This window comes from Camelus bactrianus, chromosome 10 (assembly GCF_048773025.1).
Source record: "Camelus bactrianus isolate YW-2024 breed Bactrian camel chromosome 10, ASM4877302v1, whole genome shotgun sequence".
Classification (NCBI taxonomy): Eukaryota; Metazoa; Chordata; class Mammalia; order Artiodactyla; family Camelidae; genus Camelus; species Camelus bactrianus.
In genome coordinates this window covers 475,051-743,726 of record NC_133548.1, presented here as the reverse complement: position 1 = coordinate 743,726, position 268,676 = coordinate 475,051, and the positions used below count along the sequence as shown (strand labels likewise).

The 268,676-nt window shown below is 60.7% G+C and overlaps 17 protein-coding genes, 2 long non-coding RNA genes and 1 other non-coding gene across 76 annotated transcripts in view; 9 read left to right on the top strand and 11 right to left on the bottom strand.

The window, feature by feature from the left end:
- MUC6 (mucin 6, oligomeric mucus/gel-forming) overlaps positions 1-29,206 on the top strand; it is a 31,946-nt gene extending 2,740 nt beyond the window's left edge. Inside the window, exons 2-34 of one of the 3 annotated variants that reach the window (XM_074371339.1) lie at positions 360-422; positions 763-1,003; positions 1,073-1,199; positions 1,470-1,560; positions 1,634-1,743; positions 1,917-2,124; positions 2,315-2,437; positions 2,817-2,937; positions 3,047-3,185; positions 3,280-3,384; positions 3,515-3,587; positions 3,673-3,810; positions 4,073-4,234; positions 4,317-4,411; positions 4,512-4,644; positions 4,735-4,984; positions 5,062-5,114; positions 5,204-5,313; positions 5,778-5,929; positions 6,093-6,234; positions 6,389-6,499; positions 6,840-7,025; positions 7,094-7,333; positions 7,494-7,650; positions 7,806-7,946; positions 8,123-8,185; positions 8,738-8,770; positions 9,405-9,449; positions 9,536-9,760; positions 10,370-26,131; positions 27,675-27,713; positions 28,201-28,303; positions 28,638-29,206. In XM_074371339.1, coding sequence (XP_074227440.1) covers positions 360-422; positions 763-1,003; positions 1,073-1,199; positions 1,470-1,560; positions 1,634-1,743; positions 1,917-2,124; positions 2,315-2,437; positions 2,817-2,937; positions 3,047-3,185; positions 3,280-3,384; positions 3,515-3,587; positions 3,673-3,810; positions 4,073-4,234; positions 4,317-4,411; positions 4,512-4,644; positions 4,735-4,984; positions 5,062-5,114; positions 5,204-5,313; positions 5,778-5,929; positions 6,093-6,234; positions 6,389-6,499; positions 6,840-7,025; positions 7,094-7,333; positions 7,494-7,650; positions 7,806-7,946; positions 8,123-8,185; positions 8,738-8,770; positions 9,405-9,449; positions 9,536-9,760; positions 10,370-26,131; positions 27,675-27,713; positions 28,201-28,303; positions 28,638-28,815 — 19,919 coding nt within the window. In that variant the 3' untranslated portion in view covers positions 28,816-29,206. Of the gene's footprint in view, positions 1-359; positions 423-762; positions 1,004-1,072; positions 1,200-1,469; positions 1,561-1,633; positions 1,744-1,916; positions 2,125-2,314; positions 2,438-2,816; positions 2,938-3,046; positions 3,186-3,279; positions 3,385-3,514; positions 3,588-3,672; positions 3,811-4,072; positions 4,235-4,316; positions 4,412-4,511; positions 4,645-4,734; positions 4,985-5,061; positions 5,115-5,203; positions 5,314-5,777; positions 5,930-6,092; positions 6,235-6,388; positions 6,500-6,839; positions 7,026-7,093; positions 7,334-7,493; positions 7,651-7,805; positions 7,947-8,122; positions 8,186-8,737; positions 8,771-9,227; positions 9,450-9,535; positions 9,761-10,369; positions 26,132-27,674; positions 27,714-28,200; positions 28,304-28,637 lie in introns of all 3 variants that reach the window. The other 2 variants (XM_045517199.2, XM_074371340.1) reach the window with 2 other exon arrangements.
- A 1,119-nt stretch (positions 29,207-30,325) lies between these two features.
- Positions 30,326-92,109, bottom strand: AP2A2 (adaptor related protein complex 2 subunit alpha 2). Of its 12 annotated transcripts, none has more exons than XM_074371345.1 (22): positions 91,982-92,109; positions 64,789-64,857; positions 57,785-57,927; positions 56,245-56,438; positions 53,847-53,976; positions 50,738-50,839; positions 47,437-47,545; positions 46,130-46,280; positions 44,978-45,146; positions 43,651-43,788; positions 41,296-41,478; positions 40,689-40,786; positions 40,040-40,271; positions 39,778-39,951; positions 38,372-38,532; positions 35,831-35,913; positions 34,162-34,251; positions 33,302-33,425; positions 32,201-32,317; positions 32,039-32,108; positions 31,786-31,920; positions 30,326-31,007 (listed from the first exon to the last, which is right to left on the bottom strand). In XM_074371345.1, exons 3-22 carry the CDS (start codon positions 57,833-57,835, stop codon positions 30,930-30,932), a joined length of 2,589 nt encoding a protein of 862 aa, XP_074227446.1. In that variant the 5' UTR covers positions 57,836-57,927; positions 64,789-64,857; positions 91,982-92,109; the 3' UTR covers positions 30,326-30,929. The 12 variants fall into 12 exon arrangements, 11 of the variants coding, with proteins under 11 accessions (XP_074227446.1, XP_074227443.1, XP_074227444.1 ...); XM_074371342.1 differs by lacking the exon at positions 91,982-92,109 and adding an exon at positions 91,107-91,323; XM_074371343.1 differs by lacking the exon at positions 91,982-92,109 and adding an exon at positions 91,107-91,322 and having other exon boundaries at positions 46,130-46,277.
- A 6,428-nt stretch (positions 92,110-98,537) lies between these two features.
- Positions 98,538-118,752, top strand: CHID1 (chitinase domain containing 1). Of its 2 annotated transcripts, none has more exons than XM_074371365.1 (13): positions 98,538-98,693; positions 102,723-102,876; positions 103,442-103,591; positions 103,841-103,973; positions 104,650-104,694; positions 105,351-105,457; positions 105,707-105,768; positions 107,026-107,118; positions 110,910-111,011; positions 111,605-111,760; positions 118,038-118,118; positions 118,340-118,382; positions 118,576-118,752. In XM_074371365.1, exons 2-13 carry the CDS (start codon positions 102,766-102,768, stop codon positions 118,672-118,674), a joined length of 1,182 nt encoding a protein of 393 aa, XP_074227466.1. In that variant the 5' UTR covers positions 98,538-98,693; positions 102,723-102,765; the 3' UTR covers positions 118,675-118,752. The 2 variants fall into 2 exon arrangements, with proteins under 2 accessions (XP_074227466.1, XP_074227465.1); XM_074371364.1 differs by having other exon boundaries at positions 98,564-98,713.
- A 2,383-nt stretch (positions 118,753-121,135) lies between these two features.
- Positions 121,136-139,924, bottom strand: TSPAN4 (tetraspanin 4). 4 transcript variants are annotated; one of them, XM_045517291.2, is made up of 8 exons: positions 139,785-139,924; positions 131,903-131,982; positions 124,529-124,720; positions 123,409-123,483; positions 122,462-122,563; positions 122,247-122,378; positions 122,007-122,153; positions 121,136-121,672 (listed from the first exon to the last, which is right to left on the bottom strand). In XM_045517291.2, the coding sequence occupies exons 2-8, from the start codon at positions 131,963-131,965 to the stop codon at positions 121,604-121,606; spliced, it is 780 nt and encodes a 259-aa protein (XP_045373247.1). In that variant the 5' UTR covers positions 131,966-131,982; positions 139,785-139,924; the 3' UTR covers positions 121,136-121,603. The 4 variants fall into 4 exon arrangements, with proteins under 4 accessions (XP_045373247.1, XP_045373251.1, XP_074227473.1 ...); XM_045517295.2 differs by lacking the exon at positions 139,785-139,924 and adding an exon at positions 138,434-138,577; XM_074371372.1 differs by lacking the exon at positions 139,785-139,924 and adding an exon at positions 138,009-138,162.
- On the top strand, positions 124,626-128,443 carry LOC141578793 (uncharacterized). The gene is made up of 3 exons (XR_012509459.1): positions 124,626-124,760; positions 126,932-126,990; positions 128,282-128,443. It is a non-coding gene; the product is annotated as an uncharacterized LOC141578793 (long non-coding RNA).
- A 72-nt stretch (positions 139,925-139,996) lies between the features above and the next one.
- POLR2L (RNA polymerase II, I and III subunit L) lies at positions 139,997-141,382 on the top strand. Its single transcript, XM_045517349.2, has 2 exons — positions 139,997-140,154; positions 141,116-141,382. The coding sequence occupies exons 1-2, from the start codon at positions 140,060-140,062 to the stop codon at positions 141,222-141,224; spliced, it is 204 nt and encodes a 67-aa protein (XP_045373305.1). The 5' UTR covers positions 139,997-140,059; the 3' UTR covers positions 141,225-141,382.
- A 1,112-nt stretch (positions 141,383-142,494) lies between these two features.
- CD151 (CD151 molecule (Raph blood group)) lies at positions 142,495-147,322 on the bottom strand. 10 transcript variants are annotated; one of them, XM_045517303.2, is made up of 9 exons: positions 147,165-147,314; positions 146,166-146,374; positions 145,313-145,427; positions 145,002-145,193; positions 144,525-144,599; positions 143,854-143,958; positions 143,605-143,763; positions 143,411-143,497; positions 142,495-143,324 (listed from the first exon to the last, which is right to left on the bottom strand). In XM_045517303.2, the coding sequence occupies exons 3-9, from the start codon at positions 145,394-145,396 to the stop codon at positions 143,265-143,267; spliced, it is 762 nt and encodes a 253-aa protein (XP_045373259.2). In that variant the 5' UTR covers positions 145,397-145,427; positions 146,166-146,374; positions 147,165-147,314; the 3' UTR covers positions 142,495-143,264. The 10 variants fall into 10 exon arrangements, with proteins under 10 accessions (XP_045373259.2, XP_074227474.1, XP_045373270.2 ...); XM_074371373.1 differs by having other exon boundaries at positions 145,313-145,423; XM_045517314.2 differs by having other exon boundaries at positions 146,166-146,222; positions 147,165-147,292.
- Positions 147,323-148,262: 940 nt separating this feature from the next.
- On the bottom strand, positions 148,263-153,469 carry CRACR2B (calcium release activated channel regulator 2B). Of its 7 annotated transcripts, none has more exons than XM_074371362.1 (9): positions 151,312-153,467; positions 151,121-151,232; positions 150,498-150,675; positions 149,961-150,107; positions 149,766-149,856; positions 149,539-149,656; positions 149,159-149,325; positions 148,912-148,983; positions 148,263-148,696 (listed from the first exon to the last, which is right to left on the bottom strand). In XM_074371362.1, the coding sequence occupies exons 1-9, from the start codon at positions 151,474-151,476 to the stop codon at positions 148,655-148,657; spliced, it is 1,092 nt and encodes a 363-aa protein (XP_074227463.1). In that variant the 5' UTR covers positions 151,477-153,467; the 3' UTR covers positions 148,263-148,654. The 7 variants fall into 7 exon arrangements, with proteins under 7 accessions (XP_074227463.1, XP_074227460.1, XP_074227458.1 ...); XM_074371359.1 differs by having other exon boundaries at positions 148,263-148,781; positions 149,539-149,631; XM_074371357.1 differs by having other exon boundaries at positions 149,539-149,631; positions 151,312-153,465.
- Positions 153,470-154,515: 1,046 nt separating this feature from the next.
- Positions 154,516-160,304, bottom strand: PNPLA2 (patatin like domain 2, triacylglycerol lipase). Of its 2 annotated transcripts, XM_010955960.3 has the most exons (10): positions 160,153-160,302; positions 159,170-159,494; positions 157,212-157,444; positions 157,062-157,127; positions 156,543-156,752; positions 156,236-156,296; positions 155,932-156,108; positions 155,691-155,823; positions 155,354-155,476; positions 154,516-155,266 (listed from the first exon to the last, which is right to left on the bottom strand). In XM_010955960.3, the coding sequence occupies exons 1-10, from the start codon at positions 160,219-160,221 to the stop codon at positions 154,996-154,998; spliced, it is 1,668 nt and encodes a 555-aa protein (XP_010954262.2). In that variant the 5' UTR covers positions 160,222-160,302; the 3' UTR covers positions 154,516-154,995. The 2 variants fall into 2 exon arrangements, with proteins under 2 accessions (XP_010954262.2, XP_074227456.1); XM_074371355.1 differs by lacking the exon at positions 155,354-155,476 and having other exon boundaries at positions 160,153-160,304.
- Positions 160,305-162,400: 2,096 nt separating this feature from the next.
- RPLP2 (ribosomal protein lateral stalk subunit P2) lies at positions 162,401-164,389 on the bottom strand. Its single transcript, XM_010955971.3, has 5 exons — positions 164,233-164,389; positions 163,910-164,033; positions 163,350-163,398; positions 162,614-162,712; positions 162,401-162,516 (listed from the first exon to the last, which is right to left on the bottom strand). Exons 2-5 carry the CDS (start codon positions 164,030-164,032, stop codon positions 162,440-162,442), a joined length of 348 nt encoding a protein of 115 aa, XP_010954273.2. The 5' UTR covers position 164,033; positions 164,233-164,389; the 3' UTR covers positions 162,401-162,439.
- Positions 163,185-163,319, bottom strand: LOC123617188 (small nucleolar RNA SNORA52). Its single transcript, XR_006725318.1, has one exon. It is a non-coding gene; the product is annotated as a small nucleolar RNA SNORA52 (small nucleolar RNA).
- Positions 164,390-164,545: 156 nt separating the features above from the next.
- Positions 164,546-172,624, top strand: PIDD1 (p53-induced death domain protein 1). 7 transcript variants are annotated; one of them, XM_074371353.1, is made up of 16 exons: positions 166,719-166,852; positions 167,484-167,863; positions 168,294-168,707; positions 169,039-169,248; positions 169,333-169,387; positions 169,502-169,703; positions 169,783-169,908; positions 169,997-170,176; positions 170,256-170,403; positions 170,514-170,649; positions 170,728-170,878; positions 170,994-171,117; positions 171,194-171,312; positions 171,392-171,505; positions 171,616-171,815; positions 172,242-172,624. In XM_074371353.1, exons 2-16 carry the CDS (start codon positions 167,560-167,562, stop codon positions 172,498-172,500), a joined length of 2,742 nt encoding a protein of 913 aa, XP_074227454.1. In that variant the 5' UTR covers positions 166,719-166,852; positions 167,484-167,559; the 3' UTR covers positions 172,501-172,624. The 7 variants fall into 7 exon arrangements, with proteins under 7 accessions (XP_074227453.1, XP_074227450.1, XP_074227452.1 ...); XM_074371352.1 differs by lacking the exon at positions 166,719-166,852 and adding an exon at positions 164,546-164,829 and having other exon boundaries at positions 170,514-170,878; XM_074371349.1 differs by lacking the exon at positions 166,719-166,852 and adding an exon at positions 164,546-166,496 and having other exon boundaries at positions 170,514-170,878.
- A 542-nt stretch (positions 172,625-173,166) lies between these two features.
- On the top strand, positions 173,167-181,009 carry SLC25A22 (solute carrier family 25 member 22). Of its 6 annotated transcripts, none has more exons than XM_074371367.1 (12): positions 173,167-173,276; positions 175,095-175,270; positions 175,840-176,056; positions 176,347-176,479; positions 176,593-176,718; positions 176,905-176,960; positions 177,743-177,833; positions 178,507-178,625; positions 178,736-178,910; positions 178,993-179,147; positions 179,245-179,320; positions 179,395-181,009. In XM_074371367.1, the coding sequence occupies exons 4-12, from the start codon at positions 176,460-176,462 to the stop codon at positions 179,543-179,545; spliced, it is 969 nt and encodes a 322-aa protein (XP_074227468.1). In that variant the 5' UTR covers positions 173,167-173,276; positions 175,095-175,270; positions 175,840-176,056; positions 176,347-176,459; the 3' UTR covers positions 179,546-181,009. The 6 variants fall into 6 exon arrangements, with proteins under 6 accessions (XP_074227468.1, XP_074227467.1, XP_074227470.1 ...); XM_074371366.1 differs by having other exon boundaries at positions 176,342-176,479; XM_074371369.1 differs by lacking the exon at positions 175,840-176,056.
- Positions 181,010-181,368: 359 nt separating this feature from the next.
- CEND1 (cell cycle exit and neuronal differentiation 1) lies at positions 181,369-183,859 on the top strand. Its single transcript, XM_010956008.3, has 2 exons — positions 181,369-181,492; positions 182,844-183,859. The coding sequence occupies exon 2, from the start codon at positions 182,919-182,921 to the stop codon at positions 183,357-183,359; it is 441 nt and encodes a 146-aa protein (XP_010954310.1). The 5' UTR covers positions 181,369-181,492; positions 182,844-182,918; the 3' UTR covers positions 183,360-183,859.
- Positions 183,860-185,608: 1,749 nt separating this feature from the next.
- On the bottom strand, positions 185,609-191,430 carry LOC105069813 (uncharacterized). The gene is made up of 2 exons (XR_006725196.2): positions 190,814-191,430; positions 185,609-188,904 (listed from the first exon to the last, which is right to left on the bottom strand). It is a non-coding gene; the product is annotated as an uncharacterized LOC105069813 (long non-coding RNA).
- Positions 191,431-191,507: 77 nt separating this feature from the next.
- Positions 191,508-202,438, top strand: GATD1 (glutamine amidotransferase class 1 domain containing 1). Of its 7 annotated transcripts, none has more exons than XM_074371336.1 (8): positions 191,508-191,655; positions 193,212-193,288; positions 193,828-193,933; positions 194,284-194,391; positions 195,422-195,516; positions 195,971-196,064; positions 196,312-196,423; positions 196,549-202,438. In XM_074371336.1, exons 1-8 carry the CDS (start codon positions 191,592-191,594, stop codon positions 196,553-196,555), a joined length of 663 nt encoding a protein of 220 aa, XP_074227437.1. In that variant the 5' UTR covers positions 191,508-191,591; the 3' UTR covers positions 196,556-202,438. The 7 variants fall into 7 exon arrangements, 4 of the variants coding, with proteins under 4 accessions (XP_074227437.1, XP_074227435.1, XP_074227438.1 ...); XM_074371334.1 differs by having other exon boundaries at positions 193,828-193,945; XR_012509453.1 differs by having other exon boundaries at positions 195,971-196,423.
- On the bottom strand, positions 199,626-206,555 carry TALDO1 (transaldolase 1). Its single transcript, XM_074371333.1, has 8 exons — positions 206,396-206,555; positions 203,606-203,729; positions 202,181-202,288; positions 201,808-201,939; positions 200,493-200,668; positions 200,176-200,373; positions 199,935-200,080; positions 199,626-199,838 (listed from the first exon to the last, which is right to left on the bottom strand). Exons 1-8 carry the CDS (start codon positions 206,490-206,492, stop codon positions 199,806-199,808), a joined length of 1,014 nt encoding a protein of 337 aa, XP_074227434.1. The 5' UTR covers positions 206,493-206,555; the 3' UTR covers positions 199,626-199,805.
- Positions 206,556-219,056: 12,501 nt separating this feature from the next.
- Positions 219,057-235,618, bottom strand: EPS8L2 (EPS8 signaling adaptor L2). 2 transcript variants are annotated; one of them, XM_074371321.1, is made up of 21 exons: positions 235,468-235,618; positions 232,963-233,055; positions 232,769-232,824; positions 231,859-231,923; positions 225,747-225,908; positions 225,196-225,345; positions 225,043-225,122; positions 224,817-224,959; positions 224,663-224,733; positions 224,429-224,555; positions 224,151-224,239; positions 223,971-224,045; positions 223,654-223,802; positions 223,417-223,549; positions 223,201-223,313; positions 221,837-221,942; positions 221,088-221,201; positions 220,673-220,745; positions 220,351-220,537; positions 220,117-220,249; positions 219,057-220,018 (listed from the first exon to the last, which is right to left on the bottom strand). In XM_074371321.1, exons 2-21 carry the CDS (start codon positions 232,974-232,976, stop codon positions 219,935-219,937), a joined length of 2,124 nt encoding a protein of 707 aa, XP_074227422.1. In that variant the 5' UTR covers positions 232,977-233,055; positions 235,468-235,618; the 3' UTR covers positions 219,057-219,934. The 2 variants fall into 2 exon arrangements, with proteins under 2 accessions (XP_074227422.1, XP_074227423.1); XM_074371322.1 differs by having other exon boundaries at positions 232,933-233,055; positions 235,468-235,616.
- A 1,928-nt stretch (positions 235,619-237,546) lies between these two features.
- Positions 237,547-243,921, bottom strand: TMEM80 (transmembrane protein 80). 3 transcript variants are annotated; one of them, XM_074371330.1, is made up of 5 exons: positions 243,748-243,921; positions 241,077-241,210; positions 240,372-240,444; positions 240,204-240,296; positions 237,547-238,608 (listed from the first exon to the last, which is right to left on the bottom strand). In XM_074371330.1, exons 1-5 carry the CDS (start codon positions 243,764-243,766, stop codon positions 238,403-238,405), a joined length of 525 nt encoding a protein of 174 aa, XP_074227431.1. In that variant the 5' UTR covers positions 243,767-243,921; the 3' UTR covers positions 237,547-238,402. The 3 variants fall into 3 exon arrangements, 2 of the variants coding, with proteins under 2 accessions (XP_074227431.1, XP_074227432.1); XM_074371331.1 differs by having other exon boundaries at positions 240,372-240,465; positions 241,191-241,210; positions 243,748-243,900; XR_006725219.2 differs by lacking the exon at positions 243,748-243,921 and having other exon boundaries at positions 238,466-238,852; positions 240,204-241,210.
- DEAF1 (DEAF1 transcription factor) lies at positions 243,881-268,016 on the top strand. Of its 4 annotated transcripts, XR_012509451.1 has the most exons (14): positions 243,881-244,841; positions 247,166-247,263; positions 248,245-248,374; positions 248,673-248,819; positions 249,281-249,420; positions 249,811-249,876; positions 250,286-250,351; positions 252,748-252,874; positions 253,581-253,709; positions 254,058-254,186; positions 255,785-256,032; positions 264,038-264,127; positions 267,158-267,342; positions 267,581-268,016. XR_012509451.1 is itself a non-coding variant. In XM_074371323.1 (13 exons), the coding sequence occupies exons 1-13, from the start codon at positions 244,553-244,555 to the stop codon at positions 267,683-267,685; spliced, it is 1,764 nt and encodes a 587-aa protein (XP_074227424.1). In that variant the 5' UTR covers positions 243,881-244,552; the 3' UTR covers positions 267,686-268,016. The 4 variants fall into 4 exon arrangements, 3 of the variants coding, with proteins under 3 accessions (XP_074227424.1, XP_074227426.1, XP_074227427.1); XM_074371323.1 differs by lacking the exon at positions 267,158-267,342; XM_074371325.1 differs by lacking the exons at positions 250,286-250,351; positions 267,158-267,342.
- Positions 268,017-268,676: the final 660 nt, after the last annotated feature.

Sequence of the window (268,676 nt, the reverse complement as noted above, 5' to 3'; positions counted from 1 at the left end):
GGAGCCGGGGAGCCGGAGGACTCCTGCCCGCCCAGCCTGCCCTGAGGCCCACACGCTGACTCCTGCCCCCCAGACACTTCCCGACCTCCTCACCCTCAGGCTTCTCTCAATGCCCCTGTGCACTCGGCCTCCCTGGGGGGGCTCTGGGGGCAGGGCTTTGTTCCCACTGTGTCCCCAGCCCCAGCAGGTGACCGCTCAGGCCCCTCCGTGGTGACCAAGTGAAGGACCAGAGGGAAGGCGAAGCGTGGGAAGCACAGCGCCCCCACAGCCCCAGGCCCGGCTCAGCCCTGCCAAGCTGACCGCCGCGGCCTCGGCAAAGGGGGGCAGTCCCACACTGACCGCAGGCCCTGTCCACGCAGGTCTGGGTGACAGACCCTTGGTGACCCCAGGCCTCCGGAGGCTGAAGGACTCTTGGCAGACAGGTAAGGGACACGGGCATCCTCCTGTCCTCAGGAGCTGCCCCGAGTACTAGGCCACACCCCGGTCACAGGGTGGTCGTGGTCTGGGGCTTCAGCTACAGAAGGGGCTGAGCCGACCCCTCGCCCGGGGGAGACACACCCATGCTGCCAAGAGGGGCGGGGGTCCTGCAGGATGGGGGCTGACCTGCAGCTTCATGCCCTACAGACCCCAACCAAGACAAAGGCCTGCACTCCCATAAGGCTTGGTGTGGGAGGCAGACCCCAGCCCAGAGCTGGATGGGGGGAAGGCCTTCCTCCCACCCACCCCAGGAGGGCTCTGAGACCCCGCCCCCTCTCTCCACAGCTGCAGACGGGGGCCGGTGCTCCACCTGGGGGGCCGGCCACTTCTCCACCTTCGACGGCCACGTGTACGACTTCTTGGGGACCTGCAACTATGTCTTCGCGGCCGTCTGTGAGGACGCCTCAGCCGCCTTCAGTGTCCAGCTGCGGCGAGAGCCCAGCGGGAACATCTCCCGGATCATCGTGGAGCTGGGGGTCTCCGTGGTCACCGTGCAGAAGGCAGTCATCTCCGTCAAGGACGTGGGGTAGGCCATGGGACCGGGCCGGGCGGCGGGGGCCAGAGGGAGCGGCCGCTGACTGCTCGCGCCCCACAGGGTTGTCAGCCTGCCCTACACCAGCAACGGCCTCCAGATCATACCCTTCGGCCAGAGTGTGCAGCTGGTGGCCAAGCAGCTGGAGCTGGAGCTGGTGGTCATGTGGGGACCGGGCGCCCACCTCATGGTGAGGACACGGCAGGGGTGGGGAGCGGCCCTCTGGGACAGGGCGTGGGCTTTGTGGTGGCTGTGTCCTCACTTGAAAAGGAGGACAACCTAGAGAGCACGAGAGGTGCCGGGAGGAGGGGCGGGCAGTCCCTGGACCCCGACCTGCCTGTGAGGGGTCTCCGGGCCCCGGAGCAGGCGAGAACAGCCTCAGCGGCTGGGCCAGGGGTCCTGGGGCTTGGGGGGCCCTGTGCCCTTCCCGCCCCCTGACAGCAGTGCCCGACTCCTCCAGGTCCTGGTGGAGAAGAGGTACATGGGCAGGATGTGTGGGCTGTGTGGGAACTTCGACGGCGAAGAGACCGATGAGTTTCTGAGCGAGGACGGTAGGTGGGGTGGGGCCCAGACCGCCCTGTGGCCCTGGGCCCGCAGTGCTGACCCACCCCATTCCGCCCCCAGGCAAACTCCTGGAGCCCCACAAGTACGCCACTCTCCAGAAGCTGGATGACCCCAACGAGATCTGTGCCCATGAGGCCGTCCCCCGCCCCCAGGTCCTGCAGGCAGAGCACGTATGTGAGGACTCAGGCTCCCCGGGGTCGGAGGGGCCCTTCAGCAGGGGCAGGGCCAGCCCACAGGGTCTGACAGGGTCGCCGAGGCCAACGACACCCCCAGCATTCCAAGTCACACGTGTGGTGTGGGACATGGCCTCGACCTTCATGACCCTGAGTGGCCCTGTGCCCAGGCCCAGACCTGCATCCAGCTGCTGACCCTGGTGTCCCCCGAGTGCAACGTGTCCCGGGAGCCATTCCTGCTGAGCTGCCAGGAGGACATGGCCGTGTGCGCCCAGCCGGGCCAGCAGGACTGCGCCTGCGCCACGCTGTCTGAGTACTCGCGGCAGTGCAGCATGGCCGGCCAGCCTGTCAACAGCTGGCGCGGCCCTGACCTCTGCTGTGAGTCCTGCAGATGGCGCGGGGCAGGGTCCCAAACACTGTGTTCCAGATCCTCCTTTGCCCACTCCATCCAGGAGACAGAGAAGCCCTGCGGGGAGGGGGGCTGGCCACATCCTGGGCCAGGGAGGGCTGGGTGGTGGGGCCCTGGGCCACCCCAGCCCCTCTCACCGGGGCGGCCACGGGCCTGTAGCCGTGGGCCAGTGCCCGGCCACCCAGGTGTACCAGGAGTGCGGCGAGACCTGCATTCGGACCTGCTCCAACCCCCAGCACAGCTGCTCCAGCTTCTGTACCTTTGGCTGCTTCTGCCCAGAAGGTGAGGGCAGCCACTCTCCCAGGACCCTCAAAATGAGCCCAGAGGCAGAGCGTCAGCCCCTGTACCACCCAGAGGCCTGGAGCCAGGACCTACTCTCCCCAGTAGAGAGACATTGCTGGGACTTGCCCCGGGGAGGGCTTGGCCGCCACTGCTCCCAACTGCCCAGGGGCTGTTCTGTGGGGAGCAAGGGGGTGGGCAGAGGCAGGGATTGAGCTGGACAGGGCCTGCCGCCCACCAGGCGCAGCACTCAGCACCAGGAGGGCGGGAGGCTGCCAGGCCGGTGGGGCTGAAGGTGGAGGCTCTCCTGGGGTGGTCTGCAGGACAGGCTGGGGCAGGCTGCCCAGCAGGAGGGAAGCCCCAGGAAGCCTCTCTCCTGCAGGTACGGTTCTGGATGACATCTCTGCAAACCACACCTGCCTGCCCGTCTCCCAGTGCCCCTGCGTGCTCAGTGGGGTGGTCTACGCCCCCGGGGAGGTTACAACAGCCGCCTGCCAGACCTGGTGAGTGCAGGGCACCTAGGGGGGCATGTAGGCAGGACAGGACAGAAGAGCCAGAGGCGGGGCAGCCTCAGCCCTGGGGGCCGGCTGGGTCATGCCTCCCTGCCCGCAGCCGGTGCTCCGGGGGCCACTGGGAGTGTGCGGAGCAGTCCTGTCCCAGGCGCTGCGCCCTGGAGGGAGGCTCCTTTGTCACCACGTTCGATGCCAGGCCCTACCGCTTCCACGGCACCTGCACCTACATCCTCCTCCAGGTAGGACGCAGCCTCCACCTGGGGGCCCGCCGCGGGGCAGGGGGCCCGCCATGAGCACCCCGGGCCCTCTGTGCTGAGCTGTCCCTCCTCCCAGAGCCCCCAGCTGCCCGACGGGGGCTCACTCATGGCCGTGTACGACAAGTCTGGGTACTCGCACTCGGAGACCTCCCTGGTCGCCGTCATCTACCTGTCCAACCAGGTGAGGCCACCTCGCCCTGCAGCTGTGGCGCCCACCCCAGATCCCCAGGCAGATGGGTCCCAGCTCCTGCTTCACCCTGCCTGGCCTCCCCCACTCACGGCCCCCCTGACTCAGGCCTCCCTCCCTCCAGGACAAGATCGTCATTTCTCAGGACGAGGTGGTCACCAACCACGGGGACACCAAGTGGCTGCCGTACAAGACTCGTAAGTCCTCAGCCCCCACCTGGCCCTGGGGCCTCACTGAGTGGGTCCCAAAGCAGGCCCCCTGCTGAGCCCCCTGTACCCTCAGGCAATATCACGGTCTTCAGGCAGTCCTCCACCCACGTCCAGATGGTCACCACCTTCGGGCTGGAACTGGTGATCCAGCTCTGGCCCGTGTTCCAGGTGTATGTCACTGTTGGGCCCCAATTCAGAGGCCAGACCAGAGGTGAGCCCCTCCTCCATCTGCCCCGTGTCGGCCCAGCTGCTCTGTCCCCACCCCGGATTTCGGAGGAGGAGGGCCCAGCAGAGCCTCATGCTGACCCAGCACAACCAGCGCTCTGGGCCCCAGGCCAGTTCTATCTGGCCCTCCCACGGGTGTCGCAGTGCTGGCCCCTTGCACTGGGCGGGGTTCAGGAGTAAGGGCTTTTGTAGAGTGTGGGGCAGGACAGGGGCACAGACCGGCCCACCCTCACGTCTGGCCGGCCCAGGGCTCTGTGGAAACTTCAACGGGGACACGACGGACGACTTCACGACCAGCATGGGCATCGCTGAGGGCACTGCCTCGGTCTTCGTGGACTCCTGGCGAGCAGGGAACTGCCCGGCCGCGCTTGAGCGTGAGACTGACCCCTGCTCCATGAGCCAACTCAACAGTGGGTGTCGCTCAGGGGCTGGGGGGAAGGGGTGGGCAGGAACCCCGGGCGGGCGGCTGACTCACGCCGGCCTGTATCCCAGAGGTGTGTGCGGAGACCCACTGTGCAGTGCTGGTGAAGGAGGGCTCAGTGTTTGAGAAGTGCCATGCCACTGTGGACCCCAAGCCCTTCCACAAGGTGGGTAGGCCCGTGGGCAGCAGGGGCGTCACAGGGCTGCACCCTCAGGGGTCTTGGCCGGGCAGGAGGGTGGGTGCCCACAGCCACTGTCTGCCCGCAGAGGTGCGTGTACCAGGCCTGCAACTACGAGGAGACCTTCCCACACATCTGCGCCGCCCTGGGCGACTACGCCCTCGCCTGCGCCTCACGGGGCGTCCTGCTCCAGGGCTGGAGGAGCAGCGTGGACAACTGCAGTGCGTGCGGGCAGGGGGCGTGCGGGCTGGGCAGGTGGGCGGGTGGCTGGGGACCACCTCCTCGAGGGCCTGACTCCGGGTCCCCTGCAGCCACCCCCTGCACGGGCAATCAGACTTTCAGCTACGACAGCCGGGCATGTGACCGCACGTGCCTCTCACTGTCCGACCGCGAGGTCGAGTGCCACCCTAGCGCCGTGCCGGTGGACGGCTGCAACTGCCCCGAGGGCACCTACCTGAACCACAAGACTGAGTGTGTGCGCAAGTCCCAGTGCCCCTGCCTCCTGGACAACTCCAAGTTCATCCTGGCCGACCAGTCCACCATGGTCAATGGCGTCATCTGGTGAGCAAGGGGGTCGGGCGGCCACCCGCCTGCAGCCCAGCCCAGGGCGGCACACTCACACGGCCTCTCTCCCGCAGCCACTGCTCCAACGGGCGCCTGAGCTGCCGGGCCCAGCCTCAGATGCTCTTGGGTGCGTAGCCGGGGCCGAGGCTCGAGGAGCTGGACTGCGGGCACCGGCTCTTCTGCTCCTACCTCACCCCGGGCCCTGTGTCTCTGCAGCAACCTGCTCGGCCCCCAAGACATTCCAGTCCTGCAGCCAGTCCTCCGAGGACAAATTTGGGGCTGCCTGCGCCCCCACCTGTCAGATGTTGGCCACTGGCACCCCCTGTGTAAGGCTGGGCAGAGGGAGGGGATGAGAGCCTTCCCCGGAGGGCGATCCCCACCTCCTGCGGACGCCATGGGGAGACTTGGGTGGGACAGTCCCACGGTGGACACCCCCAGAGCCTCTCCATGACCCACAGAGTGTTTCCACACACCCCGCAGGAAAGGGGGCCATGCCCCATCTCCACCGTCCCACGATGAGTGTGACTGGCAGCCTGGCCACCATGCTGCTCATCTGTGGGGCTCCCCGAGGACTGTGGGCCAGGGGCCCCGGCCAGCTTGGGGAGGGGACAGAGTAGCCCAGCCACGACGCAGAGGCACTGGACCAGTCCCTCAGGGAGGGGCAGCTCTGCTAAGAGAGGCCCAGAGCAGACTGGCTGCAGGGAGCAGGTCTGGCAAGAATGCTGGGGGCGTCTCAGAAGGGCCCAGCTGGGGCAGCAGCCAGCAGGGCCGCCCACCCTCCTCCCTGCAGGTGCCCACCAAGTGTGAGGCCGGCTGTGTCTGTGCCAAGGGGCTCTACGAGAACGCCAGCGGGCAGTGTGTGCCCCCCGAGGATTGCCCGTGCGAGTTTGCAGGCGCCTCCTACCCCCGCGGTGCAGAGCTCCATACCGGCTGTAGGAGCTGGTGAGCCGCCACCCCACCCGCAGACCCTGGTGGCCCAACTGTTCTCAAGTCTTAGGGGCGGGGGCGGGCAGGGGCCCCTGCTAACCCACTGTGGTCAGGGCCCCGCAGGGGTGCGTGTGCCGGGGTCCACCCAGAGCCCTGACACAGCCCACCTGTCCCACAGCACCTGCTCCGGGGGGACATGGGCGTGCCAGCAGAGCAGCCACTGCCCGTCCACCTGCACCCTCTACGGGGAGGGCCACGTAGTCACTTTCGATGGGCAGCGTTTCGTGTTCGATGGCAACTGCGAGTACATCCTGGCCACAGTGAGTGCCGGCCTGGGCATGGGGTGTGGGGCGCAGGGCCAATGATTGCCGGCCTGGGCATGGGGTGTGGGGCGTGGGGTGCAGGGCCACAGTGAGTGCCGGCCTGGGCGTGGGGCAGAGGGTCCTCATCCTATTCTATGCCCTGTTCCCACAGGATGGCTGTAGTGCCAACGACTCACAGCCCACCTTCAAGATCCTGACAGAGAACGTCGTGTGTGGGAAGTCAGGCGTCACCTGCTCGCGGGCTGTCACGGTCCTCCTGGGGGTGAGTGTGTGGGGCCTCCCCAACTTCCTGGGGGTCCAGGGCCTGGCCGCTCTGGGCCTTTGCCACCCTCTGCCCAGGCCTTCTAGTCCCCACAGGGGCAGCAGTGTGCCCCGGAGACGGACGGCCACGCAGAGGGGAGGGATTCTGCCACAAGCCCCCTCCCAGCCCTCGGGACAGTTTCCAGGGCGTTCTGAAACCCGCCAAAGGCAGGCTCTAGCGGGAGGCCCCTGGCCCAGAGCGAGCTGAGCCGTGGAGCGCTCAGACGGCAAGGCGGAGCCCAGCGGCATTTAGTGGCCGCCCAGGACCTGGGCGGGCAGCTGGTGATGGCCGCGCCCCACAGGGCCTGTCCATCGTGCTGGCAGACAGGAACTACACGGTCAGCGGGGAGGACCCCGGCGTGCGCTTCCAGGTGAAGGCCGGCTCCTTGTACCTGGTGCTGGATGCCACCGTCGGCACCGCCTACAACCTGACCCTCATCTGGAACAAGCACATGACCCTCTTCATCAAGATCGCACGTGCCTCCCAGGTATTCGCCGCCCCCGCCCCGTGGCCGGGGTTGAGGGCTGAGCCGCCCACTGACAGCCGCCCCCGCAGGACGCCTTATGTGGCCTGTGCGGCAACTACAACGGGAACATGAAGGACGACTTCGAGACCCGAAGCAAGTATGTGGCATCCAGCGAGCTAGAGTTCGTGAACTCCTGGAAGGAGAGCCCGCTGTGCGGGGACGCCACGCGGGCCGTGGACCCCTGCAGCCTCAACACCTTCCGCCGCTCCTGGGCCGAGCGCAAGTGCGCCATCATCAATAGCCAGACCTTCGCCGCCTGCCACAGCCAGGTGAGCCCTGCACACCCGGCCTGGTGTGGGCCTCGCCTCGCGGCAGCGTGGCTCCAGACCCAGCGGTCAGGAGAGCGGCCCCAAGGACCAGGCGCAGACCCCGCCCGGGCCACGAGCGCCCCGCATGCGGGCAGCTGACGCTGAGGGCCGGCTCCCCCAGGTGTACCGCCTGCCCTACTATGAGGCCTGCGTGCGTGACACGTGTGGGTGTGACACCGGCGGAGACTGCGAGTGCCTGTGCGACGCCGTGGCCGCCTACGCCAAGGCCTGCGTGGACAAGGGCGTGTGCGTGGACTGGAGGTCCCCAGACTTCTGCCGTGAGTGTCCCACTCCTGCCCACAGGCCACCCAGGGGCCAGGCGGGTGGCGGGCTGTGCCCCCCAGAGAGACTCCACAGGGGGACCCTGAGCCTTCCGGGCCCATGTGCGGGCTCCCTGGCTGGCCCTGCCAGTTGATGGTGCCCTTCCTCCCAGCTGTCTACTGCGACTTCTACAACACCCACGTGCAGGTGGGCGGCGAGTACCAGTACGTCCATGAGGCTAACTGTACGTGGCACTACCAGCCGTGCCTCTGCCCCACGTGGCCGCAGGGCTTCCCAGGCACCAACATCGAAGGTACTGGTGCAGAGGAGATGGGAAGAGGGAACAGCCTGGAGTCATCAGGACCCCAGCGGGCGGGAGGTGGGGGAAGCTGCATCAGAGGGACGGAGAGGGGAGGGACCAGGCCTGGGGAACGGGGCTTCCGGCTGCGGGCATTGAGGTCCCGCCGTGCTCTGCACCCCCACCCCCAGGCTGCTACAACTGCTCTCAGGACGAGTACTTTGACCAAGATGAAGGAACATGTGTGCCGTGCAGTAAGCTCGGGACTGCCTGACAGCCCCCCAGGGCCCCCCAGCTCTGGCACAGAGCTCCCAGCCCACCAGCACCTCCACTCCCCAGGGCTCTGCCCTGGGTGCTGAGACTCCCAGAGACTAGGGCTACCAGAGACAGGGGAAAGGACTGAGCCCCCTCCCCTTCCCCGCTTCCCAAACATCCACTCCCCCAGCCTCCAGCTTCAGGGCAGACCCGGGCCCTGCCAGCCTGCTGGGGTGTATGCGTGCAGAGCAGGGGTCTCCTTGGAACTCAGCAACAGGTGGCCTGGTGGGCGATGGACACCACCTGCAGCTACCTTCGGGCTACAGCCCTGGCTGGCCCCTCCACTCCCTGGCAGGCCCATCAATGCAGAGGTAGGGCGATGGGGAGGAGGGGAGCAGGGATTAGGGGTCCAGGCACTTCTGCAGTAGCTCCATCTCTCTGGTCCTCTGCCTCTGGGGACACACCTGAAGGCCCTGAAGGGCCCAGGCAGGTGGGGGCAGGGAGCGGGGCAGGGGGCAGGGCACCGCTCCTGACCACCGCTCCTCTTGCAGTGCCGCCGCCTACCACGCCGCTGCCCACAACAGGTGATTGCATACATACTAGGTGCCAAGGTGAAGCAGGCTTTCCCCCCGGGGCTCTTCCCTGTTCTGCTGGACAGCCCCCAGCCAGCCCGGCCTGTGGCCGTCAGCCCAGGGGGAGCAGCAGCCGGGCCAGCGGGTGTGGGGCAGGGCAAGGAGCGTAACTGGGCTGTCCCTGGGGCTGCACCGCCTGCGGGAACGGCCACTGCTGACCAGAAAGCCAGACAGGAGGGGCACGGCAGGTCCCACGGTGGCCCTACTGCAGAGCCACTGAGCACGGCAGGACACAGAGGTGACAGCCTGCCCTGCTGGGACTGAAGCTGCCCTCTGAGAGCCACTAGCTCAGTGCCTCCTGCCCAGCCCGTGTGGCCTGGGGGCCCAACAGGCTAGAGAGGGGTTCCTCCCAAAGGCTGTGCTGGGCCAGCCCCTCACCCCACACTAACAGCACAACTACCCGACTCAGGCCTTCCTACCACGGCCACCAGGCCCACCACGACCATGCCCAGCACCACCGGTCTCAACTCCACTAGACCCTCGTCAAGCTCCCCAGACACACCTGAGGCTCCCATCCAGACCTCCAGCCTCCCATCCACACCAATGGCCACAGCCAGAGCCACAGCCCTCTCCTCCATACACACAGGGACAGCCCCCACCACCCGGAAAGGGCCAACACACTCCGTGGGAGGTAAGGCCCCAGGGTAGAGCTGCACCATGGGAGAGGGGCCCTGCAAGAGGGGTCACAGGGGATGTTCCGGACACTGTTTCCTGCAGTGTCGCCCAGAACCACCTCTGCTATCACCACACGGGCCACATCGGCGCCAGCACCGACGGCAACCGCAAGGACAACAGCCACAGGACCCACAGTGACCCAGGCCACAACGCAGCCCACAGCCTCCTCCATCACTGCAGCCACACAGTCCACAGCACGGTCCACAGTGCGCACAACAGCACTGCCAACCCCAGCGATGTCAAGGACCTCCACAGGGCTGCCCTCGAGTAAGCACGTGCCCACTCTGGGTCCCTGCAGGGGGCCATAGCAGAGCAGCCCCGACACCCAGCCTAAGCTGTCTGGGGATGCATGGCAAACACACAGGCTGGGCTCGGCAAAACAGAGGGGGACAGCTCTCCTCCACAAGCACGCTCCTCGCACACACCTCCAGCACCAACACAGCCCGGGTGGTCCACGGGCCCCATGGGGGCAAGGGCTGCCAACAGCATGCTACCCAAGTGCAGGCCCCAGCGCTCAGCCTGGGCCACAAACCTCTGGTCCCCCAGACCCAAGGCAAGAACAGAAGCCCTGTCCCCAGGTCAGTGGCCGGGGTACCATCCAAAGAAGGCTGCACTGAGAATCAGGCTGAGGGGACAACAGCCACCCAGGAATGCAGGAAGGGGCCCCGAAAATCACCACTACCAGCTGACATGCAACAAGGAATGAGGAAGGATGACTGGGGGGTCACGGGGAACGTGAGTCATCAAGAAAACTCTCAGACCCATCCAGGTACGGCCAAAAGCGAAAAGTGAGCAGGACACAACAAAAGTGAGGGTGGCCCACAGAGCACAGCGCACCACAGCGACACAGGTATCTGACCAACACTATTTCTACAGCGTCCTCAACCCACGGATGGACCAGCGAAACGGCAAACACCGGGGACACACGGCACACGGAACGCCCGCAACCAGAAGACAGCACGACAGGCGAAACAACACCGCACACCAACCTGATAACCACATCGACAACACCCAGAGCCGAGACATCCACGGGCCCCAACAAGCAACCCCCATCGCAGGCGCCGACACGCACGCCCACACCCACGCCCACACACGAGGACATGCCCACTACACCACACACGTCCCTCACCACACACTTGACCCACACGGTCCCTGTGCCCACCACCTCCCACACTTCACCTCCACCCACGGAAACATCCTTCCAGACCACCACCATCTTCCCGACTCCGTCAATGCCACTGACCCTTCCCATCCATCTGTCAACGTCTGCCACCTCCCCGGGGACCCCAACCTCTCACCACGCTCCCAGAACCACATACACACACTCTTCGTCCTCCACCACACCGCCCACAGGCACCACACTGACATCTACCCCCCTGAAGACCACGGGAACGGCACCAATACCCACAGCCCCGCCACTCACCACCATCACGACTGGGACCACCCACGGCCCCACCTCACTCAGCACAGCCAAAACCTCCACTTTCCCTGTATCACACTCGCCTTCCACTCTCCATCCTCCAAACACGTCCACACCATACACCACCAGCTCCCCCTCCACCACCAGCAGTGGCACTGGGACTAGCATGACGCACAGCGTCACCACCATGGCCTCACCCACGCACACCAGCTCACACACCTCGCTCACCACACACTCCAAGCCCACGGTCCCTGTGCCCACCACCTCCCACACTACACCTCCACCCACGGAAACATCCTTCTTCACCACCACCATCTTCCCGACTCCGTCAATGCCACTGACCCTTCCCATCCATCTCTCAACGTCTGCCACATCTCCGGGGACCCCAACCTCTTACCAAGCTGCCACAAGCAGCGACACCAACTCTACCTTTTCCACACTACCGTCAACAGACACCCTACTGACATCGACAAGCCTCCAGATATCGGGCACAGCATCCACACCCACAGCCCCGCCACTCACCACCATCACGACTGAGACGACCCACGGCCACACCTCACTCAGCACAGCCAAAACCTCCACTTCCCCTGTATCACACTCGCCTTCCACTCTCCATCCTCCAAACACATCCACATCTCACACCACCAGCTCCCCCTCCACCACCAGCAGAGGCACCGGGACACCCATGACGCACAGCATCACCACCACGGTCTCACCCACACCCACCAGCTCCCACACCTCGCTCACAACACACTCCACCCGTACGATCCCTGTGCCCACCACCTCCCACACTACACCTCCACCCACGGAAACATCCTTCCGGACCACCACCATCTTCCCGACTCCATCACTGCCACAGACCCTTCCCATCCATCTGTCAACATCAGCCACCTCCCTGGGGACTCCAACCTCTCACCACGCTCCCAGAACCACATACACACACTCTTCGTCCTCCACCACACCGCCAACAGGCACCACACTGACATCTACTACTGTCAACACCTCGGGAACGGCACCCACACCTACAGCCCCACCACTCACCACCATCACGGCTGGGACCACCCACGGCCCCACCTCACTCAGCACAGCCAAAACCTCCACTTTCCCTGTATCACACTCGCCTTCCACTCTCCATCCTCCAAACACGTCCACACCACTCAACACCAGCTCCCCCTCCACCACCAGCAGAGGCACTGGGACCCCCGTTACCCTTATCGTCACCACCACGGCCTCACCCACACCCACCAGCTCCCACACCTCGCTCACAACACACTCCAAGCCCACGGTCCCTGTGCCCACCACCTCCCACACTACACCTCCACCCACGGAAACATCCTTCCGGACCACCACTGACTTCCACACTCCGTCAATGCCACTGACCCTTCCCATCCATCTGTCAACGTCTGCCACCTCCCCGGGGACAGCAACCTCTCACCAAGCTGCCACAACCAGTGACACCCACTCTACCTCTTCCACTGCACCGTCAACAGACACCCTACTGACATCGACACGCCTCCAGACATCGGGCACAGCACCCACACCCACAGCCCCGCCACTCACCACCATCACGACTGAGACGACCCACGGCCACACCTCACTCAGCACAGCCAAAACCTCCACTTCCCCTGTATCACACTCGCCTTCCACTCTCCATCCTCCAAACACATCCACATCTCACACCACCAGCTCCCCCTCCACCACGAGCAGAGGCACTGGGACCCCCGTTACCCTTATCGTCACCACCACGGCCTCACCCACACCCACCACCTCCCACACCTCACTCACAACACACTCCACCCCCAAGGTCCCTGTGCCCACCACCTCCCACACTACACCTCCACCCACGGAAACATCCTTCCGGACCACCACCATCTTCCCGACTCTATCACTGCCACAGACCCTTCCCATCCATCTGTCAACATCAGCCACCTCCCTGGGGACTCCAACCTCTCACCACGCTCCCAGAACCACATACACACACTCTTCGTCCTCCACCACACCGCCAACAGGCACCACACTGACATCTACTACTGTCAACACCTCGGGAACGGCACCCACACCTACGGCCCCACCACTCACCACCATCACGGCTGGGACCACCCACGGCCACACCTCACTCAGCACAGCCAAAACCTCCACTTCCCCTGTATCACACTCGCCTTCCACTCTCCATCCTCCAAACACGTCCACACCATACACCACCAGCTCCCCCTCCACCACCAGCAGAGGCACTGGGACCCCCGTTACCCTTATCGTCACCACCACGGCCTCACCCACACCCACCAGCTCCCACACCTCGCTCACAACACACTCCAAGCCCACGGTCCCTGTGCCCACCACCTCCCACACTACACCTCCACCCACGGAAACATCCTTCCGGACCACCACTGACTTCCACACTCCGTCAATGCCACTGACCCTTCCCATCCATCTGTCAACGTCTGCCACCTCCCCGGGGACAGCAACCTCTCACCAAGCTGCCACAACCAGTGACACCCACTCTACCTCTTCCACTGCACCGTCAACAGACACCCTACTGACATCGACACGCCTCCAGACATCGGGCACAGCACCCACACCCACAGCCCCGCCACTCACCACCATCACGACTGAGACGACCCACGGCCACACCTCACTCAGCACAGCCAAAACCTCCACTTCCCCTGTATCACACTCGCCTTCCACTCTCCATCCTCCAAACACATCCACATCTCACACCACCAGCTCCCCCTCCACCACGAGCAGAGGCACTGGGACCCCCGTTACCCTTATCGTCACCACCACGGCCTCACCCACACCCACCACCTCCCACACCTCACTCACAACACACTCCACCCCCAAGGTCCCTGTGCCCACCACCTCCCACACTACACCTCCACCCACGGAAACATCCTTCCAGACCACAACCATCTTCCCGACTCCATCACTGCCACAGACCCTTCCCAACCATCAGTCAACATCAGCCACCTCCCTGGGGACTCCAACCTCTCACCACGCTCCCAGAACCACATACACACACTCTTCGTCCTCCACCGCACCGCCAACAGGCACCACACTGACATCTACTACTGTCAACACCTCGGGAACGGCACCCACACCTACGGCCCCACCACTCACCACCATCACGACTGGGACCACCCACGGCCCCACCTCACTCAGCACAGCCAAAACCTCCACTTTCCCTGTATCACACTCGCCTTCCACTCTCCATCCTCCAAACACGTCCACACCATACACCACCAGCTCCCCCTCCACCACCAGCAGAGGCACTGGGACCCCCGTTACCCTTATCGTCACCACCACGGCCTCACCCACACCCACCAGCTCCCACATCTCGCTCACAACACACTCCAAGCCCACGGTCCCTGTGCCCACCACCTCCCACACTACACCTCCACCCACGGAAACATCCTTCCGGACCACCACTGACTTCCACACTCCGTCAATGCCACTGACCCTTCCCATCCATCTGTCAACATCAGCCACCTCCCTGGGGACTCCAACCTCTCACCACGCTCCCAGAACCACATACACACACTCTTCGTCCTCCACCACACCGCCAACAGGCACCACACTGACATCTACTACTGTCAACACCTCGGGAACGGCACCCACACCTACGGCCCCACCACTCACCACCATCACGACTGGGACCACCCACGGCCCCACCTCACTCAGCACAGCCAAAACCTCCACTTCCCCTGTATCACACTCGCCTTCCACTCTCCATCCTCCAAACACGTCCACACCACTCACCACCAGCTCCCCCTCCACCACCAGCAGAGGCACTGGGACCCCCGTTACCCTTATCGTCACCACCACGGCCTCACCCACACCCACCAGCTCCCACACCTCGCTCACAACACACTCCAAGCCCACGGTCCCTGTGCCCACCACCTCCCACACTACACCTCCACCCACGGAAACATCTTTCCGGACCACCCCAATCTTCCTGACTCGGTCCCTGCCACTGACCCATCCCATCCTTGTGTCAATGTCTGCCACCTCCCTGGGGACGCCAATGTCTCACCATGCTCCCAGAACCACTGATGCCCACTCTTCATCCTCCATCACACCGCCACCAGGCACCACACTGACATCTACTACCCTGAATACCTCGGGCTCGGCACCCACACCCACGGCCCCACCGCTCACCACCATCACGTCTGGGACCACCCACGGCCACACCTCACTCAGTACAGCCAAAACCTCCACTTCCCCTGTATCACACTCGCCTTCCACTCTCCATCCTCCAAATACATCCACACCACACACCACCAGCTCCCCCTCCACCACCAGCAGAGGCACCGGGACACCCATGACGCACAGCATCACCACCACGGTCTCACCCACACCCACCAGCTCCCACACCTCGCTCACAACACACTCCACCCGTACGATCCCTGTGCCCACCACCTCCCACACTACACCTCCACCCACGGAAACATCCTTCCGGACCACCACCATCTTCCCGACTCCATCACTGCCACAGACCCTTCCCATCCATCTGTCAACATCAGCCACCTCCCTGGGGTCTCCAACCTCTCACCACGCTCCCAGAACCACATACACACACTCTTCGTCCTCCACCACACCGCCAACAGGCACCACACTGACATCTACTACTGTCAACACCTCGGGAACGGCACCCACACCTACGGCCCCACCACTCACCACCATCACGACTGGGACCACCCACGGCCCCAGCTCACTCAGCACAGCCAAAACCTCCACTTCCCCTGTGTCACACTCGCCTTCCACTCTCCATCCTCCAAACACGTCCACACCATACACCACCAGCTCCCCCTCCACCACCAGCAGAGGCACTGGGACCCCCGTTACCCTTATCGTCACCACCACGGCCTCAGCCACACCCACCACCTCCCACACCTCACTCACAACACACTCCACCCCCAAGGTCCCTGTGCCCACCACCTCCCACACTACACCTCCACCCACGGAAACTTCTTTCCGGACCACCACCATCTTCCCGACTCCGTCACTGCCACTGACCCTTCCCATCCATCTGTCAACGTCTGCCACCTCCCCGGGGACCCCAACCTCTCACCAAGCTCCCAGAACCACATACACCCACTCTTCGTCCTCCACCACACCGCCAACAGGCACCACACTGACATCTACTACTGTCAACACCTCGGGAACGGCACCCACACCTACGGCCCCACCACTCACCACCATCACGACTGGGACCACCCACGGCCCCAGCTCACTCAGCACAGCCAAAACCTCCACTTCCCCTGTATCACACTCGCCTTCCACTCTCCATCCTCCAAACACGTCCACACCACACACCACCAGCTCCCCCTCCACCACCAGCAGAGGCACTGGGACCCCCGTTACCCTTATCGTCACCACCACGGCCTCACCCACACCCACCACCTCCCACACCTCGCTCACAACACTCTCCACCCCCACGGTCCCTGTGCCCACCACCTCCCACACTACACCTCCACCCACAGATACATCTTTCCGGACCACCCCAATCTTCCTGACTCGGTCCCTGCCACTGACCCATCCCATCCTTGTGTCAATGTCTGCCACCTCCCTGGGGACGCCAATGTCTCACCATGCTCCCAGAACCACTGATGCCCACTCTTCATCCTCCATCACACCGCCACCAGGCACCACACTGACATCTACTACCCTGAATACCTCGGGCTCGGCACCCACACCCACGGCCCCACCGCTCACCACCATCACGTCTGGGACCACCCACGGCCCCAGCACTCTCAGCACAGCCAAAACCTCCACTTCCCCTGTATCACACTCGCCTTCCACTCTCCATCCTCCAAACACATCCACACCACACACCACCATCTCCCCCTCCACCACCAGCAGAGGCACTGGGACCCCCATGATGCACAGTGTCACCACCACGGCCGCAGCGACGCCCACCAGCTCACACACCTCACTCACCACACACTCCACCCCCACGGTCCCTGTGCCCACCACCTCCCACACTTCACCTCCACCCATGAAAACATCCTTCCAGACCACCACCATCTTCCCGAGTCCGTCACTGCCAGTGACCCATCCCATCCGTGTGTCAACGTTTGCCCCCTCCTCGGGGACCCCAACGTCTCACCATGCTCCCAGAACCACTGATGGCCACTCATCGTCCTCCACCACACCGCCAACAGGCACCACACTGACATCTACTACCCCGAAGACCTCGGGCACGGCACCCACACCCACGGCCCCGCCACTCACCACCATCATAACTGAGACCACCCACGGCCACACCTCACTCAGTACAGCCAAAACCTCCACTTCCCCTGTATCACACTCGCCTTCCACTCTCCATCCTCCAAATACATCCACACCACACACCACCAGCTCCCCCTCCACCACCAGCAGAGGCACCGGGACACCCATGACGCACAGCATCACCACCACGGTCTCACCCACACCCACCAGCTCCCACACCTCGCTCACAACACACTCCACCCGTACGATCCCTGTGCCCACCACCTCCCACACTACACCTCCACCCACGGAAACATCCTTCCGGACCACCACCATCTTCCCGACTCCATCACTGCCACAGACCCTTCCCATCCATCTGTCAACATCAGCCACCTCCCTGGGGTCTCCAACCTCTCACCACGCTCCCAGAACCACATACACCCACTCTTCGTCCTCCACCACACCGCCAACAGGCACCACACTGACATCTACTACTGTCAACACCTCGGGAACGGCACCCACACCTACGGCCCCACCACTCACCACCATCACGACTGGGACCACCCACGGCCCCAGCTCACTCAGCACAGCCAAAACCTCCACTTCCCCTGTATCACACTCGCCTTCCACTCTCCATCCTCCAAACACGTCCACACCATACACCACCAGCTCCCCCTCCACCACCAGCAGAGGCACTGGGACCCCCGTTACCCTTATCGTCACCACCACGGCCTCAGCCACACCCACCACCTCCCACACCTCACTCACAACACACTCCACCCCCAAGGTCCCTGTGCCCACCACCTCCCACACTACACCTCCACCCACGGAAACTTCTTTCCGGACCACCACCATCTTCCCGACTCCGTCACTGCCACTGACCCTTCCCATCCATCTGTCAACGTCTGCCACCTCCCCGGGGACCCCAACCTCTCACCAAGCTCCCAGAACCACATACACCCACTCTTCGTCCTCCACCACACCGCCAACAGGCACCACACTGACATCTACTACTGTCAACACCTCGGGAACGGCACCCACACCTACGGCCCCACCACTCACCACCATCACGACTGGGACCACCCACGGCCCCAGCTCACTCAGCACAGCCAAAACCTCCACTTCCCCTGTATCACACTCGCCTTCCACTCTCCATCCTCCAAACACGTCCACACCACACACCACCAGCTCCCCCTCCACCACCAGCAGAGGCACTGGGACCCCCGTTACCCTTATCGTCACCACCACGGCCTCACCGACACCCACCACCTCCCACACCTCGCTCACAACACTCTCCACCCCCACGGTCCCTGTGCCCACCACCTCCCACACTACACCTCCACCCACAGAAACATCTTTCCGGACCACCCCAATCTTCCTGACTCGGTCCCTGCCACTGACCCATCCCATCCTTGTGTCAATGTCTGCCACCTCCCTGGGGACGCCAATGTCTCACCATGCTCCCAGAACCACTGATGCCCACTCTTCATCCTCCATCACACCGCCACCAGGCACCACACTGACATCTACTACCCTGAATACCTCGGGCTCGGCACCCACACCCACGGCCCCACCGCTCACCACCATCACGTCTGGGACCACCCACGGCCACACCTCACTCAGTACAGCCAAAACCTCCACTTCCCCTGTATCACACTCGCCTTCCACTCTCCATCCTCCAAATACATCCACACCACACACCACCAGCTCCCCCTCCACCACCAGCAGAGGCACCGGGACACCCATGACGCACAGCATCACCACCACGGTCTCACCCACACCCACCAGCTCCCACACCTCGCTCACAACACACTCCACCCGTACGATCCCTGTGCCCACCACCTCCCACACTACACCTCCACCCACGGAAACATCCTTCCGGACCACCACCATCTTCCCGACTCCATCACTGCCACAGACCCTTCCCATCCATCTGTCAACATCAGCCACCTCCCTGGGGTCTCCAACCTCTCACCACGCTCCCAGAACCACATACACACACTCTTCGTCCTCCACCACACCGCCAACAGGCACCACACTGACATCTACTACTGTCAACACCTCGGGAACGGCACCCACACCTACGGCCCCACCACTCACCACCATCACGACTGGGACCACCCACGGCCCCAGCTCACTCAGCACAGCCAAAACCTCCACTTCCCCTGTGTCACACTCGCCTTCCACTCTCCATCCTCCAAACACGTCCACACCATACACCACCAGCTCCCCCTCCACCACCAGCAGAGGCACTGGGACCCCCGTTACCCTTATCGTCACCACCACGGCCTCAGCCACACCCACCACCTCCCACACCTCACTCACAACACACTCCACCCCCAAGGTCCCTGTGCCCACCACCTCCCACACTACACCTCCACCCACGGAAACTTCTTTCCGGACCACCACCATCTTCCCGACTCCGTCACTGCCACTGACCCTTCCCATCCATCTGTCAACGTCTGCCACCTCCCCGGGGACCCCAACCTCTCACCAAGCTCCCAGAACCACATACACCCACTCTTCGTCCTCCACCACACCGCCAACAGGCACCACACTGACATCTACTACTGTCAACACCTCGGGAACGGCACCCACACCTACGGCCCCACCACTCACCACCATCACGACTGGGACCACCCACGGCCCCAGCTCACTCAGCACAGCCAAAACCTCCACTTCCCCTGTATCACACTCGCCTTCCACTCTCCATCCTCCAAACACGTCCACACCACACACCACCAGCTCCCCCTCCACCACCAGCAGAGGCACTGGGACCCCCGTTACCCTTATCGTCACCACCACGGCCTCACCCACACCCACCACCTCCCACACCTCGCTCACAACACTCTCCACCCCCACGGTCCCTGTGCCCACCACCTCCCACACTACACCTCCACCCACAGAAACATCTTTCCGGACCACCCCAATCTTCCTGACTCGGTCCCTGCCACTGACCCATCCCATCCTTGTGTCAATGTCTGCCACCTCCCTGGGGACGCCAATGTCTCACCATGCTCCCAGAACCACTGATGCCCACTCTTCATCCTCCATCACACCGCCACCAGGCACCACACTGACATCTACTACCCTGAATACCTCGGGCTCGGCACCCACACCCACGGCCCCACCGCTCACCACCATCACGTCTGGGACCACCCACGGCCCCAGCACTCTCAGCACAGCCAAAACCTCCACTTCCCCTGTATCACACTCGCCTTCCACTCTCCATCCTCCAAACACATCCACACCACACACCACCATCTCCCCCTCCACCACCAGCAGAGGCACTGGGACCCCCATGATGCACAGTGTCACCACCACGGCCGCAGCGACGCCCACCAGCTCACACACCTCACTCACCACACACTCCACCCCCACGGTCCCTGTGCCCACCACCTCCCACACTTCACCTCCACCCATGAAAACATCCTTCCAGACCACCACCATCTTCCCGAGTCCGTCACTGCCAGTGACCCATCCCATCCGTGTGTCAACGTTTGCCCCCTCCTCGGGGACCCCAACGTCTCACCATGCTCCCAGAACCACTGATGGCCACTCATCGTCCTCCACCACACCGCCAACAGGCACCACACTGACATCTACTACCCCGAAGACCTCGGGCACGGCACCCACACCCACGGCCCCGCCACTCACCACCATCATAACTGAGACCACCCACGGCCACACCTCACTCAGTACAGCCAAAACCTCCACTTCCCCTGTATCACACTCGCCTTCCACTCTCCATCCTCCAAATACATCCACACCACACACCACCAGCTCCCCCTCCACCACCAGCAGAGGCACCGGGACACCCATGACGCACAGCATCACCACCACGGTCTCACCCACACCCACCAGCTCCCACACCTCGCTCACAACACACTCCACCCGTACGATCCCTGTGCCCACCACCTCCCACACTACACCTCCACCCACGGAAACATCCTTCCGGACCACCACCATCTTCCCGACTCCATCACTGCCACAGACCCTTCCCATCCATCTGTCAACATCAGCCACCTCCCTGGGGTCTCCAACCTCTCACCACGCTCCCAGAACCACATACACCCACTCTTCGTCCTCCACCACACCGCCAACAGGCACCACACTGACATCTACTACTGTCAACACCTCGGGAACGGCACCCACACCTACGGCCCCACCACTCACCACCATCACGACTGGGACCACCCACGGCCCCACCTCACTCAGCACAGCCAAAACCTCCACTTCCCCTGTATCACACTCGCCTTCCACTCTCCATCCTCCAAACACGTCCACACCATACACCACCAGCTCCCCCTCCACCACCAGCAGAGGCACTGGGACCCCCGTTACCCTTATCGTCACCACCACGGCCTCAGCCACACCCACCACCTCCCACACCTCACTCACAACACACTCCACCCCCAAGGTCCCTGTGCCCACCACCTCCCACACTACACCTCCACCCACGGAAACTTCTTTCCGGACCACCACCATCTTCCCGACTCCGTCACTGCCACTGACCCTTCCCATCCATCTGTCAACGTCTGCCACCTCCCCGGGGACCCCAACCTCTCACCAAGCTCCCAGAACCACATACACCCACTCTTCGTCCTCCACCACACCGCCAACAGGCACCACACTGACATCTACTACTGTCAACACCTCGGGAACGGCACCCACACCTACGGCCCCACCACTCACCACCATCACGACTGGGACCACCCACGGCCCCAGCTCACTCAGCACAGCCAAAACCTCCACTTCCCCTGTATCACACTCGCCTTCCACTCTCCATCCTCCAAACACGTCCACACCACACACCACCAGCTCCCCCTCCACCACCAGCAGAGGCACTGGGACCCCCGTTACCCTTATCGTCACCACCACGGCCTCACCCACACCCACCACCTCCCACACCTCGCTCACAACACTCTCCACCCCCACGGTCCCTGTGCCCACCACCTCCCACACTACACCTCCACCCACAGAAACATCTTTCCGGACCACCCCAATCTTCCTGACTCGGTCCCTGCCACTGACCCATCCCATCCTTGTGTCAATGTCTGCCACCTCCCTGGGGACGCCAATGTCTCACCATGCTCCCAGAACCACTGATGCCCACTCTTCATCCTCCATCACACCGCCACCAGGCACCACACTGACATCTACTACCCTGAATACCTCGGGCTCGGCACCCACACCCACGGCCCCACCGCTCACCACCATCACGTCTGGGACCACCCACGGCCCCAGCACTCTCAGCACAGCCAAAACCTCCACTTCCCCTGTATCACACTCGCCTTCCACTCTCCATCCTCCAAACACATCCACACCACACACCACCATCTCCCCCTCCACCACCAGCAGAGGCACTGGGACCCCCATGATGCACAGTGTCACCACCACGGCCGCAGCGACGCCCACCAGCTCACACACCTCACTCACCACACACTCCACCCCCACGGTCCCTGTGCCCACCACCTCCCACACTTCACCTCCACCCATGAAAACATCCTTCCAGACCACCACCATCTTCCCGAGTCCGTCACTGCCAGTGACCCATCCCATCCGTGTGTCAACGTTTGCCCCCTCCTCGGGGACCCCAACGTCTCACCATGCTCCCAGAACCACTGATGGCCACTCATCGTCCTCCACCACACCGCCAACAGGCACCACACTGACATCTACTACCCCGAAGACCTCGGGCACGGCACCCACACCCACGGCCCCGCCACTCACCACCATCATAACTGAGACCACCCACGGCCACACCTCACTCAGTACAGCCAAAACCTCCACTTCCCCTGTATCACACTCGCCTTCCACTCTCCATCCTCCAAATACATCCACACCACACACCACCAGCTCCCCCTCCACCACCAGCAGAGGCACCGGGACACCCATGACGCACAGCATCACCACCACGGTCTCACCCACACCCACCAGCTCCCACACCTCGCTCACCACACACTCCACCCCCACGGTCCCTGTGCCCACCACCTCCCACACTACACCTCCACCCACGGAAACATCCTTCCGGACCACCACCATCTTCCCGACTCCATCACTGCCACAGACCCTTCCCATCCATCTGTCAACATCAGCCACCTCCCTGGGGTCTCCAACCTCTCACCACGCTCCCAGAACCACATACACCCACTCTTCGTCCTCCACCACACCGCCAACAGGCACCACACTGACATCTACTACTGTCAACACCTCGGGAACGGCACCCACACCTACGGCCCCACCACTCACCACCATCACGACTGGGACCACCCACGGCCCCACCTCACTCAGCACAGCCAAAACCTCCACTTCCCCTGTATCACACTCGCCTTCCACTCTCCATCCTCCAAACACGTCCACACCATACACCACCAGCTCCCCCTCCACCACCAGCAGAGGCACTGGGACCCCCGTTACCCTTATCGTCACCACCACGGCCTCAGCCACACCCACCACCTCCCACACCTCACTCACAACACACTCCACCCCCAAGGTCCCTGTGCCCACCACCTCCCACACTACACCTCCACCCACGGAAACTTCTTTCCGGACCACCACCATCTTCCCGACTCCGTCACTGCCACTGACCCTTCCCATCCATCTGTCAACGTCTGCCACCTCCCCGGGGACCCCAACCTCTCACCAAGCTCCCAGAACCACATACACCCACTCTTCGTCCTCCACCACACCGCCAACAGGCACCACACTGACATCTACTACTGTCAACACCTCGGGAACGGCACCCACACCTACGGCCCCACCACTCACCACCATCACGACTGGGACCACCCACGGCCCCAGCTCACTCAGCACAGCCAAAACCTCCACTTCCCCTGTATCACACTCGCCTTCCACTCTCCATCCTCCAAACACGTCCACACCACACACCACCAGCTCCCCCTCCACCACCAGCAGAGGCACTGGGACCCCCGTTACCCTTATCGTCACCACCACGGCCTCACCCACACCCACCACCTCCCACACCTCGCTCACAACACTCTCCACCCCCACGGTCCCTGTGCCCACCACCTCCCACACTACACCTCCACCCACAGAAACATCTTTCCGGACCACCCCAATCTTCCTGACTCGGTCCCTGCCACTGACCCATCCCATCCTTGTGTCAATGTCTGCCACCTCCCTGGGGACGCCAATGTCTCACCATGCTCCCAGAACCACTGATGCCCACTCTTCATCCTCCATCACACCGCCACCAGGCACCACACTGACATCTACTACCCTGAATACCTCGGGCTCGGCACCCACACCCACGGCCCCACCGCTCACCACCATCACGTCTGGGACCACCCACGGCCCCAGCACTCTCAGCACAGCCAAAACCTCCACTTCCCCTGTATCACACTCGCCTTCCACTCTCCATCCTCCAAACACATCCACACCACACACCACCATCTCCCCCTCCACCACTAGCAGAGGCACTGGGACCCCCATGATGCACAGTGTCACCACCACGGCCGCAGCGACGCCCACCAGCTCACACACCTCACTCACCACACACTCCACCCCCACGGTCCCTGTGCCCACCACCTCCCACACTTCACCTCCACCCATGAAAACATCCTTCCAGACCACCACCATCTTCCCGAGTCCGTCACTGCCAGTGACCCATCCCATCCGTGTGTCAACGTTTGCCCCCTCCTCGGGGACCCCAACGTCTCACCATGCTCCCAGAACCACTGATGGCCACTCATCGTCCTCCACCACACCGCCAACAGGCACCACACTGACATCTACTACCCCGAAGACCTCGGGCACGGCACCCACACCCACGGCCCCGCCACTCACCACCATCATAACTGAGACCACCCACGGCCACACCTCACTCAGTACAGCCAAAACCTCCACTTCCCCTGTATCACACTCGCCTTCCACTCTCCATCCTCCAAATACATCCACACCACACACCACCAGCTCCACCTCCACCACCAGCAGAGGTACTGGTACCCCCATGATGCACAGTGTCACCACTACGGCCGCAGCGACGCCCACCAGCTCACACACCTCGTTCACCACACACTCCACCCCCACGGTCCCTGTGCCCACCACCTCCCACACTACACCTCCAGCCACGGAAACATCCTTCCGGACCACCACCACCTTCCCGACTCCGTCACTGCCACTGACTCTTCCCATTCACGTGTCAACATCTGCCACCTCCCCAGGAACACCAAGTACTCACCGAGTTAATTCCACCACACCACTAAGTCATTCTTCTCCCTCTCCTCTCAGCTCTAGCTTGAACCCTGCCTTATCTTCTCCAACGTCCCCGAAGTCAAGCCCTACCTCTTGGTCCACGTCTGCAACTGTGTTTAATTCTCCACGTTCCTCATCTTCCTCATCTAACACCTCCCCTCACCTCTTCCCGTACACTCCTTCCTCTTTCACTCCTCACGTTTCATCAGACACGTCTCCTTCCTTCATATCATCTTTGCCTCCATCTTCCGCAGGCTCCCCCACAAGTACTTCCGGTCCCCACAGTGCCTCTTCCCCTGGACCCCAGAGCACATCAAGCACAGCCTCTCAGTCCAGTGTCTCCTTTTCCCCTTACACCTCCACTCGTGTCCCGTCCTCTCCCTTCACTTCCACTTCTCCCCTGCGCAGCACAACCCTTCCCTCAGCCTCACCCACCCTGTCCCTTGTCCCCAATTCCACCACCATAGTCTTTCTGTCCACCGCTCAGACCACGGCCAGCACCCCTGCCTCCCCGACTGCGTCCTCTCAGTCCACTACATCACAATTCACCTCTCTTACCACTGATGCCCCTATACATGGCCTCGTGTCTTCCACGCTGGGGGTGACAGCTGTACCAAGTTCCCCAGCCACCAACCTCACCACCAGACCACCCAGCACTACTGGGCTGCTGACCACTCTATTCCTGACCAGCTCCATCACTGAGCCTGGAAGCTCCTACTTCCCCACTGCCACGTCCTTTCCCACTGAGAGCCACCCTGCCTCCTCTCTCATCACGTCTCTACCCAGCTCCCTTGGTAAGTCGTGTCTCTGCCGCCACCTCGTGACCTCGAGTGTGTGCTTCCTCTCGTCCTTTCTCTCCGCTCTCGCTGACAGTTAGGTCAGGAATGCAGGTCCAGTGCAGTTCCTGCCTCTTCCTGTCCCCTCAAGCTTTCTGGTGAGAAACGGCTATAGCCTCTGCTCCACCTGCTGTCCCCCATCGCACTCCACCAGCTGCCGACAGAAGCTGGCCCAGCCTCTCCAGCAGGCACGGACCCTTCTTCCCCCTAAAGTCTTCACTTCCCCTGCCTGGGGATGGCCGTGCAGTGCAGAGCACTGAGACAGCTTGGGGTCACTCGCAGCAGTGGGTGCCCACCCTGACTTCTACGTGGTCCCAATGTGCTCTTGGGGTCACTCTAGGTCGCTGAGGTCCAGGGCCTCAGCTGTGTCCCGGGGTGCATGGGACGGACAGGGCCCAGCAGCAGCACAACCACGCCTCCTCCACCCACCCCCGGCCGTCCTGTGTGCTGCCCCCACAGCCCTGGGGCCCCCTCAGGCTTTCTGGACCAGGTTCTAGCTACTTTCTCCCCACTGCTCTGGGCATTTCTCCAGACTGGCCAAAATGGGTGCCTGGCTTTCCACGGGTGGCCCCCCCTCCCGCCTCTGGGCCTGTACATCTGTCCCGTACCTGGCTCGTGTGTGCTCTCCGACAGTCCCCGCTGCGGCACTGGCCTCCCTCTGAGGGGAGCTCAGCAGCAGCCTCCCAGGACTACCCTCCCCTGTGCTTCTGCCACCGCAACCCTCCCTCAGGTTGCTGAAAGGAGGGGCATGCCTCACTCCGGACGATGCCGGGGTTCCCACTGGGACCAGTGGCCAGGGCTCCACGCTCCAGCACCTGCCCGGGTCTCCATGCTACCGCCTCCTCCTCCTCCCCTCTGCCTTCCTGCCCCCAGGCCTGCTGGGCATACTTGGTTCTCGAGGGACACCCCTCCCCTGTCTTCCGAGTGTCCCCTCCATGGCACCCATCCCCCAGTAGGATGATCTGCCACCGTAGGACAGTGTTGAAAAGAAACACATTCTCTCATGGGACCAGGGCTGGGTGCGGGTGGCCCACAAGGAGGGACCCAGGAAGTGAGATGAGGGAGCAGGAGGGGAGAGCAGGAGAGAGGAGAGCTGGAGGCAACACCACCTGCAGGCAAGCACCCAGAGCCCCGCCCCTGCCAGGCCTCCCATCTCTGCCTTCAGCAGAAAAGCAGGGTAAGCAGGGCTCAAGGCCATGGGGGGCCTTGTGTGGGGGCGATGGGACAGCAGGACAGACAATTCAGTCTGCACAGGAACTCCTCGCAGCTTTGCACTCGAGGTCCACAGTGGCAGCTCCTAACGGCGACACTGCTTGGCCAGCCACCAGGGCCCCTGAGACAGCTCATCGCTACAGTCTGTCCACCAGGATTGATGCAGGACAGAGCTCATAGTCGTGCCACATCCCACCCCCACCGCGAGTACAGACCCTAGCAGGAAGCTCTTGTGCTACCATCTGCCCCCTCTGGGGACACTGACATCCTCCACTCATCCCTCCTGCAGGTACTGGGCCTAGCAGACCAGAGACACCTATGCCCACAGGTTGGTAGCAGGCCGGGAGGGGAGGTGGCAAGGGAAGCTGGAGCTGAGCATGGCTAAACCAGGGCCAGTGCTGGGAATCTGCCTTATCCTCCGAGAAAAACCCTGACTTGACCCCGGTGGAGTCCCGTGCAGCCAACTTTCAGGAAGAAAACACACAATGAGGAACTACCAGGCTTTGCTCCCAAGCACAGCTGTGAGGCCTGAGCTCAGCAGGGCTCAGACAGAGGAGATGGTCTGGGGCGGGGGCCTGAGTGTGGGGCAGGGGTCCGGGTAGAAGGCCACTGCGGGCAGGAAAGTGCTGGTGTGTGCCCCCACCATCCCACCTAGGTCAGCTAAGTGGCCAGGCAGCTGGCCACCTCCCCTCAGTGGAGTCCAGACTACCCACCATCCCACACAGAAAGGGACTGAAAACCTGAGGCCCAGAGGCTACACCTGCCCCTCAGCCAGGCCCTGGGGCTGCCCTGACCACCTGCCTCTTGGCTCCCAGGGAACTGCAGCGTGAGGGAGGTTCAGGAGGAGATCACTTACCAGGGGTGCACAGCCAACGTGACAGTGACCCGCTGTGAGGGTGTCTGCGCCTCCTCGGCTAGGTGAGCTGTGGGACCCGGGAAGTCTGTCCGGTCCTAGGCTTGGAATCTGCCCTGCCCAACAGAGGTGGCTCCGAGTAGGAGTCGGGGAAGCTCTGCTCCAGAGTTCCCAGCCACAGGCCACGTGCTGCCCTGTCAGGTGGCCCTGGCCTGTCCCCACCTCCAAACCTGCCTGGAGGCACCGGGGACTCAGGGCTGACTGGCAGACTGGGGAAGTCAGCAACGGGAGCTCCCCTAACCACCCACCGGGACCCAGCTCTCTGGGCGGCTGGGGAGGGCAGGAGCGCTCTCGAGGCAGAGGCCTTGATCTGCACTCTCCGCCGCGGCTCCTTTGCAGCTTCAACACCGACACCATGCAAGTGGACACCCACTGTAGCTGCTGCCACCCCCTCAGCTCCCATGAGAAGCAGCTCGAGCTGCCCTGCACAGACCCCAGGGCGCTGGGACAGCGGCTGGTGCTCCCCCTGCAGGTGTTCAGCAGCTGCGCGTGCAGCCCCCGGCGCTGTGGAGATTAGAGGAGCAGCTCCCGAAACCCTCCCCCGGGGCACAAGGCCCCACTTGGGGCTTGCCTGGGCCCTGAGGAGAAAGGGGCTGCGGGCCGGGTTCCCGTAGCTCCCACCAAACCTGCCGGCCGAGCCCACCGATTGTCCATCCAGCCTCCCAGCCTTTGAAGGCAGCCTTCCGGTCCTGCTGGGACCTGACCCCAGGGTGGGAGTGGAGAGGAAGGCTGCTTCAGAGGGGGTTCCTGAGGAAAGGGGGGCCCCAAGCAGGGGCGAGCAGGGAAGAGGCAGAGGTCACAGCGAGGAGAGGGGCTGTGCAGTCAGGGGAGGGGCGTCTCAGCCGCCGGGAACGATGGGCCCACCATGAACAGATTAACAAATAAACTGGCACTGATCAACGCGCAAAGGCTCGCCCGTGGGCTCTGCTCTGCTGTCTCCCATGCCCCTCGGGTGTTCTGAACCCCCAGACCCACGCCCACCCCAAAGGGCTGGACCAGCATGGGTCTGCGCCAGGAAGGGACACCACTGTGGGGCCTGCACCCTCCCCAGCTCAGGGCTACTCCCTTGTGAAGCCCTGCGTCCTGTGGGACATGCACCCCATCTGTGGCTGGGGTCACCCCAAAAGAGCTCAGTGGGCTCGCTCTCCAGGAAGGAACCCCTGGGCCCACGTGTCCCTTAGGCCCAAGGCCTCCAGAAGGCAGGTCCTCAACTGGTAGGGCGGAGCCGGGGGAGCTGAGGCCAGGACCCCCGGGATAAGTGAGCCACGCCCTGCACCCAGGCACAGGGTGAAAGGCATGCCACCCCGACACTCCTACGCCTCCACCCCGAGACCGGGGCGCCGTGGCCACGTCGTCGGAGCTCAAGGCCCCACACGGCCCGCAGGACGGGCCACGAGCCACATGCTGAGTGCTTCTCCCTCCGAAGACCACACACACTCTGGCCACCGACCTAGCGCTTGTTTTCCCTTCGGAAAGGAACGCACTTGACTGGCAGATGCCCACCTAGAATGGCGGACGGAGGGCAGGCCATTTCGAGTCAGCTGACTCGAAACCACCACCCCGCTGGCGACCCACATGCTGGAGCCCAAGCACCAGGTCATCCAGCAGCCTGAACAAAAGCAGGATGACATGGCCACCACCCACACAGCCTCAGACTCCATGGCCACGCAGAGTGTCAGGGCACCCTGAGTTGGGGCATCAGCTCATCCCCCAATGGCCCTCCACCTCCTGACCACACAAAGGCCCCCCTCCTCCGACTGCACAGGCCAAGGCCCACAGCACCCTGGCCTGCACGCATGACCCCAGAGAAACCACACCAGCCTGTGAGGTCCCCTGCACAGAGGAGAGACCAGCTCAGCTCCCGCAATCTCCTCTGCCCACCCACACTGAACCCTCCAATCACAAACCAGTGCCAGCTCGCCCCTAGGGTGACAGCGCACTTGTTTGAAACCTCCAGATGCGTGAAGTTAGGTACACGCTCTCTAGAGCCACCAGGAACCCTGCCCCCGCACACTGCGCAAGCGAGGTCTCAGACAAACAGGCGGCTTTAATGTCTCCTTCAAAAAGGCCACGCTGGGAAAAGAACACAGAACTAAAGGCGGCCAGGACACACAGCACCGCTGAGTCTGACTTCCAGAGTCAGGGCCCCGCCCCAGGTGCTGCGCTCATGTTGGCGCCTGGACGCACTGCTCCAGCCCAGGGCAACCTCACAGTCTCAGGCACCCAGCAGCCACCCCCAAAATGGCCACATGGCCTAGTTTAGACCCATCCATACCACAGATGCACACTGCTCCTCTCAGAGTGCCAGAGAGGAACGCTCATTTAAAAATTTCCCCAAAAATGTCCATTTTCATTCAAACTTCTAATTTCCCTTTAATTTGTAGATTTCCGCACAGAACTGTCCTGATTTCTAGGAAAGTTGATCCCAGGACCCGCGCCCCTCCTCCTGACCGGCAGGCCGGCGAGTCCAGCTGGGCCTCTTCTCCCTCACAACCCACCCCAGGAGGGGCGGAGCCGGGCAGCGGGTGGGAGCTCCTGGCGGCAATGTCAGACAGGCGCTGGCGCGCAGCACGGTCACAAGGACAAAGGGCAGGAAGAAGGCAGGTGCAGACATGGGAGCTGCCCCGTGGATCAGAACTGCTCTGAGAGCAGTTCGCACAGCCTCTGAGACACGCTCTCCTTACTGGTCCGCAGCGTGAGCCGGTACATCTGAAAGGAGACAACAACAGTCAGCCCCCGCCCACCTGCCCGCTGGCGCGGCCCTCGGTAGGGCCCTTGCTCCAGCAGCAGAGTACCTGCCGGGTGGCCACTCCAGGCCTCTGCTCAGCCCTTCCCTGGAAGCGTTCCACTGTGTGACAGAGACTCAAACATTAGACATGCCTTCAGCAGCTAAAATGAGAAAGTCTGACCATCGCCAGCGCCAGCGTGTACATGGACAGGTGGGCGTCTAACTGCCCCGGCCAGCGCTGGGGAGCTGACGGCTCATGCTCCCCATGAGCCTGCGTCCCATCCTGGGTACTGCCCAAGTGAAATGAAAACACACGTCCACACCAAGACATGTGCCAGTGTTCGTAGCAGCCCCATTCAAAGTGTCCCAAAACTGGGGCGGCCTGAGGTCCATCGACAGGAGGGCTGGGCAAGCCAACGGGGCACCTCCCCACAAAGGAGTGCCACACAGTCCACGAGGACCTACCCTGGACACAGCAGCAACTGGTGACTGCCAGCTCAGGGCCAGGCGGAGCCCATGCCGGGCCACACAGCGCTGCCTCTTGGGGATGGTGCCCCAGTGGGGTGCCAGGGAACTTTCTGAGACACTGGCAATTTTACACGTACCAACAGGTGGTGGTTCACAGGCATACGTGTCTGTTGAAACTCATCAAATTACCACACTGGGGATCTACCTGCGCATCCATCTCACTGTGTGTAACTTACACCACAACAAAAACAAACAAACTGAAGTGACTGGGCCGCTCCCCCGGGGCCTGACCTGGGCTTGCAGGTTCGGCTCCAAGCGCAGCAAGCATCCAATCTGCGTGGTTTTGGTATGAATGATACCGGCTCCCACAAAATTTGCAGGATTAGGATCGACTTCCTCCAGGAGTGCAGAACCAAAGCCAATAATCTGTGGGAAAGAAACGGGAGATGGAGCGCCTGGTGCCAGCACCCAGGCAGGGGCCGAGGGTCTCTGGAGGGCCCTGGCCACCTCCCGACTCTGGAAACGACCCCAGCGAGGCACTGACCTTGGCTTTCGTGATTTCTGTATCCATTGGGTGCTTTGCTCTGAAGATGCTCTGCACTTCCTGCTGTGGACTGTGAGAAACAAAGGCCGGTGTAAGCCCGGCTTCTGGCCCTGCCTGAAGGGCCCCCATCAGCACCGCACAGGGTTTGGGTCAGCCCCTCACCTGCTCAGCTGCTTCCAACGCTGAAAGAAATCCTGAGAAGCCATTTCTGTGGGCTGGAAAAATTTGTTGAGTGTGATAGGCAGCTTAACAGACACATTCTGAAAGGTTCCCCCATACCTGTGAGCAACACAGAGACACGGTGAAAGGGGTGCGCGGGCGGCTGGAAAGCCTGCACCTCAACTGGGAGCCACTCCCTCGTGCACAGCCCCCAGGAGCAGAGGGCTGAGGGCGGGGGGAGGGGCGGGGCGCTGGGGAGGGTGGTCCTGCGCCCTGGGGACCGGCCTGGCTTGGGCACGGCGCCATCCACAGCTGAGGACTGCCACGCACCGGTCGGGGGACCTGTCACACTAACCCGGGGACAGCCACCCCCTCGTCACTCTTCCCCAGCAACCCACGTCCTACAAGTCCAAGCTGGTTTAAACTGTGTGGGTTTTTTTCTTTTTGAAAAAGACCACAGAAAAGGCCACAGAAAAAGGAGTGTGCCTACAGAACGAAACAAAATTTGTGCACGTCTATTTCCCTACATTTTACAAAGTACAGTACTTTCAGTTCTCTGTGTTTTTAACGTTTGAAAACACGCTTTCCAAAACAAAGTTACAAATACCTAACAGGGGAGGCTGGTCACGCGCGCGCTCCTGCACTCACTGAGAAATGACAGGAAGCAGCCAGGGAGCCACACAAACGTGTTACAGAAAACTCATCAAGACGGTGTGCGTGCTCGGAGTGCAGCCACGCAGCGCCGCACACACCAGGCGACCATCTGGAGGGATGCCGCCCTGCAGCTGACTTTCAGAGCCGTGGGCCAGGCAGCGGCACAGGGGCCCTGGCTGGCCCCAAGCCCATGGGGTGGGCCCCTCCGTGTCTCAGCCTGAAAGCACCGGACCTTGGACAGATGGCCCCATCCGCCCAGCATCTCAGAACCCTGGGCACCTTTCCCTTCCCCTCTGGAGCCACTGCTGCAATGTGCACAGCGAGGGCCAGCCTCCGCCTAGGTCGCCCCTCAGTCCTCACACCACCCCGAGGTCTGTGAGGACGAGGGGCCCAGCCCCGATGCCCTGGGGCCCAGCAGGACCGGGCGGTGATGCAGCCCGGGGCTCCCACCTGAACTGGATGTTGAGCACAGGCGCCTCCGCGAAGTCGGACACGCACTCGATGTTGACGGCCTGCTGCACCTGCGCACCCCCGTCCACGGTGGGGTCCACAGGCTTGGTCTGTAGGCTTAGGCGTGTGTGCGTCAAGGAAGCTGAGAAAGCAGGCAGGGCCGAGCCAGCCCCAGGTCAGAAAGGCTCTAGAAGGGGTCTGTAGGAGTCGGAGTGCACCTCCTGATCTCGGATGAAATCTTTCATGTGTGTATTTTTAATGACAGGTTTTTTTTAATTAATTAATTAATTACTTTAAATGAAGGTACTGAGGACTGAACCCAGGACCTTGCGCATGCTAGGCACATGCTCTACCACTGAGCTACACCCTCCCCTCTTTGACGACTGTTTTGAAACATTTAGTGTTAATAGTCTATGTTTAAAACATGTTTATCTTACAATAAAAATGGCTCTGGCCTGTAGTAAGGAGGGCTGTGGTCAAGCCGGGCCTCCCCCTCCTTCCCTCCCCCAGAGCAGCCCACCCATGGCAAGAGACCCCGGACAGCAAAGCTGACGGTGGAGAAGCCCCCCTCGGTCTCCCGCCCACGGCCGCTCCCTGGGAGACTCCCAGAGCAGGAGACCAGAGACCAGAGCTCAGAGCTCAGAGGGATTTGGAGACCAGAACAGGTGAGTAAGAAAGCGATGAACCAGCCATCGAAGCAGGAGCCGAGGCCGCGTGGGCCCCACAAGCGTTGCTGCGACTAACAACCCGAGGGTGGGAAGACAACCTGCGGTGACAGCCCCCGGAGATGCCCTCAAAACCCGCCTCGAAGTCCCAAATTACTGTCTGCCAGGGTCCGGGCGCAGCGGAACCAAGGATATTGGCCTGGAGGTCATCCGAACAGATGAGTGTAGGAGTGAAATGCAGGAACTGCGTGGAGGTCTTGTTACCATAAAATATGAACATACGACCTAGGAGGGCACAAAACACGTCACGCCCTAGCTTCCCGGACGCGCACCTGGAGACAAGGGCCACCCGCTGAGCTGGCGGCCACGCTGGGCCCAGGGACCCAGGCACCCAGGCAGGGTGGCCAGGGTCCCTCACAAACGCCGCTCCCGGAGCCCTGGGCCACAGCACGACACCAACTCTGCACTAGCTGCCAACGTCTTCATACCCAAACTACTCAGAGTGGAATGTGAGCCTCAAGTCTCCTGACGAGGAAGAGCAGCCGGGCGCCACCCCCACAATCTAGGGGACCCCCACCAGGCCTGGGTGCCACCAACACGGCCGCGCACAGTCCTCACCAGGTCAGAGACTGAGCACCGCAGTCCACCTGCAGGGAGTCCCTGGAGCAGGACCCGCCGGCCCTCCCAACACCGGAGGGTCCTGGGGCAGATGCACTGCCCCCTGTCTGCACATTTCCAGCTGCTCCACAGACAGAGGAGAGCAAGTCCACCCGAGGCTCCTTCACGGTGCCACGAGGGAGGTGGGTGTCAGCCCACAGTGCTCCTTGGGCAGCAGTCCCAGCAGTCAGTGGGCATTAGTTTTTTTTTGGGGGGGGGGAGTAATAAACAAAAAAGCCTTTTTGAAAAAAATATGATAAATATATGTAACCTGTAATTTACCATCTTAACCATTTCTAGGTGCACAGGTCGGGGCACTAACCACATTCACATTATCACGTGACCATCACACCATCACCTCCAGAACTTGTCCTGCTTCCCAAACTGACACTCTGTCCCCACTAAACACTCGCTCCCCTCCCCCGCCCCCCCTTTTCTGTGGATGTGACTCCCCCGGGGACCCCATGTGAGTGGGGTCGCACAGGACCTGTCCTTCCGTGTCTGGTTCATTCCACTGAGCACCACATCCCCAAGGCCCATCGTGCTGTAGCTGGGCCGGAATGCCCTTCCTTCTTACGGCTGAGTAGTGGTCCATCGTGTGGATGGACCACGTTGTGTGTCCACTCACCGTGCTGTGTGGACACTTGGGCCCCCTCCACCTCTTGGCTGCTGTGAGGAGCCCCGCGTGGATGTGGGCGAGAGGATTTGCCCAAGTCCCTGCTTTCTTTTCAATTTTGGGGGGTAAACACCCAGACATGGAGCTGCTAGGTCATATACACAGTAATTCTATCTTCGATTGTTTAAGAAACCTCCAGACTGCCTTCCACAGCAGCTGCACCATTTTACATTCCCTCCAAGAGTGCATATGGTTCCAATTTCTCTCCGCCTTTGCCAGCACTTGTTTTGTTTTTTGAAGCAGCCATGCTGATGGGTGTGAGGGGCACTTCGATGTGGTTTGCTTGCATTTCCCAGACTAGCGGTGGTGTCGGGCACCTTTTCGTGTGCTTTTGGACGTCTGAATGTCTTCCTCAGAAACAACATATCTATTCAAGACTTCGACCAATTTTTAAGCGGGCAGTCTTTCTGTTGTTGACTTGGGGTCCTCTATATATCCTGGAAACTAGATCCTTACGAGGTACATAATTTAGAAATATTCTCTCCCCAAAATTTCTAAGAGAAGTTCTCATTAAGTAAGTAAAACACATACCTAAATTCTGCCGAAATTCAGACTTCAGTCCAATTTGAAGCAGTTGGTTTTCAAACAACACACCATTATTTTTACAGACAAACCTGGGGGACAAGGGACAATGTGTAAGTCACTCAAAGCCACCCACAGAAAATACAAAGATTTGTTTGAAAAAGGGTTTAAAGAACACTAAGACTAGAAGAACCTCTGTGGGACATGAGGGAGGGAGGAGCATCCTGATGAGCGCCTGTGCCACCAGGGACAGAAGAGCCAAGAGCCGTGACGACACACACCCACGAGGTGACCGGGGACGGGCTACCCGTCTGCTCCTCATGAAGGTGCCGGCTGACCCCTGGCAGCGTCCCACTGCTTAGGGCACGGGCCGAGGCGCACACGTCCAGGCCAGACCGCAGCTGGCCCGCTGACACCCAGCACAGGCCTCCGGCCTACGGGCGACCAACAGCACCCCCTCCCTGGGCGTCTGCAGGCCAGCACACTCACAGCACTTGGCGCCCCCACCACCCCCCTTCCCCTGGTGCTGGGAAAACCACCTATAGCCGCACGTACAAAAATGCAATCAGAACGTCTTCTCACACCACATGCAAAAGTAAACTCAAAATGGATTAAAGACCGAAAACCATAAAGCTCCTAGAAGAGAACACAGGCGGAACACTCTCTGACACATCATCACAGCAGTGTTTTTTTGCATCTGCTCCTAAGGCAAAGGAAACAAATACGAAAAAAAAAGGACCTAATTAACCTCAAAAGTTCTGGCACAGCAAAGGAAATCTTCAACAAAACAAAAAGACAACCTACTGACTGGGAGAAAATATTTGCAAATGCGAGGACCAATAGGGTTAATATCCAAAATATATGAACAGCTCATACAACTCAGTATTCAAAGAAGCTGATTTAAAAAATGGGTAGAAGAACCGAATAGATACTCTTCCAAAGAGGAAACGCAGACGGCTGGCAGGCCTGTGAAAAGACACTCAACACCACCCACCGTCAGGGGGACGCAGATCAGAAGCACGACGAGACACTGCCTCACGCCTGCCAGAACGGCCACGAGCAGCAAGCAACGGCGAGGGCGGGAGGGCACAGGCCCTGCGCACTGCAGGGGGTGCCAACCAGGGCAGCCCCCAAGGGCAGTACGGCGGTTCCTCAAGAAACTGAAAACTACCAGATGACCTAGTCCCACTCCTGGGCACAGACCCAGAGAGAAGGAAAACACTAATTCGAAAAGACACACGCACCCCAGCGTTCGCAGCAGCGCTACTGACAGCAGCCAGGACCCGGGGGCAGCCCAGGCGTCTGCCAAGAGACGAGCAGGTGAAGAAGACATGCACGTGAGCACACACACAACGTACGACTGCTCAGCCATAAAAAAGAATGACACGTTGCCATCTGCGGATGAACTGGAAGGCAGCATGCTCAAGAAATAAGCCAGACAGAAAAAAGTACTGTATGGTATCACTTACACGTGAAATCTAAAACATAAAGCTAACGAGTGGTATAATGAAACAGAAACAGGCCCGCAGATGTAGAGAACAAACCAGCGGTCACCAGTGGGGAGAGGGGCGGAGAGACAAGACGGGGCAGGGGACGAGGGGACACAAGCTGTTACGTGTAAAGTAGGTAAGCAGCAAGGACGCACCGTACAGCACAGGGAGATACAGCCACTGCTTTGCAGTAACTTTAAACAGAGTACAATCAATAAAAGTTGTGAATCACCACGTTGTGCGCCTGAAACTACTATGATACTGTAAATCGACTATACCTCATTTTCTTAAAAAGAGTCTGTCTGCAGCCAGAGACAGACACCCAGCAGCACTCCAAACCTGCCTTTTCCCAGGCATTTCCACCAGCAGCAGGAAATAAGAATCAGTGTGCGGTGCAAACACAAAGAGCCTGGGGGGCAGTGTAAACCCACAGGAATTCCTCTGTCCTCTGCCTGCACCTGCCCTCCACTCAGATTAAGATCCGCAGAGACAGATGATGGCGGGGAGCAAGCAGGGAAAGGTACAGGACCGGCAAGCAGAAAGGCGGATAGCAGACGTGCTCGGAAGAGCAGCTGGGATTTCGTCTCGAAGCTGGGGGAACGGTAAAGTGGGCGGCGGGCGGGAGGTCGGCCGGCCGGCGCCCAAGGGGAGAGGTGGTGAGGCCTGCGGGCAGAGGAGGAAGGAGAGGAGGCGCACCTCAGGCAGGGCCCCGCGGTGGGAAGTAGCAACTGCACCTGAAGACTGTTTCTCAAGAAAATAAAGCTGGGGGCCTGGAAGGCAGGCCCGAGGGTGAGTAAGGGCGGGAGGTGTGGGACCAGAGCGCCAAGAGGCAAAGAGAAAAGGGGCCGAGAGCACACGCTGCGACCGACCGCAGGCGCCACAGCACGGGGCCCAGGCCACCTTTCCACCTGATGGTCTCCCCTCGGAGCGCGCGCACTCCCTTTCTCCAAGGAAACTGCACCCCGAGGAGGTGGAGGGGCTGGGGAGGGAAGGACCTCGGGGCAGGGGGCAGGGGGCAGGGCAGAGAGTCCTTGTGCTCAGGACGCAAGAGACAGACTACCTGGCAAAGTTGTCCTCGGAGCCGGGAGCCAGCGGCGCGACCGCGGAGGGCGAGTCTGAGAACACATCCACGAGCAGCCCGCCGGAGGAGGGTGGGGGGCCTGCGGGGACGGGGGGTGCAGCCCCCAGACCCAGGAGGTCTGCTGACGGAGAGGGCGTGGACTGGAAAACAGAGGAGAGGTTCACTGTGGAACCGTCTGGGCACAAGACCAGTGCCCGCAGCCCCACCACCCAGACCCCAGGAGGCGCCTGCTTTAAGAAGCAGGACCATGTGCGCGTTAGTGTCGACCGCCCAGAAAGCCTGCAGACGTGAGAAGAGCAAAGAGCGGTTTACTGAGGCACGTCCCTCATCGTTTTCAAGTTCCACGACGTTACAGGAAAAAGCAGGTAAGAGGCCAACAGACCGGAGTCTTCAACAATAAGCAAGTGCTTTCTGATCCCAGCAAGACAAAGAGCAAAGCAGCACCCCCCCCCCCGTCGCTCTGGAACTCACGGGAGACACAGCATGGCCCCGCACACGCACGCCACCGACACCCCCAGCTGCACACAAGGCTGATGCTCACGCGTGAGCCGGCAGGGCACAGCAGTGCCAGAAGCATGCAGGGTTCTGATCGCCAGACCCAGCCCGGAGCTGCTCTGCCTGCAGAACTCGCCCCCCCGCCCCGCTCCTCGTGAAGGCACACATCCATGCACAATCACCCAAGACTCTACCCCGTGCCGTCTGCAGTCCCTGCACTGATCAGCTTGCTCAGGTTTAACACACACTCATCTCCCCAGGAACGCAGCTGCCCCGAGAGCTGCAGGGGCCAAAGCACCTTCTCTCTCCAGTGCGTGGACACGCGGCCGGTCGTGGCCGGCCCCGCCTCCGGCTGCCAACCGCCTCCCCGCGAGGCCACGCGGGGCCTGACGCGGAAACCACCGCATCAGCATGAGTAGCTGCTGGTCTCTCTCGCACGTCTGGAGTGCCACACTGATTCTCTAAAAGATCTCATGTGCAGGTGGATCATCTTACGTGTGAACTCCACCTCCAGCAAAAGGAGGCAGCACAAAGCACACGTCCTGCAAAGAGGGGCCCGCTCCCCGGGCTCCCCGCCAGAGGGCAAGACGCCTCTCAAGAGGGCGCCTCCCCCAACAGACGTCAAAAGGCACGTCTGCTCTGGTGGGGGTGTTCTCACTGTGCCTCACATGAACGGGCCACTCGCTCTAACCCATCTGTTACTGAAAACTAAGGACAGCAGGAGGCGGGCCACTCCTCACCGAGGAGCAGTGGGCAGCCCCACGAGGCAGTTGTGCAAAAGGGACGAGAGACCACGTTTTCTAAAACCAAAGCCAAGATGAGATGCAGGAACTGCTCTGGACCCCAGGCCCCGGGCGCGCACAGGGCACCGCCCTCAGGGAGGGACCCACCGCGGCACTGGCTCCGGCTGGGGCGGGCTCAGGGCCCCCGTTGACGTCGCTGCCCCTCTCTCTCTTGGCCTCCTCCAGGTCCATCACGGTGCTCGGGCCCTTCTTCTTCTTGAGCTTGGCCAGGATGGAGGACTCACGCTCCGGGAACGGGGGCATCTCCTCCAGGACAGTGGCCTGGTGGGAAAGACGTCCAGGTCGGCCGGGCACGGAGCCGTGGCCCTCTGGGCGGGCAGCGTGCCGCGGGGACAGCAAGCCGGCCTACCAGGATGTCGGTGCTGGCCACCGTGCTGAGCCGCAGGTACTCCACGGCCCGCTGCTGCAGCTCCACATCCGCGTTCCTCAGCTGGCTGTCGCTGCGTAGCACGTCCTGGATGGTGGTCTTCACCTCCGGAAAGAGGTTCACGAACTTGATGTAAGTGGACAGGAGGAGCGCCCGGGTTGGGGCGCCACACAGGTGGAACTTGGAATGCAGCAGGTCGAACTGGATCAGAGGGCTGCGGGGGGGGGGGGGGGGGGGCAGGGCACAGTGTCACCTCCCATCTCCAAGCAGCCCCACGCCCAGCTTCTGCCTGGCCTGAGCTGGCCCCCAGCACCTCAGCAGGACGGGGAGGGCAAGCAAGGGCTGATGGGGGGGGCCAGCCTCACACTAAACCAGAACCACTCCTGTGAGGGAGGAGGCTGTCTGGCACCAGGCACCTCCAGTCCCCAGGGGAGCACTCTCTCTGAACGGCTGCATCTCGTTCTCAACTAGAACCCTCATCTTTTGTACAATCGATCGGAGTGCACGTGGTCTCATCCTGGGCTGTCTTTACGGGCTCGGGATGTCAGCCAGCCTCACTAGGCCATCAGGTGGGAACCGGGAGGGCAGGCCCAGCGCCAGGATGCGACGCTTCGGACCCTGGGTGACTTACCTGGATCTCGGGTCTCCTGCTATCAAGTTTCCGAACTCCCCCAGGATGTAGCCGCCCACTTTGACCAGGTTCTCGTGGCATGCCGGGGCCTGGAGGGCCTGGGGAAAGCACACGCAGTGAGCTGGGCGCACAGAGCCCACACAAGGGCCGTGAAGGCACTCCACCTCCAGAGAGCAGCAGGCCGAGTGGCCGGGCCAGGAGCACAGGCGCAGGCCCCAGGCCTTCCCGAGCCTCTCTGGACTGCAGTTCCCGCCCATCCTCCCTCCAGGCCACTTCAGTAGAGGCCTCAGTAGCAAGGGAGCCCCAGAGGGAGGCCTTGGCTGACCCCATGCCTGGAACGAGAGCTGCTCCTGAAAATTGACGTTCAGGCCCCAGGCCGGGGGCAGGTGCACACCAGCACCTTCCAGAGGCACACTTCCCTCGCCAACCAAGACCACCAGCCCACCAGGGCCAAAGGCCCCGGCCCCAGGCAGCTCGCTCACGTGGTCAGTGGTGTGGAAATGAGGGTGCGAGGGAACCGAGACACAAGCAGAGGCAGGAGGGATACGGAGCCGGGACCTCCAAGAAGGCTGGCAGGAGACAGGAGGGAGGCCGGCCCTCCGCGCACCTCGAACACCGTCTTGGCAGCGTAGCCCTGCACGTCGTCCCGGTTGATGACGATCTGGATGACGCGGTACCACACCTCCTCGCTCACATAGTCGCCGGCAATGCGGATCAGGTTCAGGATGGTGTCCACGTACCACGTGTAGTCCACAGCGTACTTCTCTGCCAGGATGGCGACCTTCAGCACCTGCAGAGGACGGCCGCTCAGGGCAAGTACCCAGAAGCCCCGCAACGCCAGGCCCAGCACCGCCAGCGTCCACACAGGGCTTCAGAAGGATGTAAACATGCGTGCCAGAGCCACCCCCCAGGGTCTCAGAGAGCCCAGAAAGTTTAGGGTCCACAGGCTGAACTGAGAGAAGCCAAACCACCCTCCAGGAACAGACACAAGACAGGGCGGAGGAAGACACAGGGGGCTGGCCACGACTGCAGGCAGTAGGCCGAGTCCCCACTACGGCCAAGGCAGCCCGCTGGCAGAGCGGCCGTGCTCGCTGGGTCTCCTGCTCCCACCAGCCTTCCTTCTCCTCCCAGGAGAGCCCACCCACTGCCCAGGATGCCTGCTCTGGGCTGTCGGACGCAGCCCCGAGTGTCCCCGGAGAGCAGCCTCTTCTCGCTCTGAGGTGCTCTGAGCTGCACCGTACCAAAGCCAGACCGCATCCCCCACCCCCACCCGCCACCTCACCTCCTGGCCGCGCCCGAGCCTGAGCTGGGGCCACCCACCCTTTGGCCTCCAAATTGACTCTCCATCGTGGTCCCAGAGCATCATTCCAAAGCATCTGCCTTGCCACTGCTCTCAGCTTAAAGCCCTTCAACCCCAGAGCTCGCCTCGAAGTCACACACTCAGGGCCCCCCCACACCACAGAGGCCCGTGGTCGGCTGCCTCCGCCCCTGCCCCACAAGCCCCGCTCCTCTGTGCTGAACCACCTGCCCCCAGGGGCCTCCGTGCCCTGGACTCTCCTGGCAAGACCGCCACTGCCTCCTGCAGTAGTGCCCCCTTTGTCCGGTGGCAGAGATGCCCCCAGGAGCCCTGCGACCCCAGGCCCTGCCTCCACCCATCCCTACCCATCACAGGTAGGTCTGGTGGGCACAGAAAGGCTCCTCGTGGGCGGGGAGTGCGGCACATCCAGTGTGGCTGCCCAGCAGCTAGCACGTGCCTGGCTGGACAGATGGACGGACAGAGCAAGTACCCAGGGACTGAGAGGAGTGTTGGTTTTCTTCCTCGTGTGAGTGAAACTGATGGAGGATCATCACTCACCACGTGAAAGGGAGTGAGAGTCGCTGATGCGGGGCTGACCAACACTCAGGACCTTAAAAGCCAAGACAGTTCCACTGAAGAACATGCCTGTCTCTGCTCAAGGCACCACACAGAGATGAGAAATGAAGTCCCAGGACCGCAGCGCCCAGAGCCGGCCCCACTGCCCAGCCCTACCCGACACAGGACGCCCTCTGGCCCAGCTGCCCCGTGGCTCGGCTTAAAGGCTGCAACCTCTGAGAAGCCAAGCTGACCACGCCGGGCAGCTCACAACCCCACTGAAGGGCAGCACCCAGCCCCCCGCCCGGCCACAGTGGCCACACCATTCAGTGACCGACCCTCTATAACCCTGAGCATCTGACCACGTTCAGCCACAGGGCTGTCGTTTTCAAACCAAATGCTGGCCCACAAGCAGCCTTGCAAGTCACTCGCAGCTCTGATGTTGGACACTCACTCTACAAAGGTTCCAAGGAGGCCTCCACTGCACTCTGCCCCCAAGAAGGACAAAAAACTCTTTTCAAAGGACGGAGAGGCTGCAGGGCCTTGGCACACAGGTTCACTCCGAGCCTGAGATGCCCTGGAGTAACCACCAGGCCTGCTCACGCTCCTCCTGCTGATGAAGCTTCCAGGGACCCGTGCCCCGGGTCTGCACCCCCAGCGGTCTCGCACACGGTCAGCACCACAGAGCGTGGGCCTGCCGGGAGCTTGCGCCACTCTGCAGGGGCCAAGTGCCGCTGGAGGCCAGGCCCCTCCCCTCCAGGTGTGTCGGGGTAACACAAAAACGCACCAAGCAAACAAGTACAAAGACCTGCCCAAGGCACCTGAATTCACACTCGCCCAGCCACAGGCGCCTGGAGCCTCCCCTGGACCCTGAGCTGCCAGAGCTTACTGACAGGTGGACACGGCCAGACGGGCTGACCGCAGGGCCTGCTCAAAGTCATCCTGAAAGACCGGAAGACTCCCCTCAAAATGCAGACAAGTAGGCCAAGGCAAAGGACTGTCTCCTCCAGCACCAAGCAGACTCTCAGCAGAGTCCATGGAACCACCACCAACCAGGGACACACTGGAGCTGACACTCACAAGCATCCACGGCCCATGACGCGAACTCACAATCTCTTCTCGAATAGAGTAGTCGGCCGTCTCCAAGTAGCTCAGCATCTCGGCCACGATCTGCTGGGCGTTGCTGCGGTCACACATGGCGTAGAGGAGGTCCACGGCCCGCTGCCGCACACTCACGTCCCGCTCCGTCTGGGGGCACAGGAGCAGCTGCATGAGCACAGCCCGGGCCAGGGGCAGAGGCTGTCCACCGAGAGCCCCGCAAGCCGGGCTCTCCTACGCTTCTGACTCAGCTGGCCAGGCGCCCCCTCGGTCCCCACACTCACACTGAGCCCTCCTACTCACCATCTGGATCCAGGGAGGCCCACAGAGCCCCTCACGTGCCAACTCACTGCCCCCCACTCCTGCACTCGACCTGGACAGCTCTGGACTGGCCAGGATCAAGCACTGACCCTGGGGTGGGTCAGAGGTCTCTCCACTGTGTGGTCACAGACCGGCACCTTCCACGTCGCCTGGGATCCTGTCACAGTGCGGGCTCTCAGCCCCCACCCCAGGCCTGCTCATCAGCTTCTGGGTGAAAACAAGACCACAGCTGCTCCCCACAGAGGACAGCACAGGGGCGCTGCTGAGGGCCAAGCCACCTGTACAGCAGGGGCAAGTCTTTCTGACCCGGGCAGCGACTGGAACAGATGCCAAAACCAGGCCAGAAGGACCTGGAAATGCCAGAAAGCCAAATTCCAAACCCTCATACAGCCTCTTGTCCAAAACACACACCAAAAAACGTCTGTTCAATACACGCAGACTCAAGGAACAGGGCAGACCTGTCCTCATCTCTAAGCCCAGGACCAGGGCAGCGGGTTTCGCAGCCTCCCTGCCTGCCTGCAGTCCTCCAACAAGAAGGAACAGAGTGGACACTGTGTCTGACCATGAGGCATGACAGCTCCTAAGAGAGGCAGCCTCGGAATTTTAATTCCTTGAAAAAAGTGAATATTCTTTTGCAAAGAGTGAGTCTTTTTAGAGACAGCAACAAAATACTTTATCCTTTAACCAAAAAGAACAGCTTCTACTGACTCACATTTTTATTGTGATTCTGCTCGTGTGGGGCAGCACAGCCGCCCCGTGTTGTGATGCCATCTCACAGGCAGAGAACGCGGAAGTGCCTGGACACGGCGCGGCCGATGTGGCAGGAGAGTGGTGGACCTGGAGCAGCAGGCCAGACCCACTCAGGGCCTGAGCTGTGCGGCCTCAAGTGACCAAGAGACCTCACGTGTCGCTCCCACCCAGCTGCTGCACCCACCACGAGTGACACAGGTGACTGGGCGCCAGCACCCACTACGGCGGCGCCCCTGAGGTGAGGAGGACCCCAGAACAGCGCACTTGCCTTCAGGGCGTTGATGACGGTCTCGATGTGTGTCTTGACTGCCTCGTGGGAGAACTCGGAGCTGGCCAGCGTGCACATGCTCTCCAGGGCCAGGTAGCGCAGGTTGGTCTCCCGGTGCTGCAGGAACTGGCCCAGCTGGTTACACGCGCGGACGAGCAGGTTCGGCTCACTGCATGCACAGGAGAGGTGGGGTGGGCGGGGGCTTCCTGGCCGGCACCGCACAGACAGTGCTGCATGCGAGTCAACGCGGCAAGTGGCAGTGTCATGCCAAGTTCACGGTCACCACGCTGCTGAGCGGCAAGCGCAGGGGCCTTCGGGGACGCAAGGTCTAACACTCAGACCCCAACATCAGTCTTACGGTCCCTCTGGTCGCTTCCACACGACAGTCGACACCTCGCGCCCACTGGAGCTTCCCCACGGAACCCACAGCCTCAAAAGGGCTGACGGCAGAGCGTCTCCTCACACCCAGATCCTGAGCCTCCACACCAAGCTTCGTCAAGTCGCGGCTGGAGCAGGACCTCAGCCAGAGGGCCCGCTGGGTCAGCGGCCGAACCAACGCCCTGACGAGAAGACACTTGAGGACAGACACGTGGACGTGGACGTGAAGCAGGCGACCAGGTACTTAAGCACCAGCCACCATGAAACCTGGGCTAAACCTCTCCCTGCTCTTTCTCCGTCCTCGCGGTGCAGCTGCTCTTTGAACACAGTGAAGACATGTAGGTGCCTCTAACACAAAGTTCGGGTGATAGTTCCCAGCCCTGTCAGGGCATAACTCCCAGGAAACCATTTGACAGGAGTGCGGAGGGGAGCCCAGAGCTGGGCAGGCGGGGAAGACACCCCCACCTCCCTGTACCGCCCCGACACACTTCCCCACCAGGACCTCGGGCCAATGCCGAGTGCGTCCTGCACCGCCAGGCCCGCAGAACGTGCACACCATCCTTCCTGGGTAGCTCCAGGAGAAGCGGGGCGGGATGCGCAGGAGAAACAGGAGCGCCCTCTGGGGGAGTTGAGGCCACAGCGGGCAGAGCACACAGGTGGAGCAGCCAAGGTCAGAGTACATGTGGGAGGGAAGGAGGCCCACGCGTCCTGAGACCTCGGCCTCACACCCGCCCGGGGAAGGGCCATGGAAGGAGCTCGGCGACGACCACCCACCTGTCATGGTGGATGATGAGGCTGATAGCCTCGAAGAGCACAGCATTCTTGGCGTTGGAGTGCTGCACCTTCTTGGACTTGGGCGGCTCCTGGGCCTTGTTCAGAATGGTCTCCAGGCACTCGGTAAGGCGGCCTCGCACTGCAGGGTCTTCTGGGCAAGACAGACAGCCGTCGGCCAGGTCCCCCTCAGCCTGCCCTCCTCCCAGCCGCGCTGCACTGCCGACGCCGGCAGTTAAGTGACCCCAGTCAAGTCCTGTACTGCTTGAAATCAGAGGACTTGATAGCTACACGTACATTTTAACACAAGTAACGTACGCAAAACTTTTCTGAAATACAGCTTATACAAGTCAAGAAAGAATCTCAGCTACACGGACAGAACCTAGGCGACATGGAAGTCTGAGGGAAGAGGGAGCAAAAGGTTTTTCCTCTACCTGCTATTACCAACAGAAATGGAGAAAACAGGGTAAAAAGCAATAAAAAGAGAAGGAAATTTTACATTTCTGGTCAAACCAGAAGAAAACAGAAGACCAAAAGAGTGAGAGAGCAATGAAAATACCGGAACTCCAGAAACGACCGATGCAACCCATCTAAGGTGTCCACCCAACCCCGGCTGCTCAGGAAGCAGGAAGGCCGGCCCGCGTGGGGGCGGGGGGGGGGGGGGGGGGACACGACCTGCTGGGGAGGGGCGGGGCCGGCCGCGGGGAGGGGCGGGGCCGCGAGCACATGAGCGCACACAGCACATGCTTCAGCAGAAAAGAGGTTCAGTACAAGAAATTACTTGAATTTAACAGGGAAATATCCTGTACAAAAACAAACTGAGATTAAAACATAAAGGTTACCACAACAACGCAATCGCAGTAGAGAGCAAGCTGGAAGTACCTAACAGCAATTCTCACGTGCATTCTTCAACCAGAAATCCTAGCTGTAGACACTCACCATTCTGGTCAAACCTAACATTTTAGAACAAGACGTGAACAAAACAGTAGCCCTGATGTGTACACTAAGGCTACATGGGTTATGAACAACTTAGGACATAAAGGTTTTAATAGGTTTCAAGACTTATTTTAAAAGACTGTTTCAAAAACCTGCACAGGCCTGACACCATGTGTATGTAAAAGCAGAGATGATTCCAAATCGCAACAGAACTGTGAGTTCTCCACCAGCCGCTCTGGGAGAGCCCAGGGGCGTGGCATCATCACAGAGGGATCCACAGGACAAGAACCGGTGCCAGTAAAAAAACCTTGAACCTAGCCCTGAAACACCAGAGCGCACCCCTCCCGGGGAGACCTCTGCGCCTCAGCTGTTACCTGGGGGCGGGTAGCACTGCAGCAGCCGCAGGAGCTTGACTGACAGCCAGGGGGCCGGGACGAAATAGTAAGTGTAGTCCTGAAGATCCGTGGACGCCGACGTCACAATCTGTAAAGCAGCACAGGGCGATGAGACGCCGGGGGCAGGTGTCGCCATGAGGCCCCTGCGATGGGGACCAACAGAAAGCCACACACCAGCGTCTAAGAACATGTGACACACTTGTCTGTGTCTCAGAGGGGCAGGGGTACAGCTGCTGTGTGATGGCCTCCCTGCTTTGCGGGACACGATCTGGCAGACACCCAACCCGTGAGAGCCGCCCCCTCAGTACAGAGGCCTAGGGAGCCTGGACTGGGAACCCCAGCTTTCCTTTGTGGGCCGGAAAGTGAATTAAACACAGAAGGGAGACATCTGGTCCCCTCAGAAAGGAAGAGGTAGTGTTCGACCCCAGGCCCCGAGCGCAGGCCCCTGCCACGAGCCCACCCAGGCCAGAGAACATGTATCCTTCACTCACAAGTTCCACCTCCTTGTCCAGCACAGTCTTGGCAGGACAGACACTCCGTCAACCTTCCAAATACATGACCATCCCTGAGACATCACGTATCCACTAACACACAACCTGGCCCCTCCCCCCATCCTGCATCAGGGAGGTCAGGCTCTTCCCTACAAAGCGCGCAGACGTGACATGAGGTCATAACTGTGCACTTCTGGGAAGGTTCGTCTTGACTCCCGTCCTCAGCTGCAAGTTACCAGCCCTGACTTGGGACATGGCCCCTCCTGCAGCGAGCTGTGTGCCAAGCTATTCACAGCACTGGTGGGACACGCAGGAGCAGCGGGACGACGGGTGGGCAGGCCACACCGCTGCGTGTGACAGCCAACAAAGGCTGCCTCTAAAACACGTCTCATGCAGCTAAAGCCACGCTTAGAAATTTATAGTTTTAAATACACACGTTTGAAACAAATGTAAAAATAAAAGCACTGAAGAATCCATCTCAAGGGTTCAGGAGGAAATCAGCAAAATTAACCTATAGAAAGTAGAGGAAAAATAAACAGACAAAGTAGAGAAACAATACAGAAAAAAGCATAAGTAATAAGGCAAAAAAAAAAAAAAAAGGATCGGCAAAGTCAAAAGAAATCCTCACACGCTCGAGGAGACTGATCAAGAACAGGAGAGAAGGGCAGGCCCCTGACGCCGGGCGGAGAAGGGGGCCTTGCCATGAAGCCCCTCACAGAGACTGCCTGCCAGCGCACCTGAACGTCGAGGTGCACTAGCAAACGTCAAGAAGATGCACCCAGCAAAACTGATGAAAGAAGAAAGAGAAAAAATGAAGTCCCATTACTTGCTAAACAAATAGAATCCGTAAGTAGAAATCGTCCCACAGAGAAAACCCTAAATTCAACAGCTTCACCAGTGAATTAGTGCTGATGGTGGCGAAGGCACAGAAAGAAATTTCCTCAATGAGATAAAGAGAACAAAGGGCAGGCACCACACCTAACGTGAACAGGACACACCCTCTGAGACTAGGAAGGAGACAGCAGGCACCTCCCAGGCTCAGCACTGCAGGAGGTCCCAACTGGAGACACAAAGCAGAAACACAAGCAACACGGACTGAGGAAGCAAAAGAGCTGCCACTGCCGGCAGACGGCACGACGGGGCGCAGGGAGACCAAAGCGACCTGCACTCACGTCGCTGCCATCAAGACGTGGGCTTGGAAGGCTGCCGACTTTAAGGGCAATGCACAAAAACCAGCCGCGACAAACCAGCGCGCAGAGCTTTACAGTAACATCTTCAAGGTGCCGCTGAGAACAGCGTTTTTAAAATAAGACGTATAAAGGCAAATTAACAAAAATTGAAAGCTTTTACTCAAAACGTTATACGACATTTTTGAGAGAAATTAAAGACTATCTAAGTAAAGGGAGAGATAATACCACGGTCATAGATTCAAAATCTCAATCCTATGAAGATTTTAATTCTCCCCAAACTGACCTACAGATTAAAGGTAGCCCCCAACAGGGTTTGGGGAGGGAAGCGGAGCAGCTCCGCTAGACACGCAGACTCACCCTTAAGCTCCAGTAACTAAGACAGCGCGTCACTGGTGCGAAGATGAACAGAGAAATCCAGGGATGAGGCGCAGCCACTGGTTCTGACCAGTCTGCGAGGAGGGGCTTCCTGGCAGAGGTACAGGGACAACTGGGTCTCATTCAAGGAAAAGCATCACCACAGAGAAGCCAGTCCCAGGAGGACAGTCAGCCTAAACCTGAGCCCTGAGAATGGGGCATGGCTTCATAAAAGTGAGGACTACGGGCCATCGAGGGAAGGGTCAGGAAGTCTGACTACATTAAAATGTGGAATTTCTGATCACGGAGACATCATGAGGGAGAGAAATGGCGAGTTACAGGGTGGATGGACACAGAGGAGGCCGAACCATCCACGCTGGCATTTCTGAACAGCAAACGTGGGTAATGTTGGCCATCTTGTTTGGCTCACCCTAACCAACAAAGTGCTCCGATCCAAAACACATAAAGAACTTCTATAAAACAAGAAAAGAGACGATACCAAAGAAAAATGGGTAAAAGAGTTAACAGGCACTTCCCAAAAGGAAGTATTCAAAAAGCCAACAAACACACAGCACTGCCCTGCCTCTGCAGCCAGAGGACAGCACGGACCCAGAGCGCGGGGAGAGAGGTCTGAGCACCCAGAGGCCAGGCCTACCAGGCCAAAACACGGAGAGCGGCGCTGGGCACCCCAGCCCGCGCGGCCACCGGCTCCTCGGGGGCCTGCGACCCCGGGACCCTGCGACGCCCCTTCCGAGGGACATCCAGACGTTCACAGCAGGGGCCCACGGTGGGGCACACACTGATTCCACACAGCATCAAACACCAAGCACCAGCCACAAAGCCGACAACTTCACCATGCTGAACAAAGCAAGTCAATCCCAAGAGAACTATGGTGTGTGAGAGTTACATCAGGCTCAAAACCCAGTCAGCACTCAAGGACGGCATCAGGGTGTGTGCCCAGGCGAAGGGCAGAGGAAAGCGGCCGCGCGGCAAGCGGCAAGGATGGGTGGGAGGCGCCTGGGAGCTGGACTGCCCAGCTGCGTGCACAGTTCTGCATGCACAGGACATCTCTAACTGACAAAAAGGTCAAAAGAAAGGCCGATCAGTTACTAACCAACACGTTTTCACTCTTGAATTTACAAACTGGGCCAAATATCCTGCACTCAAAATAGTAAGTACATTAATTACATAAAATAACTAAGACCAAACCCCCCCCCGAGTTCCGTTTCCCATGAACAGACTTACTCTGCTTAACCTGGAGACGGCCAGAGAGACAGAGGTTTTAAACTCTTCTGGGTTCTTCTGCGCTAAGGTGGTGATGAGACTGGTGGCAGCAGTCACCACGCCCTGCAAGGAACACACAGCGACACGCGCTGAGATGCCAGTCAAGACATCTGAAGCCAGCCTCTCAGTTTAAACTCATTTTCCAAATAAAACTTTAAACTAGGAGCAACGAACTGGCAACCCAGGGCCCCTCCAGCCCACTCCGATCTGCCCTCCATGTTTTTAGAAACTGGGACAGCACACACGGGGAGCTTTCTTTTGCCAGCTTCTCTCTGGAAGCTGGGAAATCCAGCAACACTTTAGCCTAGACCCCAGCCCCGTAAAGGCCAGCAGAGGGCAGCGGCGCCGGGCCCGCCCCACCCGCTCCACCGCCCGCCTCTGCGTGCGCTGCCCCTGGTTTAAATCACCCTGTGTGGGCCGCAGAGGGACACGTTATGTTCAGATTCACTTGAATCTTTACAACCCAAAAGTGAGATCGTGCAAAACAGCAACTGAAAAGCCCATTCCTCCTCGTTCTGAAAAGTGGCCCAAGCCGTGCCTCTGCCTGATTCAGAAGCACCCCGGGCCCCGAGGAGACCCATCCCTTCCCGGGGGCCGGCATGCCGCCGGCCTCAGCACTCGGGACCCGGCACGTGGCCCAGGGAGCCCTGCTGTCACCCCGGGACACTAGTATTTACTCCCAGTAACTGAGACGCTGGTTAAGTAAAGGAAGTCTCTCTCAGATACGAAAAAAGACAAAACAAATGACATCCATTGACAGTGAAGATGCAAACAAACCTCCCTCCAGTCCCACCTCCACTCCCAACTCCCCTGAGTTTCCACAGCCAGCGAGAGGCGGAGGCGAGGGTCCAGCTCCACAGCGGCCTGACCGGGGGGCCTCGCGGAGCTAACCCTCAGCTTTCTGCTGCAAGCACGAAAGCTCTGGGAAGGAAACGGTCTAACTGGCCTTACTGTCCACTTCCCCGTGGGCAACATGTGCCAAAAGGTTTCTCCCGCAGACAGAGCACTTTAACAGGCAGCATGACAACTACGAGTCCCGCAGGGCAGCCCGGCCCACCGCGGCTCCCGTGGGTCTGGGGCACGGCCTGGCCCACCAGGCAGGCACAGGAAGTCTGCGGGGCGAAGCAGGCAACACTCCGACAGAAGTCGGTCGGGGCTCGCCAGCACTGATGGCGGCTCCCCGCTCTCCCCGCCTGCCCACCTGCCCGCGGGGGTCTCTGCAGGAAGGGAAGTGTGAGTAGAACCCATGGCTCTGACCCGTGGGCACAGCTAGCGCCAGCCCCCAGCACCCCAAGCCTGGGCAGCCTCCTCTCCCTCCTTCACTCCTGCTCCATCGGGGTGACAGCCCTGGTCACACAAGGATCCGCATGTCACAGCCCCCACCGCCTCCCCGCGATTCCCCAGCCTCCTCCACTGCTCTCAGAAGTGCACGCGGGGGCTCGCCCTGGGTGGGCAACTGACTCTTCCAGAGGATTCCTGACTTCAAGACCAAAGAAGCCAAATCTCAGGCCTTCAGTTCTAAAACCAGGAGACGTATGACACAGAAGCCATGGACACATGAGGACAGTGGCCAAAAGAGCAGAGAGCAGGCGACACAAGCCCAGGGACAACAGCAGAGCTGGCTGGTGAGCGTGGCCTTCCCCCGGCTGGCCGTGGTGCCCTGCCCCCTTGTCCACACAAGCTGGGCCCCCGTGGCCCACAGCCAGAAAGGCACCAATCGGTGCACCAGGCAACAGCGTGGACGTGAAGGTAACAGAAGCAAGCTGAACAGCCGGGCGCAGCCTCACACAGTGTCCAAGGAGGGGGCCCTCCTGGCCACTGAGACGCTGCTGCCCTGCCTCCCCCACTGCGCTCAGCGTGGACGTCCGCCGGCCGGCGGCTCGGCATCTGCCTGCGCATGGCTGCAGGAAGGGCCCCCGACAAGGTGGGAGTGAGGGTAACACCTGCCACAAACTTTAACAAACGACGTCTGCAGGGAGCGTGTGCCAAGGGGACCCAGTGGCCCCTCCTGAGCCCCACCTCCCGCCCCCCGTTCCCACCCCACCTGGGTTCTGTACAGTGGCACGTCCTCAGCGCGGACCCTTCATCACAGCCCCAGGGTCAAGCCTGGACCTGTGCAAAGTCATCCAATCTCCCAGAGCCTCTGTTTTCCTTCAAAAAACTGGGAAAAGCCCCTTGGCCTCCAGCTCAGCTCTCAACTACGCAGGTAGGAGCTGCACCTGAAGAGACCGCGCGCAGCCCGGCGAGCGTGGCCCCCAGGGAGAGCGCACGCCCAGCTCCTCCTGCCCAGTCCCTCTCCTTCTCCTGCTGCAGGGCCCCCAGACGCCCCACTCACTCTGAGGAAGGGCTGCCCTGTGCAGACACCAACGTTCCCAGGGAGCAGGGAGCTCCAGGGGTGAGGGGAACAGCCCGTAGGGCAGGCATGCAACCACCACCCGCTCTCTCCTCTGACTCTACGTGTGTCGACCACTTACTTTTACTTTAATTTTCAGGGCAGACTTCTCTTCTGGGGAAAAATGTAGCACCCATCTAATGTACGCATGCTCATGTGCTCAGCAGCAAACTCCGTGCTGGCTCTGGATTCTCTCATTAGCAGCACAGGATTCGGGCAGGACAAGGCCACCCTGTCCAACATCAGCCTCTACTTGCCCCACCTCCAGTGCCCATGTAGACGAAGATCTGACTCGGACAACCAGCCACGGAACTGCCCTTCATCCCCTGGTCTCATCTACCACCCGGGAGGACACTCGGGCCGGGCTGGTGGACGGGCCATGCAGATTAAGACGACTGCACGCCTGAGCTTCAGGGGGGACCACAGAACAACCCCATCATGCTAAATGAGGCAGGCAGGCATGCCTGGGGGGCAGGCCCTCCCTGGACAGGTGTTTCCAGAAGGTCTCTGTCTTGCCCATCTCTGCACTCGGCCAGCAGGAGGTGCCCTGGCGGGACAGGGTGAGCAGAGACCAAGCCTGAGCCATGCCATCCCCAGGAACCGCAGGCGCTCCTGGGTGCGGCGGCCGCGCCGTGTAGGCCCTGCAGGGGCTGCTCCTCTCACCGGGCACTCACTCACCAGGTGCTGGTCGTTGAGGAGGTGCACCACGCGGGACGTCCAGTCGCCCATGGGGACGAGGTCGGGAGACGTCCTGTATAAGCGCAGCAGGCACAGGGCGGCACTCTGCTTCACACTGTCCATGGTGTCTCTGAAAGACGGGCAGCAGGTCCCTGCAGGCTCGGCCAGCACCGTGTGTGGCCCCGATGAGCAAGAGCGGCCCAGAGTCAGCGGGACCAGAGGCGCATGGGGCCCAACACGACGCGCAGGACAGGCCTCTCAGCTCCGCACGCGGCCAACCCCGTTGGGCCCCCGTGTGGACCAGCCAGGGCAGTGACGGATGGCCGTCTACCCACGGGGCCCTGCCACGGACTCCACCCCCAGCACAGTTCACAGGAAGGGTCCCACCACCAGTAATCTGCCCCTCCCCGAAGCAGCAGTCCAAGTATCCCTGGCTGCTGACTACGCCGAGCCGGCAGGCTGACTGCAGTCACCTACCCTTCCCCCAACTGACTCACAGAACCTTCCCCACAGCTCGCTCAGCAACACCAGCAAGACCGGAAGTGCACAGAGCCTCGACGGCCACGACTCTGTGGCCACCAGGACCCCTCTACGGCCACCTGTAGCCTCTGGCAGGTGCGGGGGCCCCGCCCTGTGCCACAGGAGCACAGGCGGCACCCACTGCTGCGGGGCAGAGCCGGCGGGGAGAGGCCGGGCAAGGGTGTCCAGAGGGCTCTCGCTCTGGATTTGGGCTGAGGACTGAGTTCAGAGAGCATTCCCATACTTCTGTTCCCCACCTCCTCCAGCCAGGCAGCCGGGGAACACTTCTGGGAGGCGTACGCAGCCCCGCAGCGCTGACAGGAGAGGAGAGGTGGTTCGGGGCTGTTTTCACCGTTTATCCCCCCTTCTAGCTTTTTTATTCCTCAATGAGTCCAAACCGACAGAGATGCCCCCAAACTGCCCCCCATTCTATTCCAAAGAAAAATTACTTTAGCGACAGCTGCCTCTCAGACGCGAACACTCTGGGGAGCAGGGCTGCTGCCCCCACGTGGCTGGGGCTGGAAGCCGACTGTGCGGCAGGCCCACCAGCCGGGCGCCCCACACCACTCGGACAGTACCCTCAGTGAGAACTCACGGGGACAAGGGCGGGGACGAGGACAGCCAACACCCGCGGGGAGGCAGGCAGACCACTGCCCCTTTGTTTCAATCCTGTCTTACCAAGGGCCCGAGCCCAGCCCCAGAGCAGCTTCTCCCCCAAGGGCCCCCTCAGTCCAGGCCAGAAGATAACCCTCAGCCCGCTCCCCTGCCAGCCCGGCTCCTGCGGCGACTTCACGCCGGGTCGAGGCATTTCCCTCCCAAGCACTTTATCTGGAGTCGTCTATTTGGTCGCTGGAGTTCAGGAGTTTGGCAATTTTTTTCAAGGAGGGCTCGCGGGTCCTGAGCTGTCTGGTGGCGCACGGCTGGCTGCCTGTGGCCCTGATGCTGACAGGACACCCACGCAGTGTGACCACACAGGCCCTGGGCCTTCTGCCTGCACACACCCCTCACCTGCCTCCCTGCGGCAGGGTCCTCATCACCCTCCGTGTTGGCCCCTCAAGGCTGCGTCTCAGGGCGCACCCCCATGTCCACGCAACCACAGGTGCACCTACCCTTTATTTCAGAGAAGTGCCCTCGAGTCATCTGAAAGCTTTCAGAGGTTCCCTGTCTCTCCTCCACTCCACCCATCCCATGGACATTTGTTTACCGGGCACTTCCTGTGTGCCAGGTGTGTTCAAAATGCTGGAGGTAAAGCAACAGCCACAGGAGGAGACAAAACGTCAGAACCCAGAGAGCTGGCTCCTGAGAGGGGACCGGCAGCACACGGCCATGCTCACAGCGCGAGCAGGGCAGCGGGGGTGGGGAGCACGGGGGGCCCTCAGCTTAAATCCCCTCCAGCCTCCTCCTGACGGCTTCCAATCTCCCCTCCCACCTGCCCCTCATGTGCACACTGAAGGTGTCAAGTCTCTGACTCTCGAGAGCCCTGCGGTGTCCTCTGCAACTTCTGACCCCGGTGTGTGGCGGGGCCCCCGCTTCTTGTGCTCAGCCATTGCCTGAGCTCACACTCCACGACGCTCATCTCCATCAGGCTGCTCTGTGGCCTCTCCCCCAGCCCGGCCCCCCACGCGCCCTCTGTGACCCTGCGACACTCCTCCAGGAGCGCTTCGGAAAGGGCAGAAGAGGCGCCGTGCCCCGGGGCGAGCCCCTGCCTGCCAGGATGCTCCGCGGTGCCAGGACGGAGTGCCCGACTGGAGGCACCAGGTCTCAACCCATGTCTGCTCCACCCCGCGCCTACACCCCAGCACCTCACCAGGCAGGGTGGGCTCATCCCACACACTCGGCGTGAGAAGGACCGTGTGCTCGGGGCTCAGCAGGTACCAACCCGGCCACGAGGATCCTGGGCACGTCGGCGGCAAAGGCCTCGGCCATCTCGCGGCTTCCCACGTTGGCGATGCAGTGCAGTGCCAGGCCCATGAAGCTGGGGTTGCGGCTGGCCAGGTCGTTCTTCACGGCGTTGTTGATGAGGCGGATCAGCTCCGAGTTGGAGTTCACCAGCACCGAAATGAACAGATAGCCCTGCGCGCCGCCAGGATGAGAGGACAGAGAGCCCGTCAGCACCCGGCCCCAGGGCTCCGCCTTCGGGGGGCCGACCGCACGGCCCGTTCGCTGGGGCCGCCGTGAGCTCCGAGGAGGGAGAAGCCAGCTCTGCCGCAGGAGCACGTTCTCAGCCTCAGACCACGCGGCAGCTCTGCAGACGGCCCTACGCGCTGAGACGGCGTCCCCACCCCAACGTCCCACTCACGGTCCACGGCAGCCTCCACTCACCTCCGTCCCAAACCGGGACTGCCTCAGCTCTGCCTGAGACACTGCGGCGACTTCCAGAAGCCCAGCCAGCTGCTGTCTCCCCCCACCTCGAATGCGTCTCCGGGCTCCAGCTGCCCCTTTCCCTCAGGCCAAATGCCAGCCCGACTGCACCCTCCCAACGCAGGGACACAGCTTAAACTCCCACCCACCCCAGTTCTCCGGAGAAAGCCCCCAGGAGCTCCCCTCCTTCCCTGTTAACCCCTCGACCCCCATCTCAGCTGGGGCCCTCCCTGAGAGCCACCCCTCAGGGTCCGCAGGTTTCTGCACGCCCCCTTCACTGAGCACCGGCCCCACAGCTCTAGTTCTCTGTTCAGGGGCTGTCTGAGCCATCTCCCCAGCAGAAAAGAGCAGGGCCCACACCTGCTTCGATCACTGTGTCCCCAGGGACCCCCAGCACACTGCTGGGTCCACCCAGGCACTCAATAAATTCCTGTTGCGTTACTTAACAAAATTCTTGGGGCATCTAGAGTATCTTTTTCACTTTCTGTAACTTAAATTTTTGGACAAATAAGAGGAAAACCCTCAAGAAAACACAGAAATAAGGTGACGCCAAGAGGATGCAGGGCTAAAATGACAAAGCCTGCGAGGGCTCCAGGGGCCCAGGTACCAGCGCATCCTGTGAAGATGCGAGCTGGGGCGAGACAAGGACACCCACCTGCCCTTGGCTCTTCAACCACAGGAGGTGGGGCCCGTTTCAGAAACGGAAAGTTGCAAGAGGGGCCACCAGGTAAACAGATGGGACAGCGTGTCAGCAAGGCTCCGACAGGAGAGGAGGGGAGCGCTTCCCTCCCTCCCTCCCTCTCAGACTGCGTGGGGAACAGCTGCACAAAGCGTCCATCACACCCACACCTGCCAAAACGCACAGGAAATTCCCAGACTGCATGGACAGTGTAAAAACAGCAAGAAATCAAATGGCCACCTGACAGGAGACCCTCACCCAGGAAAAGAGCCCCTGCCACAGCAGGACTGCTACCTGGAGAGCAGCGGGAAGCTCAGCAAGGGAAGGGAGGCCCTGGGCCCCTCCCCGCCTGGAGCCCGCCCGCAGCCGGGACACTCACGATCTGCTTCTCCGTGTATCTGTTGGAGCTGAGCAGGTTCACGGCCTCCATGTGCCCGAAGTCGATGTCGTGGCCCAGGAGGAAGATGAAGAGCAACTTGCACACGTACTTCTTCTTGCTGTAGCCATCCAGAGCCTTGTCGCCTGGGGGAGGGGGGGAGGGAGAGCAGGAAGAAGACCCCCGGCCAGGCTCCCTGCCGACACAGCGTCCAACAGGAAAGGCATTCCTAAACCAGGTCGTGCACGTCAGAGTCCAAACATTCAGCTTCCCTTAAAAAACGGAAGCCGGGGCACCTATCTGGAAGCAAGAGTTCTGCCCTCTCAGGACAGCCCCGGGGTTGGGGGTACGGCCCAGACACGGTCCGGCCGGGCCCCAGGGCCTCACTCCAACCGGCCACAACAGCGCCAGGGCCAGCCTGGTCCCAATCATCAACTTAATCTTTCAAATATGTTTATTAATTGAGGCAGATGTATGCACTCTAAATCACCTTACATTTCACCCACTTCTAGGACCAATCACCCACCCTAGAATCATACACAGAAAGACCAGGGGGGCTTCTGTCTTAGTCCAGATCACAGCATGACTAAGGACCCCGCAGAGGGCGCAGCAAGGCACACTCACGGCACGTCGCTGCGGAACATAAAATGTCACTTTAAGAAAGACCCCTAGGCGCTGCCGTTTTAAATAACAGACACTCCTGTTTCACCCAAGAAGTATAAAGCATTCCTTCGTAAACAGCAGAGGTGACAGCCAGAGAGCCTGCCATCTCCTGAGCTGCATCTCCCAGCGACACGGCTGCCACACCATTGAGGGCCCATGTGGGACACAGGTGGGCCAAACGGGATGCAGGGAACCGGGAGGACTGTGACAGCCACGCTCCCCACTGGTGCGGGCCAGGACACTCGTGTCCCGTGGACAAGCACTGGCAGATCTCAAGAGGCTGTCGAGAAATAGGACCCCCAGACTTCCTGTGGTGACAGTGGGCCACGCCTCACCTCAGGGAACTCTGAGAAACCCTCCCATTTTTTCAGCAGCAAACTGACATTTGATTTACTAACCAAACCACATAAACTCAGACCAGGCCAGGTTCCCACCCACCACCCCCACTCGCTCATCTGCCCGCTGCACCCCAGGAGCCCGGCTCCACCACCTCCTGGCTGCATTCTGGCGGGACCCACCCCATCTACCGTGGGAGAGCATCTGCAGGCGCAGGGCACGCAGCCCACGGCAAGCAGCAGCAATCCCCCATCTCCCACCTGCCTGGCCTTCAAGAAGCAGCCTGGCTCTGCCACCTCCTGACAGCGGGCGGGCCCTGCTACAGCGAGAACCCGCGGGACAGGCCGCGGACACAGCAGGGGCTCTCTCTATGATGCGCCCTAGCCGGTTTCTGCTCCTGCGGGACGTGGACATGGGGGTCCCTCCATGGCCCTCCCCAATGCTGGGGGACTTACAGAGGCACACGTTTAAAGGCTGAGTGCACATGAAACTCAGGGCCACAGCTCAGGCAAGCGCAGTCAAGAGGGTCGGCCCTGGCGGTGCTGTGACATGAGGCAAAACCCGGCGCTATGGGGCAGTCTGGGGGCCTCCCCAAGTACCTCTGAGGACTGACCTGGGGCCCAGCCCAGAGAGGAGGTAACAGGCAATCCCGCCTGGAGCCGAGCACCCAGAAGGACTCATCCTCAGTGAGGGGCAGGTGGACTTATGCCTGCAAAGAGGACAGGTCAGTGCAAGCAGGAAAAAGTGGCAGCCCCCAAGGACACGCGGTCCAGCCTGCTCTCAAAGGGGACCAAGCCGGCAGAGGCGGCAGACACACAGCGCCCCTCGGCCCGGTGCCCACCCCAGCCTGACCCACCTGGGCTCAGAAGCGCCTCACCTGCTCAAGAGTGAGCCCAGAGAAGCCTTTCCCTTCCTTCGATCCGTCCTAACAAGGTCCCAGGGAACTGTGCGGCCAGAGCAGCCCCCAGCCTGAGTGAGAGGCCGGTGCCAGCCTGGACAGGACACATGGGGCTCCGACTGGGCCCGGGGTACTCACCGTGGGCACACCTCATCTGCTCAGGGCTCAGGTGACCCCAGGGCTTTCTCAAGCCACTTTCCAGCCCTGAGCCGCCCAGACCTGGCTTCTCGGCGGCAGCAGGCCCGCACTCTAGTCTCAGGAAGAGGCCCTGCGAACAGCGAGTCCCACCGCCCGGCCACCTGTCTCCACCCACGAGTGCTCACCGCTCCACCTGCACTCACCCCAGGGGCCCCTCCGGGCCCCTATCACAGCCCCGCAGGAGCAAGGCCCAGCAGAACACACTAGAAACCCCTTGGGCGTGCGAGAGAAGCCTGCACCCCAAGTGCCCTCCAAAGGGCACCACTGGGTCGGCTCTTCATGCCTGAGGCCCCCATGCTAGTCTCCCAGCTGCAAATTCAAGACGTGCCATCAGGACACAGAAGGTCCCCAGGCCCAGTCACCAAAAACCTTCCGGCAGCTCTGGGGCGCGGAAGGCTCTGGATGTGATGTGGAGATGGGAGGAGCTCGGGCCCCAACGCTATCTCTCGGCCCCACCCTGGCCAAAACCTCCCCGACTCCTGCCCTCTCCACAGGACCCAGGGGCCAGCCGGGCTCCTGCCGCACCAGCGCCCCAGTTCCCCCTGCTCCCAGGAGGTGACTCCCCCACCCTGCAGGCAGTGCTCCCCGAGCCCTGTGACCTGCAAGCCCTCACGTCAGAGCCCAGTAGCCCCTCACAGGAACGTCCTCTGAGCCGCGTGCGGCTCCTCTCTCTGGAAAGGACCAGGCTGGGACAGCCTCCAAGTGTGAGCTTTGGTACTGGGCTCGAAGTGGGCATTGATCCAGCAATTTCAAACCATTACATCCAGTGTTTTCTGAGCTGTAGGGGTGATGGCTGCGGCACCCACACCTCTGGCTGCTGTGAAGATCACAGCAGAGGACAGACAGCAAAGTGGGCCACAAACCACAAAGGGGCTTGACACGGGCCGGGGCCTCTCAGCCTCCCCCAGCCCAGCCCTCCGCGGGGCCGGCAGTGGGCCAGCAGTACCTGCAAGATGAGCCCACAGCAGAGGCCGCTGAGGACTGTGTTTCTCTAGCTCTTGAGATGCATGCTGATTTCATAATGTGAAAAATGTGGGAAAACATCTATCTTAGAATCACTGAAATCTGGCATTTTTACAACAAAATGTCAAACAGATAAGACACAAGACTGGAAGGCGGGTGAGTCGCCACTGCATCTGGACACATGGACAACCCACTCCCTCGAGCTCAGGCGGCGGGCCGGAAGGATGGGCACCCTCCCCAGCTGCCTGTTCCCCCAGGGGTGCCCCCAGCACCTGCCCTTCCTGCCTGTGTCCCAGTCCGGCACCCATGAACCTAACGACCACCCACTCAGACACTCATAACTCAGCCCATCCTGCCTCCTTCACCAGCTGCTGTGGCCAAAACAGACCCAGATAAGAACTTCTTGGTGGCAGGGGAAATGCAATCAGCCCAGCCAGTCTGTGGGCTTGTGCACAGCCCTGGGCCACAAGCAGACAGGGATCTGCTGCCCATGCCTTGAGGGCAGGAGCCCCAGGCTGAAGACAGGCTCCCACACCTCCTGCCCCTACAGGCTCTGTACCTGATACCCCGAGTCGGGCCCTGCCTCACTGAGAATGTCCTCATCTGACAAGCAAGATGCCAGGAAGAACCTACAGGTCCCCCGGCGTCGCGAGTTTCACTTTCCGTCTCTAGGGCAATGCGACCGACCCCCAGTGACCAAATCCTTCCGGCTGACTTTTACCTGGGACCCCTTCTCACAGAGATCGGGCTCTACAAGTATCTCCTTAGGTTCAAAGAGGGAAAAAGAACAAGATGCTGAGGATGGACGAGGGGCCACCACTGGCTGCGTGCTTCTCCCTCCGCGGCTGGCTGTTTTCTAGAGCTCAGTCTTCAGACTTTCCTCCCCAGACCCCCCCTACACACCTGGGCGGGGTCTTTATTCTCCAGGGCACTTAACCAGATTCAACTGTTAAAAAATGGGAAATGCAAATTAAAGCCACAGCAGGGCACCAGCACATGCTCACTAGAAAAACTAAGATTAAGAACCACACCAAGTGCTGGCGAGGACGTGGAGGGGCCGGGGGAGAAGGGGGCAGGCGCCCTGGGAGACACGCGGCAGGCTCCAGAAGGTCACACACACTCTCCAGGGACCTGGCCGTGCCACTCCCAGATGTCCCCCCGAACTCCCACACGGTGTTCCCAGCGCCCGGCCCCAGCAGGCAGCACTGGAAACCACCCAAATGTCCACACTGCTGAGTCAGAGGGCAGCACTCGAGGCCTCACAGGGCAGATGACTTTCCTGCAACATTTCTAGAAACAGCAGAAAAGTGATAGAAAGCAGGTCAGTGGCTCCCGGGGAGGTGGGTGAGTGCAGAGGGGCACTCTGGGGTCGTGGAGGCATCCTCTGTTTTGTCTGAGGGCATGAATACATGCATTTGCATATAATAAGGGAATTTCACTGTAAGTTACAGAGCCAATTTTTTAAAAGTCACTCTGTGCAAATATCCCAGGGAAAAAATGAGAACAAAAGATCAAAGAACGTGGGCAAAACCTGGAAATGGTGAAGCCAGGGCACAGGCGCCTGGAGGGAGCAGCACGAGGAGCCCCGCGCGCAAGCCCTGCGCTCCCACAGCAAAAAGGGGTGGAAAAGGGGGTGGGTTTTCTAGTTTCTCTGTATCTATGTCAGTGCTTTACGGGAACTTCCCTCACCCGCCTTTGTGCCCGAGCACCTGGGACTCAGTGAGGGCTCAGCAGTGAACAAGCAGTTAGCCTGTGCCACCCGCTAACTGGCGATGCCCATCGGTGAGAAGGAAGCCTCTGGGCAGGACAGCACGGTACAACCCTGGTTTCAGAGGTGCCAACACTGAGGTGTGCCGGCTCGTCTCCCCCGACCCGAGCACCCGGGAACACAGCCGGCTCTGCTTCCCGCTCTCAGTCCACAGGCCCGACAGGCTTGCTGCCCCTCCCCTGCGTGGCGGCTCCGGGCCCCTCCGTGTGCCTCCCTCTCCAGCGTCTTTGAGGAGCAGGGAGCCCCCGAAGGCCAGGGGACGAGCGAGCGGAGGCTGGGCCTCACAGCCAGACACTGCTCCACCGCGAGGCCCACATCTCTCTCCAGTGTCTTCTCGGGGGATGCGGGGAGGGAAGCCCCCCGCAGGCCGGGGGACAAGCAAGCAGAGGCCAGGCCTCGCACGTGGATGCTGCTCCACCCCGAGGCCCGCATCCTCCCTTAGGACAGAGTGCCATGTGAGGCCGGCAGCCCGGCCCTCTTGACGGCACAGTTTCCGTGGGCTCTGCTCCCCAGTGTCCCTGGTGTCCCTGGTGTCCCTGGCCCCGTCCACATCTCTCCCGCCTGCTTGCTGTCAGGCTCTCACTTCTCCTTGACTGACCTGCACACCCACCACATCTGCCCTCTGTCTGCCTCTGACATCATCTGTTTCTGGCCTGAAGAACATCCTTTAGAATCTCCTGCACAGTCCTTCTGGTGGGAAACCCTCCATTTTTGTCTGAAAAAGGTCTTTTTTGGCTTCTTTCTTAGAAGATTTCACTGCTGGTGTAGACCCATCAGTTGGCTGTTACTCTTTTAGCACGTGAGGTGGCGCTGGGCCCTGCCCCAGCCCCCAGCCCCCAGCCCGGGAGAATCGGCACCCAGGCAGCTCCCATGAAGACAGCCCCCTCCGGCCGCCTCTGCGGTCTCCGCTCTTCCACAGATGTGTGTCTCAGCGTAGATTTCATTTTATTTATTTAGTTCACTGCGTGTTGACTTTGAGGTTTGGTGAATCTCATGAATTCTTCAAAGTTCTCTGTCACATCAACTCTCCTTTCCTCCAGGACGTTCAGTGAAGCCCTTCAGACCTTTCTACCACTCCCCAGGCCTCTCACCCGTCCCTCTGTTCTCCCTTTCAGTCCAGACCCGGGCCACGTTCAGGCAAGGCTGTCTCCTCAGCCGTCGCTCAGAGCACCAGCCTCTCTCCAGCTGTCCGCTGTCACCTCCACCCAAGCCCCCGCTTCAGCCCCAGAGCTTCCACCTGGTCTTACTTCAAAGTCGGCTAGGTCGCCTCCTACACTGCCCAAGCTCCCCACTGGAATTTTCAAGTTTGCCTTTCACTTCTTTAAAATCGTGAACCCATTTCTTCACTATAAGCTGCACCTGATATCAGGGCCTCTGTGACTCCGTGTCCGCTGGCTCTACAGGTGCTTGTTCGTGCTGTCTTGGCGCTCTGTGTGCCTGACCATCAAGGACCAGGGGCTGGACGACGTGCTGGGGAAGTCAGTTGGGGGAACCGCTTGCAGCCTCTGATGGTGGCATCATCCTCTGGAGGACTGCTGCGCCTACCTGTCATTGCCCGCGGCAAGGCTGCGCAGGCCTGGCTCTCTCCAGGATTAACCAGTCTTTCATAAATGTGTCCCAAGGCGGACAGTCTACGCTTGACAATTGTTCAGGGTGAGGACGCTCAGGGAAGGCGTGCACCCCGCAGACTGGCTCACAGAGAGGCAGCTCCCTGAGCAGACCAGGTAGCACGGTGTGTTACTCGCTGACCCACTTCGCGCAGGAAGGGCTTCGGTCACCGCACGGCACCTCACGCCACCAGCAGTCTCTACCCGAGACACGTGCTTTGCCCTAACGTGTCGGGGCTGCGGGCTCACACGCTCCTCCACTTTGTGGACAGAGTCTGCAGCTGGAAGTGGCTACTCCAGATTAGTGTCCTTCCAGCTCCAGGCAAGGCCGGTCCGGGTTTGGGGGGGGAGGGCACGCTATGTGATCAACTCTACAAACCATCAAACGACTCAAGAATAACTGCTAGCTTGACTTTAAGCAATTTAATTCCAACAGAGCCATGACAGTAACTGTACTGAGACCTTAACTTTGGTTTGAAATGAAAAAAAATAAATAGATAACATTAAAAGATTAGGTCCCTACCGTATAAAGTTTACAACAGTACATTTCATGACAAAGGTTAAACACACTTACCTTTAAATTTTGATCTAATGTTTGCCAGCTCTTTGTTTATTCTCTTTATTTCCGCTTCTTTACTTTTGCCTAAAAAAGAGAACACAAATGCATCTTGCTTTAACTGATTTGAAAACGAACACTCATTCCCCGATCAGACCGACATCAGCGTCACGGGCATAGTCTCGGCCCCCTGGAGCCCCAGGAGAGAAGCAATCTGGGCCCACAAGGCGGGCCAGGAGGCAGCCGCCGGTCAGGACGGGCTCGCCCACAAAGGCCCCGGGAGAGAGGGGAGCGGCCCACCGGGCCTCCGCCGCAGCCCAGGGCCACTAAATACAGACAGTGCTGCCGAGCGTTCTCGCGATAAATCACCACCAGCTAACAACTCACTCCTAAAGCTGACTTGTACTGCCACAGACAATGTCTCTAATTTTTAACTACTGCAGGCTTCTAGTGTTCTTTCTTTATGAAATTCACCAACTGACAAAGTCGGGGAAGTCCACCTTTACAGTACTCAGCGATGTCTGGGAGTGCTCCGTTCTACCAAAGAAAGATGGAAGGTGCATCACACGTATGGAGTCAGACTTCCACCAGAACTGCAGCCCACGCTCAGTCGGCCCTCCTGCCACGAGCACCTGTGGGTGTGCAGCAGGTCAGTCACGGAACAGAGAGGGGCATGCCAGCTCCACTTCCCTGGACAAGCTGCAGAAACAGGCCTTCAGAGCACGGGCACCTTTTCGAGAGGACACGCCTTAACGAGCGCTGGGGAAATACAAGACACTGTCCATCACACGGGCTAAGGGGAGCTGGAGGTCCACACCCGTGTGCGTCTCCGTGTATGCCACTTTTTGAAAGCAGGACAAAGTTCACTACTAAAGACCCTCTCCGGGCAAGTCCTGGGCTCAGTGACCATCTCCAGGGGAGGAAAGGCACCCCCGCAGCCGCCCCCGCAGAGCACCGCCAGGCCCGGGTGCTCGCAGATGCCCACACGCAGGGCGCACTGCACTCTCCTCCAGACACACCGCCCCCCGGCCCGGCCTCCAGCGCTGCCTCTTCTGGAACTTACCTGCCTTCCCCAGCAGGGCCGCCTGCCTCTCCCCAGGGTGCTCCACAACATCATTCATCTTCTGCTACCGCCATGCTAATAAGCATCTGCCGAAGTAACACGGGGCCCCCAGAGCCACTACTGCCCCAAAAGCCCTGGCCGGGACGGGGGCAAGAGGCAGGCGTGCTGTCCAGGCGCCGTTCGAGGTGCCAGGACTTAGGCTGAGGCAACACTTCCTACTTGGGGAACTGCGATTCCAACAGGGGTGAGAATGGGGGCTGGAGAGCTTTGACAACACAACACCTCAGCTCTGGGGAGCTAGGATGTGGGCTGGGAGAACACCCCGAACCTCCTTCCCAGCCCTGACGGCGCAGGAAGCTCACAGCTGTGCCCCGCTTCCTCCTCTGTGCGAGGCTGGGTAGCCGAAGGCTCCCGGGAAACAAGGGGGCAGCGTGTAGAGCAGCAGGCCTGATGCCCAGGGCGGCAGGTCAAGGGCAAACCTTTTCTTAGTCTTTTCCGACTCGGCTGAAAGGGCCAGGAGAACAAGACCTGGGCACCTTCTGCAGCACTCACAGAGAAACAGAGACCGCGGGCAGCGCCACGTGGCCCGGCCTGAGTGCACAGGAGTCCCGCGGGCCTGTGTGCCTCACCAGGTGGCAGGAATCTGTGTGTCAGAGCTTCCTTCTGCTCCACCTACCCCAGCCCTAGGGAAGACAGACCCCGAGAGGCAGGAACCTGTGTTGTGCAGAGTCAAGAGGGGTCAACCGAGAGCAGAAGTGGGACAAAGATAGGAGGCAGTGGGCAGAGGGAGTCACGGTATATGTTAAGTCAGCTTTCCCAGGAGGAATCTACAGCTATCACCCCAGACCAGTAGATCACAAAATAAAAGCAAAAGCACATAATCTGGAGTTAGGGATAGCCAGGGGAGGAGCAGAAGCCAGTGGTGAAGAACGGCCTCCGATGCACTCTGCAACCGAGGAGAAATTACTTCACATCTCAGCGCGCAGTCCCCTCAGCAGGGAAACCACCACAAGCCACAGGCCCTCGCAGCAGGACAGCTGGGCGAGGGAGGGTCAAAGAGGAGGGAGAGCCCCAAACAGCCCCAGGGGACCTCGCAGGGCTGAGCGTGAGGACCGGGTCTGGCGCGCCAGGCCCGGGCCTCCCACTGAGTGACAGGGAGGGCCACAGAGGCCAGCAGCCAGGGCCGGGGCACTCGGAGGCAGCACCAGGCCCAGATGCTGCAGGAGGGAGTCCGTGCAACAGAAAAGCCACCCTAGAGCCTGCTCCTCCGACGGCCCAGAGAACAAACTCCACGTAAAAATAAGCAACGGGAAGGGACTGGGGTCAAACTCCACACGAGACAACCAGGAAGAGGCTGGGGAGCAGAAGGACCCCGACAAGCAGAGGCAGCTCCTGAGGCAGGTGGCCCCGCAGGCCAGAGCGACACTGGGGCCCTCGAGCTGAAAACAAGCCAGAAAACAGCAGGAAAAGTGCAGAAGACGCTTAAACGTCCACAGAAAACTCAGCTCTGAGGTAACAGAAATCAGGCAGATGAGAAATGGAAAATCATTTCGGAAATGAAGAGCAAGGAACAGAAGAATATACGCATGACAGAGGTCCTTAGAGAAACAGAAGATGAAAATCAATAAAATTATTTAAATAAAAAAGAAACGAGGAGAAAGATAAAGAACTGAGGAAAACGCAGCCAATGCTGGGAGTGGACAAAGACGCACACGCGGGCAGTAGGGCCCCAGGAAGGCGGCCGCTGAGCAGCGGGGCGGCCAGCGCGTCACTGGGCAAGCTTTCCTGAAAGTAAGCAAAGGAAATGAAAGACTTAAAGCCACATAAGAAGCCACACTGGGAATATTGACCCCAAATAACACACACCAAGACATACTGTGATGCAATTACCGGACTTAGAAGAAAAAAATTCCTGTGAACACCTAGAGGAAAAGATGGAGCAGCTTACGTGAGGAAGAAAGTCAGACTTCCTCAGGCCTCAGACCCCCGCTCAGGTGTGGGCCGGACCACCTGTTCACTGACTGGACTGTCACATGGTGGAGACGCCACCTCGGGGACCAAGGACACGAGTGCACAAACGCTGCCCTTACCTGGACGGTGCTTCCGCCTGGCTGAGCGAGGCCGAGCCACATGTCAGCCCAGCAACGCCCACGAGGCCTTCCGTCCCAGCAGCAGCTGCTCTGGACTCAAACACGCCTGGGCCAGGGGTCGAGCCCGACATGGGGGACTGACACCCAAACACAGACCGACACTGCTGCCCAACGCCCAGGGAGGCGGCGCCCCCCACCGAGCACGGCCAAGACCTCGTCCTCCGCCCGGCGAGGACTCGGGAGAAACGTGTGCGCCGGGCCCGGCGGGGCCTCTCACGCGAGCTGCACTTCCCTCCAGGCAGGAGCCTCACCATCAAGCCCAGCCGCCCCACACTGCTGGGAGCAGATCCAGCAAAAAATACGGTCTTTCAGATCAAGAATTAGCTTTGGGAGTGGGGGCGAGGCGGTTATCGCCCTACCCTGACTTCAGAAAGCCACTTGTTAAAATGGGTAAAGCGTCAGCGAGAGTAACTGGGACGTGGCTGTGGTTTGATCTCTGTCCTGCAAGGAAGAGACCCCGGTTTTGCCACCCTGCGTTGTCTCTACCTAAAATGCGGCAGGTCCATCGGCCACGGAAAACACCAGGGCCATCACAGGCACTTCTGGTAGCCAGTGAGTAACCGACACTGGCTCCCAAACACTGCCCAAAACAAGCTCCCATTCACGGTCAGGAAGTCACAAAGAACACACTCTACAGAGACAGGCTCTGAAAAAAGCTCCTGGATTTTCAGAATTACCACCCCTGGTCATTTTTCCAGAATAACATGCTGGTTAATGATTGCTTCTGGTTTGAAGGCCGAACTAATCAACAAGCCGTATCGGCACCTGGGAACAGCCCAGTTCAGAACAGAGGACGGGAGCCTACCACAGCCGGTTACAACCAGCACACCAAACCACCAGGATCCTAAGGTAGTAAGTCTGAACCTTACAGTAAGACTTGGTCGAAATAAAGAATTTTAGTCCGTATACAAAGTGATTTCACTGAGTAATCCAAAAGTCCAAAACTGACCAAACAAAAAAGAGGAAAGATACCACTGCTCAACTCAAACTGAAGGCGGTCAGCACAGCGGTAAATGGAGCAAACCCTGAGGCCCAGCCTGGCCTGGAGGCCACACCCATGTCATGCTGGCTGCGGGACCCACCACCCCCTCAACCCCTCTGCCTGTCTCTCCTCCAGCGGCCAGGAGTGCCGCAAGGCGCTGGCGTGACAGCCAGCAAGCACACACAGCAGTCTGCCCGCAGGAGGCCACAGTGAGCGCCAGGACACCGCTCTGCGTTTTCTCCGTACTTCTGCACGGGAAAGACGGGCCTCGGGCCAGGGATCCTCAACGAGAGGCGGAATAGGAGGTCACAGAAGATTAAATGGTGCTATGCCACAGAAGATAAAACCACATCTGACAAATGTTAGCAGATGCATCTTCTTCCAGCAGCTTTAGTGAGACAGAATTCACATAGTACACAATTCACTAAAGTGCACAAGTCAGTGATTTTCAGTGTACTCACAGCTGTGTACCCAGCAGCACCACCTCATTTTGGAAAACTTTCATCTCCCCAGTCAGAAACACCACACCCACCAGCAGTCACTCAGCAACACTGCCCTCCTCAGCCCCTGGCACCCAGTAATCTACTTTCTGTCTCTCAGGACTCCTCCAAACATTCTACACAAACAGCATCTGTGTACGGTGCTTTGTGATTGCTTCTCTCACCGATCACAAAAGAGAGCATGACTGTTTTCCAACACGGCGCTTCCAAGGCAGCATGAATCGGTGCCTCGTCCCTTTTCTGCTGAGGAACGCTGCATTACACGGACACGCCACTCTCTCATCTGTCCATCACTTGATGACTATCACAAATAATGTTGCTGTGAACATTCTTGGACAAGTTGTTGTGTAAACACACGCATTTCCATTTCTCTTGCATAGACACCTGGGAGTAGAACTGCTGGGACGTATGACAATTCTACGTTTAACATTTTGAGGAACCGACAGGATGTCTTCCCAAAAGGCAGCACCATTCTACATCAGCTCAAGAATGAGGGCTCCAACTGCCCCACAACGTTGCCGACACTCGCTACTGTCCGCGGCGTCCACTCCGGCCCTCCCAGTGTGTGTAAAGTGCCGTCTCTCTGTGCTCTGGGTTTGCAGTTGCCTAACGGCGCTCACTGTGCTTACTGGGCTGCTGCAAACTTACTTTGGAGAAAGTATGTTCAGACGCTTCACACACTTTTAATTGGGCCATTTGCCTTCTTACTGTGGAGTTTTCTAATGCATTCTGCATACAAGCCCTTTAACAGATACATGCTTTTCAAATATTTTCTCTCATTCTTGGATTGTCTTTTCACTTTCTTGACAGCATTTTGCAGCATAAACGTTCTTAACTTTGATGAAATCCAATTTACCTTTTTTAAATCACTTGTACTTTTGTTGTCGTATCTAAGACACCATTTCCCAAGGTCACAAAGATTTATTCCTATGTTGTCTTGTAAGAGATTTACAGTTCAGCTTTTGCATGTAGGTTCAGGATCCATTCTGCGTTACTTTTTGTGTATGCTGTGAGGCTGGGGTCCAATCTCATTCTTTTGCACATGGGTGTCCAGTTATCCCAGCACCGTTTCTTTAAAAGACTATTTTTCCCGCACTGAATTACTTTGGCACTCTAGTCAAAAATCAACTGACCAAAAAGGTAAAGGTTTATCTCTACCCTCTCCACATTATTCCATCGATCTATATCCTTACACCAGGACGACGTCTTGATCGCTCGTATTAAGTTTTGGAAGAGGGAGGTGAATCCTCCAACTCCGTTCTTCAAGACAGTGCTGACTACTCTGCACCCTCTGCACTCCTACGTGAATTTTAGGACCAGGTTATCTCAGCAAAACAAAGGCACCCCGGATTTTTGATAAGGACGGCACTAAACCTACAGGTCAGCTGGGGATTATTTTTTAACGTAAAAAATAAAATCTTTTTCCCAAGAGTTCACACATCAGCAGTATACGGTTAGATTTCCAGTTACAGGTTTAGGGTATAGTTCCATGGCGTAACTCTTTTTTTCCTCCTTTTTCAGTTTTATTGGGTAGAATTATTACAGTCCGACTGCACATACACATTCTATTGCATGCAAATACACAAATGCAGCGTACTGCTCGCTTTTTTTAGTTTACGTATGTGTACTGATGATTGTTTCTAAGAACAGGTTAGAGCTTTAGCTTTTAAACTTACATAATTATCAAAGGAACAAAGCCAACCACAAAACAAGGATCAACAGAATGCATGACCCAGTCATACAGGACAGTCGGGTGCGCTCACACATACTCAGGAAAGCAGTCCTCTTAGTTACAGACAACAAGCAGCTCACATGTGTCCTTATTACTGCTATTATTTTTCAGATTTCTCATGTGGATGATGTCATGTGGTATTCCTCTTTCTCTTTCCAGCCCACTTCACTTAGAATGACGGTCTTCAGGCCATCGCTGCGGATGGCATTACCTTCTTCTTTCTGTATGGCTGAGTAGTGTCCCACTGAATACATGTACCGCGCCTTCTTTATCCAGTCATCTGTCAATGGACTTGGGCTGCTTCCATGTCTTGGCTGTCGTAAACAGTGCTGCTGTGAACACTGGGGTGCATGTGTCTTTTTGAACTTTATTTTTCTCCGGATATATGCCCAGGAGTGGGATTGCTGGATCCCACGGTAAGTCTACTTTCAGGTTTTTAAGGAACCCTGTACTGTCCTCCACAGTGGCTGCGCCAATCTGCGCCCCACTGCCTGCGCAGGAGTGGTAATGGGGGTTTTGGTACCCCGCGATATTACGCCTTCTAACCCATGGGCATAGAATGCTCCAGTTTGCTTAGGGCTCCTCTACCCCTTTCAACCATGTCTCGTGGTTAAGTGCACAAGCCCTGCATTTACTTTGTTGAAACTCATTCCTAAGTATTTCTCTCCTTCTGAAGCTATTGTAAATGGAATGTCCCCTCACTGAGAGTACACAGAAATACAACTGACTGTCCCATGCTGCACCTACCTCCTGCAACCTCGCTGACTCATTTATAATTCTAGGAGTTTTCCAGGGGGCTCGTCAGTGTCTTCTACATACAGGATGACATCAGCTATACACAGAGAACATTCTGCCTATTTCCTTCCAGCCTGGATGCCTTTCGTTCCTTTTCCTTTTATGTAACTCCCCAGCACAGAGCCCCCAGTACAACATCAAGCAGAAGGAGAAGAGCAAACATCCTCGCCACATTTCTGACCTCAGGGGGAGACAGTCTTTCATCACCAAGTAAGACAATAGCTGTGGATTCTTCACAGACACCCTTTATCAAGTCAAAGAAGTTCCCTTCTGGTTCTCACTTGTTTGGTGTTTTTCATCACGAAAGCGTGTTGGGTTTTGTGAAATGTCTTTTCTGCGCCTACTGATATGGCCACGTGTGTTTGGTTCTTCATCGTATTAGTACGGTGTGTTACACGGACTGACTTCCACGTGTGAGGCCGGCCTTGAACTCCTGGGATGCATCGCGCCTGGACCTGCTGTATAATCATTTTTATATGTTGCGGCTTCGGCTGGCTGGCATGTGACTGAGGGTTTTGGCTTCTATAGTCACAACACACACTGGCCTGTAGTCTTCTTCCCCGTGCTGTCCGTGTCTAGCTTTGTCATCGGGGTAATACTGGCCTCAGAGAATGAGTTGGGAAGTGTTCCCTCCGCTTCAGTTTTTTCAAAGAATGTGTGAAGTATTAGAACTAAGTGTCAGTAGAATTCACCAGTGACACCGCCTGCACCAGGCGTTGCTCCTGCAGAACAGGTTTAAATTACTGACTCAATTTCATCACTTGTTATAAGTCTGTTCAAATTTTTCATTTCTTCCTGAGTCAGTTTCAGTTATTTCGTCTTCCTAGGAATTGCCCCCCTTATCTAAGTTACCTAATTGTTGGCATACAAATTACTCATGGTTTTCCACGGTAATCCTTTTTGCTTCTGCAAAGTTGGGAGTAATGTCCCGTCTTCCCTGATTTTAGTAACCTGAGTCTTCTTTATTTCTCGGTCAGTCTGACTTAAGGTTTGTCAGTTTTACTGAGCTTCTCAAAGAATAACTCTTTGATCTAAACTTTGTTATCTTCTTCTTTCTGCTTGCTTTGGGTTTTGTTTATTCTTTACCTGGTTTCTTAAGGTGGAATTTGAGAGCTGCTTTTTCAACGTAGATATTTACAGCTGTAAGTGTCCCCCATGCACTGCTTTCACTGCACCCTGTAAGTCTTGGCATGTTGTGTTTTTATTTTCATTTATCTCAAAGTATTATTCATCTCCCTTGTGTTTTCTTCTTTGGCCTCCTGGTTAGTTAAGAAGGTTTGATTTCCACATCACTTGTGAATTTCCCTGACTTCCTCCTGCTACTGATTTCTAATTTCATTTCATTGTGGTTGGTTTTAAACTTTTACATGTATTGAGGCTTCTTCTGTGGTCCAACATACGGTCCATTCGGAAGACTGTGCCGTGAGCACTTGAGAGAAGTGTGCACACTCTGCTCCTGCTGGGGGTCTGCTGGGCCGGCTGGCCCCCAGCGCCACTCCAGTCTTCCATTCGCTGCTGGTCCTCGGTCTCCGTGTGTCTGTTGCTAAGGCAGTGCACTCGGGTCCCCACCGACACTGTCCAAGTGCCCGTCCCTCCAGCCTTTGTGCGTTCCGCTTCACGAGTTTGGGGCTGTTACTAGGTGTAAATGCGTTTAGAACTGACGTGTCCTCTTGAGGGGCTGACCCTTTACCTCTGCAAACTGCGCTTCTGTGTCTCTACTGAACGTCTCTGTCTTAAAGACTGTTTTGTCTGGCGTTAGTATAGCCGCTCCAGCTCTCCTCTGGTTACTATTTGCAAAAAAGCATATCGTTTTTCTTTCTTTCACAAGTATCTTGTTTGTATCTTTTAATCTCTAGTGTCTTTTGAAGAAAGTATGTAGCTAGGTCATGTTTTCTTTAACTCAAGGGTTTAATCCACTTGTGTTTAAGACGCTGTTCAGGCAGGAGCTGCATCACCCTTCTGCTCTGCTGTGTCTTGTCTCCTCCCCTCCTCTTCCACCGCCGTCCTCTTCTGTGTCGACAAGTACTTCTCAGTGCACCCTTTCAATTCCCTTGTTTCCTTTACTACGTTTTCTTTTAGCTACGTTCTTGGTAGTTGCCTGGGGATTATAATTAACACTTAACTTAAAACAACCTAGTTTAGTTCGTACAAACTAATAACTTTTAATGGTACAGAGAATATTTGCCCCAATATAGCTCTGCTCCCTCCCTCCTCCTCTGTGCTACTGTCATACAGACTGCATCTTTACACATTAAAAGCCCACCAGTAGTTTTATTTAAAGTGTACTAAAATTAGGTAAAAACTCTTCTTTTATGCAGCTGTCTTTTAAATCAGACAGGAGACCAGAAGTTACAGAAATACACTGTCTTTTAGATCTTCCCACACAGCTGTCTTCGCCACTGCTCTGTTTCTTCACGAAGTCTACTATCTAGTGCCCTTCCATTCTAGACTGACTGCTCTAGTATTCACTGGAGGGCAGGTCTGCTAGCAACAAATTCCCTCGTTCTTGTTCATTTAGCAATATTTTAATTTCTCCATTTTTGAAGAACGGTTTTCCTGGACACAGAATTCTTGGCTGACAGACTTTTTTTTTTAACCCGTACCCATCACGGTTTATTGTTTCTGGAACAGTGTGGCTGAGTCTTTTTCTTTCAACATTCTGCACGGGCCAGCCCACTGCCTTCCGGCCTCCGTGTTCTGGATGAGAAGACAGCTGTTAATCCTGACAGTGTCTACAAGACGATGCGTCATTTTCTTCTTGCTTTCACGCTTTCTCCTTTGTCTTTGTCTTCCAACAGTCTGACTACGATGTGTCTAAGTGCTGGTCTCCTTGAGTTCACCCTATTTGCAGGTCACCTTGAAAGCGTGGATTACTGTTTGTCGCCAAGTTAGGAGAGCTGATGTCTTCGAGTATTCCTCCTGCGCCGCTCCCCTACTTCTTCCTTTACGGGGCCCCAGCTGCGGACGTGTCGGCATGCCTGACGGGGTCCCACAGGTCTCCCGGGCTCTGCTCGTTTTCCTTCGTTATTATTTTCACTTTCTGTTCCTCAGACTGGATCTCTACTTACCTTAAAATAGATCTTACTTCAATTATGTTAACAGTGTCTGTTCTCAAATTCACTGGTTCTTTCTCCTGTCAACTCGAGCCCTTCTGGTGAATTCTTCACTTCAGTTACTGTATTTCCAACTCAAGGATTTCTATTTGGTGGGGATTTTACATCACTTCCCCCTCTTTGTCGACAGCCCCCACTTGGTGAGCCATCATCCTCACACTTCAATCCTTTAGCACAGTTTCTTGCAGTTCTTGGAACATGTCTGCAACAACCAGTTCAAAATCCTCGTCTCATATGATGAAGCCCAACATCTGGACCCTCTCAAGGGTAGTTTCTAATGGTTCTAACGACTACTTTTTTCCTGTGTATAGACCACATTTCCCTGTTCCTCTGTGCATCTCATAACTTCTTACTGAAACCGGGTATTTCAGACAGCGCCGCGGCAGCCTTGCGGTCCAGAACGTCCTCCTTCCGGGGCGCCGCCACTTGCGCTGTTACTGTTTAGTGACCTTCCTGAGCTAGCTCCATAAAGCCTGCAACTCCCTACAGTCTAGAGCGACTGTAAGTCTCTGCTCAGTTAGCTTAGTGGTCGGCTGATGGTCAGTCAAGGATTCCCTCAGAAGTGCTGAACTGGTAAGTGTCCCAGACAAGGCCCAGGAGCCGTGCGTGTGCGAAGGCACAGCTTCAGCACGCAGGCAGCCACAGCTCTGCCTCTGCCTTCACTTCCTATTTGTGCCGGGACATGAGACGAGACAGAGGTGAGACTGGGGCCCTCCCACGTCTTCCCGAGGCACAGGCACAGTCCTGCACACCTGCAGACTTCTGGCACCACGGGGATCCGTCAGAGCTTTTCAGAGCCCCTAAGAGCATGTCGTTCTTCATATCTTCCTTAGTGTTTTGCCCAGACTGTGGCATTAACCGCCACTGATCATTTCCCACAAAGACACTCGGAGTAGGGCTCTTCGAGCGAGTGAGCGCCAATGGTGAGGAGCTACCAGCCAGCGAAGGGCAGGAGCACTCTGAGAAGAGTGCCTCTGAGGGGCCCCAAGGCTGGCGTGGCCCTTCCAAGGGCAGCTGGGCTGCTGGCTTGCACAGCTACCATGGTTTCAGTGCTACCACAGATCACAGGGGAGGAGAATGACCGGTCAAGTCAGAGGGGCAGCAGTCTTCCTTGAATAAATCTTCCTGACATCACGTCAACCTTTGGTTTATTTCTAGAGTTCCAGCAAAGCTGGTTTCGACCCTTTTTACCAATGTTTTCACTGCTTTCAAGGGAGGTGGGTTCACAGAGGTCCTCACTCCACCATTCTTACTAACTGGCAGTTCTTCTGTGGAGGCAAAGCCACTCTGAGGGAAGAGCACTTTACCACTCACGCCTCCCGTCACTTTCGACCTCTCTGTCTCCACCCCGACCTTTCCACTCCCGCTGCCTTCTCCAGACCAGAGCAATCAATCTTTTCCCAACTGGCTTTCCTGCCTGCAGACCTAGTCTAAAGTCCATCCTTTGTATTCAGAATTGCTATTCTACTAACAAAAAATAAGTTGTACAGTGTCTCCCCTGCTTAAGACATGCCAGCAGTCCACACCCCACAGAGGGGGCCCCCGTGGTCTAGCTTTGGCCAGCCCCTCCCGCCTTGTTCTCCTGCCCCATCCCCCACCCACCAGGCACTACTCGCGCTAGAAACCACCCACAACCCCTTGAGCGTGTCCCACTGCCACTCATGCCTCTCAGCAGTGTGCTGCGAGGGTCCCCTTTCATGGTCACCCCCGCACCCCGTCCGTCCCACAAGCCCTGACCCCAGCACTCCCGTCACCATGCCTGCCCGCCCTCTCCTGGTAGTCACCGGTGCACCCTGAGCTGCTCTGAAGATGGAGATCATCCCCGCCACCCTCAGCGTTCAGCGGGCGCGGGGAACAGCCACAGCCCTCACAATGCTCCCCACCAGGCCCCAGGCCTCCCGCCTCCCACCCTCAACACCCACTGGCGTGTCCATCTCCCCCAGAACACTCTCCTTTGAGGCCCTCCCTCTAGCAGGGAGTTCTGCCCACCTTTCCTCCAAAAGACTACTCCATTCTCACCACGGCCTCTGTCACCAGCGTCCCCTGTCTGTCACCCTCCCCGTCCACACTGGCCTCCTCTCACCTGCCTGCCACACAGGAGCCGGGTGGCTGTACGCGGCTCCACCTGTCACCGTCTGGACTCTCCTCAGCAGCTTCCTGTGTGACGCCTTAAGAAAAGCTCAGGCTTCCCGACAGGCCTTCAAGGCCCAGTGATCGGCCTGCCTCTGCTCCTCCCCGTCCCTCACTGCGCACTGGCCACACGGGGCTCGGGCCCTAGAGCAGAACCACTCTCCGCCACCCCAATTCCAGCTCCCTCTGGGCCACAGGACCCAGCAGGCCTGTGGTTTCTTCCGAGAGGCCTTCCCCCGACACCTTCCAAAAGCCACCTCCATGTTTGAACGCTGGGTTCAGGGTTTAAAGTAATGCTCTGGAATATTTAGGTATCCAAACTCCTCTAGACTGACTCATCATTACCAATAATAGACTCCACAGACTTAAACCACAAAGACAAACTTCCATTTACTACGTTCCACTCCTGGCAAGAAACTGCCTCAGTAACACTGATCACGTCTATGAAGCAAAATCCTAGCAGACAACTGTCTCCTTGCTTTGACTTCTGGATTCTGGAACCCTGAAACTACCCCTTAAGAAGCAGGTGTGGGAAAACACACACCACAGTGTCCTGTTCATGGAGAACGGGGTCCACCCTGCTGGCTGCTTCGGGAGATGCAGAATGAGTGCCTCGGAGTCACACATCCTCTTTAAAATTCCATTTAGAAACACACGTCAAACAAGCTGTGTAGTGAAAACCACCCACCCAAATCAGACAAATAAACAGGTATTACTTCATTTAGGAATTGGAGAGTAAAGTAAAAAAGCCAAATTATGCTTCCTCGTGGCCTCCCCTCAAGGAGTGATGCACCCAGAGCATAAATGTGGCCATAAAGGTCATGTGTGCATGTGTGTGTGCATGTGTGCACATGTGTGTGTTCATGTGTGCATATGTGTGTTCATGTGTATATGTGTCGGTGTGTGCACGTGTGTGCACATATGTGCGCGTATGTGTATGTGTCTGTGGTGTGTGCGCGCGTGTGTGCGCACATCTGCATGTGTATTGTGCATGTATGTGCACTGTGTAAGTATTGTCCTGTGGGCACATGTGTCTGCATGTGTGCACACATGTATGTGTGTGCACGTGTGTGTGCATGTGTATATGTGTCCGTGTGTGTGTGAAAGAGAAAATTAGTCCAAAACTTATTTACAAGGAGAAAACTGTATGACAAGAGTGGTCATATGTGTGCGCATGTGGTGTGTGCACATGTGTCTGTGTGTGTGCGCATGTATGTACTGTGTCCGTGTGCACGTGTGTGCGTGTGTGTATGTGTCCGTGTGTGTGTGAGAGAGAGAGAGAGAAAATTAGTCCAAAACTTATTTACAAGGAGAAAACTAAATGACAAGAGTGGTCAGCACAACAATCCTGGGCGTGGAAAAGAGAAGGCCAAGTGGCTACCTGCCTCAGCCTAGCAGAGCAGGCCAGAGCCCAGCTGCCTGCAGGAGGAGGACCAGGAAAGAGCCAACCTGCTCCATCAGAGAACCTGAAAGGCTCAGGAAGCGAAGGTGCCAGGTGCCTCCGGAGGTGGGTGCGGGGGATGGGTTGGAAGTCTCCGTAAGGAGGTCCCGCCTCCAGACCCTGCAGCCAGCCCTCCGACACCCCTGATCCCAGCAGGAAACAACAGGTTTTCAAGCGGAAAGGCAGGAACAAAGAAGCTCTTGGCCTGGGGACACCACTGCGTGTCGGGGGAGGCTCTACTGAGTGACCGACTTCCCAGACGGGGACACCCACACCCAGAACCACAGCAGCCAGGCTCCCCACACTCGCCTCCCCACCAAGCAGGAGAGGAGCCCGGTGACGTCTTCAGGCTCCCTCCGTGGAGCGGAGACCCCACCACCACCAGTCGGTGAGGCCGCCCCCCCAAGCCCTCCCCACACTGGCCAATGCCCACGCCCCAGAGGATGGACACTGACCATCAGGCACCCAGAGCAGCATCACAGCAGGAGCCAGGGACCAAAACAAACCTGCAGAAATTCACAGCAAAGCCACAATGGAGAGCAGGGAACTCCCAAACAACGAATATTCTTACATGAAGAAGAGAAAGCACAGCTTTAAGAGCCAGACGTCACCAAGAAAGGAGGGCTCAGACAATAAGAACGCACTCAAACTCTACACCTGACAGCAGCAAGAAAAATTCGAAAGGGCTGGAGGACAAAGTTGAGAGTCTCAAAAAAGACAATACCACAAAGACAAAGAAATGGAAGATGAGAGACAAAAAGGTAAGAAAATGTAAGCCAAGAAGTCCACATTTCAACTATTATTAGAAAAAGGAAAAAGGAAAGAGAAATCATTGAAGAAACAAAACAAAAACATTTTCCTAAACACCAAGGGCAGGAATTTCCAGACTGGATAGGGCCACCGAACACCACGCCTGGGCACAGCAGATTAAATTTCAGACCACTAGGAACTAAGAGTAGAGCCACGCCTTCAAAACTGACGAGGAAAAGTTATTTCCAGTCTAGAATTCTACCCCAGCCAAATTCTCAATTAAGTATGAAGGTAAAAAATACTTTCTTAAAATCAAAACTGCAAAATCTATGAACAATTTTACCTCCTATGCACTCTTTCTCAGGTGCACCACCAACCAAGTGCGAACAAACACAAGCCCAGTGGACAGACATGCGGCTCCTAGGAACAGGCATCCGGGCAAAGACGAGACCCTCAGGACCACATGAAGGGAGGTCCCCAGAGGGCAGCGTGAGCAACAAGCTGTCCAGAAGACCAGGACCTGTTCCTTCAGGAAGGGCTTTCCCAACAGGGAAGGAGGGGCGAAGAGGCCACCTGCTGTGTCCAACCACATTAGGGGGACCCCACGGTCACGTCCGAAAGCTCAGGGCTGGAGAGCCCCGGGTGCAGTAAAAGGTCCGCAAAGCCAAAGGCAACTTAAGAGTTGAAGCATTATTCTCAGCTAAGAATATTTTCAGATAGAAATTAAATGTTACACATTAATTAGATGTAACATTGTAACATATCAGAGAAGGGGAAAGGAAAGCTTAGGTAAGTTAAATCCTCAGCATCCACAGTAAGAAGTCAGTAAATAATGACTAAATGGGAAGAAAAACACCCATGAATGGCATAAACATGCAATTTTTAAAAATCACATGTTTTAAAGTAAATATGAGAAGAACTGACTGTAAAGTGAAAATAACTGACTCTGAAGTTTAGGAATGGGGGAGGCGGGGTGAAGGTTAAGTATTTTATAATTAATTTCTTAAACTACATTCTTGACCTTATTTTTAAATGTTTTAAACATTTAATTAAGGACAAGAAAATAGCAAAAAAAATAGCAAAAAGACCTGTCCAATTGCTTACAATAACACCACCCCCTCCCCGTCATACTAGGATCACCATCTTTGGTGATGAATGACCCTCCAGACCACTGGCCCTGACCTTGGCCCCTCAGATGACCCAGCCCCCACCAGAGCCACCTCTCCACAGGCACACTCCCCATGCTCCTCTGCAGGCATCCCACTGGCCCCACCCTTCCAGCCACCAGTCAGGTAAGCAAACTGCTCCCCAATGCCCTGTCCTGCCAGCAGGACTTAAGACCCACTCTCCCTCCCTCCCTCTCTCTCCCATGAGAGAGTCCTCACCACCTTTGAGCCTCCAGCTTCTATCTGCCACATAGACCTGGGCGTTGCCACCTCCTCTGCCCCCGTCACCGCAAAGCCCCGCAGAGCAGCTGAGATGCCCATTTCCCAACTCTTCTCTCTCAAACGCCACCCCACCCCGCTCACCCCGGCTCAGTCCGCTCCTGTGACCCTTGATCCCTGATCCCCTCACCGGCCCCTGACTGCTAAGGGCTGCCACATCTGGCGCTCCAGTCATGCTCCTGGAGAGCTGGCCCCACTCTACGGTTCAGAGAAAAGGCTTGGAGCCAGGCAGCCTGGGTCCGAATCAGCTCTACCACCTCAGAGGCAGTGGCCTTGGGCTCCTGTGCCTCAGCTTCCTCATCGGTACAACAGGGAGACGCACAGTACCTACCATAAGTGCTATCATGAAGACCAGACATGTGAACGAAGGCAAAGTGCTTGTGAGAGCTACGCTCCCTGGGCGAGCCTCCCAGGCTCACGGCCTCAAACACCACCTAGAAACAACGCAGCCGCACTCCTACTCCGAGCCCAGACCTAGTCTCGGAGCTCCAGCCTTGGCTATCGAACTGCATACTCAACATCTCTCCCCGAACCTACTGGCCATGAACAGGGACAGGATTTACCCTCCCAGCTCAGGCAACTAAAAACCTGGGCGAAATATACGGAACAACAGTTTTCAGACCCCGTGGAACAGACTGGAACAGTGACACTGAGAGACAGGAGACAAACAAGAGGAGACCCAGAAGACCCAGAGGTGTCCCTGAAGTGGGGAGGAGGCTGGAACATGCAGGGCAGAGCGCGGGAGTGCAGCCTGAGGCTGGAGAGCCAAGCCCAGGGGCTGCGAGGGCCTGGTTCTCTGATTACCACAGGAAGCTCCTGAGGCCACGGCAAGAACCACCAGGAAGAAGCAGAGGCAAAGGGGTGGAAGCTGGCACAGGGCCAGCAAGCCAGAGCACAGAGACCCCCCCCCCAAACCACAGGCCGCCGGGCAGCGTTCCATGGAGGGGCTCCAACCCTCGAGAGTGGGGCAGGACTCACCCCAGACTAGCACTGGTCCCTCCTTGTAAGAATAAAGCGATCTCCAAGTAGCTTAGCTTCATCCCAGAACACAGCTTGAGAGCAGTTAAAGAAACACACAAATACACAGGACCAACAAGGTGAAATTCACAATGTCTGGCATCCAGTAAAAAATTACCAGGCATGGAAAGGAAAAGGAAAATACAACCCACAATGAGTAGGGGAAATCAATCAACAGAAACCGACCCAGAAATGACACAGACGGCAGAATCAGGAGATAAGGACATTAAAACAGCCATCACGGGGCGGGGGGGGGGCGTGTGAGCAGAGCTCAGTGGTACAGCATGGGCTCAGCACGCACAAGGTCCTGGGTTCAGTCCCCAGTACCTCCTCTAAAAATAAATAAACAAGTAAACCTAATTACCTCTCCCCCCAAAAATAACAAAATGAATACTCTTCTTAAAAAAACAGCCATTCTAACAATATCCCACACCACAGCTCGTGAAGGTACAGACTGCCACAAGCAGGTTAAGAGACACAAACAACGTGACCCAAGCTGAGGTTCAAGACATGAGAAATACAATGTCCGAGATGAGAAATAAGCGAGGGAAATTAACAGCAGGTCGGCCCTTGAAAATTAGTGTGCCAGATGACACAGCACAGAAACTATTCAAAATGAAACAGAGGGAAAAGACGGAAAGAATGCGCAGAGCACCAGTGAAGGGGGCAGAAAAAATATCTGAAGAAATAGTGGCAAGTTTCTCCAATTTGATGAAAACTATAAACCCACTGATCTCAGAAACTCAAATCCCAAGCACAAGAAACACGGAGAAACTTACAGGGCACTTCCTAAACAAGGCTGACCCCAGCCAGCGAAAGGAAGGGAACTAAAAGCAGCCAGAGGAAAAAGGCACAGGCCGCACAGACAGACCACGGCACTCGCAGCAGCAGCCTTCCCCCTGGAAACCACGCGAGCCCAGCGAGCCCAACGCTCGTCTGGAGCCAAAAGGGTCCGGGTGCCCACTCCACACCGTCTCCACCCTGTGCAGTGGCCAAGACACTCCCAGCACCTTGTCTCCTTCCTCAACCCTTGCCACGACCCCTCATTCTCAGTACAGAAACCACATGATCGTGTTAAAGGCAAAAATAATTCAGATCAGATCACTCCTGTGCTGAAAACCTCCAAGAATTCCTACGAGGCCTTGGCCATCTGCCCTCCAGCCCCGCACCCCACACTCACTCTGATTAGACATCCCCTACCTGCTCGGGCAGGTAACACACACACCTGAGGGCCTCCACTCCTCTACCTGAAGAGCCCTTTCTCCAAAGTCCCCAGGGCTCACCTTCACTCTCTCTATAGTTCCTTAAAATACACCTCCCCCAGGCTACCGAACCTGACCACCTTCTACGGACTGGAGACCCTCTCTGCTGCCCCCTGCTTTGTTTTTCTCCATGACATATAGAAGAGGGGGTAGATGAGTGGACGGAGATACACAGATACGTGTTTCTCTCACGTATTTTGTCTGCCTAGTCTCACAAGAATTTAAGTTTCTGAAAGTATAGGAATTTTGTCCATTTGGTTAAGCACTGAATCCCCAATGCATGGAACAATGTGCGGCACACAACGGGCACCCATCAGATTTCTCAAATGAATGAATGAACTGTACAATTACGTCAAAAAACAGAATCCAGAAAAATAAAGAAATAAATTTTGAAATGCACATCTTCAAAATACCCTTCACTCTTGGGGTTGTATCAAAACATGAAAAACTATGTTTTCTTGGCTTAAAAATTTAAAGAACAGATTTACATTAGATCTACAGCAAACACTACGTGAGAGAGCGCACGCCAGACAAGCATAAGCACCAGCAGGGGAGCACTTCCTGCCCCCAGGGACCAGCTCTCCCAAAGGACAGCTGGAGGGCTGCAGCCGCAGGGGGCACAATCCCACAAAGGCCAAGCCTCCGGGACTGAGCCACTGAGCGGCCCTCGGCCAGTCACCTCCCGCCCTCCACTTCCTCCACAGCCTCGGGGCGTGGGGGGCCTGGGAAAGCTGGGTGTGCTACTCTACGCAGGGACCACTCAAACCGTGGTTAAGTAATACTGCAGGGAGAGTTTGAAGCAAAGAATTAAGTGAACACAAGCCACAAGCTAATTAGAAGAAGTCACTGAGATCATGAGGAGTCTGTTCTGGGGAAGGAGGACCTGCTGACGACAACTCACAGGTGGACAGAAGCTTCCACCACATGCCCTGGCGCAACTCTGCACGCGCTAAACCACACGGGACTCTGGTTCTCACAGGCACAGTGAGTTTCGAAAGAAGGTTCCGAACCGGTTATACTGTACAAGACCAAAAAGAAAGCTACCGAACTGTAATTTTCAATAGCAACAAATGCAACCCAGAAGTATCACAAGATACTCATTTTCTTGCTCTATTTTATCTGCTGGCTGTTTAGAAGACTATTCAACATCCACGTAGCGCCCTCTTTCAGTGCTACTTAAACTGCAACTGAAACACGTAACTGCCCTCTCAACCTCACCAGGGGAAGGGAGGCTGGCCACAGAAAAAGCAAAACACAGCTCCCAACACAGCACCCCCGCCCGAAGGAGCTCAAGGTGCATTAAGGACATGAAATAACTAACCCTCACGACACCCTTCTGTTGCCATCAGAAGGGATTTTAAAGGTTAAAAAAAAAACACCTTGCCATGCAAAACAAAAACCAAGCAACTCAATTTGGAGTCTGGTCTCCCCACTTCTTTTTTAAAAGGGGAGGTAATTAGGTTTCTTTGTTAATTTATTTATTTAATTAATTTATTTTTTTGATGGAGGTACCTGGAATTGAACCTACACACTCTACCACTGAGCTATGCCCTCCCTCGTTGGTCTCCCCACTTTTGAGCAATCCTGTAGACAGACGCCAAATCCTGGAGCATGTAGAAAGAACTGTGCACAGGAATTATCCTGAAAGGAGAGGATGAAGACAAAACCACGCACCTCTCACTGGGTTTAAATTTCGGGCAAAAAGGAAGACTCTGGGCTCTATAGGGCCACAAGTTGCAAAACCAAGAAAGAAAAGGGAACAAAATCAGGATCCGACCGAAACCACTGCCGAGAAGTTTTTGTCCTAAAAGAACACATCCAGCAGAGTCAGCCACTCAACTCCCTGTCTCCCAAGGAAGCTACGTGGGGCCAGAGCCTAGCCAGGGAAGGGGGTCTCGGCCTCCCCGCAAAGACCATCGTCTCTCTCTGGGGCACAGGGCAGATGCAGGCACCTCGCGCCCTCCTCGAACCCGCGGGCCCACCCCACCTCCCAGCTGGCGGCTCCCTCAACAGCCTCCCACACCCTCCTTGTCAGGGGACTGTGAGCCGAGCCTTGCTTCTCTCTGCCATCAGTGCTGAAGGGAGAAGCATGAGCACAGGTAAGCAGCAGAGACTGTGTCTTAAGGGCAACACTTCCAGAGAGGTGGGAATTTGCCTCCCTTCCCGGCGTCCCCCCACTCCTGAACCCCTTCCCGGACCCATCTTCAGAGCATCACATTAAAACCCGGCCACTCCTTCCTCACGTGCCATTTACTCTATGCATCTTGGACACACCCGTACAACCCTCTCTGCAGCAGAGGACAAGAGCTAATCTTACAACACAGCTCGACACCCACCTGTCCAAGGGAATGCCCACCAGACTGTCCACCCTGAAACTCTTCTCCTAATAAAACGATACACACTACTTTTCATGACATTTCAGCTGTGTCAACTTTCACACCAAAGTTGGGAAGAAGGCAAATGCCAAAATCTGTAAACATAGTTTTGTAATCTGACATCTTAAGACATCATGTGACCTGGTGAAAATTGTTCATTTCTGTTTTCTGGTATCATTTAATTTATTTTGTTAGACTTGGGGCAAAGTTATTTAACTTACGCCCTACTGCACCAGAACCTGACAAAAGCCATCAACTTTAACTCACAACGTGGTGTCCACATCAAACGTCAGGCCAGACCCTGTGCTGACCAGAGTGGGGGCAGGATGGGAGGTGCCGTTCCTCTGCGTCATACGTTCATTTCATCACCCTGGACAAGGGTGGGGAGTGGGGACCAGACACACTAAAGGAAACAGAGTGCTCGACAAGGCCAGAGAAAACATGAAATGTTCCAACAGCAGACTCAGAACTACCTCTCAAGACACCCAAGCACCTGTGTCCCTCTAATGTTCCCTCTGCCCCCCAAACTGGGGGACTCCCAAGGACCCACCTCATCCACCCTGCTGTCCTCCTATTCCCCACGCTCTGCGTGCAGGAGTTCCGACGCAGGAGGTGCTCAGTGAAGACCAGGGCACTGGCAGAACTCATCTCCCTGTGTGTCCGCCAGCAGATTGGGGTCGGGACCACGGGCTACATTTCTCTGAATCCCACACAGTATTTCACACAAGAGGCCCAGATGCCATCCCTTATCCAAAACCTCAGGCCCAACTGGTCCAAGAACTCAGAACTGCTCGGCCTATGGGAGGAAGCACAGCACATGGCCGTGGACCCCGGGCCCCGCCACAGCCTCCTGAAGCCCACACTCTCAGGGAGGGGACCACACACAGCTTCCTGGCAGTGCAGTGCCAAACAAGTTGACCACAGACCTATAAAAAAGACTTTCAATTACGGAGCCTTGTAAGTTTTGAAATTTGAGCTAAGGCAGGACAGCCTCACACCCAAGAAACTGCAGGTGACACTGGAGGAGTGTAGAGCCCACTCTCTATCCACAGCAACACAAGTGCCTTTTCCTACCGCCTCCTGAGTCCTACTCTCGCGCCGGACTCTCTCTGATCTTTGTAAAGCCAAGAAATGCCATTTAATCCCACAAAGACAGCATTTCCAATAATTCCACAGCTACAGAATCCTGACACATGCTGATGCCAGAAACAGCAGTGACAATCACTGCAAGAGGAAAGAGAAGCAATACTAAGTACCTGGCCTGAGAACACGCTTATCACCAGGGCACTTCAACATCTCATAAAAGAAACAGTGACCCCCGAGAGCAGCCAGAGGAAGACACAGGGAAGAACACACAGCTATTTCCCAGAAGCAGCAACCACCAACCTTGGCAGAAAATTCAGCCAGGCCAAAGACTTCCTTCCTCCTCCAGCTTGGTGGTCTGTCCCTCCCCTCAGCCTCAGCACGCACTTCCTAAATCAGTTTCTAAGGAATATAAATTACGCGTAAGAGTGCAAGAGAAAATATGCAAGAACAGCACTCACTTTTCAAAAGGTCAGCATTTTTTAAATGGACAGTCAAGACTAAAATGAACCTTAAGTTGTTTAAAAAACTTTTAAAGTTAAAAGCAGACTGACAAACTCTGATTCCAACCTTTATTACTGCGCAGGAAAATCAAGTGCCACCTTTGTGTTTCATTTTCACACTGAAGTTTAAGCTGAATTTAAAATTTATGTTCAGTTTCTCCATGTCCAATTCATGACTCATAACAAATGGAATTTGACAAACAAGTAAAATGTTTTAAACTTTAGTCATTCTAAAACCTAACACAAAGGCGTGCCGAATTTCAACAGTTAACAAAAGCGGAGGGGATCAAGTTGGGTGACGACCACAAGCAGCAGAGCACTGAGGGGGACCCTGCTCGTTTATCGTTGTGCCTGCAGCAAAATTGCATGCTTTCTCCAAGAACATGGGAAATTCGTTTTTTGCCAAATGGCTAATTACATCTCTCCACTTGATTCCCTTCATTTGAGTGAGTGCCTGAGGGATTAAATAAAATGCCTCCAAGCACGATGGAAGTGTCTTAACCCATCTGTGCAGCCCCCGCTGCCACGTGCACAGAGGAATAAATGGCAACTTCCTGCCCACTGGCAGCGTGACCGGTCCCACAAGAATAAAGACCTATCACTTCTTCCCTTCAGTGCAGCCTGACGGTTCTGCAGTCAACTCTGAGTCTGACGACGTTCTCAACAATAGTCTAGTATTGACATGTCAATGGCAGAGCATCAAGCCCCTCCACTGATATTACCACATGTGTAAAAGCAAACAAGAGTGCCAAAACAACTGAATAAATAGCCAGTGATTATTATTTCCCCAATTTCAGCAGTTCTTTCATTTTCTTTGACTCAACTGCTTGAATATTTTAATGTCAGTCAATGCAAGAGCCTAGATGGACCTCCAGCAAGTGTGCTGAGTGAAAAAAGCCAATCTCAGCAGGTCACATACCGCACAATTTCATTCACACAACATCCTCAAGAGGTTATGCAGAGATGGAGAACAGATTAGTGGCTGAGGCACATGGTGGGGGGAGGAGGGGAGGGCAATACAGTGCAGCACAAGAAGGCCTTGTGATGGTGGAATAATTCTGTATCCTGACTCAGGATGGGGGTTACGTGATGCTGTATGTGACCCGAGTACACAAACCTACACACACACACCAGACACCAGTGTACATAAAACTGGAGAAAGGTGACCACGCCTGGCATACTGCACCAGTGTCAGTTTCCTAGCATTGGAATGTCCTGCTTGCCCACTTTTAAGGAGGCGGGTAAGGAACGCTGGGATCTCCAATCCATTTCTTAGCAAATTCCTATAAATCTAAATTTATTTCAAAATGAAGAATTATTTTAAAACTGGGACTAAATAAAATTGAAAAAGAGCACAAGAAACAGTTAATGAAGTCCCACACACTGAACTCATATCAGCCAAATTCAGGGCCCCCAGGCTGAGATCAAGCAAAAAGGATCAAGTTAATCTTACGAGGCCCTGAACTGCTTCACTACCTGGGCCCCAGGAGCTGCACGGGCCTCTGTGGCACACAGAGCAGGAGCACAAGGCCCTTTGGAATCCGGGGCACACACTCGGTGCCAGTGCCAGCGCTGAGGGGTCAGGTCCCCAGTCAAGCCCCTGATGGGAAGGGCAGAGAGCAGCAGAGCTCAGGCACAGCGGGGGCTGCAGGGACTGCAGCGCGGGAAGGTACAGGGCCGACCAGACTCCAGTGACACATCAGCTCAAAACCCACCCCTCTGTCAGGTGACAAGACTGAGGCTTGGGGCCGTGGTTTCCAGTCGGTCATGGGGCTGGTGAGAGGCAGAGGGTCCAAGCTCCTGCGGCCAGCTTGGTGCCCTCTCCCCACACAGTCCAGCTACATTGACCACCATCACAACAGGAGCACAGCCAGCACACAAAATCAGAGGCGGGCAGGGGTTGGGGAAGCAAGGGCCCCTCCCTGCCGCCAGGGGTCAAGCTCAGACTAGCTCTGACCTGGGTTTGCCTTCCAAGCTCACGTTTGCCACCAGCCCACAGCAGGGTAAGAATGTGACAGTGGTGCCCGCCGCCCGGCGCACACCAAGGCCCTGTAGCAGGCGGCTCCAGCAGCCTCTCCAGGTGAGGTCTCTAGCAGGAGAGCGGTGACCAGCAGGGGAGGGGTGACACGGCAGACGTGGCCCCACCGCAGGCAGCTCCCGGCGCACAAACTGCCGACCCAGCTCTGAAGGAAGGGGCTCATAGGACAGCGAGGTGAGAAAGCTGTTTCTGAGAAGGGGCCATGCTAAATATTGACGTGCCCCCTCCCCGTCCCCCCTGCAACGCGCCCCCCCCCCCCGCCCCAAGGATTGGGCAAATCTTCCTTCAGGGAAGAAATTGTCTCATTCACTGATCTACACCAGTAGCTCTCAAAGGGGGAGGGGGAGGTAACTTTGCCCTGCAGGGCAGCGGCTGGAAACAGTTTTGGTTGTCACAGCTGAAGCATTCAGAAGCCAGAGGGAGGCCAGGGAAGCTAAGAAGCACAGGACAGCTCCACACAACAAGTGACTGGCCCCAAATGTCACAGTGCAGGGGTGGAGAAAGCCTGTCTGCACAGTCAGTCAATAAGCCAGGGCCTAGCTATGTGGCAGACCCAGCACAGAACACGCGTCCAGCACGCAGGTGACCAGTCGTCAGAGAAAATGGGTTTCAATCTCAATGAGCTACCAAAACGGAAGGACAGACGTCACAGCTAGTGTAAGGCTGCTAAGCCTCAGCCCAGGGGTGCCCTGAATTGGCAACACACACACACACACTTAACTCTACAAGATGCGTTATAATCATGAAGGTTACTATCCTGGAAATTACATTACACAGCAAAAGAAGAGAAAAACGAGGCTACTGCCCTACTTGCAGAAGCACAGACCTCAGGCAGTGTTTCCACACCAATTTCTTGCTGAGGAAGGGAAGGGACCCAAGCTCCCTTCCACAGTCTGGGTCCTCCATAGCCGTGTGAGGAGCTGAGGGGGTCATGGGAGGGTTCAGCACAAGTAGCATTTACCAGGAGGTGAAGTTACAATCATTCTTCCAAAACACGCAGCAAACCCCCAGTCAAATACCTGGTGGATAACAAAAAATAAAACCGAACAACAAACCAGCTTTGTGTTAATTTTTTGTAACTAAATAAAGAGAACGTTCCTTGACAACCAACAGGAGTTTCTGCACACCAAAGCCAAATCTACCGGTGGACCCATGCACCCACTGGCCTCCCGGCCCCTTTCACCTTTCGGTGTGGATTTTTCCACTCTGAGAGGACACGTGTCCCTAAGAACGCTGTCCCTGATCAGACAGCAGGTAGAGCAGCTCCCCCACAGCCATCCCACCCATCCCCTACTGCCTGTCCGGATTCCTTGAGGAAGGAGTCATTTTAACCAGGGCCTAATAACCCGCCAGAACCCGGGTCAGAGCTGCTTTCACAGCAAGACACGGGTGCTGCTACTTCCACTTCCAGTGAAAATCCACGCTATTTTGGAAAATGCTGGGTTAAATGCACCATTACTAGAAAGATGGGCAGACTGCTCAAGATGACATCATGTTGGGGAGGGGCGTCTTCGCCAGACACCCCTCAGCGATGCCACAGCCCCCACGCAGATGGAGGACGCGCCTCGCACACCCCGCACCCCGGGCCCCCGTCCACACTGCCAGGACCTCAGCTGGCTCCCCAGTGGCCTCTCGCCCCCCCGCCAGGTCTGTGCCCGGGACCCCAATCCCGAAGACGCCTGCCCCCTAAGTCCGTGTCCGGGACCCCAGCCCCGCGCCCCCGGACCCCCGCCCGCCAGGTCCGCGCCCGGGAACCCAGCCCCGCGTCCCCGGACCCCCGCCCGCCAGGTCCGCGCCCGGGAACCCAGCCCCGCGCCCCCGGAGCCCCGCCCGCCAGGTCCGCGCCCGGGAACCCAGCTCCCGGAGGCCCCCTCCCGCCTGCCAGCCCCCACACCGGCCTGCGCCCCCTCACCCCGCCCCCGCCCCGCGCAGGCCGGGTCCGCGCCCGGCCACTCACAGTTGCGGATGTCTGAGATGAAGACCGCCAGGCCCCGCATCCCGTCCCCCTTCGACACGGCCGGCATCTTCGGGCCCGGGGAGCGGCCTGGGCTGGCGAGCCCGGGGAAGGAGCGGGCAGCGGGCAGCGGGAGCGGGAGCGGGGAGGAGCCGCCTCAGCCCAGCCGCCTCAGGCTCCAGCGCCGCTTCGGGGCCGCCGCCTCCGCGTGCGCGCACGCACGCACGCTCGCAGCAGCACGCACGCGCACGCTCGCTCGCTCGCGGGGCGCGGGGACGAGCATGGCGGCGGCGGGCGCGCAAAAGCTGCGGGTTTGCGTCCCCTGGTCCTCCAGCGCGTGACGGCCCCCGAGGCTGACCCACACCCACACCGCTGACCCCACCTACCACCCGAGACCCCTCACTACCCTTACCTGCACCGGAGACCCCCACCGCCCTGCCCAGCCCGGGCCCTGAGGCAGCTTGCTGCCGGCCTTGGGGGACCAGTCTCTACCCGGAGCTTCGAGGGCCTGCTGCGCATCGCCAAGGCTGTCCAGAGCCAGCTCCTTCCTTCAGGAAGGAGACTGAGGCCGGAAAACTGCGCACCCCCACCCCGACAGCACCAGCTGACCAGGGCCCAATCTTGAATCGACTCCTCAATGACCACCGTTGCCACCACCCAATTCCGCAGCCTGGGGCCTTGGTGGGCACAGACCACCGGGGAGTTTGGAGAGCTGGTGGCCCTGCTGGGCTCTCCTTTATGAAGAGGGATGGCTCTAAAGAGGACCCTTCCTCATCTGAGGTTACCTGGCCCTGTACCTGGAACTGGCCCAGACCCGGCTGCGTGAGATTAGGAGTGGCTTCTCGGAGGAGGGACTTGGGGATGCGCAGACATCCCACCTCCTCTCGGTGCTGACTCTGGGCTTCCCAAGCTTCCTCGGATTCCCACAGGTGTGTGTTGGGGGTGGTCCCAGAGCCTGATGAGACACACAGGTGGCTGTGCGAAAGACCCTGGCCTCCTGCGGTGCCTTCACAGGCCCTTTGGATCACTTAGTCACCAGGCTTCCGGCCTGAGTCGATACAGCCCTCCCTGAACACAGTCACTCCTCAGCCAGGGACCGGCCCCTTTGCCATGTGCAGGGCTTTCTTGGGTTGCGTAAACTGGACACGTGTCTCGTTCTGGCCATCGGTGGTCACAGCACTGTTCCCGGCCTCTCTTCCTTCCGTGGCCAGTGGGAGGGCAGGGCCCCCACCCTTGCATTCTGAAGGGAGCCCAGGGCTGATGGCACGGCCACGGTGCCACGGGCCTGCAGTGCTAACAGGCGGTGTCTTGGCTCCTACCTGGGCCTTTCCACTTCACGAGTGACCCAGTTCCCTTCCCTAATCTCTGGAGTTGCAGGCAACAACCCTTCCAGAAAATCAGGGTTAACAGCCTGGTCCAAGCATAGCTAGAGGAACCGAGCAGCCAAGCGTGTTCAGCTGAGCAGTCCTGGGCCCCCAGTGGCTACCTGTACTCTGCAGGAATAACGTGCTTGGCCAGGCTCTGGGGACTGAACCCATCCCCTGGCATGGGAAGTGTACAGAGCACGAGGAACTGGAGAAGTCTGTGGTGAGTGGGGGGGTCCAAGGAAGCCTGACCACCTGTAGAAGGTCAGCGATGAGCTCAAACCCCGAGCTGCTCGTGGACGTTAGGGCAGCAGGACCCGCCTGTGACCAGCTCTCACTCTCACTGCCCTAAAACTGAGTCCAAAACCATACACAGCTGGATACAGATTGTTTCAAAAGAGACACAGAAGGTGAGTCTGTGGCCTCCCCAGCCACGTTCAGGGACAGCTGGAGCACTGGTGCGGCCCAGAGAAGGGGAGTCGGGGGATGGGGCAGCCCAGGGGACCCCAATCCTACTTTCCAAGCACCCCCACCACCCTCCATGGCCCCTTTCCCCTCATTGGACAAAGTTGTCCCCACACTGGAAGACCCTGTAATGACATCCCCTGAAAGAGTTACTTTGTAAGAGAGAAGTCAGTTCCCCTCAAAGCCCCCCAGCCAGGCCCCATCCTGAGACCTGGGAGAAGCAGGTCCCAAGGCAAAAGTCACAGCCAGATGCGGAAGGCTTCGCTACCAGGAGAACTGCAGGAGGCTGAGTCTGTGTCAGCAGAACTCTGCAGAGTGTGTATGGGATGGATTCAGAGAGCAGGCTTGGCTAGCAGACCTGTCCCGTGGGGCACCCAGCAATCTGGCTCAGCTCAGTCTGCCTGGCCAGCTGACCACCTGGAGGCTGGACTTGGTGGCCCATGTTAAAACAGGGTTGAGAGGCCATAAATTCCTGCATATAATGCAGGGAAAGGAATTCAGAGGTTTATTCCAGCTCTGGAAGTCTTTGATCAAGGTGTCAGCAGCACTGGTCCTTCTGAGACTGTGACAGGATCTAGCCCAGACCTCTGTCCTCAGCTTATAGATGGCCGTCTTCACCCCGTGTCTCTTCACGCCATATTCCCTCTCTGCATGTCTCGCTCCCAGTTCAAATGCCCCCCTTTTACAAAGGCACTAGCTGTCTTGGATTGGAGGCCCGCCTCACCCCAGTTTGAAGTCATCTTAGTTATTACACCTCAAGGACCCATATGAGGGTCCCATTCTGAGGCACTGGGGCTGAGGACTTCAACATGTGAACTTTCAGGGTACATAGTTCAACCCAGAACAGACAGTGATGTGAGCACATTTGGGCACATGACTCTGAGGCACTGGGGCTGAGGACTTCAACATGTGAACTTTCAGGGTACATAGTTCAACCCAGAACAGACAGTGATGTGAGCACATTTGGGCACATGACTTTGAGTCCCTGCACCGCAGTCTTTTCCTCACGCCCACTGGGAACACGGTTTTGTAGCTGGAGCTCTGCTTGGGGCTGTAGGGGTGAGAGCCACCCCCTCCACCACGCTAGCCCTCCAGCCGCCGTGTTTATGCCCGTGGTGGGGGCCCTGCTACACCCGGCCAAACCCAGACACTCATGAATACCTGTTCCCATGCCCGAGGGTGCTGTGTCACTGGGGCTCCTGGGGCTCTTGGGGCCTGGGGCCCTGGGCCGTATCAGGATGTCCCCCTCATCCTGCCCTGTGGCTTGTCATCGAGACCGTTTCACAGCCATTCCCCTTGGGCTTGAAGGGACCGCACAAGCACTGCCAATCATCAGTAAACGGTTGCAGGGGCAATGCAACCAGGGGAGGGGTGGAGGAGGTGGCCATGAAAATCCTGCCCCGCCAGGATGCTGCCAGATCAGGCACCCTGTTCACCCCCAGAGTAGGGACCCATGGCCTCCAGTCTCCCTAAGGTACCTGTTGAAAATACACCCCTTGACTTTAAAGGCCAGACCAGCCACACCGATAGCCAGCCAGCTGTCCATCCCCAAATGGCTTCCTGTTTGGGGGTATTTTGTGGCAAGGGCTTCCAGCTCAGGCCGACACTCACCCACTGCAGCTCCTTGCTCTAAAGGCCCAGCCAGGAAGAGCCGATGGAAGACTGGCCTGAGAAGAGCAGCTTTAGGAAGGAAAACAGAAGTGAGCATGCCAGCCCAGGCCTTGGGCACCGCTGTGGTTGTCTCGTGGGGCTGCTGTGACAGATAACCACAAACTGATGCTTTAGGAAGAGCAGAAATGGATTCTCTACGATTCTAGAGGCCAGAAGTCCAAGGTCAAGGTGTGTGCAGGGGTGGTTCCCCCTGGAGGTTTTTAGCTGACTCCATTCCCCTCCTCTTCTCGTTTCTGGTAGCTGCCAGCAGCCTTGGCTGGGGGCCGAGTGACCCCTATCTCTCCCTCCCTCATCCTGTGGCCTCCTCCCCTGTGTCTGTGTCTCAAACCTTCCTCTCTCCTCTTGCAAGGATCCCAGGCACTGGGTTGAGGTCCCACCCTAAATCCAGGATGACCTCCTCCTGAGATCCTTAATCACGTCAGAGACTCTGTTTCCAAATAAGTTCACAGGTGCCGGGAGTTGGGACATGGATAACCTTTTGGAGTCCGTCACTCAACTCGCCCCACCGCAGCCACCAAGAAATGCCGTTTCATTTGGCTTCAGTGACACACACCCCACCCCTCCTTGGTTACAGAGTATTTTAAAGTTGGTTGTGGGATAGTGAGAAACACAAAACCCATGACCGATACCGCAGAATGCAGCACCCTGTGCAGGGCCACCTGCCCGTCACCAAAGCCCACCTTGGCGCTCAGCAACTGCCCTGCCACTGCCTGGACAGTGATGTGCCAAAAAGCACGTGATGCCCCGGTCACAGCAGTCAGCCTGGCCCAGGCCAGACGGGCTCATGGGGCCCCCACATGTGTGGGACACAGACAGATCTGCTGCGCTGGCTCTGGAGCCGTGTCTCGAAGCTTCTGCTGCATGTGACTCGCCTGCTCCCACTCCCTTCTTGCTCTGGATTTTGCTCCTCCCAGCACACTGGGAGGATGTCCCCATCCACGACCAGGCGGAGGGCTAGGCAGCAGGAAATCCTGATCTACATTCCTCTTCCTGAACGTTTGCAAGCCCAGGGGTGACAGGACGTGATTGGTGATAGTGCTTGGGCCCTGGCCTTGGGGTGACTCCCAGCCAAGGCCTCCCCATTAAAATAGGACAAGTCACGGGTGGCCTCTGCCAGGAAAGGCCTTACCTTGTGCTGACTCGGCAAATGAAGAGAGGCTCAGGGCTGACTGCAAGGACAGGGGCCCCACCCCCGCCCTACCCCAGGGAAGATACAAGCCTGGCCTCCAGAAGCCCCACAACCACCAGGCACCTCCAGCAACCAGATGGAAGTGCTCTTGGGGTGTCAGCCACATAATGGACTCCCTATAGTAACTCAGGGAGGCCCTCAAAGCTGTCCTGGAGAGGCAGCCTCAGACGGGAGCCCCTGAAGTGGGGCACTGCGGCCCTGTGGGTGTCCGCAGGACATGGGGGAAAGGGTTCAGGAACAGCAGGAGGACATGTCTCTGAAGGCCCTCTTGCTCCACAGGGCCCGGATCTGCCCTTGTGTGTCCTCTAGTGCCCACTGCAGACAGGTGGGGCGCCAGGAGGAGCAGGGGGCAAGGGTGGGCTAGACCTAGGCTCGCAGTTCAAAGCCGGGACCTGCAGGGCAGGCGGCTTCTCCAGGAAGAGGGCCTGAAGCGGGGCTGAGGGGTGGGTTTAGAGCCTGAGCAAGGGGTTTACACTCAGATTTACATTAAATTTAAACAAGTAGGATTCAATTTATTGAAGTTATAAATTCAAAACCTAATTTTTTTAATGTGCTAAGTTTTTCAATTTTATGAACTCTATTATTCCATTTATAAGCCTGGCAGATTTTATAGTCATTTTTTTTTAACGGAGGTACTGGGGATAGAACCCAGGACTTAATGCACGCTAAGCATATGTTCTACCACTGAGCTATACCCACCCCTCGATTTTATAGTCATTTTTAAGGGCCCTCTGCATAATATTTGGTCCCATCTACAAACTCAGTTAATTAAGCTTTTTTTTTTAAATATATACTTTATTTACTTTTTTGGTAATTGAGCATTTTTAAGATTTTGAACTGAATTTATGAGTTAAAATATATTTTACTCCCTTCTTATGTACTTTAGCTTGTCTGAATTGGCAGCAAAACCTCTGGTGCTCCAAGTGCTCATATACTCAGTAGATTAAATATTCAAAATGGTGAGCCCCAAGTTGTCTGAAATGTTCCAGAAACCTGAAATAGCAAATGTGTTCAGGTTTCACTTAATATGTAAGTGCTAACGGCATGGGTCTGATTCTCTTAACCCTTTCTATGCCTCATTCTAAATCTCCCTATGGTTGGCTGATAGTTGTCATTCAAAGCAGTCAGTTTTCAGTCTGGTTTCTGGGGCCGCTTGGCACCAGCTATGCCAGCTGGGAGGCTGACAGCTTGTGCTCACAACCCCACAGGACCCCCAAACCCTGCGCAGCGGGATCTCTGCAGGGGGAGCTGGTGTGGGGCTCCCTGTCCCTCCTTCCTGCCTGCTCTTGGAGTCTGCAGTGCTGGCTCAGACTGAACACAGTGATTTCACAATTCTTTAGCTCCAAAGACCTCTGCACTCAATGGGATCCTAAGGTGACTAAATGCTTTACCAAGAGAACTCTGGCCTTGCTGGGGTCTCCTTGGTGTTCCTAGGGCTGCATCCAGCATAGCCTTCGGGCCCTCTCCAGAGCTCTGCCTGACCTGGCGCTACTACCCCAAATGTCTGGCCTCAGGGCTGAGCTGAGTGCCGGGAATGCAGAGCTGTTGCATTGGTATGTGCCATGCCTCAGGATACACACCAAACCCCAGGCCCTGGGAAGACTGTGGGGGGGTTAGCTGGCAGGAAATATGGGGAAGAGAAAGAAGGAAACATGAGTAGGAAGAAAGAGAACAAAGTTCAGCTCAGGGAGGAGCTTCATGAGCAGCAGAAATGGGGAAACAGCTGTGCAGTGGGTCCTGGGGCTGGCTGAGTAGGGCTGGGGTGGGGACGGGCTGTGCAGTTTTCTGCAGGAAACTGCTGGGAACGCTAGGGATCTGTCAGCTTGTATCAGGTGTAAAATGCCTTGTGATTAAAACTACTGGCCACTTTGCATCCAGTCCATCCCAGAGGCTCACTGACTCCTCTTGCTGGGAGCTGAGATGGTGGTGGGGTGGGGGTGGTACTAATGGCCTCTGGAAGGTTCCAGCTGTGAGAGCTGCAGGTGAAATGTGCCAGTTCCTGGAGGTGAGGACAGAGGGCGCGCTGAGTCTAAGATACGTGGGATTTTTGATGTCCAAGGGCCATCCAGAGGGCCTGGAACACGATTCCTTGCTCCAGACACCGTGCTGGGTGCCACTGGCCCCTGGATAGTGACCAAAGCCAAGGACTGACAAAGGCTCACCCAGGGAGACCTGGGGGATGACGGAGGAGCGCTAGGCTGGGGGGCAGCCCCCAGGCAGTAGGAGGAAAGCCTGGAGAGGCGATTCCTGGGTCCAAGCGAGAACGTGGAAGTGCGGAAGGTCGGTCCTGCGAGGTCCCCTTGGCCACCTGCCCGGCTGGGCAAAGGCCTTGGAGCCCGCGGCGCGCCCTGGTGGTCACCCAGGTGGTCGCAGCGCAGACATCGCACCCGGATCCGGGCCTTCCACAGAGCGTGCGCTGGGGAGGAGAGGGGACTGCGCGCCCCTTGGAACCCAGACCTCCGCGCCAGCTCTCGAGAGAGGGCGTTTGGTTCCCATCAGAGGCCAGGGCCCACGGAAGGCCGGGCTCGGCGCGCGCGGGCTCTCAGTTCGGGTGCCAGAGTCTGGACCCAGCCGAGTCCCCGCCGTGCTCCTCCTCTGGGTCGGCTCCTCCCCTGGCCCAGCCCCTCGGATTCGCCCCGCCCCCAGCGTCAGCCCCGCCCCGCCCAGCGCTCCGCCCCCGGCCCGGTCTCGCCCCTCGGCCTCGCTCCGCCCCGAGATCGATCCCACCCCCGGGTTCTGTCCTCCAGGCCCCGCCCCTCGGCCCGTAGCCGGGACCCCCCCCCCCAGCGTGCTGTGCGCGGCGGCGGCGCGCGGGCATCCTGGGGCGGAGCTTCCGGCGGCGTTAGCGAGCGTCTTCCGGCCACGCGCGAGGGGGGTCCGGTGGCCCTCCGGGACATGCAGGTGAGCCCTGCGACATGAAGGTGAGCCCCGCGGCGGCCCGCCGGGGTGGCGTTCGCGCCCCGAGTTCCGGCGCCTGCTTCCCCGGCTCCCACGGCCTCAGTTCCCCTCCGCGGAGTGGGCGCGCGGGGTTGCGTGTGCGGGCAGGAGGGGCGGCGGGCGTGGACAGGAGGCGGTGTGACAGCGGGTGCGCACGAGAGGACGAGGTGTGGGCAGCGGGAGGAGCGGGAGGCGCGAGCCTGTGTGGGCGGCAGCGAGCGTGGCTGCGGGCAGGGCGGGCCAGCTCGGGGGCCGGCGACCCCGATGCGCTTTGGAGCGCGCTAGGCTGGCTCCCTCTTCGCTTCAGCCCCAGACGCTGAAGGCTGCAGATCTTCCACACTGGGGAGGGGCTCCTAGGCATGAGCCCGCAGCAGTCGGGGGACCGTGGTTGGGCGGCCGACCCCGACCTCCATCCTATCTCGCTTCCGCCGCCTGTGGAGCTGGGGTCGCCCGGCGGCCGCTCACCCCCGACCAGGGCTGCCTCGGGGCGGCTTCCTCGGCCTCATTTGTGGAGGGAACGACGCAGTGCCTGATCCCGGGGTCTGAACAGACCCGCGGTTAACGCAGCACGGGGCTGATAAAGTCAGCCAGGCTGTGGTCGTCCCACCTCTTACACTCCCTTCTCTTCCCACCTCGCCTCTCCCGGCGGGAGCTCAGTGGGCTCCAAAATTTGTGCTCAGAGGTGAGGATTGCACGTGCTGTGGGAACGGGAGCATTCTGTTCATGAGGCAGTTGGCTCAGGGGTCCCGCCAGGTGTGGGTGACACACACCCAGGCGTGTCCAGCAGCGTCTCTTAAATTGCATGTCACTGAGGAGTGAGACAAGATATGATGGATAAAAACTAGCTTATTAGAAATGAAGTAGAAAATGTCAGAGTACGTCTCAGCAGGGTTAGCTCTGATCATCTCTTCTCAGTCTATGCGTACACATGACACACGTGCACACCCACAACATGCGTGTGTGTACCTGGTTACAACAAACTTTTTCTTACCATGGGTCTTGATGAAAGGCATTTTGCCGTGCTTCAGCCGACACTGCTGAAGCAGTCCTCCCAAAACCTTGGAGCCCTGGGGAGGTGGGGCTTTTGGTCACTAACGAGTCAGCCAGCAGGTCTGAGACCCCACCTCCAAGGGCCCTCTGGTCTGTGTTTGTGATGACCCCCCTGTGTGACCATGAGTGTGAACCATCCACTGCACACCACACTGCAGAGGCCGCTCTGCCCAAAGAGAGTTATTGGTGTGCAGGGAAGGAACACGTTTTGGGCAGAAACGGTGTGTGAGCCCAGAAGTCAGCTCTTTGAAGAGCTTGATGGAGAGTTTGCCCTCAGGCCTCAGGGTGGAGGGGCCAGCAGACACCTCACCAAAATGCACAGTGGGGGGCCCTGGGAGCCACCCGGATGGGGCCTTGTCATGGCCTAAGCACCCACACGGCACAGCTGACATGTCCCCGCCACTGAGGTGCAGACAGTAGGTCTAGAAAGTTCCATGGCTGGTCCAGGAGCAGCCCAGCACTCCCCCTGATGCTGCCGAGCCGCGCCCTAGGGCTGCGCCACCGTGCGTGGGCACTCAGGGCAGTGCCGGCCCAGGCCTCGCACTTAGTCCGCTTCTCCCACTGCCCTTCCACAGGGCAGGGGAGCCAGCGGGAGGCCTGCCTTCCTTCCTCCAGAGCAGTCCCATCACCACCCTTTCCTCTTTGTTCTTGTCTGTGCTGTGAAATCACAGGTCAGGGGTCAGGCGGAGGGCTCTCTGGGCGCACCCCCAAATCCCTGCTGGACGGCTTCAAGAGGGCCAGCTCCTGCTTGATTTCTCATCCCTTTCCGCCCTCAGTGACCCAGACCTCCACCCTGGAGCCGGGGCGGAACCAGCGACCACAGAGAGGCCCGAGGGGGCCGGGGTTGAAGATGGGGTCCTGGCAGAGTAGGCCCCACCCCTGGCAGGGGCAGGTGTCCCTCTGGTGCCCCGGCGTGTCGGCTCTGCAGCCACTCATGTGAGCCCTCACTCCAGAAGCATGTTTGCCTAGGTGTTTTTCCGGCCCTGTGGTGGCCAGGCTGCTTGGGGTTGGTCCTCACAGCTTAGTAGCCACAGTCTCAGACTGGCCAAGGGAGTGCTGGGTGATTCTGGGCCTCCCGCCCCTGCCATGGCCAGTGTCCCTCTCCCACAGGGCCCTTCCGAGCCCTGGGCTGTGGCCAAGGAGCTCAGGTCCCACAGCTGTGGTGGTAAGATGCCAGGGTTGGCCTGGGGTGGCAGAGGCTGCTGTCCTGGGTGAATCTGACGCTGGGCAGTGTTACCAGGGAGAGGGGCTGGCAGGGAGGGCACACTTGGCCTGCGTCCTCGTATCCCCCACACCCCTTTGGAGGTATCTGGTCCTGCCATTGTGCCTCCTTGTTTTTGGGGAGGGAGTCCCAGGGCCCCATTCTCCCAAGGCCCCACGCAGGTATGCAGTGGGTATATCAGGTGCCCCAGTGTGGAAACTCGCTGCCTGGGGCAGTCTGCACCAGGAGTGCCCATCTCACAGGGGTGGGGAGGGTGGGGGCGACAGCTCCAAGCAGGGGCATGTGCTGCTCTGCGCAGAGAGGCAGGTTGAGAAAACAAGCTTCTGGCCAGGAAGTGGTTGTGGTGGAGGGACAGGTGCCCAGGAGGGTCCCCACGGTGCCCGCCCCTGGGCAGGGGGCTGGGTCAGCCTCCAACTCCTGGTAGCGTAGGGGTCCAGGGTCTCCTCTGGACCAGCAACCCCTTGGCTGGGCTAGGGGGGAGCATGCTGCTGGGACAATGAGATCATTGACCGACAGGCTTGTCTTATAAACTGAGAATAAAAGTCCAAGGCTTATCTGCATGTCTTCAAGCCTCATCAGGTACCACAGCCCGCCTGGGCCGACTCTTTGCTCAGCTGCCCCAAGAGAGAAAGACAAGAAGGCAGGATCACGGGGGAGAGGTGGGGCCCCGGACCGTGAAATGCCCTGCCAGCCAAAGAAGGTCCTGCACGGGAAAGCCAGGAAGCAGTCAAAGCCAGAGGGAAGACAGAGCAGCCAGCAGTCCAGAGGGCCTACTTGTTTACTTCCCCCGTCTGTCTGTCCATCCGTCCCTCTCTCTGTGGGGGCCTCGTGCGGGGTCTAGTAGGCGTGACGGCCCCCATAGTGGAATTTGCAAACAAGTGGAAACACGGATCGGAAAGTGTAATATTCACTATCAGGTTGTCACTGGAAAAAGTGTCATCAACTTGAATTCCCAGGGACAGCTGTAAGAGTTATTGCTGCCCTGGGTCCTTGAGGCAGCGTCCTCGCCAGTGCCGGGCAGACACACCGTCTCCCGTCAGTGTCCGTTCCTGTGATCGCTGGAAGCCAGGTGCTCTCTCTGGGGCTCGGGGTGTCTGTGATGCGGCATGGGCGAGTCACGGGGTTTCTGTCCTACACCTCTTCACGACTCTTCCTTATTTCTGCAGTGGGGCGTTTCTTACTGGAGTGTCTTTTATTATCAGTTTTTAAGAGTCCTTTGCGTGTTACAGGTACAAAGCAGATAGAAACTTACTGTCAAGTACGTTATGAGTGTTTTCCTGTTTTGTTTATTTTTTCCAATCAGTGTCTTGCTTCCTAAGGAAAAGCCTCACAGTTTTAAGTAGTAAACTCTGCTAACGCTTTGCTTTGTAAGCTACACTGTGGCCGACACAGGTGAAAAACCCGCCCCTACCCCCACATTTAAATGCACCAGTAACCATGTCCTCTTCAAGTCCTTTCCGTGGCTCTGTTATTTTGCACTGAAGCTGGTAGCTGGTAGCCACATTTCTTGGGTTTGAGGAGGTGGGGAGCCTATGTTTTGCTAGTTGGGGGCCAAAGTTCGGGTGGCCCTGAGGCAGTGGGGGAGGGCCCTCTAGCCTGCCGCACAGAGGGCTCTTTCTGGGTGTCTGGGAGGACCCAGGCTCCATTAGGACACGTGCTCCAGGAGGCAGAGGGGACACCCCGTCTGCTGGTGGACTTCATGTCCTCTGCTCTCTCTGCAGCCCCCAGGACCCCGACGCTGGAGCCTGCTCTGACACCCCCAGCATGCGGGCGCTGCTCAGCACACTCTGGCTGGCCCTGGCCTGTGGCTCTGTGCACACCACCCTGTCAAAGTCAGATGCCAAAAAGGCTGCCTCGAAGACACTGCTGGAGAAGGTAGGGATGGTCCGGGGGCTGGCCGAAGGGCTGTCCCGTCGTGCCTTCTTGCCCACCAGGGCCTGTGATGTGGCCTGGGAGCTGAGAGCTGGGCGCTTGGCCACTGTGGGCGGCCAGCTCTGTGCCGCCCGGGGCTCTGCAGGACAGCCTTAGGGGCAGCAGCTCCTGGCGCTGGGGCCTAAGGGTGCGCCTGCCCCACCGGGCTGTCCCCTGTGGCTGTGTCCACATTTCCGCCCCTACCCTGCCTTCTGTGTCTCTCCCCACCTGCGCCCTTTCCTGCTTCATTGAGCTGTAGTGTTCAAGGCAGTCGAGCAAATCGGACAGGAGCCACGCCAGGCTAGGCTGTGTCTTTGTGCTGTTTTCCGGGGACGGCCCCAGGGAGGCAGAGTGGGTCTTTGGGGACTGTCAGCTCCTCACGTGTGGGCCTCTCCCTGTGGGCTCGCAGTCAGCAGCTCCGTGTTGATCCCAGGACACAGTCCCTGCTGACTGAGGGGCCGGCTGCCGTCCCTGGGGCTCTGCCTGGGGCTGGATGCCGACAGTTTTCTCCCTGTTCCTCGTGCTTTAGACTCAGTTTTCAGATAAGCCGGTCCAGGAGCGGGGGCTGGTGGTGACCGACCTCAGAGCTGAGGACGTGGTTCTTGAGCATCGCAGCTACTGTTCGGCCAAAGCCCGGAGGAGGCACTTTGCTGGGGAGGTCCTGGGCTACGTCACTCCGGTAAGCTGGGCCCTGAGGTGGGCAGGGTGGTACCAAGGGCAAGGTGGCCACTGGGTCTGTGTCCTCACCTCCCCAGGCCATCCGGGGGAGGGGTGCAGTGGGAGCGATGCTGTCCAGAGGAGTAGCCAGAACTGCCCCAGGGTCTCGGTCTACATGGCACGGCGACCCCATGGTGCCCCGGCCCAGGGGCGGCTCTCGGGCCCTCTGGTCCAGCTGCAGGCGGGCTGACCGCTCTCCGCCCTCTGCCAGTGGAACAGCCATGGCTACGATGTCGCCAAGATCTTCGGGGGCAAATTCACCCAGATCTCCCCTGTGTGGCTGCAGCTGCGGAGGCGCGGCCGCGAAATGTTCGAGGTCACGGGCCTTGACGGCGTGGACCAAGGTTCTCGCCCTGCTGCTTGCTCGCACGCGTCCCGAGGGCCCAGGGGGGTGTGAGTGGATGCGTGTGGGGGGAAGGTGTGTGAGCATGTCTGAGTGTGTGTGAGTATGGTCACTGCCCGCTTTGACCCGCACCTCTGCTTCCCTTGGTGGCTTGTACACGGTGTCCAAGGAGGTGGTGTCAGGGCTGGGTGTCCAGGGCAGAGGCGTCTGGGGGGAGGTTCTGGGACAGAGTGTCCAGGAGAAGGTGAGGCCTGGGTGTCTTGACAGCCATGTTTGGGGGCGTGCACCCGAGTTGACACAGATGTGCCCCCTTGGGGGTTCAGAGAGAGAGCATGTTAGCTGGTTGTCGAGTTCCCGGATCTGGAGTAGGTTCTGATGCCGATGGGCCGTGTGTCAGAGGACACGGCTGGGCGTCGCAGGGCCTGGCCTCCGATGCCCTCAGCTCAGAACAGTCTCAGGCCCCACGGAGTCATGGCACCTGGGGCGGCCGCTGGTCCACTGGCCCCAGCTGCTCTGTGTGTGTGTGTGGGGGGGGCGCATGTTCTATCCTGCCGCCCCCCTGCTGTGCTCCCGTAGCAGGGGCAGAGGGGCCGCATTTTCTCCTCGGGAGCAGGCTGGGTCTTCACACAGGCGAGGGGCTGTGTCCCCACGTTGACTGTCCTCTCCACGTCCTGCAGGGTGGCTGCGGGCCGTCAGGAAGCAGAGCAGGGGCTTACGCATCGGTGAGTCCGGTGGGCCCGGGTGGTCAGGGTCCTCGGCCTCTAGGCCTTGCACCACGGGCTAGGGGGCCTGGGCCTCCCCATGGGCCTGTGACCCAGGCTGTGCTGCCTCTCACGGGGGTCACTCCCAACCGCTCAGAAACGTGGCCAGCCCGAGCCAGCATGCACGGCCCTCAGGCCAGCTGGAGCCCTGGGGGCCTCTCCCCGTGGCCTTTGCCCTCCCATCTCCTCACTCACCCACAAGCACTTACTAGGGCTGACGCTCACCCTGCCCAGCCCCTTCCCAGAGCTAATGGCTGGTGAGAGAGGGGCCTGTCGCACAGAGCTGTGGAATGCGTGGGGACTGCGGAGGGGGGCGAGGGGCTCTGGGGAGCATGTAACCGTTGAGCCGGAGGAGCTGGGAGGGGGCCCGCAGGGGGCATTGACGGGGAGCTGGAGGAGCAGGGTCTGGGCACTCGGAGGCCTGGCATGTGCAGGGAACAAAGGGTCAGTGTCTGTCCTCCCCCAGCGCCCCCCAGTGCCCTCCCTTGCCAGGCCACGTGGCACTGGGAGGACCACACTGGGTGCTCAGCTGTGGTCACTGTGCCCTGGAGGCGCAGGGCCACACTGTGGGCAGGGCCGAGCCCAGGAGGGTCACATCTGGGCCGCTCTGTTCCCAGTGCCTCGGCTGCTGTTTGAGGACTGGACTCCCGAGGACTTCCGGGACACCCTGGACAGCGAGGATGAGATAGAAGAGCTTGGCAGGAGCATCGTGCAGGTGGCCAAGGTGACGCCCGGCGCTGGCAGGTCCAGCACAGGCTGCTCCAGGCTCCCTTGTGACCACGGGAGTCTCTAGGGCAGGGCCTTCCCTGGGTGAGCCGCCTGCCACCCTCCTGGGAGGGTGCCCATCCTAGCTCGCTGGTGCTGGGCTGCAGGGAGGAGCGTGCCCCCTGGGACATGCTAGCGGATGGGGTGCGTGGGAGCCCAGCCCCTCTGCGCTGCCGGGACTCTCCTTACCTGTGCCCTCTCCTTTCAGAGCCAGCACTTCGACGGCTTCGTGTTGGAGGTCTGGAGCCAGCTGCTGAGCCAGAAGCACATGTGAGTGGACTCTGGGTGGCTGACGGGCGGGCTGCCCTCCACCCTTCCTGGCTCCCAGGTGGCAGGAAGAGGCTAGAGGAGGGTTCGGTGGCCCGTTTGAGAGGAGGGCCTTATTCCCACGTCTGCACCCATGGGTGGGGATGGAACTCCAAGAAAGTCAGCGAGTGGCTCCGTGAACCCCTGGAGCAGCTGTGGGCGGTGTCTAGCTGGGTGGGTGGCATGACGGAGCCTTCCTGGGGACTTTGAGAAGAGGTGGCCTTGCAGGGCCATGGCAGACAGCAGCGGAGTCCTCTGGGACAAGACTCGTGCTCAGGCCCACGGGCTCTGCGTCATCCCACCTGGGAGGTGCTGCACGTGTGTCCGGCCCCTCAGCCGCTCTGACCCGCCTGTACGTGAGGTGGTGGGACTGGCCGCCTCTTCTCCAGATGGAGGTGGCTCCTGAGGGTCAGACACTGGGCCCAGGGCCTCCCAGCAGTGATGGAGGGGCCAGGCTAGAGTGGACACACACAGCTCAGAGCCGGCCTGGGACCTGCAGCGCTGAGGCTCATCAGCACCGGCCCCTCCACAGCCCACGTGCTGCCAGTGGCGTCCTGACAGGGGCTCCTACTGGGCCTGCTGCCACCTCCCACAGGCCGAGGGGCCAGAGGAGTCTGATGCCATCTCCCTCCCTGTCCCCTCACTGGTGGCCCACTGCCCACAGGGACGCTCTGACGCTCCTCCCCTATGTCTGGGCACACGATGTGCCAGGGCTCCCTCCTCACGCCCCTGCCTGGGGTCAAGCAGGCAGAGCTCCGTGTCCTGGCATCTGAGCTGGGGGGCTGGGCAGGTGAGGCAGTCGTCCTGGGGGTGAGGTTAGTGTCCTGTCAGCACAAGGCCACCTTGGTGGAGCAGCCCCCATGCCCCCCTCATACCGAGGCACCTCCAGTGTCACACGGCCTGGCTGACTCAGCCCCCGGCAGGCTAGTGCGCTTGGGGATCCCTCCTCACCCCTGCCTGGCTCTGCTCTGGGAGGGTCCAGAGGTGATGGGGCGCTGCACGGACCCTTGCTGCTCTTGGAGGGACCCTGAGTATGAGGAGGGGCGGGGCCGGGGCAGGCTGGCTAGGGTAGAGGGCGGCCCCCAGGGTCCAGGGCTGCCCTGGTGCTCGAGTGGGGCAAACCCAGAGCCTGCGCCTCCCGGGCAGGAAGGGCTGTGAAGGGGTGCCTGTCCAAGTGCGTCTCGGCCAAGCCACTCCTGACCTCTTCTTCGTTCTCTGCAGGGGCCTCATTCACATGCTGACCCATGTGGCCGAGGCGCTGCACCAGGCCAGGCTTCTGGCCATCCTGGTCATCCCGCCTGCCGTCAGCCCCGGGTGAGTGCCCTGCAGGCTCGGGCAGAGAGGCTCTTCCTGGTCACCACCCAGCCCCGTCCAGATGCCCCCGGGGCCACTGCGCGTGTTGGCCCAGGGAGGGTCTTGGGACCCGAGCCGGTGCACTCGGGACACCTGAGTGGGCTTGGCAGGTCCTCACGGCTCAGCAGGTCAAGGCTGAGTCCCTCCACCAGGACTCTTGAGGCCTTGGGGGGTCAGGGCTGCGTGGTCATGGCTCCCACCGCTTGGCCTGGCTGCTCGCCTTCCCCAGCCCTGTGAGGTGGCTCCTCCAGACCCCCTGGGATGGGAGGCGGGGCACCTGGCACGGTTGTTGGAGCCGCGCATTCTGACTCCCCTGTCCACCCTGCGCTGGGCACAGGAGGCTGGACCACGACGTGAGGACTGAGGGCAGACGGGGGGCCCAGGGTGGGGCACTGGCAGGTGGGGGGCACACAGAGGCCCTAGGGTGCCGCCTGCACCCGCAGTCCCCTGCTCTGGGGGGAGACACTGTCTTGTCACCCCATGGCCATCGGCTCACTTGAGCAGGGCCAGTTAATGGGATCAGGTTGAACAATGTCTGGTGGCTGGACGCTTACAGGCCAGTGGCCTCACACGAAAGAGCCCGTGGGCCACGCTGCTGCGTCAGGTATGCTGGCTTTCTGGCCAGCTGCTCTTCTGTGCTTGGCGCTCACTTGCCCCACAGAGCCCCCCACATGTCACCAGAGGCCAAGGCTGAGCGCATCACTCGGGGCTGTGGTCCCCCAGGCCTAGCACGCAGGGGCTTGGGCCCTGGGTGGCAGCCTCCTGTCCTGTGCTCCTCCCCAGCCCTCCTGGGCCCTCAGGCACACACGTGCTCGTGTACAGTACACACACGTGCAGGACCGGCAACAGCGGGGGCTCCCAGGATGGGGGCCTGTGGCTTCCAGGGGTGGTAAGGAAGGAGCTGGCCTTCTGGAAGGGCCAGGGAAGACAGACACTCAAGCAGCCTGTGGGCTTGGCCGCGGGCGCGGCTCCCATTTCCAGGGCCTCCTGGTTTCTGGTCTGCTTTGGGGTCAGCTGTGGCCAGTGGAGCCCCAGTTGCCCTTTGAGGTCAAAGGCCGTCTGTGGGATGAATGCAGGGGGGCTATGGTGGTGGCGGCGAGCTCCTCAGGGTTGGGTAGGGGTGAAGGGGGATGCTTGGTCATGCAGCTGGAGCCGGGACCACTGTAGCCCCTCCCTGCTGCGTGCAGTCATCAGTCCCACAGAGCCTCACAGCTTGGGATGGGTGCGGGGGCGGCCTCAGAGGTTGGGGGGTGGGTGGGCGGACGGCCCTGCAGGCCTGGTCTCTGGGCCCGGCGGGGAGGAGGGCAGGAGGGGGCAGCTGTCCAGCTGCTGCTCTCTCGGCCAAGGGGTCCGCCCTGAGCTCCTGGCCCCTGGGAGGGAGCGGGTGGCGTGAGCTAGGCCCTCACCCCGCAATGACTAGGGCAAGAGACTCCCTCCGCGTGGATCCAAGCAGATGACTGGAGGGAAGGGACCATGGCCAGTGTGGCGGAGGCTGAGGGCAGGGGTCCTGGGCACTGCCGAGCATGGGGTGGGGCGGCCCAGCCTGGCAGCCGGGGGTGGGTTTCATGGGCACAGATCTGGATGGCACCCTCGAAGCTGGCAAGCAGACCCCGCTTACAGCAGAGGCTCTGGTGGCCCCAGGAGTTTGTCTCATCATCGTTGGCTTTGGTCCCCCTTCTTTTCTCATACTTGCTGGCAGCCCCCACGGAGAAGACGATAAACTCTTAATGGTTTTTCTGGCTTTTTCTGCAACATCACTCATCCCACGAAGGCTGTGCCACCGCCGTGGGAACAGCAGCTCCGGGAGGGAGTCTGTGCGGCCGGGGCAGGGGCGCCTTTGCCACCCGGTATCTGGGCCCTCCCACGGGGGCTGCTGGCACAGGTGCTGTCCTGACCTTTAGCCCTGCTCCTGCGGGCACGGTTTGGTCCTGGTCGTCTGCTTGGCCTGCTGTCAGGGGCGGGGCATGTGGACCCCCTTCCCCTGAGGAAAGGGCTCGGGGTGCTGACCTCAGATGCAGGAGGACCGGCTTCCCTCCCAGGACCAGCCCTGCGGGCAGCTGTTACAGAGCGCAGTCTGCCTCCGACGGGGCTGCACGGAAACCAGCAGAGGAGGGTCTCAGGAGTTGTGACATGTGCACGGCGCGCCCCCCCCAGATGGCAGAGCCCTGGAAACTCCATCCGCCTGACCCCCGTGGCCTTTGTTTCGAGCATCTGTTCTGAAGGCTGATCAGCCAGTGACAGCAAGGCCGTTGGCCGTGCTGAGCGGGTTTGAGCAGAAGGGTTTCTGTTTATGGGGTGAGTGAGGCCCTCAGGGGAGCAGGCCTCCTGGTGCCCCCCCCCCCAGTTCACTTCCCCCTCCCCTCTGCCTGCCTGAGCCCTCCCTTTCACACCTGGTCCCAGCACTTCCAGGACCCTGAGGGTGGGCTCCTCCTCCCAGCTGACTGGGGACAGTGCCAGGCCCCATATCCCTCCTGGAAGGCCCCGGCTGCTGCAGTGACCAGAGCATAGGACTTGGGAGCACACCCCTCTGCTGGGGTCCCTCTGCACTGTTCAGCTCGCAGCCCTGTCTTCCCTTGTGAGCCATCAAACCCAGAAACAGTGGGGTCTGGACGTTCATGGGTTCCTGAGTGAATGTCCACCTGGGGGCGGGTAGGCTTGTGAAACGTGGAAACGTCTTCCTGGACCTGTGGGGTCTGGACGTTCATGGGTTCCTGAGCGAATGTCCACCTGGGGGCGGGTAGGCTTGTGAAACATGGAAACGTCTTCCTGGAGCTGTGGGGTCTGGACATTCATGGGTTCCTGAGCGAATGTCCACCTGGGGGCGGGTAGGCTTGTGAAACGTGGAAACGTCTTCCTGGAGCTGCTGGCATCTACCGTTTTGTGATGGCCAGGGCCTGGTGTCTCTAGCTGACCTTAGGGGGCCCGTCTGGGGTGTGGCCACAGGCAGTGTGTCAGTTACTGCTCCCCAGGTGCGTCCCCAAGCTCCGGCAGTGGCCGGCACCCGTTGCCGAGTCCTGCCTTTTCCCACTTGTGGGGTCACTGTTGGTGCTGCTTGTCCTCAGGTCCCACAGGTGCCTGATGTCCCCAGGGGTCAGGGCCTGGCCTCCTGGCTGCTCCCAGCAAAGGCAACTGTCCTGGGCAGCTTTGCTCAGCTAGAGTTGGGCAGGCTTGAGATGGGGTGTCGTAGGGTGGCCCAGACCCCGTGGAATCAGTGACCATGTCTGGGGTCCGTGCAGCAGGCCAGTCCTGCCCAGGGATGGGGGCGCCAGCTAAGAGGGGTCCTGTCTCTGTTCATGTTGTGGGGGAAGCAGAGAACCCCTCCCTGGCCCGGGACATGGCAGAGCCGGTGAGCCAGCAGACGGGCCGCCTGGGCTCCTGCCGGCCTCAGGCCTGAGGCCCTGGAATGAAGGGCACTCTGCCTGCGACACCGTTCTCGGGGCCGAGATGAGGGGAGCCCACCGCAGGGGTAAGCTGCCCGGAGCTGGACTGACCACGCGCTCTGATGTGGCGGGGGGGCTGCGTCTCTGCTCAACCCCAGCATGGGCTCTGCCCACTGGCCCCCACAGCCCCGCCCTGGCTCTGGAGTGTCCCTGACCCAGTTAGGGGCCATCTGCTATCACTGAGTGCCAAGTGACTTTCCAGGGAATGTGCCTGGATGTGTCTCCCAGAGCAGGGCGTGCGCTGGGCTGAGCCCAGGCGACAGCTGGCGGGGCGGGCGGGATGGCTGCGCTGACCCTGCCGTCTCACCGCAGGACCGACCAGCTGGGCCTGTTCACGCAGAAGGAGTTTGAGCAGCTGGCCCCCGTGCTGGACGGCTTCAGTCTGATGACCTACGACTACCCCACAGCACAGCAGTGAGTGTGGGCGCCACAGGGCCCGGGGCCCCGGCCTGGCCCTCTGCCTGGACGCTGGGCACTTGGAACACATCCCGCCGGCCTGCCTAGGGCCGCGCTGTGTCAGCTCTTGGCTCCAGGAACGTGAAGGGCCGGGTCTTTTCCCTGGAGCCCACAGTCGGCCCTGCAGTGGGCAGCCTGCTCACACGGGTCACGGGTCGTAGGGCAGCAGCGACCCCCATGGGAATGCCATCCTGGGGTGTCTGTCCACACCTCCCCGACCCTGGCCACCACATGGTGGCTGTGGTGCTAGGCCTGCCCTGTTGCCAAGGAGAAGGACTCCTGTGGGCAGGGTGGCTGCCCCGGGGGAGCCTGGGGCGGGGACAGTGTCTCAGTCCACCTCGGCCTTCACTGGGGCGGCTCTGGTCCCTGCAGGGGGTCCAGGTGAGCAGATGCAGGCACAGATTAGGTCCCAAGTCTGGCCAGAAGGCACCGCGGGGATCACACTGTTCTTCCCACTGTGTGCACTGACCCCAGCCCCGGCCTGGGGCACGCGCTGGGGACGAACCGAGCCTCCGCCTGCCGCTGAAGCCCGCTCCGCCCTGGTCCCACAGGCCCGGCCCCAACGCGCCACTGTCCTGGGTGCGAGCCTGTGTCCAGGTCCTGGACCCCAAGTCCAGGTGGCGGAGCAAGATCCTCCTGGGGCTCAACCTCTACGGCATGGACCACTCGGCCTCCAGGGACGCCCGCGAGCCCGTCATCGGGCCAAGGTAAGCACCCACTGTGCAGGACTGACCCGCGCGCGGACCCTGGCGGCCCATCCCAACGCCGCCTTCCCCTCTGTCGGGGGCCGGGCATGCGGACCCCCTTCCCAGCAGAAGCAGGAGCTGCCTGGCCGCATCCTTCCCTTCAGCCTGTAGGATGCCTGTGCGGGCGCTGCTGGGGGCTCTGTGCTGGCCTGTGTGCGTTCTCCTCCGCTCTGTGTTGCTTCGGTTTTTGGAGGACGTTTTTGGTATGGGTTCTCGGTTGCCCACTGTTCCCAGAACTTTAGAGGTGCTGCTTCGCCCTCCGTCCGCTGCGCTCCGGCCACGAGACCCTCGCCAGCCGTGTCCCTCCTGCTGTGTTGCTGCTGGGCGCCCTGCTGTGTTGGTCACGGGGTGCGTTCGCGTAGTTCTGTTTCTGCGCCTGGTTCTCACTGAGCCGCTTAGGTCTGGCTTTACGCTTCTCACCGTCTCTGGGGAGGCTGTAGCCTCTCTCTTCAGGTACTCTCCCATCCTTCCCTTTCTCCCTCCCCTTCCAGGCCCACGGGTGACTTCCCCCTGTCCACTGGCACTCGTCTTGTCTTTTTGGCCTTCATCCCTGTGTTTCCCTTTGTTTGGTTTTGCTGCTGTCTTGCGGCTCACAGGCCGTTTCTCTGCACGTCGAGTCCGTTTGCTTGTCTGTGCTGCTTCTGCCGCGGCCTAGTTCTCTCATCCGGCAGTTTGTCCTGGGGCTTCGCCACTGCACGTCCCCTGCGCAGGGTGAGGGTGGCTGCCTGGCACCCTGCCTGCTGCTCCGTCCAGATCGTGCTGGGTGCGGTGGGCGCGGTCTCTCCCACCGCAGTCTCTCCCACCGCGGTCCTGTCCAGCCGGCTCTCCGCGGGCCTCTGCTCTGGGCGGGACACCAGGCGCTGTGCGTTTCGCCTGGCCAGGCGCTGGGCACTTCAGTGATCCTGAGTCTCCACTCTTGTTCCTGGTGCCGTCCCTTCCCCTGGAAACAGAGTCAGCCGTTTCTCTCAAGGCCCTGGTCCTGTCCCTGGGGACGGTCTGGGAGCCGTGACCTGAGCCTGCAGGCCTGCTCACCGCAGGGGCACAGCGCATCTGCCCAGGCAGGGGGTTGGGCGTCTGCCCTGGCTGAATGTCTGCTGCCCACCCATGGTCCCCAGTGACCCCCTCAGGTCTGCCCTGGGGCAGGGACAGAGGTTGGCCCTTGGCTGGAGTCATGGGTTCTGGGGAGCTGTTCCCAGACCCACTCACCATTGAGTGCAGAGGGGGCTCCCCTGTTTCCTCTGGGTCCCTCCTGCTCTAAGGGCAGGGCCTCCAAAACAAGGTGGGATGCCCCCAGGGAGCTGCGACCACTGCTGGACAGGGCCTCAGAGGTGGGACCTCAGGGCCAGTCGTGCCCCCTGTGCACCAGCTGGTCTGGGTCTGGGTCTGGGTCTAAGCAGGCCTGGGAGCCCTGCGGAGAGAGCAGGAGGATTGGCCTGGGTACCACCTGTTTAGCTCAGGCTGCCCCACCAGGGCCGTAGCCGGGCTCGAGCCACAGAAGTGTGTTGTCCCCAGTCCCAGAGGCCGGAGTCCCAGATCCAGGGGTGGGCAGGGTCGGCTCCTCCCGGGCCCTCTTTCCTCGGCGTGGAGACAGCCGTCTTCTCCCCGGGTCCTCACGTGGTCGTCCGTCTGTGTGTGTCTGCGTCCTGATCTCTTCTTGTAAGGACCCCAGTCCTGTGGGATTAGGACCCCCCCCAGGGTACCTCAGTCATTTTACACTAATCACCTCTTCAAATCTCAGCTTCAAATAGAGTCACATCCTGAGGTTCCTGGGGTTAGGACCCCAGTGTGTGGTATGGGGGGACAGAATTCATCTCCAGCAGTATCTGAGGAGTGAAGGGCTATAATTCACTCACTAAGCGTGGGTCCAGCAGTAGCTCATGAAGTGGAGTTGTTGCAGCCCCTAACCCAGCTTGTGTGGTCCTGTCAGAGGCCCCGCCGCTCCCCAGGGGCTTTTGAGGAGGGGGCGGAGGGGCGCAGGGGAGGAGCAGGTGCCTCTGAGGGCCCGCCTCCTGCCTGGCTGGATCTCCCCCAGGACTCCTCAGCTCCCTAACCTCGGTGGGCAGGAGGAGGTCGTCCTCCAGGGCGCAGGGGCATCTGGGTGCCCAGGGTGTGGGGCGGGGTGCCTCAGGGGCTGGCGTCCAAGTCCTGGCTCTGCAGGCAGGGCTGCTGCTCCTACTAGGAGGGTCGAGCTTGAGCACCAGAGGAGGTGTGGGGCACACACGTGGCCCTCAGTGTGGTCACCCCCATGGTCCCCACAAGACCTGATTCACATTTAGGGTCTCTGCTGAAGAGAGGGCAGGCAAAGCACAGACTCCCCCACTGTGCCTCCCCGGGTGTGTGACAGTAGAAGCACCGACACACTTGCGGGGGCGCACATGGCCGAGGTGCCCCCACCCCACTCTCATGGGGGGTCAGGAGATAACGGCCCCCTCCACGTGGGGACTTGAGCCCAGGGAGGGGTCGCATCCCCCCAGGACTGTCCCCGGGCAAGGGCTGCAGGCAGAGAAGAGGCCTCATTGATTGACAGTTATCTGTCACACAGAGGAGACACAGAGTTGGGGTGGAGGGCGCCACCGTGAGCTCACTCTGAGGCTTCATTGTCCCGAGTGCCCCCACCCCTGCCGCTTCCTTCCAGGGCCCTGGTCTGCCATCTGTCGCCTGCTGCCAGCCCCTTGTGTGAGCCTCGGGCAGGGGACTGGGGCAACCCCGCAGGCAGGGCCCACGGCTGGCCCCTTTGGGTTGCATTTGACCTCCTTTGCCTGCAGCCTGACTTCTAGACCATCCCCCTGGAGCACAGGGGAGTTGACACACGTGCTCAGGGTGTTGGGGCTCAGGGACCCTGGGCGTCATGGTTAGGTGCCTCCTCGCATGGCTGGGCAGCAGAACCTCTCCTCTCAGGGCCAGGTTCTTTTGATCTGGTGGACCGAATGGAAGAGCTTAGTAAGGCTGTCTGCAGATGGTATCTGTTTGCCAGGGGAGGGGCGGGCTGCCTCTACAGGGTGTGGGCGCAATCAGCCGGGTCCAGCTCCCCCAGAAGTGGGGGAGCCCACCAGGATGGAGCCCCCTGCATGGCCTCTGTCCCCTGGGCAGGGGAATGGGCCGATGACTGCACGGCCACTTGGACTTGCCACTGACAGAGGCTCCGCCCAGCCTGGCCCAGGCTTACCTGCCCTCCCTCTCGGCTTCTCCAGCGCTGAGACCTGGGCCTTCTGTGGCAGGTGTCCCAGCCCCTCGGGGCAGTGGGACCAGCCACCACGCCGTCTGCTCCCCAGCACACAGAGCCAGGGCCCGAAGGCGGGGGCAGGAGGCCAGCCATCTGTGCCTGCCTCGGTGGGGTCGGTCTTCAGAGGTCGTTTGTACACGTTCTGGGTCCCCCCTCCCCACCGGCCTCTGCTCACCCACCCTGGGTGACATGCAGACTCCATCATGACCACAGCCAGGCTCCTGCATGCATGGCCTGGTAGCTCTCTGACTTTGAGGAGTCTGGGCGACTATGAAACACCCCAGAAGGGGCCGGGGCGCCGCAGCCTGCAGGCTCATGTGCCCCATGGAGCAGGGTCCTGTGGCTGCAAAGCCCCCTCTTCTGAGAGGCTGTCCTGCCTCTGGGCAGGCCAGGATGCTCTGCCCAGCCCCAGGAGGGCCCTCAATCCAGGTGGGCACTTGCTCTCCTGCACCTTTGGGGTCCACACTCCCCACCTTGCCTGGCCTCTCCTGCCCCAGTCCAGGGGGCCTCCCTGGGGATCTCGGTGAGAGCCAGCCCCAGCAGAACTCAGCCAGATGGGTCCCCAAGGGTGGGTGGTGCCCGGCAGACCATCCCCACCCCCCGGAAGCCTCTTGGTGGGCCAGGACTCCAGGGGTCAAGGGCACACGGGCATGGGGAAGCTCTACCAGCACCGCCATCCTGCACCGTGGTCTCTCTGTCTTGAAGGGGCTGAAGCAGGCTCTGGCCCCAGGACTGCGGCCTGACTGCTCCTGTGCCTCTGGGCCTCCTCCGTGGCCTTCCTTTCCTTCTACTGGGTTTGGGCTCTGCTGTCTGATCCCTGAGCCTTCCCTGGGCCTTCTCCCAGCATCCTGCCCCGGTTTCTCAGGCCCAGGGTCCCCATGTGCCGGGTTGGCTTCTAGGTGTCCTCTGTCCCTGCACGGTTTCCTGGCACACCCTCTGCTGCGCTGTCTGCTTGCTCCTGTGTTGGAGGCTTTCCTTGAGGCACAGCTCAGGATGAGTCCCGCTGCCAGCAGGTGGGGACTTGTGAGCCAGGGTCACCAAGGGGGCCACCTCCTCATGTCACCCAGAGGTGCCCACTGGACTCCCCGTGTGGGCCTGAGGCAGGGAGGCCCTGCCTCTTCCCCATGCCCTTTGTGGGCCCAATCTGGGAAGGCCAGCACCAAGGGGACATGGAGCCCTGGCCACAAGCTGCAGGGGTGCTGCAGGCAGGGCCCACCGCCTGCCAGAGGGGCATTGGGTTGGGGCTTAGTGTGAGGGGGCTCGGGTTGCAGCAAAAACAGGAAGGAGAGGCCACTCGCTGCGTGGGTCCCACACAGTGTCAGGCCTAGCCAGTCTGCTCCGCTGGCCAGTGGGAGGTCAGGGGTTTGGGGCTGGGGTGCAGGTGAGCCCACCTGGTCATTGGCTGCACCCCCACGCTTTCCGTCAGCCCCTCACTGACTTCTGGTCCCCATCCCCGCGCTCTGTCCCGGGTTCAGTGTCTCCCCTCTCCTCCAGCTACAGTGCGGCCCAGCCGGTGTCCTTTCTCGTCAAAGGTGCAGCTGTCCCGCACCGTGGTTGAAGGGGCTGACCCCTCACCCTCAGGCCCTTATCTCTGGCCGGTCTGGGCCTTGGTGGGCTCTCTGGGGCTCCCTCCAGAACCCTCTGCGGCCTCTGCCCAGCCGGCCCTGCTGAGGACGGCTGACGTCTACCAGGCCTCTTGCACTGCAGGTTCGAGGCAGTAGGGTGTTTAGGGGACGCTGGGGCCACGGGCAGTGGGTGGGGCTCCTGGGTCTCCCCAGTGCAGGCCGCAGAGACCCCGTGGGCAGCAGCAGAGGAGAATGTCCCCTCCTGGAAGGCCCCCGGCCTGCTGCAGCTGCTCCTCCCAAACCCACTTCCTCCCGTGCCCCTGGCAGGGCTGGCCCGTCTGTCCCCCCTCTGCCCGCCACAGGGAGGGCGGGCCACACCCTGGCCCAGCAAGGTGGGAGTCAGAGCCCTCGCCACAGAAACCGAAGCCCAGGGGAGGCCTGCGCTGGGCCAGGTGCCTGGGCCTGGCTGCAAACTGCAGGGGCTCTGAGAGGAGCCTGGGTGGGCTCTCAGGACAGCCGCCCAGCCACCCACTCGCCCAGTGGAGCTGCCCAGTGGGCTGTGTGTCCCCCCTCCACCCAGCACAGCCTGGTGGAGGCAGGAATCTCAACCACCCATCAGCCAGGCAGGGCTCGGGGTCCTGGGCGAGCTCAGTGAAGCTCGTCGCTAGGGACCTCGGCTGTCTGGCCGTGGGGCACCTTGGGAGCCAGCCAGCCCTCTGTGTTTGAGAGCAGGGTATTCTTGAACCCTTGGCTCCTGGCAGTAAGGCCAGGCCTACTGCAGGCTTGGGGCAGCTGTGTCCCCAGTAGGGAAGGCTGGCCCAGGGCAGCCTGGCCTCTGGAAGGGTCCGGAAACCACCGCCCTGGACAGCTATCCCCAGACAGGCTAGGGTGCGGGGTGCCAAGGGGCCTCAGGAAGCGGCCCCCAGGCCGCGTTCACCCTCGAGGCCTGCACCTGCCCCCAGCCCCCCCACCAATTTCAGAAGTTGCTGCTTCTCCTGCAGCAGCAAGCAGCCCCCTCCCTCCAGCAGGCACCGCGCCCGCAGCACGGGCACCCGCGCTCTGCCCGCGTGGGGCGGAGGTGCTGCAGCGAGAGACTCACGTCACACGCGGTGCTCTAGTGCAGCCAAGTCGCAGGGCGGCAGTGAGCCTGGAAACAGCCTCGGCCTCTGCTTGTGTCTCAGGGGCCATCTGTCAGGGTCTCTGTCCTCCCCCTACCCCAGCGAGGACCCACATGGCCCTGCTCCTTGGCATTTCCTCGTGTCCAGGCCGCACGTGTGGCCCTCCCACCGGCTGCTGGCACTCCCTAGGCCATCGACGTCCAGCACCCCACGTGCTTCCGCCCTTGGGCGGCCTCACCCCGCTGGTGACGGGAGAGGCCACCTCCTCCCTGTCTGGGTGTTGGGGCGGGCAGGAAGGGCTCCAGCACCTACACCCGGCTCCCCCCCGCCAGGTACATCCAGCTGCTGAAGGAGCACAGGCCCCGGATCGTGTGGGACAGCCAGGCCGCTGAGCACTTCTTCGAGTACAAGAAGTGAGTGTCCCGGAGGAGGGCCCTGGTGAGGCGTGGGCCAGCCGGGAGTCTCAGGCCAGAAGCCCCTCTGCCCCCAGGGCCAGCCTGGCCTGAGGAGTAGCACCGGGGAGGGCCTTTTCTAGCCAGACCTGCGACCTTGGCTGGATGGGGAGGAGGGCCTGGGAGAAGCGGAGGCAGGTGGGAATCAGCCCGGCCAGACAGAGGGTCCCGCTCTCTTGCAGAAGCCGTGGTGGGAGGCACGTCGTCTTCTACCCTACGCTGAAGGTGGGTGTGGGCCTGGCCTTCACGCTGGGGGTGTGGGCAGCCGGCACCACCCCTCCCCTGACAGCCTTGGCCTCAGCCAGGCTGGGGTGGGCAGCAGGGGTCAGCGTGGGCTCGGACCTGGGCACATTTCAGGGCCGGGTGGGGCCAGGGCAGCCTAGGGACAAGGGGCGGGACTGAGCTTCCTCTGCCTCAGTCCTTGCAGATGCGGCTGGAGCTGGCCAGGGAGCTGGGTGTTGGGGTGTCCATCTGGGAGCTGGGCCAGGGCCTGGACTACTTCTACGACCTGCTGTAGGCCCAGTCTGGAGCCGACCTGCGCTTTCCCAAGAGACAGAAGGACTGATGTGCAAAATACAGACTCTTCTCCATTCTCCATGCTCTGTATGCTGTGGGCATCGGGTGGGGACAGAGGTCCTGGGACCCAGCCTCCCCTTCAGTGACGTGGAGCGGGCAGTCCCGGCCAGGTGAGGGCAGGAAGCAGAGCCCCCACCACACAGGGTGGCCGGGGGTCCCACTGGCCTGCAGTTTGCTGTGGGTTTGGAGACTCCAGGACAATCCCAGGGTCCCCCACACCAGGACTCCAGGCCCCTGTTCACATCTCTCCGACTTTGGGCATCTTCCCAGGGCAGTGCAGAGGGGCCCGCCTCCCATTGCAGGCTCCGGCTTGGCCTGCCTGCAGAGGAGCCTGACAGGCCCCACAAGTAGAGGGCGTGGGGGCCAGCTCTGCCCCAGGGGACCTGGGCCCTCTGGGAGCCCATTGGTGCCCATGAGCTGTGTGGTCGCTGTGGAGTGATAGCTTGCTGCTGGCCCGCTGCCCACAGGTGCAGCCATGCTCCCAGGGGGACACACTGGGAAGAAATCTGGGATTGCCTGGAGCCAAGGGGCAGCTGAGCCTGCCCTTACCCCTCCCCAGTGAGGAACCTCAGTGAGCCCACTGGTTCCCAGCAGATGAACCCCTGTGGTCATGCTGACTGTGCCTGTGGGCTCGCTGGTCAGATGCCGGGCGTGGGCTCGGGTACAGCTGATGAAGCACATGGGGTCACAGTCACTGCTGCTATGGGGCATAATTAGGGGAGGGCTTTAGGGGACACACAACTGTCCCTGGGGTCGAGGACTGGCCGGGTCCTCAGGAGTTGCCCCGAGGAGCTGCTCGTGGTGTGGACAGGAAGTCTGACCTCGCAGCTCCACAGCAGAAACCAGTCTGTCTGGGAAGGCAGCCCACCTGGGCACCCAGCTTCTGCCAGTGTGGGCTTCAGATAAGTACATGGGCTGGTACGTCAGACAGGGCCCTCTCCCGACCCACACAGAGGCCTCCCCAGGGCTGTCCCCACCTAGGCCTGCTATTGGGGTGGGGTAGGGTGGTCTGTTGGTTCTGGGAGACAGGCCTGGTCCCCCAGATCTGGCGTGTGAGGTGGGGCTGGGCTCGAATGGAAGGAGGGGTGAAGTGGGGCCCTCAGAAGCTGCTGTGAGTGGGTGTGTGCGCTCCTGTGTGTGCATGGGGGTCAGTCAGTGTGCCGGTCTGCCGACTGGCACATGGGGCCACAGCCCATCTCCCCAAGGCCCCACCTTGGCACCCCCCCCCCACCGGCTGTGGGCTAGAGGGCGGAGCTGAAAGCACGAGCTGGTTCCCTCCAACTTCAGAGGCATCAGTGGGAGGGGAGCGCAGAGGCCACTGCACTGGGAGTGAGTGCTGGGACCTGGTGTGTTTGGAGGTCTGCTCAGGAGTGGGGACACGGGGGAGGAAAGTCAGCAGTGGGGCCACAGCGTGAGTCAGTGTCGGTGGACGTGGAGCGAGAGGCATGCCAGGCGCACATGAGGCTCCCCGGCCTGGGGTTTGGAAGACATGGAGGACCAGCAAAGGGGCAGCCTGGGCCAGGACACACCGCAGCACGCAGCAGGGCTGGCCCTGGAGGAAACAGGCCCTGCACGTCCCAGTGGGACCAAGGCAGCTCAGGGGCTGAGGGGAGCTGAGTCAGGGCTGGATTGAGGGCCCACGTCAGCCTAAGTCCCTGTGTGACCTCTGGTGGCTTCCGTGGAATGAGGACAGGTGGAGTCAGTGGGATGAGTGTGATGCCAACAGGAAGCCAAGAGCCAGGAGGGGCCAGGTGTCCTGGTGGGCTGGGTGGTGCCTTGGTTGGTACTTGGCTGGGCATCACCAGGCAGGTCGCCGCACAACAGCAGTGATGCAGAGGGGGTCGGGGTGACCAAGCGGGTGGGGCCACAGGGCAAGCAGGAGTAGGGGCTGGAAACAGATTATGGGTGCAGTTTTGGGGGTCAGATGCCCCACAGCTAGTGAGGCCCCTGGGAGGGGCCCCCAGACCTATTGGCCTCTGCACTCCCCCTCAGTGCTGACCTCAGGAAGCCTCATCCCGTCTGAGGTGGTTTGACGTAGCTTACCCACTTCTCTAACTGGGCTGTGACAACCGTTCCGCTCCCGACAGCCTACTTAATTTGCAAAATCTTGAGAGGAGCACTCACAGGGCCAAGTCCCTAGGAACAGGAAGTTACAGGAAAGATGGAGCTGAAGTCTCTTCGGTGAGGACAGCCCAGGGGGAGGGCGAGGCCCCAAGGCGGGGGTGGGATGTCAGGGAGGCTCAGGGCTCTTCTCTTACACTGCTTGGATTCCTCTTACTAAGGTTTTCCTGCAGTCCTCTGCAGACACAGGAACCCCCGTCCGTCCAGCCTGGGCAGCTCCCCAGGCCCACCCACGCCCAGGACCCCCACTCCAGGCACCAGGCCCATAACGAGTCAGGGCATTGACAGACACGGGTCAGGGGCTGCTGCCCACACACTTTATTAAGATGCACCCAGAGCCTACCCTGGCCCCACTGTGGAATGTGGATGGTGGGGCTGTGGCCCCGCCTCGAGCACCAGGACCAGCGGTCAGCCCCTCACCTCCCACCCCAACCCGTGTGTGGCCCCAACCCCCTGCCCTGGACAGGGTTTGTTGGGGAAAACACTACTCTGGTGAATACTTGGGTGTAAAAAGTGCCAGAAGCCCCTCCCGACCCCAGCCCCAGGCCAGGACTCGGCCACCCCATCCAGCATCACGTTCACAGGCCTGGCTGGGAGTCCTGGGGGGGGGTCTGGCTGCCTGCTCCTCCCCTCCTTATGCCCAAGCTGGTGAGAAGTCCTGCAACGGGGGAGGCAGGTGGGGACGCAGTCCTCTCCCCAGTGGGCAACATCCTTTGGCAGCGAAGCAGGGATGGCAGGCAGCACGCAGCCTACGCACGGTAGGTGTCTGCCTTCACCACCTGGCAGTACATGGTCATGGCGAAGGTCAGCCCCAGGATCTGTGGGGACAGGTGGCAGCTGGGCAGGGCTGCTCCAGGGATGACAGCCCAGAGAGGTCCTGCCCCAGTAGGCACCCTGACCCCACCCCACTGCCTGGATGGCCTGTAACCCTAGGGCTCAGTCCAGACCCTTTCCCCTCAGGTTTGGCCACCCACCCTGGCCTCCACGGGTGGTGTCAGGACCCACGGGTGCCAGGCCTGGCCCCAGCAGCTGCCCTCTGACCGTTAATCCAACTGCAATCAGCACCTTTGGTGCTGTCCGCCCGCTCTGGCTGCAACCCCCGTCTGCATCCCGGAGATGCGTTGCCCTGATGCTGCCGCATTCGGGACTTGCCATGGGGAAGAAGGCGGGGGCTGGGGTGGGTCCGGCGGTTCCGGTGGCAGCCCCACCCCCTACCTGCACCAGAGCTGTGCACAGTCCGAAGACGCCCACGGCCAGCAGGTTCTCCTGAAGCCACATCTTCACCGTCTCGTAACAGGGCTGGAGGAAGAGCAGGCGTCACCGGGGGCTGCGAGGCCGGCGCTCCACCCTCAAGTCCCCGGGGCCAGAGCCGGGGGAAGGGCACAGCCTCACCGCTTTCCACCAGGTGCCGGGCGCGTGCAGCCCGCAGCTCTCGCTGAACTCCAGACAGCAGGAGTCGGGCACGCGCGTGGCGTTGTAGACCTCGAACCAGTCGGTGTAGTTGGAGACCCCGCAGCAGCGGAACTGCGGAGGAAGTGCGGGATGGGACTGTGCCCTGGCCACGCCCTGGCCCCGCCCACGCCCGGCGCTGCCACGCCCCGACTCACGTCTGTCTGGATGATGCTCCAGGCGTTGGTGAGGCCCACGTTGCCCGGGGTTCCGTACAGGTGCAGGCCCCTCTTCAGGTCCCGCTGCGCGTACCTGTCGATCTGCAGGACAGCAGGGCCACCCTGCAGCCAGCTCCACCTACCTCGTCCAGACCCCACCTCTGCCCAGGCCCCCACCCCGTGCCTTCTGTCCCCCTTCCTGGAGTCACCCCCTCCCAGAAGCCCTCAGCAGGCTCAGGCCTTTGCCCCTTGGTCTCCCTGGGCCACACATGGTGCTGAGCCCGGGGTTCGAGTCAGACATCAGCACGACGTCCGTCAGTTATGTTCAGAGGGAGACAGTACAGAAACCCTCAGCTGCGTCTGCCCACACCCGTCAGGACCCACACATCTTGCTGTCGGCCAAGAGGGCCGAGGTCCTCATTCCTAAGACCATCCTCCAGGAAAGGAACCAGGCTCCTTGGAGAAATGGCCAAGTCCAGGGCTGGGGCAGGGACTCCCCAGAGAGGAGGTGCACTGAAGGAGGTGCATCTCCTCACAGGAGCAAGTGAGAGCTCCTAGCCACCAAAGCTAAGACAGACGAGCAAAAAATAACAGTCCTGGAGTATATAACTCAGAATAATGTAAATGAGTCCTCACTGGTGTAAATAATGAAATAAATCCATGGGGGATAGGAGATTTTCCCCATCCAACTAATACACAGCTGAAGTCAGCAGGAGCAGGGGGCCCAGCCTGGGGGCCACCTGGGAGCTCACACTGCTTTGCCCTCCAGGGCCCCAGCGTTTCCCTCCAGGCCCGGCCTCCAGTGGTTGTGGTTAAAATCAGATGCACGGCCGGGTCCCATTGTTGGTCCTCGCCGTGCTAGGGCCCCCGCCCCCTCGTCGCCTGTGCACCATGGCCCTCATGGTGATGAGGATGGAGCCCCCCCACCCGAAGTGGGGGAGCCGCACCTTGTCAGTGTAGGCGAAGAAGAGGATGGCGACGGTGGCCTCCAGCAGGAACACCAGCAGCAGCAGCACGAAGAACTGCGGGCGAGGACCCGGCGGCCTCAGCAACCCAGCCCCCAGCTGCCCCCAGAGGGTGGGGCGCGAGCCTCAGCCCGAGCCCCCAAGCCAGGTCTGCAGGCCCCACTCGTGCTGCCCCACCTCCCTCGGAGCCCTCCCGTCTCTGTGCCAGGGGCTGTTGGGTCTTGCCCGACCTCTGAGCACAGCCTCACGTCTTCGAGCACACACGTGTGCTCCAGACCCGTGTCCTTGTGCTCGGCGGGCAGGTGCAGCGATGCCCAGGGGGGCCCCTGCAGGGAGTGGGTCTGACTGCAGTACCCCCAACCCCCAGGTCCCATCCCTCAGGACAGCCAGGGGTGGCCACTGCCCACTCAGGCAGGAACAAGTTAGAGAAGCCCCCACCTGTGACCGCACAGGTGGCCCACTGGGTGGTGGTACCTCAAGTCACAGCCTTGACCTCAGCCCAGGTGCCCTGGCCGGGCTGAGCAGTGGAGCACTAGCCTCTGACCTCTGACCTCCAAGTCACCCCGTGGGAAAGGTCAGGGTTGGGGGCCTCAGCTCCACCCCTACCCACCGCCCTGAAGGGAACATCTGGGGCATATACTGGACACGTTGGGTAGCTGCACAGACAGGGGACGCACCCTCTGGGAGGCCCCTCCCCAGCAAGGGCTCCTCAGACAGAGGCCCCAGATGAAGCAGGTGATTTCAGGCTTGAGTCAGCCGCCGGTGACCGCTGCCAGGCATACTAATAGGCGTAGCCTGGCCCAGGGGTCCTTCTCCTTCTCCTGTGATTTATGTTCCACAGGATGGAAACATCCTGCCTGTAAATCCACCTCTGAAGCCGAGGCGGGGGCTGGGAGCTCTGAACAGAGGGTCCTGGGGAGCCAAGAGGGCAGGGGCAGGAGCCGGGAGGGTTCATGGGAGAGGTGGTGTCAGAGAGCATGGGCCCGGTACCGGCTGAAGGGGCTCTGCCTGGCATGCGTGTGGGTGTGCGGGCACCCGTGTGTCTGTGTCCCGTGAAGGGGGGCCCCGCCCGGCCCGGCCCCAGCACCCCGCCCCGACTCACAGTGAGCAGGAGGCATCTGTTCTCCTTGATGGCCCCGATGCAGCCCACAAAGCCAATGGCCATCACAAAGGTGCCGGTGACAATGAGCAGGTTGGCGGCCGACAGGGACGGGAAGGAGGAGGACAGGGTGGCGAAGTTCCCCTGCGTGGCGGCCAGCCAGATGCCAACGCCCAGGATGCCGCAGCCTCCCAGCTGGGACCCAGGCGGGGAGAGAGGGACGGCAGAGTAGCAGGTGAGCGTCCCGCCAGGTCCCGGGCGGCCCCACCGAACTCCCCATCTTGTCCCGTCACCCCAGCTGGGCCCCCACATGCCCTCCCCTAACCATCCCTTCTGAAGTGCAGCCCCCACGTGCCCTTGCCACCACCTCTCCTCCACCACTGCAGCTTTTATTGAGCTCCATAATTGCTTGTTACTACAAAAATCAATTAAAATGAGGAAGGGGAGAAGGCCAAGCAGTGATGAATCCAAGGTGAGCTCTCGGCCTTCCGTGAGGAAGGCATGCCCACCTCCTAGCGGTGGGGAGCAGGGTGGAGCCAGGGCAGCTGAGGGGCTGCGGCTCTGGCCCCCCAGGACTCTGAGGCCTCTGAGCCATCCCAAGATAAAACGGGAGAAGGTGTCCAGGGCACAGGCTAGGGGCAGGCAGCCCCCTACAAATGCTAGCCGGTTCTGGGTCCTGAGGCAACCCAGGCTTCGAGAGACCAGCTGGAGGCGGATGGCTGATGGGCTCGGGGAAGGCCAGGCAGCCCTGGGGGCTCCACACCACTCTGGGACTGGACAGGACATGGGGCCCTGCACCCCCGGGGCCCAGAAGCCTCCTTGAGGCTGGCCTGGACCCTGGTAGATACCCCATGACTTAGGCAGGCCTGATGGGCCCTGAAACCCCTGCCTAAGGAGGCCTTCTCCCTCGGCACGTGTACTCACTCGCCCTGCCCCCACCAGCAGTTCAGCCCTGGCTGCAGGGGTAGGGGTGGGGGCCGCTGCTCCACTCTCACTAAGCCCCTGGGGAGCACACATGCATTAAGCCAGGCTGGCAGAAGACTGCAATTATGGGGTGGGGGCGGTACAGCTCCCAGCCCAAGAGCAGGAGCAGCCCCAGGATCCCAGGGGTGTGGGCAGGCACCAGGGGCTCTGGCCCAGGTCTGCTGCTGGTGGCCGATGTCCCTCTCGGCCTTGCCCAGGGCTGGCTGAGGTGGACAGGAGAGCTCCAGGCTAGAATGCCCACACCTACCCCATGGGGGGCCAGTTAGCTCAGCTTCTCTCCGTCACCCACCCTATCCCTCTTTGCGCTGTCCACAAAACAGAAGAGCTTCTGTCTAAAAATTATAAGCCACACCTGTTCTGGCTGCTGCTGGCTGAGGCTGCGCCAGGCCCCCCACAGAGGCTCCTGCCCTGGCCTGTTCATCCTGCCCATCTGAGCCCCTCCCCAGGGCAAAGCAGGGTAGGGGCCTGCAGGTCCGTGAGGGGCGTGGGGGGCACGTGTGCCTGAGTGTGTGCCAGAGCTGGGCTTGGCACAGCCCCAGGACAGGGCACATGTGTGCTGCCAGGAGATGTGTGTGCCCCCACCTGTGGGGTGGGGTTACCCCCTGTGGGGCAGGCCCCCACCCGTGGTGCCAGGGACAGCGCTGTCCACGGTGCTGACTGCAGGCATGGCCACCAAGAGGGAGCAAGGCTGGGCCACCAGTGCCTCTGGACACCCCATGTCCGCCCAGGGGCTGCCACCATGGGGCATAAAAGAGGCTGGGACAGACGCTGGCTTATTCAACCCTCTCCCCACCAACCTGCAGGTGAGAAACCAGGAGCCAAGGGGCTGTCCCAGGTCTCATGGGATCTCCAAGGATGCTGGGAAAGGCTGGCGCTGGGAGCACCTAGTGGGGCCCAAGCAGACCTGCACATGGAGAGGGCTCCCCTGGCCCCTGCCCGGGACTGGGGCAGGAGAGGGATTTGGGAGGACAGCCTCGCTATGGAGGAAGCTGAAGTCAGGCCCTCTCCAGCTGGAAGGACAGTGACCGCCAGGCCAGGCCCCATGCCCAGCTCATAGCACGTCCCCCACTGAACAAGCAGCACCCATCCTGGGAGGGTTACATCTCCAGGTTACATCTAGGCTGGGACCACGGTGGGGTGGGTGGGGCTGCCCCTGAGCAGCGGGAAGATGCTGGTGCAGCAGGGAGAACTGTTACTTAAAACCTCAACAGCCTGCCCATCTGGCTCTGCCTGCAAGGACAGAGGCGGATGGCTCCTTTCAGCAGGAAAGTGAGCCCCTCTGAGCTCCCTTGCCCCGTGGGATGCACGGAAGTGCACAGGGAGGACACTGCGGGCGGAGTGGCTGTAGGGGTCGGGGGGCCTGGAGGGGCCGGGCCCCACCCCCTAGCCCTGGTGGAAACATTTCTTTAATTAACACTCCAGGAAACACCCTCACCTCCACCCCAAAGTGGCAGAAGAGACACCCGCTGGCTGTCACCCAGGTGCGTGCCATGACACACAGGGACGCGGCACACAGCCCAGGCTGTCAGACGCCCTTAAGCATCGCACAGTGTCACCCACCACACGGACACACGTCACAGACATGCCCCAAACCCCCCAGGCCCCGCCACTTTCAGGCACATCCACACAGACCAGGAACCAAAACTCTCACCGACGCGCTGAGATGCACACAGGGTTAACACAATTATCTGTGGTTTTGAAAACGTTTCTGTGTATGCAGCTTTTAAAACATTTTGGCAAGAAAATTACAGCCTCCAAGTACAGGAGAAAGTGGGCCACGTTAGACGGCGCGTCATCGCAGGACAAGCAGGGTCGAGGTCTCTCCCAGGACAGGTGGCCGGGGCATCAGCAGTGGGGGGCCGGGGGGCCGGGGTCCCACCCCACCCTGATGATGCCTACCCTGCACCTCCCCAGCCCCACTCATCACTGCCTGGGCCAGACAGAAGCCCTGGTGAGGCCTAGGAGAAGACCTCGACCCCATGACAGCCTGGGAGAGGAGCCAGCCCCCTCACTGGGATCTCCCACCCTAGTCCCACAGTCAGCTGTGGCCTGTCTCCCTGGCACACACCTTGAGGGCACACCCTGTCCTCCATTGCCCTCACCTGTCCCCAGCCCCAGCCCAGCACCTGGCACGTGTTCCTCACTTCCTGACATCTCTTTTCTTGCCCAGCTATTTTTCAGGTTGGCCTAGGGCTAGGCAGGTGGGGACCACTAGGCTAGTGATGCTGTCCCCCTCCAGGCCCATGGCGGGTGGATACCAGCCGGCCCTCTACTGCTGCCCCTCCGGCCACATGGCTCAGTGTGGCAGATGGCCGGGCAGCTGGCCATGTCTTTGGAAGGGGGTGGAGGGCTGCGTGCCCACAGGGGCCAAGCTTGTGTCCAGAAGCCCAGCACCCGGCAGCCAACGCAGGCTCAGGGTGGGGCTAGGCACGGCGAGCAACACCCCACTCCCAGCCAAGAGCAGGCACGGGGGCAGGGAGGGGGCCCATGGACACAAAGCTCATGCAGAATGTGTCCCCTGCAACAGAAACCAGGTCTGCCCTGCACAGGGGCTGGGGAACTGAACGGGGGACAGGGCCTAGGGTGGGGGGTGGGGCTGGGACCCCGGCCCCCTCTGCCCACTCAGGCCTTCTGGCCTCTGCACTGCTCCTTGTCCCCTCTCTGCCCCAGACAGAACTCCCACCCTGCCTGCAGCTCGCTCTGCCTCTGCTTTGTGTCTGGAAGGTTCTACCCATACAGAGGCCATGACTCTCCCCTCACCCTCCCTCCCAGCAGGTTGACACAGGGGTCCCACGGAGCCCGTCTGGGTCACTGGGTGGACAGGCCAAACATGGCCACCCAGGACTGCACCAGAGCCAGCCGGAGCCCACAGCCCCCTGACCAGCCCCTGCCACCCCCAACCCATCCGGGGAGCCACCAACCTCCTAATAGTTGATTATTGAGAAATGGACTGTTTCCCTGCCATCCGCACTGCAGCAGGGCAACGGCTGGGCACGGTGGGAGGGGAACAGGGGAGGGGTCCCAGTGCTGCCACCACAGAGGGGTTACATCCCCAGGCCCCAGAGTCCCCATCTGTCCAGTCAGCCAGCTGCTGGCCCCAAGGACAGAACTCATGCAGAACAGCTGTCCTGTGGCCTCCTGACCCCTGCCTGGACCAGGGTGGTCAGGGACCCCCCTCCCTTCACAGCTGCCCACCCACCCTGGCTCACCCAAATCCAAGAGGACCTGGGCTGCATGGCTAGGGCTGGGCATGGCACCTGGCCACAGGAGAGCCCCAGAAGTACCCTCACTGTTTCTGAACCCAGCCTTGCCTCCACCCAGGACCATCCCCAGACCAACCAGACTACATCTGGGGCTGCGGTAACTGTCGCTGGGGGAGCCCTGAGCACCTGACCCAGAGCAAGGAAGGGGCAGGGAGGCGCCTCCCTCCTCTGCCCAACCCCGGCTGCTTCCCAGGGGCTGCTCAGCCCCTGGCCCTCACTCCTGGGCCCTGCACAGAGCCCTAATCACCAGGATGGTGCTCCCAGGAGACACCCTGCCCCAGGGACTCTGGCCCTAAGCTGCTGACCCCCTGTGCATACCTCAGGGAAGGGAGGCTGCACCCCCAGGGGGGGTGCCCCTTGCCTGTGAGGGCCCGTCCGCTGCGGGAGGGCAGGTGCAGGTCTGGGAGTTGGCCACTCTGAGCTCGGAAAGACCCCAGCGCCGGCCCCTCTGGGCCTCTCCTCCCCCAGTGACCCTGCCGCCCGCCTGCGCCTTCCTGGCTCCCCTTCTCAGGGCACCCCAGCTCCAAGCACTGGTGACAACAAGCAGGCCTGGTTCCTCCCCTGAGATGGGTCCATGACCCACCGGCCACACAGGAACGGGCAGAGCAACCCTGGGACAGATGGGTACTGACATTTCCCGGCCCCACTGGGACCCAAGGCTGGAGGCCTCAGCCCTGCCCTCAGGACTCCTGCCAGGAGCCCCCAGGGAGACCTGTCCAACAGAGCACGAGGAGTCAATTATGGCCAGAGCCGGCCCATCCCTGGAGGGTGGAGTCAGGACTGACACAGGTGAGGGGGAGAGGGTCTCCAGCCCACTGGCTCCCCCACCACCACCTCGGAGCCCATGGTGAACCTTTCATGGCTCGAATCAAATGTCCTAAAATTTATTTTGGTGATGGTTGCACAACTCTGTGAATAGAATTGAACTGCACATTTCAAATGGGTTAATTGTGTGGTATGTGAATAAATATCACATAAATTTCAATAACGCTGTTACTTAAAAAACCCAGTGGGGAGGCTGAGGCAGGACACTCTCGGGGAGAAATGGAGTTGGGGGCAAAAACTACCACTCCTGTGGGGGCCCAGTGCCCCCAGGCAGCAAAGGAGCCAGCGTCCCTGGGAAGGCATGTTCTAGCCGCCACCCTGTCGCCTGCAGCCTTGGTCCCTAGCAGGAAGGGCTCAGCTGGCACCTGCACAGGGACAAAGCAGGGTGAGTGTCGCACCCAGCCTGCAGCCATTCTCCCCACCCCTGGCCTCAGCACATCTCCCATGGGTCCACTCTCTGACCGCCAGGCCTCTGCACTCCCCTGACACAAAGCTGGGGCGTGGAGGGGCCAAGGCTGGTACAGGGGCCCGGTTGGCTTGGCTGGGAAATGTAATTGGATAATAAAAGGGAATTGGATTTTCTCCTCAGGGGAGAGTCCCAGAGGGCTTCCTGACTTTTCTTTCCTGGGTTGAGGACGGCATCCACGATGGGGATCAGTGGAGTGTGTCCACCCTGCAGCTGGCAGGGGGCTCCTGCAGGTGCACAGGGCAAAGAGCCCATTGGGGTGGGCTGCTCTCAGAGCACAGGCCACGTTAAGGGACCCCTTCTCCTCCATGCAAGCAGAGGTCACTGAGGAGGGCAGGGAAGGGGAGAAGCAGGTGCTGCCACCACGCAGGACCATCCCCCACACCCTCAGCCCATTCCCCTGTCACTCTGCCACAAACATGGCTCACCTCCCTCACACCCATGGCTGCCAGCTCTGGTCACACTGTCACCTGCAGCCTTCTCCTGTCACACTGCCAAGGGCATGCTGACCCTGCCAGCCGCTCAGTGCTAACCACACTGGTGCCCCTACATTTGGTCAACGTCCCCCACCAAGAGAAGACAGTCCCCTCTTCTCATGCCTGGGCAGAGCTCCAGCTGCACACCGCCTCTGCTGCTGGCTCTTGGCCTCCCGTGTACCCCTCCACTCTGGCCTGGGGCCTGCCCCTCCCAGGAGCCCCCTGCAGAGAAGAAAACCTGCGGGTGACCCCTTCTGGAGACGGGCATCAGGGCAGGAACCTCCCAGGCTGGCCACCCCTCTCAGGGACACCCCCCCTTAACAAACTGGGGAGAGGAAAGCCAGCACCCCAGGATAGAAGGGAGGTGCAGAAAGGCAGACGGGCTTTCTGAGCATTTGGCCTTAACTGGACCTCATGCAAATGAGCTTACAAATGACAGCCTTCTTCTGGGGCCCAGAGCCCAGGCAGGAGCTAAAGCCACACCCCCTTACTCCCAGTTGTGGAAGGAGGGTCCGATCAGGAATTAACAACTGAGCAGGGAGTGTGACCTTGGCATCATGTCTCCATCAACCTTCTCCCAGCGAGACCAGTGGAGCCAGGTGTGACACCTGCCCCAGCCCCAGTCCAGCACCCTCCCTGCCCTTACGGGACTGGGTGGACCCTCTGTTCTCAATCTTGCAGGGAGGGGACAACCCTGCAGCACCAACACCTCTGACCCTGAACACAGGCACCTCATCTGAGCAAACCCAATCCAACTCTGCAAAAGTTATGGATGCCCCCCCCCCCATGTTGGATGAGCAGCAGAGGCCAGACCCCTCTCCTGCTGGCCCACCATCCTGCTCAGGCTCGGGCCCAACCAGAGCAATTACCCACACACCCTCCTCTCCCGCCCCACCGCGCTTCAGGAGTCGCGGAACCAACTCCGCTCCTCAGCCCCTCCCTAAGTGTGGTCCCTGGAGCCCGGTAGGCCAGTCTGCTGAGGAGGGGAGGGAAGAAGAGACAAGCGCTGCAGCCACGAAGAGGGAGGGAAGGGGACGGAGGGAAGGCACCCGCGGCCCCGCGCACTGACTTAAACCCGGCAGAGGCCAGGCACGGGGCCTGAGGCGATCCTGCGGCAGGTGCGGGACGCGCCTGGTCTCAGGAAGAGATGGAGCAGGGAGAGGATGCGGGGCGGCCGCCCAGAGTGCAGAGGCCGGGGCGGACTCCAGAGGTACCGGAACCCCTCCCCAGGGGCCGATCCAGCCCTGGCCTGCAGAGGGAGCGACGACCCCCAGGCACGCCTCCCAGTCCACGTCCCGGGTGTCCCCCACGTACCCCTGCCGAAGCGGCGACCCCGGATCCCCGACATCCCGCGGCCACTCACCCAGAAGAGCAGGTTGAAGGCGAACATGAGGTACTTGACGCCCTGGAGGCAGCCGCGCGCCATGCTGCAGCGCTTCAATTCTAGGAGGAAGATGAAGGAGAGGTCCAGGTAGAAGACCACGTACTTGTTACCCTTGGGCGACGTGTAGCGCGCCTGGGCCGCCTTGGGGCCGGGATTGGCGTGCAGGCCGAAGAAGGCGCCGCCGCGCGCGAAGCCCGGCTCCTTGCCCGGCGGCGACGGGCTGCGCCGGTACGTGGACTCGTCTGTGCTTGAGCGGCGCATCGCGCGGGGCCGCCGGGGCCGCCCCAGGCTCCGCGCCCCGGGCCGCGGTGGCACCGGGCGCGCCGCCCCTCTCGGACCCGCGACGGTCCCCGGACACCTGCCAGCCCGCGGTAGCCCGGGCCGGGCCCGCCCCGCCCCGCCCCGTGCCCGCCCGCCGGCCAATCCGCGCCGGCCCCGCCTCCGCGAAGACCCCCCCCCGCCACTCCTCGCCGCGCCGCCTCGCAAATCCGACCGCGCCGCCCCGCGCGGGCCAATCACAGACCCGGGACGGCGCCCCCGCCCCCGGCCCTCCGCCCGCGCCGGCGCCCCTTGGTCTTCCACTTCCCCTGCCCGCCCAGTCCGGGAAGCGATGGAGGGGGCTGGGGGCTGAGGGCAGGGGGCCCAGGCAGCGCTCAGCCCCGGGCACGACGTCCCCGTCCTTGCCCCCAAGCTGGGCTCGGAGACCTCTGACCCACGCAAAATGCAAAGCACTATGCAAATGAGGGATGACCCAGTTGCCGTCTGGTGGCGACTTGGGGCAGCTCCGGCCCAGACCTCTGGCCCAGATTGAGGGAGCTCGGGGACTACAGCCGGAACACACAGCGGGTGCACACTCTCCGAGCAGCCCACCCTGTGCTGGACAAGGGCTGCGCCAGGACCCGGAAACTCGCGCAGCTCACACGGGACAGGGGTCAGCCTGGGAGACAGACCCCATGCAAAGCTGGCGGCCCACCCCAGGCCCACCCAGCACTCAACCCTGGCGGCACCCTGCTTCACCCAGCCAAGGGAGCATGGCTGGCTTCACTGGCGCATGACATGTGCCGTCACACAGTTTGATGCTCTGGTTTTGATGCTCTGCAGCCACTGTCTTGAAATTCTCCACAATTTTTGACCAAGGGGCTCTGACTTTCATTTTGCACCAGCCCCTCCCAGACACATCCACACACTCAGCTGGATGTGGGTTCACGCCAGGCTTGCAGATCACAGGTGGCACGCACACGTGTTGCTCCAAAGCCTCTTGTGCCGGGCGTGTGGTGTGCCCAAGGGCTGATGAGCAGAGACACGCACAAGGAGCAGCCCAGAGGGGCAGGCACACGCACCACCACCACAGGTGCTGTGCCCCCACAGCCCACCCCACTGGCGGGGACCCTAGAGTGTGCTGGGAAGACACCAGCATGTGTCCCAGATGCCGCCTCCCTGTCTGCCCTTTGCCTGCGGCCCAGGAGGGGTTGAGCCTCCTCCTGTCTGCACCGGCAGAAGAGCCAGGCCTGGGGGAGGGTGGCCACCACAGGCATAGATGAGCCCTGAGCCCTGGACTGGGTCTACCCTATCCCCAAGGCCACCCATGGACAGCGTCCATCCCATTGGATGGTCCCAGAAACGGAGGGAAGGACTCACCCAAGGTCCGCAGAACTCAGAGGGGAGAGGAGTGGGAGGAATGGGGATGGGGAGATGGTGCAAGGAAGGAAAAGAAATGGGGGGACGAGGAGGAGGGAGGGGGGCCCATCAGTGGTGCTGACAAAGTGATAGATTGAAACTAAGTGGTGCCTGCGGTGGCAAGTCTGGGAGATGTCTGCTGGGCGGGGGGCCTAGTGAGGTCTGGCAGCCCTGCTGTGCTCTGAGGACCACTGCCCCAGCCCTGTGCTGCCCGAGGGCTCTGAGGAGAACTGCAGCTCAAGCCCCAGGGGCAGTGTCCTTATGCTGTCCTCTCTGAGCTGAGCTGGCTCTGGCCGGCAGGGAGTGGGAACAGGAGAACCCCAGTGTCCCTACCCTGCCCAAACTGGGGGCCTGACAAGGCTTCCCAGGTCCCTCTATCCTTCCTCCCCCAAGGATTCTTTGGTGTGCCTGGGCTCCTGGAATGGGACACAACAGTGACCACACACCAGGGGCCCGGTGGAGAAGCAGGCCTTGGAAGCCCCCATCCAGGCCCTGCAGAGACCACTGCCTGCAGCTCTGCCCAGGGAGCAAGTGGCCGCCGGTGACCCCTGGAGACTCTGGGGATCCCCAGCAGCCTCCAGCCACCATTCCCTTGGCCCAACCCAGCCAGCCCCACACGCCCAAGCCAAGGATGGACACTCGGGGCCCCAAGAGTCCCAGCATATGAGAGGGTGTGTGCTCTGTGCACACTTGTGGGCACAGGCAGGCTAAGCAGGACGGAAGGGCATGTCTGCCTCCCCAGCCTGGCTCCCAGGGCAGGGCCTCCGATGACCAGGGTGGGGCCACCCACCTGGGGAGCCGTGGGCTCGGCCCTCCACTCCTTCATCACACTGGAGCTCAGGGCGGGGCGGGGAAGGGGAAGTCTGTTCTGGGTTCCCATACTGGGCCCAGCACCCAGGACCCCCCTCCTCCACCTCACTCAGCCAATAGCATTCCTACAGCCCCTTAAACTCCTGCTAACCCCTGTGCCATCTCTAAACCCTGCACCCATCACTCAGGTGAGCAGGTGAGACTGAGCTGAGATTAAACCAGAAAACTCAACCAAGGGTCCCGGGGCCAGTTGGAGCGAGGACAGGAGTACATCCAGGCTGCCAGGTGGAGCGCTACCCAGCCAGCCCCGGGGACCCTGTCCCCACAGTCAAGCCCTTCCTTCAGCAGGTGGGACCCCAGTGAGACACACTGAGGAGGTGACGTCTGGTTGGCTCAGCCCCAGTTTGTCCCAGGACCAGGAGAGCGGCCAGCCATCAAGGCCCTCGGGCTGGGTGTGGGTGAGACCAGAAGGCAGCCCAGTGCTGCGCCCCTGCCCCGCCAGGCTGGGACGTACCTGGGCTGGCCACAGGAAAGAGGGCAGGCTGTGCCCAGTGCCCCTGGAGGCTGGGCAGCCAGCAGGCAAGCTGGAGCTCCCTGGAGGAACGACTGCAGAATGGAGGCTCTCCAAGGGGATGAGGAACAGCCCTCCACTCAGGACCAGGTCCCTCCAGTGGCAGGGGGGCAGCTGGGGGGCAGCTAGGGGTGTGCTCAGACCTGTGGGCTGCACCCCCACCCACCCTTCGCGTGGCCTTCCAAGACGCCCAGGGAGACACCAGGCTGCTCAAGTGGGGACGTGCAACCAGAGAACACACACGTCCAGAGATGAGGACACACACACAGCCTGAGGGCCGTCCCAGTCCCAAGCGGTCCTGGGCCCGAGACTAACCTGCAGTGTCCACCTCCCCCACGACATCCTCCTGGGCTCGTCTGGGGCTAGCAGACAGACATGCCAAGCCACAGACCTAAGCTCTCCCCAGGAGCCAGCCAGTGATGACTCACGAGGCCCACTGATCTGCTGTTAGTGCTCACGGGGGTCCTCCCCTGAGAGCCAGGGATTGTGGGGAGGGGTCCCAAGCTCACGTGGGGGTTGCGACAGCATCCTGGCCAAGCATGCGCACTTCACCCCTCAGACCAGGGCTCCTGGCAGCCTGGGGAGTGGGGCAGGCGGTCTTCCCAGCAGCCCAAGGGCAAGGAGGGGCAGCAGAGGCTCAGACGCCACACTGGCACTTGCCCATCTCCTCATGTTCATCCCCTCATGGGCAGCCCACTGCCAGCCGGTCCACTCAGACCCACACCTGGGACAGATGTGAAGCCACTGAGCCGGTGGAGGCCCCGGCAACCCGAGACCTAGCCCCTCTGAAACCCCAGTGCACCTACCACACAGGGAGAGCACGCCCCTGGGCCCAGGGCCCCGGGCCCACCTTCATCCCCAGCAGTCGCTGTGCCCAGGGATGAAGCATCCACGGAGGGCTTTCAGGCCCAGCGAAGTATGAAGGGTGGGAGGGACACGCCCCACGTTCTTTGATGAACCGGGAGCTGAGGGGCCCAAAGCCCACAGCAACACTGCTGAAGCTAAAAACCATGCATCCATCCAGGCCTAAGGCTGCGTCTGTGCACCCTACCCCCCAGGACCTGGGCATCAGGGGATGGCGCCTCCCAGTCAGGCTCTAAAGGGCAGCTCCAGCAGCACCTGGCATGGCCCGCAACCCTCCTGGGCCCCCACATGTGAGGAGGCCCTGTGGCCAACACCACTACCTGGCCACATTCCCAACCCAACCCCCAAGGCAGCCCCTGGACCCTCCATGAATGATCCCGGCACCTTCTGGTCCCCACCATGCCTCTCCATGAATCCAGAGCCCCCACCCCCATCTCGGACAACTCAGACACAACCGTGCAGTCAGGGCATGGGAGCAGGGCTGGACAGGACCAGGGCTGGCTCGCTCCCCAACCCAGGCCCAGCCTCCTCCTCCAGGAAGCCTCCCTGCCCCACTCCCTGCTCTGGGCTTCCTTTGAGCTCAGAGTGGGACAGGCCTGCGTCTCCCAGCACAGCACACACAGCAGGCAGCAGGGATAGGGCTGAACGAGAACACCAAGACACCCCTCCCACAGCCTGCCAGCCCAGGCCTGGGCCTTCTAGACCCTCCAGGACCCTGGGATGGGGGCCCTGGGGGAGCATGAGCCACACAGAGGCCGTGGGCACCTACCCGGCTAGATCAAGGTCCCACTCGAAGAAGGACCTCCCCAAACGCCGAAGCAGGGCTTGCCCACCGCTGACCCGGAGGCCTGGGGCAGACCTGCGGTTCTCAGCAGGGCCGCGGCAGGGGCCTGGCCTGGGAACATGCACCCCAGCGGGGGCAGCTCAGGGTGGAGAGTGGAGCCGGCCTGCCCACCCAGGCCCCCAGCTCTGAGGCGGCTTTGAGGAGCCAGGAGGGCCCCGCCAACACAAACAGGCCTGTGGTGTCGGCCTTCCTGCTGCTGCTTCAGCCCTCCGTGGGCCCCCACCCTGGGGGAGGGGCAGGCAAACCCCCAGGCTGGCACACCCTCCCTGGGAGGAGCCACATCCCCTAGCCCAAACTGGAGCCTCCGGGGCTGGGAGACACCCCCTCCAGGGGAGGAGGCCCCAGTCTGTTCCTGGGCCCCCTGGGTCCCACCCCAAACTCAGGGCCTTCCCCTACCACCCTCTCCTTCCACCCACCACAGGCCCTGGGAGCACCCTTCTCAGGTGCCCACCAGGTATGTTCCCCAACCTCAGCCCTGACACCCACCCCCACCCCTGGGCTGCCCAGAACCCTCCAGAGCAGGGCCCTCAGGAAGCCCAGAGCGGCCCAGGCGTGTCCAGGGGTCTCTATGTTAGGGCCAGTTCAGCTTCAAGCACACCGGCAAACCACCACACCCAACTCCCCAGCCCCTGGGGCTGGGAGGGCTCCCGTGGGCGTAGCAGGTGGGCAGCCCCCTCTGCCCCTGGGGAGGCATCCGGGTGCCCTGCATCACCCCCGTGTGAGCACAACTCTACCCACAGCAATCAGGGCCAGGGGCTGAGCCTGGGACCCCAGGCCCACATAGCCCCGATTGGACCCTCCAGCTGGGCAGCTTCTGGTTCCACCCACACTTTCGGGCGGTGAAGCGGTGAAGCCGTGAAGCGGTGAAGCGGAGGCTGGGACCCAGGCCGAGGGGGTGGGTCAGCCGACTCCCAGGCAGGGTTCTCCCTGGGCTCAGCCTGTTTCCAGAACACTCAGGGCCAGAGGGTCCCAGCAGCCGAGACTTCAATCGCTAATTGTCCCTTGTCCCCTGCCTGCCCTGAAGTGACCCTTCTCGAGCAGGAAGCAGGGCTCACGGGTTTCAGACCACATGTGAGCACAGCCCTCCCTCCCCTGCCCACACTCCTGGGGCCAGGACACCCCATTCTCCGAACACCGGTGCCTCACTCTCCCTGCCCCTTTCCCAGCCCTCCCTGGAGGTCTGGGCCACATCTGTCCTCACAGCCCACCTCCCCTCCACCCTCACCCTTACCCATGCTCTGGTCCCTGGGGCCTCCCTCCTGCCCCTGCCCACCCTGAGGAGAGCCTGCCCACGCCCTGGCCTGCTCCCCCCAACACACCTAGCAGGACATGGCCACCCAGGGCTGGCCAGGCAGGAGGGCAGGGCTGATCTCTGAGGCTCCCCTATCCTCTGGTCTAGCTGGCTGGGACTGAGCCAGGGCAGAGTGGAGACGGAGGACCAAGTGCACATGAGCGTTGGGACCCTGCACACTGCTCCCCGCAGCCTCCCCCTGGAAATCAGGGAGCTGGAGAGGAGGAGGCCGCCACCGCCCCCACCCTCAAATCCACACAGAGCTCTCAGAATTCCAGGAATGTCAATTTGGCACTCCGTCCCCTCCCTCTCTGGGAGTAAACAACCGCGGGGCAGGAGCTGGGCGAGGCCGACTGGCAGCCCCTCCTCCAGGAAGCCTTCTGCCCCAGCTTCCCCCGTGCTCCCAGAGGCCCACCCAGATGACATCCCAGATCCCTCCCCCGTCTCCCTCACCTCCACAGATGCAGCAGCCTCTACAGCTGAGCCTGGCTATGACCCCAGGCCCCTATGACTCAAGGTCCCTTTCCCGCCTCTCTGGCTGGGGACAGGATGTGCGTCCAGTCAGCCTGGGAAGGGGGGCAGGGCAGGGAAGTGGCCTCCAGCTCGTGGCTCCGCACGTGGCAGGATGGGGGATGGCAAACACCACTGGGGAGGCCATCCAGGGCCCAGGCAAAGGTGGGGGCTCCAACTTCAGGCAGGCAGCGGATCTGGTCAGCCTCTCCATCTCCCGCCTGGACCTCCATCTCCTTGCCTCTCAACTAAGGCCAGGGTCCATCGTCTACCCTGAGAGGGCAGTTAGTTGATGCCTGGGACCCAACACAGGCCCCACCCACCCCAAACTGAGATCCAGACTCCTCAGGCCAGCGAACTGCCCAAAGCCTGCATAGGTGCCTAAGTCACAGGTGCCACTGTGAGACACATCCACCCTCCCGAGTCCAAAGCTTACCTCCTTCAGGGAGCCTTCCCTGCTTCTCACTGTATACAGCCCTCCCCACTACCCCTAGCCATAGGATCAGGGGGTTCACCCCACCTCTTTTCCAGAGACACAGCCTCCCCTCCCTTTAAATCCTTCATGGCTCCTGCCCCATCACCTCCTCCAGCTCCAGGTACAGCCTGCAGGCCTCTGCCCAAGGGTTCCCTTTGCCAGGATCTGTCCTGCTCCCACACACACTCGGGATCTCTCTTCAAGGTTCAGCTTGAAAGACACCTCTTCCACGACTATCCCCTGACCACCTTCCCGGTTCTCAGAGATCCGACCCTCCAGATCGCAGGCGACCCACCCAGCACCGCCTGGCCTGGGACGGGTGCAGCCAGCCCCATCCCGCACCCCTCGAAGCCCTTTCCCCGGGAAGAAGGCAGGAGGGACAGGGGCGAAGCCGATCGCAACGCTGCTGGGGGGCTGGAGCCGCCCGCTGAGCCCACCACCGCGCCAGTCACTCCCACCGCGCCCGCCCGCCTTCAGGGATACAGGCAACTACAGAGCCAGGACCATTACTGTGCGGGCGACTGGGCGGCGGCGCCCCCGAGGGTCCTCCCAACAGCGCAGAGACCCCTCGGGTGCCCGCCGTCAGGGGCTCCAGGTGGGGAGACCCCCTTCCCGGTCTGTCCCCAGCCGGCCCGTCTCCGCGCCCGCCACAGGGTCGCCGCGCCCCTAGCCCGTCCCGCAACTTGTTGCTGCGACTCGGCTCGGACTCGGCGCTCGGGGTCGGAAATCCGCGCGGGCTCGGCTCGGGCCTGGGCCGGATCCCAGCTCGGGCGCGCGGGTAGCGGGACCCCGGCCGCATCCCCTCCGCGGGCGCGGTACCTGCGCGCGCCTTCAGCCCGCCAAACAGCTGTCAGTCAAGGAGGCACGAGAAACGCGAACGCCGCCGCCGAGCCCTTATGGCCTCGTCCGGACGCCGTAGGTCGGGAGGTACTAAAGCGGCGAGTGGGGGGTGCCGACAGCGCCGGCACGGGAGGTGGCGGCTGGGGCGGGCCGGGCATCCCCCGCTCCATGGGCGCGCCCGGGGCGGGGCCGGCGCCGCCGGCGGAAGCGCCGCGGGATCGAGGAGCTGATCGGCTGACTGCTCCGCTACCGCCATGATCATCCCTGTGCGCTGTTTCACGTGCGGCAAGATTGTCGGCAACAAGTGGGAGGCCTACCTGGGGCTGCTGCAGGCCGAGTACACCGAGGGGTGAGGCGCTGGGCCGGCGGGGAGGGGGCTCTAGTGCGGTCGGGAAGCGCTCCCCAGGCCGCGAGCCTGCGGGTCGTGGTGTGGGGGAAGGTTCCCGGACTTCGGTCGGGGCCGGCGTCTCGGCCCGGGGATCAGCGGTCCGGGCCTGCGGGGCCGGCGCAGGAGCTTTCAGTCCTGGAGTTTTCCATCCCTGTTCTCCAGACCTGCCCTCGGGGCAGCGTTGCCGCCGCTCTTCCCCCGCGGCCCCGCAGTTAGTTGGGCGAGAGGAGGGGAGTTAGTTGGGCATCAAGCCGCTGGTGTCTGGGGGCTTCTAGGTGTCTTGACGAGTCCCGGCGCCTCTCTACGGCAAATGAGCCCCCAGCCGCCTCTGCCCATCTGCTCAGTAACTTCTTTTCCCTGCCGTTAGGCCCAACCCCGTGTCCTGCAGACTCACTTGTTTCTTTAGGATGAGCTTCCTGACTCCATAGTCCTCATCACCAGGCCGCTGTTGGGGGTCCCATTTCTGTGCTTGCCCCTTAGCGCTGCAGTCATCGCTATGCCTGTCTGCATCTCTGCCCCCCGACTAGAGTCTGACCTCTGGGCCCTGGGGGCGAGCCACAGGCTCTGCTTAAACGTTGTTGGATGAGAGGGGAAGCCATGGATGGGCTGAGGATTTGCAGCGGGCTCTGAGGAGGCTGCTGGAATAACTGAAGTGCGAGTGAATGTGGCAGCCTGCACGGGGTCCCTCCCTGGAATGCCAGGGGCAGGGGCTGTCCGTCGGCCTCCCCTTTCCCAGGCTGCTGCCTCTGCACACTGGAGGCCTGGGAGGTGACTGGGGCTGCGTCTGTGGGAAATGAGAGACACGGGGAGCAGAGCTGAGGGAAGGTCAGCCAGGGTTGGGGGGAGGCAGTTCACTCTGGCCTGGGCAAGGCCCTCCGTCTGCCAGGACGGCCGGGCAGCAGCCAGCTCTCCTCGCCCGCAGGGATGCCCTGGATGCTCTGGGCCTGAAGCGCTACTGCTGCCGCCGCATGCTGCTGGCCCACGTGGATCTGATCGAGAAGCTGCTCAACTACGCGCCCCTGGAGAAGTAACGTGGACCCAACAGACAGCGTCCTGCCCACAGCTCGTCCCCCCTGGTGTGGGGACCTGGAAGCCATGCCTGCCCACAGCCCTGTCAGCTTGCATCTCCCTCTCTGGAAAGAACCATCCAATAAAGGTTTTTGAGGGCCACCTGGAGGTCCTAACAGTTGGCCTAGCTTTGTTCCTGTGTCCTGCCTTGTGCGTGAGGCCAGCGGAGGTGATTTCAGCCCTCACTGCCCAGGAGGAGGGAGAAGTATGCACAGGGCCCCCATCCACACGGCCGTGCTCTGGCGGGCTGGCTTTCCTGTGGAGGCTGCACTCAGCCCCACAAAAAGCATAGACTGTGAGCGGTTGGGTTGTGGGCCAAGGGCCGTTGGCATCCCCACAGCAGTGCTCTGGGTGCTCCTTAGGCTGAGGACAGAGGTCCTCACATCCTCTCCCCCAGGATCTGAATCTAAAGAACCAGATTCTCTGAGCCCTGAACAGAGTGCCTGCTGTGGTTACAGGGGCCCCTCTGGAGGGCACTGCTGTCAGAAGCTTCCAGGCTCTGCTGGAGCCCAGCAGGCCTGTCCCCTCCACAGCGAGCAAGTGCTGCACAACCTCCACAGGCTGCCTGTAGACCCCGCTGTGGGCTGCAGGTGCCCAGAGGAGGGGCTGGACGAGCTCCCACTGTCCCAGGCATTAACACTCCATGCGAAGAAATGGCCAGAAGCTGCCTTGCAGCAGGGATGGGAGGGGTGAGGCAGGCCCACTCCCTCCAGCAGGCGGAGGGCATCTTGCTCAGGGCCGGCCCAGATGTCTGAAGTGCTCCTCTGACCACAGATGAGGAAACCGGTTCGAGGGGAAGATGGGGTCTGCCTGTGATGGCCCCTCTGGGCCCAGCACTAGCATGTGTCCTTCTGGACCCCAGCTCACTCTTGAGACACCTCCACTCCCCTCCTCCACCTCTCTTCTACCTTCTCCTGCACCTGGTCCCTGCACAGTGGCCAGAAGGACCTCTGGAACCACAAGCGGCCTGAGCCACCTGAGGTCCACCTCCACTTCCTCCGTGGGGCCTTGGCCATACCCGTCACTGGGTCCAAGGACAGCCAGAGCTCTGCACCAGGGCCTGTGCTCATCCCTGCCACTGGCCTCCTCTCCCTTGCGTCCCCAGCTCTCAGCTCACGCCTGGGCCTCTGCACTTCTTTTCTGTGGCACGAGGTGGGTAGTCCTGTCCACCCTGCTAGACATGAAGGCCCTGAGGACCAGAACCATCTCCATCATTAACGTAGAGTTCCCCGATCGGGTCCACAGGCATTTATTGAGCACCTAGTACACAGCAGGAGCAGTCCTAGGCATGGTCAGGCAGCAGTGAATAAAACCCACAGAGCTGCCTCCAGGAAAGGGGAGACAACAGTGACCTGGGAGAGGGCTCTTGCTTGGCTTCCCCAGAGGGGTGGAGGTGGCTTAACGAGAGGCCCCCAATACCTGGGGGCTCTGGAGGTGGGCACATGGGGCGCCTCACCTGCTGCTGCCTGCCATCCCCCTACACCAACCCTCACCAGCCTTGCCCTTCCTGGTGCTGCCCATGACCACTGTCCAGGGGACAGGGAGCACCCTGGGTGGGCCAGCCATTTCTGCCCATCAAACTGGCCCCTCTAACTGAATATACATCAGGGAGCAACCCAAGGACCCAGGACCCCACCCCAAAGGAGGTGGCCTCAAGGAAGGGGGTATTTATTATCAGAACTCAATCCCCACATCCCATCAGCTCCACCCACCCCGGCAGGCAAACAGGCAGACAGAAGGAGCCCTGCCTCAGGCCTTAGGACTTTGGTGTGCAGCTAAAGGCACTTGAAGCTCCCTCTGGGACTGGGGGTCCCCAGAGGTCTTGGTGATGGCACGGCGGCGGGGGCCCAGGCGTGAGGACAAGATCTCCCTGGCAAAGTGGGAGGGGAAGGGGCTGCATCCCTGGCCCGCGGCTCCCCGGCCAGCCGCCCGGAGCATCAGCTCAGTAGTCTACGCATCAGTGAGAAGCGGCAGCTCGGCGAGGCCGGCGGCCCGCGGGCAGGTCAGTAGTGCTCCAGCTTCAGACTCTTATAGAGGCAGCACGTGAAGATCATGCCGAACACCTGAGCCACAGAGCCAGCGTGAGCGGCCCTGGCTGCCAGCCACCAGCCAGCCACCGGTCCCCAGGCCGCCCTGCCCACGCCCGCACCTGCACGCAGGCGATGCCGATGCCCACGGCTCCGATGATCCTCAGGTGCTCCTGGATGAAGGTCTCCAGCTTGGTGATGCAGCCGCCCTGGCCAGGGATGGGAGTGTGCTGAAGGCAAGGAGAGTCCTCCAGGCCCCTCAGGGGCTGTGGCCACACCAGCACCCCCACACCTCAGAAAGCCCCCACCAGCCTACCTCCACCTTATAGATGTTGGAGGCGTGGTCCCGCCGCCCGCAGCCGGCCACCACCGTCTTGCAGCAGCTGTCAGGGACCACGCGGCCGCCTGCCTTGCCTGAACGGATCCACTCGCTGTCCCGCCAGTCCTGCGAGTGGTTGCTGCCACAGCAGTGAAACTGCGGCAAGAACGTGGCCCAGGCTGAGCCCCAACCCCAGGCACCCCCGCAGCCGGGGCCCCTGCAGAGGCCCCCACTCTGCCCACCCACCTCCTGCTGCAGCTTGTCCACGGCACTGGTTACGCCCTCATGGCCCTCCTGGTGGTACCGCTTGGTCATGGTGTCCTTCAGGTTCTCCTTGAGTTCTGCGTTCAGCTGGGGTGAGGTGGTGACAGCTTCAGCCACAAAGTCTAAGGCTCTCAGAGGTGGGGCAGGATGGGGGTGGATACAGACAGGGGAGAGGCGCAGGAGGGCCCCGCGCAGAGCTGGGGTCAGATGCTGGGGTCAGATGCTGGCTGGGGTGGGCAATCCTGGGGGATCAGGTGGGCTGGGAGGGTCACCCAGAGGGCCATGGAAACCTGCCTCCCCCACGGGCCCCCAAGTGGGGAGCTGTCCATCCCTGTAGCCCAACCTCCCTGTGACCCAGCCCCCACCTCCAGGGTCAGCTCTGGAGTGCATGGCGTCCTGTGTGCATATGCTAGTCCCTGCCTGTGCACGTCTTTGTCCTTTCCAGTCCACATGTGTGTGTGTCTCTGGACACACGTGTCCATTTCTTGTGTGTGCATGCCCTGTGTGAGTTCATGTCCCAGTGTGTGGGTGTCTGTGTCCTTGTATGCATGTACGTGTGTCATCTGCCTGCACGTGTCCATCTCTGCATGTGCGTGTCCCTGTGTGTGTCCCTGCATGTCCAGGTCCCCACGTGGCCTATCAGAGCCCCTCACCTGCTGGTAGTAGACATAGGCCAGGACTCCAGCAATGATCTCCAGCAGGAAGATGATGAAGAGCAGGATGAAATACTGGGGGAAGAGGTGGGGATGCCGTGAGGTGGGGTGGGACCCAGACATCCCCATTCCATGAGGACTCCTAGCAACCAGGCACAACAGAGTAGAGCCACCTCCCTCAGCTCCCAAGTGGTCACAGAGTGAGGGCTCTAGGCAGCAGGCAAGGGCTGGGGAACTGCCACACCCACAGTGCTATCTTTCAGGTGTCTTCCTTGGCTGGCCCAGCTGGGATGTGCGGACTCCCAGGTCTGGGTAGGTGGGAAGGGACACCCCCCAAGTGAGCACAGCAGAGGCTGTCCTGCAAGGTCATGCTCAACCCTGTCAGGGACCCAGAGCCAGCCCCAGGCAGCCTGGCATGGAGCCCCAGTGGGTTCCCTCCCGACCCCCCAACCTCTGTGCTGGCCACACCCTGCTGACCAGACGCAGCAGGTTCCTCCGCTCCTTGAAGGTGGCACAGCAGCCCAGAACACCGGTCACCATGACGACAACACCCGCCACCACCAGGATGTAGGCTGTGGCCAGGTACGTCCCCGAGGCCAGCAAGCTGATGTAGTCACTCTTGAGGGCCAGCGTCCAGATACCCACTGCCATCACGGCCAGACCAGCCAGCTGCAGGCAGTGCACACCAGTCACCATGTCTGGCCCCAGGGCAGAGAGACAGGGCTCACCCCAGGCCAGGCAACTTTCGAGGTCGGGGGAGGGTCGGGGGAGGGGTGCCTGTTCCTCACCCAGAAGCAGCAGTTGAAGGTGAAGAGCAGGTATTTGAGGCAGACAGTGCCACACGTCGTGGTCTTCTCGCTGAACTCACCCATCCTAGCGGCAGGGAGGTGGGGCAGGGCCTGCCTGGGAGAACCACCAGCCACCAGTGAGGATGGAGGGAGGGGACACAAGTGTCCAGGCCAGCCCCAGGTTGGGTCCTGCCCTAGACAGGGGCTCTGAGACAGTGTCCATGGGAACCACGACACTTCCTGGGAGGGCAGCTCAGGAGCCCCCAGTCCTCCTGTAGTGAGGGCAGACCCCTGGCACCCAGAGCCCAGCTAAAGGACAGAGGGCCTGGCTTCCCTGCCCAGAGCCCAGCAGTGGGAGCATGAAGGACCCACAGCCATCGGCGGCTGACTCACCTCTGCTGGCAGCCAGGGTAGGAAGCCCCAGCAGGCACCTCCGAGTGAGCTCATGCAGGCTCCCCACCCCACCCCAGCATTCCCTGGGCCCCACGTCACAAGCTGGCAGGAACCTACCGGCTGCTGGAGGGGACTGACCTGCCCCTTTCTAACCTAGTCCTGCGGCCTCAGGGGAAAGGAAAGGTGCGAGGCAGATGGAGCTGGGGCACTTTCAGTGCCGCCCTCGTCCCTGGAACCCGCACAGCCACACCGACCCCAGGGAGAAGTGCAGCTCCAGGCAGTGCTCCTCCCCCGAGACACCTATTCGAGGCACCCACTCTGTTCCGGGGTGTCCGCACTGGGGAGAGTGGGAGGAGGGCTGTGGGGCACAGACAGCCGCTGAGCTCCAGGGCCATATTTCCAGACAGGCAAAGAGCCAACAGAGCTGGACTCTGACCCACCCTACCCTACACTCACTCACCTGGCTAGGGGGGCTGCTCTGTAAGACAGATGGACAGACGTTCCTGAGAAGGCTCCGCTAGAAGAGCAGGGACAGGTCGCACGTCTGACTCAACCCAGATGGGCGGGATCCTGCCACCCCTCTCTGTGGCCCACCCAGGCAGTGGACCGGAGCTGGGCTTCCAGAGCAGGCTGAGAGGGGAGCGGCCAGGCTGCGTATTTTGGTCTGGGCTAGGGAGGGGCAGGGCAGGGCAGAGGATATTTCTGGACAGTCCGACCCTGGGAGGGACCACGCGCCTCCTCCATGCACCCCACTCTGGGCCTCGGCACCAGAATTGTCACTGCCCCTTCCCCCACCGAGCAACAGTAGCAGCAACCTGGGAAGAAAAGAAGGCGCAGACCCCTACCACAGAGCTGCGGGGTGCGGGAGCCTGCTCTGAGGCCCTAAGCTTTCTGGGGAGGCTGCTTCCAGACACAGATCCGGCCCCCACGGCCCGCCCACCGGAGACCGGCCGAGGAGGGGCTGCTCTTTCCGGGAGTATCTGGTGGAGATGATCCTCCCGGGAAAGGGCCGGCCAAAAATAGTTCCTGCGGCCTGCGACAGAGCTGTCCCGCCCCCAGCCCCCGCCGCTCAACAGGGCCCGTCGGCGGCCCGCGCCCCAAGGTGGGGGACTCCGCACTCCGCTCCAGCCAGGCCCGGTGAGGAATTCGCGCGTCACCGCGATGAAGTCACCGCGGCCGCCGCCGCCCCCCACGCCCGGGCGCAGCACACGGACCGCCCACTTGCACCGGGCGGAGGGAAGGGGACCAGTGTCCACGCACAGCGAGTGCGGTGCTCAGGTGGAACCGCTGGCCCGAGGGGGCTGCCAGGCCTGATCGAGGACCCGGGAGGCGCCTTGCCCTCGCTCTGTGGACCCTCCGCGCGCCCCGCCTCCCGGCGCCCTTCTCCCTCCGGAAAGGGCCAGCAGGGCCGCGAGGCGCGCAGCTTTTCCCGGTCGGCCGGGCCAGGCGGCGCACTCACCAGCCACGCGTTGGAGTCGGGCCGTCGGCGACGGCGGCGGGGGCGGCGGCGGCTCCGAGCGCGGAGAATGCGCGGCCGGCCGCGAGGCTGCAAGCGAGACGCGCCGGGACGCCCAGGGCCCCGCCCCAGCCCCAGCCCCGCAGGCCCCGCCCACGGCCGCCGACGCCCGGCAGGTCTGAGCAAAGCTCGACGCGCGCGCGCGCGCGCACGCTCCAGCCGGTGGGACACCGTCTGGTGCAGGCGCTGGGGTCCACCCGAGGCTGCCGAGACCGGGAGAGTTGCAGCCCGGGGGTGCCCACAGCCCAGCCAGGGCCAGCCCCCTCGGGGGGAGCTGCGCTTGTGGCGGGAAGGGGCGGGGGGCGGCGGTCAGGCCAGCGAGGCCCTGGGCTGTGTCCAAGACCCGGAGTCTGCAGGGGTCGGCAGAGCAGATGAGGGAGAGGGTCTGGAGGTATGGTCAGATGCAGAGAGGAGTCCCTCTGGGCGTAGTTTGGAGGACGGCCTGGAGGGGAGGCGTAGGGTCAATGTGAGAGGTAGTCCAGTCTGGAGGGCATCCGCCTGGGAGTGGTGGGAAGATGTGAGGGAGAAAGGGCGGCGCCTGCTGACACGCCGAACTGGGAAGCTGAGAGTGGGAGTAAGGTGGGGAAGGGGAGTAGTCCCAGGCGTGTCTGAGTCTGCACAGTGGGTTGGAGCCGCTCTCCATGGACAGTGGGCAGCGCTCATCCCCAGCTCCCTGCCGGGCTGGCAGCTGCCAGCTCCCCAGGCAGGAAGGAGGGGCACGGGGGGGGGGCGGGCAGCTCCAGGCCTACCCCAGGCGGCTCCACTCAGGACTCCAGCGGGCTTAGCTAGCCCACCCAGGGCCTTGTGAGGACATGGGGTGGGGGCGGCTGACTGAGGCTGGGAGCAGGGAGGAAACCCCATCCGCTGCTTTCTGGGAGACAGTGGCCTCAGTCCCTTTGTCCCTACAGAGTGCTTGTGGGGTGGGGCTTCAGCTCTGACAGACGGTGAGGGCTCAGGGAGACGACCAGGGACACACATGTACCGTGGACACCTAGGTGTACGTCACAAATGCTGTGGCTCACACACAGGAGGCCGAGGAGGTGAAGTCAGTGGACTTTATTTGGACTGGGGGGGCTTGCTGGTTTTGATGGGATGGGGATAGGACGAGGACCTTGAGGGAGGCACATGAGACCCTGACCACCCTGAGATTAGCTCCTTCATGTCTGCAAGTCAGGCAGCCCAGGCAGTCCACTGGGTAGAACCCACACTCTGGATGAGCAGCCCTCAGCCATGACGAGTTGCCTTCAAGGGGCAGCCTCTTCAAGTAACCAAGTAACGCCCAGTGAGTCACCCGGGCCGGTCAGCGGGCACTGGGAAGGTGGCCAGAGCCGCGTCTGGGGGGCCGAGCCCAGCTCCCGCAGCAGCAGCAGGTGGGCCCCAACAGGTGAGCCGTGGTCAGAGCCTTCCCGCGGCCACTGCCCAGCCTCTTGGCCTCACAGACATCCCTCTCGTCTCGTAGCCTTGTGTTCAGCTCCCTGGAGAACAGGAGTCCAAGGGCTCTGAGAGGCCTCAAGAGGCAGCATTCCCGGGTGCCTCTCCGTCATACCAGAAGAGAGGTGTCTGGTGGGGGTGCAGCATGAAGGATGGAGGGCAGACACAAGGAAGGGCTTTCTTGGGATGGGATGGGGTGATCAGGAATGTTTGGGAGCGAGGAGTTCCGAGGGGCTGTGCTGACCCCTTCCTGACGCACCTGAGGAGTTCCAGTTGCCGCAGGAGGCTGAGCTTCTCTTTCTGCATGTTCTTTGAGACGGCGACCACATCTCTGCAGGAGGGAGATAGTGATTTGGACGCAGGGAGGCTCCTTGGGGTACCCCATGACCCCTTAGAGGACCCTGCCCTACGGAGACCCTGGTGGCAGGGCTGGGATGGGATGGGGATGGAAGCCTTCAGCCCCAAGCGCCACCCACCCCAACCTCTCCCCCACCCCCCACCGGCACCGTTGGGTTTGCTCCCGGCGGCCCTGCACGTCGCCCTCCAGTCTGCGGAGCTGCTCCTGCGCCCCCTCCAGCTGTGTCCGCAGCGCCTCGTTGGCCAGCCACAGCTGGGCGTTCTGCGCCTGCGCCTCCAGCTGCTCGGTGGCCCGGGTCTGCAGCTGCTGTTCCAGCTGGGGGTGTGGAGGGGATCGAGGCTAGAGAGAAATCTCCCACGTCCCCGGGGTGCTGCGTTTGCCCCTAATGCCAACAATTCAGGGGCTGGGGATACAGGCACAAGGACCTCAAGCATGCCAGGGAGTGCATGGGTGACGGGGGCGATAGGGGCATGGGCGTGGCCGCTGTGCACCCCCCACCCCGGCCCGGGCAGGCCGGCGGCCGCTCACCTCCTGCAGCCTCAGCCCCGCGCGTTCCAGCTCCTGCTCGCGGCTCTGCAGCTCCAGCTCTAGGCGGCCTCTCCGCTCCTCCCGGGGGAGGTCCTAGGACGCGCGCGGACACCTGAGCCTCCGCGGGTGGCGGAGCCGGGCGGGTGGGACCAGTTCAGAGAAGGCGGGGCTAGGGAGACCCGCGGGTCTGGGATTGGGCCGGGCGCGGGGCGGCGCTGCGGGCCCACCTGACTCCGCAGGCGCTGTCGCTGCTCCCGAAGCTGCTGCTCCATCTCCTCGTACAGACACCGCACCTCCCTCTCGTGCTCGCTCTCCCGCCTTCAGGGAACCGGGGGTGAGACAGCGGCTTCCTACCTGCCGGCACTACAGCCCCCAGCTCCTCCATCTGGCCTCCAGGGAGCCCCCTGCGCCCCAGCCCTCACCGCCGCAGCGCCTGCTCCAGGCTGTCCCGCTCTCGGGCTGCCTCCTCCAGGCAGGCTGATATGCGCAGCAGAACGTCCTCCAAGGAGCCTAGCAGTTCTGGTCGCTCACTCTGCAGCCGGGTCCAGAGAATCCTTATTGCCTGCTGCCTGGAGAGGGCGGGCAGGGGCTGAAGTGGGGAGGGGGGCGGGCTGCCCACTCCACCCTGAAGGGTAAGCCCCCCAGAGGCCCCTGCAGCTTTGAACAAGCTAGGCATCCCTCCAGGGATGCCAGGGGTCTGTGCGTGTGCGGGGATTGTGTGGCCAGGTGTCATGTGTACACAGGGCTGTGCCCGTCTGCGCATGGCCATGTGCCAGGTGCAGCCGTGCCTGCTGCCTCCTGAAATGCAAATTCTGTGGGAAATCACGCCTGGGGCACTGTAGTTGCAGCTGAGAGGGCAGGACTGGGCCAGAGACCCTGCATGGGAACAGGCTCGCAGGCAGCATGCAGGTAGAGAGATAGCAGATGAGGGCGCTGGGACCCCGCCAGCACCGACTCACTCGCCCAGGACCCGGGCCACCCCCAGTTGCTCCAGCGCAGCACAGAATCTCTCCTCCTCATCGTCCTCCTCCAGGGAGCCCCTGGTGCCTTGCACATCCAACCAGCCTGACTCGAAGGTTTCCTCTGGAACCTGGGAGGGCAGAGCGCCCTGGGCCAACTCCACCCCCACGAACTTCCCTGAGCCATGAGAGGGAGAGATTATCAGGGCTGTGAGTGACACCCACAGCCCAGCCTCCACTCCCCTCCACAACACACATATATCCTGCCCTTTCGCTGAGCAGTTTCCTGTTTTTCTTCCTTATTCTGACCCAGTTCTTGGCCTGGGAATGGGAGGTGACAGCCAGACTTGGGCCAAAATGGGGCATGCCTGGCTCCCAGCCCTACCTAGGTTTAGCTCTGGGAGAGGTGTGGGGGGCAGGAGGGTCATCTCCACACACACCACAGCATCGGGGGGCTTTCTGGGTGCCTGTGTGTTCAGACACCTGTGTGCTTTCTGGAGGGAGGCAGCAGAGAGACACGGGCTGCCGTCCACGTGGGCTGTGGGCCCCAGAGTCACACATGTGGCTAGCGGAGGGTCTCTGGGCGGTGGGGTGGTGGGTGGGGGCTCAGGGGCCAGGCTCACCCAGGCCAAGGCAGAACTCCCGAGCGGTGAGGAAGCCTGTGTGGGCCTGGTCCAGACTTTCAAACACAGCCTCAAGCTGTTCAGGTGTGAGGGGCAGGTCGCTCTGCAGGCTCTGGGTGGGCAAGGATGGCAGGGCTGAGTAGCCCAGGTTGGCCCTGGGGCGGGGCAGCCTCTTGGGGCAGGGGACTCACCTGCAGGTCATGCCGGGTGATGAAGCCCTTGGCCTCCTTGTCACACAGCAGAAACAGCTCCTGAGCCTGCTCCTGCATCGCCACCAGTGGCCCTAGGGCACAGCCCTCCTCCTCTCCCTCCTCCTCCTGGGCCTCCCCAGTCCCAGGCTTCCCAGGGCTGGCCATGGTGAGGGTCTCAGCTGCTGGGTGCTGTGAAGCCAAGGAGGAGTCAGGGCCTGAGCAGAGCTGAGAAGAAATGAGGCGAGAGGGGAAGTGAAGGCAGAGAGAGGGTGTGGGGTAAGGGTGTCTGAGGGCTGAGCTGGGGTGGTGGGAGCCAGGAGTGAGCCCAAGGGCCTCCCTGCCCCAGATGGAAAGGTGGGAGAGGGCATGGCAAGGTCCAGAGAGGAGGGGCAACCTGGGGAGGTATGGCCCAATTGCAGGTAGGGCTGCAGATGTTGGTTGTCAGGGGTGGAGTGATGTGGGCTCAGGGCCACCCAGGGAGCTAGAGGCTGTGGCCCAAGGAGGGAGCCAGGGCAGGAGAGGGTGGGCTGGGGGAGAGAGGGTCTCAGTGTATTGTTGGGGAGCAGCTATAGAAGATCTTGTGACGAAAATGAGGAGGTGGCGGCTTGGGTCAGGGCTGGTCAGCCGCAGAGGTGCTGAACAGGTCATGGAGTTGGAGACCTGGAGACGAGGCTGATCTGACTGGGTCAGTGGGAGCACCCAGCCAATCCTGGCTGAGTCCTTAGGCCCTGAGTCTGGGCCTCAGCGCTCTGCCTCCTGCCAGCTGGCAGGCGGGGTAAGCTCCTCCCTCCTGGCCCACAGCTTCTCCCACCGGCACCAGGCCCCTGGGGTGCAGGCCCAGAGTCCCGCCCTGGGCACGATGCCTTCCGCGGCCCTTGTCAGGATCAGCCGGAGTCTATCCTTGCGGCCCCTCCTCCTAGCACTTCACTCTCCACCAGACTGGCCTCCTCCAAGTCCCTGTCCCCAATCAGACCACTTGTCATTCCCACGGCACCCTGACCCTGGATGTCCCAAAAGCTAACCCGCAGTGTAGTAACACCTTCCACCTGGGGTTCCAGACCCCTTGCCCCTCATTCCAGGACCGTGATTCTCTCTCCCCATCCGCATTCCTGGGGATGGGGGCAAGATCTCCAAAGAGGGCAGGTCTGAGGAAGCGCGAGAGGAGGGCGCACGGGGCCCAGAAATAGCTCCCCACTCACACCGCTGCCTTCCCCGGGCGGGTGCTCCACCCCACCGGCGACTCGCGGGCTCCACTAGACCAAAGGGCCATCCCAGCCGGAAGCTGCGCTGCGTCCAGGCAGGGAGGGGAAGGGCCGCCAGGACCCCGCGCCCTGGGGGCCGCGCCCGCCCTGCCCCCGCCGCTGCGCCCCAAGGGGCCCCGGAGTCCCTGACCGCGACCCGGAAGATCGGCGTGCCCAGCGGCGACTGGGAGAGGCGGGAGAGGGCGCGGGGCCGACGCGGGCGGCGGCGGGATCGGGAGGCGCCTACCTGCGAGCTGCACCGTCCCACCTGCTGCGCGCCGCGCTGTCCTTCTGCGGGCAGCGAGACCCCCGGCGGGCCGGCCCGGGCGGAGCCGCCGCTGCTGCCGCCGCTGTCGCCGTGTCCCCGCGTGTCCCCGCCTCTAGGCGCTTCCCCGGTGAGCCGGCACTCGCCTCCCAGCCCGCCCGCCCTCGCATAGGGCTCCCGACCCCCGAGTGGCTGTCCTCACAGAGCCCGCACGCCTAGTAGGGTGGAGATGCTCCTGGGGACCCTTCTTGAACAAGTGTGGGGGTCCTGAGGAGCCGGTTTTAAGGCACCAAAATGCATGTGCAGGAAAAAGCCAGCAGGAAATAGACCAAAATATTTCCAGTCGTTATCTCTGGAAGTGGGGTGACTTTTTCTTCCTTATACTTCTCAACTTTTGTTTTTTTCCACTTTTAAATAATAAACATGTGATATACTAGAAAATGGTATTTAAAGCAGTGACACAAGTGCCTGTGCCTGTGAAGGTGAGTGACAGGTGGGGGCACCCCAAGCACTCCTTTGGGGGCACAGCCCTGAGGCTGGTTCCTGTTACAGGGTGCTGGGAAAAGGTGCTGGGTGGGACCTGCGTGTGACCATCCTGCTGGGGGAGAAAACCCCAACCTCTTCCCAGGGGTCCTCCTCCCAGCCCCCAACCCACCCCTGCACCCACCTGGAGGGGCTGGCCTGGCAGCTCTGGGGGGCTGGAGGCCTCCGTCTCTCCAGGAGCCTCGGATCCTGCTCAACTGGAACAGGTTGTGACTATAGGACAGGACCTTGAGACCAAGGGGGGGTGGCCCCTGGCACAGGCACACCGGCAACCTGCTGAGCCGGCTCTCCCAGTCGGGCAGTCCCACTACCGACCGTTATTGTTGGCTGGGGGCCGTGGCCACCGCCACCCCAGCTGCCCCATGCCCTGAGGGGAAGGGGCAGATGTGAGCTTAACCAGGTAGGACTAAGAACTCTGGACAGCCAGCGAAGTTCTGGACTCTGTGCCAGCACCCCTCACCCCCATGGGCCCTTTGGGGCACCAAGGAGGGTTGGTTGCATCCCCTCAGACTGCCCAGGGCAGCAGAAGCTTTCAGAAAACCATATCTACCCCAGAACAAAGTCCAGCCCCCTTCAACTCAGACTCCACCCCACCTAATATCCCAGATCCCTCCTGGACATGGACAGGAGACTGGGTACTCTGCTGGGGGGAGGCTGACGGGGAACAAGATGTCTGCATCTGGCCTGTGAGGCTGGTCATGACAGGGGAAGACCTGCACCTCCCACAGCGCCTTGGGGGGAACACCGAAAGTGGAGCAGCCCCCCCCCCCACGCCACTGCCAGGTCCCCAGCACTCAGCTTGGGAACCTCCTCCGCCACAACCATCCAAACCTGAAATCAGCCCCACGCCCCCACGTCACCGTGGAGTGGAGGTGAAGACACCACCTTTTGTAAACACTTCTTAGTTTTTACTTAGCAAGTATCTTGGTCCCAAATATTTCCACTAGCCCTTGGAAAGCTGTGCCCAAGGGTCCCAGCCAGAAGAGTGAGCTGGAGGGGGTCAGGGGGAGCCCCAGTCCCGGCTGGCAGGCCTAGAGGTGCCAGACTCAGGGAGAGCAGCCCCTGGAAGTCATGACCTGAAGCTGTAGAGACTGGTCAGCTGGGGGTGGCGGGGGTCGGGGGGGGTTGTCCCATACAAGTGAAGGAGGCAGGGGCTAAGCTGTCACATTTATTACATCTGCTTTGGCAAAAATAAATAATTCTTCACACACATGCTTCAGCAAAACAAGGAAAACGTGGAGGAAGGAGCAGGTGCAAAGTTCTCAGGAGTAATACTGCCCTGATGGGTGGGGTGTTGGGCAGGGGCGGCAGGTGCAGGAGCCCCTAGCCATGACCGCCCCACTCCAGGGTGGGGTCTGGGAAGGGGAGATTAAGGCACAGAGAGGGGAGCCTTGTGGGGAGGAGTACTCCACGTGCCTGCCTCCTTAGTGCAGCAGGGGAGCGGTCGGCTGACAGCAAAGCCCCCTCTGGCAGCAGGAGGGGCCCCCATCTCCTCACTCTGCAGCGGGGGTGGAGAGGTCGGGGAGGAGGATCTCAGCGCGTCCCAGGGCCCCGTCTCGCCGGGCAGGGGAGCTGGGGGGCCCAGCCCTCAGCACCAGGGTCCCAGGGGACTGGGGCAGGCTGGAGCAGGGGCGCTCAGCATGGGGGCGAGCCAGGCGTGTGCTGTGGGGGCGCGGGGCTGGGACCCGCAGGGGCGCGCATGCGCAGGGCGTCAGGCGGGAAGGCCACGTTGGTGCAGAAGAGACTCAGCAGCAGCTGGCGCTGGCGCTCCTCCCACTTGGCCAGCACGTCCCCCAGCGAAAGGCTGTTGCGCATCCAGCTGGGCAGCGCCTCGCTGTAGGCAACGCAGGACAGCGGCACAGAGGGAAGCGACTGGGCGCGGCGCAGCTCCACCTGCTCGGACAGCCTGTAGGCGGGAGGCACAGAGAGGCAGGGCTTTCTTAAGGGCCCCTGAGGCTGCGGGCTGGGGCAGACCTGGAGATGAGGGGCTCACCTGGAGGGCAGGTGGCTGCCCAGCTTCCTCTTGGCACGCATCATCAGATACTGGCAGATACTGCCTGTCTGCTCCTTCATCCACCGGATGTCCTCCGGGACATCGGGCAGCCACTCCAGCAAGCTGGGGCGGGGGTGCAAGGCACCACCTCAGGGGTCATGACCTTACCCTCACACCCACCCCACCCCACCCCATCTCCGTCTGTGCCCGGCTTCTGGGACCCCTGACACAGCATCTCTGCACCCCCTCAGACCAGCTGCCTCCCTCTCCCCAGGGGTGGCCACCACTCGTGGATGATCCCAAGGTTCGACCCCGTGCATCTCCCCCAGCCCCGCACCGGATGGTGAAGGACACGGCGCTCTCCAGCGGCAGAGTGTAGGGCACCATCATGGCTGTGGCCAGACGCACAGGCAGCATGTTGGAGACCGTGGTCAGCAGGTCACTGGGCTCCATGCAGGCCTCCAGCAGGGCTGTGGGTGTGGTGTGGGAGGGAAGTTGGTGGCGGGTGGGTCAGGGAAGTGGAGCCCAGGACCTCTCTGCTCCATGGCATCCCCCACCGCCCTGCCAACCCCACGAACCCTCGTTGAGCCTTGAGGGTAGGTGCTCCAGGATGTGATCCTCCCCAGGCGGCTGCAAGTGATCCTTCACTGCAGTCCTCTCCATGGCTGCCTCAGCCTTCTGTGCATCCTCAGCCTCAGGGACCTGGGGGCAGGCAGGAGGCAGTGCCAGCAAGGGGTTGGGCCGATTCAGGAGACCTGCGTGGGGAGGACCCAACAGGCAATCAGCATGGCCAGCCCACAGGGAATAGCCATGCCAAGCCCACCCCCTAGGCCAGAGGGGCTGGACAAGGCGCTCCCAGCTCCCGGGGCAGCGCCCACGCACCGTTCCGCCGCAGGAAGCGCAGGCCATCCCTGTAACCCTGCTTGCACATCTCTCGAAGCACCTGAGGCAGGGGGGTGCATACATTGGGACGGGGGAGCCAGCCATGCCCTGCTCTGCCTGACAGAGTCCCTGGTGTCTCTGCAACGCCGCCCCCTCCCCACTCCAAGATAACTTGGATCCAGGACCAGACCCAGGCTGGACAGAAGCTGGAGAGCTTGCCCCACAGTGGAGAGGTTGCACAGGCTGTGCCCAGGGGTGGCCGCCCGTGTGGCTCTCCGCAGCTCGTGGCCAGCAGGGCAGGGCTCACCAGGGGCTCGGGTGGGAACAGGGCCTTGGAGAGGCGGTAGAGGTTGCGCAGGTTGAACTGGATGCTGGTGTTGGTGACCCGGAGCTCATGGATGTTGCTGGAGCTGTCCTGTGGGCAGATGTCGCTCTCTCCCGAGAAGGGGGACACTGTGATGGTGTTTCTGAGCTCATAGAGTGGCAGGTTGTCGGAGATGCCACCATCCACGTAGCGCTGGGGCAGGGACATGGGGCCACGCATGGAGGGGCCTGCAGGGCGAGCTGACGGCTCCACCCAGCGGCTATTTCACTTGGTCCTTTCACCCACTGGGCACTGAGCAGATGGCCAGTGACGGGGTTAGGGAGGGCAGCCACAGGAAGTGTGCGTCTGCACCGACTGGCCCAGCTCTTGAGTAACTCCGGGGGAAGTGAAGCAACAGGCAGTGGCAGGAGTGACGGGCTGGGCTGGGCTGGAGGCACAGATGGCTCTCCTCCCCACCTTGTCCCACAGCCCCCACAGGAAAGGTCCTCAGGGGATACTTACCACCCCCTGGAGGGAAGGAGGGATGAGGCCGCAGTACACAGGGATGAAGGTGCTGCAGACATTGGCCTGTGGGGCAGGGACAGAGATAGGGCAGTGAGCAGGGGCCTCGGGGTCCCTACTGCACCCCCAGTGCGGCCCACCAGGGCCTACCTGGATGAGCTCCTCCTTGGAGTTGAAGTGGGTGATAATGACGTTCTCGCCATCCGAGACGCGGGTCAGGGAGATGCCCAGGCGCCCGCTTGCACGCTCGTGGCCATCAGCAGGTAGTATCTTCAGCAGGCAACCACGGATGATCTTCACCAGGTTGAAGGAGGGGTGCAGTGGGCCCAAGAACCGCTTCCGGGCCTCCTTTGACACCTCAATGATGTTTGCACCTGCCTCCCCTGGGGCAGCAGGGCCAAGGGTCAGGGGCCAGCACTCGGACTCAGTACACTCCCCATGCCTTCATGCCCAGCATCCACGGCACTGAGACTCATGGCATCTACCCTAGAGGACTCTAAGGCCACCGTGGGGCCTGGCCCACAACTGGGGCTTTTGCCACCTGCTCCGGGGCATAGAGTGACTCCTGGGAGGGCAGACCGTGGCCCCAGCAGTCTGCCCTCTGCCCAGTATTTCCCAACTGCCTGCCCTGATCCATGAGTCACTGGGCCTGGCCAGACATGACACCCGGCCCGCTTGGGACGAGTAGGAAGCAGAGGCTCACCTCTGACCAGCCTCAGCTTTCTTCCACTTGGCCAGGTCCAGATTCACAGACCCCAGTGCAGCCCAGGGTCCCACAGGACCAGGGGCATGAAGTCAGAAGTCACGGGGCCCCGTCACCCCTGGGAAAACATGGCTGCATCCCACTGAAGCCAAGAGAAAGCAGTACCCCAACATTCCTCTTGGAGCCCCATGGGCACTGGCCTAGGACGAAGTCAGAGCCAAGGCAGGCCCAGAAGCAGGCAGGAGCTGAGGACCTTACCCTCCTCCAGGACCACCACCTGGGTCAGGAGTGGGGTAGTGTGAGGCCAACAGGGGCTCCAGCTGCCCAAGATCACTCCCACTGGTGAGAAAGGGGTTTCTTGGGAGTGGGGTGGGGGAGGCGCCAAAGAAGTCCTGTCGTCAACTAGGTACCAAAGACCTAGGGATGTCTTGAGGCCAGCAGGGGGTCTGAGAAGCACTTGGCTGAAGTTCAGCCTCCATGAGGGAGGGGCAGGGCCACAGTGATGAGTTCCCAGGTCCCAAGAATGTACATTGAGCTTTCCTGCCACCCTCCCCAAGGACAAAGGGCACCGGCAAGATGGCAGGGCAGGACCCTGGACAGGCTCCTGCTGGTTGGGGCACTCCAGAAGCTAATGATCCCTCTGTCACTTGGGCTGCCCTAGTAGGCTGGGGGCCGGGCAGCATTCCCAGGACTCCTGAAGCACTCTGTGTGCTGTAAACACCGTCTGCAGGGCCTGCCAGAAGTGTGTGGGTGGCGGAGCCCCACTAAGGGGCTGCAGAGTCCCAGAGCACCTCTCACCCTACGGAGTGGGCGAAAATGGCTGGCCACAGCTGTGGACACAGGCCCACCGTGGGCCGTGGGAGGACAGGAGAGAGCTTGCGCTGGCCATGCTCAGGCCTGACATGCCACTCCTCTTCTAGGGGCCCTCGGGAGGCCACGGTGCCCAGACACGCTCTTCAGAGGCCAACTCCATACCCAGCACTGGTCTGGAATGGTAGCCCCGGGACACAGTGACCGCTGGCACTAGGTCCGATGACGGGGCAGGACGGCTGAGGGCCCTCCCCCAGCTCACGGTCCCTCCCACGAGCTATTTTCAGTTTACAATAAAATAGCTAGCGCTGCACCTGCCCACCCCCAACTTTTGCGCCCGAGAGGCGGGCCCTAGGCGGCAGCCTCGGCCCAGAGGCGCGCCGGGCCCTACCCCAATCCCAGGGCACCTTCGGAGCTAAACAAGCCAGGCCCCGCCCCTGGCCGGAGCCCGGGGTTTTTCCCCGGGCCCCGGTCCCGGGCAGAGACCCCCCTCCCTACGGCCCCCGCGGCCCAGTCCGCTGCCCTGTGCAGACGGGTTGGGGGGGCGCTTCACTCTCCCCAGGGGCATCCGCACGGCCCCGCCGGCCCCGCTCACCCAGGCAGGCCCCGGTGACCAGCATGGTGGCCGTGAGCGCCCCAGCCGAGGCGCCGTAGATGTGCGTGGCGTTGGCCACCAGGAAGGGCGAGTGCTCGCGGAGGCAGGAGGCCACGCCGATGTGGTAGACGCCGAGGAAGCCGCAACCTGCGAACGAGATGTTCCACGTCGCCTCCTTGGGGAACATCGCGGCGTCCCGCCGGGCTCCGAGGCTCCGCGGGCGGCCGGCCTCGCTGTGCACTGCGCGCTCGCTGCTCGCTCTGGAGCGGGGGCCAGACCCCCGCGGTCGCTCTAACTCGGGTCTCCGCCGGCGGGGTTGGAGACGCTGCGCGGGGAGGTGACGGAGGCGGTGATTTTACCGGGGGGGCGGGACTGAGCCGGCACGCGCGGCCAGTCGGGGTGAGCGGGGAACGGCCGCGCCCTCGGGGCGAGCCCTGAGACCACGCCCCTCCCCGGAAGTCTCCCTCGGCCCAGAGCCCGGGCTCGGAGCCCCCGCACCGGCCCCGAGACTCGGCCTCCAGCCCCTCCCGCCCGCGGTCCAGGCCACTGGGCCCTGAGACGCCGGCCCAGCCAAAGGCACTGGCCAGGTCTGGACGAGAATCCATGCCCCTGGCCTCTAGCTGCCTTCCCCCACCCCGAACCATCGTGGGCGGCGGGAGGGGACACACAGTGGCCCAGAGGTGTGGGGACCGGGGTCCGGATACCCGCAAAGTTGGAGCGATGGTGTCTAGGCAGCAACCGCCCCCTCCCTCGGGGGTCTGCTTACAACACCCACCCTGGACACTGAGGAACTCGCTGAGGGGCAGGGACTCGAAGGACCTACGGACTCATCCACAGACTGACCCATAAACACACAGGGCTGCACGGGAACCACACAGAGACGACTTCCAGAGAGAACACACCCGTGCCGCAGACACTGTCCCCCAACAACATCCCGGCCCCCGCCCTCCCCGCTGAGCCGCCCCCTCCACCTGGGCACTAACCTGGTCGACCTGTGTCCTGGCGCAGCTTCTTAGGCCGTGGTGGTCTCCGCAGGTGTGACTCGGCCCCATCCGCCGCCACTAATTGCCCCAGCAGGTGGAGCACTCCCGGTGATGTCACCCTCCCGCCCCCTCCCTCTTCCGCATTTTTCTCCTGGACTGTGTGGCAGGCCTAGCCCGGCTTGGCTCCAGGGCCGGCCCTGCACCAACCCCACCCCTCAACCAAGTGCTGGTCTATGCTGGGGGTTGGGTTGCCAGTGTGCGTTTGTCTTCCCAGAACACTCACCCCCAGGCAGGACCCAGCTGGTGCCAGAGCTGCAGCTGGGGGCTGCCCCCACCCAGGCCCAGGCTGAGAAGCCAGAGCAGGGCCTCCCCAGGACACAGCCATCTGGGGTCAGGCCACCCAGTCCTCAGCCTCTGTGCTCCAAGCCACCCATACTTAGCACCATGTTTGCTGGCAAGGATTTGAGCAGTGAGCAAAGTCAACACAAACGGGCCTTACTCAGGGTGGGGTGGGTAGGAGAGATGTTTTCTATAAGCTCAAATAAGAACTAAGATGGGGAAGGGGTGTGCGGATACAGTTAACCTGGGACGGGCACAGGGCCACCGTCCTACAGGACATGTAAAGGCCCTGGGCTCCAGGATTGAGAGGGGAGCTCAAAGCTGGGTGCTAGAAAAGGGGAAAGCAGAGGGGGTGAGGGAATTCCACTGTATGTGGGACCCCAGCCCCCAAGGGCTTTGGAGAGAGGTACAGTACAGAGGGTGTGGTGCTGCTGGAGGCCCTGGGCTGCACAAGCTGAGCCAGGACACTCAGAAGGCCATTTCTGCAACCCACTCCAAGGAGTGGCCAGGGTCCAGGCCCTGCCTGCTCCCGAGACTGGGGGCCCTGGAGGGTGGCGCCGCCCCAGTGCAGGGAGACCTCTGCTCTCATTTCCACATCATGGCCAAATTGCTTTGGATACATGTACCTCCCTCCAGGCCCCTGGGACCACAAGGCCTGGAGCCAGGAACAAGGCAGCCCTTCCTGGAACCCTGGTTGGGGGTGGGACGTGGCCCTGCCTCCTCCCCATCAGCACAGATGAGAAACCTTGGTATCTGATGACTCTGCCAGGCAGGTGCCATGCCCCCACTCCCGTGGTGTCCTCTGGCCCACACAGGGCCCTTCTCTTCAGGGTCCAAGGGTGGGACCCTGGCTCCGTTCCTCTGCAGGTCCCTGTGTCCCTGGGCACCCATTGCTCCACCCCTCATCCCATTCACACTTCCCCGCCTTGTGGCCCACACCGCTATGATCCCTGCAGGGGTCCCCACTCCCCCTTGGCTCCATGTTCCCCCACCACCCCCAACCCCTCCATTCCTAGTCCCCACTCCTCTAGCAAAAGGGATCCTACGTCTTCCTTCCACCCCACACACACTCCTGCCCTGGGGCCTCTTCCTGAGGCAAGCCCTCCACCCACCCCACCCCGTGTGGTACTCATTACTTTCTCCAGAGGCAAAGCCTTCAGTGCTGTGGCCTGGAACACAGTAGGAGCACACATCACAGCTAGTTGCCCGTCCAGAGTCTTCAGAGGGGGAAGCAACGTGTCTGCTGAGCGACCTGGCATCAGTAAGTAAAGGGAGGGCCCGTCTCCTCTGCCCCAAATTTTGGGCCAGAGCCTGGCAGAAGAGGCACCAGGCCACCAAAGGACATAGGAGCACACAGCCCAGTATCACTGCCCAGAAACCACTTCCACAGCTGGCCAGCAAAGGGGCTGCCCCACCAGACAGCTGGGGACGCTGAGGCTCAGAAGAGCTAAGTGGCTGTCTCAAGTCGCTCAGGGGTTAAGGCGGAGCTGGGGCACTGAAATGAACAAGAACTGGGCCCCTGATCCTACAAGGACACGCAGGACCCATACACCCACCACCTCTGGTGCATAACCGGAGGACGCCACCAGTCTTGCAGGAAGTGCTGGTCTCAACTGCCCAAGCCTGGCACACACAGCGGAAACCTACTGATGCTTCTCAAGTTTTCCTGAGTGTCCCCTGAAGGCCTCACTCCCTGGGAAGGCCCTGGCAGTCCACAAGAGCCAGGACCGTGTCCTAGAAGGCTCACGCTCTCTCCTGAGCCTGTTTAAGGTTTGGCCACACTCAAGACCCACAGTGGGAAGTGTCCCAGGCACTCCATTCCACCTCTTGGAGCAAGGGCCTTGGTTCCTCCCAGAATGAGACTAGAGTGCAGAAACCACTCTAATGAACTGCTCACAGACAACTCAAGAAATATGTAAAAAGAGTTTTATTTGCAGGGAGCGAGACTCTAGTCGAACAAGCCAAACCCCATGTCATCGTCTGACTCCTCTGACTCCTCCTTCTTCTCCTCCTTCTTTTCCTCTGCTGTGGGGAGAAAGAGCGTTGAGACCCCAGTGCAGGCCACCCTCCCAGCTGAGACCCCAGTGCACCTGCAGGGGTGGCTGCCTGAGCCCGCACTTACCTACGGCTGGGGCAGAACCTGCAGCAGGAGCTGCAGAGCCTGGGGCAGCTGGGACGGCCACAGCCCCGCCAGCAGGCACGCTGGCCAGCTTGCCGATGCCTACAGAAACCAGAAAGGGGAGGTGAGACCACGGCAGGTGCTTGGCCTGAACGCTGCCTAAGGATAAAGAAACAGTCTGCCCATGTATCAGGACCTGTATCACAGACTTCTGCTCTCCCAGACAGAAGATTCTGTCACTGCTCCCAAAAACTGGCTTTTAGGAATCTCTCCAGCAGGACCACACTGCCCCACCCAGGACGTAAGTCGGATAAACACATCGAAGATCAGGCAGGAACAGACTCACCTCTGGCAGCAAGCTCACCACGTACCCAGGGACAGAAACAGCTCCCCAACAGCTCAACTTCCACACAAGCCCCACCAGCTTGATATCGCTAGGAAACCACGTGCCCAGCAAAGGAGAGCAGTGGCTGTGGTCCTCCCGGGCACCCCTGCTCTCTGCTTGGAACGCCTCTCACCAAGAGGAAAAAGTGAGACTTGTTTACAAACAGGCTCAGTGAGAGCACTGCCCCTGGGGTGTCTAGAAGCGCCCGTGAAGTGAGCTCTCTCAAACCCTGCTCACTCCTGCGGGTAAGACTTCTAGGATGCTCTAGTCCACAAGCGAAACCTGGCAGGTCACAGGCTGACCCGCAGGGATTAGGATGGACCATGAAAACAAAAGCTCCAACCACAAGCTCACCCTGAGCAATGACGTCCTCGATGTTCTTTCCGTTCAGCTCACTGATGACCTGCAGTGGAGGACCAGCGCAGTTAGAGGCCCACCATCACGGCCCCTCTAGCCCAGCCATCATGACCCACGCTCAAGAGAGGTAAGTGAGACGTGCCATGCGTGGTGACTAACACCACATTTTTAACACGTTACTTAAAAGAATGCGAAATATCTCAATTTTTATTCAACACATGTTAAAATAACATCCTCAGTAAGATAGATGGAAAAAAGCTGAACTTAGCTACTTTCGTTAAAATAAAAGTTGCTAAACTACCTAAGTTACAAGTGAGCTGTACTGTGTTGTATTCCCACTGAGCCCTACTAATGGGGACTTTACCTCTACCCCAACTTGTTTCCTTTTGGCCGTATCGGTATCTCAAAAGGGCACCCAATGACCACATGCGCTGGCGCAAGCCTCCCCTCAAACCCGCGGGCACGTCAGCCTACACTTTCCCGAAAGGAAGAGAGGGACTCCCTGTGCGCAGGATATAGAGTTGGCCGGGGGCTTCGGGTCCCAGCGGGGCGGCTACCTTGTTGAGCCGGTCGTCGTCTGCCTCGATGCCCACGCTGTCCAGGATCTTTTTGATGTCCTTGGCGCTGGGGGAGGCATTGCCCCCGAGCGCGGCCAGCAGGTAAGAGGCGACGTAGCGCATCCTGAAGTGCGGAGAGGGCGGCGGCGTTGCCGGGAGGCCTCCCGCCCCCACCCCGGCCCGTGCGCGGCCGCGCGTGGCCCGGCCCGAGGGCCCCCTCTGAGGCCCAGCCCGCGCCCTGCTCCGCACCCGGCCCCGCGCCCTGCCTGCCCTCCGCGACGCTCACGACGGCGACTGGCCCGTGCCCCGGCCTCCCCACTCACTCGGCAGCGGGGGAGAGGCCTCACGCGTGCAACCTCGGCGGCGTCAAGGACGGAAAGGAAGGCGCCGGTGCTGGGGGCGGGGATAATCCGCTACCCAGAAGCCTCCGGGACCTGCGCGCCGCGCCCCGTGAAGGCGCCTCCGAGTGACGTCACACGTGCTCAGCCAGCGAGGACGCCGGAAACGCCGTTGTCCCGTCCCGCACCACAAAGGCGAAGGGCAGTTCTGGGGCTGCCTTCTTGTATAGGATGGGGCGAGTGTCCCTCGAAGTCCCTGGGGGCTGCGGGGCGAAGCGAGGCGCGAACCCGAAGTGCAGCGTTTCTCCCTCAGGGCTCCCAGGATGCCACGCGGCGCCTACAGCTCCCAACATGCAGCGCGGCTTCCACGTCCCGGTCACATCTCTGCAGGAGCAGCCGACGAACTACAAGTCCCATGGTGCGTGCCTCCCGGAAGTGCGGCTGCGCCACGGCCTGAGCGGGCCGCACGTGGCCCGAGCGCAGCTGCTCTGGTCCGACCCGCGGCCCTTCCGGCTCTCCGGTGGTTCCCGCCCGCTGACCGGCGGGGGCTGGTGGCGGTCTTGCCCAGCCTGGCCCAGTGAGGTAGGCGAGCCTTTCCGCGAGCTCACACCGCGGGATCGAGCCGCTGCTCCCTTCCAGGGCCATGGCGGGGGCCTCGGGCGAAGCTGGAGGCCCTGTCACCGCTGCCGCCCCGAGGAGTGGAGCCAGGAGTCCCGACACCCGCGTGACCTGCCCCCGCCTTGGCCCTCTCGGCTCCGAACTGGCCTCAGAGTTCACGCGGACACATCTCACGTCACTCATTCACTCCTCCGTGTCAGGGGCCCTGCTGCAGGCTGGCGTCTGTCCTGAGAGGGAACAGGCCCAGTTCTGCTTGCGCGGAAATTAGGCTCTAGCGCGCAGACACACCAAGTCAATAAACGAGGCCGTCCCAGGCTGAGATAGACCCTGAGGGAAGAGGCGGCGACACGGAGCTGAAGGATGGGAAGGAGCCGGCCCTGCGAAAATCTGGGGCGAGCCCAGGCCAGCGGGATCAGATGCAAAGGCCCTGAGGTGGTCGGAGGTGTGTCCAGAGGCAGCAACCAGCCGATGCGGGCTCAGACGACAAGGGGAACCCACGTGTGTAGCGCATCAAGCGCTAGTGCGTTAATACACACCATACAGCACCCCCATTATATAGATGAACAGGTCAGGCACAGAAAGGCTTTCCCGCTCAGGGTCACACAGCGGGGGTAAAGTGGGGAAACCGTCCGGCGAGGATGTGACTTTATTGCCATCACACAGGGAGGTGGCATGTTGTGATTGTTCTCATTTTTGTTGACAGCAAAATAATACATAACATAAAACTTACCGTTTTACTCCTACAATTTAGCGGCATTAGGAGCATTCACACTGTTGTACAATCAGCACCATCTGTTTCCAGAAGTTTTTTTATCTTCTCAAATTGAACTCTACCCATTAAATGGTAACTCCCCATTCACCTCCCCCAGCCCCTGCACATCCCCACCTCCCCATTGTACTTTCTGTCTCTGGTATTTGATTGCTTTAGAGACCTCATGTAAGTGGAAACACACAGCACTTGTTCTTTTGTATCTGGCTTATTTCATTTACTGTAATGCCCTCAAGGTTTATCCACATTGTAGCCTGTGTCAGGATGTCATTCCTTTTTAAGACTGAATGATGTTCCTGTGATGAATTTTTTGTTTTTGTTTAATTCTCCTGATAGCTCTGTGGAAACTGAATGGGGGCTAAGAGCTGGGGAGAAAGGAGGCCTGGCAGAAACTGCCCATCCTGGTGAGAGGGATGTTGGGAGCTGGGGAGGCTGGAGGAAACAGTGCAGTGCGTACCATGTGATTTGGGGGCCAAACAGGCAGAAGAGGGTGTGTTCACGTGTTCCTTTACAGGGCACCTGCTCTGCGGGGTTAGGACAAGATGCAGGCACGAGTGGGGAATGCTTTCTTGAGGGTCAAACAGACCTGGTTTGTGGCCCTTGGCTTCGGCACTCACCAGCTAAGTGGCATTGGGCAAAGTCCGAACTCCCGGAGCCTCCTTTTCCTCTTTTGTGAGTTGTAGCAGAGAAGGACTGAAGGAGGCGCAGCATGTGGGGAAGCCAGATGCTCGGGGCGTCTGGCCCAGAGTGGTAGTCCATAAAGTGGGGTCACTGGAGCTGGGGGTCGGGCTCTGCAGGGCTTGAGAGGAGGCCCTTGGGGCTGGCTGGGGACATTCTGAGAGCTCTTGTCTTCCAGCAAGAGGTGGGTATGGAGCAGCAATGGCGATCAGCCCCCAATACCCACTGCAACCCGAGATCGCACCGGCTAATTTTGACACGGGGTCAGGAATGCACAGTCCAGGAGCAGAGCGGGCCTGAGAGGCCAAGAACCTCTGGGAGGGCGGGTCCGGTGGCGCGCGATGCGGGCCTTCCCGCGGGAAGGCTAGACGGCACGGACGCTTGCGGCCTGGCAGGAAGTTGAGTGCAGCGGGGCGGCGACTGGCAGAGGGAAGGCAGGGCGGTAAGGACCCTGAGGCCTCCGCTTGGGGACCCCAACGCGAGAGGCGCGCTTCTGACGCGGCGGGGCCCGGAAACGCGCCGCTGGGAGCGGGAGCGCAGGTAAAGCGCCGGCCGCGAGCGCGCCTTGGGGACGGCGGCGTTGGGGAGGGCGCTGTCTCCGGGCCGGGACCCGCCCCGAACGGTGGGGGCCGCAACTGAGCGGTGAACCGACCTCCCCAGCGGAGCGAGGTGCGAGCTCAAGTGGCGGGAGAGCCCGCCTCCAGGGGTCAGGAAGTGGGGTCCCGTCCTGAGGAACCCCCTCACACTCACTGGTCTGACGGACGCGGGCGCGGTCACTATGGTCCTTGCTTGGGCCACTGCCCCCACGTGGTAGAAGAGAGTCCTGGACCTCTGGTTAAAGCTGATGGAGAAGATTGGAGGTGGGGCCTGGACCCACGACTCTTGTGCGGGAGCAGGAGAGGGGCAGGCAGCCAGGATACCTGACAGCCCTAGGAGTCCCTTGTCTAAGTTTCCAGATTTGGGACGTGAAGCCTCACTCCTCCCCCATCCCTCAAGCAGGTCCCCAGACCCATCTGCACACAGGGGTCTCCCTGCCTGCTGTCTTGCCCAGCCCCATTTCAGCGATGACCTGTCCAGCCTAGGCTTTGGATTCTGAACCAGCTGGCCTGGCTCAAGGGCTCCCCCCAGCCAGAGTCCCCCTTCCTACCCACTCCTCCCCCTGACCTTGCAGCCTCCCTGGGCCCTGCCTGAGCAGGCCTGCCTGGCAAGCTGGGACATGTCTGGCCCCCGAGGACGACTGGTGGGTGATGGCTGCAGTGGCGGAGGGGCTGGAGACCGAGTCAGCTGCTGTAGAAGATGCTGCAAGAGATGCTGCAGATGCTGTGGATGCAGGGCTGGGGGTGCCCCCTCTCCTGGCTGGGAACCGGCTGAGCCTGGACCTGTACCCCAGGGGCTGCCACCGGCTGCTGCACCTGTGTGCCCAGCAGGTCCCTCAGCTGCTGGAGGTGGAGTTCCTGCAGCTGAGCAGCCACGAGGACCCTTGGCTGCTGGAGGCCACCCTGGCCCGGCTGCCCTGGAGCCTGCCACGTCTCCGCTCCCTGGTCCTCAAAGGTGAGCCCTACCTCCTCCCAGCCCTGTCCCAACCCCATCTCTAGCTCCTGCCTCTGCCTCTTGGTCCTCACGGGCAAACCCGATCCCATCCCCTCCACTATTCTCTGCACAGCTCTACCCATCCCATTTTCCCCCAAGAGGGAGCTGGCTGAGCCCCACTCCTGGGCCCTGCAGCTGCCCAGTGGGGTCCCCAGAAGACCCCTGCGTGGGTATTTTTCCTGGATGGGGGCTATCTGCTGAGATGATCCTGCGTTGTCTGTCCCTGCCTCCTCTACCTGCTGCTGTCTCTCCAGTATCTCTGTCGATCCTTGTCTGGTGGGGTTGGGGTGGAGGTCTCTGTTTCCACGCACCTATTTCCATGGCTAGCAGGGCTGAGCTGGGACCTAGGACTCTGGCTCTGAGGGTCATGTCTGCCTTTCCCCCATCCCAGGTGGGCAACGCCGGAATGCTCTGGGTGCCTGCCTCCAGGGCTCCCTGACCACACTGCCTGCCAGCCTGAGTGGCCTCACCCACCTGGCCCACCTGGATCTGAGCTTCAACAGCCTGGAGACGTTGCCAGCCTGTGTCCCACAGATGTGTGGCTTGAGCGCCCTCTTGCTCTCTCATAACTGCCTCTCAGAGCTGCCCGAGGCCCTGGGGGCGCTCCCTGCCCTCACCTTCCTTGCCATCACCCACAACCGCCTGGAAACACTGCCCACAGCACTGTGGTCCCTGTCCACCCTGCAGCGCCTTGATCTCTCTGAGAACCTTCTGGACACTCTGCCCCCTGAGATCGGAGGCCTGAGCAGCCTTGCTGAGCTCAATCTGGCCTCCAACCGGCTGCAGAGCCTCCCTACCTCCCTTGGTGAGTTGCAGCCTTGGCTCACTGGGCCTGGTGGGGAGCGCCTGTCGGCCACTGCCCGGCCTGCACTCTGCCGTGGCCCCTATCTCCTCTGCGGGGCCCTGCACACACAGGCTTGCCCACTTTTGAGCCTTTTCCCCCTTGGCAGCCCCCAACTTCCCTGGCCTTTGAGGCTCCCTGCACAGGCCTGCCTGAGCTCTCTAGTCCAGCCACAGGGCAGAGACTGAAAGGGCTTCTCTGGGAGGCCCTAGTGGGAGCAGCCTGCCCTGGTGCTCCAGGCCAGGGATGGCACTGAGCAGTCCTCTGCTGGCCCTAAGCCAGTGCCTGCCCGCAGCGGGGCTCCGGTCCCTGCGGCTCCTTGTTCTACACAGCAACCTTCTGGCCTCGGTGCCCGCCAGCCTGGCCCGCCTCCCACTGCTCACCCGGCTGGACCTGAGGGACAACCAGCTCCGGGACGTGCCCCCCGAGCTATTGGACGCCCCCTTTGTGCGCCTACAAGGAAACCCCCTGGGCAGGGCCCCCCCGGCCCCCCACAGCCCCCCAGGTAGGCTTATTGGTGTGCAGGGGCAGACCACAGTCAGGACGCAGCTGTCCCCACCATCCTAACAACTTGCCTGTCTTTCCACAGGGACACCCGTGGTCCCAGAAATGCCCAGACTCTTGTTGACCTCAGATGTGGACAGGTATGGTGTGGGGGAGAGGAGGGGCTGGAGAAGCACCTGTCCACGCCTCGGGGGTCTCCCTTCTCAAACTCGCCTTTCTCTGTCTGACCTGATACCCACTCTGTCCCCTCTCAGCTTCCCCGTGACCCCTCAAGGCTGCTCTGTGACCCTGGCCTGTGGCGTCCGCCTGCAGTTCCCTGCTGGGGCCACTGCCACCCCTGTTACCATCCGCTACCGACTGTGGCTGCCGGAGCCCCGCCTCGTCCCCTTGGGTCCTCATGACTCTCTGCTCAGTGGTGTCCTGGAGCTGCAGCCCCACGGGGTGGCCTTCTTGCAGGCACAGCCAGGGCGGCTCGGGGGGCGGGTGAGGAAGGCGCGGGTCTGGCCCCAGCGCTCATGCTGCCCTTGCCTGGCAGGAGGTGGGCCTGTGGCTGCTGTTTGTGCCACCACGGGCCCGGCGTTGCCGGGAGGTGGTGGTCAGGACCCTGAGTGACAACAGCTGGAGTGACCTGGAGACCCACCTGGAGGAAGAGGCACCCAAGGTGAGGGCTGTCCAGGCCTGTCCGGGAGGGGGAGCAGCTCTACCCTAGCCCCGACCCTGTTCTCTCTAACCCTGCCTCCGACGCCCAGCGGCTCTGGGCCCGCTGCCAGGTACCCCACTTTTCGTGGTTCCTTGTGGTTTCGCGCCCTGTGTCCAACACCTGTCTGGTGCCACCAGAGGGGACATTGCTGTGTTCCTCGGGACATCCTGGGGTCAAGGTCACATTCCCCCCTGGGGCCACTGAGGAGCCCCGGCATGTCCACATGCAGGTACGGGCTGGGCAGCTGCCAAGGGTGGTGGGCGTGCCTCAGCACCAAGCTGAGTGTTCGGGTGGCCTGCCTGCTCCAGGTGGTGCACGTGGGCAGCAGAGGACTGCCAGCCCTGCTGGAGGAGCCTGAGGCAGCCGCGAGCCCCTTGCTGTGCCTCACCCAGAGTGGTCCCCCAAGCTTCCTCCAGCCGGTCACTGTGCAGCTGCCTCTGCCCCCCGGCATCACAGGTGAGAGGCAGCGGCATGTATCCCTGGACTTGTGGCCCCGGGGCGGGCAGCGATGCTCAGAAGGGGAGCCCTGCCAGGGTGGCCTCAGCCTGCGGCCCCTCCCACCCCAGGCCTGAGTCTGGACCGCTCCCGCCTGCACCTGCTGTACAGGGCCCCTCCTGCAGCCGCCTGGGATGACATCACGGCTCAGGTGGCGCTAGAGCTCACCCACCTGTACGCCCGCTTCCAGGTCACACGCTTTTCCTGGTCAGTGCTCCCTCTGGCTTCCTCAGTCCCTCCCCACCCGCCTGTCTGCACTGCCTGCCTCACCCCCCAGCTTCCCAGGTACTGGCTCTGGTACACCACTGCGACCTGCGTGGGGGGCCTGGCCCGGAAGGCCTGGGAGCGGCTGCGGCTCCACCGCGTGAACCTGATCGCACTGCAGAGACGCCGGGACCCCGAGCAGGTCCTGCTGCAGTGCCTGCCCCGGAACAAGGTGCGGGGTGGGGGCCGGAGGTCGCGGAGGGCCTGTCAGGAAGCCAGCCAGGTGGGGTCCAGGGGCCAGGTGGGGGCGCAGGGTGTTGGGCTCCCAGCCAGTGGGTACCCCCCAGGTGGATGCCACCCTGCGGCGGCTGCTGGAGCGGTACCGCGGCCCCGAGCCCTCAGACACCGTGGATATGTTTGAGGGCGAGAAATTCTTCGCTGCCTTTGAGGGAGGCATCGACGTGGATGCCGGTACGCCCCCTGCCCCTGGAGAACGGCCCCTGCGGTCAGCCCCCTGGGTCCCTGCTGAGCCCGCCCCTGCCCCCAGGCCGTCCGGACTGCGTGGAGGGCAGGCTGCGCTTTGTCTTCTATTCGCACCTGAGGAACGTGAAGGAGGTGTACGTGACCACCGCCCTGGACCGGAAGGCTCAGGCTGTGAGGGGCCAGGTGAGCCAATGGGGTAGGGCCCCCTGGGCCACCTGGGCAGAGGCAGGAGCACTGAACCCCACCTCATCCCCCCACCCAGGTGTCCTTCTACCGGGGAGAGGTGCCAGAGGAGGTGCCCGAGGAGGCGGAGGCTGCCCGGCAGAAGAAGGGCATGGATACCCTGTGGATGGCCACTCTGCCCATCAAGCTGCCGGTGTGGCCTGGCGGGGGGCAGTGTGTGAAGGGGCAGGGGGTCGCCAGGGGTACAGGGATGGAGCCTGGGGGCAGGGGCCAAGGCTCACTGCCACTGCATCCTCCCCACAGAGACTGCGGGGGTCCGAGGGGCCAGGGCACGGGGCTAGCCTCTCCCTGGCACCTCTGAACCTGGGCGACGCTGAGACTGGCTTCCTGACCCAGAGCAACCTGCTGACTGTGGCTGGGCGCCTGGGCCCCGACTGGCCAGCCGTGGCCCTGCACCTGGGCATGCCCTACCATGAGCTGCAGCGCATCAGGCATGAATTCAGGTGAATTCCTTTCAGCCTCCTGCCACTGGTCTCAGGCCAGCCTCAGGCCTGGGCCTGGCAGCCCGGAGGGCCCTGCTTGAGGCTGGCTGAAGTTCCGTCCACAGGAGGTGGAGCCAGGGCAAATGGGCAGGGAAGGGAGGGTCTGCCCACCCTTAGCCTAGGGATTGAGGAACCCATCAGGGGAGGGTGAGCACCACCCTGGGTGTGGTGGGTGGTCCTGGGCTGGGCTGGGCTAGGCCGGGCCCCTCCCTCCTTTCTCTCCCCTCTCTCCCCTCTCTCCCCTCTCTCCCCTCTCTCCCCTCTCTCCCCTCTCTCCCCTCTCTCTCCTCTCTCCCCTCTCTCCCGTCCCTCCCGTCCCTCCCCTCTCTCCCGTCCCTCCCGTCCCTCACCATACCCCCATCATCCCCCCATCATCCATCCCCCCAGGGACGACCTGGATGGACAGATCCGCCATATGCTCTTCTCCTGGGCTGAGCGCCAGGCTGGGCGGCCAGGAGCTGTGGGGCTCCTAGTGCAGGCCCTGGAGCAGAGTGACCGGCAGGACGTGGCAGAAGAGGTGCAGGCCATTTTGGAGCTTGGCCGCCGCAAGTACCAGGAGGGCATCCAGCGCACAAGCCTGGCCCCCGGGGACCTTGGTCCACCTGGCCCTTCAGCGTTGCAATCCCCAGAGCCTGCCCAGGCCTAGAACCCACCGACTCTGGGCTGGTCCCTGACACTCCCTGGCCAGTGGTTGGAAGCTCCCACTTTCAAGCCTTCTCTGGGCATGGGGACAGTGACCCCCGTGTGTAACAAACGTGTAGTGTTCTGGCTGCTGTCTCAGCTCAGTTTATTTGTTGGGTGGGAGGGCAGGTGGAAGGTGAGGGGTGGCTGAGAGCAGAGGCCTGGCCCTGCTGGGAGGGGCCCTGCGAACAGACTCTCCCACAGCCCTTGCTCCTGTCCTGCTCCTCCTCACATGCCTTGGGCCTCCTCTTGGTCCTGATCTTCTCTGGGAGTGGTTGGGAGCCCCAGCTACAAAGTAACGGCTGCAGCACCGATGGATACAAAGTCACCAGTTAGCGGGATTGCGCATCTGCCCTTGGGGCAGGCTGGTGGGTGTTTGGCCAGTTCAGTACCCTCTCAGCTCCTACTTTGTGGCCCAGGACCGTTCCTCCCCTAGGACACCTCGTCCCAGAGCGCCCCACCATCCGCTGGCCCTTGGGGGAGTAGTCCTTGGGTCCCAGTCCATGCAAGGGCGCAAGGCCAGACCACAGAGGAAGACCCTTGGGGACCCGGGGTGCGCGCTGGCCCGGCCGGGCGCAGTGGCCGCGGCGGCCGGGAGGGGGAGCCGGAGCCCGCGTGCGGGCCGAGGGCCGGGGGCGGAGCGCGCGCGGCGCCGAGCGGACGCGCCTCCACGTCTAGGTGCAGCTGGGCGCGCGGCGCAGCGGGGAGGCGAGCGCGGCGGAGGCGGCGGCAGAGCGCGCGGTGAGTGCCCGCGGGGCGGGTCCCCTCCGCGGCGCCCACCCGAGTGTGGCTGGGCTGCGGGGGCCAGGAGCGTCACAGCGGCTGTGGGAGGTGACATCTGCCGGGACAAGGCGGCTCCTGCGGGACTCGGCGCCGGCGGATGCTCCGACCCGCTGCCGCCCGAGTGTAGGAGGCCGTGCTCGGCCCCGGGCGGTGTCGGGCGCGCTCCTCGCGCACACGTGTCCTCGCCGGGTGGGAGACTGGTGCCGGTGCCCGAGGAACAGAAGCCGGGCCGTGGGGGGGGGGGGGGGGAGGAACACACGTGGGACCCTGCGGGACGTACGCGGACACGTGCCTGGCTGGAGCCTCATCGCCTGGCGGGGGACAGCGTGGCCGCCCGGGTCCCGTCTGGACCCCCTCTAGGGGTCGAGGAGCTGAGCCGGCCTCCAAGACGCCTTCCTGAACCCCCACCTCGCGTCTCCTTTGTCGGCGGATTGCAGCCCATTGGACAGAAAGTGCCTCCCCAGGGGGAAAGGGCTGGGGGATCAAATGGCCAGTCCCAGACGCAGCCTCAGTCCCACTGCCCTTCTTGAGGGCTTCATTTGTGGGAGATTTTACCTCTGGGGTGCCTGGGAGCAGCAGCATTGTCTTGTGGGTAGTCTCTGTGACCCGAGCCTTCCACAGCCTTCCACAGCCTTGCCTGCAACCTCGGTTTACCAGGCTGCAGAATAGGAGGGAGGAGACAGGAGACAGGGGAGAAGGGGAGGGCTGATGGCCCTGGGGCCTCTGGCCTGGGTGGGACTGCGGGGTTTCTATAGCAACAGGGGGGAAAGGAGAGGGGCCTCCAAGCTGTCTCCCGAGCAGGGAGTATGAACTACTGAGTGAAGACAGAGGAAAAAAGGGTTCTCCGTCCAGAGGACCCCGGGTCAATCTTCCCCCGGCAAAGCCCCTTCTGCCCGACAGTTCTCAATTCTGCAGCCATCTTCCCCACTCCAGCCAGCAGAGTGTGATGTGGGACCCCAGGGCTGACTGTCTTCTCAGGCTTGGGGTCTCCAGGCCTTCCTCTCATCCTAGGACAACTGCTCCCCTCCCCACCTTGCCTGACTTCCCGGACCCCCATCATCGAAGTGTCCCTTATCCTAGACAGGAGGTGGAGTCTGGTGATGCTCAGTCCCCAGAGGGCACAAGGGTCAGAGACAACAGAGAGAATCAGCTCTGGCCAGTCTGCACCAGGGAAGTGGAGGGGTGGGGAGACAGGGTGAGGTTGAAGTGCAGAGGTCACTTCTCTGCAGGCTGGGGCATGGAGAAGCTGGTCCCTAACACTGGGGCCCTGGGTGAATGGGGTGTGGGGGACAGCTTGGCAGGGCGGAGGGTTCTGGGAGTGCCAGTTCCCCTGCCCTCTGGACCTGCCAACTGAACAGGCCTGTGGGTGGCAGCCAGGGGCCTCCGAGCCCCAGCAGACAGGCACGTCTTCCTCTACTCCAGCCTGAGATGTCCCTGAAATGCTCCTTCCCCCAAAAGAAACACAAGTCTCACAGACACAAGTGGGCACAGATTCATCTCACTCCATGACACTGGATTTCCTGTGCCTGGACACGGGGAGAGCCCTGTCCATGGGGTCCCAGGACCCTAGACAGATCCAGCCAGCACACTGCAGCCAGGAACCCAAGGGGCAGCTGGGGGCACTATGGCCCGGGGCTGAGGTCCCTGTGAGCAGGTTGCCTGGCTTGGCTGAGTCAGCCTGAATCAGACCCACTGCCCCATGGGCTGAGGGGGGTTCTGAGGCCAGTCCCTGCCTCGCAGAAGCTGTCACACCCCTTCTCATCTCTTCACCCACAGCTGCAGGGAGCCTCATCCCGCCCGAAGTGAAAGAGAAAGTCCCCCTCCCCCGCCAGCCCCGCCCCGCCCCGCCCCGCAGCCAATCCTCGCAGCCGGCACCTCCTTCGGCTTCGGATCTCCGCGGTGAGCCCCAGGCAGCAGTCCTGGAGGAGGAGCCGAGTCCTGTGCACCTCCGGGTGAGCCGACCTGGGCCGGGGCGGGAGGCGGCCAGCGGGGCGGCGGGGATGCTGGGCAGGCAGGGGAGAGCGTGGCCCAGGAAAGCTTGAGGGGAAGGTCACCAGTCCTCGGAGGGACAGCTGGGCTGTGTGACCCTGGGTGGTAGCACTTCGGGTGCAAACTGGTGACAGCTGGCCTCTGAGGGGGCCGGAGTTGGGGAGGCCCCCCCACGGTTCAGTTTTATGCCTGTGCCCCTCCATCAGAGGCCCCGATGTTGGCTCTGGCTCCCCCACCCTGCTTCTAGTGAGAGAGACTGCTTGCCTGTATCCCTAGAGTAGATGGGGGGCCCAACCACATGGAGCCTCAGAAGGTCAGCCACCCCCTTACCAGAGGTCCTGACAGTCACTGCATTTCTCTGTCTGTCTGTCAGTCTGGGAGTGAAATTCTTGGGAGGGGTGGAGAGGTGGGTGGACACAGGGCTGATTATGGTTGAGTTGGTGCTTCTCTGAGGGGAGGGGATGGTCAGGGGTCCAGCACGGAGTTGCCATGGAGTAGGGGCCACACCTGAGTTGGCTGTGTCTACCTGCAGTTGTGATCTGGGCCCAGGTAGGGGTCCTGGGGCACCAGGAAGGAGGAGACCCTCACCCCCATCCTGAAGAGGACAGGCGCCCACCGCCTTTGCTCAAGGATGGGGGCTTGCCACAGCCCAGTCCAGGGGTTGAGGTGCCCTGACTGGCGCTGTGGCCCCATCTCCCGATGCTGCCTCCCGCAGAGGCGCCTGGCCCTTTAAAAGGCTCGGTGTGCACGTGAGCATAAGCGTGAATGGGAGCCTGGGCGCCTGTGCAAGGCCAGCTGGGAGGACGCTGCTGGTGGAGGGGGGGGCTTGGGGTGAAACTGGTGGCCTTGGGGATGGGGCCAGGGGGCGGGTGCCTCCCCCGCACACCACACGCCCAGAACACGTGGCAGCCCTGGCCTCGGTGGTTGGGTGAGGGGCTGGGTGCTGGGAGGAAGGCTCTGGGAAAGCTTATTGCTCTGGTGCGCCTCCAAGCCTCTGCCCACCCCCGCTGATTCCAGCGCCCTCTTTCTCCTAGGACAGGAGTGTGGTTTTGAAATTCCCCTGAGAGGAGAAGACCACCCCTCCTCCTCCTCCACCACCTCCCTGTCCGGCATCCTTCTCTGCCGCCCCTACCTGGTTGCCCCTGGAGTTAAATGGCTGATAAGCAGATCAGGTCAGAATGCAACCTTTCACCACCTCCCACCTCTGCCCTGTGCCCTGCCCCCTCCCCCGAGTCCCAGACCTCTGGCCCGGGTCAAGGTCCTGAAGCTCCCTCTGCCCACACAGTCTGACAGCCAAGCTCATCAATGGCGGCATCGCTGGGCTGATCGGGGTCACCTGCGTGTTCCCCATCGACCTGGCCAAGACGCGGCTGCAGAACCAGCAGAACGGCCAGCGCATGTACACCAGCATGTGAGCCTCCGGATTGGGGTCGGGGGTGCAGAGCCAGGGGAGCAGGCAGGGCAGTCTTCTGAGCTCTGCTCCTGTGTCCCCACAACCTGTGAAACTAAAGGAGAAACTGAGGGCAGAGCAGGCCTGAGGGAGCTCCTACCCGGCTCAGGGCTGAGCCCCTCCTCACTCCCACCCCCTTGGCTGCAGGTCTGACTGTCTTATCAAGACCATCCGCTCAGAGGGCTACTTCGGGATGTACCGTGGTGAGACTTGGGATGGGGGAGGCCTGGGAGCTGCTCCTGCAGCCCCAGAGGGGTCCTACTGTACCTGCTGGGAGGCAGGGTGGTGGGCAGGGCAGAGCGGCATGCCTGAGCCTGGTGTGTAAGTTGGAGCTGTCCCATGTGGCTGGCTGCACTTGTACTAGGGGCCAGGCGCTGGGTGTCAGGGGGCGTGAGGGGACAGGGAGGGATCTCTGGGGAGTGGCAGTTCTCAGCCCTGTCCCCCTCTCACTACCAGCACCTGGCATGACAGGACACTAGGTCTCTGCCACGGTGGCTGCAGCCTCCTCCTCTGCTTCCTGGGACAGGCGGGACCCCGTTGTGCTGGGAGACTGGGCGGGGATGGGGGCATTACTACAAAGCAGCTTAGGAGACAATCTCCCAGCCTGGATTTGCCCAGATGCCGTACGACCCTGAGTCCTCGCCACTGAGAGGGGCTGGTTGCTGCCTCCCTGGGCTCTGACCCACACCAGGCCTAAGCCCCCCTGGGGCGAGCACCTTCTGTGCCCTCAGGGGGCTGTTCCTCAGGGGGGCCCATCCGCCAGAATGGGAGAGACCTGTGGGAGGCTGAGAGGGTGCCTGGAGGAGGAGACACTGCCCCATGCCTGGTCCCCACCCCCGCTGGGCACAAATGTGGGTGAGAGGGCAGGAGGAGGCAGCCAAGCAGTGACTGGGGTAGGGCTTTGCCAACTGGGAGGCAAGTGCTGGCTGGGAGCCTCCCCATCCCTGGCCACTGAGCTGTCTGTGCTGCCCCCTGTGCCACACAGGGGCCGCCGTGAACCTGACCCTCGTCACCCCCGAGAAGGCCATCAAGCTGGCAGCCAACGACTTCTTCCGATATCAGCTCTCCAAGGACGGGTGAGGGGTCTGGCTGGCTGCTGGGGGCTGAGGTCCTGAGGGGGAGGGTCTGTGCCTCCAGACAAAGGACAGAGGCTCTGGCCTCCTGTGGGCCCCTCACCTTGACCTTGTGGGGGCTCCTCTTCCTCCTCCTCCTCCGCCTCTGCTCCCTCTCCTGCCTCCTCCTCTTCCTCCGCCTCGCCCCCCCCCCAACGACCACCCCCCTCTGTCCTCCTTGTCCCCGCATGGGGCGGAGTGAAGCAGGTGCTGACTCAGCGGTACTCAGGCCCCTGGGGTCCTTGGCCCCCAGCCACTGCCTGTGCCCCTTGTGGGTTAGGATGGGGTGGACACCCAGCAGTTTTCTCTGCCCCCTCCCCCCCCGAGGGTGGGACTGAAAGGGTAGGAGTCCCTTGGGGCACTTGAAACGCCCTCCAACCCCCAAGTCCATTTCTCTTTGCTCAAGAATGGCCCCTGGGCTCTTCCCAGGCCCTGCCTGTGACCATCTGTGTGCTGGGCTCAGCGCCTGTTGCTGGAGAGCCTGGAGGGGTGTCTGGGGCTGGGGGTTCTGCACCCCCACAGGGCTGCATCTGCCTGCCCCACTCGCATCCCCCTTCACACCCAGTTGCAGTGGGCGGTCCTCTGGGCGGCGGGGGCCTCTGACTCTTCCTTGCAGCCCCTGCCTCCTTTCCCGCAGGCAGAAGCTGACCCTGTTGAAGGAGATGCTGGCGGGCTGCGGGGCGGGCACCTGCCAGGTGATTGTGACCACCCCCATGGAGATGCTGAAGATCCAGCTCCAGGACGCAGGCCGCCTTGGTGAGGGCAATGGGGAGGGCGGCGGGCCACAGTGGACCCCATCTGGACCCATCCCTGCCCCCAGCTCGTGCCAGGAGAAACAGCCAGCAGCCCATCCCCTTTCTCCCCAGCTGCCCAGAAGAAGATGCTGGCTGCCCAGGCCCAGCTCTCGGCGCAGGGGGGCACCCGGCCCTCAGTGGAGGCTCCCGCTGCCCCGCGGCCCACAGCCATTCAGCTGACCCGGGACCTGCTGCGGAGCCGCGGCCTCGCTGGCCTCTACAAGGGACTGGGAGCCACGCTGCTCAGGTGGGAGAGCAGGAGGGTGGGGGGTCACTGCCCAATGCCCCCCCCAGTGCCTCCCAGTTGGTCACCATCGCCCCCTCCACAGGGACGTCCCCTTCTCTATCGTCTACTTCCCCCTCTTTGCCAACCTGAACCAGCTGGGCCGACCAGCCTCTGGGGAGAAGTCTCCGTTCTACGTGTCCTTCCTGGCAGGCTGTGTGGCTGGGAGCACAGCCGCCGTGGCCGTCAACCCCTGTGATGGTCAGTGCCGGGGCCTGGGCCCAGGCTGGGGCTGGGGGCCAAGGGGCTGGGTGGGAGGGAGGGCCCCACGCTGACCACACACCCACGCCCCCTGCAGTGGTTAAGACGCGGCTCCAGTCGCTCCAGCGTGGTGTCAACGAGGACACGTACTCGGGGTTCCTGGACTGTGCCAGGTGGGCCCGGTCCCTGGGTGGGGGGAGCGGGGGGTAGCACCAGCCCTGCAGCTCTGACACCTCCCCCCCCACAGGAAGATCTTGCGGAACGAGGGCCCCTCTGCGTTCCTGAAGGGTGCGTACTGCCGCGCCCTGGTCATCGCCCCGCTGTTTGGCATCGCTCAGGTGGTCTACTTCCTGGGCATCGCCGAGACCCTGCTGGGGCTGCCGCGCACCCAGCCCTGAGCCCGGCAGCCACTCCCCACCCTCCAGCCGAGCAGGACCAGAGTGGGACCAGAGCCAGGGGGTCCACCCAGGACCGAGCACAAGTCTCTCCCCACGGGGGGTGGGGGAGAGGAAGTGGGTGCAGGATCCACACGGTGGTGCAGGCACTGGCCTGGCGAGGTCCTGCCTGCACCACCACTGGGATCAATGTCTTATTTATGTAGAAAACGCAGAAATCTTTACATTCCTGGCGCCAGCCCTGCCCTACCTTTGGCCCAGCCTGAACACCCCCAGGGACAGAGCTGGTCTCTGGACTGGGGGCCTCGAGGCCTGGGCTGGGCTCTCTGGACCCTGCCTTCCAGTCTCCCAGCACCCATCCCTGGGGCTTGGCCCCCGTCCACAGAGGGGACCCCGCACAAACCTGTTTATTACCTTGCCGAGCACAGGCGGCCCTGTCCGTCCCTCGTCTGTCCGTCCAGCCCCCGCCACCCCCTCTGCTGCTGTTCTTGCCTCAGCCAGCCTTGCCGGAGGGCGGGGCTCTCTTACCCCCGTATTGAGCCAGGCATCCTAGGTTGGGGGTCGCCCTGAGTTCTGATCCCCAGGGCAGGTCCCCTGCCCTCACCGTGGGACCCAACATCCCTCCTGGTGGGCCCCTCCGCCCCTCCCCCCAGGCAGGGGCCCTGCGTGTGAGGCCTGTGTATGTGCAAATGCTGTGGGCACAGGTTATGCCCACCAGCCCTCAGCTGGCCTGGTCCCTCAGGGGTGGGGCTGTGGGGGGCTGCTGCCCTTCCTCACGTGGCCAGGCTGTGTGTGTGTGTGTGTGTGTGTGTGTGTGTGTGTGTGTGCGCGCGCGCGCGCGCGCGCGCGCGTGCACCCTAGGCTCCCCACTGACCCCGTCCAGGAATTCATTTCTCCGGCCAGCCCCTCCTGCTGCACCTTTAGCAGACCTCTCTTCTGAGACCACCACCCTGGGTCCAAGGGAGGGCAGGCATGAGGACCAGTATCTTCTCTGCTTGCAGGGGCCCAGGAGCTGCCCCTTCTGTCTGCACAGGGCCCACCCAGCTCTCTGGGCCTCTGCACGAGCCCTGCCCCCACCGCACTTAGTGAAGCCCGGCCCTCCAGGCCCCGCCCCCATTGATATTGTGAATTGAGGCAGGCCGCCCTGCCCTGCCCCCAGCCACGTGACCGTGCTGGTGACTGATCCCGACGTGCTGGTGACTGGTCCCGACGTGCTGGTGCTGTGTCGTCCCCCCCACCCCGCCCCTGCTCAGAGGCCCCTTCCCAGTGACACCACCTGGGGCTCAGGCCTGGGCCCCCTGGTTCACGGGTGTTCCTGAGGACTGGCGGCTCTCTCCTGTCACGTCTGTACCTTGGAAGCTGCTGCTGCTGCTTACAGAATTATATTTTTTTCTTTTGAAGAGTTTTAAGGAGTTGTAACTTTTTGTGTCTTGTCACGTAAGAAGATAAATAAATATTCTAAGTAGATGCCTCGCCTCATCTCTGAGACTCTGTTAGAGGCCAGGAACGGAAGGGCACCCCCTCTTCTGGTAGCCTGCTCCCCTCCCCCTGCAGTCCTTGGTCCTGCCGCCTACCCACTGACAGGCGCATTGGCCTGGAGGGGGTCCTGGGCGAACAGCCGCCTGACTCCCTTGCAGTCTGGGCTGGGTGTGTGGGAAAGCCAACCTCAGCCTCTCCCCTCCCTGACCCTAAACAACCCTTGGGATCAAAAGAGGAGCTGGTTTGGGGGACCCCAGAAGTCTCAGCCAGCCCAGGGCGCTGTGGTGGCCAAGAGTAGGGGGGCGGAGCCAGCGCTGATGCCGTCCCCGCCTCTCTTCCTGCGTCGGGAGCAGAGCAGTGCATTGTGGGAAACTCCCAGTCCTTGCATCCACAGCCGCCGGTCGCCGCCCGCCGCCCGCCGTGGTCCCGCAGAGTGCGCTGCACCGAGGTGGGAGGCCCAGAAGCAGCAGCGTAAGGCGGCGGGGACTCTGCAGCCTGGGATCTGGGGCGGGATGGGGGCGCTGGGTCCGGCGGGATGAAGCGGTGTTTCCCCTGCCATGAAGGTCATCGGGGGCGCTCCTCCTGGCCCCTTGCTCTCTTGGGCACCGCGGCCTGGAGGGGGAGGGGCAGCTGGGTGACGTCAGTATGAAACCAAAATAACCAAGGGTCTGGGGAGGAGGGTGGGGAGTGGACCACCTGCTCTTCGCAAACCTGATGCCCAGCAGCTGGGTGACCCTGCAGACTGGCAGGGAGTGAGGGCCACTGGGGATCCCTGGGAGGTGGGACAGCAGCTGGGCCTCTCATCAGGACACCCCCATCACGCTGTGACCTTCAGGCGACCTTCACGGTTAGTGTGCATCACCAGGGTGGGGAACTCAGGCTGCCGCCTCCCACCTGGACTCCTTCTCCCAGGGGGTAGAGGTGGGAGTTTCAGCCTCCCGGAGGAGAGGCAGACAACTGATGTCCAGGTCTCCAGGGAGGGAGGACTCGGGTCCAGAATGGCTCGGCCCCCAGCCCCTCCTCTTCCCCAGACATTGAGAATCTGGGTCAGGCCTTTCCTATGGCCCCATCCTCTGCCACGTGTCAGTCAGCCTGGCCCAGATTCAGGGATGCTGAGGCTGACTGACAGGGCATGTGCCCACCCTAGGGTCATGCCAGGTATCCCCTCTCCCACCAGAGGCTCAGGAAGGACTTCCTGTCCGTCAGCTGGAGCAGGCAAGGCTGGTCTTGGGGTTGGGTGCCTGGCACTAGGGAGAAGATGGCCAGCCGGGGGGCACAGGCCTGTCGCTGCCCCCTGGCTTATCCAGCCTTCTTGATTTTGTCACATCTGGGTCCTGGAGGCCTTGGGCCCATTCCTCCCTACCAGTGCCCATTCCTCCCTGCCCAGACTCTGAGTCCCCACCCTGCCCTGCCCCCCATTTGGACCCAGCTCCCCTCCTGAGAAGGGTACACGGTCAGTTCTGCATGGGCCCACTGGGCTGCAGCCCACCTTCCCTGACTGCATACCCTTCTCAGGGCTGGGGGGCTCTCACTTCCCTGTCAGGACTGCCCCTCCCTGGGCTAGTGTGATGGGCACCACATATGTGTGGGTTTCACAGATAAGGAAACTGAAACCTCTGGCTGCTCTCATCTGGACACCCCCAGCCCAAATGGGGGCATAGCGCCTGCCAGTGTGGTTGGAGGGGCTTCTCAGGAGGTTGTCCAGGTCCTGGAGGGGTCTCGTGGAGTCTAGAGAACTGAGCAGGGTCTCTACAGGGATGAGGAGGTGGAGGATGGGCAGGAGGGCCAAGTCTCTGGCCATAGCCTCATTGTGTCTCTCCAGGCCCATAGAATGCCCAGAGGCGAGCTGTCCTGAGCTGCTGTGGTCTAGACACCTGCCCACCCACGCACGCCCACCATGGAGTCCAGAGGGAAGTCGGCCAACAGCCCCAAGGCCGACACGAAGGCCGCTGCTGAGGCCAGAGCACCCCCGGCTGCAGATGGGAAAGCCCCCTCAGCTAAGCCCGGGAAGAAGGAAGCCCCAGTGGAGAAGCAGGAGCCTCCAGCGGCCCCCACCCCACCACCTGCCAAGAAGACCCCAGCCAAGGCAGACCCTGCCCTTCTCAACAACCACAGCAACCTGAAGCCGGCCCCCTTGGCCCCCAGCAGCCCCAATGCAGCCCCTGAGCCCAAGGGCCCTGGGGATGGGGCTGAGGAGGACGAGGCCCCCAGTGGGGGTCCCGGGGGCCGAGGTCCCTGCCCTTTTGAGAACTTGACTCCCCTGCTTGTGGCTGGGGGTGTGGCTGTGGCAGCAGCAGCCCTGATTCTTGGTGTAGCCTTCCTGGCCCGAAAAAAATGATGGCTGGTACCCAGGTCGGGCACAGCCACTCCTGTATAGACTTGGGAATCTAGTGCATGCCAAGTTCACACACAGCTATCTCTACACACGTAACATGCATACTTGTAGACCCCCAGATTCACACAGAAGGAGAGAGAAACGGGCAGCCCTCAACCCGCCCAGCGGTGGAAACCAAGCCCGCTCGGCTGATCGGCCCCCAGCACGTCCCCCGCCCAACCTTGGCGGAAGGCACCCAGGCGCTGGGGTTACAGAGCAGCAACATGGGTAGAGGGCTCGGCCTGGACTGGGGCGCCTGGTGGCAGAGGAGGGAGGACCCCTGAGTGTGGCCGCCCATCCACGGTGGACACACCCACATGTCAGTCTGTCCTAAGAAGCCCGAGCAGTGCTGTGGGCTTCCTGGCAGCAGCGTCCTCATGAGGCCATCCTCCAGGGCTAGGCAGGGGCCTGGGATGGGCTCTGACCTGGGTCCGGCCCACACAGGGACATTAAAGGTGTGGTTGTTCTGCTGCCCCCATTTCTGCTCTTTGCTTGCAGCTGTGGGGTGGGGTGGGGGTAGGGATCCATCTGGGTGGGCCTGACTCCCTGGGGCTGACCTGGGGCAGGTGGTCCTATCATCAGAGCTTCAACACCACCTGGCTGGTGGCCTGTGCCCTGGCTGTGTGGATAAATAGCCCAGAGGCTGATGTTGGGAGGGGCTCCCAATATCTACCTTCTGGCTGGGCTCCCACAGTCCTTGCCCTGAGCCCCTTCCCCGTGCTGTGGCAGTTGTCCTGGGGGCCGCTGAGACTCCAGCAGGTGGGCGGCAGTGCCTGCCCAGGCCCCACAGACACGGCCCCTCCTGCCTCACCCGGCGTCCTTGGAGTCTCACAAGCATATAAATGCAGTAACACGGGTAGAGCCGCCGGGCGGGGAGCCCTCACCCATGCCCACGGCCCCATCGTGCCTGCAGGGAGGCATGCTCTCAGACCTGCCCTCGTGCCTCCATTCCAGCTTGGCCCATGGCACAATGGCAGGGGCAGTCTGTAAAGGTGGCAGCAGGCACGGTGGGAGCCCGATGGGCCCTTGCCTGGCCAATGGCCACTGGAACCCTGGGCCCGAGTGGAGGCTGAGTCTGAAATAAACTGTTCTCTACAGGCTGGGCCGGGGTCCTCACCTGCGTGCGGCCAGGAGGGGGTGTCATGTATCCACACCCAGGGCTTTACAGGAAGGTGCAGGGATCCCCAGGTGCCCCTCCCAGCCCCTCCTGCCACCTCCATGCCCTTGATCCTGGTGGGCTCTACCCACAGCCGCAGCCGGGCCTCCCTGCTGGCCCCCACCCTAGATAGACACCCGAGGCTGCAGGACCCACCCCTGCGCCCAGGCTGCGGCCGAAGTGCAGTGGGCCGAGCCGGACTGTAGCCACAAGGACGTGGGGCGGGGAAGGGGACCTTGCTTGTCAGGCTGAACTCTTCTGCTGGGGGGCTCTTTCCGCCCCACCCTCTACAGTGATCTGGCCCCCCAGGGGTGGGCTGCGGAGCCCCCTCAAGGGGAGGGCTTCCTCCTCTCCTCACCTACCCACAGCTCCCTGAGCCTGCTCTGGCCAGGTGTCCATCTGAGGAGCCTGTTGGGGCGTGGGCTTGTGGGTAGCAGGGCCTCCTGGGCTCCAGAAGTGTCCCTGCAGGCTTTGTCACCCTAGGCCACTCCCCTTGGGCTTCCTCAAGCTGGGGGGGTGGGGGGCCATGTGGCACCTCTTTCCCGTCTTTTCCCAGTACCCCCCCGAGGGGCACATCCCGTCCCTACACGCACACTTCAGGCCCAGACAAGTCCGGAGAGCTTCCCTGGGGTGAATACACCCCAAACAGACCTGACGCCCTTGCCTTGAGCCCGCCCCTCCTCCGCACCCAAGCCTCCTGCCCCTGAGCCCAGCCACCGAAGGGGAGGGGCTGCCCCCACCTCCAGCCTCCTGCCACCCAGTGCCCCCTCCCGTTCTCTCTGCTCTGTGGCTGGTAGCTTAAAAGGAAACAAAACTCTCCTGACACTTGCGGGGACTTGGGGAGGGGCAGAGGTGACTGAAATGGGCTCTGTGGTCATCCCCCAGAGGCCCTCCCAACGCTGAGACGCCCCACCCAGGATGCTGCTTCATCTCACTCTGCGACTCGATTCTCCATTAAAGCACGTGGAGGCTGTTTCAGGACGTTTGCAGCCTCAGACAAAGCTGTCACAGAAGTCCTCGGCCTCCCCCCTGCCCCCTACCCTGTCTCTGGGCATCCTGCAGGCACACCTTTTTTTTGTTTTATTGTGGTAAAATGTGCATCACGTACAACGTACCATTTTATCTCAGCCCCTCAGGTGCACAGATGGTTGGCATTAAGTACATTCACGTTGTTGTGTTAACATCATGCCACCCATCTCTGGAAACTACTCAGCTCCCCAAACTGACACTCTGTCTCCATGAACACCCACTCCCCGCCCCCTTCTCCTCCCCTGGTCCCTACTGTCCGCTTCCCGCCTCTATGAGTCTGACTCCTCTAGGGACCTCGTATGAATAGAATCAAGACAGCACGTGTCCTTCTGTGTCTGGCTTATTTCACTGAGCATCACGTCCCCAGGGTTCATCCATGTTGTAGCTGTGTCAGAATTTCCCTCCTTTGAAGGCTGAATCGCATCCCACTGTGTGGATGGACCACGTTTTGTGGATCCACCCATCCGCTGCCGGACACTGGGCTGGCTCCACCTGTTGGCTGTTGTAACGCTGCTGTGAACACAGGTGTGCATACACCTGGGACCCTGCGCCCACCCTCTCTGGGACACACCCGAAGGTGGATGGCTGGGCCACGCCGGGTGTGCATCCTACACTCTGCCGCTCGGTCTTGTGCCACGGGCTGGCCGTGAGAGCAGCGCTGCCCTCGCCCAGCGACCAGGCGCTGCGAAGCACCCAAGGCTCTACAGGCCGAACGGGGCAAGCTGGCCACTCCTGGTGGTTTCCGTTTGCACTGGTCCAACTGCTACTACTTGCCAGGTTCCCGGCCATCTGGGCCTTGCCTCTTGTGATTTTTCCTGGTGGTGCCATTTGTCCGTTTTTCTATTGATGGGATGCCTTCTCCTCATTTACCGGAGGACGCCTGTCTGTGTTTTGTATTCCAAGCCTTTGCCGACCTGCACTTGTCTTCATTTGCTGGCTGCCTTGCCTCTCACTCTGTTTCCTGAGTCCAGAAGTTCCAAAACCTCAGCTGCTCCCTTTACCACCAAGCTTCTGCGGTCTTGGTTTCAAGGATAGTCTTCTCATGCTAGTCTGACATTCTTGCAATTTACTCGCATTTAGGCCTTTAATCCACCTGGACTTCAGGTTTTCTGTGGAGTAAGCTGCAGAATTCATGTTGTCTCCTTCCCACTAGCAGATGCGACAGCCCAGCCTCGGGAAATGGATGGTCCCCCTGACCCCACAGTGATGCTGTCCCCTGCGGTTCCTCCTGCACAGCCAGGGCCTGTCCTGGGCCCGCCTGCACCTGCCACAAGGCCACACTGCAGTTTTGTGATATCACATTGCAATGAGCTCCCGTTTCTCCATCTCTTATGAGTTTGAGTCACCAGTGTCCCCTCCACGGGGAAGGCTCAGACTGGTTAGCTGAGGTCCCTGGGGCCCCGTGTGAGTTCTGACTCTCAGCCTCTGGTTCATAGCATCCCCAAGCTTGAGTAACGCAGGGGGGCCTCCAAAGTGGAAAAACAAAAACACTCTCAGGGACGCCCAAGGTTGGCTTAAATATACTTTTGTTACAGAACTATTTTCAATGTCCAAAAAAAATACCAGATATAAAAAGTATCCAGTGTCCAAAAAGTACACACCGTAAATTCCCCTCAGACTTACAAGGACATCTGAAAAACGGGGACCTCGGATGGGCGGCAGCAGCCCCAGGGGCAGGCGTGCCCATGGCTGGGCACTGAGGATGCTGCCGGGCTGTGTTGTGCTCACGTGGGATCACCTTACAGGGATGCAGAGGGGCCCAGCTGGCTTTCCTCCCTAGCACCCTTCTTCCCCTAAGAGTGCCTAACTCCCCTTTGGGGGCCCCTACCCTGAAATGCATTCTTGGTGCAGTGGTGGGGAGGGCTGGCCAGTGCCTCAGGACCCGCCCTCCCCAGACACGGGCACAGCCAGGTAGGGGCTTCCAGAGCCTCTCTTCCTCCATCAGGGCAGAGTGACTAAGACCTGGGGAGGGCGGAGGTGGCCGGTGACTCACTGCTCCAGACCCTCCCTCTCTGTGGCTGCTGAGTCAGGCCTTCAGTGCCCCCTGTCCTGGGCCCGCAGCTCCCAGGCCTCAAGGAGGTCCCAGGCCCAGGCAGGCAGAGGCTCTCTGTGTCCCAGCGACTGGTCCCAGTGTGCCTGGACCTCCTGTCTAGTGTCTGACCCGCGGAGCTGGTGCCGGCTATTGGAGGGTTGAACGGAGCAAGGTGCACTGCCAGCTCCAGCACTGGGGACCTGCCCTGGCAGGAGAGAGGCTTACGCCCATGGTGCTGCAGAGAGCGCTGAGGTGACATCCTGGGACCCACCCCTGGCACGTGGGAGCAAAGCCTGGGTGGAAGTCGGCCCCTCTCCAGCCCAGTGGTCCCCAGATGTGTGTTTGGGGGGAACCCTGTTCCGACCCTCCTCTGGGTCCTCCCGGGCATCCGCTGCTCCTGTCCTGATGGACATTGGGCTGGGCCAGCCTGGGACAGAGCCTATCTCCATATCACATCACCCCACTCCAGGCCACAAAGCACCATTGCCTGCCCACATGTCTGACATCTTCTGGCCAGGCCCCAGCAGCCTGGGGGCAGTGGTACCGGCTGCTCCACCCTCCCAACAGGACTGCTGATGCCCCCTCCCTCACCGGGCAGAAGGGCCCAGCACTCCAGCTGGCCGCAATGGCCTCAGCAGCCCCATGCTTTCTGGGTTGCCACCTGCCACCCTCTGCTTTCTGGTGCAGGGTCTGCATAACTCATAGGTGCTTGGGGTCTAGGTCTCGGGACCCCACCCAGCACAGCCTTGGCTAAAAGCAAACCAGGAGCTGAGAAGCCTGTGCCCTGATGGGAAGAGGGACGCATCTGCTGGCAGCCTGGGTAACTGGGCTTCCTATGACACTCTCACCCTGGAGAACCCCAGTCCCAAGCCCCACCCGGGACTTGTATGTGAGGCCCACCCGGCAGTCAGGCTGAACTAACAAAGGACACTCAGTGCAATCCTGTGCGGGGGTGTTTTTCCAAAGAAAGTACAGGGTAGACAGTGCCTTGGTGCCCCTGGGTTTTGAGGGATGGTTAGGAGTTTGGCAGGCAGCAAGGAGCTCCAGCATTTCAGAGGGAGGAATAGCAAGGGCAAAGGCTCCTAGGGAAAGGCTCAGACATGCTCCAAAAAGTTGCCAGGGGAGGAAGCAGGGGTGACCTGAGGCAACGGCCAGCCCCACAGGGCAGAAAGTCCCACAGGACACTCGCCCACTCACCCATCCTTGGCCTCTAGCGTAAGCAGAGGTAGGAATGAAACATCGGTGCAGGACAACAGGACCAGTGATCTCCATGTATCTTGTGCCTCGGGGTCCTAAACAAATGCAGAAGCCCAGGTTCAAGAGCGTCACAACCCCCAGCAAGAGAGCCCCCATGCTCCCCCACCTTCACCGGCCCCACGCGGACACTCACTATCGGAGGATGAGGCACCTGAAGAGCAGGTAGACGATGCCCAGGGAAGGTGGGTAAGCCCACACCTCGGGTGTGACCCTGGGCCAGGGCTCTCGAGGGAGGCTCAGCACGACAGGGAAAGGGAGCCTCTTCCCCTCACGTCTAGATTCTGCCCAGGAGACAGTCACCTGGGCCTAGACTGCCAGCTGCACACCCATCTGGTCCCCAGGCCCTCCTGCACTCTGCCCTGGGAGGAGGAACCGCCTGTCTTAGCAGCCACCGCCATGCCCAGGTGTGCCCTGTCACCTGGCCCAGGTTACGGCCGGGCCTCAGTGACATGCCCCTCCTCATCCACTGGGATGGGGGTATGAGGGGCAGGGGGCTGACCCCTAGAATGGGAACTCACTCAGGAAGGGGAAGCAACAGAATACAATCCCTGTGGGCACCCTAATCCCCAGGACAGGCCCTTGGGAGTCCTCCTGTCTGTGTCCTCTCCACTGCACACAGGGGCAGACATTGAGAGGCCGGCCACTGGCAAGCCCAGAACGAGGATTCTGGTCGTTGAGGCCCTGTGCAGTCTGCCTACCCCAACTCCAAATGCCACGTGGGACCTGTGCCTCACAGGCTGCCCTGGACTGGGCTTGGGGTCATGTGCACGTGGGAGACCTGGACCCGAGATCCTGGAGTTGGAGGTCAGCCCCCCAGCCTGGACCCCGGGTGTGCACCTGGAGCATCCTGCCTGCCACACACCAGCCTCGCTGCAGTGTCATGGCCCCGGCTTCCTCCTCCCTCCTCTTCCTTAGAGACAGAAATGACTGGGCGTCAGATGTCCCTGTGCGCTGGGTGGAGGCAAGGAGGCTCCTAGACACCGGGCTCTTCCCTACCTTCTGTCCAGCACCGGTGGCTGGCTCAGATGCCCTGGCGTGGTGCAGGTGGGGCTGGACCAGCAGGGGGACCCCATGGCCCCAACTCAGCCTGGCCCCTCCAATGCTTGGGTCTGACACTCATGGACCCAGAAAGCTCTCCTGTGCAGGTCTCCATCCAAATCCCACCCACACCCAACTCAGGCACTGCCTGTGGGTGAGGACCGGGTGCTCCTGACTGTGCTGCTGGTGGTCAGGGCCCCTGGAAGTAGGGGACAGGGTGGGCAGAGGGAAGAGCTAATGGTTGTGTAGGGAGGGGGTGCCCAGGAGGAGCACCTTGGCCTAGACTCGCCCACTTTGGCAGTTCCCACCCATGACAAGGATGTCTGCAGCAGCCGCTCCTCTACATTAGAGCAGGGACTAGAGGGTGACCTGTGGGGCCAAGGGGCAGGGCCAGCCCTCCTAACCACCAGCCTGTGCCCAAGCTCCTCCACAGGCCTCCCCTTTCTCCAGCCAGTCCCTAAAGACCCACATGTATACCCCCACCTGACTGCCCCCTTGCTCTCCTGTGGAAAAACTCCTTCAAATACAGCTCTGCCCAGTGGCATCTTGATTTTCCTTCTGAACTCAGCACCCCTGAGGCATCCCCATCGCAGGAAGTGACACCCGCATTCTTCCAGAGACTCAGCTGAACCCCAGAGACCCTGGATACTTCTGTGCCCTTACAATCATCCACTCCACCTCCACGGACCACTTCTTGGTCTCTGGGCTCCCACCCTCGCCCTCACAGGGACCCACCAGCACAGGCCCACTCCCCTGCCTGGAGCCATGTGGCTCGGCCACCTCTTCTTTCAAGCCTTTACCCCTTCAGACATGCCCCCACCATTTCCGTGGAGATCCCAGCCTCTCCCACCCTTGCGTGACCCTCCTTTCCCTGTCCCCCTGGCCCACCCCGATCGCTCTTCTCACCAGCTGACGAACAGTGCAGTCACCTTCTGGATCCAAGGTCCAGCCCCACACCCAGGACACAAGCCCCACTAGCAGAGCACTTTGCCTCTGGCATTCCATCTTGTGGCCCCGGTGTCAGCATGGAGGGAGACACAGGTGGCTCTCAGCGACGGAATATTAAATGCCCAAATCCACGGGGAGGAACTTCCACCCATCCGCGGCGTAGGCAACCTAAATGCACAGGCAAGGGACCTTCATTCACAGGAAGGGACCTTGATTCACGGGGAGGGGGACCCTCAACCACGAAAAGAGACACCCGTCCACGGGGCATGGTTTTCTCTCCTGATTCACGCTTCTGCCCCAACTGTTTCCTGGTCAGAGTAAGGGACGAGCGAAGGGGAAGAAAGTATGTTCCCAGCCGCGAGTAGGAGTCGGGCCAGGGGTTTGCTCAGGGCTGCTGAGGGATGTGGCCCAGGAAGACCCTCGGGGGCCTCCCCTGAGGTCCTGCGGCTAACCTCAGGCCACTGTGCAGATGCGCCGGGGCCAAGGGCAGAGTGTGTTGGGGGAGGGGCATGGGGACGCAGCGAAGCCGGGCGGACTCGGACCCTGACCCACGCGGGGAAGAAAGGCAGGGCGGGGCGGGGCTGGGCGGGGCGGGAGGGGCGGCTCGGGCGTCCGGCGCAGCACAGGCCCCGCCCCCAGGCTGCCGCGGCACGTGACCGCGTCCCCTGGCCGCGCGCACGCACGCACGCACGTATGCTCCGCGCACGCGCAGGCCTCGCGGGCTGCCCCAGAGACCATGGCTTCCGAGCGGCTCCCGAGCCGGCCCGCCTGCCTCCTCGTGGCCAGCGGCGCCGCCGAAGGTGAGGCTCGCGGAGGGGAGGGCGGGAGGGGTGGGCGCCGGGGCCGGGGGCCTCCCGCCGCGAGCGCTTCCGCCTGGGCTCGGCTTCTGTGGAGACGGAGCCAGGTCAGTGCGCCGGGCCGCTGCCCTCAGGGACGCGGGGCGGCCGGGGCGGTGCGCCGGGCGGTGGGTGTTCTGGGCAGGCGGGGCCGGCCTGGCGCGCGGCCCGGCGAGGAGGGCTGGAGAAGGGACTGTCCGGCGGGCCGGGAGACGGCGTGGGTAGAGCAGCCCTCGCCCTGCCGTGGCAGAGGCGCCGGGAGAGCTCGGGGGCCCGCGTCTCTCGCACTGTTTCTCGGTCGGGTCCTCGGGGTGCTCAGGGCCAGCCCAGAAGGGTGAACAGATGAGGGCGCCTGGTACTGTCACGAGCACTTACCAGAGCCTCTGTGCCTCCTCTGGCTCCGAGGGAAGTGATGAGCCCACGGTCGAACCGCGGGGAGGTGGAGAGACAGGGCTGGGACCTAGGGTCCGACTCTGGGGCCTGTCTCCCTCTTGACGTCTGTAGCTGCCCAAGTGGGCGAGGCAGGGGACTGCGGGTCATGGGGTCAGTGTGCTGAGCCACAGGGCCCCGAGCGGTGGGCCCAGAATGAGGGATGGAGGACCCGAGGAACGCCCACTCCCTGCGTGGAGAATTCGAGAGTGAGCCTCTGAGAGTGGGGTTCAGTTCTAAAGAGGTAGGCTGGGGGTTTTGGAGCAGGGTAAAGGGTGAGGAGAGGTAGCATTGGCCTGGCTGTGCCGTGGGGAAGGGGATGCTGAGGACATCCGGTCGGGGCACAGCTCTGAAAAGGCCACTAGGCTCTGTGGGCTGGACGAGTGGGCCCTCCAAAGACCCTTCAGAGGACCCTGGGGTGAAGCGGGTGCTGGTGAGAGGGTTCGGGGGCTGGGAGGGCAGAAATGGGGAGACTGCAACGTATGACTCTTTACGATGAATGTGTATTAATTGGTAATTGTGAATAAAGATGAAAGTGACGCTTAGGGACTGAGTCTCTCGGTTAAAATAACTGTAGAAGAACGCAGATCAAGTCCCTTTAGAAGGAGGCGTCTCTGCTGGGGCCTCAGCTCCCAGGAGCCCTGTGGACTGGGCATGGGCAGAAGAGGACTGGCTACAGCGCTGGGGATGGGGAGATGGGCAGGATCCAGGAGCGGAGTGTCCTCTGGCAAGGGTAGGGCTGGGTGCTGGCCTGTGCGGAGGAGTCCGGCTACACCCACCCTCCTGCTGACCCTGGCTGTAGCCCCACCTCGGTGGCTCCGCTCATGTGTGTGGGGGGTGGCGGCTCAGTCCCTGGTGGTTCAGTGAGTGGATGAATTGAGTGTTAGAGAACCTCACATTTGGGTTTGCCTTCGGGCTGGGGAGAGAGCCCGCCTCAGGGGGTGACGGGCCAGTGGGCTAGGGTTGCTAACCCCAGGGATGTGAGAGGAGACCCTGGGTGAGGTGGGGTAAGAGGCTGCTCCTCAGGGCAGTCTGGGCCGGGAGTGGGGCTGTGGCGCCCTGCACCCACTGGGGACGCGCTCTCCTTGCAGGTGTGTCGGCCCAGTCTTTCCTCCACTGCTTCACTCTGGCCAGCGGTGCCTTCAACCTGCAGGTGGCCACCCCCGGGGTAAGTCCAGCCACCCTCTTAGAGTGGTCGAGCAGGGTCCCTCCCTCTCTGGGGTCTTGGCCAGGAGAGTGCTGTCACTCCCTGGGGGGAGCAGGGAGCCCAAGGCCGGTGTGAGCCCTTGAGGGCTTGCCACCAAGCACTGTGACCACCCAAGGAGGGAGCCAGCTTGGGCTGAGGGGTACTGTCAAGTTCTGGTCCTCACTTTCTGGGCTCTGAGATCTTTGATAGTGTGTGTTCGGCATGTCTGCACTCGTGAGTGAGGGTAGCACAGACGGTCCATCAGGAGGACTTCTTGACCCTCGATGGTGTGGGGCTCGGTCATAGTGGTGACCCTGGATGCTTCCAGTGTCACCTCTGAGGTGGATGGGATACTTGCTGCTGCTTCATAGGCGGGAGACGGAGAACCAGGGGCAGGTGGTGGGGGCGGCGAGGCCTGGTGAGGGGCAGGGCTGTCCCGAGGGACTTGTGGGCATTTGCTCGGGTCTGTGCTCGCCAGCGTGGGGAGTCTTGTGCTGACCCTTGGCCTCTGGGCTCCGCAGGGGAAGACCATGGACTTCATTGATGTGAATGAGAGCAACGCCCGCTGGGTGCAGGACTTCCGCCTTAAGGCCTACGCCAGCCCCGCCAAGCTCGAGTCCATCGACGGTGAGCGTTGGGGTGCGTGTGGGGCTCCCACGGGGTTCGTGGCCCCAGAGCACTCTCTCGCTCTGTTCCTGGAGCACCCAGGGGCTTGCCACCAAGTACTGTGACCTGCCAAGGCAGTGTCCAGTCCTGTAGCCTGTGGCCAGAGTTCCTGAGCTTGGCCTCGGGGAGAGAGGTGGGGGCATGGAGGTGGCTCATGGCCCTCAGGAACCTTTGCTTATGTGGGGAAAAGTGACAAATGATGACATCTGGCCAGCAGGAGCAGAGAGGAGCCTGGCTGGTCGCCGTGCAGGACCAGACCCTGGCCGGGGACCTCGCTCTCTGTAACTGACTGGCCTGTGGTCTCCTGCCAGGTGCCCGGTACCATGCCCTCCTGATTCCCAGCTGTCCTGGGGCCCTGGCTGACCTGGCCAGCAGTGGGTCCCTGGCTCGGATCCTGCAGCATTTCCACGGCGAGAGCAGTAGGTGGCCCTCGGAGCTGGGCTTGGGGTGGTTCTACAGGTTGATGAAAAAATGGGGCTCCCCCCACAGTAGGGAGGGGCAGGCCACACCAATGAGGGGTGTGGGCAATGGTGGCCATGGAGTGTGGGATTCAGGTTTTGGTGCTGGAAGTGCCCTGACGGCAGATGTGAAGAGCCTCTGACCAGTGAGTGGGCAGGTTTACTCTGTGTGTGCACACACGTGGGCAGGGCATTCCCTCCCCTTGACTTTGTGCCCATCAGGTCGCTGCCCCCGTGGTCCCTCTGCCTGTCTCCCTCAGGGGCTGGTGGCTGCAGATGCCCCCCCCTTCCCTGGCCCCTCCGAGGTGGGTGGGCAGGATGCTGGCTTTGCTTCTGGTGGGGCTTGGGGTTCAAGCCAGTGGCGGCTGGGAGAGTCTGCTCTGTGGGGACACCGGGCTGTGCTGGACAAGTCTGTGGGGTGGGGGTGGGTGCTTATTAGGGTTCAGCAGACAGCCAGGGGCTCCACACAGCGGCCTTTGTTGGTGGGAATGGGGCCTCCTGTCCCCAGCAGGGTCTGGACAGGCGTCAATTGTCCCTGGCCACCTCAGCCGTGGGAATGCTCTGGTGCCAGGCTGCCTTCTAAGAGGAAGGCTCTGAGCCAGGGTGACTGCTCAGCGGGTGGGGGTATTGCCTCCAGTGGCCGTGAGGGGCAAGACTGGGGCAGGGCGCCTTCCCCCAGCACAGAGGCTTCCTTTGCATTCAGAGAAGGAGGAAGGGTCCCAGGTGGGCTGCCACACCGTGACAGTTGGGCCGTTTGACATCCATCCTCAGGCCACATCTGAGCCTGGGGCCGTGCAGGCGGTGCTGAGGGGAGAGGGTGGGAGCGCTCCAAGTTTGACCAGCGGACCCCAGCACTCACCTTACTCCTTGCTGTCTGTTTCTAGGTCACCGAAACAGTCCCAGTTCTGAGACGTGTCTGGGGAGTGGAAAGGGAGGGTGGGGGGTGTTGGGAGCTGGGTGGCCTGAGGCCCAGCGTCACCCCTGCTTTCAGAGCCTATCTGCGCTGTGGGCCACGGCGTCGCCGCACTCTGCTGTGCCACCAACGAGGACAGGTCATGGGTGTTCCAAGGCTACAGCGTCACGGGGGTGAGTGCACTGCAGGGGCCCTGGCGGTGACAGGCATGGACAGACCTGCCCCTGTGCCTGGAAGCATGAGGACAGGCCAGGGACCAGCTGGGGGTCCCTCTGGTGGGGGCACTGCTCATTGCCCAGATGGGGCTGTGGAGAATTCCAGCACAGGGTTGGGGGAGCGGCGAGGAGCAGGGGCCATTCCCGCCCTTCTGAGGTGCCTGTTGGGTGTATTACTCCTTTTCTGGGTGGAGGGCCTGACTGGACAGGGAGCAGAGGAAGGGTCCTGGGGGTGGGTCCTGGGGCAGGATCTGCAGGGAGAGGACCGAGGCTGGCCTAGCCGGTGGTTCTGGAGCAGGGGCTCCCTGTCTGCTTGTGTGGCCCCTGGGGGAGATCACGGCTGTGACCCCTCACATGGCCCTGTACCCGGTTGGTACTTGCCTGACCTGGGGCAACACCCCTTCCCCCACAGCCCTCCGTGTATGAGCTCGTCAGGGCCCCCGGCTTTGCCCACCTGCCCCTCATTGTGGAGGACTTCGTGAAGGACGCGGGCGCCTGCTTCAGTGGTGAGCTGGGTGGGCACTTAGGGGTGGCGATGGGCAGGGGCTGCAGCCGCAGCCTGCGATCAGCCCGGCCAGGCCAGCCTTCTGGAGCCGTGTCCAGTGGACCTCAGGGGCCAGCACCCGAGACCAGGCAGGCCGGCCCACCCCCTGACCACCGGAGTCTACCTGCAGCTCACGGCCTGGGGAGTGGGGTGGGGCCATGCCCAGCACGTGGCACTGCCTGAGGCCTGTGTCCGCGGGTCTCCTGCAGCCAGTGAGCCTGATGCTGTACACGTTGTGTTGGACCGCCACCTCATCACCGGCCAAAATGCCAGCTCCACTGTCCCGGCCGTGCAGAACCTGCTTTTCCTCTGCGGTAGCCGGTGAGGGCTTTGGGCTTGGGGTGGCAGGCGGGTTCCTGGCTTGTGAGCAAGCCCTTTGCTGGGCCAGGTGGGCAGTGATGTGCTGGCATTGCTGCCCAAGCCTTGACCTGGCATCCGTCCTACAGGAAGTGAGGCGGCCGGAGCAGCCTGGCAGCAGGTGCTGCCACCTCCAGGCATCCCGGGTGTCCCCAGAGGCAGCTGGACTCTCGGGCCTCCTGGGTCTGCCTCTGTGACACCTCACCTGGCCCTGGGGGTGGAGGCTGAGGACCGTCCCTGAGGGCTGTCAGCTCTGGGGCGGGCCCAGCCCCGACCCCAGCACCATCTCCTTGGGGAGGAGGTGGAGAGCGCCGAGACTGCCAAATGGTCCTTGAGAATTCTGTCTTCCACAGAGAGCAAGCTGTGATGCCCAGTGAGTCGGCTGCGGGGCTGTCCTGGCCCCTCCCTGCTCTTGTTCTGCACCCATGTAGGGGAACAGAGGCTGAGCCCTTCTGGAAGCCAGGATGACGGCTAGCTGGGCAGTGACAGGCAGGGCCCCAGGGTCCCATTTCTGGGGCCTGTATGCGGTCTCCCCATCGCTTTGGGTGTTGGTGGGGGCTGTGTGGGGAGGGGCCTGCCCGCTGGGGCTGACCCTTACCTGGTGCATGGTTGCCAGTGTGAGGGCGACCCCACGTAAGGCCTGGGTGGACCTTGGGGTGGACGCTGCGGTGCCACCATGTCCCTTCTGATGTTGAGAGGAACACTTTGATTGTGAATACGCTACCCTAGTCCTGCCCAGGGGCCTCCAGGTGGTGACAGCCCAGCTGGTTCTGCAGCTGCTCTGCCTGGTGGAAGTGAGGGAGGCCCGAGTTCCACTTGGAAGGAAGCCCTGGGTGTGGCTGGCCGGCGTGGGTTGGCAGGGGTGGTGGACAGTCCTTACCTCGCAGGCCCTGGACTGACCTCTGCTGGGTACGCCAGGTGGCGGTCTGGCTGGCTGGCTCCTGGTGCAGCCCGATCGCTCTCCAGCTTCCCTGGGGGGGCCTGGCCTGTGGCCCTTAGGCGGGTCCTCCTGGAGCTGCATGTGTCCCCAACCTTTCTCTGTCACCCTCCTCCTTGTTATCTCAGCCTGACTGACTCTGCTGCTTCCAACCCCTCAGAAGGAAGCAGGGCGCCCCTGGGTCCGAGGCTGCTTCCCTCCTGCTCCACAGACCAGGCTGAGGTGCTCCCTGCATGCGTGCTCCTCCCTGGCATCTCCCAGAATAACAATTTTGGGGGCCCCGACACCTGCTGGCCTGCTCTGTGCACACAGTGGGCCTGGCCAGCCCCACCAGGGGTTCAGTCATCCTGTGTCTGCAGTCCTCACATAGTAACGGCTCTGACAGTTTTTTGGGGTGCCCTTAGGGGCAACATCTGTTATCTTTGAAGAGCTTCTGCTGGGCCAGATCAAGACCCAGGTGGGCCCTGCAGGGGGCCCTCCACAGCCCTGTGCCCTGGGTGGCTGAGTCCGCCCTCTGTGGCTTGGTCCTGAGTATGCCAGGTCCAGGGACACTGGGGTTGGGGCAGGGGGCAGCCCCTGAAGCTGGGAGGTGGCCGATGGGTGGGTGTGGATGCCTGGGGTTTCCCCACATGCCCAAGGTGTTTAAAACAGACCCAGAGGTCTACCCAAAGAAAGAAAAACCTACAACACCACAAAAATGGTGTGTGAATGTCCATGGTGTGATTGGTGACATTAAGTCATAGCTTCCATAAGCAGCATACTTATTAATGGATAATAACCTCTGTAAAGGTGGAATGCTGTTTGGCCGGAAAACAGTGAAGTTCTGACAGCATTGTGATGTATAAGCGAACCTTGAAAACGCTTTGCTAAGTGAAAGAAGCCAGACGGACAGGAAATACCCAGAAAATTCAAAGTGGGTTGGTCACATATGAGTGCGAACAGAGGCCGATGGACATAATGTCTCCTTTCAGGGGAACAAACATACTCTAAAGCTCAGTGCTGCTGGCCACACAGGTTGTACACTGAGTGGGTAGGCTGCATCCTGAGGCCTCTGGCCAGGCTGGACTGAGATACCTCTGTCCCCCCCAGGACAGCCCCTTGACTGCTCAGGGGGAGGGGGCTGGGGTTGCTTGGCCCCCAACTCAGTCAGGCAGCTGAGAGCTGGGAGGGGCCCTGCAGAGGTGAGAAGCCCTGTCCACCACTTGGACCCTTGGCAGGTCCCTGTGGTTTGATGTCCCGCCCCTACCCAACCCAAGGAGGCCTCTTCAGCACCCTGATGAGCTGGATCAGCCGGTCCTTAGATCTGCCCTGTCTGCCCAGCATTGCTTTTGCTTTTGGGGAGGGCGGCTGGAGGTGGCTCCAGAACCCCCAACTCCCAGCCCTTCTGCTGCAACCTCCAGCAAATGGGCTTAGTGAGCTTGGTGCCCCCACAACCCTGCAGGAAACTGGAGAACAAGCGTGTTCTGGCTCCCAGAATGGGAGAGTGGCTGCCAGAGGGAAGTAGGGATTGGGGGGCACAGGGGCTCCCTGCTGACCCTTAGCTGGAGCAGGGCTGTGTCCAATATACCTGTCCTAACACCTGGCTCCACCACTGGGTCTGGAGGGCCAGCTGGGCTGCCTCCATATTGGGGGTGGGGTGGGGTGGGGTGGGGGGTGCTGGCCTGTGGCTCCCATCCTGCTCCTGGGCAGCCTCATCCAGACCCTTGTCCCTGCCTTGCTGTGTTCAGGAGCAGATGGTGGGGCTCCTGTGTGGACCACCTGTCACCAGCCCCGCAAATGATTCACCACCCCTCACTCTTGATTTGAGGTTTTGAAGCTGTCGGCCAGTGCACTGTGCCATCCCCACAAGGTGGTGCCACTGTCCCACAAGGAACCCAGGGTGTGTGGGGGGTCCTCCAGGCTGATGCTTCAGCCCCAGGGTGGTGGGGACAGGAGGCCCTCAAGCAGGGAGTGGGGCTGCTCCTCTCCTGGGTGCCCGCAGCTGCCCGCCCTCTGCCTGCACACCCTACTAGCCTGGGGGGCCACTGGGGGCTCCAGGCCAATCCCCACCTTCAGTGTCAAGGCTTCCAGGTCACTGCCCAGCAGCAGGCTTGTGATCAAGTGAGGGGCTGTCACTCCTGAGGGCCTCATGGGGCTTGTAACCCGACCCCACCCCAGTTGGGGCTGCGGTGGCAGCCCAGGGTAGGGTGGTTGGTGTGGAGAGGGGAATGAAGCCCTGCAGGCAGGAAGGAAAAATGAGAGCTTTAATGCACCGAGCAGAATTTTACATAAAATCAGAAGTCTGTGATTCATCCCCACTCCAATTAGTAAAAAAGGCAAGATTCACTACTAGGCGTGTGCAGTCGGACCCCTGGTTCTGAGGAGGTGCTTCTGAGAAGGCGCGGGTCTGTGGTCCAGCCTCAGGCACCGCTACTTTCCGTTTTCTGCGCTGAACATCCGTTCCTAAAGACAGACGCTTGAGCCGCCACGCGCCCCAGGCTGCTCCTCACCCGCCTCAGCAGGGTCCCCTGAGGGAGCCCCCCAGACCCTGGCACTCACCGCCAGCATCCGCTCCAGCTTGACAGCGTCTGCGGCAAACTTGCGGATCCCATCCGAGAGCTTCTCCACGGCCATGCGGTCTTCGTTGTGCAGCCAGCGGAAGGCCTTCTCGTCCAGGTGGATCTTCTCCAGGTCGCTGGCCTGGGCTGGGGAGGACATGCACAGGACGCTGAGCTGAGCCCCCAAGGCCCAGCACAGCCCCAGCTGGAGATCCCGCCCCTCAGGTGACTGGGGGACGTACCGGCCTTAGCTGAGAGCATGGGCGTCAGCTTGGTGGTGTCCTTGAGCAGCTCCCCCAGCAGCTGGGGCGATATGGTGAGGAAGTCGCAGCCTGCCAGTGCCTTGATCTCGCCCGTGTTGCGGAAGGAGGCACCCATGACGATGGTCTTGTAGCCGAACTTCTTGTAGTAGTTGTAGATCTTGGTGACGCTCTTCACCCCTGGGGAGACAACCGAGCTGACCGGCAGCTCCCCGCCCCCGCCAGGCTCAGAGCTAAGGCACCAGCTTCCCTCCACCTCTGGCCACCCCCCTTGTCCATCCCCTCTGAGGGCAACTCACCGGGGTCCTCCAGGGGCTCGTACGACTTCTTATCCGTGTTGGCCACGTGCCAGTCGAGGATGCGCCCCACGAAGGGGGAGATGAGCGTCACTCCTGCCTCAGCACAGGCCACGGCCTGGGCGAAGGAGAAGAGCAGCGTCATGTTGCAGTGGATGCCGTGGTGCTCCTCCAGCTGCCTGTGGACCGATGGGCAGTGTCAGTGGGCCTGTGGGCGGCGCCAGGCGTTCCCGCCCAGGACTGCAGCGAGCCCCATCTGACCCCAAAGATGTGCACAACTCAGTAACGGGAGAGGCGGGAACAGGGTCATTCCACTCTCCTTAGGAACAAATCTGGAACATTCTCCAGGCTTCTCTCCCGCTGGTGGGTTGTGGGTGACTGGAATTTCCTCCAACAAACCCACATTCCAGAGGTCCCCTGTGAGACACAGTGGGTCTTCCTGCCAGACCCCAATCCCTCACTTCCTCACAGAGCCACCAGGGCTGCAGATCGCCAGCTCATCTCTTGAGCATGGCACTGTGCTGCCCTCTGTCCCACTGGAGCCCGCAGCCTCCCCTGCCCTCCTCCCCGAGCAACCCTGCAGAAAACCTGTCAGTCCACGTGACGTCCTGGGGCCTCGGCCACACTCTGGGGCGGGCGTGGGCTGTGGGCTGAGTCTCTGCTCAGGCCTATCCGGCCCCAAGTGCCTGTCCTGGGGGACAGTTTCAGAGGTGCCCCCGCCGCTTGGCCACAGGGAGGTGGTGACAAAACACAGCTGCAGGTGGTACAGGGCAGCTCCGCCAGCCAACACTAAGTGACCATAGTACCCAGCAACCTTACTCTTAGGTGCGTGCCCAGCAGACTCGGCCCCAAAACCCGAGCATGCACGCCCACAGCAGCATCGGCCGATTGCTGGAGGACAGACTTGTAAAATGCCTGGTAGACACACGAGGGGACAGCAGCCTTAAAATGCACACAGCCCTGACGCACGCCAAGCACAGGAAGCCAGACCCGGAGGCCACGGTTTCTGCAAAGGGTCCAGAACAGGCGCGTCCGGGGGCAGGCGGCAGATCTGTGGCCGCGGGTCAGTGGAACGAGTAACCCAGAGGCAGCGGTGTGGCCCCTCTGGGCGAGGCCCCAGAGCAGCTCCCGGCCGCACCTGTCTCTCCATCCTCCATACCCAGCGCGGTCTGGTGGGACACAACTTTTTTCTGCGTGCTGCAGGCATCAGCACACTGGGCTGCTAAGGACGACACTGCGGGCCTCTCCCAGCACCTGCTCCTCTGCGAGGCCCCACCCGGGGAGACTACCCCGGCCCCCTCCTCGCCGGGACACTCACTTTCCAGCCTGAATGCCTTCCCAGGTCGATGACAGCTTTATGAGGATCCGGTCCTTGCTGACCCCGGCCTCCTTGTAGAGCTCAATGAGGCGCCGGGCCCGGGCCACCATGGCATCCTTGTCGAAGGAGAGCCTGTGGGGAGGGGCCTCAGCTCAGGGCACCCACCAGCCAGCCCAGAGCCGTGCAGCCGAGCACCCCCCCCCACCCTGATCCAGTCTGCTCTGCAGCGGGTTCATGTACAAGCACAGGCCGCAGGAGAACTACCTGACAGGAAGCAGCTGCCACCGGACACCTGGACGCCACGGGGGAACCTCAGACCCAAGGGTGGCTGCCCCTCAGCCCACCTGACCCTGTGTTGGCCCCACCTCCTCACCTCGCATCCACTTCTGTGGATACGCGGCCAGGAATTTTCTTCAGTATTTCGGCTCCAAACAACACAAAAAGCTTATCAATAGCATTTGTAATCTGTTCCTCCTGTGACCTGAAATTCAAGGGAAAAAAATCAGCTTAGAAACTTGTTAGGTTTAAATGCACAGGATTCTACATAACAAATTCTGTTATTTCTTTGTCAAATTCTTTTCCCTTCATTTTTTTTCTTAAAATAAATTTTTTTAAATTGTGGTAAAACATACATAGCATAAAATCTGCCATCTTAACCATTTTTAAGTGAATGGTCCTGGGGCATTAAGCGCATTCGCGCTGTTGTGCCACCATCACCACCATCATCTCCACAGCCTTCTCATCTTCCCAAGCTGAACCCCTCCACCTTCTGGCCCGTGAAAAGGACAGTCTCTCCAATCTCTGTAGTCGCCTGGGCAGACGAGTATATACACAGTGCTGTTCCAAGATGGACTGAAAGCTCTCCAGCCTGTGTGTCAGGGGCTACAGCCCTCTAGGGGTCTGGACGGGAGCAGGGCAGCCTGGCAATCACCAAGGACACCACCTCGTCACCAGTTCCAGGAACATGGAGAAGGGACAGGGAAGCAGTGACACTGGGTGTGCCCAGTGGTGAGTGGGCGGGGGCAGTGACAGAGCACCTCAGCAAACGATGGGGCCAGTAAAGGGCAGGCCAGCCCAGGATGAGCTCCTGCCAGGTTACCCCTATTCCCTGCAGGCCGCTTCCAGCTGGGCAGTATCAGCCTGATGGAAATTTAAATTTAAATTTAAAATGGCACCAGCAAAGGCAGACCTGTGGAGGGGAGAGCCAGGCTGCGGTAGCTGGGGACAGCGGGGGCCAGCCGGGAGGTGCCTGTCCTCAGAGACTAGACTGTGGCCACGGCTGCACCACTGCATACATTTATCAGAACCAATTGGACTGTGAGCTTAGACAGTGAGTCTCACTCCAGTAAAGCTGCTGAAAGATAGCAAAATGAGGCGGGGCGGGCATCCAGCTCAGGGACAGGGCACATGCTTAGCATGCATGAGGTCTGGGGTTCCAACCCCGGTACCTCTGTTAAATTTAAATAAATAAATAAATAAGCCTAATTACCTTCCCCCCAAAAAACAAAACAAAATTATAAAGAAAAGTTAACAAAATGCCAGGAAGCAGGCCCGTAGCTACCAGGCGTGGGGGACCGACGACAAAGGGGAGGGAGATTTTGGGGGGGGGGCCTGCAGCTGTTCTGCATCTCAACAGGGTGCTGTCTCTACACGCTCCTGCAGCAGGGGTGGTCGGCTACGTGGAAATAACGTGTTGGTAAAGCTGACAGAAGTAAACATGAAAACAGACCTTTCCTTGAGTCTAAGACCCCTGAGAGTTGGGGGGAGGCAGCTGAAACAGCCCCCGACCCGGCCTCACCCGCCCAGCCTCCTGCCGTAGGCGATGGCCTCCTCCACCAGCTCCTGGTAGGTGGGCATCTGCGCGGCAGCCAGGATCAGGGATGGGTTCGTGGTGGCATCCTGTGGCTTGTACTCCTCGATGGCTGGGGAAATAATTGCGGACAGCAGGAAGCTAAGTGGGGTGCTCGCTTCCACCAAGAGATCTGAGACAACCCCCTACAAACCCTAAACACAAGAAGAGCCAAGAATGTCTTCCGAGCGCACATCTCCCTCCCTGTCCTAGAGGACCGGCCATGGGGCAGCTGCTTGCACAACAAGCAATGTCGGGGACTAAAGCCAGGGATCAGTGCGGGGGGTGGGGCGGGAGCCCGCCCGACACATTGGGGGAGTGCACACAGCATCTCCCCCGACTGCTCTGTTCTCTCAACTCTTCTCTCTTGGAGCACACCAGTTCTTCCTTAGTAACCAGGTGAGGATTGCTGAGAAAGCAGCGGGCTGATCAGAAGCCTCACACCCAGGCAGTCAGGGCAGCACGGAGCTCATGTTCAAACTGCTCAGCTTCCAGGATTAGCTGGTTCAGTAAGTTGACTTGGCAAGTTAGTATTTTCAAAGTATCTTTTGATGACAAAGCTACAGAGATGAATAAGGGGGTTCTTGGGAGCTGGAGGGAGAGCTCTGTGTCCCAGCAGTGCTGGTGGCTACGAGACCTTCCGTGCTACCAAACCACCACAGACTGCCCTCTCTGCTGTGCAGGTGGAAACTGAAGACTGGGCAGGCCTGCAGCCTCCTCACAGTATTGTGCTGGTGCCAAGTTCCTGGTTCTGATGTCACACTGTGGTCACACAGAGTGTCACCACTGGGGAATGAGAGGCAAAGGATTCATGGGTCTGTATGGGCTAATTTTACAACTTCCTGTCTATAATTATTTCAAAATGACACGTTAAGAAAAAGTGCTCTGGAGCGGAGAAGCTTACACAGATGTGTTGAAACTCACAGAGCAAGGCACCGAAAATGGTGCCTTTCATTGTATAAAATTATGCTTGATGAAGCTGACTTCTGACAAAATTGCAACTGAAACCAAAACCTATCTGGGGTCAACAGAGGGGCTTCATGGTCCAGGGACTGTTAAATAGCATGCAAAGCTGGGGACGGGGCATTGTTCTGAAAATAGTGTCCACTGCCTTGATTATATTGTCAGAGGCCCAATGACTTCCCTAGAGTAAGAGCCTTCAGTTCATAAAATGACCATAAAACCGGATGCCCTGTTTACAACTATGTAACATTTATGGATATACATTATCAGAGCATGTATTTTTTAATAAAGTTAGATTTTTAATAAAATCTAAGAATTTTAAATGTCAGTACTTGAGTTTAGATATTTCTATAAAGGGGGGTAGCAAGCATTCCCCAGGACCCCCTGCCTTGCAGGCCCTACACGACAGAAGGTGACGGACTAGCCACCCTGCCCCTGCCGCCAGGTGAGACCAGAGCTCTGTCAACTGAGAAAGACGGAAAATACTCCAAGCTAAGAAGGCGCAGGAAGACGTGCAGCCACTTTTCCAGCACTCTCTATCCTACTGATGTCATTGTCAGAGGCCTGCACCACAGAGGGCGGGGTTGAAAGAGGATGGAGGCCTCCTGGGGGAGCAGGAGCTGGAATCTCCCAAGGCCCCCCAATTCTGACCGGGTGAGGACATCTGTCAGATGGTTTAAAACACAGGCTGGGCTCAAGCCAATCACTGTCTCCATCTTTTACATTTAAGCAGCCAAACATGCTTACTCACTCTGCTAGGCTCTGCCAGATAAAGACTTACTGTTACCAAAGAGGAGTTAAAGCCTGTTTCTCAAGTCACCATGAGAAAGCAGAAAACAGAGGAACTCGTCTGTGTGTTGTGTGCCTCACAGCGCTCATATCCACAGGGAACTGCAAGATTCTCCTGAAAATCTTAAACTTCACAGCCCAACGGAATGGAGGTTCACCTAGTCTGGGCGCTGCAGAGGGCAGAAAAGCTTAGTTCTCCAGTTCTCTCCAAGGAACGTGATTCAAACCGGGGAAAATCTAAATTTGGGACAAGCTTTGCTCTCCTCAACGCATGAGGTTTTACCCATCCAGTTCCTGGGCCCCAGGCGGTGAACGTCTAACTGGTCTGCACCCTGCCACAGTCACCAGCATGCACAGCTGTCCCCTGGGTAGGGCTGGAAAGTGTGTGCAACAGGAGGTTTCAAAAGCGAGTGGTGTCATACGCAGTTTCTGGTCTTTCTGGGCCCAGAACTAACTCATTTTCCTGCTCGGCGGTGAACATTCGCTTAACAAAATTGCCTAGTGTAACCACCAACTAACCGCGAGAAAGTCAGCTCCAAGGCGGGCCTTGAATCTCCCCAAATCAAAGCATTTGGTCACCGTCCCCTGACCCGCTGACCCACTGACCGTTCACAGCCGGCTCCCGCGGGCTGCCAGCAGCTCGGAGAGAACCTGGGCGCCAGGCCCCGCGACTGCTGGGTCCCGAGGCAGACCCCCTCGCCCCGGGCCGAGGGCGGACGGGGAGCCGGGAACGGGGCTCTAGGGAGAAGGGGGGCGGAGGCCGGGGGGATCGGGGGCCTGGGGGGGCGGCGGCGGACTTCGCGGCCCGGGACGCCGAAGGCCGGTGGCCCCGCTCCGCCCCCCGGCGCCCCTCACTCGCTTGCCCGCACCCCGGCGCCCCTCGCCCGGTCTCCCCTCACCCCCGGGCCGGCCGGCGCGCGGCGTCCACGAAGCCCCCGCACTGCCGCCCGGCCCGCTCCCGGAGCGCGGGGCCCCGCGTGGTCTCACCGTGGAAGTCGCCCGTGTCGGCCACCACGGTGGTGAACTGCTTAAGCTGGTCCAGCGCGCTCTCCATCCTCTGCCGCTTGATCGGGGACCCCGACATGGCGAGCGGCGGCCGGAGCAGGAAGTCCACAATGCCCCGCGGTCCCGCCCCCGGGCGCGGCCAATCGGAGCGCGGCGCGGGAGGGCCGTGCGCGCCAGCGCGGGCGAGGCCCCGCCCCGGAGACCGCGCCCCGTGGGCTGGGCTGGGCGGGGCCCCTGGAGCCGGGAGTGCGCTGGAGCAGGGCACCCTTCCAGTGATGCGCCCCGAAATCGGTGTACCCGCGGAGCGAGGCGTTGAGCTCCTCGGAGCGTTGAGCCCGGAGTGACGCCTCCCCCAGCACTGATGCGCCCCTGGGGCAGTGATCCCCTGAGAGGTGCTGTCCCCGACGAACGCGCCGGCTCACTTCCCTCCCGCCTCCAGTGCGGAGAGAGCTGGAGTAAAGGTCGACGAGGCTCCATCGAGTTCAGGCTGAGGCGTTAAGCCGATCTCGGGAGAGCGGAGTCCCAGAGTGGCCTGGACAGCTCAGACCCTGGGCCACGGCCTCCGCGGACGGTGAAAAAGGCCTTTCTTAGCCCTGTTCCCTGACCGGCAGCCGCTCCGGCGGTCAGGGCGCCTGCGGCGAGGGGCGGCCGGCGCGAGTGCGCTGGGGGTGTGCTCGTGGGTTTGGGTTTCCGCCCCCTGCCAACCCTCGTGGGGCTGGGGGCACCCAGGGTGCGCATCCTCTCCTCAGGCCTGGCCGCTCCTCCGGGCCCTGGCTACCTCAGGCGGGCCTGGTGCCTGGGGAGGGGCTTGGAGGGGCGGTGAGGTGGCTTCATTTTCTCCAGGATGGGTCAGTTGCCTCCTTGCCTTGATTCTGGGAATCTGCCCCAGATGAATAGTACTATGTTCAGAAATACGAAATAAAATTCACATTTTATGGCAAGACAAGAAAAATTTAAACATAAAAAACGTGTTCTCTGCCACTTGGCCTCCTGTCTCCCCTCTCTTGTGCATTGTGTATCTGCATTATGCGTCGAGCTCCCCATCAACAGAAATACTGCTTAACCATAAAGAGCAACATTGTCCCAACACCAACAAGACAGCTCCTTGGAGATAACATTCCTGTCGTGAACACAACTCAGCAGTCGGTGTTGCGTGCAGGTTGGTAAAAGCAGGTACAAAAGGCAAAGGGTGAGAACAGAAAGGAGTGTGTTAGGTCATGCTGCCACAGGCGAGAGGGGCTCATGTGAGCCCCGAGGGCCGGGTGTTGGGGTCTTTTATCAGGTCGGATCACAAGGTAGCCTGATCGGCTTGTGCACACGTCTCTGATTGGCTGCAGGTGAGGTAAGAAGTTTAGGGTCTATGGCTCTGATAAGGTGGAGGTGTGGGCTGAAACAAGCCAGCCGGAGCTGTTGTGAGGTTAGGCATGACCTGAGGCTGTCAGTTTGTTGGGGAAACACGCCCAGGAAAGAATGTACTTTATCTGTTCAGGGATTGATCGCAGGCGGACGTCTGAGAATGGTGTCCTTGGACTTGAAGGATGTTGGCCCCACAATTCCTTCTTGATCTTGTAAGGAGCCAGACCTGGATTGTATAGACTGTCAACAATGTGTCATTTAACACCCTGCCCTCCACCTCAAAAACTGTGCCTTGACGTCTAATGGGCAGAATGATTCTCGGGGCTTTCTGAGGGGCTGTTCCCAGGTTATAATCCTCAGTTTGGCTCAAACAACATTTTCCGTTTCTTTCTTAGATCAACTGCTTAGTTTTTCATCGACAGAAGGTGTCCCGGGCAGTACAGCATCAGTCGTAGGAAGTGTTGCTGAAGGCAAGTTCACGTGCCCCACGAACAGCGAGGCCAGACAAACCGAAAAGCTGGTGTCTGGAGCAGAGAAAGGTTTACTGCAGCGCCGGGCGAGAACCGGTGTCTTGTGCTCAGAAGCCCAGAACTCCCCCATGGTTTTTAGGGAGAAGTTTTCATAGGTAAAATTGGGGGTGAGGGAGGCAGGATGTGTGACTTTCTTCTGATTGGTTGATGGTGAGGTAACCAGGTGAAGTTTCCAGAATCTTGTGCTCAGCCAGAAGTTGCCATCCTCCACCTGGGTGGGGGCCTTAGTTCCTGCAGAAAAACAAGATAATTTTCTGCATGTTCCTTGAAAAGGAGCCAGGACCTGCCCCAGCTGCACTGTAGTTTCTGGGCTCTTCCTCCCTTGCGTCTGCACTCCCTCCCCCCCTGTGTAGCAATTGGCCAAATCTGCCCTTTGGCACTCTGGAGGGCCAAGAAGGCTGAATGAGGCCTACTTCCTGCAAACAGGAAACAGGGGATTAGGAAAGGGTTTGTACTTGGAACTGCCCCATGGGGCTCTGCTCAGTTTCACAGAGAAATGTAGAAGCAGGAACTACACTTCGCAGAAGATATGTGTTAATCAGAGAAATGCATATTAAAACCACAGTCTCCTTTCTCTCACTCAAATGGCAATACCAAGTGCTGGTGAGGTTGTGGAGAAACTGGAACTCCCACGGCGCTGGAGGGGACACAGCATGACACAAGGTGAACTGCTGGGGAAACGGTTTGGTGTTTTCTCATAATGTCAACCACGTACTTACCATGTGACCCGGCACTCTCACTCCTCAGAAGAACGCATCCACAAAGATCTGCATGTGGATAATCACAGCAGCGTCACTGATTAAACTTCCCAGCTGGAAGGGACCCGGATATCCATCAGCAGAAGCGTCATGCAGCAGAGACACCTGTCCAGGAATAGTGATGGACTAGCGATGATACAGGAAAAATGTAGGGCACGAGAGGATGGCCGTGTCCCAGGTCTTGGACGAGTCCCTGGGACGCACCCCGCCCAGTGAGGGTCCTTGGGTTTGCACAGGAAAGAATTCAAGAGGGAGCCACAGTTGAGTAAAAGTAGATTTATTTAGAGAGATGAATGGGGAAGGGGTGGGGTAAAGTAGAAATAGATACACACTCCGTAGGCAGAGTGCAGGCCTTCTGGGAAGCCAGGAACGACCCCAGGCGCAGGGCTGTTAGTCGCCACGTGCTGACAAGTGGGGGGGTTATTCCAGCTACTTTGGGGAGGGGGCAGGGATTCCCAGGAACGGGGCCACCCCCTCTCCTTCACCTTTCATGGTTAGCCTCGGGTCACTCACCAGGCTAACACGTTACAGTATGTGTAATGAAGCTCAAGGTCCAGTGGAGGTCAAATCTCCCTCATCTTGGGCCTCCGGGTCTACTGGGAGTTGACGTTTCCGCCATCTTGGTGCTAATTGCTGTGTCATTCCTTTAATGGCTGTTCCCCACCCCCTTCCCTCCTGTCTCATTTTTTAAAACCTTTTTTTTAATTGAAATCTCCTGTCTCATTGACACCTGCGACAACTCATTTAATTCTCACAAGCATTACAGTGAACGAAAGTGAGACAGGAAGGAAGGGGGACAAGGTACAGCTAAAGCCTCAGGGTCACAGAAGGAGCAAGGGGTTGGGGAAAGGGGGCTGGGAGAAGGCTCTTGGGGGTGCCTGGCTAGCTCTGATCCATCCAGGTGGGCTTCCCGTGGGTCCAGCACCTGACTCGGCCCCTTCCCAGGGTGCCCCTAAGCCCTGGCCCTGTGGCCCAGGTGGTGGAAGGCAGGGAAGACTCCCTGGGTGCTCTTGCATGGGCTGGAGGAGACTCCTCAGGGGCCTCGGTGCCCTCCGGGCGTCCCCACCCAGGTCCCCACCCAGTACACTGATCCCTGGGGACAGGTGGAGGGTCGGGTTGGGTCGTGGGCAGGTGGCTGCCCTGAGGAGGTCCAGCCTCACTGCAGGCCCTGAAAGCGCAGAGCACAGCATCCTCACAGCCGGGGAGGGTGGGCAGGGAGCACTCCAGGACTCTGTCCCAGCAGCACCAGGACCCTCCTGTGGACCACGCCAAATAGGAACTCCGTGGGGCAGAGGCCATGGGCCTGCGAGGGGTCAGGGGCATCCGGGGAAGCTTCTTTGAGAAGCTGGCCTTTAGCAGACACCAGGTTCTGGGGGAGAGCCAGGCAGGGCACTGCAGAAAAGAAACGGCCAGTGCAAAGGCCCTGAGGCAGGAGTCACTGCTTGTCATAGGAACTGTAAGAAGCTGAGGTCTGGAGGCAACAGGGGACCCCTTGAGATCACCCAGCCCTCTGCAAAGACTTGTTTCAGGAGCCTGGAGGGCTTGGAGCAGAGGAGGGATGAGATAGGACTTAATTTTAAAGGGTTTCTTTGGGTGCTGTGTGGGGAACAGACTGAGGGGGCGAGGGTGGAGGCAGTGCAGGGCCACTGCTCTCCCTGGGGCAGGGACAGTGACCAGAGGGCGGCTAGGATGGAGTGGGTGCAGAGTGGACATGAGAGAGGGGCCAAGACAGCCAGCACCTGAATCCCAGGCTGATGTGAGGGAGTGCACCGGGTGGGGGGCAGAAGCTTCTGGTTTGGGGTGTCTTGATGCTAAAAGCCAAGCTGCAGAGGGTTTAGGGTCTTGAGCTTAGTGGGTGCTTAGCCTGGAGAAGCACATTTGAGAGGCACTGAACCAGGGCACCTGAAGCCAGGAGGCAGGAGGGACCATCCAGGAGAGAGATGGAGAAGGCCAGGCCATGCGCAAGGTGGAGCCTGGATCTGGGAGGAGCATCTGGAAAACTAGGTTCCCTGGGGGTGTGGGAGGGGTGCTCCAGGGCCTTGAGGGTGGCCTCCCGCTGGGACTCTGTGCTAACTTCGCCAGGGACCACCACGGTCAGGGGTGGGAGGAGGAGGTGGGACAAGGGTAGAGTCCTGCTCACTCAAGGCTTTGGGGCTGTGAAGGGAGCAGAGCTCATAAGGGCTGGGGTGGGGGCACTCATGCAAGGCTGGCCTTTGTCACCAGACAGGGCATCAGGGGTGATGGGAGGGGCGGGCAGCAGCCTGGGCACCGACGGGCAGGGGCAGAATGCTGGGGACATGTGCGGAGGCTCTGCTGACCACTTCCGTCTTCAGGGATGTTCCAGGAGGCCAGTCACCAGCCGAGAGGGCGGGGGTTGGAGGAGGAGGGGCGGGGTTGGGCCAGTGAGATGTGGCGACTGGGCTTGGCAGGTGGGTGCCACCTGTTCCTCCAGCAACTCTGGGCGGGGTCAGGAGGGGCAGAAGGTGGATTTGACCTCAGTGGGGCTTAGCCCAGAGAAAAGAAGCTGCTGTGGGTGGAGGAGGGGAGCATGGACACAGGTGAGGCTGAGAAGGGCAGGTCCTGGGGGGGGTGCTGGGTGGAGGGCGTGAAGGTGACGTCACGGCAGGTGAGTCAGGCGAGCACGCAGGGCAGGTGTGGAAGGCTGGGGCTGCTGGGTTGAGCAATCCCTGCCACTGGCCTTAGTCACAAGGAAGGAAGAGAGTCGTTTCCGTGGGTCAGGAACCCCACGAGCGCAATGATTTTTTGGATATGACACCAAAAGCACAGGCAATAAATGAAAAATGTGATAAAGGGAGTGACATCAAAATTTTAAACTTTGTATCAAAGGATGCAGTCTGCGGGATGAAGGGGCAAATCGTCACATCTGATGAGGGTTGGTGTCAGGAGACACAGAGGGCGCCTACGACCCCAGCAGAAAACAAACAACCTGATTCAAACACGGGCAAGGACCTTTCTCCGAAGAGGACACGCAAATGGCCCATGAGCAAAGATGCCCGAAGTCACCGACCACCAGGGAAATGCAAGTCACAGCCTCAAGGAGGCACCACTGACCCCCGTGAGGGCGGCTACTCTCAAGGTAACGGAAAACACAGGCGTCTGTGAGGGTGTGGGGAAGGGGACCCCCGCCCCTGCCCTGCTGGTGGGGGATGTTCCCACCGTGGAGGACGGTGTGGAGGGGCCTCAGAAAACAACAAACAGAATTCCCATGTGACCTGGCAACTCCACTTCTGGGAACATCCTGTCGACCAAAGCACAAAGCAGGAGGCTACAAATAGGAGAAGACAGTTGATCTGGGGTCTTAAGGACTGTGGTTCAGGAGACACAAATTTGGGTGAAACAGAAAGAGGGTTCAGGGGAAGAGGAAGAGTCCAGCTTTCAAAGACAAGAGCCGGAGGACGTTGAAGCTGTCTGCTGAGCCTGGGGACTGACTCTGACATGAGTCAGGAGGTGCTTGTCCCTAAGGAGTCAGCTGCTGTTTTAGGGTCAGGGTCTGACAAGTGTCTTGACTTTCTGGCAATGTTCCGGATGGCTGCATTCGGGCAACAAGCCCAAAGGTCAGACTCCATCCAGACTGAGGCGTGCACAGTCCCACCTCCTCAGGGAGCTCCTGGCTTTGCTTTAGAGCTGGCCCTTAGCAATACCCCTTCCATTTTTATTTTCCTTCCACAATCCCCAAAAGAATCAAAAGCAGGGTCTCGAGGTATTTGCACACCCATGTTCACAGCATCAGTCACAACAGCTAAAACATGGAAACCACCACGTGTCCATCGACGGACGACGGACAAACGAGACGTGGTACAACCCTATGTGGCAGTGTGATCTGTGGTCAATACAGGTTTGACCTTTGTCCCCAGTTCCTGGCTCACACACCCCCAAACCCTCGGAATTTCCTAAGAGCAACAGGAGCATCTTTTTACGACATTGGGTCTTTTGGCCTCAGTTCCTGAAATCCCCTCGGAGCCAGGAAGTGAGACAGGTGTCTTGATATCCATAACAAGCCTCCCACGACCACGCGGAGTCTGTGTTAATGAGGTGACTCTAGGAAATCCCCCAAGGATGGGGGTATGGTGGCCAGGGGAACCACCCATGATTAGAGGGGTGGAGCCTCCGTGAAAACCCATAAAGGGGGGCGTTCAGAGAGCTTCCAGGTTGGCCAACCAGAATGGGTTCACGTGCTGGGCTCCAAACTCCGCAGGGACAGAAGCTCCTGTATTTGCAACCCTTCCAAACCTCGCCCTGTGTATCTCTCCTCTGGCTGTTCATCTGTACCCTTTAATATCCTTTGTAATAAACCAGCAATCTAGTAAGTAAACTGGTATCCTGGATTCTGTGAACTGCCCTAGCAAATCAATCGAACCAGAGAAGGGGGTCGTGGGAACCTGCTCCTTGTCGTCGGTTGGTCACAAGCACAGGTGGCAACCTGGCTTGGCACCTGAAGTGGGGGCCGTCCCGTGGGACTGAGCCCTTGCCCTGTGGACTCTGGTGCAATCTCCAGGCAGACAGAGTCAGAAGAAGAAGTGAGTTGAATTGTCTGACCTCCAGCTGGTGGTGGTGGAGGAGTGCTTGGTGGTTCGGGGAAAAAGCCGCACATGTTGGGACTGGGTGCAGAAATGTGGTCTGTACGAAGGAACGTTGTTCAGCCTCAGAAAGGGAGACAGTTCTGACACACACGACATGAACGGACCTCGGGGATGTGATGCTCAGTGAAATAAGCCAGACACAGAGGGACACATCCTGTGAGATTCCTCTCACGTGGGGTCCCCAGGGTCACCATTCACAGAGAGAGACAGTAGGACGGTGGGGGCAGGGGCTGGGGGGCTGTGTTTAATAGGGACAGGGTGTCACTTTGGGAAGATGGACAAGTCCTGGAGGAGGATGGTGATGGTCACACAACAGTGTGGAAGAGCTTAGTGCCCGAGCTGCACAGACAAAAACGGTTAAGCGGGTACCTTTTATGCTCCAGGTATTTTACCACAATTTAAATGAAAGCCTGTGAGGGTGGCTGGGCTGGGTGGCTCTGGCTCTGTCCCAAGGCTTAGGCTGTGTCACCTGAAGGCCTGAGGGGCAGTGGGGCAGCTTGCACTGTGCTGCCCACAGGCCGTGGCGGGAGGTCCCTGTTTGTTACCTGGTTGGCCTGTCCTCACACGTGGTCTGGCACCTGTCCGGTCTGCAGCTTGAGGGGGAGCGGCAGGGAGGTGAGGCTTGCTTCAAGGTCCTGTTCCCCAGAGCTTTTAAACTTCCCCTTTAAAGACCTGCACAGCGATGGGGTGCGTGGACACAGGCCTTAAAGTTCAAGTGTGTGTGTAGGGGAACCCCAGACTCAGGACAGCAGTTCCTTTCGGGGCGTAGGTGCTCACGGGACTGAGGAGGGACCCAGGGATTCGACTCCGGAGGCTGGGGATGAGCGTTTGGTTGGTCACAGAGCCCGGCTTCACCTGCCCAGTTTCCCCTGTCTTTACTGACACATGGACGCCCTTTCGGGGCCGTTCCCTGCCCCTGCAGAACTCTTCCAGTCCTCTGCATGAGCTTCTGCAGAATGCAGGTTGCTTCTAATACTCGCTCAACCCTTTTCCTCCCACAGGCACCTGCCTTGCTGGTTGCGCCCCATCCTTGCCCCTGCCTTCCTCTCTGGTGACTTCTGCCGCCTCTGTCCCCTCCCACGCGCACAGCGGTGTCCTCTGGAGACTTCCCAGCGCGGCCTGGCCTGGCGGGCCGCGGGCCCAGGCCAGCGTCTGGCTCTGCCACCCGAGAGCTGACAGGCTTGTTTGCCCCTTCTGATGGCCGACTGTCAGCACCTGCTCAGGCCGGGGGGCACCCAGGGTCCCCGTGACCGCCCCCCACGGCCTTGCCCATTTCCCGCTGGGATCACCGGCTTTGCCGGCCGTGTGGTCTCCCTGCAGCCTCTGTGTCAATGACTCTCGAGGTTTGGGGCCTCGATACACTTTCACACACTTACAAATTATCGAGGGCCTCAAAGAACTCTCTTTTACATGGGTTATTGCCGTCGGTATTGACTGTATCAGGAAAAAACCCGGCAAGAAGAGTGGCATCAATACACGTTTTTGCAGGTCTCCTGGACGCGCCTTCACAGCAGCTGGCGCCCGTCCCTGCCCCCGCCTTCCATCTGCTGGGGCCCATCCTCCAGGCTGAAGGCACGGAGGGAATCCGGCCGCGCACAGATCTGCACATGGAAAGGCGGGAGCACGTGGATGGCCATCTCGGGTCATCGTGGACTTTCCCCTTCGGTCCGACACCAAACCCCCACAAGCGGCGTCTCCCGGGGAGCTGCCATCCGGCACGTGGTCCCCCCAGGGCACGTCTCGCCCGGGCCTCGGGAAGCCTCGGTCCACCTCGCTCTGTGACGGGACGTTTGGCCGTCGTGATGCTGTGACATCCTGTGTCAGAGTTTCACATTCCGCGTCCGCGGAACGCACGCTCTCCAACACCATCCGCCCCTAGAAAGCTCTTTTTTCGGGAAGCGGTCTCGCTTACGGTGGCAGGTTCCAAAATTCTTAATTTCCACTAGGAAGCTCGAATTTACCATGACAGTAAAGGCTGTCTTCTGTTTTTCTTTCTCTTTTTTAATTTTTAATTTTTGGCAGGGAGGTAGTTAGGTTTATTTACCAATCTTTTTTTTCAACGGAGGCACTGGGGGTTGAACCCAGAGCCTCGAGCGTGCTGAGCACACGCTCTGCCACTGAGTTATCCTCTCCCCACCTGCCTGTGCCTTTTCCTGAAGTGACAGGTCCCTCCCTCATTCTGGAGAAGCCGGCTGCCAGGAACCCAGGTGTGACCAGCACAGCCCAGGGGTCGCGCTCAGCTCGCACCTGGCCCCTCACACCCCGGGGCGGCACCACGTCCGCGCGCAGCAGGGTGCCGTGGGACCCGGTTCCTCGCACTCCGGGGCCGAGACTGGGCTCAGTCCCACGAGGAACGTCTGTGGACCCACCCGGACTCTGGTGCTTCTTTCCCTGGGGGTGTGTGGTGGGGAAGATGAGGGGCCCTGCCCCGCCGGGCCGGCACCCAGACCCTGGCTGAGGCGCCAGCAGCCTCGCCCGCTGGGGCTTCTGCACCGTCTGTGCCAACATGAGCCCAGAGAAAGCGGCAGATCGCTTCGTGTTAGCTCCTGGGGCTGCCACAGCAAATTACCACAGACCGCCTGGGATTCACGGTCTCCCCAGCCTGCAGGCTACAAGTCGGAGGCTAAGGTGTCCACCCGGGCAGCTCGTCAAAGGCTGGGAGGGAGCATCTGGCCCAGGCCCCTCCCCCGACTGCAAGCTTTGATAACCCTTGTCTTGTAGAAGCATCAGCCTGATCTCTGCCTCCATCTTCACATGACCTCCTTTGTGTGGGTCTGTGTCCAGATGTCCCGTTTATAAGGACACCAGTCATGTTGGGTTAGGACCCAACCTAGTGACCTAACCTCACATGATTCTTGGGGGATACAATTCAACCTAGAGCGTACTCTGCCTTGTTATGAAACTCATTCAGAGCTCAGGCCCCCCGACTAGGGGCCTGGGGACCCCACCTGGGATGCTGCTGTTCGGGGGTCTGTTCCATTTGGTTTCACTTCTGAACAGGCCCACAGCCCCTCAGCTCCCGCAGCCCCTTGGGGTCCTCCGGTGAACGTGTGTCATCATTCGGATGAAGCCCAGCTCATCCACCCGTTTTGACGTTTTGCGCAGAAAGTTCCTTGTCAGTTTCATCACAAAGATACTTCCTGCAGTTTCTTCTACCATCTTGATAAGTGTGCCTCTCATGTAATACTTGAGGAAGTCAATCATTTTGGGGGGGAGGGGCTAGGTCATAGGAATCCTTTTTATGTTTCTCTAAACACAGAGCTGCTTTCAGCACCACCTTCAGCTGTGAGTCCTCTTCTCCGGCCAGCCCCACCTTCTCCAGGTTAACGGGTGTGCCTCTCACCTCAATTCTGTCCCGGGCAGCTTGATACGGGTGTGAGGGACATCTTACCCTCATGCTATTCTGTGCACGAACCTTGCAGTAAATCAGATATTTTGAAAAAGTTGAAAAGGAAAAAGCAGCTTCACCCGGATGGTGTGGGAAGCCCCTCTGGCCTCCGGGCCAGGCCTATGGGGGTGAGGAGGGGGGATCAGAGCCCCACTGGGAGGAGGAGGTTCACAAAGACACGCCTGTTCCGAGGACAGAGCTGGCCTTGTTCGCCGGGACATTTGCTGGTGCACAGCGCGGCGCACAGAGCGAGCCCTGGGGCTGGCAGCTCCCCTGGAGTGACGTTCCTGCCCAGCCCATAGTCAGACCCTCCACAGCCTCCCTCTTCCCGGCCTGACCACTGTGGAGTGGGAAGTGGGGAGGTGAGTGGCTAGGACACAGATCGGGCCAAACTGCACTGAAGCCAGGCCCTGCCCCACCCTGGGCTCCGGCAGGCGACCTGGCCCCTCTCTGTCTACCTCACGGACACTAACATCCCCGGGGCTCCAGGGAAGGTGGTGCTCAGGCACCCCTAACCTGGGGCCCTGGATGGTGATGCCCTGGGCTGGGGCGCAGAGTGACTCGGCACACCTGCCCTGACAGCTGTGTGACTGGGGCTGCCCAGGGCTGCCTGCTCTTGGGAGGGGCCCAGCAGTCAGCGGGGAAGGCCAAGGCCTGAGTAGATGGGCGAGGCCGGGGACCCCCAGGACCAGCAGCTCTGGCGTAGTGGAAGCCGGCCTGGGGCCCTGGGGGTACAGGGGGCTGGGCTCTCCTCAGGCTGTCCAGGAAGCACGGTGGGGCACACAAAGGGGGACAAAGCAGGAGGTGGCCTGTGGATGGACTGGAGGAGGGGAGGGAGGGGTGAGAAGAAAGCAAGTGGAGGTCCTGGGGCTCGCAAAAGATAAGTGGCCCAGCTCAGAGGCAGGCTCCCCAAAGCCCAGACCCCCCGCTGAAGATGGAGCCCTGCTGGGTGGGGGCAGAGGGTGGGCAGGTGGGGGCTGCCCTCTGACCTCCAGTGCTGGTTTGGGTACCCCTGGGCCAGGAGAGGCCTCCTTTGGAGCAGGAGGAGCTGGGGTGCCCACCCCTACTCTGAGCGAGGGGCTCCACCAAGCAGGGTGGGGAGGCTGCCTGGTCAGGGTATCCGTTGCTCCTCTCCCAGGGGGTATGGCGGTCAAGTCTTGGTGTGGCCCAGAGGGCATCAGACACACCCAGTTCCCCTTGACTGAGCCCTGCTTCTGAGTCTGGGGACCGGGCCTGGCTCAGGGCTCGACTAGCAAGAAAGAGGCACCCCATATCCCCCCCGAAAGGCAGAGCCTGCCCTGTGTCTGCGCTTCCTGTGGTTGCTCCCGCCCATCGGGTGGAGACTCCAGAACCAAGCCCTCCAGACTCCCTGAGCCAGGGTTGGTCCACCGGCCACTCTGGGAATACACAGGTCAAGACGCCTCCACCCTGGCCACTGCACACCACAGTACACAGAGCCACCAGCAGAGGGTGCCAGAGGCCTTCTCCAAGGGCAGGGTCTGGGGGGCTCAGAGACCCTGGCCAAGTGGTCAGGTGCCTGCAAGAAGTAGGGTGCAGCCCACCGTGTGCTCGGGGACCCCTCTGCTCCTGCACCGACCCCAGCCCCGCCCACCGCCTGCCCGGCCCCACAGGCCCCACGTCCTTCCTGGGGCACCTCCCTCACACTTGGGGCTTAGCTCTCTAAATCTGGTTTCGGCCTTGCCCCTCTGACTCATGCCCACTCCCCGGCCCGCCTGGAGGTTTGGCAGACCCGGTCTCCACCACTCCCACTCGGGCCTTCTGCACATCTGGCCTGGGAGAACAACGCAAACAGAGTGAGCAGGGGAGCCCTCTCGGCCCTGACTTCCCCGGAACGTCCTCTGGGCCCTCTGGGATAGGTGTGGAGGGGAGGATCTCCTGGGTCCATGGCCTGGCCTCGGCCCTGTAGCTCTTCCAAAGGGTGCAACCTCAGGTGGTTCCAGAACCCACAGTGACCCCACCCCCACCTCCAGAAGACAGACAAAGGGCAGCTGGAGGCTCAGATGGTTTAATGACATGGACTCTGAGCCTCGGCCACCTCTCACCTCTCAAGTGTGGCCCGCAGAGTCCATGGCTTCGAGACACTCCCACCCTGCCTCCCGCACAGCGTGCCAGGCGAGGCTGGTCTGAGGCTTGGTCAGAGAAAGTTCCTGGACTCTGATGAGGCGGTGGGGGCAGTGGTGGGGTGGGGGTGAGGGGTGCCTAAGACCAGGACTTGGGTGAGAGGTGTTCAGTCCATCCTCTCGAAACGGTAAGGGGAGCACAGCGTGCACCCACCCCAGGGGGGCCTGGAGCACCCCAGGGCCACCCTGGGGAGCAGTGCACTGGGGGGTGCTGTGGGCAACGTCTGAGGGCAGGAGTCACCAGCCTGGCCAGCTCAGAGCCAAGGGTGGCTAGGCGGCTGACCAGAAGGGCAGTGGGCGTCCGTCCAGAGGGGTAGGGGTGCAGTTGGGTGCAGGTGGCTGCAGAAGTGAGCGGCCGTCATGGGTGGGACGATAAGTGCCAGGAGGAACCCCCGTGTGGATGGAGGCGGCCAGAAGAAAAGTCCCTGCCCTTCCTGGCAGGTCCTGCGGCCTCGGGGAGAGGTGTGGGGAAGGCCTGGGCCAGGTCTGGAACGGCCACAGCTCTGGCCTCAGGGGGCAGGTGCAAGAGGGCCCAGCACCTCCTGGTGGCACGTTTGGCTGAGGTGGGCCTCAGGGTTGGGTAGGGAGGGTGGGCTGGGGCGTCGCTGAGCCTGAGGACAGGCCCCACCTGCCAGGAGGTGGGAGAGCCGGCCCCCAGCCCGCACCACTCTCCACCCGTGTCCACGGTCCCAGAACACGGCAGGCACCGAAGCAACGCCTCCGCAGGTGGGGCGGCCCCGCGGCAGCCTAGCTGTCTTCTTCTGCCCGCCTCTGGCTCTTGGAATGGAACTTGCTCACGAGCTCCTCCAGCTCGGACCCGCCTTGCTGCTTCTGGGGCGGGAGGGGAAGGGGCCGGCCGCTGCGGTCAGGGTCCCGCCGGCCCCCTTCCCCGAGAGCCCGGGGCGGGGTTGGGGGGACGGCCGGCTCACCTCCAGGACGGCCTTCTGCACGGAGAGCTGGCTGTACACGCGGACGCCCTCGTCCCCGCACACCTTCCGCAGCTCGTCTTTGTTGAGGGAGAAGAGCTGGGGCCCCGTCAGGACGCCCAGGTTCTCCACGACCCTGCAGGCAGGAGGAAGGTGGTGGTGTGAGCCTGGCCGGGGGCGCGGCGGCCTCGTCGCCCCCACCTGTGGCCCCCTGCCCGCCCTGGGCGGCCGGCTCACCGCGCGCTGAAGGCCTTGGCTTCCAGCCAGGCACGGACCTCGCCGGGGCCGGACTCGTAGGTGAGCGGCAGGTGCACCGGCTGGCTGCGCTCCACGCGGAAGTGCCTCTGCGGCTGCGCCTGCGCCTTGATGTGGCTGATCTTCTTGACCAGCTCGTCGTTGACCTCGTCCATGTGGTGGATCAGCTCTAAGAGGCGGGCGGGCAGGCGGGGCGCCGGCGGCTCAGGCTCCGCAGTGCACGGACCCCAGGGCTCCCCTCCCCCACCCCCCAGCTGGCTCTGGGCCCTTTGTCTGCAGGGGTCTGGCGGCCCCCATCCCTCACCGTCTTTGTTCCCAGCGAAGCTTGGGGGCAGCTTGTGGGTTGGGCTGGAGGGACCCCAGTATTTCAGACTGGCCTGCAGGGGTGCGGGGAAGAGCAAGGTTGGGAGGTGCCGTTAGGCTCAGCTCATCACCACCCCTCACGGCCTTGACCACCCCCCCCCCCCACAGGGCTGGAGTAAGGAGAATGGGAGGCACCCCTCCCCACCTCTCCTCCCCCACCTCCACCTCCCAGGATCTGCCCCAGCTCCCACATGGTAGGTGGGCCAGCCCTTCCTAGTCCTGGCCCAGACCCCCGGAGCCACGACACCAGCCCCTGCAGCAGAGTCCAGGCTCAGGGCTGGGTCTTTCCTGTCCCTTCTCACCACGCCAGCCACCTGGCCTGACCCTGCAGTGGGACAGAGCAGACTCCCCCTCACCTGCTCGAGGGGGGCATCCTCCGGCCGGATCTCAGCCAGGATGTTGCCGGGCACATAGCCTGCCTGGCCACTGCGATTTCGAAGCTTCCACCACTGGTGGCTGTCTTCCAGCACCTGTAGGGGCCACAGCCCACCATCACCCTCGACCCACAGCTCCCCACCCTCCTCCAGCCATAGGCACCACTGCAGGGTGCTGGGACCACCAGTGTGAGCCCCCCTTTACAGACAAGCCAGAGAGAGTTCCAAGAGTCTCCCCTGAGCCTGTCCCCTCTAGTCCTAGTGTGATGGTCACACCCCCTCCAGGTGCCCCTGGCCCACCTGGCCTCCCATCCCACCTATGGGGGCCCCCTTCCCTCCACCCCCTCTAGCAGCGTCCTGAGCCTCCGGCCTGGTTGTGGATCTGGATCACCACCCCCCCACCTGCCCGCAGCTGCTCCACTTTCCCTCCCACTGTGAGTGGCCTGGATTCAGGGATGGTCACCCAACACAGATGGTGCCCCCGAGCGTTCCCCCCAGGGTGAACATAAATGATGAGCCCCTGCTGGGTTGGGGGGACCCCCTTGGCACAGAGAGGGCCCACCCTCCAGCCTGAGCCCAGTGCAGGGGTCCCTGAGCCCCCTCCGAGATCCCCAAGACACGGAGGCCCCTCAGCCAGGCTGTGTTGGGTGGGCACCAGGCTGCAGTCCTAGATTGCAGCCCTGGGGTCAGGCCTCCCCTGGCTCTCCCCCCATCCCCGGACCCCTCCTCACCTCCAGGACTTCGTCTTTCAGCACTGACAGCTCGTTGGCATTGCGGGCTGTGAAGTCATACAGGACCTTGACATACTTGGCCATGGCCGGCGTGGGTTCGTAGCCCCTGTGTGGAATGGGATGGCTGAGGCCCAGGGCTGGGCCTGGCACAGGGCCGGGGGCAGCAGCTTCCCAGGTCCTGCCTCTGGTTCTGCAGTGGAGGGAGGCTGCACTGTCAGCCGGGAGCAGAAACTGTGACAGCCTCGTTGCGTCTGGGGCCCCTGCATGGGGGGGGCAGCAGAGGTGGGTGGGACGTGGGCGCCCGTGGGCGCGGCAGGGCCCGCCCCTGCCCAGGCCACCTCAGGGGCCTCCAGGCCCAGCCCCACTGGGGACCCACGGCCAGGCATGTAACGGAGGAACGACAGGCTGTCCCTGGAAAGCAGCTGCCCATCGAGGGAGGGCCGGATGCTTTCAGTCACAGCCCTTCCAGCACTGCAGACAGTGCCCAGGCACACACGGCGGAGGACCACCCATGAGCTGCGGGGTCATGGGGTGTCCCAGCTCCCACATGGAGCAGGCCTGTGGCTGCCGCCTGGGCTGGGCCATCCCTCCTAGTCAGTCTGACCCCTAACCATGAGGGCGGCTCCCTCTCCAGGCTCAGGCCTTGGGACCCCGGGGAGGGGGTGTTGGGGGCTGAGCCTGAGGTGGCCCCTGGAGCTCTGTCTGGGGGCTGTGTCAGGATGGGCCAGGGGGAACCCGCTAGGGGCTGGAGGTAAAAGGTGGCCCAGGCCAGGGAACAGGGGTATCAGGCTGGTGACTTAGGGCAGAGGGAGGGGCACGCTGGTTTAAAACAGGAATTCCAGCCCCTCCTCTCCTGAAACTGATCCTGGGGTCTGGCCAGGTTTCAAATCCTGGGCCAGGATTGAGAACAGAAAGAAACAGGGGAGGTGAGGACGGATAGGGACTCCCCTGGGCCCAGGATTGTGGGACGTGTCTGTGAAAGTGCGTGTGAAGGGAGTGGGGGCGGCTGTTCCAGCCCAGACCCTCCGGCTCCTCCTCTGGCTCTGAGGCTGCACCTGAATCAGCCCCAACAGGGTGACAAGCATTGGTGAGGCCACTTCAGTTCAGCGGTTCAGTAGATTCCTAACCAGGACTCTAAAGCACAAATATGGAGGTGCCGGAAGAGATGGCGCATCAGGGCAGCGGATTTACGGGCGCTTTTGACGTTTTCCCCACACCTGTACACAGCAGAGTTGAAAAGAAACCTGGCCCTAGTGTGGAAAATGTGATTTTGACACGTTGAGAACAAGGCATCTGCCGCCACCTGGTGGCAGCGTACCTGTAGCCGAGCCTTGGAATTGAGGGGTGAGCGGAGGAGAGCTTACCTGTGAGCATGCGGGGAGCTGACCTGGGAGAGGACGTCTCCTGGCGCTGTGGGCTCAGATATGAGGCCGTGCTTCAGGGAGTTTCGAAAGGACTGCCGGCTCACTGGAGTTGGCTGTGGGAAAGTGACCACGTGGGCTGGGTGTGTCAGGCAATGTCAGGGCCTCGAGGGCAGGGGGCACAGAGGTGGAGAGGGGTGGGGCTGCAGGTGCTCTGACCTCCTCACTGGGGGCGGACGCCAGCCCCTCCACCTCCCAGGGAGCCTCCTGCAGCACGTCCAGGGGCGGCTCCCAGCCGCTGTGGAACTTGGGCATGTAGGGGAGCACCTGCGGCTCCCGTGGCCACTCGGAGCTGGGGTAGGAGGACCTGGGTCAGCCGAGCCCACCACCAGGGCTGGCCCCGCCTAGGACCCCCATCCCATCCTTGTGTGCTCCTCGTGCCACTCGCTGCCCTACCGGGGTCGTGTCCAGGTCTCCCCCAGGGACTCCCACAGCGCCATCTCCTTGGGGACTAGGTGGCCGCGCAGGAAGCCCACGGCGTCACGGGAGAGCAAAGGGCTGGAGACGGAGCGAGCGATGTCTGGGCCACCACAGGTGCTGACGATCTGGGGCACAGGGCGGGTCAGAGGGGCCCACCCCCCACCTGCAGCACCACAGGCTGGCCCACTGCGCCCACCACTTGGAGTGTGGACGCCGGCCCCAGCCACCTGCCAAAGGTGAGCACTTGCTTCCCCCACCGCTGGCCCCCACTCCCTCCCCCCAGCCCCAGGCACCAGGTCCAGAGGCCCGAAGAGGAAGTGCACCAGCTCTGCCGCACTGGGGTTCTGGATGTGCTTCTGCAGCTTGGCCTGGGGGTGGGGAGCAGGCAGACAGATGGGGGTGGAGCTGGGGACAAGCAGGGACCCCCCTCCCCCAGTGTCAGCACAGAGCAGCGGGGCAGCCTCTGCACTCACGAGCAGGTTGATGGCCAGCTTGATTTTCTGGAAGCAGTCAACAAACTCGGCCTCAGAGGGGGGCCGTGCCCGCAGTGTGAGGACGCCCTCTGTACAGGAGGAGGTGGGGTGAGCCTGGCGGGCCGTCTGCGCCCGGTGGGTCTGGCCTCAATCTGCTGCCACTCCTTTGCTCTGACCGGACCTGCCCCGGCTCAGGGGCCACCCACCCGTCCCCAACCCCACTCCTCTGTCCGCCCCGCTGTCCACCCCCTGCCCAGGGCCCGGAGCAGTGCCCGCACCTGCTGGCCCCTTCTTCCCCTTCTTCTTGCCCTTCTTCCGCTGGTTCAGCTGCTTGAAAGCCTCAGCGGCCTTCTGCAGCCGGGCCACGAACCACTCAATGTCGTCCAGGCCACAGTTGAGGATTTGCTGGGGTCAGAGTAGGATGGGGTCAGCCTCGGGCGCCCCTGCCTGCTGCAGAGACACCCCCACGTGCTGCCCTGGCCCCTGGGGGCGCCATAGGGGCCCAGACCCACCGTCTCCTTCTCTATCCTCTGAGCCAGCAGGGCCCGTGGTTCCTCCTCCAGCGACTCCCGGCGGCGGAAGCCTGGATGGGGAGGCAGAGCTGCTGCTGACTGAGCCCACCGCCTCAGACCCTGCCTGCAGCCCCAGCCCAGCCCCCTGGCCCACCTGGTTCGCTGAGTGGCACCGACAGGCCCACTCGGTTCTTGGTGGAAGGGGAGTCCCCGCCGTAGCGCTGGAAGGGGATGGGGGCCGGGCCCTGAGGGGGAGGCAGGACCGACTGCCGCTGCCGGAGCTTCTCCTGGTGGCCCCTGACATGGGAGGAAGGGCCGCTCAGCCCAGTGCAGCCCCAGCCTGGCCCCTCCCCACCCGCCCCTGTAACCCACGCCCCTACTTGAGGGTCTGCGGCCGCATCTTCTTCCCCAGCCGGCAGTCGGCCAGCGCGCTCTCGATGTCCTCGTGGACCAGCTCGGCCTGGGGGGACGGGGCATCAGGCTGGCTCTGCGGACGTGGGGTGCCCCCCGCCCGCCTGCCGCAGCCCCCTCACCTCCACCTCGTCGCAGTGGAAGAAGTGCACGTCGGGCTTGGTCTGCTCCGAGTCCTGGCACACGAGCAGCAGCACAGACGGGTAGCGCAGCTGGTTCAGCACCGTCTGGGTGTGCCGCACCGTCGGCAGCGGGAAGTTCTCCAGCTCCTCCTGCAGGACATGCGCACCTGACCCGGGCTCGGCTGTGGGCTCACAGCCACGGGCCCGGGAAGGACCCGAGGAGGGGCCCGGGCTGACCTGCAGGCCTGGCCTGGGATGTTCGTGCCAGGGATACAGCACAGAAGTAGGGCACAGCCTGGACACAGACACAGGCCCGGCCTCCACGGGAAGGGTCACACAGCGAGGCCCTGCCTCAGTTCAGCCGGCGGAGAGGCTCTTGGGGAGGCGGCCGTGGCCCCGTGTGACGTGGCCTCTCTGGACTCCGGGCCCTGCCAGGTCCCCCTGCCCTCTGCCCTCGTCCCGCTCCCACAGGGAGGCCCAGGGTGCGTCTGGGTCAGAGCCCCGCCCGCCTTGCAGGACTGCGCTCGCCCTCCCTCCTGCCGCCACCGTACCTGGGACTCGATGTCCAGCAGCCGCAGCGACTGGTCATTGACCCGCAGCAGCATCTCCTGCGTCCAGATCTTCTCCTTGGAGCTCAGCTGCACCAGCTTCCGGATGGCGTCTTCCACAGACACGATGGCCTCCGTCTTGTCCATGATGAATGTGGCCAAGTGCTGGGGCGGGCAGTGGGGGGTCACCCTGGGCACAGCCCTCCTGGTGCCAGGAGCCAGGGCCAAGGGGCTGTGCCCTGGGGTCCGAGGGGAACGTCCCTTCCCTGGGGGTCTGGATAGACAAAGCGCCACCTTTGGGGGTCCTCTGCTCTCCTTGGTGGATTCTGTGGGGGCCATGGATGTGCCCCGCCCATCTCCTTGCTGGGCGCCCCGCTCCCCCAGCAGCCCTGGCGCGGGCTTCCGGCAGGGCCTTGGCATGTGCCATCTCTGCTCATTCTTCCTTCTGGATTCTGCTCGGATGCTGCCCCCTGACCGCCCAGCCAAAGCATCTCTGTCACCACGTCCCTGACCTGCTTTTTTTATTTATCACAATTGGACTTAATGTGACATGCTTCTTTGTTGTTTTAGCTGCCGAATCCCCAGTGCCGGGCCCACAGTCCACGGGGGCCAGCCCTGCCCGTCCCAGTGCCCTCTCCTCTGTCTCCAAGCCTGGCTCAGGCCCTCCTCCTTCCAGGACCCCTTGTGTGTCTGTCCCGACCGCTGCTGAGTTCAGTCAACAAGGCTGGGACGGCTGGATAGGCACTAACGTAAACTCCAGACAGTGGAGATTTGACCGCAAAGGCGGACCCATGAAAGTGCTGGAAGGAAATACTGGGTGGTTTCTGATGACCTCAGAAAGGCCTTCTTCCCTGGGGACTTTGCTAAGCAAGGAGGAAAAGCCAGACACTCGAAAGATGAGACCACAGTTGACTTAACGAAGAAAATCTCTGCTGAGAAAAAACACCATATACAAAGATAAAAAAAAGTGGGAAAACACAGATACAATAGCAGATATAACAGACGCAATGTAAGCTAATCTTCTTAATATAGAAAACTACCAGTGAGCACGACGGTGCCAGTTCTGACTCTGTTAAAAGCTCTGTTTTGTGGGGGAGGTTAGAGCTCAGGGGTAGAGTGTGCTCAGCACGCACGAGGTCCTGGTTCAATCCTCAGCACCCCCGTTAGAAAAAAAAGCTCTACTCTATTTTTAATAATTAAGGATACCAACAATAAATTAATATGTAATGAAAGAATGTGTAAATAGTAAAAAGTTAACCCCAACAGAAAAAATTGGCAAAAGCTATAAACAAAGAGTCTACGGGAAAATAAATCTCAGTAACTTTTTCTGTCTCCTTTTGGGAGGAGGCGGTAACTGGGTTTATTTACTTAGTTAGAAGAGGTGCTGGGGATGAAGCCCAGGACCTCTTGCATGCTGGGCACATGTTTTACCAGTGAGCTAACCCTCCCCCTGGTAACTTTTTAATATAGAAAACTGTACATAGACTCAATAAAGGAACTGCAGATTGAAACTGTGAGACTATCACTTTAGGAACGTGTCAGCCACTGAGATTTTCACCCACTCTGCCGCAAGCCCCTGTGGGCTACACTGGAGGGTTAAGGGGTGGGGAAGTGGGAGCCCGTGCTGGGCGCTGGCCCAGCCACCTGGGGAGGAGCCATGACACTGGGATGGCGTGCCCCTTTCCTCTTACAATCCCGCCCAGGCCGCCTGCTCAGGTGTAGAGTGTGGCACAGGCTCACGGCTGCTCCCTGCAGAGCTGCTGGAGGCCAACCTGCATGTCCACCAGCAGGTTAGAAAGCGTGGGCGGAAACAGGCTGCGGTCATCAGGCAGCGGGTCTGTCTGCATGAGGCACATTCTTAGCAAAGCACAGCACAAGCAAACCACCCAAACCATGCTGCCCGTGCACCCCACGTGACTGAGCCCGCTGAGCACATGCTCCAACCGGAACGGATTCAAGCAGAAGCCAGCAGCAGAATGACAGCCACGAAACCCTCCAGTCGTTAGAAATTAAACAGCACACTTCTAAAAACTCGTGGGTCCAATTCTGTAGAAATCAAACAAAACACTCGTGAAACACTCAGCATTTGTCAACAACACTTGAAATTAAACAATGAATGAATGAAAGAAGAAATGACAAGGGAAATAAAATACCCAGAGACGAATGAAAATAGAAATACGGCATACTGAAACGTACAGGACGCGGGAAAAGCAGTGCAAAGGGGAAATTTATAGCTGTAAGTGTTTACATGGTTAAATGCCTAAAAAGAAGAACAATCTAAAGAGTCTGTGGGTCAAAGGAGGCACAAGGACTATTAGAAAGTATTCTGAGCTGAACGATCGTAAAAACATGCACATCAAAACTGGTGGCAGACAGCTAAAGGGGTTCTTGGAGGGAGCTTCACAGCTTTTACGAGTAAGCTGGAGAAGAAGAAAGACCTAATGTGAGTGATCTAAGCGTTCATTCCTCTAAAGAAACCAGGAAAAGACAATCAAACAAAGCCCAGAGAAAGCGGAAGGAAGGACACTAAGCGTGGAAACCAACAAACTAGTAAAACACACAAACAGCAGAGCAAAATCAACAAAGCTCAAAGGTTGGTTCTGAAAAGACTGATGAAATTGATAACCCCCTAGCAAGACGTAAAGAACACAGAAAACACAACGTGTCAGTAACACAAAGGAAAGAGGGGGCGTCACTGCAGACTACAGGCATTAGAGTGAATCCATAATTTAAAAAGGCTCCCCACAATGAAGCCCCACACTCAGAGGGCCTCACAAGTGAACCCTAACAGATCCTTAGGGAAGAGCTCGTAGCAATCTTCCGTTAGCTCCTCCTGAAGACAGAGCAGTAGGGAACATTCTCCATGCACTTCACAGGGCTACCTCTGATTTCAAAACTGCCAAGGGCTTTGCAGGAAAAGAAAAGTAAAGACCAAAATCTCTAATAAATATTAATGCAAAAAATCCCTAACAAAACATTAGCAAGTAAGTTTTGTCAACACATAAAAAGGATCATACATCATAATTAAATGAGGTTTATCCCAGAAGTGCAATACTGCTTCAACATTAAAGACAAGTCAGTGCGATGGGTTCACCACATTAGCAACAGTAAATACATCTCAGTAGATTCGGAGAAAGTGTTCGACAAAATTCAACACCTTTCATGACAAAAGCTCTGAGCAAACCAAGAATGGAAAGGAACTTGCCCACCCTGCTAAAGGGTGTCTACAGAAACACACAGCGTATACAGCGGGGAATACCGAACACTTTCTTCCAAGACTGGACCCAGGCCAGGGCGTCCACTGTCGTTACTTCTACTGAGCATCTCCTGGTGGTTCTGGCCAGGGCAGTGAAGCAAGAAAAGCCAAGTGGCAAAGGATAAGACATTCAGTAAGGTGTTTTCAGACGTGATTGTGTACACAGAAAATCCAGCGCACCTACAAGCAAGTCACTGAAGAAATAAATCGATTCAGCAAGGTTTCAGGATACTTGTTCACTACACAGAAATCCAGTCGTACAAAACAAGTCCTAGCAGCCGACAGCTGAAAAATGGAAACTGAAAAACGACACCAAAAAAAGAGAAGAAAAAGCAACCAAAAAATTAAAAAAAAAAAGTGCCATTTACAACAGTATGTAAAAACCAAACACCTAAGGAATATTTTAAGAAGTATTTGCAAGCCCTCTATGGTGAAAATCACAAAAAAGTTCTGAGAGAAATCAGAGAAGACCTAGTAAGTGGAGAGGTACCATGTTCACGGATGCGACATCTTTAAGATGTCAATTCTCCCTGGACCTAAACCAAAACCAAAATTCTAGCAGGCTTTTTTTGAGGATAGAAATGGATACTTTGATTCTAAAATGTAAATGCGAGTCCAGAGAACTTAAAACAGTCACAAAAATCTTGAAGAAAAAGAAGAAAGTAGCCTGATTTCAAGAAACCTAATAAGCTACAATGAGTGAAAGAGAATGAAACAGAGAGTCCAGGAGTACACCCATTCGTGTCCAATTAATCGATTTTTGACTAAGGCACCAAAGTCATTCAATGTGGGAAGGAAAGTCTTTTGCTAGACTGCACATTCCTATGGGGACGTCAGCCTTGAGTCTCACGCCTAAAAATGAATTTGACATAGGTGACAGGCCTGGGTGTAACAGCCTGAACAACGAAGCATCTAGGAGAAAACGCAGGAAGAAAGCTTCAGAGCCTTGGGCCCAGCAATGGCCAAAGTACAAACACCCTCCAAAACCCAAAGAAATCCTGACCATAAAAGAGAAACATGGATGTGATCGGACGTCATCAAAGTTAAACGTCTCTGCTCACCCAGACACATTACGCACGGGAATCAACAAGCCAGAGTGGGAGAAGGTATGTCGAATCCGTGCACCTTCACCTGCACGAGAAGGACCCCTGTCGTTCAGTAAGGCGCGTGGAGGCACGCGCGTGGACACACGCTGGGGGCGCAGCTGGTGGAGGTCGCAGCGCCCTAGAGAAGTCTTCTTTACACACAGGGTTTTTGTGAAATACGTTTATGAAGCAGAAGCACAAAGATGGTTCTAAAGTATATGAACTCGGGGGGAGGGCAGAGCTCAGTGACAGGGCATGTGCTGAGCATGCACGAGGTCCTGGGTTCAATCCCCAGTGCCTCCAGGTAAATAAATAAATAAAACCTAATTATACCCTCCCCCCCAAAACCCCAACCAAACAAAAAATATATTAACTCATTTTTAGGGGCTTCTCAAAAAGAGAGAACCAGAGGCTGGAGGCCTGAGCAGTGTTGCCAGGTGTCGGGGTAGGGAAGTCTGCAACCTCATGGGGTGGGCACAGCGGGGCTGTGGGGCACTGGAGCTGTTCTGTGTCCTGACAGAGGTGGTGTCACCCACCCTCATGTCACTTTACTATGTGCTAATTTAGAAAAAAGTGAAAAAAACAAACCACAAGGCTTCGGCACTGCCCCCATCCCCAGTGCCAGGGTGGGTCCCATCTTGCCCCCACTTCTCACCCTCTCTCTTGGCCTCAGCATCTTCATCTGGGAGGGGTAGGCAAACGCACCCACTTCCCCAGCCTTGCTGGCTGCTGGGTGAGCAGGAGAAGTGCCCCTGGGCCGGGGTCCTTCCATAGGCGAGCATGGACCAAAGCCCAGGAGGGCTGGGAGGCCCCAGGGCACCGACAGCCCCTCACCAAGGCCCCTCACTGGCCCTTCTGCGGTGACCCAGCTGCCTCTGGACAATGAGCCAGCAGCAGTCACGAGCCTGAGCAGGCTGGCAGAGCAAGAGACTCCCCACGTCTGGATGGACCCGTCACAGACGTTGGAGAACTAAAGCTCAGAAAGCAGTGACTCATTTGTCCTCTGTGGGTGTGAAGGGCTCCGTGGGGAGGGAGTTCTTACCTCCCTTATTCAAAGCCCCCACCTTCCTGGTCCAGGGCCCCCACCTTCCTCATCTCGGGGCCCCCCCAACTTCCTCCCTCCTCCCTCTCCTCCCTCCTCAGCCATCTCCAGCCCTGTTGTCCTGCAGGCTTGGATGATGGCCAGGAACCAGGAACTCGGCCAGCTGCCAAAAGCAGGAAGGTCATTTAAAAAACATATTTTCTGAGTTCTAAGTGTGAATTAAAACTGACCTAGGGTAAAAGCTCTCAGGAGCCAACAGCTTTTCTAAAATTACCCCATTGAAACTCTCCCAGACTCAGTCAGAATTAGCCATCAAGGACTTCCCTGCAGAAGCTCAGAAAAGGGGTGTCTTTGTTCCAGCCTCTCCCTCCTAATCCATTTCCCTGTTTCGGGGCCCTCCCCACTGGGTCTTCCCATTCGAGGGCTGCCGGAGGCGCCCAGAGCTTGCCCTCGCAGGCCTGTGTCGGCCCGACACCTTCCCTCCCCGACGTAGCTCCAGGGATCCTGTGTCCCTCGGACTGCGAGCTCCCCACAGCCGGAGGGAGGCTCTCCACGGTGCATGAGCCCAGGACAGGGGTGGGGCAGCGTCTGGCTCCAGCCGGCTGCTGTGGGCATCAGAGCCTGGGCTGACCACTTCTCCCCGGGCCTGTTTCCCACCTGCTGGGGGACCCTGGAGCACAGAGGACAGGAGGGCCGTGCGGGGCTGGGGGAGCTCCCCGGGGGCCGCCTCACCTGGACATGGTACTGGGAGGTCTCGTGCATGATGACATTGGAGTTGGAGTACTTCTTCCTCTGTTCTGAACGAGGAGACACTGGTCACTCACCCCAGAGGGCAGGACCTGCAGACCCTAGTCCAAGTGGACTGGACCCCCAGGCGGGGCCACCAGGAGGGCAGAGTGGAGGTGAGGGGCACTGCTCTGTGGGCCCCTCGTGGCTGCCAGGAAGGACTCAAGGGCATGAAATGGGGGTCATGGCCCCTCCTGGCAGAGCACGCAGGGGACCTGGGGAAGGCCCCCCAGCTCAGAGTGGTGACGGCACAACCGTGACTGCAGGTCTGTCCTGGCGGGGTGTAGGTGGCTCAGCCTCCTCCCGTGGAGGCCCCTTGTCCTCCTTTTCTGGGGAGGGGTCCAGTCCAGGGTTTCCCCCAACTCTAAGAGCTGCCAGCTGACATCTCCCTGCCCCTCCCTGGGCTCCTTGCTTTCCAGACCCTTTTGGCCCTGTGTCCAAAAGCACAAACTAGGCTGGGGGTCTTGGGGAGGGACTCAGCTGGGGAGGTGGGGGCTGGCCCGGCCTCGCCCTCCCAAAGCAGACACCTGGCACTCAGTCCAGCATGAGCCCCCGCCTCCCAGAGAATCACGTTGCAGGGAAGAGCACAGCGGGATTAATATTGATGCTCTCTGAATTATTAGTAAGGCCTCTCCCCTTACCGGCGTGGTGAGGGGAGGGCTATTCAGGGGCTAAAGTTTTGGGCAGGGACCTGGGCATCTGTTGGTTGATTAGGGCCCAGAGGCCTCCTCTGGGTGCCCAGGGCTGACCTGCATCTCCCCTGGCGGGGGCCTGGCACAGCCAGGGGGAGGGGAGCCCGCGAGACCCTCCCCGCGGGGCTGTCTCCCGCAGCCTCTGGTCCTCAGACCTCACTCACCAAACAGGTCCTTGGCACTCATCTTGGCCACACAGTCAGACCGGCCCAGGCTGCCACTGCAGGGGAGGGGCTGGTGAGGGTGGGGCCCCTGCCACACCCCTCCCTGGGGACTGCTGGGCGGGTAGGGGTCAGTCAGGGGTGAGCAGGCTGGGGTAGGGGCTCACTTGGCAGCACCCGGGCAACAGCTCACAGACCCCAGTTGGCTCATGGTGTCCGCGACGGTGGCTGGCAGTGAAAGGGCAGATCTCAGTGTGGTCTGAGTCCAGGGCTTAGTGCCCGGCCCACACCTGTGAAGACAGAGAGCCAAGCTGACATCTTGCTGGAGCCTGGCAGGCACCTGGGCACCCCCAGCACAGGGCCTGGGACTTCCCCCCTCCACCCAGACCCAGGGGCTGGAGCGCTGATGGTCTGGTCAGATTCCCCAAGGGGTCTGGTCCTCCGGGAGCAGAGCCCTGCCTTCTGGACACATGAGGACCACCCCGGTCTATATCCCAGCTGGTGTTCGCTGCAGCCCTGTGTCTCCCCAGACCCTCATCCTCCACAGGGACCCCCAGAAGGGGGCCCCACTCCAAGGGCTGCCTGGGGTGGGGTTGAGAGGAGGGTGTCCTGGGGGCTCTGAAGGGGGGTCAGAGGGAGGAAGCATCTGTCAGAGGAAGCAGTGTGTTCAAAGGCCCTGAGGCAGGTGGGACCCAGACAGCGGAGAAAGGCAGCACAGGAGGAGCCTGGAGCCTGCGGTGGGGGCGGGGGGCTGGGACCCGGAGCCCAGCCAGAGCCCACCCTCTGGAGGGCTAGCAGAGCCTGTGGGATTCTGTGCCCTGTGGGGACCTCTGGGCCCACACCGCACCCCCATCAAGTGTCACCGGTGAGGCCATCCACCTGTGGCTTCACTGTCGAGGGGTTTGCCGGGGTTTGCCAGGGTCTGGGTTACAAAGCAGGGGTGTGGGTATCCAGGGCAGGGAGTGTCCAGGACTTTCTGGTTTGACCAGGTACTGCCTACAGGGAGGGCTCCCTGGAGGTGTGAGGGGTCTGGGGGCTTCAGGCCACCCCTTCCCACATGGCACTGAGGGTCTGGGGCTTGGCCAGATTCCTCTGTCCATCTGTCCGTGGAGAATGTCCGGAATGCTCATGACCTCAGTGGGTGAGCCCGAGTGTTTGCTTAATGGGATTCCTGGCGGGCTGAGCCCAGGCTGCTCGGCTTAAGTGTCCAGATACTCACACACACCTGGGCGAAACCCAGGCCTGTGGGCACACACAGGGAGGGAGCTAGGCTGTGACACTAGGCCTTCAGCTCCTTGGATGGGGTGGGGGCCTTAGGGCCAACCAGGAAGGTGGGTCCAGGCCCTGGCTCCTGGGTCCAGGAGCAGCTTGGGGAGGGGCCACTGAGAGGCCAGCTCCAGTGGGCAGCAGGGCAACGTCTTCAGCTGACTGGGGTGGGGATGACACTGGCCCCGAGGGCCCTGGGGCCCAGACTGCACTTTGGTTTTCCTGTGGCCATTTTCCGGGTGCAAAGGGAGAGACTAGCATGGTGCCCAGTGAGGTAGTGGAGGGGGAGGAGGCCTCAGCAGGTCAGGGAGGGCGGAGGGACCAGCTCCAAGTTCAAATTCCAGCTTGAAGCTGAGTGACCGTGGGGAGGAGTCAGCTTAAAGCCCAGGGGAGCCGGGTGGGGCCCTGGAATTGGGGAGGCCCTTGGGCTCTGGCTGTGCCCAGGTCTGGGAAGCCGTGGGTGGGGAACAGGTGGGCATGGAGTGTGCACTTGGGAGACCGAGGCAGGCAGAGAGGTCTGAGACAGGGCTGGGCAGAGTGCTGAGCCCCCGACTGCACCAGGCAGGGACCAGGAGAGGCCCAGGCCTGGGCAGGGCCGTGGGGGAGGTGCAGAAGCGGGGAGCAGAGGCGTAGCCAGCTGGGCCCTGCCTCCCAGCACACCCGGCCTGACTACACCCGGGGCGGGGGCAGAGGTGGTCTGTGGCGCACTTCAGAATCGCCAGGAGCCCTGTCTACCCAGCTCCTCTGCCACCAGGGGCACCTCACACACAGAGGCTGCCCCAGCCTGGCCCAGCCTGGTCAGAGGCACACAGGATGTGGCAGCTTAGCCCCCAGCCCGCTTCTCCCTGAAATCCCCACACCCCAACCTTGACCAGGAGCCTGACCCCAACCTGATGCTCTCCCGGCCCTGCATTTTGTCCTGGCTCCGACACCCAGGAAGCCAGCTGGCATGTGCAAGTGTCTGGCTCCAAAGAAGCCCTCAGCTTGTCCCAGCAGGGCAGTGTGGAGCCTTGGGGTGGAGCAAAGGGGCAGAATCCCCTCAGCACCCTCTTCACTGGAGGAGGGGGTTCCCCCACGGAGCCCCAGGGCTGGGAGGCACAGGCTGACTCAGAAGCCACTGGCTTACAAACATACTCAGTGCTCGGCGCCGCCCCAGGACCGGACGGGGCAGGCCCGGCCGTTGGGACTGGGCTCCTGGCCACCCGCCTAGGGGAAGCCAGCCGGCCCAGCGCAGACCCTCTGCCCGATGCCCCCTGCGCCCCGGCCCAGTCTGCAGACCCAGACCAGAGCCCCGCATCGCACGGCCACCTGGGGAAACTGAGGCCCGGGCGGTGTGCCTTCCGTGCGCTGGGCTCCCGGGTCGCTCCTGCGCCAAAGCGCGCGGGGCGCCAGGTGGGGTCGGGCGCGCTGGGGCCAGGACCCGGCGGGGCGCTCACCTGTTCCTCGCAGACCCGCTCCTGGCCGCCCGCCGGTCTCTGGTCCGCGCGTCCGTCCGCCCGTCTGTCGGCGCCTGGCTCTGGAGGAGGGAGGGGCGCGCGGAGTGGCCGGGGCGGGGCGCGGGGAGGAACCTGAGCGGCAGGTTAGAGTCGCAGCGCTAGGGCTGGCGCTGGGCAGGGGCGGGGGCGGGACGTGGATGCTCCGCCCCCACCATGTCCCCGCTCCAGACCCCGCCTCCGCCGCGGCTCCCAGCCGATGGTCCCCACACCTACTCCGGGGGCTCCCTGCGCCAACCCCCTCCTAGAGCTGGGGCGCCCACGGACGGGTGGGCGGGGCCGGGAGCCCATCCATCGCGGGGGTGTGCAGGGCTACAATGCACCGTGAAGCTCTGAAACCTTCCAGGGGCAGGCCGAGCTGATGCGCCCCAGAGGGGTGGAGAGGAATCTTGGGGAGATCAGACCTGACCCTGCCAGGTGTCCCCCAGCCTCAGGCACCCCAGGACCCAGGGCAGAGTCCCATTCTCTTCAGAGGGGGCCCCCCTGGTCTGGAGGGAGCTCTAGAGCCAGGCTTCAGTCTGTGGGTGGGTCTCAAAGGCAGGATCACCAGCCAGAGACCCTGCAGTCCTGCGCTCTGACCTTGCCAGGTGAATGGGTCTCCTTCCTCCACCATCTAGGAGCTCCTCAATTCTCTTTGTGTCGTTCCAGTCCAGTGTGGGCACCCGAAGGGCGGGGTTGTCTGATGAGGGGGTTGGGGTGTCTGTGGCCCAGGCTGTCCTTGAGTGCAGGGCAAATAGTTGACATGAGGCTGCCTGGGCAGTGAACCCCTCCTGAGCCTAGGCCCCAAGCTCTGCCCACAGTTCTGTCCTTTCCTCCTCCTGAACCAACCCTCAGGATGGCTGTGCCCACCGAGCTGGGAGAAGAGGAAGTGAACTGGCAGAGGGCAGACCCGGCAGTGGTAGGCACCTGCAGGGACCCCAGGGCTCCCACTGTTGTTTCTGGGGTGGGGGGGAGCAGAAAAGGGTGTGCCAGGAGGCAGGGTCCCAGGGTCATGGTCCAGGAAGGGCAGGGCAGCTGGTGTGTTTGCTGGGGCTGTTACGGAGCACTTCCTGGGGAGTCCAGAGAAGAGGCACACTCAGTCCTGGAAGGTCAGGGGTGCTGTCCTTTCCCACATTGCCAGGACCCCAGGGCAGGTCTGCTATCTGGGGCATTACTGGGGAGCTCATGCAGGGCACAGGAAGTGGCCTTCACCATCGGGCCCAGCCCTGCCCCTGAGGCCTGGCTTCCTGGTTCTCTCCTCACTCTGCCGACAACCCGGAGGGGAAGGCATATGCCTGCCCCGGCCCTTCTGGGGAGCTGAGCCCAGATGTGCGACGCATGGGAAGGCACACAGGGAAGGAGTGGCTGAGGTGGGCACTCTCCACGCCTGAAATCAGCGTGATGGCCAGTGGGTCCAGATCTGGAGCACTGACCCTCTCAAAGATGCAGCGAGGGGCCTGGAGGCCCAGGCTGGTTGGTGGCCACCTTGAGTATGCTATGCCCTGTGGCCAAAGCGGTGGGGGTGTCAAGGGCCTGGCCCAGACCCCCAGACAGGTTATGAGCCTGGCGGGCAACATGCCACGCCCCCTGGGCTTGCAGGGGCAGGACTGAGCATCCCCCGAATAGCAGGCGCTTCCGTCCCACCCCAGCCTCCCTGAGTCCACAGGGCAAGTGCCCAGGGCAGCAGGACGTGGGGACTGCTGAATGGACAGGGTGGGCAAGTGGGAGGGTGTCTCCACCTGGCCTTCGGGGCTACAGGCGTGCACTCGTCCCAAGCCAAAAGTCTCTCGAGTCCCCCCACCCCGCCCCCCAAGAACAAGGCAGACATAAATGTTTTTGGCTCTTGTATATTAAAAAAAATAAAATAAAAAAATAAAAAGAACAAGGCAGACAGAGTGTGGCCCCCTGTGGAGGGCCAGGACCCAGGACTAGGAAGTGCTGCGCAAAGGCTGCTGGGGGAGGTGGGGGCGGGGCCTGCGCTCCAGCACCGGGGGAGAACCCTGGAGAACGCTGGCGGAGGTAGGTGGCTTTAATTAGGAGAAATTCAGAGAAATATAAACATTTATTTAAAAAAAAAATAGTGAGGAGAAAATATCCAGATATTTGAACACAAGGTTGTTCTAAACACAGAAAATGTGCGATTGAATCAAAAGAAGGAAAGTTACTAGAAAACGTCCGCTTGGATTTCTTCACGGAGCACTCACAGCGCACTCGCAAAACCAACCCCATGGCTGGAATCCTTCCGGGACAAAGTGTGACATCCAGCCTCTAGCCCCCACTCCTCAGCCCTGGGGTTTGCAGATCACCTTTCTTCAGAATCCCCAAGGGGCAGGACTTGTGGGCCTCGTGCCGCCTGGCCCCCTGCTGTTTACTTTCTCAAGGAAGGCTGAGTGCACTGTTGGTCCAGGACGGGCCTGCAGATGGTGGAGGGCCACTGTCCCCTACCGCTGTCCCGAAGCTCCACGCCCGACCCCAGAGAGCAGGGACCTCCAACCCCAAGCCCGAGGGAGGTGGCCAGACCCCCAGAGGCACCAGCCTGGCTGCCTGCTTTCAGCAGGGCCCTGTCCCTTGTCCTCACGGGTCGGGGTAGCAGCTGAAGTGAGGGCCTCACCAGCCAAAGGCGGGGGCTGCACACCTGTCCCTGTGATTCCCCTCGGAGACAGCCCCATCCTAGCTCCTGCCGTGCCCAGCCCCCGGCCCCAGCGCCCTCTTCTGCCTGGTTCCAGGCCCCACCTCCACCGAAGATCTACAGACTACCCACACCACCTGAGCTTCTGACACCACGGAAAGTCAGCAGGTCAGCGGGTCAGCGGCAAGGGAGGTGATGGCTGGGGGACAGTCTAGCTCTCAGGAGGAGGCGCCTGTCCAGGGCTGTCCTGGGGGCCTGGGCACCGCCCATTTAGCTGACAAAGGCTGCGATTGCCACCACCTGCAGGACGGCCTCCAGGCTGTGCAGTGCCAGGAGCGTGGCACTGAGGACCGAGTCCGCCCGCAGCACCAGTGTCTGCCAGAGCAGGAAGTAGACCGTCAGCAGGGCGTCGCCCAGCGTGAGGACCAGGCTGGCGGCCAGCGGGGCCTCAGCCTCCAGCAGGTTGCCCTTGGCACCTGAAGGACAGACAGATGTGACAGGTGAGCCGGGCTCTGGGAGGTACGCGCCCGAGGGCCCTGGCGACTAGGCTGTGAGACAACACCAGCTTATCACACCACGTGGCGCTCAAGGACTCCCAGCAGAAGACGCCGCCGTGACCACTGCACGGGACTCGTGAAGGTGTGTGTGTCGGGGGTGGCACAGTTCAGGGGCAGAGTGTCTGCTTAGTGTGCATGAGGTCCTGGGTTCAATCCCCAGCCCCTTTGTTAAAAAAGAAAGAAAGACAAGTGTCAGCAAACCCCAAAAGGGGCATGTTTTCCAAGGAGAGGGGAAAAGCCAGCGGCAGCTGCAACGCTTTAATCACAGCCGGGTGGGCCGTGTGGGCGGCAGAGGGAGTCAGCATTTCTAGAACTGATCCCGGTGGGGAGGCTATAGCTCAAGCGGCAGAGCACATGCTCAGCACGGACAAGGTCCTGGGTTCAACCCCCAGTACCTCCTCTAAAATTAAATAAATAAACCTAATTACCCCCCACCCCACGCACAAAAAAGAACTAAAAAAAAAAAAAGAGCCCAATTGAATTTTGACACCTTTTCCTAATTCCAGGTGGACTGAGGAGATTTTGTTTAACATTTCCAAAAATGTTTTACTCTTGGCTAAGGTCATTCTGGAAAACTTCAGGAGTATTACAAAAAAACAAAGCAAGCGCGTATTTCACAAACAAATGGGTCAGCACGGAAGACGCATAGCTCCAGCTGCCATGGGCTGACCACCCGGCCGGGAGCCTTCAGCATGCACGGGGGCTCGAAGAAGGGCAGGCGGGCAAGGGCCCAGCAACGGCGGTGCGGTCTGCCACTGCCCAGCCAGCTCAGCAGGACAGCTGAGGAGATCGGCTCCCATCCACTCCTGGAGTCCCCAGCACGCACCCGTTTGCTGTTGCCCGGGTGTCACAGGTGTGCGGGGCCTGGAGGTACAGCTGTCCTTGATTTATCAGCGATTCCAACTACAGGAGCGCTTTTTAGATGGGTCAGTGGGACATGCACAGCACCATCCGGTTTGAAACAGGCGTTATCACAGACTTGTGCCTGCGCTGGGGCACTTGGGGGCCTGAACACCAGCGGTGAGCAATGAGGAGCTGGGAGCTGGCTGTCAGGGTGTTGTAAGGGGCTCCAGACTTGGGGCCCTGGGAGCTGGACTAGGGGGCTGAGGGAGCCCTGGTGGAGACATGACAGAACTTTCCAGATCCTTCACCTCCTGACCGCTGAGGCCAACGGAAGGGGAGGAAGGAGGTGAGGTGAATACTGTGGGGCCCCGGCGTGATGGCTAAGCTGGGATCTAATCTCGGTGCCGTCCGTCACCCAGCGGCTTGTGCCCAATAGCCTTCCAAACAGGAAGTGTCCCCACCGAGGATGCTGCCAGTATTGTCTTGTGGACAAAGCTTCTGGATAAACTAATCATTACTGACACTTAGATGAGGCCCACAAAACAATGGTTAAGCAGTTTAAATCAAGTGTCTCTAAGAACCACATTACAAAATGAAGAACGTTTACAGGTTAACGCGGAAAGCCAGCAACTGTGTTATCCCAAGTACTATACGGTTTTCAGTCAACTCACCCAGGTATAACTGAGCTGCTTCCAGAATCCCCATCAGAGACAGCAGAGCCAGGTCAAGGACCAGGTAACCGTGAGGGTAAGTGAAAACCTGACCTGGAGAACAGAGTGGAGCTGGTCGCAGGAGGCAGGGCACCTGTGCCTGCAAGCTGCCTTCTGAGTGTGACTTACTTTTATACATGACCATCAGGAGTGTAGCCAGGAAATAAAGGGCAAAATACGTTCCCCTCAGATAAAGCAGCGCCTGCAGAGGGACGGACGAGAGCTGGCCAGTGGTTAAGGACTCTCAGGCCCAGCAGACGTGTTTGCCCCGGGGGACGCCCACCCAGGGGGCAGACAGGAGGCCCTGCAGACACACGGGCCCAGCTTAGGCACTTGCAGGTGGCCTCGGAGACCTGAACGCCAACCCCCTGCCTGGCTTCCATTAATACCTCCCCAGGTGTCCCTCTACCTGGCGGGGCCCCCTGTGGGCTCCAGGGTGGGGCTGGGGCTCCCCCCCGGGGATGTCCTAGGCTGGAGCAAGAGAACTGGGCACATCCTCGGTGACCACAAGCAGGTGGCATCCCCCGACCCAGGTACCAGTTATAAGACAAAGAGAAAAAGATGCCTTTTTCCTTTTTCTTCAAAGAGAATGCATTTCTCTCTCTTGGGGGACAGTTAAATATCCCCAAACAACTTCCCTGAGCTCTGGATACTTCGTGTTTGTTTATGCTAAAAAATGAGTTTATAAGCTTTCCAAGTGAGGGGTTTCATTTTCCTGCCACCCCCACCCCCACCCCTGGGAGACTGGCAGGAGGGCGAGGGAGCCAGCCTGCTCCACTGGAGGAAGCTCTATCAACCTCCCACCTGGAAGTGGAATTACCACTTGGAGCTCACGGGAAAGGGGGGGGTGGGATGGGGGCTTAAAGGAGCAAAAGGCAGGAGCTGAGGGCCAACTTCAGGAGTCGTCCTGTGGAGGCCTGGGGACGCGGGGACACAGCAGCAGGATACCACCGCAGAGGAGGCTCTCCCTGGAAGAGAGGTACCAGGCAGTGAGGCCCCAAGTCCTAGTGGGACGTGCACCTGGCCTGTCCTCCTCCTCCCACCTGTTCGCGGCCGTCAGCTAGTTCCTCCCCAGCACCCTGCACCGGCCCAGGAGGATCTGACCACCTGCTTTTCTGGACCTGAGGTGGGCAGACAGGGCGCACCTGTGCAGTGAAGGCCGGATCCCTGCCTGAGGCAGGACGCCAGCAGGCAGGATCCACTCCTCCACCAGGGAAAGAGCCAAAGGCAGCTTTTCTCATCTTCTGTGGTTTCTGCATGTTTGCCACAAGTGTACATCTGAGAATCTTTTCTGGTTCAGGTTACAAGTCTTTGTCGTTGGTAAGACGTTGGCGTTCCTCTGGAATTTTATTCATGGCCCCAAATATCACTCCAAAACTAAGAATTTCCTAAGCCAGCAATCCAGTCTCTTTTAATGGTGCATCTCTTGGACAGTCTCCCAGCCCAGAGCAGTTCCACATCCTCCCCTCATTGGAGGTGACAGTGCCCTGGAGTGAGCAGAGCCCCACTTTGTGTGGAAGGGTCTTCCGAGTTACAGAGTTTGTGTTTGAAGAGATCTTCAGCCCACCCTTGGACTGGACGTACCCTGGGTCAGATTTCCTCTCTGAAGAGGTTCACGCTAGCTGCACACTCGTGATGGGTAGATACATTAGCAGTTACTGAGGATTTGGGAAACACCCCATCAGAGCTGTGCTGCCGAACAGCAGGCAGGGCAGCGACGCGAACCAGCTGGCACGCTCTCTCCATCCCAGGGGCAGGGGAGGAACTCCCAGCCTGGGGGAGCTTTGTGGGGGTTGTCAAAGGATGAGCCACGCCTCCTCCAGCAATTCAGGCTCCTCTGTGGAGTCTCAATTGGCTGGGGGTCTCAAGCGGGTCAGTTCAGGACTTGAGTATGTGATGTTCAGAACTTGGCTCTGGGAGAGGCAGCACGTACTGAGCACGAAGCCAAGGAGGGCTGCTGAGCCCGGCTCCTTCGCACACTTGATTGCATTACAGGAAGTGTGCTCCCTAAACCTGATCAGTTCTCTTCCAGACCCGAGCTAGGCCGCCTAGACACCTGGTGTTATTTGGGTGGATTCCATGTTAACTGGGGTTTTCCTCCCTCCCGAGTCTTCTCTCGAAGGTTTGCTTCAGAACTTCAGATCTCTCTGCCAGCTGCCCATTGTTACAGATTAAAGGTATGGGGCTCAGGGAAAACAATGCCGTATAAAAATCCTGAGTGGTATAGGGTTTAAATAATTAACACCAAGGGTAGTTACAATCGGATATGCTGTTCTAACGATTTCAGACCTACAAAAAGGAGCTCATTCTCACTAAATACAGCTGTGGCCTTTAGAACTCAGCATTTTAGGTCAACAATTTACTCCAATAGCGGAGCCGTGAACAGGTGTGTCAGAACAGAAGTTAAACATGGCAGCAAAGAGAACAAATGTTTGCCCTGAGGTAATATTCCAGGGGTGCCAAGAAGTCCTGCTCTGGTATAAACTTAATTTTCCACCAAATAAAAACACATACAGACCAGTACCAGCGGCCTTCCAAGGTCAAAGGTCTGGTGATTTGTAGCCCTCATGCCAAGAAAGGTCTGAATGAAACTCAGACCAGAGAGGCTGATTCTCTGTAAGATGCCCAACTGACCTCCAGATTATTCACCACTCCATCTCTTGGCACAAGTCATTCCAGTGAACAGCGGACAGCTGAGGTATGGAAATTGCCCTTTTTATCTGGCTGAGTGAACAACCCATGTCGCACACGAACTTTCCCCTGGTTACACAAGCCGAGCGGCTCCAAGTTGGGCGGTCAGCACTTTAAACGAGGCGCTGATAGGCAGGTACCCTGGCCACTGAGAGGGGCGGCCCCTAGACGGCTGTGCTAGTGAGCGGGCGAGGCTCGGGGTGTGCAACCTCTGCTCCGAGAACCCGAGCAGCCGAGGCACGCAGGGCAGTGCCCGCTTTCAAAGCAGGGGTGCCCGACTCCCCGCCCCACCTCCTTGGGACCCCAGGCCCTGGACAGTCCCCGGCCCCGGCAGCCCCCGGCCCCGGACAGCCCTCGGCCCCGGCAGCCCCCGGCCCACGCAGCCCCTAGCCCGGACAGCCCTTCTCGCTCGCCCGCCCTCTGCCCTGTAGGGGTTCTGGTTCGGCGGGTGGGGTACGCGGAGCGGCCGCTGCTCCGCAGGTCAGACGGGCCCCTGGGGAGCGAACACGCGCGTCCGCCCCGAGCGCGGGCACCGACTGTCCCCGCAGGGGTAACCGCAGCGCCGGGGGTCTGCAGCCCCGCACGCGCCCACGCGGGGCGGCAGCGCGGACCCGGACGGACTCTCCACGGCCGGGATCTCACCCTGCGGACCGCTGAGTCCACCCGGTAATGCCCTGGCGTACTACGCCCGCCACTCTGCCCTTCCCGCACCGGGAAGAACCGAGACGACCGGCCGCTCTCCCGGGGCGACCTCCACCCCGTCCCCCAGGTCCCCGGGACGACCTGCCCGAGCGCCTTACCCCTCTCCCCTTACCTCGCCGCGAGGCCGCCATCTTGCCCCCGGACTCCGCCCCGTCCCGCCCGCCGAGCCCGCCTCGATCCCGGCAGCCTCTCGGTCCCGGACGCGAGCGGCGTCCCTTCGGCCATTTTCGCTTCTGCTCCCGAAGCGGCTCGACGGCGCCGCGTTTCGGGAGTTGCTTCCGAACCGTGGCCGAGGCCCGATTAGCATGTCCGACAGCGCTCGGGCACTTTCGGACAGGAGGAGGCGGAGAGCCGAGGCTCGTAAGGATCAAGGCTCGGGAGCGTTCGGCACCGCTCGGCTCCACCTCGGGAGGACTCGGCTCGTGCTGGAGGCGGGGGCGAACGGAGTCTGCGGCACCAGGTTCTCTTGGCCGGGTCACGCTGCGTCGGAGGCCGGCGAGAGTCGGCCTCACAGTTGGCTGGGGTCGCGGCCCGCGCGGCCTCATAGGCGCTGAGGACGGCTAGCGCAGAGCCTCACGAAAGCCCTCGTGCGGCCTCGGACCAATTCGGGCAGGCTCGGCTCCGCACTTCGGACGACTTCGGCCCCCCTCGGTTCCGGGCTCTAGGCCTCGGCTTTGTGCGACTGGGCCGCTTCGTGCCGGTTCGGCCCCCGTTCGGGCGGCTTCGGCTCGGCGGGCGGCTTCGGCTCGGCGGCCGTCTTCGGGCGGACTCGGCTCGGCTCAGCTCGGCTCGGTTCGGGCGGCGCTCCTCTGGCAAGCTCGGCTCGGCTCGGCTCGGCTCGGCCCGCTCGGGCGGCCTCCTCGGGCGGCGCGCTTCGGGCCCCGTCCCGGCCTTCGGGCGGGCTCGGTGGAGTCCGGATGGAGGACTCGGACTCGGCCGCCAAGCAGCTGGGCCTGGCTGAAGCGGCGGCGGTGGCGGCCGCGGCCGCTGTGGCGGCGGCGGCCGCGGCCGCGGCAGGAGGAGAGGCAGAGGAGCCGGTGCTCAGCAGGGACGAGGACTCGGAGGAGGACGGAGACTCGGAGGCGGAGCGCGAGACGCGGCGGGTGACGGCCGTGGCGGTGATGGCCGCCGAGCCCGGGCACATGGACATGGGCGCCGAGGCCTTGCCTGGCCCCGACGAGGCCGCCGCGGCCGCCGCCTTCGCAGGCAAGTGCCGCTCGCCCGCGGTTCCCACGCACCTGTCCGCGCCTGCCCCACACCTGCCCTGCGCACCTGCTCCGCGCGCACCTGCCCTGCACATTGGCCCCGCACGCGCACCTGCCTTGCACACGCCTGGCCGGCCAGCCCACCTCCTCCCCCTGCACATGCCTCTCACCTACCTTGTGTGCTCTGTGTCCCTGCACATCTGCCCCATGTGAGCATCCTGCAGCCACCGTGCAGCACACGTGCTCCCTGAACCCCTTTCCCTGTGCCAGCCCAACCCCGTCCTTTCAGCAATCTGCGCTCCTTCCGGAACCTTCTCAGCACCTGCTTCTTGTCTTGCTTGTCCTCTCCTCCGTCTGTCCTGCCTGGGTGCTGGTGACACGGGGGTCAGACGTGGACCCTGCCCTGGAGGAGCCCAAGAGTGGGCGCATCTGGTCACCCAGAATCCCAAGGGCCGGTGTAGATGTGAACTGAGCAGCGCTCACCCAACCTGGGAGGGCCGCAGCCTCGGGGGCAGTGACCCCAGAGATCAGCCCGGTGCTCCTCAGACCCCCTCCAGGTCTCTATCTGCCCCTCGTTTCCTTTTATGGAACGTCCCTTCCCGGGGACCACGGGGCTGCCGGCGCACCTTGTTCTTGCAGCACAGAACTTCATCAAGTTTTGTGAGTCCCGCCCCAAAGCGATCTTTAGAGGCTGTGCCTCCCCAGGGTGCTGTCCGAAGGAGGTAGAGACTTTCCCAAGTGTTCCTCCCTTCCCTTTGGGGGCTCCTGAGGGCCCTCAGAGCTGGGTGCCAGAACCCTTGGAGAGTGTCCTAAGGCAGTTTTCCCCTCAGGAGCTTCATGGGTTTCAGGACTGGACAGCGGCCTCACAACCCTGCTGCTCCGGTGTTCATTCAGCCCTGTGCCAGCAGCCCAGGTCCCGCGCCTCCGGGTGCATCTGGGTCAGCGTACCTGGTCTGCATGTGGTGTGTTCGGGATCTTTGCAGAAGGTGGGGGAGGCAGGCTCTGTGGCCCTTAGAGAGTTACATTTTCATTGTTAAACTCTGGTTTAACGCTGAGATTTTGGACTGTGAGGTTTTTCTTCAGGTTTATGTCCTTTGCATGTATTTTCTGAACCCAAAAAAGAGACACCGTTCATTGCAACACCAGAGAAATGTATCTACATCATGTGGGGGTTTTTGGCAGAATTTTATAGTTGTGTATTTTTTTAAATTGAAATTTATTTACAGTGTTAGCTTCAGGCGTACAGCAAAGCAATTCAGTTATACATAGACGTACACACACACATACATATATATAAACAGATTTTCAGGTTTTTTCACTGCAGCTCATTACAAGATATTGAATGTAGTTCTTTGTGCTGTATAGTAGGTCCTTATTGTTTGTTTATCTTTTATATGGTAGTGTGTATCTATTAATGCCAAACTCCTAATCTATCCCTTCCCTCTCCCCTCCACCCCCACCCCGTAACCACAGTTTGTTATTGTTGTGTTTTTCACACGTATTAAAACGGTAAAACTTTTTTGTATGAATTACTGAGGCCTGGTAAAGTCCAGGTGTAAGTAACTCAGCAGGACACGTTTGCTGAGCTGAGGCTGTCTCCTCTGGACAGACAGCTGCTTGTGACTGTCTGTCACTCTTTAGACTGAGAGTGTGTGTGTTTCCAGACAGACCCCCTCAGCACTGGGCTCCTGGGACACAGTAGAGACAGATGGGCAGTAGGTGTTTTTAGTGCAGGTTCGTGAGTGTGGGGTGGACGGAACGTGCAGGATTCTCTCTGTCAATTTGAGTACCTCCCATGTGCCAGAGACCGCCCTCAACATGGGACATTCTAGAACGCTGTGCCACCCAAGGGGGCGTTTGCCGGGCAGCAGGCTGGTGAAGGAGGTGTGTGCAGACAGGAGGAGCGGGTTCTGTTTGGGGGTGACAGGTGGCTGAGTGGTGGTGGGGGTGCAGCCCCCCTGTGCACAGATGCCGCTGATAGGGGCTGAGCTTGACGTGGTGCGGGTGGGGGGCAGGGAGGCACAGGCAGGTCTGATGAGCTTTTAAGGAGGAAGAGATCTGCGGCAGATGGGGGGGCAGGAGGGAAGTGGGGTATGGACATGAGCTTGTCTGGGGGCGGGCACGCTGTGGGTTTTCATTGTGCACAGAATGCTCTGCTGGGAGAGAGAAGCCTCTTTCTCGGAGGAACCGAGTCATGTAGACTGAGGTCTGGAAACATCAATTGAACATTGCGTGGAAAGCATTAGGTCTCCCCCGCCGTGCGCTACCTGACCAGGACCCGCCATGAGGGGTCCGCCTGCGCTGAGTCAGGCCCCTGTGTTGTAGAGGTGACCACCGTAACTGTGGCCAACGTGGGCGCCTCTGCGGACAACGTCTTCACCACATCGGTGGCCAACGCCGCCTCCTTGTCAGGACATGTGCTGGTAAGCTGGCCTGGGAGCACTTCCGCCTACCCCTTCACCGGCTTCTCCACAGACCTTGGGGGCGGGGGGTGGGGTGGTGGCCCTGGGTCCCTAGGAAGGGGAGGTGGAAGTGGTCGCTGTCTTTTTAGCCTTGATCACACACCTGGGACACTATACCCAAAAGCTGAGTTCTTATCGCTGGATGTGGACAGAAAGCTCACACGATTAAGTGTAATAGGGCAGGGTAGTGAAGGACTCTGGAGGACAGACTTGAGAAACTCAGTTTATTCTCTCTGGTGTGAGGATGCCCTGCTGGTAGCCAGGCGGTGGGCTCCTGCCTGCAGCCGGCGTCCTTCCCCACGTCGCCTCAGTTAGTCGTGTTCTCTGACTGGGAGAGCATTAAAGCGTCCAGACCCTGCGTTTGGACAGAGTGCTTTGAGGTCTCTAGTCTACCCTAGGCTTGTCCGAGCGAAGCCTGGAAAGCTGACCAGCTGACGGGCCCAGGAGTGCACCCGGGGTGGCCAGAGTGGGGCTCGGCTCCAGCGGGGACAGGAGGGGGTCTGACTGGCCTGAGGGAGGCAGGCATGGTCAGGGCAGCCTCCAGCCCCCTGGAGAGGCGTGTGAGCAGCCCGGTTTCGGAGGCCCCAGCCTCTGGGTGTGACACTGGCACAGGAAGGGGTCCTGGACCAGGCCTTGGCTGTGGTTGTAGACTCAGCCTCTTGGAAAGCCTCCCTTTAGACCTGTGATCTGGCGGGGGTGAGCCCAGGGACACAATCATTCCTTAACCTGGACAAGGGCTTGTGAGCGTTTGCTCAGGGCCACGCAGACCTGGCGATGCCTCTTCTTGGCCTTGGCTCTGCGTGTGAGTTGTTTAGGGGAGCGAGGCATGGTGGGCCTCCCGGTGGTGATGTCAGCTAGAACCCCTGCAGGACCACATCCCAGCACGCAGGTGTCCTGCCCCCACTGTCCTTTGAGACAACTTCTGGGCGGTCTTTCCTGCAGTCGGGTAGGACAGCCCTTCAGATTGGGGACAGCCTGAACACCGAGAAGGCCACCCTGATCGTTGTGCACACGGATGGGAGCATCGTGGAGACTGCTGGGCTGAAGGCACCCGCTGCCCCCCTCACTCCAGGTACCACCCCGTGCGCCAGGGGCAAAACACTGCCAGTCGGAGTTTATTCTGGGGGAAGACTCATTCACTTTGTGTGAATCTCATTTATCAGATTCTATTCAGTTTTAAGTAGAAAAAGGGAAATTTTCCAGGCAGAGAAGGCATTGCCCAGAGTCAGAGGAGACAGTGCAGCTGAGTTGGGATGGTCTGGGGACCACTGGGCCACCTGCTGCTAGAATCAAGCTGTGTTCACCGTGCTTACTATTGTTTTGGGGTGCGTTCTCTGTCTCTTCTTTTTAAAATGCTTTCTTTGCTCAAGGCCCCCAGTCTCCTCCGACTCCTCTGGCTCCCGGCCAAGAAAAGGGTGGAACCAAGTACAACTGGGACCCGTCGGTGTACGCCGGGGAGCTGCCGGTGCGGTGCCGGAACGTCAGCGGCACCCTCTACAAGAGCCGGCTGGGCTCTGGTGAGCAGCAGCCGTGGCCCCCGGGCTCTGCTGCCTGGGCTCAAGGCGTCCCTTCCTTTTGTGGCCCCCCACAATAAGTAGGGTCCAGCACGGCTGTAATGACACGTGAACCTGTTAAGAAAATGGGGGGTGGTGCATTGAGGAATGGTGGTGACCGGGGCCTGGTGGGCAGGGCTGGGCCAAGTCCTCTGAGTTCCTGGGTCAGCTCAGTGACCCGGAGGCCCAGGTTCTGCAAGTAGGACAGAGGTTGTGAGCGCCGTGTGCGACATGGACGAGCTCGTGGTGACCCTGGGGTGGTGGGGGGATTGGCGGGTGATTGGAAGCAGGGCCCACAGATTCACTGTGGGGGCCACCAAGGGAGTGGATAGGGTGCACTAGTGGTTGTGGTCGGCCGTGGAAGAGGCAGGAGAAGGCAGCTGCGGGCCTGGCCGTTTGCTCCTGACGCTCACGTGTGGTTGCAGGAGGCCGGGGCCGGTGCATCAAGCAGGGGGAGAATTGGTACAGCCCAACGGAGTTTGAAGCCATGGCGGGCAGGGCCAGCAGCAAGGATTGGAAGAGGAGCATCCGCTACGCTGGGCGGCCGCTGCAGTGCCTCATCCAGGTGTGCAGGCCCTGGGGAGAGACCCCCACTCGCCCGCCGTGAGATGGGCTGTGCCCTGCCTCCCTGGCATCCCAGGAGGGTGTTACTCGCACGGTGAGGCAAGGACTGGTGGGCAGCATGACGGCTTCCGTCCGAGCATGAGAGTCAGACTTTAATGACACGTGCTCGTGAGCGAGACCCAGGAGGACAGGGACAGAGAGGCCTGCCCTGTTTGTGGTCCAGCCCACGGGGTGTTGGTGGGGAGTCTGCACGCTGCAGGAAGGAGCGGGGTTCTTGGGGAGATGGGCTGCCCTCCAGGGTGGGGGTGCGTGGTGGGACATGCTGGAGTATAGGGTCACGGCGCTCGCATGGGGCCGACTTCCTGACGTTGTGAGACTTTCTGCTCTTCAGGACGGGATCCTGAACCCTCACGCGGCCTCCTGCACCTGTGCTGCCTGCTGTGATGACATGACCTTGGTGAGTGCGGGCTCCGCTCTGCTCTGGCATCCCCGCAGCACTGCTGCGGTCCTCACCTGTTCGCTGTCTCCCCCGAGCTAGTTCTGCTTTTCAGATGTTCCTCGATGTGTGATGCTTCCAGTGGGCCCCGGGGCTGGCCCCCAGGGTTGCTCAGGAGCATGAAAGGGAACTTTCCTAAGTGATGGACAGTTCCTGTGATGTCACATCTTAACCCCAAAAGCAAAGATGCTTTTTTTTTTTTTAATGGTGACAACAAATGTACACATCCTATTTTACGTTCCACACTTTTTAACATGGTGTTGTAAAAAACACCACCCTGGACTGTTCTGTGTACAGAGCTTTTAATGTGTTTTCTAATATTTATGCTGAATTCTTAACTGTTTAAAAAGTGAACTTTGATTAATTTTAGCACACATTGCCCGTGCAGCCTTCAGAGCGTGACGTCGGCGAGTGGCGCGTGGACCGCCAGCTGTGTGTGAGCTCTCCTTGTCGTTAGGTGTTATTTTTAAACGTTTTAAAATTAAGTAAGAATTGCTTAGTGAGGTTTTCTTTTTAAATTTTGATTACTCATCTGGTTAATTATTAGAAGATACAGAAAAAAACTATAGAGACATGCTCTTAAGTGGAAAAACTAAATATCCTAAAACTGTTTAGTTCACGTATAGATCATGTATAGATTCCTTCTAGTAGAATAACCAGTGGGATGTTTTTGTGAAAATAAAATAGCTGTAAAGGTTGCTTGGGAAAACCAGCAGGTGAGACCCTCAGAGATCTCACGAGGACAGAAGGAGCAGTAAGAGGGACTGGGTTCCACTGAGGGGGTGAGAGTGCATGGTTGATTGTTTACAGCCACTCCAAAACGCTGGGATCTCAGGTGTAAATCTGCCGAAACATGTACAGAGTATGTACGCTGAAAACTAGAAACCGCCAACGAAAGAAGTCAGAGAAGACGTGACTACACACTGTCCCTGGAGGGGGCCTCAGCGTAGTGAAGACGTTGGTTCTCCCCAAACTGGTGTGTGGTTAGCACAGTTCTCTTCAGAGGTCCAGCAGGATTTTGTAGCTGTCAACAAGCTGATTCTAAAATTCATGTCGGAACGAAAAGAAATAGGAGAGCAGGAGGGTGTAGGGAAAGAGGCTGAATCTGGGCTTGCAGAGTCGCCGTGTTTCCGTTGTCAAGACTGCATGATTCTGTGCAGGGAGACTGCCCATCCAGGAGCAGGCCGGCCATCCACACGAGTCCCCCAAGGGTCTCCCCAGTGCAGCGTGTGGGGATGGCTGGACATTCATAGGCGCAGAAGCGATCTGCGCCCTAAACTTGACACTGTACATACAAACGAGTTCAAAATGGGTCAGAGATCAAAATTTATCCAAAACGTAAAACTCACAAAGTTTGAGAAGAAACCCAGGAAAATCTTTGTGTCCCGGGTTAGACCAGGATGCCTTAGACCTGAAACAAAAGGCACAGTCCATAAGACAGCAACCTGGACACCCGGCTCCATCAGGTTTAGGAGTGTTGGCTTCCACGACAGGAACGGTGGTATGGGCCCGCTCCCCAGAGGAATAACCTTAACTGGTGAAAGTTACTAAAGAAAAAGCAACCGTTTAAGGTGACTGGACGTTATTCTGGGGGCATACAACAGAAAAGACGTTTATGCAGGAAAATCTTCTGAGTCTGACGTTTGAGCCAGGACCTGCCCCTCCCCAGTCCCTCCAGCCCACCTCGCCCACAGGGTGGCAGGCCCCGGGCCGTGAGCCCCGTCCCTGCAGCTCCGAGCGGAGAGGCTCAGCCAGTGACACCAGGGACCAGGGAAGGTGATGGCTGCGAGGAGCCCTCCTCGAAGATTTCCCTCAGGAGCCAGCCGGTAAAGGAGCCTGGGACGACTGGCTCAGACGGCGGGGCCGCCTGTGTGTGGAGCACTTGGGAAGCGGACCAAGTGGAGCGCTGCCGGCCTAGTGGGCACCTGGCCCCCCACGGCCACAGCCGGGAGCCCAGAGGTAGAGGGTTACCTACACAGTTGCTACAACACATCACGTGAAGTGTCCAGGGCCCCCCAAAATTCTGAGACGTGTAAAGAAACAGGTGTGTGAGCCGCACAGAGGAAGAGACGGGGCAGCGGACAGAGGCTTCCGAGAGCCTCCTGTGTCCAGAGAGCTGGAGGAGGGGCCCTGGGGACTCTGCGGGGCCAGAGCACCACAGTGGTGGCCGGCCTCAGAAGTTTCCTCACTGCAGGGGAGTCTGGCAGCCCCGCCTGAGATCCAGGGCTCCCCCTGCAAGGACACTAATCCCATCAGGATGCCCCCCTCAAGACCTCATTGAACCTTTGTGGCCTCCTTACTCCGAATACTGCTGGGCCTGGGGGCAGGGCCTCACATGTGAGTCTGGGGACACGGTGCTGGCCGCAGCAGAAGGTGGGGTGGCAGCGTCTCCTCGTGGAGGAGGCCAGCAGAGAGTGACCTCACAAGGAGCCCGGTGGGGACTCTGGAAGCCGGGGCGAGCGTAGCGGGCTGGAAGTCCACTAGGGGACCCTGGTGGGTCTGGAGGGCGGCATAGAGGGCCAGCGGGACGCCCCTCACTTCCACCACTTCCCGCTGCCCCTGCCCCACCAGGCCCCGGGCCGGGGGCCAGTGTCTGCGGGCTCTCCCCTCCCTGTCTCCCAGGGCTCCCTGAAAGCACGGTGTTGCCAGGACTCGTCTGGGGTGGCAGCCCCCATGCGCTCTGTCCGGGAGGCCTTTCCTCTCGTCTTCAGGAGCTTGGGGCCACAGAGGGGTCGGGCCTCGGGCTGCAGCTCCGTCTTGAGGCCGGTCATGTGGTCGGGGCGGAGAGCCACACGTGGGTGTCCACTCATCCCCCTTTGCCTCTCCCTGCAGAGCGGCCCGGTCCGGCTCTTTGTCCCCTACAAAAGGCGCAAGAGGGAAAGCGAGCTGCCCCCGGTGCCGGTCAAGAAGGACTCACCCAAGAACATCACCCTGCTCCCGGCCACTGCCGCCACCACCTGTGAGTGTTCGTGGAGCAGATCCCGAGACTGACGTGCTCTCCGCATGACGCCGCTTACACGCTGGGCACTGCGGGCGGAGGGTGGTCAGCGGGGCCTAGCCTGTGTCCTCCGCCAGGACACCACCTGTGGTGACCAGGAGCCGAGGACACTGGTCAGTGCAGCCTCTCGGCCCCATAGGGGGTTCCGGGGCCCCTGCTATGGGGACGGCTGATGAGGGTCCAGGAAGGGAAGAGGAGGAGGAAACTTCTGCTCCTTGCTCCTCAGGTTGGGGGGTGGGGGAACCAGAGAAGCCGTCTCAGAGTCGTCAGAGTCAGTCCGGTCCTTAGAGACCTTCCCGCGCTACCAGGCCGACCCCGCGGGTGGCAGGTGAGGGCCGCCCCGTGTCCTTGGCTGTTCATAGGCCAAGACGAGACTGAGCCCCCGAAATGCCTTTTTGTCTTTAACTCTGAGGAAAACCTTTTTCTAATTCAAATTACAAGGCAGTTTTTATGTTACCTTAAACTTCGTTTCTTGTTTTCTGCTGAGACAGCACATCATGTGCTTGGAGTCCAGCAGCCTGAGCCATCGAGTGGAGTGGTCGGGCGTCCCTCGTCCCCACAGGCACCCAGGCGCTGTCCCTGGGGGGTGACCGGCCCTCCGCGGTGTCTGAGACCTGTCTGGTGGGGTGCCACCGGCCCTGCAGTGAAATTGCTTCTTCTCTTCCAGTCACCGTGACCCCCTCAGGCCAGATCACTACCTCCGGCGCGCTGACCTTTGACCGGGCGTCCACTGTGGAGGCCACCGCCGTCATCTCGGAGAGCCCAGCACAGGGCGACGTCTTTGCCGGAGCCACAGGCAAGTTGTCTTGGCGCCTGCATGCTGCGGGTCCGCCCACAGAGTTGGGGTTTGTGGGCAGCCTGGCCCCTCCAGTGGGGGCCTTTCATTGGCCCGGAGTGGTGAGCGGGGCGAGAGGGGACTGGATATGGAAGCACGGGGCGCAGACGTCCCCTGTGTCCCTGTGTGCCCCTGTGGCCTTGTTAGGGGAGGGAAAGGGAGCAGGTGGAGCTGACCGGCACTGTGTGCGCTCCGCCCGGTGTTTCAGCCCGGAGCGCCCCTGCTGGCTGGCGCAGCTGCAGGGTCTTGAGCCGTGACACCTGCAGCCAGCAGCCGGTCACGGGCTGTCGCGTCCTCTTCTCCTGACAGTGCAAGAGGCGGGGGTGCAGCCCCCCTGCAGGGTCGGCCACCCGGAGCCGCACTACCCAGGGTACCAGGACAGCTGCCAGATCGCACCGTTCCCCGAGGCAGCGCTGCCAACCGCTCACCCCAAGATAGGTCAGTGTGGGCCAGCCCCCGCCCCGCGTCCGCTCACAACGGCTGCTTCTGGGGGGCCTTCCGGGCAAGGTGGGGTGTGCTGGGTTTTCAGATGGCAGCTGGCCGAGCCGCGCCGGGCCCTGCCGGTGTTGGGAGCCCTGGGCTTCCCTGTGCTGTGAGACTGCCCCCTTGGTGACCGGTGACCCGCTGAGCCCAAGGTTCTGCCGGGCTCTCACCAGACACCACGCTTTGGGCCCGCCTCCCGTGAGGCGGCCTGGGCCCTTGGTGCTGGGTGAGCGGGCCCGGCGGGGCGTGTGTCTGCCTTGCGCCCGCCTGGCACCGCACAGGGACGTCGCCCTGCCTGTGCGTTTTGAGTTTGACTTGTCACTAGCCACATGTTTTGGATACGTTTCTTGTCAGTTCACTGTTTTAAAGGGAGCATTGTAGTCCCAGCTGGTGGACGTTTGTGTTTTTCACATTTTTCATCAACACGGATGAGGCTACAAGATAGGAACTTGTCCTTGAGCGTGTGAAGCGTTGCCTTCCCACTCTCGTCTGCTTGCTTCCTTATTCTCTCCTTTGCTTTAAAACTTCCTCCGTCCTCGAAGCTCACCTCAGTTCTACCTCCTTCCCCGCACCTGGACGGGGCCCCTCAGCCAGGCCACGGCCCTGGGGACCCTGCTGCGGCCAGAGCCCAGCCCCTAGAAGGAGGGTCATCGCGCTGTGGTCAGCCTGTGCTCTGAGCGGGGCTTCTTGCATCGGCCAGTCTCGTCCCACGGCTGCTTTCTGGCTCATCTCACGTCAGCGTGGACTCGTGGGTCCCTGTCTTACTCAGGGTGTTCGAACTTGCTGTGATGATCTGTATGCAGCGGCCCCAGATTTGGCCAGCGGGAGTCCTGAGCTGCCCTGTCACGCTGGCCTCTCCTTAGTGTCCGGCCCAGCGAGGGTTGGTGGTGTCCCATTCCTCCCAGATCCTGACCCTGTCAGTGGGGAATGGGGTTCACGGCTGAGTCTGGCCCTGGCCACAGTGGGTCTGTGCGTCCTGTGTGGCCCACGTCTGGTGGCCTCGCGCTGGTAGCCTGAAGCTGGCCTAGGCTGAGCATTTACACCAGGGAATCGGCAGACGCGATCGGATTCTCTCCTGGAGGCTGAATGTTAGACATCCGACAGCACAGCCCTGGGTGCGCTCGGGCCACAGGGCGTTTCTGCCCCCAGGCCCCTCCAGGGACGGAGGTGGGCACTGTGCGCACACCTCCGCATGGGGGTCCCCGTCCTGCCCCTTCTGGGTCCCCTCTGCGTCTTCTTGACTTCCTTCTCCGTCTTCTCCGGCCTCCCAGCATCCCTCATCCATCCCCCGTGACTTCAGGCATCCGGAAGGCTTTCTGCTTGAGCAGAAATGAAACCAGGAGATTTCACTCTGTCTGGTTCATGATTATGCGATTTAACCAGGACCCCTAGCCGGCCCTGCTCTCTCGCTGGCTCTGCGAGTCTGCGGTCACCCTGTATAGGGCAGGACTTGTCGCGGCCTCCCCACCGCCCTGCTCTCCCACATTTGATGGGCACCTGGGAGCCAGGAAACCTGTTAACTTCCTGCTTTACTTTGCTTCCAAACGTTCTAGTGTTGACCTCCCTGCCGGCCCTGGCGGTGCCACCCTCCACCCCCACCAAAGCCGTCTCTCCCACGGTGGTCGGCGGGCTGGAGATGTCAGAGCAGCGGAGCTGGCTGTACCTGGAGGAGATGGTCAATTCCTTGCTCAACACGGCGCAGCAGCTGAAGACGCTATTTGAACAAGCCAAGCAGGCCAGCTCCTACCGAGAGGCCGCCGTGGCCCAGGCCCGTGTTCAGGCTGACGCGGAGCGGAAAGAGGTACTGTGAGACCCGTGAGTCTGTGGCTGGCCGTGTCTGTGTGCAGCTCACGGAGCCCACCCCGCTTTTCTGGGGGAGAGGGTTCTGAGGGTCGTTTGCAGACGGGCTTCTCTGGGAGAAGAGGGACGGCTGTTACAGTTGCAAGATTGACTTGTTTCAGAAGGAGAAACCTGGGGGGTGGGGGTGGAGCTCGGGGGTGGAGCACGCACTGGGTGTGCACGAGGTCCTGGCTTCAATCCCTAGTGCCTCCATTAAGGGGAAAAAAATAAGAAGAAAAAGAAATTATTAAAAAAAAAAAAACTTACGTGTTCCAGCCCTTGTTTTCCAACGTTCACCTAGACTTTCAGGTTTTCATCCCCCAGTGGAAACGGGTCTTTATTAAGATTGGAGAAACATCCTCTGGGGCGTGCTTGGGCAGCTGCTGGGCAGATGGGCGTCTTCCTGTTGCCAGCGCCCTGCAGTAGCCCTCTCCGCCCCCATCTTGCTGCCCTGTGGACACTGTCTCCTTGGCCCTGAGTCTTCCGCTTCCTGCTCCTGACAGGGTCTTCTTCCTGCAGCCCAGGGTCACTCAGCCCCGTCTGGAGCACAGTCTTAGGTCCTGCAGGCTGCAGTCTGCCAGGTGCCCCAGGGCGTGGGTGGGGAGTTTCAGGCCTGGGGCGAGAGGAGGGGTCAGGGCTGTCTGCTGGGCTCAGAGACGTCGCCGGGGGAGGCTGGGTGCCCGGGGACGGATGCTGTGTGTTTTCACAGTCTCCTTACTCAGTTACAGTAACTGTGGACTTGGTTTGTAAATAAGTCAAATTGACTTTTTCCAGCAAATCCACATAAGAAAAATTTGTATTTATTCCTACTTTGTATGGACCAGGAGAAAGGAGAGTTTTCAGGTTCTTGATTTTCTAAATGAGTTCTTAACGTGCAATTAATTTGTTTTCAAGGAAGAAAAATGTTGCTTCTTGTCCTGTAGAAAGAAGCGATTTAAAAATACGTTTTGAAAAAGTGTGATTCCCAACCAGTGCGTCCTCAGTGCTGAGTTTTACAGCCAAGGGGAAAGCACAGGACAAACAAGAAGCAGAAAGTCTGAGGTCTCTTTACCCAAGGATGGTAACTATTAATGTTTTCAAATACTCGCGGATTTTCTAGACTCCTTCCCGGTTTCTGCTTTAATCCTGTTTGGGTGGGAGCGTGCGTTTCAGTTACCTCCAGGTTACTGAGACGCAGTCTGTGCTCCTTCCCGGGCGCTGGGGAGGGATGCTGTCCTGTGATGCCACTGTTGGCGAGGTGGGAGCCGCCTCCTTCTCTTGCGTGCAGGAGGCCTGCCTTCCGCGTTCCTGGCGTGGCGTTCCCTCTGCCGCTCCCGAGGTGCCCCCTCACCTTCCCTGCGCAGGCGGGTGTCGGTCCAGCACCTTGAAGGGGCCCTTCCCACGCGAAGGCAGCCGTCGCCCACACTCTCCTCCCACCGGCTGCGCTCCCAGGTCTTTGTCTTTGGGGTCAGTGGAGTGGCTGGTGTGGTTTTCTTTCTGTTGAAGCTTCTGGGGTCTCTGATGATTTCGGGCCGTGGGCTTCACGTCAGTCAGGTGCGGTGAGTCAGGCAGGCTTGGCAATGACTGTGGAGAAGACATCCCTGGGAGATAGGAGGCACCTGGGGGGTCCAGCGTTGAGGGAGCAGGGCCACATCGGGGGCAGGGAGAGCAGGATGAGGGCGGCTGGTGGGCCCCGGGACACCCTGGTTGTCGGGCCCTGACCTGCGGTGATGGGGTTGTGGCAGGGGCTCTGGGCGGTCACCCAGGAGGACTCCCTCCAGCGTCAGGGGTGCCTCGGGCATCCCACAGGGCCTAGAGGGACGCGGTTAACAACAGGGGAGCTTCTGTGGTCCCGAGGTTGGCTTTCACACAGCTGGGGAGTTTTCCATCATTGTGTTTGTGAACGTTCTTAATGCTCATTTCCCTGCCCGCTCCTTCCGTCACGGCAACCACGTGTGTGGGGCTTGGCTGGGTTTTTTGGATCATGAGACTCCGGCCTATTTTGTTTTCAGGTCGGCGAGTTTCTGCCACCCCAGCTCCAGGCTCATGGCGGCCGCTGCTGTTTCGTCCCCCTGGGGCCCACCCGGAGATTCCTCATGTCGGTCGCTGTGCTTCCTGGTTTAGAATTTCTCTCTGGTTCTCGCAACATCCTAAGTCTAGCCAGGAGCTGGAAGCCGGAGAGCAGACAGGATCAAGGAACAGCTGCAGGGCACGGGGAAACGCTGGGCACCTCGGTCTGGACCGTCCCCGGGAGGAGCACAGGGAAAGGTTCCTGCTCCAAGGCTGGTGTGGGACCTTGTTCTCAGGATGTCAGAGACGTTTGCTGGTTTGGCCAGACCAGGGCAGGTCTGGAGTTTCCAGGTAAACAAAAGGCAGCCGTCTTGGTGTAGCTAGGGGGCAGGTTGTCAGGAGCTGGTCACCCACAGCCTGGTTTGGGAGGTGAGCCGGGCAGGATGCCCTCGGAACACAGGGGCTCTGGCTTCTGTGCCGAAAGGGCTGTGGAAAGGTTGTGGCCAGACTAAGGCTGCGGGTTTGCAGAGGGACAGTGACCCGGGTTGTGGGCAGTTGTCCCGGAGTGTCCTGCGCCCACAGGGCCCAGCCTCCGCTGCAGACGCGCTGGAGAGGAGCGGTGTCTGAGGGGCCTGGTCCCGGGGACACCATCAGGGGCCCCAGTCACCGGGAGGCTATGACGTGGAACCTGCAGGCTTCTTTCCTGTAGTTTGCGTTACTCCACTCGCACCCCCAGCGGGCCACTCGGCAGGGTGCCCTTTGCCTCTGGCCACTGACCATCCTCGTGACAGTGCCCCTAACCCCTCAGCCAGCTTGTCACTGTCAGCTCCGGATGCACAGTTCTGCTTTCGCTCTCCTGTCACCTCTGGGTGTTCGTGGGCCTTTTCTGTTTCTCCGGGCAGGGGCTCTGAGTTCCGTGGGGTCCTGGGAAGTGCTGGGCGGGTTCTCAGAGGTGGTTGAGCCCCTGGCTGGTCTCCAGCACATCGTTAGGGCAGGCAGTGTCTGCGTTGGGGCGGGTGGGGCTGACTAGGTTTTACCAAGCAGCCCAGGAGTTTGCCGCTCATTGAGCCCACCGGGTGGGACAGCGGGGCCCCCACCTCGGCCTGTGTTCCTGCTGGAGGTTCTTTCCTGGGTGCCGGCTCCTGCGCAGGCTGTGTCCTTCTCCCCTTGGCTTCCAGACACTCTGCCCCAGCAGCCCAGGTGACCGCAGCCTCTGGCTGGAGCTGTGTCTGCACACACCTCGTGGGCCGGGGAGGCCCTGAAGGAAAGGCTGCCCACGCCTGCCTTGGCCTTTCCCCCTTCCTCAGGGCTCAATCCCCCACCCCCATTCCTGCTGCTTTAGTTGCTGTCAAGCCCTCGCGTCTCCGGGTCCGTGGTGTGTCTGCGAGGGGTTCTGCCCTGCACAAGCCGCTGTGTGTCACTGGGTGGCAGCCGAGTTCATCCCCTGTTTTGATGGCTGCATGGCACGTGTGTGTGAAACAAAGGTAGTCTTGGGCCCGTCTGAAACCAATTTTTTTTTTAACGGAAGGACTGGGGATTGAACCCAGGACTTTGTGTGCTAAGCACACAGTGTACCACTGCGCTGAGCTACGCCCTCCCTCGTGAAGCTGATTTTTTAATAATTGAATGTCTACGCACTTCATGTTCCTAAGTATCTTACCAGTCCTGCTTTTAAAGTGCTTAGTCACATGTGCTCTTGCTGTTACGACCGTCCTGATTGTCTTCGTGTTTCCACGCATTGCTGATCGTATGCTCTAGAAAAAACCCCAGTGTGCAAAATGAAAGGGCTTTTTTTCTTCATTGAAATATAGTTACATGTACAAAACTCACCTTTTCCAGTAGTTCCCACTGTCTTCGCAAACGTGTACAACTGTCACCACCACCTAATCCAAGATGAGCTCATTTCCCCCAGAGAAACCCAGGCCCACCTGCTGTCTCCACGGGTTCGCCTGTTCTGGGCGTTTCTTGGAAATGGACTCACACAACACGTGGCCTTTTGTGAAAGCCGACTTCTTTCACTGAGCAGAATGTTTTCAGGGAACGTGCGCGATGCAGAATGTGTCAGAATTCCGTCCCTTTTTACAGCTAAGTCACACTCGGCACGCCACATCCTGCTCTTTGCGGCAGCGGCTGGGCACGCAGGAGGGGCCTGCTGGGTCCGCAGCAGCTCCAGTTTAACTCTCTGGGGAGCCGCAGCCCCGTTACACCCGCGGCCTGGGGGCCATGTCCGGTCCCCCTACGTCGTCACCAGCACCGCAGACCCCAGCCTTCGTGCTTGGAGCCATCGCTGCGTCCTGGCCAGGGCTAGGCACGCTCTCCCTCAACTGACGCTGCTGGGATCGCGCGTTTGGGGAAACGCTCTGCCCCCCGCCCCCCGCCCACCTCGGGCCGCTTGGCCTCCTGGCTGCCTGGAGCTTCTGGGCCTCTCCCTCCTGGGAGACCGGGTGGAAGGCCGGATGGGTGCTCTGGGTCCGGGTGGCGCCGACCGCACAGAAATCTGACTTCACCCCAGCAAGGAAGTGAAAGAGGGAAGTATTTTTAACTTTCAGTTTTACATTTTTCATTAACTTTTGTGGACGTTTCTTTCACAGAATAAGGTTACAAGTGAGTGAGACACACTTCCTCCTGTCTGTGAAAATTCTCAGGTGACGGATGGAGAGAGGAGGAGAAAGCGCTGACGGGCGCCCAGGGGTCTCGCCCTCACCTTGCTGCCCCCGCAGTCACGGTCGGGCACGGAGCCCCCGCGTGCCTTGATTTTCCCGTGGGAATAGTTCATGGTCACTGTCAGGTTTGGCCCAAGTCTGGTCCAGAGGTTGAGCTCCTGTTGTGCAGAACCCTGGTCCCAGCAGGACATGCTGTGTGTTGCCTCAGCCGGGGCCTCTGATGCGGCTGCATTGGTGCGGCGCCCCCACCTGCCAAAGGCTGGGCTTTGCGTTGTGTTTTGTTTCTGATTTTACGTGTTTCTGAGAAGGAGATGCGACACGTGATCCCTTTGCCCTCAGAGTCCCTGCTGGGGGAGAGCGCTGAGCCCGTCAGGGAGAGCCTCCTGGGCTCTGAACGCTGCTGGCGCTCTTACAAGCGTGTCTGTCCCTTCTCTGGAGCGGTCGGTGACGGGTCACTGGCCCGTGACTTTCCTGGACGCTGGGCACGTAGCCCAGAGGGAGCCAGGTGTCCGTGCTGGTGTCGGGGGCTCCGCGGGCGACGAGGTTCCACTGCGAACCTTCAGATGTGGGTTAACCATGTTCAGCACTGAGTGTGTTTCAGATTTTAAGGGGGTGACAGGTCTGATCTCAGTGGCCCTGTGGTGACACATCACCTGGATGCTGGGTTCTCGGCAAACGGACTCTTGAGCTGGACTGTGGTTCTTTGGAGAGTCCATTCTCTGGTGTCTCATGGGGGCTCTGGGTGCTGCTCAAGGGAGGGGTCACGAGGGAGGGGACCCGAGTCATGTCCCTGAAGCATGGCGGTTGTGGGGTCGGGGGGGGGGGATTTGGCCATGGGCTGTGGAGGGTGCTGGGGGCGCTCCACAGGGGTCGCCAGTGTGAGGGGCGCTCCCCCCTGGGGTGTTTGAGTGGGAGGGACAGCCATGAGGGCTGTCCAAGAGGCAGAAGCCTCTTCCTCGGTGGGGCCGACGGGGGGGCCCCACGGGTGAGGCTGCAGGAGTTCGAGGAGGTGGGGTACGCCCTGCCCCCCACCCCCGTGTCAGGATGCAGGTGCTCACAGCCAGGGCTGCCTGCTTTGACATTTTATTTGGAATTTCTTAAAAAAATCAAGTTCTAGGCCAGGTGAAACCAAGGAGATTTTGCCAGTTTGACCAATGGGGCATTTTCATTGTGTGTGTAATTAGCTCAGCAGAGATTAAACCGGGCAGGCAGCCACATGCCCTTCCCTCAAGGGCAAGGTGTCCAGAGAGCCAGCCACTTGGCTGCGGGGCTCTACGAGTGGGGCTGGGGGAGGGGCGCTGGGGCTGGCCCTGCGGCCCCCTCAGCCCCTCTCAGGCTCCAGCCAGCTTCTTAACTCCCTTTCCCTGAGGCGAGTGTGGCTCTGACGTGCAGGAAGGCTGGAGTCCGCAGGCACCGTTCTCAGCCCTGGAGGCTGCCGTTGGGACCGGGGCACTGGCAGGTCAGTCCTGCATGCAGATGTGCCTCCCGGCCCAGCCCCACCGTGGGGGCGGGGGCGCTTTCTGGTTTCTCTCTTGTAAGCCACCCCCGCAGTGGGCTCATCTCCCCCCAGGCCCCCAGGTCCCCAGGGCTCAGCAGGCATGGGGTGGGGGCAGGTCAGAGGCTGCCCTCCATGAAGTGACTTCCCTTCCACACTTGGTCATGAGCTCGTCCGCCCTGGGTGGGGTTCTCTTCCTAGGCAGGGGCGATCTAGGTGTGTGTCTGGAATTCTGCATCGGGGGGACAGTACAGCTCAGTGGTCGAGTGTGTGCTTAGCATGCACGAGGTCCTGGGTTCCATCCCCAGTACCTCCATTAAAAATTTCTTTTCAAAAGACAGACGTGTGACTATTTCAGACTTGGGCTGATACCTGGACACGACCACGCGTTTTGCTCACGTCGTTGTGTCTTTGGTGGCTGGGAGCTCCCTCGCTTGCTCCCCCTTCAGTGCCCCAGCCCTGGACTCGACCGTTTCTCCAAGGAGCCTGGTTCCTTTCCTGGAGGATGGTCTTAGGAACGAGGACCTCGGCCCTCTTGGTCGACAGCGGGGAGATGTGCGGGTCCTGACGGGTGTGGGCAGACGCAGCTGAGGGTTTCTGTACTGTGTCCCTCTGAACATAACTGACGGAGGTCGTGCTGATGTGTCTGACTCAAACCCTGGGCTCCTGGTTACTTCTGGTGAAGAAATCATTTTCCCAAGGGGATGTGCTGGGAAGGCCCAAAGGGTTGAAAGTACTTACTACACGAGGGCCCATGAGGTCTGTCCATGACGCAGGCCTTTGGTTCATTTCAGGGGTACTCACTGAGCACGAGCTGTCCCCAGATCCAAGCTGGGGGCCAGGGGAGCACGTGCTCTGGGGGGTGGGGGAGGGGAGGGGCCCTGAGGACGGAGGAGGGGGCCCTCGAGCTGCACGGGCAGGGCCAGGGTCCCGGGGCCTCTCACCCAGCCCCAGCCCTGCCCCACCCACGGCGCAGGTGGGATCTGTGAACCCTTTGCTCTCCCAGGAGGACTTTCTCTGTGTGGTTACAGACTTTGTTTCCTTCTTCAAGTACTTCATCGTCTAAGGGAGAGGTGGGGGGTGAGCTCAGTTCGCACCTCAGGCCCCATCCTAAGGCTCGTTCTCTGGAAGGAAGCGAGTGCACATGGGGGGCTGTGTGAGCAGACAGACAGCATTGGGCAATGCTGTGGAAGAAGGAAGCTGAAGTTCCGAACAGAAACCAGGAAGCAGTGCGCTGTTTTGCGCATCCAAGTGGAATAGCGGTGGGGGGCCGCACGCAGGCCTGTCTGACTCATCTGTGCGTGGGTCACACGCTCCCCAGTGACGGGGGCCCATGCTGGTGTCTGCCTGCACACCCCATCCTTGGTGTCTTCGGTAGGCATCCCCGAGGTCCTGGGCGGGTGTGCTGACTTGCTGTCCTGGCTGGTCCAAGTGGGGCTGCGTGGACGGGCTCGGGGTGGCGGCCGGGGTGCAGGCTGTGGAGCCGCCTGGCCAGTCTGGTTCCAGGGCCAGGACATGCTACTGATGCCTGACAATCCATTCTTCCTAAGTTTGGTTTGTACACTTTCCTGGCAGAAGTGAAATTCCTCGGCATTTGGAGAAGGGTGTGCGCTGCTGTGACGCAGGGCCCGTGTCCCTCCCGTGAGCACAGACCCTGCATAGGACCAGGGAGCTGATTCCAGAGGTCGCAGGAATGTGCATCTGGGCGTGAGGGCAGGGACACGTGTCAGAGGCCTCCGGGGCTCCTTGGTCCCTTGGCGCTGCAGGGACCATGGGCAGAGGCGTCCCCACGGCACTGACGGCCCCGTGTCCTCTTGCAGCAGTCCTGTGTCAACTGCGGCCGGGAGGCCATGAGCGAGTGCACCGGCTGCCACAAGGTCAACTACTGCTCCACCTTCTGCCAGAGGAAGGTAGGCCCCTGCGACCCTCCTCCCCCGCTCCACCCCTTCGAACGGCGCGGCATCCGCTGTGGCCTCAGGTCCAGGCCAAGCCTGGCGGAGCCCCACGGGGCAGGTGCCGTGGCCAGGCAAGGCCCAGAGCCTGCTGCCCAGGGCCTGCTGCCCAGGGCTTTGACCTCGTCCCAGCCCCTGCGTCTGGGACACCTCGTCGTGGTCCTGGCAGCGGGCAGGATTGCACTTGTCCGTCTTAGTCTCTGCTGTTCGCCCTTTGATTCTGAGAGTTCAGGATGCTTTCTAGTGCAGCGGCCACCAGCTCCAGTTAGACCTTCCCTCAGCCTCGCTTGGAGCGAGGGCCGAGTGGTGGACTGTAGCCCCAGGGTTTATGCTGTCTCCTTTGTGCCGGTTTGAAACTGTGCACAGTGAACAAAGGTACCACTAGGGTACCGAGCCGTCACACGTCCCGTCACCGGTGTCGGCACTGGCACTGCCTCTGCGCCTGCGGGAAAGCTGGTCCCCCACTGGGGCGCCATCTCAGCCCCCCGTTCTCAGCAGGGTCCCGGGCAGGACAGGGTGTCGGGGACCGGGCACATTTCACCCCAACTCTGTGGGGGCCGCCAGGGGAGGAAGCGTGTCCTTACTTCCTGCGGGACCCGCCCTGGGGGGGATGGCGAGAGCTCTCAGGGACGTCTGTGGGGCAAGACCTGCCTCCCAGCTTTGCCTGTGAGCCCTGGCCTGTGTCCGGGGACCAGAGGCTTGGAGATGGAACCATGGGTCTGCTTCGCCTGAGGGCTTGTCGACGTGGGTGGCTGTGCCACTGCACTTAGGGGCCCCGGGCGGTGGGAGCCGGGGAGGCTCTGTGCTGCCTGGTGATCTGGGAGGGCGGTGGGGTTGTGAACTGTCCCTGAGTTTGAACTGTCACAGGAAGATTCACGGGTTTGTTTCCTGGTGGAATCGTCTCCGCCAGGTGCGTTTTGTCTGAGCGTAGCCCACAGTCTCTGGGTCTCTTGTCGTGAGTTGGGAGAAGAAGGTTCTGTTTCTTCCTTTGGTTATGTTAGGTTTGTCCTCCTTTGACTGCTGCCCCAATAAAGACATAGACTCTGCTTTAATTTACAAAAATCGATGTGCAGTGAATTTCAAAAACCATACTTTTCATGTGGGATCCAACAAGAATGGTACTTAGGACCTGAGGGGACTTCAGCCTCCAGATACTGGTAGTAAATGGTGACACTGACTTCACATTTCGCAGCCTGCCCGCCACGCCGCCTCCGTGATTCCCTCTGCTCTGGAAAGACTTGGAAGTAGTTCACATCACTTATCTTTTCACAAGTTGGACAAGGGCCATGAATTGTTTTGGTTTTTGACCTGCAGACTTTATTTCCTTTCCAAACCCCACAGGAGGGGTGTGTGTGTGTGTGTGTGTGTTTTACATCTTTGCTGAGGCAAAATCTACATACCATAAAACCCACTAAATATAAGGTGCAATCAGTGATTCTTAGTAAGTTTGCAGTTGTGCAGACATTGCAGTCCAGTGTTAGAATATTCCCTCCCTCCAGCAGAGCCCCCGGGCCCACACTCCCAGCCATTGGCAGCCACGAAAATGCTTTCTGTGTCCACTTGCCTTTTCTGGATGTTTCATGTAACAGGAGCCATGGAACATGTGGTCCCCTGCATCTGGCTTCCTCTGTCAGTGTTTCTCCAGGGTTCGTCCGTATGGAGCCTGGGCACAGCTGAGAACTCACGGTGTGGACGGGCCTTGTCCTCCCGTTCACAGCTGGTGGACATCTGAGCGGTCTCTGCCGTAGGACTGTTGGGAACATTCACGGACGAGTTCTGGGGTGGATATAGGTTTTTGTTTGTCTTGGCTGGACACCTAGCGGTGGATTTCACTTTCTTAAGGACCCCCTTCCCCTCAGTGAAGATGGGAGGGTCCGTGCGCCCCCGTCCACTGCACCTGCCCGTCTCTGGCCAGAGCTCTCGGGTGGGTGTGGCACTGTGGCACAGTGAGTTTGGCTGCATTTGCCTGGTGACCAGCCGTGCTGAGCATGGTTCGCGTGCTTATTGGCAGCTGAATATCTTTTAGGGGAAGCGTCGGTTCAAATCTTCTGCCCGTTTTTGGATTGGATTGCTTCTCTCCTTGTCAAGTACGGAGAATTGTGTGTGTATTCTGGATGTAAGTGCTTTATCAGAATGTGATTTGCAAGTAATTTCTCCCACTCTGTGACTTGTCTGTTTCTTAATAGTGTCACTGGCAGGGCAAAAGTTGTTTTAATTTCGATGGAGTCTAGTTTATAAAGAAAAAGGCTTTAACTTAGATCGCACTGCTGGTGTCCGACCTCAGGCCCTTTGCCTGACTCAGGGCTGGGGGAGGCGCCTGCTCGCTGCTGGAACATGTGTCATTTGCGCTCTCATTTTTACGGGTAATACTGGGTTGACTTTTATGTGCGGTGTGAAACACTGTGAACTTGAGACTTGCGTGTGTGAAATTTTACACACTGTATGGATTTACATAGTCTGTTTCCAGACAATTTTCAAATTAAAAATTTATTTCTGTAGCACTCAGGCGTCCCTCGTGTTGCCGAGCTTCCCGGGCATTGGTGTTTTCACAGACTGAAGGCCTGTGCCAGCCCTGTGCCATCAGGTGGTGGTCAGCATTTTTAGCAAGGGGCTGTTTTTGAATGAAGGTCTGTACAGTGATTTTTTAGACCCACGCTGTTGCACACCTGACAGACTTCAGTGTCGTGTGAACACACCTTTTATCAGCCCTGGGAAACCCAAAAACTCACGTGACTTGTTTTATTACAATGTTCACTTTATTCTGGAACTGAACCCATGGTCTCTCCCAGGTATGCCCGTCATGATTTCAAATTTTACTTTATTATAAAAGTAAGGCACACTTACTATAGAAAACTTAAAAAACACAGAACAGCACAAAGGTACCCAGGAAATCGCCCTGTCAGCATTTGGATGCACTGTTTCCGTTCTTCTGTATGTGTGTGTCTTGTCATTTTTTGTCAAACCCTAACCTCACCATCGGGCCTCCAGAGCCCTGGTCCTGGAGCTCCGCTCCAATTCCCACCTGTGAACAGGCAACAGCAGCTCCTGCCCTGACAGGGGTGGGGGGCGTCCTCCCCAAGCTTCCTGGGGCCACAGCCGCCCGCCCCCCTGTGGACACCTGGCGGCTCCAGCTTCGAGGCAGACAGCCACCTCGGCCACCAGCATCTCTGCAGGTGTGGTGACTGTGTTTCGGTCCCTGAGAGGGAATGGCAGGGTCAGAGCGTGGCCATGTTTCAGGGCTCATCCTGGTTGTTGCCTCTTGGGCTGGTCCCTTAAACACGAGGGAGGCGTGGGAGGCACTGGGCTTGGAGTCCAGCCACGGGGGCTTGGGCGCACCTGCGTGGGGGCCCCGCTCAGGCCCTGCCCTGGAGGTAGCAGCTCCTGTGACCCGGGGTCTGTCCTTCCTTTCAGGACTGGAAGGACCACCAGCACATGTGTGGTCAGTCGGCTGCTGTCACTGTCCAGGGGGACGAGGTCCACGTCGCCGAGGGTGTGATGGAGAAGGTTACGGTGTAAGGGCTGCAGGCCTGGCACGGGAAGGACCCCAGGATGGCAGGGATGCTGAGAAGGAGGAGAAGAAACTTGCTGGCCAAGTTGTTAGCGGACACTGAGTGACCGGCGCCCTTGGAAGTGGACGCCTGCTGCCAGCCCCGAGGAAGGGCGGAGCACGGCCTCTCCGGTGCGGCCGGTGGACGCCGCTCACGGTGCTGTTTTTATCCCCTGGATCATGAGCATCTGGTCTTCCCTACGGTGTGTGGTGTCCTGTAACACGCGTGTACATATGTGTCTGTCAATAAAGTTGATGCCCCGCGCCCACCCCTGATGCCGGGTGGGGGGCTCGCTTTCACTGGCCTGATTGCGCAGCTCGGACGCCGGACTCGGAACGTGCGTTGCCCACTGGGTCAGGCAAGGCCGGCCTGCAGCCCTCCATCCATCCAGGAGCTGGGAGGCGGGGCACTGCCCCTACACCAGGATCCCTCAGGCCTGGAGCCGCCAGCCGGGACAGCCGAGCCCCCGTGCAGTCTCTGGGTGACGCGGTGTCTGGACCTGCGGCCTCCCTGGCGGGGCTGGAGTGTAACCCGGAAGAGGTGCCTCCTCCCCTCTGCGCCTGAGACCCCGGCCCCTCCCTGCTGCGCAGGCCATCCCGGGAACCCAAGTCTCCAGGAGAGCCCTAGGCCTGCATCACTTGATCTGTGCCCGGAGGGCGTCGGGGGAGAAGGCGGAGGCTCCGTGCAGCGGAAGGATCCCTCAAGGGCAGCCTGACGCAGCCCCGCTGTTCAGACTAATTCACAGACTTGAACTGACTGACGCCACCTCTGCAGCACTGTCTGCCACGTCGACACCACTACCGAGTGGAAAGATTCTCTCTCTCTGCTTCCAGAAGGTTCTTCTGAGTCCACAGCCCGTGGACACTTGCCTCTGGGGACATTGGCTCCCCAGTAAGCTGAGGGGGTGGCTGAAGACCCGGCAGGAAGTGGGTGTGAGCGCAGGAGCCCATCTCCCCAGG

Bases quoted from the DNA above. Each gene is read 5' to 3' on its own strand.
- AP2A2 (XM_045517204.2), bottom strand. From the start codon at position 68,584: ATGGGAGCTTGTTTTGGGCAGTGTTTGGGAGCCAGTGTCGGTTACTCA. The intron at 40,787-41,295 runs GTGCGCGGAGGG...TGCTTTCCCCAG, and splicing joins CTGCCAAGACGGTGTTCGAG to GCCCTCCAGGCCCCGGCATG. The intron at 38,533-39,777 runs GTGGGTCCCTCC...TCTGTTTTCCAG, and splicing joins CAGCCGGAGCCAGTGCCGCG to TCCACGCCCTCTCCGTCAGC.
- CHID1 (XM_074371365.1), top strand. From the start codon at position 102,766: ATGCGGGCGCTGCTCAGCACACTCTGGCTGGCCCTGGCCTGTGGCTCT. The intron at 104,695-105,350 runs GTGAGTCCGGTG...CTCTGTTCCCAG, and splicing joins GAGCAGGGGCTTACGCATCG to TGCCTCGGCTGCTGTTTGAG. The intron at 111,012-111,604 runs GTGAGTGTGGGC...CTGGTCCCACAG, and splicing joins GACTACCCCACAGCACAGCA to GCCCGGCCCCAACGCGCCAC.
- TSPAN4 (XM_010955941.3), bottom strand. From the start codon at position 132,184: ATGCGCCGCTCAAGCACAGACGAGTCCACGTACCGGCGCAGCCCGTCG. The intron at 124,721-131,902 runs GTGAGTGGCCGC...CCTGGGTCCCAG, and splicing joins CCTTCAACCTGCTCTTCTGG to CTGGGAGGCTGCGGCATCCT. The intron at 122,564-123,408 runs GTGCGGCTCCCC...GCTGTCCTGCAG, and splicing joins TCTTCGCCTACACTGACAAG to ATCGACAGGTACGCGCAGCG.
- POLR2L (XM_045517349.2), top strand. From the start codon at position 140,060: ATGATCATCCCTGTGCGCTGTTTCACGTGCGGCAAGATTGTCGGCAAC. The intron at 140,155-141,115 runs GTGAGGCGCTGG...CCTCGCCCGCAG, and splicing joins CAGGCCGAGTACACCGAGGG to GGATGCCCTGGATGCTCTGG.
- CD151 (XM_045517306.2), bottom strand. From the start codon at position 145,396: ATGGGTGAGTTCAGCGAGAAGACCACGACGTGTGGCACTGTCTGCCTC. The intron at 145,194-145,312 runs GTGAGGAACAGG...CACTGCCTGCAG, and splicing joins CCTTCAACTGCTGCTTCTGG to CTGGCTGGTCTGGCCGTGAT. The intron at 143,498-143,604 runs GTAGGCTGGTGG...ATCCCTGGCCAG, and splicing joins CCAACATCTATAAGGTGGAG to GGCGGCTGCATCACCAAGCT.
- CRACR2B (XM_074371356.1), bottom strand. From the start codon at position 151,476: ATGGCCAGCCCTGGGAAGCCTGGGACTGGGGAGGCCCAGGAGGAGGAG. The intron at 149,857-149,960 runs GTGAGGGCTGGG...GGTTCCCTGAAG, and splicing joins CTGGAGCAGGCGCTGCGGCG to GCGGGAGAGCGAGCACGAGA. The intron at 149,632-149,765 runs GTGGGCCCGCAG...CGCGCGTCCTAG, and splicing joins GACAGCGCCTGCGGAGTCAG to GACCTCCCCCGGGAGGAGCG.
- PNPLA2 (XM_010955960.3), bottom strand. From the start codon at position 160,221: ATGGGGCCGAGTCACACCTGCGGAGACCACCACGGCCTAAGAAGCTGC. The intron at 159,495-160,152 runs GTTAGTGCCCAG...CTCCCCGCGCAG, and splicing joins CCAGGACACAGGTCGACCAG to CGTCTCCAACCCCGCCGGCG. The intron at 156,109-156,235 runs GTGCGTGGGCGC...CTCCCCACGCAG, and splicing joins GCGCTTCCTGCGGCGGAACG to GTCTCCTGAATCGGCCCAAC.
- RPLP2 (XM_010955971.3), bottom strand. From the start codon at position 164,032: ATGCGCTACGTCGCCTCTTACCTGCTGGCCGCGCTCGGGGGCAATGCC. The intron at 163,399-163,909 runs GTAGCCGCCCCG...CCTCCACTGCAG, and splicing joins ACGACGACCGGCTCAACAAG to GTCATCAGTGAGCTGAACGG. The intron at 162,517-162,613 runs GTAAGTGCGGGC...TTCTCCCCACAG, and splicing joins AGGTTCTGCCCCAGCCGTAG to CAGAGGAAAAGAAGGAGGAG.
- PIDD1 (XM_074371352.1), top strand. From the start codon at position 167,560: ATGGCTGCAGTGGCGGAGGGGCTGGAGACCGAGTCAGCTGCTGTAGAA. The intron at 171,313-171,391 runs GTGAGCCAATGG...CCCCCCACCCAG, and splicing joins CTCAGGCTGTGAGGGGCCAG to GTGTCCTTCTACCGGGGAGA. The intron at 171,816-172,241 runs GTGAATTCCTTT...CCATCCCCCCAG, and splicing joins CGCATCAGGCATGAATTCAG to GGACGACCTGGATGGACAGA.
- SLC25A22 (XM_074371369.1), top strand. From the start codon at position 176,460: ATGGCTGATAAGCAGATCAG. The intron at 177,834-178,506 runs GTGAGGGGTCTG...CCTTTCCCGCAG, and splicing joins TATCAGCTCTCCAAGGACGG to GCAGAAGCTGACCCTGTTGA. The intron at 179,148-179,244 runs GTCAGTGCCGGG...CGCCCCCTGCAG, and splicing joins GGCCGTCAACCCCTGTGATG to TGGTTAAGACGCGGCTCCAG.
- CEND1 (XM_010956008.3), top strand. From the start codon at position 182,919: ATGGAGTCCAGAGGGAAGTCGGCCAACAGCCCCAAGGCCGACACGAAG.
- GATD1 (XM_074371334.1), top strand. From the start codon at position 191,592: ATGGCTTCCGAGCGGCTCCCGAGCCGGCCCGCCTGCCTCCTCGTGGCC. The intron at 193,289-193,827 runs GTAAGTCCAGCC...TGGGCTCCGCAG, and splicing joins TGCAGGTGGCCACCCCCGGG to GGGAAGACCATGGACTTCAT. The intron at 195,517-195,970 runs GTGAGTGCACTG...CTTCCCCCACAG, and splicing joins AAGGCTACAGCGTCACGGGG to CCCTCCGTGTATGAGCTCGT.
- TALDO1 (XM_074371333.1), bottom strand. From the start codon at position 206,492: ATGTCGGGGTCCCCGATCAAGCGGCAGAGGATGGAGAGCGCGCTGGAC. The intron at 200,669-201,807 runs GTGAGTGTCCCG...ATCGGTCCACAG, and splicing joins GAAGGCATTCAGGCTGGAAA to GCAGCTGGAGGAGCACCACG. The intron at 200,081-200,175 runs GTACGTCCCCCA...TGTCCTCCCCAG, and splicing joins CATGCTCTCAGCTAAGGCCG to CCCAGGCCAGCGACCTGGAG.
- EPS8L2 (XM_074371322.1), bottom strand. From the start codon at position 232,976: ATGAGCCAACTGGGGTCTGTGAGCTGTTGCCCGGGTGCTGCCAA. The intron at 224,960-225,042 runs GTAGGGGCGTGG...CTCCCATGTCAG, and splicing joins ATGCGGCCGCAGACCCTCAA to GGGCCACCAGGAGAAGCTCC. The intron at 220,538-220,672 runs GTGAGGGATGGG...CCCGCCTCTTAG, and splicing joins CTTCGCTGGGAACAAAGACG to AGCTGATCCACCACATGGAC.
- TMEM80 (XM_074371330.1), bottom strand. The intron at 240,445-241,076 runs GTGAGCTCCAAG...GTCCCTCTGCAG, and splicing joins ATCCCACCCCCCCCTTTCCC to GCGCTGCTTTATCTGAGGGG. The intron at 240,297-240,371 runs GTAAGTCACACT...TCTGTTCTCCAG, and splicing joins CCTGATGGTCATGTATAAAA to GTCAGGTTTTCACTTACCCT.
- DEAF1 (XM_074371323.1), top strand. From the start codon at position 244,553: ATGGAGGACTCGGACTCGGCCGCCAAGCAGCTGGGCCTGGCTGAAGCG. The intron at 244,842-247,165 runs GCAAGTGCCGCT...CCTGTGTTGTAG, and splicing joins CGCGGCCGCCGCCTTCGCAG to AGGTGACCACCGTAACTGTG. The intron at 248,820-249,280 runs GTGAGCAGCAGC...GTGTGGTTGCAG, and splicing joins CAAGAGCCGGCTGGGCTCTG to GAGGCCGGGGCCGGTGCATC.